General features: G+C 49.0%; 2 protein-coding genes across 3 annotated transcripts; both read left to right on the top strand.

The window, feature by feature from the left end:
- Positions 1-6,442: 6,442 nt before the first annotated feature.
- Positions 6,443-8,157, top strand: LOC140113956 (G-protein coupled receptor 151-like). The gene has a single exon (XM_072132673.1). The coding sequence runs from the start codon at positions 6,674-6,676 to the stop codon at positions 7,811-7,813; it is 1,140 nt and encodes a 379-aa protein (XP_071988774.1). The 5' UTR covers positions 6,443-6,673; the 3' UTR covers positions 7,814-8,157.
- Positions 8,158-118,619: 110,462 nt separating this feature from the next.
- LOC140084550 (transcription factor COE3-like) lies at positions 118,620-245,918 on the top strand. 2 transcript variants are annotated; one of them, XM_072126463.1, is made up of 16 exons: positions 118,620-118,763; positions 156,375-156,531; positions 161,473-161,536; positions 162,512-162,567; positions 164,515-164,588; positions 169,393-169,461; positions 197,425-197,506; positions 202,747-202,864; positions 206,158-206,288; positions 206,426-206,552; positions 234,716-234,804; positions 242,458-242,523; positions 242,935-243,112; positions 243,188-243,373; positions 243,732-243,935; positions 244,251-245,918. In XM_072126463.1, the coding sequence occupies exons 1-16, from the start codon at positions 118,633-118,635 to the stop codon at positions 244,280-244,282; spliced, it is 1,764 nt and encodes a 587-aa protein (XP_071982564.1). In that variant the 5' UTR covers positions 118,620-118,632; the 3' UTR covers positions 244,283-245,918. The 2 variants fall into 2 exon arrangements, with proteins under 2 accessions (XP_071982564.1, XP_071982563.1); XM_072126462.1 differs by having other exon boundaries at positions 206,155-206,288.
- Positions 245,919-288,358: the final 42,440 nt, after the last annotated feature.

The following is a 288,358-nucleotide window of genomic DNA, read 5'->3' as shown; positions in this document are numbered from 1 at the left end:
CAGAATCTCACAAGAAAAGGAAAATGAAACCTCCAATAGGAACACCGGGGCAGATTTAGTTACCCGTCCCGCCGCAATCCCCGATGTGCGTTGTCCGGCGAGGATTCGGGTCCGGCGCAATTCACTAAGGTCGTGCGTCCAATATCCAGCATGTGTTGCTTCTGCCGCGAGGTCGGCCGGAGTTCACCTTCCTCTTCCCGGTGCATGTAAGTGCTGATCTTGCGACACAATTTCATTTTTAAATTCTGCGGTTTGTCCGAATCCATCGGGTTGTCCAACGGCCAAGCCCCCCAATTTCTGTCGCACGCAAGCCGGCACTGATGCGCCACAATCCGAGCATGCACCAAAAACCCGGGGCAATTCGGTGCAAAATGGAAATATTCGGGAAAGCCGACGGAATCGCAGTCCTCGGACCCTTAGTAAATGAGCCCCATTGTCTTACTCTAAATTGTAATTTTAAAGAGGATCTCTCCCCTCCCTCACATGTGAAGATTATAATCCATTCTGTATGAGGGGGCTACGCAGATTCGTGGGCTCTCTGGATTCTCTTTCTAGCCCCCGCAGTTGTGGAGATATCAGTCCTAGTATCTGACCATTCTAATCTGTGTTTGGTTAGAGAGGAGGAGCTGAAGAAGAAGGCGTGTGTTATGCTAATCTTCCCTTGTCCAATCAGCAGCGGCCAATGTCAGAAAAGTTACTATGCACACTGTGGTGTAACTAGGAATGAGTGCCCCCCCCCCCCTCCCGTATATATATGTCAATCTGAGTATAAACCGAGGTATATAATTTTATCACAAATAACTGGAGAAAAATATTTACTTGAGTATAAGCCTGGGGTGGAAAATGCAGCCGCTACTCTTAAATAAAATATGGCCTCCCCTCACTAATGACATGTCCCAGCAGTGGCCTCCCCTCACCAATAACATATCCTAGCAGTGGCCTCCCCTCACTAATAACATGTCCCAGCAGTGGCCTCCCCTCACCAATAACATATCCTAGCAGTGGCCTCCCCTCACCAATAACATATCCTAGCAGTGGCCTCCCCTCACTAATAACATATCCTAGCAGTGGCCTCCCCTCACTAATAACATATCCTAGCAGTGGCCTCCCCTCACTAATAACATGTCCCAGCAGTGGCCTCCCCTCACCAATAACATATCCTAGCAGTGGCCTCCCCTCACCAATAACATATCCTAGCAGTGGCCTCCCCTCACTAATAACATATCCTAGCAGTGGCCTCCCCTCACTAATAACATGTCCCAGCAGTGGCCTCCCCTCACTAATAACATATCCTAGCAGTGGCATCCCCTCACTAATAACATGTCCCAGCAGCGGCCTCCCCTCACTAATAACATGTCCCAGCAGTGGCCTCCCCTCACCAATAACATGCCCAGCAGCGGCCTCCCCTCACTAATAACATGTCCCAGCAGTGGCCTCCCCTCACCAATAACATGCCCAGCAGCGGCCTCCCCTCACTAATAACATGTCCAGCAGTGGCCTCCCCTCACTAATAACATGTCCTAGCAGCAGCCTCCCCTCACTAATAACATGTCCCAGCAGTGGCCTCCCCTCACCAATAACATGCCCAGCAGCGGCCTCCCCTCACTAATAACATGTCCCAGCAGCGGCCTCCCCTCACCAATAACATGCCCAGCAGCGGCCTCCCCTCACTAATAACATGTCCAGCAGTGGCCTCCCCTCACTAATAACATGTCCCAGCAGCAGCCTCCCCTCACTAATAACATATCCTAGCAGTGGCATCCCCTCACTAATAACATGTCCCAGCAGCAGCCTCCCCTCACTAATAACATGTCCTAGCAGTGGCCTCCCCTCACTAATAACATATCCTAGCAGTGGCCTCCCCTCACTAATAACATGTCCTAGCAGTGGCCTCCCCTCACTAATAACATGTCCTAGCAGTGGCCTCCCCTCACCAATAACATGCCCAGCAGCGGCCTCCCCTCACTAATAACATGTCCAGCAGTGGCCTCCCCTCACTAATAACATGTCCCAGCAGCAGCCTCCCCTCACTAATAACATATCCTAGCAGTGGCATCCCCTCACTAATAACATGTCCCAGCAGCAGCCTCCCCTCACTAATAACATGTCCTAGCAGTGGCCTCCCCTCACCAATAACATGTCCCAGAAGTGGCCTCCCCTCACGAATAACATATCCTAGCAGTGGCCTCCCCTCACTAATAACATGTTCCAGCAGCGGCCTCCCCTCACGGATTAAATGCCCCCGCAGTGGCCCCCTCACTAATTAAATGCACTAGCGGTCTCCCTTCACTAATTAAATGCTAATTTGAGGTGATCATTCTTGTACACTCCATATATATAAGCACAGGTCACCCCTACTCCTACAGTCTGGATGGAAATTTACATTTTCTAATCATTTACACCATTTTCTCTGGATGATTCCCATGTGCACATCTAGCAAGTGGATCATCTCACAGTAGCCAATATAGTAACATTCCCCTCACAGTAGCCTGTTGTCACAGTAATGTTACACAGTAGCCAAAATAATGACATTCCCCTCACAGTAGCCTGTAGTTACAGTAATGTTACACAGTAGCCAATATAGTAACATTCCCCTCACAGTAGCCTGTAGTCCCGATGATGCCACACAGTAGGTAATATAGGGACATTTCCCTCAAAGTAGCCTATAGTCACAGTGATGCCACACAGTAGCCAATATAGCGACACTCCCCTCACAGTAGCCTGTAGTCACAGTGATGCCACACAGTAGCCAATATACCGAAATTCCCCTCACAGTAGCCTGTAGTTACAGTAATGTTACACAGTAGCCAATATAGTAACATTCCCCTCACAGTAGCCTGTAGTCCCGATGATGCCACACAGTAGGTAATATAGGGACATTTCCCTCAAAGTAGCCTATAGTCACAGTGATGCCACACAGTAGCCAATATACCGAAATTCCCCTCACAGTAGCCTGTAGTTACAATGATGCCATACAGTAGCCAATATAGCTACACTCCCCTCACAGTAGCCTGTAGTCCCGGTGATGCCATACAGTAGCCAATATAGCTACACTCCCCTCACAGTAGCCAGTGATATCACTGTGTTACCTGTGATGTTACATAGGACTGCAGGACACATCTACTACATGATCTGTACTCAGATATATCACTGTGTTATCTGTGCTGTTACATAGGACTGCAGGACACATCTACTACATGATCTGTACTCAGAGATATCACTGTGTTATCTGTGGTGTTACATAGGACTGCAGGACACATCTACTACATGATCTGTACTCAGAGATATCACTGTGTTATCTGTGCTGTTACATAGGACTGCACTGTGTTATCTGTGGTGTTACATAGGACTGCAGGACACATCTACTACATGATCTGTACTCAGAGATATCACTGTGTTATCTGTGGTGTTACATAGGACTGCAGGACACATCTACTACATGATCTGTACTCAGAGATATCACTGTGTTATCTGTGGTGTTACATAGGACTGCAGGACACATCTACTACATGATCTGTACTCAGAGATATCACTGTGTTATCTGTGGTGTTACATAGGACTGCAGGACACATCTACTACATGATCTGTACTCAGAGATATCACTGTGTTATCTGTGGTGTTACATGGGACTGCAGGACACATCTACTACATGATCTGTACTCAGAGATATCACTGTGTTATCTGTGCTGTTACATAGGACTGCAGGTCACATCTACTACATGATCTGTACTCAGAGATATCACTGTGTTATCTGTGGTGTTACATAGGACTGCAGGACACATCTACTACATGATCTGTACTCAGAGATATCACTGTGTTATCTGTGGTGTTACATAGGACTGCAGGACACATCTACTACATGATCTGTACTCAGAGATATCACTGTGTTATCTGTGGTGTTACATAGGACTGCAGGACACATCTACTACATGATCTGTACTCAGAGATATCACTGTGTTATCTGTGGTGTTACATAGGACTGCAGGACACATCTACTACATGATCTGTACTCAGAGATATCACTGTGTTATCTGTGGTGTTACATAGGACTGCAGGACACATCTACTACATGATCTGTACTCAGAGATATCACTGTGTTATCTGTGGTGTTACATAGGACTGCAGGACACATCTACTACATGATCTGTACTCAGAGATATCACTGTGTTATCTGTGGTGTTACATAGGACTGCAGGACACATCTACTACATGATCTGTACTCAGAGATATCACTGTGTTATCTGTGGTGTTACATAGGACTGCAGGACACATCTACTACATGATCTGTACTCCGAGAGATATCACTGTGTTATCTGTGGTGTTACATAGGACTGCAGGACACATCTACTACATGATCTGTACTCAGAGATATCACTGTGTTATCTGTGCTGTTACATAGGACTGCAGGACACATCTACTACATGATCTGTACTCAGAGATATCACTGTGTTATCTGTGGTGTTACATAGGACTGCAGGACACATCTACTACATGATCTGTACTCAGAGATATCACTGTGTTATCTGTGCTGTTACATAGGACTGCACTGTGTTATCTGTGGTGTTACATAGGACTGCAGGACACATCTACTACATGATCTGTACTCAGAGATATCACTGTGTTATCTGTGGTGTTACATAGGACTGCAGGACACATCTACTACATGATCTGTACTCAGAGATATCACTGTGTTATCTGTGGTGTTACATAGGACTGCAGGACACATCTACTACATGATCTGTACTCAGAGATATCACTGTGTTATCTGTGGTGTTACATAGGACTGCAGGACACATCTACTACATGATCTGTACTCAGAGATATCACTGTGTTATCTGTGGTGTTACATAGGACTGCAGGACACATCTACTACATGATCTGTACTCAGAGATATCACTGTGTTATCTGTGGTGTTACATAGGACTGCAGGACACATCTACTACATGATCTGTACTCAGAGATATCACTGTGTTATCTGTGGTGTTACATAGGACTGCAGGACACATCTACTACATGATCTGTACTCAGAGATATCACTGTGTTATCTGTGGTGTTACATAGGACTGCAGGACACATCTACTACATGATCTGTACTCAGAGATATCACTGTGTTATCTGTGGTGTTACATAGGACTGCAGGACACATCTACTACATGATCTGTACTCAGAGATATCACTGTGTTATCTGTGGTGTTACATAGGACTGCAGGACACATCTACTACATGATCTGTACTCAGAGATATCACTGTGTTATCTGTGCTGTTACATAGGACTGCAGTACACATCTACTACATGATCTGTACTCAGAGATATCACTGTGTTATCTGTGGTGTTACATAGGACTGCAGGACACATCTACTACATGATCTGTACTCAGAGATATCACTGTGTTATCTGTGGTGTTACATAGGACTGCAGGACACATCTACTACATGATCTGTACTCCGAGAGATATCACTGTGTTATCTGTGGTGTTACATAGGACTGCAGGACACATCTACTACATGATCTGTACTCAGAGATATCACTGTGTTATCTGTGCTGTTACATAGGACTGCAGGTCACATCTACTACATGATCTGTATTCAGAGATATCACTGTGTTATCTGTGGTGTTACATAGGACTGCAGGACACATCTACTACATGATCTGTACTCAGAGATATCACTGTGTTATCTGTGGTGTTACATAGGACTGCAGGTCACATCTACTACATGATCTGTACTCAGAGATATCACTGTGTTATCTGTGGTGTTACATAGGACTGCAGGACACATCTACTACATGATCTGTACTCAGAGATATCAATGTGTTATCTGTAGTGTTACATAGGACTGCAGGACACATCTACTACATGATCTGTACTCAGAGATATCACTGTGTTATCTGTGGTGTTACATAGGACTGCAGGACACATCTACTACATGATCTGTACTCAGAGATATCACTGTGTTATCTGTGCTGTTACATAGGACTGCAGGACACATCTACTACATGATCTGTACTCAGAGAGATATCACTGTGTTATCTGTGGTGTTACATAGGACTGCAGGACACATCTACTACATGATCTGTACTCAGAGATATCACTGTGTTATCTGTGGTGTTACATAGGACTGCAGGACACATCTACTACATGATCTGTACTCAGAGATATCACTGTGTTATCTGTGCTGTTACATGGGACTGCCGGTTCTGTCGGGCCCGGTCTCTCCTCCCGTCAGTGCCTGTAGCTCTCCGGCTCTGCTGCACCTGTGATCACTATCCCGGAGCCCCCGGGTGATTATATGGGGATTACAGCAGATCCGGGGATTATTGAGGAATTCTCATTAATACAATGGGCTGCGGTGGGTGGCATGAGGGTGGTGTGCCAGGCGGTCACCCCCTGCTATGAGGGGCATCACTCCGGGAGGGGGGCTCTGCTGTCACCGCCTCTCTTCTCCTGGATCTACATTTCAGCACCTTGTGGACAGCTCCAGAAGCCGCACTGGAAGCCTTAACCCCTGTGCACATGGAGTGAGCGCCCTCCGCCCCGCACATCGAGGCTGCTCTTCCCTCACTTTTCGCAGTTGCGTCCCTTGTCACTTGCCTCATGTTTAGGGCTCTGGGGCCCCTGGTGTGAGCCCTGGATATGCTCTGGTGTCAGCTGTGAGCGGCGTCGGACTTAGGACCATGAACATCTCCGGTTCCTTAGAGTTCTCCGGATCCCTGGAGTCTTCTGAAGTCGGGTCGGGAGTGAGGGTGGCTCTGCCGCTCTTCCTTACCTTCATCTGTGTCATCGGCTTCTCGGGGAACCTGCTGCTGGTCGCCATCCTCATCCACGACCTGAGGAAGGGCAAGTGCTCGGAGGTGAACTGCCTGGTGGTGAATGTGGGGGCCACCGACCTGCTGCTGCTGCTCTTCTGCATCCCCGTGCGCATTGCCACCTATGCCCAGCAGTCCTGGCTCTTCGGGGGCTTCGTCTGTAGAACCACCGAGTGGTTCCTGCACAGCTGCCTGGCAGGCAAGAGCTTCACCCTGGCGGCCATCGCCCAGGCCCGCTACAGACACGTGGTGACCCCCCCGAAGCTGCTGGGGTTCCGCAGGAGGCGGCTGGTGCTGGAGCTGCTCTGCGCCTGGGCGGTGTCCCTGCTGCTGCCTCTTCCGCACCTGCTCTTCACGCGGCTCCGCAGGGGCAGGCAGGGCTGGACTTGTGGCTTCCACATCCCGGACTATGCCTCCAACTTTATGAACGTCTTCAGTAAGGTGTACCCTCTTCTGGCCTATGTCCTACCCATGATCTTCTCCTTCTGCTGCTACCTGAGGGCTCTCCGCAGGAAGGAGATGCGGAACCGGGCGCCCATCCCCCGGGCCCTCAGCCGCCGGGTCACCTCCATGCTTATGAGTGTCAGCCTTGCATTTGATGCCATGTGGCTCCCAGAGTGGATCGTGTGGGTCTGGTCCCGGCACAGCAGTTATGGCCTCCTGCAGCCCCCCAATGCCCTCATGATCCTGGCCCAGGTGGTCTTGTTCCTGAACTGCACCATTAATCCTGCAGTCTTCGTGGCCGTGTCCGAGGAGTTCAGGGAAGGGCTGAAGAACGTGTGGACCACATGCAGACAGTGCGGTACCACGGGTCCCTCCAGAGGAGAGAATGGCCCCAGCACAGTCCAGACCCTGCACTCCATGTCTTCTCACCGAGCATCTCAAGACTCCAAGATGAAGGAGGACAAGATCCTCCCAGATGTGGAGCACTTCTGGCAGGACCGCAGGAACACCACCGCAGGGGAGGAGACCGACCCCATGCCCTGGGAGCACCAGGAGCAGCCCTGACCCCATCTGTGTGGTGGTGGGGGGTCTCCAGGAGACTGCAGGGGGTGAGGACCAGAAGTGTCTTCAAGCTCAGGCAGAAGGACCAGCACTTGTAGTCCTGCGGCTCATGGGGGCTCAGCCATCCCTGGGGCCACATGAGATGTGAGTGAGGGGCCCCTGGTGCTGTGTAATGTACATGTAATGTTGTGTCCCCAGTGTAGCTGCCCCCGGGGATGGGGCCCCAGCATCCCCCTCTTCTCTATGTTGTAGGCTATGTCATGGGGTGGGGGGGCAGAGAAATGGTTGATGGGACATGTGAGGGACAATGCCTGAATCTATAAATAAAGTGTCTATGGATTGGTGACTCCTCTTCCTTCTGGGATTTGTAGTGCTCCCTACACTTCAATGGGAGGAGCTGCAGAGATGTATATGGGAGGGGGGCACTTACTTTTACTGTCTTCTGGGGTAACAGGTGAATAGTCAGAAAAGACAGAGCTTTGTTATGTGTTAGAGCCATGGATCTAGATGGAGCGCCCCCCAGTGGACACAGGTATATGTTGCCCCAGCTGTCACCTCTGCACCCCCTCCCCCTCCTTCTCCTCTTCTTCACCTCTCTATTCTCTTCTCATCTATCCTCTCACATCTCCTGGGAAGTTGCTTTGTCCTTCTCTCCTGTCATAGTTTTCCCTCCTCCTTTGTTTCAAAACTTTTTTATTATATAATCTCTTTATTCCTGTGCTGTTCCTCCTCCTCCTGTTTCCTCTCCTTTATTCCTGTGCTGTTCCTCCTCCTCCTGTTTCCTCTCCTTTATTCCTGTGCTGTTCCTCCTCCTCCTGTTTCCTCTCCTTTATTCCTGTGCTGTTCCTCCTCCTCCTCCTGTTTCCTCTCCTTTATTCCTGTGCTGTTCCTCCTCCTCCTGTTTCCTGTCCTTTATTCCTGTGCTGTTCCTCCTCCTCCTGTTTCCTCTCCTTTATTCCTGTGCTGTTCCTCCTCCTCCTCCTGTTTCCTCTCCTTTATTACTGTGCTGTTCCTCTTCCTCCTGTTTCCTCTCCTTTATTCCTGTGCTGTTCCCCATCCTCCTGTTTCCTCTCCTTTATTCCTGTGCTGTTCCTCCTCCTCCTGTTTCCTCTCCTTTATTCCTGTGCTGTTCCTCCTCCTCCTCCTGTTTCCTCTCCTTTATACCTGTGCTGTTCCTCTTCCTCCTGTTTCCTCTCCTTTATTCCTGTGCTGTTCCCCATCCTCCTGTTTCCTCTCCTTTATTCCTGTGCTGTTCCCCATCCTCCTGTTTCCTCTCCTTTATTCCTGTGCTGTTCCTCCTCCTCCTCCTGTTTCCTTTCCTTTATTCCTGTGCTGTTCCTCTTCCTCCTGTTTCCTCTCCTTTATTCCTGTGCTGTTCCTCCTCCTCCTGTTTCCTCTCCTTTATTACTGTGCTGTTCCTCTTCCTCCTGTTTCCTCTCCTTTATTCCTGAGCTGTTCCTCCTCCTCCTCCTGTTTCCTCTCCTTTATTACTGTGCTGTTCCCCATCCTCCTGTTTCCTCTCCTTTATTCCTGTGCTGTTCCTCCTCCTCCTGTTTCCTCTCCTTTATTCCTGTGCTGTTCCTCCTCCTCCTGTTTCCTCTCCTTTATTCCTGTGCTGTTCCCCTTCCTCCTCCTGTTTCCTCTCCTTTATTCCTGCGCTGTTCCTCCTCCTCCTGTTTCCTCTCCTTTATTCCTGTGCTGTTCCCCTTCCTCCTCCTGTTTCCTCTCCTTTATTCCTGTGCTGTTCCTCCTCCTCCTCCTGTTTCCTCTCCTTTATTCCTGTGCTGTTCCTCCTCCTCCTCCTCCTCCTCCTCCTGTTTCCTCTCCTTTATTCCTGTGCTGTTCCTCCTCCTCCTGTTTCCTCTCCTTTATTCCTGTGCTGTTCCTCCTCCTCCTGTTTCCTCTCCTTTATTCCTGTGCTGTTCCTCCTCCTCCTGTTTCCTCTCCTTTATTCCTGTGCTGTTCCTCCTCCTCCTCCTGTTTCCTCTCTTTTATTCCTGTGCTGTTCCCCATCCTCCTGTTTCCTCTCCTTTATTCCTGTGCTGTTCCCCATCCTCCTGTTTCCTCTCCTTTATTCCTGTGCTGTTCCTCCTCCTCCTGTTTCCTCTCCTTTATTCCTGTGCTGTTCCTCCTCCTCCTGTTTCCTCTCCTTTATTCCTGTGCTGTTCCCCATCCTCCTGTTTCCTCTCCTTTATTCCTGTGCTGTTCCTCCTCCTCCTGTTTCCTCTCCTTTATTCCTGTGCTGTTCCTCCTCCTCCTGTTTCCTCTCCTTTATTCCTGTGCTGTTCCCCATCCTCCTGTTTCCTCTCCTTTATTCCTGTGCTGTTCCTCCTCCTCCTGTTTCCTCTCCTTTATTCTTGTGCTGTTCCTCCTCCTCCTGTTTCCTGTCCTTTATTCCTGTGCTGTTCCTCCTCCTCCTGTTTCCTTTCCTTTATTCCTGTGCTGTTCCTCCTCCTCCTGTTTCCTGTCCTTTATTCCTGTGCTGTTCCTCCTCCTCCTGTTTCCTCTCCTTTATTCCTGTGCTGTTCCCCATCCTTCTCCTGTTTCCTCTCCTTTATTCCTGAGCTGTTCCTCCTCTTCCTCCTGTTTCCTCTCCTTTATTCCTGTGCTGTTCCTCTTCCTCCTGTTTCCTCTCCTTTATTCCTGTGCTGTTCCTCCTCCTCCTGTTTCCTCTCCTTTATTCCTGTGCTGTTCCTCCTCCTCCTCTGTCCTCTCCTTTTTTCCTCTGCTGTTCCTCCTCCTCCTCCTGTTTCCTCTTCTTTATTCCTGAGCTGTTCCTCCTCCTCCTGTTTCCTCTCCTTTATTCCTGTTCTGTTCCTCCTCCTCCTGTTTCCTCTCCTTTATTCCTGTGCTGTTCCTCATCCTCCTGTTTCCTCTCCTTTATTCCTGTGCTGTTCCCCATCCTCCTGTTTCCTCTCCTTTATTCCTGTGCTGTTCCTCTTCCTCCTCCTGTTTCCTCTCCTGTATTCCTGTGCTGTTCCTCCTCCTCCTGTTTCCTCTCCTTTATTCCTGTGCTGTTCCTCCTCCTCCTCCTCCTCCTGTTTCCTCTCCTTTATTCCTGTGCTGTTCCTCCTCCTCCTGTTTCCTCTCCTTTATTCCTGTTCTGTTCCTCCTCCTCCTGTTTCCTCTCCTTTATTCCTGTGCTGTTCCTCATCCTCCTGTTTCCTCTCCTTTATTCCTGTGCTGTTCCCCATCCTCCTGTTTCCTCTCCTTTATTCCTGTGCTGTTCCTCTTCCTCCTCCTGTTTCCTCTCCTTTATTCCTGTGCTGTTCCTCCTCCTCCTGTTTCCTCTCCTTTATTCCTGTGCTGTTCCTCCTCCTCCTGTTTCCTCTCCTTTATTCCTGTGCTGTTCCTCCTCCTCCTGTTTCCTCTCCTTTATTCCTGTGCTGTTCCTCTTCCTCCTGTTTCCTCTCCTTTATTCCTGAGCTGTTCCTCCTCCTCCTGTTTCCTCTCCTTTATTCCTGTGCTGTTCCTCCTCCTCCTGTTTCCTCTCCTTTATTCCTGTGCTGTTCCTCCTCCTCCTCCTGTTTCCTCTCCTTTATTCCTGTGCTGTTCCTCTTCCTCCTATTTCCTCTCCTTTATTCCTGTGCTGTTCCTCCTCCTCCTGTTTCCTCTCCTTTATTCCTGAGCTGTTCCTCCTCCTCCTCCTGTTTCCTCTCCTTTATTCCTGTGCTGTTCCTCCTCCTTCTCCTGTTTCCTCTCCTTTATTCCTGAGCTGTTCCTCCTCCTCCTCCTGTTTCCTCTCCTTTATTCCTGTGCTGTTCCTCCTCCTTCTCCTGTTTCCTCTCCTTTATTCCTGGGCTGTTCCTCCTCTTCCTCCTGTTTCCTCTCCTTTATTCCTGTGCTGTTCCTCCTCCTCCTGTTTCCTCTCCTTTATTCCTGTGCTGTTCCTCCTCCTCCTCTGTCCTCTCCTTTATTCCTGTGCTGTTCCTCCTCCTCCTCCTGTTTCCTCTCCTTTATTCCTGTGCTGTTTCTCCTCCTCCTGTTTCCTCTCCTTTGTTCCTGTGCTGTTCCTCCTCCTCCTGTTTCCTCTCCTTTATTCCTGTGCTGTTCCTCCTCCTCCTGTTTCCTCTCCTTTATTCCTGTGCTGTTCCTCCTCCTCCTGTTTCCTCTCCTTTATTCCTGTGCTGTTCCTCCTCCTCCTGTTTCCTCTCCTTTATTCCTGTGCTGTTCCACCTCCTCCTCCTGTTTCCTCTCCTTTATTCCTGTGCTGTTCCTCCTCCTCCTGTTTCCTCTCCTTTTATTCCTGTGCTGTTCCTCCTCCTCCTCCTGTTTCCTCTCCTTTATTCCTGTGCTGTTCCTCCTCCTCCTGTTTCCTCTCCTTTATTCCTGTGCTGTTCCTCCTCCTCCTGTTTCCTCTCCTTTATTCCTGTGCTGTTCCTCCTCCTCCTGTTTCCTCTCCTTTATTCCTGTGCTGTTCCTCCTCCTCCTCCTGTTTCCTCTCCTTTATTCCTGTGCTGTTCCTCCTCCTCCTGTTTCCTCTCCTTTATTCCTGTGCTGTTCCTCATCCTCCTGTTTCCTCTCCTTTATTCCTGTGCTGTTCCTCCTCCTCCTGTTTCCTCTCCTTTATTCCTGTGCTGTTCCTCCTCCTCCTGTTTGCTCTCCTTTATTCCTGTGCTGTTCCTCCTCCTCCTCCTGTTTCCTCTCCTTTATTCCTGTGCTGTTGCTCCTCCTCCTGTTTCCTCTCCTTTATTCCTGTGCTGTTGCTCCTCCTCCTGTTTCCTCTCCTTTATTCCTGTGCTGTTCCTCCTCCTCCTGTTTCCTCTCCTTTATTCCTGAGCTGTTCCTCCTCCTCCTCCTGTTTCCTCTCCTTTATTCCTGTGCTGTTCCTCCTCCTTCTCCTGTTTCCTCTCCTTTATTCCTGAGCTGTTCCTCCTCCTCCTGTTTCCTCTCCTTTATTCCTGAGCTGTTCCTCCTCCTTCTCCTGTTTCCTCTCCTTTATTCCTGAGCTGTTCCTCCTCTTCCTCCTGTTTCCTCTCCTTTATTCCTGAGCTGTTCCTCCTCCTCCTCTGTCCTCTCCTTTATTCCTGTGCTGTTCCTCCTCCTCCTGTTTCCTCTCCTTTATTCCTGTGCTGTTCCTCCTCCTCCTCTGTCCTCTCCTTTATTCCTGTGCTGTTCCTCCTCCTCCTCCTGTTTCCTCTCCTTTATTCCTGTGCTGTTTCTCCTCCTCCTGTTTCCTCTCCTTTGTTCCTGTGCTGTTCCTCCTCCTCCTGTTTCCTCTCCTTTATTCCTGTGCTGTTCCTCCTCCTCCTGTTTCCTCTCCTTTATTCCTGTGCTGTTCCTCCTCCTCCTGTTTCCTCTCCTTTATTCCTGTGCTGTTCCTCCTCCTCCTGTTTCCTCTCCTTTATTCCTGTGCTGTTCCTCCTCCTCCTCCTGTTTCCTCTCCTTTATCCCTGTGCTGTTCCTCCTCCTCCTGTTTCCTCTCCTTTATTCCTGTGCTGTTCCTCCTCCTCCTCCTGTTTCCTCTCCTTTATTCCTGTGCTGTTCCTCCTCCTCCTCCTGTTTCCTCTCCTTTATTCCTGTGCTGTTCCTCCTCCTCCTCCTGTTTCCTCTCCTTTATTCCTGTGCTGTTCCTCCTCCTCCTCCTGTTTCCTCTCCTTTATTCCTGTGCTGTTCCTCCTCCTCCTGTTTCCTCTCCTTTATTCCTGTGCTGTTCCTCCTCCTCCTGTTTCCTCTCCTTTATTCCTGTGCTGTTCCTCCTCCTCCTCCTCCTGTTTCCTCTCCTTTATTCCTGTGCTGTTCCTCCTCCTCCTCCTGTTTCCTCTCCTTTATTCCTGTGCTGTTCCACCTCCTCCTCCTGTTTCCTCTCCTTTATTCCTGTGCTGTTCCACCTCCTCCTCCTGTTTCCTCTCCTTTATTCCTGTGCTGTTCCTCCTCCTCCTGTTTCCTCTCCTTTATTCCTGTGCTGTTCCACCTCCTCCTCCTCCTGTTTCCTCTCCTTTATTCCTGTGCTGTTCCTCCTCCTCCTGTTTCCTCTCCTTTATTCCTGTGCTGTTCCCCATCCTCCTGTTTCCTCTCCTTTATTCCTGTGCTGTTCCCCATCCTCCTGTTTCCTCTCCTTTATTCCTGTGCTGTTCCTCCTCCTCCTCCTGTTTCCTCTCCTTTATTCCTGTGCTGTTCCTCCTCCTCCTGTTTCCTCTCCTTTATTCCTGTGCTGTTCCTCCTCCTCCTGTTTCCTCTCCTTTATTCCTGTGCTGTTCCTCCTCCTCCTGTTTCCTCTCCTTTATTCCTGTGCTGTTCCTCCTCCTCCTGTTTCCTCTCCTTTATTCCTGTGCTGTTCCTCCTCCTCCTCCTCCTCCTGTTTCCTCTCCTTTATTCCTGTGCTGTTCCTCCTCCTCCTCCTGTTTCCTCTCCTTTTCCTGTGCTGTTCCTCCTCCTCCTCCTGTTTCCTCTCCTTTATTCCTGTGCTGTTCCTCCTCCTCCTCCTCCTCCTGTTTCCTCTCCTTTATTCCTGTGCTGTTCCTCCTCCTCCTCCTGTTTCCTCTCCTTTATTCCTGTGCTGTTCCTCCTCCTCCTCCTGTTTCCTCTCCTTTATTCCTGTGCTTTTCCTCCTCCTCCTGTTTCCTCTCCTTTATTACTGTGCTGTTCCTCTTCCTCCTGTTTCCTCTCCTTTATTCCTGTGCTGTTCCCCATCCTCCTGTTTCCTCTCCTTTATTCCTGTGCTGTTCCTCCTCCTCCTCCTGTTTCCTCTCCTTTATTCCTGTGCTGTTCCTCCTCCTCCTGTTTCCTCTCCTTTATTCCTGTGCTGTTCCACCTCCTCCTCCTGTTTCCTCTCCTTTATTCCTGTGCTGTTCCTCCTCCTCCTGTTTCCTCTCCTTTTATTCCTGTGCTGTTCCTCCTCCTCCTCCTGTTTCCTCTCCTTTTATTCCTGTGCTGTTCCTCCTCCTCCTCCTCCTCCTGTTTCCTCTCCTTTATTCCTGTGCTGTTCCTCCTCCTCCTGTTTCCTCTCCTTTATTCCTGTGCTGTTCCTCCTCCTCCTGTTTCCTCTCCTTTATTCCTGTGCTGTTTCTCCTCCTCCTGTTTCCTCTCCTTTATTCCTGTGCTGTTCCTCCTCCTCCTCCTGTTTCCTCTCCTTTATTCCTGTGCTGTTCCTCCTCCTCCTGTTTCCTCTCCTTTATTCCTGTGCTGTTCCTCCTCCTCCTGTTTCCTCTCCTTTATTCCTGTGCTGTTCCTCCTCCTCCTGTTTTCTCTCCTTTATTCCTGTGCTGTTCCTCCTCCTCCTCCTGTTTCCTCTCCTTTATTCCTGTGCTGTTCCTCCTCCTCCTCCTGTTTCCTCTCCTTTATTCCTGTGCTGTTCCTCCTCCTCCTGTTTCCTCTCCTTTATTCCTGTGCTGTTCCTCCTCCTCCTGTTTCCTCTCCTTTATTCCTGTGCTGTTCCTCCTCCTCCTGTTTGCTCTCCTTTATTCCTGTGCTGTTCCTCCTCCTCCTCCTGTTTCCTCTCCTTTATTCCTGTGCTGTTGCTCCTCCTCCTGTTTCCTCTCCTTTATTCCTGTGCTGTTGCTCCTCCTCCTGTTTCCTCTCCTTTATTCCTGTGCTGTTCCTCCTCCTCCTGTTTCCTCTCCTTTATTCCTGAGCTGTTCCTCCTCCTCCTCCTGTTTCCTCTCCTTTATTACTGTGCTGTTCCTCTTCCTCCTGTTTCCTCTCCTTTATTCCTGTGCTGTTCCCCATCCTCCTGTTTCCTCTCCTTTATTCCTGTGCTGTTCCCCATCCTCCTGTTTCCTCTCCTTTATTCCTGTGCTGTTCCTCCTCCTCCTCCTGTTTCCTCTCCTTTATTCCTGTGCTGTTCCACCTCCTCCTCCTGTTTCCTCTCCTTTATTCCTGTGCTGTTCCTCCTCCTCCTGTTTCCTCTCCTTTATTCTTGTGCTGTTCCTCCTCCTCCTGTTTCCTGTCCTTTATTCCTGTGCTGTTCCTCCTCCTCCTGTTTCCTCTCCTTTATTCCTGTGCTGTTCCTCCTCCTCCTGTTTCCTCTCCTTTATTCCTGTGCTGTTCCTCCTCCTCCTGTTTCCTCTCCTTTATTCCTGTGCTGTTCCTCCTCCTCCTGTTTCCTCTCCTTTATTCCTGTGCTGTTCCTCCTCCTCCTGTTTCCTCTCCTTTATTCCTGTGCTGTTCCTCCTCCTCCTGTTTCCTCTCCTTTATTCCTGTGCTGTTCCCCATCCTCCTGTTTCCTCTCCTTTATTCCTGTGCTGTTCCCCATCCTCCTCCTGTTTCCTCTCCTTTATTCCTGTGCTGTTCCTCATCCTCCTGTTTCCTCTCCTTTATTCCTGTGCTGTTCCTCCTCCTCCTGTTTCCTCTCCTTTATTCCTGTGCTGTTCCTCCTCCTCCTGTTTGCTCTCCTTTATTCCTGTGCTGTTCCTCCTCCTCCTCCTGTTTCCTCTCCTTTATTCCTGTGCTGTTGCTCCTCCTCCTGTTTCCTCTCCTTTATTCCTGTGCTGTTGCTCCTCCTCCTGTTTCCTCTCCTTTATTCCTGTACTGTTCCTCCTCCTCCTGTTTCCTCTCCTTTATTCCTGAGCTGTTCCTCCTCCTCCTCCTGTTTCCTCTCCTTTATTCCTGTGCTGTTCCTCCTCCTTCTCCTGTTTCCTCTCCTTTATTCCTGAGCTGTTCCTCCTCCTTCTCCTGTTTCCTCTCCTTTATTCCTGAGCTGTTCCTCCTCCTTCTCCTGTTTCCTCTCCTTTATTCCTGTGCTGTTCCTCCTCCTCCTGTTTCCTCTCCTTTATTCCTGTGCTGTTCCTCCTCCTCCTGTTTCCTCTCCTTTATTCCTGTGCTGTTCCTCCTCCTCCTGTTTCCTCTCCTTTATTCCTGTGCTGTTCCTCCTCCTCCTCCTGTTTCCTCTCCTTTATTCCTGTGCTGTTCCTCCTCCTCCTGTTTCCTCTCCTTTATTCCTGTGCTGTTCCTCCTCCTCCTCCTGTTTCCTCTCCTTTATTCCTGTGCTGTTCCTCCTCCTCCTGTTTCCTCTCCTTTTATTCCTGTGCTGTTCCTCCTCCTCCTCCTGTTTCCTCTCCTTTATTCCTGTGCTGTTCCTCCTCCTCCTGTTTCCTCTCCTTTATTCCTGTGCTGTTCCTCCTCCTCCTCCTGTTTCCTCTCCATTATTCCTGTGCTGTTCCTCCTCCTCCTGTTTCCTCTCCTTTATTCCTGTGCTGTTCCCCATCCTCCTGTTTCCTCTCCTTTATTCCTGAGCTGTTCCTCCTCCTCCTCCTCCTCCTGTTTCCTCTCCTTTATTCCTGTGCTGTTCCTCCTCCTCCTCCTGTTTCCTCTCCTTTTATTCCTGTGCTGTTCCTCCTCCTCCTCCTGTTTCCTCTCCTTTTATTCCTGTGCTGTTCCTCCTCCTCCTCCTCCTCCTCCTCCTGTTTCCTCTCCTTTATTCCTGTGCTGTTCCTCCTCCTCCTCCTGTTTCCTCTCCTTTATTCCTGTGCTGTTCCTCCTCCTCCTCCTGTTTCCTCTCCTTTATTCCTGTGCTGTTCCTCCTCCTCCTCCTGTTTCCTCTCCTTTATTCCTGTGCTGTTCCTCCTCCTCCTGTTTCCTCTCCTTTATTCCTGTGCTGTTCCTCCTCCTCCTCCTGTTTCCTCTCCTTTATTCCTGTGCTGTTCCTCCTCCTCCTGTTTCCTCTCCTTTATTCCTGTGCTGTTCCTCCTCCTCCTCCTGTTTCCTCTCCTTTATTCCTGTGCTGTTCCCCATCCTCCTGTTTCCTCTCCTTTATTCCTGTGCTGTTCCTCCTCCTCCTGTTTCCTGTCCTTTATTCCTGTGCTGTTCCTCCTCCTCCTCCTGTTTCCTCTCCTTTATTACTGTGCTGTTCCTCTTCCTCCTGTTTCCTCTCCTTTATTCCTGTGCTGTTCCCCATCCTCCTGTTTCCTCTCCTTTATTCCTGTGCTGTTCCCCATCCTCCTGTTTCCTCTCCTTTATTCCTGTGCTGTTCCTCCTCCTCCTCCTGTTTCCTCTCCTTTATTCCTGTGCTGTTCCACCTCCTCCTCCTGTTTCCTCTCCTTTATTCCTGTGCTGTTCCTCCTCCTCCTGTTTCCTCTCCTTTTATTCCTGTGCTGTTCCTCCTCCTCCTCCTGTTTCCTCTCCTTTATTCCTGTGCTGTTCCTCCTCCTCCTCCTCCTCCTCCTCCTCCTCCTGTTTCCTCTCCTTTATTCCTGTGCTGTTCCTCCTCCTCCTGTTTCCTCTCCTTTATTCCTGTGCTGTTCCTCCTCCTCCTGTTTCCTCTCCTTTATTCCTGTGCTGTTCCTCCTCCTCCTCCTGTTTCCTCTCTTTTATTCCTGTGCTGTTCCCCATCCTCCTGTTTCCTCTCCTTTATTACTGTGCTGTTCCCCATCCTCCTGTTTCCTCTCCTTTATTCCTGTGCTGTTCCTCCTCCTCCTGTTTCCTCTCCTTTATTCCTGTGCTGTTCCCCATCCTCCTGTTTCCTCTCCTTTATTCCTGTGCTGTTCCTCCTCCTCCTGTTTCCTGTCCTTTATTCTTGTGCTGTTCCTCCTCCTCCTGTTTCCTGTCCTTTATTCCTGTGCTGTTCCTCCTCCTCCTGTTTCCTGTCCTTTATTCCTGTGCTGTTCCTCCTCCTCCTGTTTCCTCTCCTTTATTCCTGTGCTGTTCCTCCTCCTCCTGTTTCCTCTCCTTTATTCCTGTGCTGTTCCTCCTCCTCCTGTTTCCTCTCCTTTATTCCTGTGCTGTTCCCCATCCTCCTGTTTCCTCTCCTTTATTCCTGTGCTGTTCCCCATCCTCCTCCTGTTTCCTCTCCTTTATTCCTGTGCTGTTCCTCATCCTCCTGTTTCCTCTCCTTTATTCCTGTGCTGTTCCCCATCCTCCTGTTTCCTCTCCTTTATTCCTGAGCTGTTCCTCCTCCTCCTGTTTCCTCTCCTTTATTCCTGTGCTGTTTCTCCTCCTCCTGTTTCCTCTCCTTTATTCCTGTGCTGTTCCTCCTCCTCCTCCTGTTTCCTCTCCTTTATTCCTGTGCTGTTCCTCCTCCTCCTGTTTCCTCTCCTTTATTCCTGTGCTGTTCCTCCTCCTCCTCCTGTTTCCTCTCCTTTATTCCTGTGCTGTTCCTCCTCCTTCTGTTTCCTCTCCTTTTATTCCTGTGCTGTTCCTCCTCCTCCTCCTGTTTCCTCTCTTTTATTCCTGTGCTGTTCCCCATCCTCCTGTTTCCTCTCCTTTATTCCTGTGCTGTTCCTCCTCCTCCTGTTTCCTCTCCTTTATTCCTGTGCTGTTCCTCCTCCTCCTGTTTCCTCTCCTTTATTCCTGTGCTGTTCCTCCTCCTCCTCCTCCTCCTGTTTCCTCTCCTTTATTCCTGTGCTGTTCCTCCTCCTCCTCCTGTTTCCTCTCCTTTTATTCCTGTGCTGTTCCTCCTCCTCCTCCTGTTTCCTCTCCTTTTATTCCTGTGCTGTTCCTCCTCCTCCTCCTCCTCCTCCTGTTTCCTCTCCTTTATTCCTGTGCTGTTCCTCCTCCTCCTCCTGTTTCCTCTCCTTTATTCCTGTGCTGTTCCTCCTCCTCCTCCTGTTTCCTCTCCTTTATTCCTGTGCTTTTCCTCCTCCTCCTGTTTCCTCTCCTTTATTCCTGTGCTGTTCCTCCTCCTCCTGTTTCCTCTCCTTTATTCCTGTGCTGTTCCTCCTCCTCCTCCTGTTTCCTCTCCTTTTATTCCTGTGCTGTTCCTCCTCCTCCTCCTGTTTCCTCTCCTTTTATTCCTGTGCTGTTCCCCATCCTCCTCCTGTTTCCTCTCCTTTATTCCTGTGCTGTTCCTCCTCCTCCTCATGTTTCCTCTCCTTTATTCCTGTGCTGTTCCCCATCCTCCTGTTTCCTCTCCTTTATTCCTGTGCTGTTCCCCATCCTCCTGTTTCCTCTCCTTTATTCCTGTGCTGTTCCTCCTCCTCCTGTTTCCTCTCCTTTATTCTTGTGCTGTTCCTCCTCCTCCTGTTTCCTCTCCTTTATTCCTGTGCTGTTCCTCCTCCTCCTCCTCCTCCTGTTTCCTCTCCTTTATTCCTGTGCTGTTCCTCCTCCTCCTCCTGTTTCCTCTCCTTTTATTCCTGTGCTGTTCCTCCTCCTCCTCCTGTTTCCTCTCCTTTATTCCTGTGCTGTTCCCCATCCTCCTGTTTCCTCTCCTTTTATTCCTGTGCTGTTCCTCCTCCTCCTCCTGTTTCCTCTCCTTTATTTCTGTGCTGTTCCTCCTCCTCCTCATGTTTCCTCTCCTTTATTCCTGTGCTGTTCCCCATCCTCCTGTTTCCTCTCCTTTATTACTGTGCTGTTCCTCTTCCTCCTGTTTCCTCTCCTTTATTCCTGTGCTGTTCCTCCTCCTCCTGTTTCCTCTCCTTTATTCCTGTGCTGTTCCTCCTCCTCCTGTTTCCTCTCCTTTATTCCTGTGCTGTTCCCCATCCTCCTGTTTCCTCTCCTTTTATTCCTGTGCTGTTCCTCCTCCTCCTCCTGTTTCCTCTCCTTTATTTCTGTGCTGTTCCTCCTCCTCCTCATGTTTCCTCTCCTTTATTCCTGTGCTGTTCCCCATCCTCCTGTTTCCTCTCCTTTATTACTGTGCTGTTCCTCTTCCTCCTGTTTCCTCTCCTTTATTCCTGTGCTGTTCCTCCTCCTCCTGTTTCCTCTCCTTTATTCCTGTGCTGTTCCTCCTCCTCCTGTTTCCTCTCCTTTATTCCTGTGCTGTTCCCCATCCTTATTTATCTTTTCCTCTCTTCTGCTTCTTTTTTCTACCCCTTTTTTATTACTCCTTTTGCTACTATCTTCTTGGTTCTTCTCTCCTCCTTTCCTTTTATTTTCTCCTCCTCCTTGATACTTACCTCTCCTCTGCTTGCTGTATGTCTCCAACCTTCTCTTCTCCTACTTTCTCTAGGTCTTCTCTTCCTCCTTTTCGTTTCCCATTTGCCTGATTTTTCTCCTCTTTGCTCCATATTTCCTTTTCTTCTCTTCTCCTCTTGTTTCCTCTCCTCTCTCTTTTCTGTTCATCCTTTTCTCATTTTCCTTTTCTTTATTCCCCTCACCCCTTCCCTCTTATTATCTCTGTCTCTTCTCCTCCCAAGTCCCTTCCTCTTCTGTATAGAGAAGAGGAGAAGAGAGGAAAGGACGAGGAGGAATCCGATCATCTACTCGATTCCTCTTGTATGTTTTTCCTCCTCTTCTTTTCCTCTTTTCTCCTCTTCTCTTTTTGAGTTTCCCCTTCCTTGTTTTCCCTCCTGTTCCCGCACCTGATGGTCAGACCTCCAGGCAGCCATATATACCGCACCATGAAGTGCAAGCTCTTCTGCTAATTACTGGGAGCACGGGACCCTGATACTGGGGTAACCCCCTATGTTTACGTGTTGTATCAGACTCCTTTACAGGGGTGTTGTCAGTGAGGTGGTCCTGTGGATGGGGGTCACTGTATATGGGGGGGTCACTGTATATGGGGGGGTCACTGTATATGGGGGGGTCACTGTATAGGGGGGGTCACTGAGCTGTGGCTTATACCATTGGACCTCAGAGCGGATCCTCCCTGCTGACAGGCTCCATTTACATTGATCTGAGTGTATGTAGTAAGGATCCTGTAATCTCCCGTCCCCCCTCCCCCCTGACATTGACCTCCACACATGTCCGCTGCTCTGTTCCTGGTGGATTGGAAATGTTCTGTGTCTAGAATGATGGCAGCCGCCGGGAGATTATCCTGAGCGCTCCGGATACATTGTAATTATGAGATTGCAGGATCAAGCCAGCGATTATGATATTAGCAGGACATGATACACTGGGGGGGCAGGGACGGGGGAGACCCACCGGGACCTGGCAGGGGAGACCCACCGGGACCTGGCAGGGGAGGCCCACCGGGACCTGGCAGGGGAGGCCCACCGGGACCTGGCAGGGGAGGCCCACCGGGACCTGGCAGGGGAGGCCCACCGGGACCTGGCAGGGGAGGCCCACCGGGACCTGGCAGGGGAGACCCACCGGGACCTGACAGGGGAGGCCCACCGGGATATTAAACCCTGGAAGGGCAGAAACGGGGAGACCCTTTGGGACATCAGACCCTGTATTTAGGGGTCCGGGGCTGCTCGTAGTTTGGGTTATGTATTTAGGGGTCCGGGGCTGCGCGTAGTTTGGGTTATGTATTTAGGGGTCCGGGGCTGCGCGTAGTTTGGGTTATGTATTTAGGGGTCCGGGGCTGCGCGTAGTTTGGGTCATGTATTTAGGGGTCCGGGGCTGCGCGTAGTTTGGGTCATGTATTTAGGGGTCCGGGGCTGCGCGTAGTTTGGGTCATGTATTTAGGGGTCCGGGGCTGCGCGTAGTTTGGGTCATGTATTTAGGGGTCCGGGGCTGCGCGTAGTTTGGGTCATGTATTTAGGGGTCCGGGGCTGCGCGTAGTTTGGGTCATGTATTTAGGGGTCCGGGGCTGCGCGTAGTTTGGGTCATGTATTTAGGGGTCCGGGGCTGCGCGTAGTTTGGGTCATGTATTTAGGGGTCCGGGGCTGCGCGTAGTTTGGGTCATGTATTTAGGGGTCCGGGGCTGCGCGTAGTTTGGGTCATGTATTTAGGGGTCCGGGGCTGCGCGTAGTTTGGGTCATGTATTTAGGGGTCCGGGGCTGCTCGTAGTTTGGGTCATGTATTTAGGGGTCCGGGGCTGCGCGTAGTTTGGGTCATGTATTTAGGGGTCCGGGGCTGCGCGTAGTTTGGGTTATGTATTTAGGGGTCCGGGGCTGCGCGTAGTTTGGGTTATGTATTTAGGGGTCCGGGGCTGCGCGTAGTTTGGGTTATGTATTTAGGGGTCCGGGGCTGCGCGTAGTTTGGGTCATGTATTTAGGGGTCCGGGGCTGCGCGTAGTTTGGGTCATGTATTTAGGGGTCCGGGGCTGCGCGTAGTTTGGGTCATGTATTTAGGGGTCCGGGGCTGCGCGTAGTTTGGGTCATGTATTTAGGGGTCCGGGGCTGCGCGTAGTTTGGGTCATGTATTTAGGGGTCCGGGGCTGCGCGTAGTTTGGGTCATGTATTTAGGGGTCCGGGGCTGCGCGTAGTTTGGGTCATGTATTTAGGGGTCCGGGGCTGCGCGTAGTTTGGGTCATGTATTTAGGGGTCCGGGGCTGCGCGTAGTTTGGGTCATGTATTTAGGGGTCCGGGGCTGCGCGTAGTTTGGGTCATGTATTTAGGGGTCCGGGGCTGCGCGTAGTTTGGGTCATGTATTTAGGGGTCCGGGGCTGCGCGTAGTTTGGGTCATGTATTTAGGGGTCCGGGGCTGCGCGTAGTTTGGGTCATGTATTTAGGGGTCCGGGGCTGCGCGTAGTTTGGGTCATGTATTTAGGGGTCCGGGGCTGCGCGTAGTTTGGGTCATGTATTTAGGGGTCCGGGGCTGCGCGTAGTTTGGGTCATGTATTTAGGGGTCCGGGGCTGCGCGTAGTTTGGGTCATGTATTTAGGGGTCCGGGGCTGCGCGTAGTTTGGGTCATGTATTTAGGGGTCCGGGGCTGCGCGTAGTTTGGGTCATGTATTTAGGGGTCCGGGGCTGCGCGTAGTTTGGGTCATGTATTTAGGGGTCCGGGGCTGCGCGTAGTTTGGGTCATGTATTTAGGGGTCCGGGGCTGCGCGTAGTTTGGGTCATGTATTTAGGGGTCCGGGGCTGCGCGTAGTTTGGGTCATGTATTTAGGGGTCCGGGGCTGCGCGTAGTTTGGGTCATGTATTTAGGGGTCCGGGGCTGCGCGTAGTTTGGGTCATGTATTTAGGGGTCCGGGGCTGCGCGTAGTTTGGGTCATGTATTTAGGGGTCCGGGGCTGCGCGTAGTTTGGGTCATGTATTTAGGGGTCCGGGGCTGCGCGTAGTTTGGGTCATGTATTTAGGGGTCCGGGGCTGCGCGTAGTTTGGGTCATGTATTTAGGGGTCCGGGGCTGCGCGTAGTTTGGGTCATGTATTTAGGGGTCCGGGGCTGCGCGTAGTTTGGGTCATGTATTTAGGGGTCCGGGGCTGCGCGTAGTTTGGGTCATGTATTTAGGGGTCCGGGGCTGCGCGTAGTTTGGGTCATGTATTTAGGGGTCCGGGGCTGCGCGTAGTTTGGGTCATGTATTTAGGGGTCCGGGGCTGCGCGTAGTTTGGGTCATGTATTTAGGGGTCCGGGGCTGCGCGTAGTTTGGGTCATGTATTTAGGGGTCCGGGGCTGCGCGTAGTTTGGGTCATGTATTTAGGGGTCCGGGGCTGCGCGTAGTTTGGGTCATGTATTTAGGGGTCCGGGGCTGCGCGTAGTTTGGGTCATGTATTTAGGGGTCCGGGGCTGCGCGTAGTTTGGGTCATGTATTTAGGGGTCCGGGGCTGCGCGTAGTTTGGGTCATGTATTTAGGGGTCCGGGGCTGCGCGTAGTTTGGGTCATGTATTTAGGGGTCCGGGGCTGCGCGTAGTTTGGGTCATGTATTTAGGGGTCCGGGGCTGCGCGTAGTTTGGGTTATGTATTTAGGGGTCCGGGGCTGCGCGTAGCTTGGGTTATGTATTTAGGGGTCCGGGGCTGCGCGTAGTTTGGGTTAAGTATTTAGGGGTCCGGGGCTGCAGTTATTCTCGTGTCTGTATTAAAGCCTCTTTCATGGTCTCTGTAGTCAGAAAAATGTGTCCCTAAAGGGGCGTCTGGTGCAGAGTCCGGCCCAGACTGCGGCTCTGCTGAATTCTGTTGCACTCTCTATGGTAAAGGTGCACCGAAAAAAGGTGGTGAAAACTTCCCGGGAAGCGCAGGGGACACCAGATTAATGGACACCCGGCGAATCTGGAGAGAGGAGACTGCACCGCTGGGGGCCAATATGTGGGTGCAGGGAGGAAGCAGATTATCGCTCTAGGAATAAGGAAATAAGAAGATACATAAAGAAAAGTAATAAATACATCAACCAGGAGGCTCAGGATGAGCAGAACAACACAGTCCATAGTCCTATAGTTTAATGCCCAGATCTATTAACCTTTTCATTGACATATGGCGGCTCAAGCCCTTTATGAGTCATGTTCTCTCCTATCCTCCCAGTAGTCTTAGCCCTTACGTGAGCACAACATGAGACATTATATACAGATATGAAGTATTTTCTCTTTATTCCAGATATCACACATGTTGTACAATGGCAGGAGAATGACGGGTATAGTAGGGAACATAGACCTCAAGGCTCAGAGGACCTAATGCAGCTCTGCGAGGTCCACATCTGAGGGGTTACTGAAGCCCCCCCCCCCCCATAGTGGACTCTGTGGTTAGGTTGCACCTTGGGTAGCGGTCTACTGAGGTCCTACAAGAAATGAGCTTGGATGCCAGTGTCATGTTGAAGGGTCTGGGGAACCGTCCTACATCCTACTTAACATTTTCAGCAGGACAATGGGGGGCCAGGGAAATCCTGGGTGTCTACTGGCCATGGAGATGATGTGATGGCTGGAGTTGTTGGTGTTCGGGTGATGTGGTACTCAGGGGCTCCTCGATATTAGTCCTGACTGGATCTCATTACCTGCCCCCGTGTGACTGGCGGCTCCATTAATGGCCGGTGATGGGCCGGCGCGGTGGCATTAGCCGGCAATTAGTCTTGTATGGGGGTGGAGGTGCTTGGTGACCTCTCTGTTGTCTCGCTCCATCCGCCGGGGGATTTCTTCTCAGCCTCGTCCTCTCTAATCTCCATCACTATACAAAACAATCAGCCGCCCCCTGGACGCGAAGCCCCTTACATTACACTGATGCAGCCATCAGACGTGTCAGGAGGGAAATTACATCTAATACTCAAAGAGGATTTACTGCAATACACACCGGCCATGATGATGGGGGTTGTAGTGATATACTCCATAACTGCAAGGTCTGGTAAACTACTATATACTCGAGTATAAGCCGACCCGAGTATAAGCGGAGGCACCGAACACAAATAACTGGGAAAAACTTTTGACTCAAGTATAAGCCAAGGGTGAGAAATGCATTGGTCACAGTCTCCCTAGTTTATAGCGAGCCCTCTGTAGTATATAGCCTGCCAGCCCCCTGTAGTATATAGCCTGCCAGCCCCCTGTAGTATACAGCCTGCCAGCCCCCTGTAGTATATAGCCTGCCAGACCCCTGTAGTATATAGCCTGCCAGCCCCCTGTAGTATATAGCCTGCCAGCCCCCTGTAGTATATAGCCTGCCAGCCCCCTCTTGTATATAGCCTGCCAGCCCCCTGTAGTATATGGCCTGCCAGCCCCTGTAGTATATGGCCTGCCAGCCGCCTGTAGTATATAGCCTGCCAGCCCCCTGGAGTATATAGCCAGCCCAGCCCCCTGTAGTATACAGCCTGCCAGCCCCCTGTAGTATATAGCCTGCCAGACCCCTGTAGTATATAGCCTGCCAGCCCCCTGTAGTATATAGCCTGCCAGCCCCCTGTAGTATATAGCCTGCCAGCCCCCTCTTGTATATAGCCTGCCAGCCCCCTGTAGTATATGGCCTGCCAGCCCCTGTAGTATATGGCCTGCCAGCCGCCTGTAGTATATAGCCTGCCAGCCCCCTGGAGTATATAGCCAGCCCAGCCCCCTGGAGTATATAGCCAGCCCAGCCCCCTGTAGTATATAGCCTGCCAGCCGCCTGTAGTATATAGCCTGCCAGCCCCCTGTAGTATATAGCCTGCCAGCCCCCTGTAGTATATGGCCTGCCAGCCCCGTGTAGTATAAAGCCTGCCAGCCTCTGTAGTATAAAGCCTGCCAGCCCCCTGTAGTATATAGCCTGCCAGCCCCTGTAGAATACAGCCTGCCCAGCCCCTGTACTATATCGCCTGCCAGCCCCCTGTAGTATATCGCCTGCCAGCCCCCTGTAGTATATAGCCTGCCAGCCCCCTGGAGTATATAGCCAGCCCAGCCCCCTGTAGTATATAGCCTGCCAGCTCCCTGTAGTATATAGCCTGCCAGCTCCCTGTAGTATATAGCCTGCCAGCTCCCTGTAGTATATAGCCTGCCAGCCCCCTGTAGTATATAGCCTGCCAGACCCCTGTAGTAAATAGCCTGCTAGCCCCTGTAGTATATAGCCAGTCATCCCCCAGTAGTATATAGCCTGCTAGCCCCTGTAGTATATAGCATGCCAGACCCCTGTAGTATATATTCTGCCAGCCCCGTTTAGTATATAGCCTGCCAGCCCCCTGTAGTATACAGCCAGGCAGCCCTCTGTAGTATATAGCCTGCCATCCCCCGGAAATATATGGCCTGCCAGAACCCTGTATATATCCAGTCATACCATGCCCCCCAGTATACACCCTGCCAGCCCCATGTAGTATATGGCCTGCCAGACCCTGTAGTATATAACCTGCCAGCCCCCTGTAGTATATAGCCAGCCAGCTCCCTGTAGTATATAGCCAGCTAGCCCCTGCAGTATATAGCCAGCCCCTGCCCCCACATTATATATATAACCTGCCAGCCCCTGCAGTATATAGCCTTCCAGATCCTGTAGTATATATCCCCCAGCCCCCTGTAGTATATAGCCAGCCAGCCTCCTGTAGTATATAGCCAAAAAAACCTGTAGTATGTAACCACCCAGCTACCTGTAGCATATAGCCTTCCTGCTCCTGCAGTATATAGCCAGCCCCTGCCCCCACATAGTATATATAGCCTGCCAGCCCTTGCAGTATATAGCCTTCCAGATCCTGTAGTATATATCAACCAGCCCCCTGTAGTATATAGCCAGCCAGCCCCCTGTAGTATATAGCCAAAAAACCCCTGTAGTATATAGCCTATCAGCCCCTGTAGAATATAACCACCCAGCTACCTGTAGTATATAGCCTTCCTGCTCCTGCCCTCCAGTATATAGCCTTCCAGTCCCTGCCCCCAGTATATAGCCTTCCAGCCCCTGTAATATATAGCCTGCCGGCCCCTGCAGTATATATCCAGCCACTGCCCCCCGAAGTATATAGCCTGCCAGCCCCTGCAGTTTATAGCCCACCTGCTCCTGTAGTATATAGCCCCCAGCCCCCTGTAGTATATACTCTTCCAGCTCCTGCCCCCCAGTATATAGGCAGCCCGCCCCCTGTAGTATACAGCTGGCCATCCCCCTGTAGTATATAGTAACATCCCCCTGTGGTATATAGCCTGCAAACCCCTGTAGTATACAGGCTGCCACCCCCCTGTAGTATATAGTCTGCAAGCTCCTGCCCCCCCCCAGTATATAGTCAGCCCTCCCCTTTTGGAACACAGATGGCCAGCCCCCTGTACTATATAGCCACCAGCCCCTGTAGAATATAGCCTGCCATCCTCCTGTAGTATATAGGCTGCCAGACCCTGCCCCCCTAGTATATAGCCTGCCAGCCCCTACCCTCCAGTATATAGCTTCATAGCCCCTGACCCCCAGAATATAGCCTGCCCCCTTATAAGGCCTTCCAGTCCCTGTCCCACTGTAGTAGATAGTCTGCCAGCTCCTGCCGCTCCAGTATATAGACAACTAGCCCCTACCCTCCAGTATATAGCTTCACAGCCCCTGCCCCCCAGAATATAGCCTGCCAGCCCCTGCCCCCTAGTATATATCCTGCCCGCTCCTGCCCCCCAGTATATAGCCTGCCAGACCCTACCCCCATATATGGCCTTCCAGTCCCTGTAGTATATAGCCTGCCAGCCTCTTCCACCACTATATAGCCTTCCAGTCCATGTGGTATATAGCCTGCCAACTCCTGCCCCCCAGTATAGAAGCAGCCAGCCCCCTGTAGTATATAGCCTGCCAGCCCCCATGTAATATATAGCCTGCCAGCCCCCTGTAGAATATAGCCATCCAGCCCCCTGTAGAATATGGCCTTCCAGTCCCTGTAGTATATAGCCTGCCAGCCTCTTCCACCACTATATAGCCTTCCAGTCCATGTGGTATATAGCCTGCCAACTCCTGCCCCCCAGTATAGAAGCAGCCAGCCCCCTGTAATATATAGCCTGCCAGCCCCCTGTAGTATATAGCCTGACAGCCCCCTGTAGTATATAGCCTGCCAGCTCTTGCCCCCTAGTATATAGCCTTCCAGCCTCTACCCGCCATATATGGCCTTCCAGTCCCTGTAGTATATAGTCTGCCAGCTCCTGCCCCCCAGTATATAGCCAGCCTCTACCCCCCATATGTGGCCTTCCAGTCCCTGTAGTATATAGCCTGCCAGCCCCTGCCCCCCTGTAGTACATAGTCTGCAAGCTCCTGCAGCCCCAGAATATAGACAGCTATACCCTGCCCCCAGTAGATAGCTTCACTGCTCCTGCCCCCAGTATATAGCCTGGCAAACCCTGCCCCCAGTGTATAGCTTCACAGCCCCTGCCTCTCATCATTATATTGCCAACCCCTACTCCCCAGTATATAGCCTGCTGGCCCCTGCCCCCAGTCTAAAGCCTGCCAACCCCTACTCCCCAGTATATAGCCTGCCAGCCCCTTCAGTCGACAGCCAGCCCCCGCTTTCCTGTAGTTTATAGTCTGGCAGACTCTGCCCCTAATGTAGTATATAGCCTGCCAACCCCTGCCCCCAATATGTAGCTTGCCAGCACCTTCCCTCCTGTAGTATATAGAATGCAGCCCCTGCTCCCCAATATATAGCCTGTCAGCCCCTGCCCCCCAGTTAATATACGGCCAGCCCCTGCCCCCCAGTATATAGCTCCTCTTCAGGTCTTCAATCAAGCAGCCAAGTCAGGCTTGATCTTGGCTTATACTCGAGTATTTATGGTATATATCACATGCACATCTTAGGGCGGGGGATATTAGGGCCACAATGAGGATGGAGGTATGTGGGGACCTGGCGCCCCCTGCTGCCGGCTGTGTGCTGGCGCCCCCCTTGCTGCCGGCTGTGAGCTGGCACCCCCTGTAGCCGGCTGTGTGGTGGAGCTGGTGCCCCCTGCTGCCGGCTGTGTGCTGGAGCTGGCGCCCCCTGCTGCCGGCTGTTTGCTGGAGCTGGTTCCCCCTGCTGCCGGCTGTGTGCTGGTGCCCCCTGCTGCCGGCTGTGTGCTGGCGCCCCTCCTGCTGCCGGCTGTGTGCTGGCGCCCCCTGCTGCCGGCTGTGTGCTGGCGCCCCCCTGCTGCCGGCTGTGTGCTGGTGCCCCCTGCTGCCGGCTGTGTGCTGGCGCCCCTCCTGCTGCCGGCTGTGTGCTGGTGCCCCCTGCTGCCGGCTGTGTGCTGGTGCCCCCTGCTGCCGGCTGTGTGCTGGTGCCCCCCCTGCTGCCAGCTGTGTGCTGGTGCCCCCCTGCTGCCAGCTGTGTGCTGGTGCCCCCCCTGCTGCCGGCTGTGTGCTGGTGCCCCCTGCTGCCGGCTGTGTGCTGGCGCCCCTCCCTGCTGCCGGCTGTGTGGTGGAGCTGGTGCTCCCTGCTGCCGGCTGTGTGCTGGTGCCCCCTGCTGCCCCTGTGTGCTGGTGCCCCCTGCTGCTGGCTGTGAGTTGGCGCCCCCCTGCTGCCGGCTGTGTGCTGGAGCTGGCGCCCCCTGCTGCCGACTGTGTGCTGGAGCTGGCGCCCCCTGCTGCCGGCTGTGTGCTGGAGCTGGCGCCCCCTACTGCCGGCTGTGTGCTGGAGCTGGCGCCCCCTGCTGCCGGCTGTGTGCTGGAGCTGGCGCCCCCTGCTGCCGGCTGTGTGCTGGAGCTGGTGCCCCCTGCTGCCGGCTGTGTGCTGGAGCTGGCGCCCCCTGCTGCCGGCTGTGTGCTGGAGCTGGCGCCCCCTGCTGCCGGCTGTGTGCTGGAGCTGGCGCCCCCTGCTGCCGGCTGTGTGCTGGAGCTGGCGCCCCCTGCTGCCGACTGTGTGCTGGAGCTGGCGCCTCCTGCTGCCGGCTGTGTGCTGGAGCTGGCGCCCCCTACTGCCGGCTGTGTGCTGGAGCTGGCGCCCCCTGCTGCCGGCTGTGTGCTGGAGCTGGCGCCCCCTGCTGCCGGCTGTGTGCTGGAGCTGGCGCCCCCTGCTGCCGGCTGTGTGCTGGAGCTGGCGCCCCCTGCTGCCGGCTGTGTGCTGGAGCTGGCGCCCCCTCGTGCCGGCTGTGTGCTGGAGCTGGCGCCCCCTGCTGCCGGCTGTGTGCTGGAGCTGGCGCCCCCTGCTGCCGGCTGTGTGCTGGAGCTGGCGCCCCCTGCTGCCGGCTGTGTGCTGGAGCTGGTGCCCTCTGCTGCCGGCTGTACCTTAGGGGTCTCCAAGCTCATGGCTTTCACAAACAGCTTAGTAGTCGCTGTGACCTGCACTGGGCCGCCCTGTGATACAATGTCCTGCACGGGGTTACAGTCATTTCCTCTTGGAGCATGGGTTGGGCTCCTCCTCTGTGGACACGGGAGGCACAGCAGATGCCCATTATTGTGCAGATTATGTGGGGATTAGGTGGTTCTATCACAGACACAATATGGCAGCTGGGGGTGAGGGGTCTGCGGGGTAATAAGGCGCAGACGCTGGATGTCAGGGGCTCTTATTAAGCAGATGTGATGACATCTTCTCACCAGTAATCAGAAGGGATTAGAAAGACGCTAAAACACGAGCTGCAATTCACATCCTGAGCCTGTTGTACCCAGAATCCTCAGCAGCGACATGTAGTGTAATGTATGTAATACAGAAGAGCCAAAATACTAAGGGAAATCATTCCCCAGGTAAATCACAAGGGCCCAATCCACCTGATTAGGGGCCACTTTCTCCGCTCTTACATATAGACAGGTATATGGTCGGTAGTAGATGTGATCCAGTGCAGCGGAGCCAAGGCAAGCAGGGACCTCCCTAAAGCCGTCCCACCAGAGCCCTCATGTCTGTAATGTACTCTCACCTGAGCTCTCGTGTCAGTAATGTCCTCTCACCTAAGCTCTCGTGTCAGTAATGTCCTCTCACCTGAGCCCTCGTGTCTGTAATGTACTCTCACCTGAGCCCTCGTGTCTGTAATGTACTCTCACCTGAGCCCTCGTGTCTGTAATGTACTCTCACCTGAGCTCTCGTGTCAGTAATGTCCTCTCACCAGAGCCCTCGTGTCTGTAATTTCCTCTCACCTGAGCCCTCGTGTCTGTAATGTCCTCTCACCTGAGCCCTCGTGTCTGTAATGTCCTCTCACCTGAGCCCTCGTGTCAGTAATGTCCTCTCACCTGAGCCCTTGTGTCAGTAATTTCCTCTCACCTGAGCCCTCGTGTCTGTATTGTCCTCTCACCTGAGCCCTCGTGTCTGTAATTTCCTCTCACCTGAGCCCTCGTGTCTGTATTGTCCTCTCACCTGAGCCCTCGTGTCTGTAATGTCCTGCCTCTGAGCCCTCATGCCTGTATTGTCCTCTCACCTGAGCCCTCATGTCTGTAATGTCCTCTCACCTGAGCCCTCATGTCTGTAATGTCCCCTCCCTGGCGACCTCATGTCTGTAATGTCCTCTCACCTGAGCCCTCATGTCTGTATTGTCCTCTCACCTGAGCCCTCATGTCTGTAATGTCCTCTCACCTGAGCCTTTATGTCTGTAATGTCCCCTCCCCGGCGACCTCATGTCTGTAATGTCCTGCCTCTGAGCCCTCGTGTCTGTAATGTAATGTCCTCTCACCTGAGCCCTCGTGTCTGTAATGTCCTCTCACCTGAGCCCTCATGTCTGTAATGTCCCCTCCCTGGCGACCTCATGTCTGTAATGTCCTCTCACCTGAGCCCTCATGTCTGTATTGTCCTCTCACCTGAGCCCTCATGTCTGTAATGTCCTCTCACCTGAGCCTTTATGTCTGTAATGTCCCCTCCCCGGCGACCTCATGTCTGTAATGTCCTGCCTCTGAGCCCTCGTGTCTGTAATGTAATGTCCTCTCACCTGAGCCCTCGTGTCTGTAATGTCCTCTCACCTGAGCCCTCGTGTCTGTAATGTCCTCTCACCTGAGTCCTCTTGTCTGTAATGTCCTCTCACCTGAGCCCTCGTGTCAGTAATGTCCTCTCACCTGAGCCCTCGTGTCAGTAATGTCCTCTCACCTGAGCCCTCGTGTCTGTAATGTCCTCTCACCTGAGCCCTCATGTCTGTAAAGTAATGTCTTCTCACCTGAGCCCTCGTGTCTGTAATGTCCTCTCACCTGGGCCCTCGTGTCTGTAATGTCCTGCCTCTGAGCCCTCGTGTCTGTAATGTCCTCTCACCTGAGCCCTCGTGTCTGTAATGTCCTCTCACCTGAGCCCTCGTGTCTGTAATGTCCTCTCACCTGAGCCCTCGTGTCTGTAATGTCCTCTCACCTGAGCCCTCGTGTCTGTAATGTCCTCTCACCTGAGCCCTCGTGTCTGTAATGTCCTCTCACCTGAGCCCTCGTGTTAGTAATGTCCTCTCACCTGAGCCCTCATGTCTGTAATGTAATGTCTTCTCACCTGAGCCCTCGTGTCTGTAATGTCCTCTCACCTGAGCCCTCGTGTCTGTAATGTCCTCTCACCTGAGCCCTCATGTCTGTAAAGTAATGTCTTCTCACCTGAGCCCTCATGTCTGTAATGTCCTCTCACCTGAGCCCTCGTGTCTGTAATGTCCTCTCACCTGAGCCCTCGTGTCTGTAATGTCCTCTCACCTGAGCCCTCGTGTCTGTAATGTCCTCTCACCTGAGCCCTCGTGTCTGTAATGTCCTCTCACCTGAGCCCTCGTGTCTGTAATGTCCTCTCACCTGAGCCCTCGTGTCTGTAATGTCCTCTCACCTGAGCCCTCGTGTCTGTAATGTCCTCTCACCTGAGCCCTCGTGTCTGTAATGTCCTCTCACCTGAGCCCTCGTGTCAGTAATGTCCTCTCACCTGAGCCCTCATGTCTGTAATGTAATGTCTTCTCACCTGAGCCCTCGTGTCTGTAATGTCCTCTCACCTGAGCCCTCGTGTCTGTAATGTCCTCTCACCTGAGCCCTCATGTCTGTAAGGTAATGTCTTCTCACCTGAGCCCTCGTGTCTGTAATGTCCTCTCACCTGGGCCCTCGTGTCTGTAATGTCCTGCCTCTGAGCCCTCGTGTCTGTAATGTCCTCTCACCTGAGCCCTCGTGTCTGTAATGTCCTCTCACCTGAGCCCTCGTGTCTGTAATGTCCTCTCACCTGAGCCCTCGTGTCTGTAATGTCCTCTCACCTGAGCCCTCGTGTCTGTATTGTCCTCTCACCTGAGCCCTTGTGTCAGTAATTTCCTCTCACCTGAGCCCTCGTGTCTGTATTGTCCTCTCACCTGAGCCCTCGTGTCTGTAATGTCCTGCCTCTGAGCCCTCATGCCTGTATTGTCCTCTCACCTGAGCCCTCATGTCTGTAATGTCCTCTCACCTGAGCCCTCATGTCTGTAATGTCCTCTCACCTGAGCCCTCATGTCTGTAATGTCCTCTCACCTGAGCCCTCATGTCTGTATTGTCCTCTCACCTGAGCCCTCATGTCTGTATTGTCCTCTCACCTGAGCCCTCATGTCTGTAATGTCCTCTCACCTGAGCCCTCATGTCTGTAATGTCCCCTCCCCGGCGACCTCATGTCTGTAATGTCCTGCCTCTGAGCCCTCGTGTCTGTAATGTAATGTTCTCTCACATGAGCCCTCGTGTCTGTAATGTCCTCTCACCTGAGCCCTCGTGTCTGTAATGTCCTCTCACCTGAGTCCTCTTGTCTGTAATGTCCTCTCACCTGAGCCCTCGTGTCAGTAATGTCCTCTCACCTGAGCCCTCGTGTCAGTAATGTCCTCTCACCTGAGCCCTCGTGTCAGTAATGTCCTCTCACCTGAGCCCTCGTGTCAGTAATGTCCTCTCACCTGAGCCCTCGTGTCTGTAATGTAATGTCCTCTCACCTGAGCCCTCGTGTCTGTAATGTCCTCTCACCTGAGCCCTCGTGTCTGTAATGTAATGTCCTCTCACCTGAGCCCTCGTGTCTGTAATGTAATTTCCTCTCACCTGAGCCCTCGTGTCTGTAATTTCCTCTCACCTGAGCCCTCGTGTCTGTAATGTCCTCTCACCTGAGCCCTCGTGTCTGTAATGTCCTCTCACCTGAGCCCTCGTGTCTGTAATGTCCTCTCACCTGAGCCCTCGTGTCTGTAATGTCCTCTCACCTGAGCCCTCGTGTCTGTAATGTCCTCTCACCTGAGCGCTCGTGTCTGTAATGTAATGTCCTCTCACCTGAGTCCTCATGTCTGTAATGTAATGTCCTCTCACCTGAGCCCTCGTGTCTGTAATGTCCTCTCACCTTGGCCCTCGTGTCTGTAATGTCCTTTCACCTTGGCCCTCGTGTCTGTAATGTCCTCTCACCTTGGCCCTCGTGTCTGTAATGTCCTCTCACCTTGGCCCTCGTGTCTGTAATGTCCTCTCACCTGGGCCCTCGTGTCTGTAATGTCCTCTCACCTGGGCCCTCGTGTCTGTAATGTCCTCTCACCTGGGCCCTCGTGTCTGTAATGTCCTCTCACCTGGGCCCTCGTGTCTGTAATGTCCTCTCACCTGGGCCCTCGTGTCTGTAATGTCCTCTCACCTGGGCCCTCGTGTCTGTAATGTCCTCTCACCTGGGCCCTCGTGTCTGTAATGTCCTCTCACCTGGGCCCTAGTGTCTGTAATGTCCTCTCACCTGGGCCCTCCTGTCAGTAATGTCCTCTCACCTGAGCCCTCGTGTCTGTATTGTCCTCTCACCTGAGCCCTCGTGTCTGTAATGTCCTGCCTCTGAGCCCTCATGTCTGTATTGTCCTCTCACCTGAGCCCTCATGTCTGTAATGTCCCCTCCCTGACGACCTCATGTCTGTAATGTCCTCTCACCTGAGCCCTCGTGTCTGTATTGTCCTCTCACCTGAGCCCTCATGTCTGTAATGTAATGTCCTCTCACCTGAGCCCTCATGTCTGTATTGTCCTCTCACCTGAGCCCTCATGTCTGTAATGTCCTCTCACCTGAGTCCTCATGTCTGTAATGTCCTCTCACCTGAGCCCTCATGTCTGTAATGTCCTCTCACCTGAGCCCTCATGTTTGTAATGTCCTCTCACCTGAGCCCTCGTGTCTGTAATGTCCTGCCTCTGAGCCCTCATGTCAGTATTGTCCTCTCACCTGAGCCCTGGCAGCAAGGCGAGGTACAGAGTCAGAAGGTAAGTTTGTGGTCGGGGACAGGCTGCAGAGGTCAGGACAGTTGGCAAGGGAAATGGCCATCTAGGAGCACGGGCGTGGTCGCGCCCTAGGAGACAGGGACGTGCAAGCTGGGAAACTGGGACGGAAGCAGGAGCATGGAGAGATGAGTGATGCCAGGGGGAGCGGGCGCCACGCAGACAGAGGGCGTGACAAGGGGGTGTGGTCTCTGGAAAAGGGGGCAAAATCAGGTGTTACACCTCACAGTCCGTGTGTCAAAAAATTAGGAAGGTGCTACACAGTTTAGACCACAAAAAGCTGATCTAAAGTAGAACTTAAAGTCGAAAACTGCAACATGTCTATCAGTATAACAAATGTATATCTCCTGTACCATACACCTGTAGGTTTACCTACGACTGCAGGTGACACTTACTTGGTCTGGCACGTGCAGCTCTGTTCGTAAATAAAATTCATCATGAGAGTGACATTTATTTGACGGCCATGCATATCCGACAGACACAACACAGCGGCAGCAGGCGTGGGCGACGAAACCTTCTTGGGATTCGTCTCCGAAAATGTCACTTCAAGAGGAATCTATCTCCAGCCCTGACCCAGTGTCTGCGATACCTGCCGCAATCTATCCAATCCCCGTCACAGGAGATGATGGGATTCTGGGGGTCTCACTGATCACATAAATGAGCCCCATTATAAAACCACAGCAGTGATGGAGGACAGATAACACCTCAGGTTATGTTACACGGGTAACGTCTGTCACACACGGAGGATTCCCGGATAAAAACAGGGAGAAAAAAAGAGAAACTGGAAAATGTTTCCATGGAGACAGGAGGATGCTGCAGGTCCCTATTGTACACCGGACCGAGGCATCCAAAGCTTCCTACCTGGGATCATGAAGGACAGAGATCTCCAGTGGTCATGAGGACCACAGGGTCCATGGATGAGATGTGGGACATCACATCCACACATATTTTCCTCCGATTGCCCAGTCCACACTGGTGTAACAGTCGTGGTTGCATGGGATGCGACTGCGACCGGGCCCGGAGACAGAGATGGGCCCGCACCAGCTCACCGTGCATCACTAGGAAAAAGAGGCCAAGTCCACTCTCCTTATCTGTGACCCGTCACTGTAGTACCAGGACAGGCCACATCGAGTGCTATATGTACCAGCTGAGAGTAAAAGCCGCGCGGCAGGAATACTCCACCTGCAGAGGGGCTGCTTTAAGACGCAAGCCACGGGATGTAGTCATTACGTGGCTCTCGTGATGATGTCACTTCGGCCGGCCCGTACAGTAGTATAGGAAGCAGAAGCCACCGGCTGGTAAGTGCATTTTATAAATTTTATTTTGGGCCCAATTAATAAAGAAAAAAAAGTATGTAAAATAATTTAACTATCGAAACAGAATGACATTGTATTAAATACTGATGAGAGAGCGGTACATTTTTATAACATATTTGGGAGAATTCATTTAATTTGGGGACGATAAACCTATTTTACTAATAACCAATGAACAAGGGGGCCCAATAATATATAACTTTTACTCACTCATTATAAATCAGGGGATGTCAGTCAGTAGATGCAGATTCTGGGCTCTCCATCAGGGGGAGGTTATCACATTGGGGAACATTTACTTACCCAGTCCAGTCGCGATCCCGCGACGCGTTCTCCGACAAGGATTCGGGTTCTGCCGGGATTCACTATATCCACCAGGTGTCGCTGCTGCGCTGAGGTCTGCCGGAGTTCACCTACTTCTTCCCGGTGCATGTAAGTGCTTGATCTTGCGACACAATTCTTTTTTTAAATTTCGTGGTTTGTCCGAATCCGTCGGGTCGTCCAACAGCCACGACCCCCGATTTGTGTCACGGCGCTGATGCGCCACAATCCGATCGCATGCACCAAGACCCGGGGCAATTCAGCGCAAAACAGCACAAAACTGATATATTCCGGAAAACCCGACAGAATCGCCGCCACAGGACCCTTAGTAAATGAGCCCCAATGTATATAACATCTCCTGACTATAAATGAGTGATTAAAAGTTAGATTTAATTAAGCCCCCTTTTCCTTTCATTCACTGAACACAATGGTGCAGATATGTTATTGTGCTGCGCCAGTTTTTTGTCTATATTTTCACAAAAAAAAGGCTCTTTGGATCTTGCACATGTATTTGTTTGCGCCACTTTTGTGTGACGGTTGCACTTTGTCCGACAATGAAGAGAAAACTCTGCGCCTGAAGGGCCTGGTGTGGCTTACTTCGAATTTGTGACACTGAGATGTGACATTTATTACTGAGATGCGACATTTATTACTGAGATGCGTCACATTTATTACTGAGATGTGACACATTTATTACTGAGATGTGACATTTATTACTGAGATGTGACATTTATTACTGAGATGTGACATTTATTACTGAGATGTGACATTTATTACTGAGTTGTGACATTTATTACTGAGATGTGACACATTTATTACTGAGTTGTGACATTTATTACTGAGATGTGACATTTATTACTGAGATGTGACATTTATTACTGAGTTGTGACTTTTATTACTGAGATGCGTCACATTTATTGCTGAGTTGTGACATTTATTGCTGAGTTGTGACATTTATTACTGAGATGTGACACATTTATTACTGAGATGCGACATTTATTACTGAGATGTGACACATTTATTACTGAGATGTGACATTTATTACTGAGATGTGACATTTATTGCTGAGTTGTGACATTTATTGCTGAGTTGTGACATTTATTGCTGAGATGCAACATTTATTACTGAGATGCGACATTTATTACTGAGATGTGACATTTATTACTGAGATGCGTCACATTTATTACAGAGTTGTGACATTTATTACTGAGATGTGACATTTATTACTGAGTTGTGACATTTATTACTGAGATGTGACATTTATTACTGAGATGCGACATTTATTACTGAGATGTGACATTTATTACTGAGATGCGTCACATTTATTACAGAGTTGTGACATTTATTACTGAGATGTGACATTTATTACTGAGTTGTGACATTTATTACTGAGTTGTGACATTTATTACTGAGATGCGTCACATTTATTACTGAGTTGTGACATTTATTACTGAGATGTGACATTTATTACTGAGATGTGACATTTATTACTGAGATGTGACATTTATTGCTGAGTTGTGACATTTATTGCTGAGTTGTGACATTTATTACTGAGTTGTGACATTTATTACTGAGATGCGACACATTTATTACTGAAGCAAAGTACCAAGAAAAAACATGTACAACTGTGTCACATCCTGTAAACGGAGCGGATGTACTAAGAGCATGCGTGTCCATTGTTTATCTGGCGCAAACTGCACATTAGTGAGAAAAATTGCAGATGGCACCAGTTTTCATATATTTAGTATAATATTATAATGGGGGCTCCAGATAATTTAAGAACAGTTCTAATGTCTAATAAATTCATCTGAGAGTAGTATAGAAAATTAGTGATATTATTTTATTATCAGATGTCCTGTGATTTATAATATAATTACGAGGGGCGCTGCAGAACATTTGGTCCATAATGTATTTGTGGGGGGCACAGCGTGGTCAGCTGAGGTGTGAGGGGAAATCATTATTTAGGGGCATAGAATGGTCAGCTGAGGTGTAAGGGGGAAGCATTATTTTGGGGCACAGTGGGGTCAGCTGAGGTGTAAGGGGGAAGCATTATTTAGGGGCACAGTGTGGTCAGCTGAGGTGGAAGGGGGAAGCATTATTTAGGGGCACAGTGAGGTCAGCTGAGGTGTCAGGGGGAAGCATTATTTTGGGACACAGCGTAGTCAGCTGAGGTGTAAGAGGGAAGCATTATGTAGGGGCACAGTGTGGTCAATTGTAGTGTGAAGGGGGCGAATTATTTAGGCCCACAGTGTCGTCATCTGAGGTGTAAGGGGGAAGCATTATTTAGGGGCACAGTGTGGTAAGCTGAGGTGTGAGGGGAAATCATTATTTAGGGGCACAGCGTGGTCAGCTGAGGTGTAAGGGGGAAGCATTATTTTGGGGCACAGTGGGGTCAGCTGAAGTGTAAGGGGGAAGCATTATTCAGGGGCACAGTGCAGTAAGCTGAGGTGTGAGGGGAAATCATTATTTAGGGGCATAGCATGGTCAGCTGAGGTGTAAGGGGGAAGCATTATTTTGGGGCACAGTGGGGTCAGCTGAGGTGTAAGGGGGAAGCATTATTTAGGGGCACAGTGTGGTCAGCTGAGGTGGAAGGGGGAAGCATTATTTAGGGGCACAGTGAGGTCAGCTGAGGTGTCAGGGGGAAGCATTATTTTGGGACACAGCGTAGTCAGCTGAGGTGTAAGAGGGAAGCATTATGTAGGGGCACAGTGTGGTCAATTGTAGTGTGAAGGGGGCGAATTATTTAGGCCCACAGTGTCGTCATCTGTGGTGTTAGGGGGAAGCATTATTTAAGGGAACAGTATGGTCAGCTGAGGTGTGAGGGGGAAGCATTATTTAGGGGCACAGTGTGGTTAGCTGAGGTGTGAGGGGAAAGCATTATTTAGAGACACAGTGGGGTCAGCTGAGGTGTAATGGGGAAGCATTATTTAGGGGCACAGTATGGTCAATTGTGCTGTAATGTGGAAGCATTATTTAGGGGCACAGTGTGGTCAGTTGTGGTGTAAGGGGGGGAAGCATTATTTAGGGGCACAGTGTGGTCAGTTGTGGTGTAAGGGGGAAGCATTAGTTAGGGAACAGTGTAGTTATACAGGTGACATTAGACAGTAAGTGACTGTCATGTCTACAATCGCATAGTGTGGAGATTTGCAGCGCGGAGCTGAAGACATTGGGGTGAATACTGCAGCGATAAGTCACAGCCGGGGGAAGTCACCATGTTCTGTATGTAACGGAAGGAGCTCATCACCTGTAAGTTACTAGATGCCACTTACCTGTGTCTTCTCTGTACTGCAGTCACTGAGTAGCCTCCTGATGTGCTGCACACCGGTACATTGTCATGTGCCCTGAGCTATAGGGAGGCAGATACTTCCAGACACTGTATACACTGTATCCTCTTCCACTATGATGCTTGTGGTGTCCATGCACATTCCCTTTTGTCTTTCTTTCATTAGAATGTAAAAAATAACAAAGACTTCTGCATTATTTGTCTATTATAGCAGAATCCTGATGTAAGGTCATGCGAGTCTATTGTATATGGTGGGGACCCAATTACAGATTTCCCCCCGAGCCCAGATACACCACCGCCAGTCCATAAATAATCTCACGTCCAGATGTCTAATTCGAGAGTACAAGCCCCATCATCATAGTCTCAGACCCCTGTAATAGCATTTATTAGCACGCGGGATGTAATTACAGGGGGCGCTGGGGGGGAAGGGGTCACCGTGCCAGAACCTTTCATTCTTGGTCCATTATTAGAGAAAAGAAGGCAGCAATTCTATTCTCGGTGGTGCAGGACATGATAAAAGAGTAAGAGGCTTAATGTATGGAAATATCAACATATATACAGATGGTAACATTATACATCACCCGCTCTAATAGCTGCACTGCCACAAAAGGCCAAGAAAGATTGTTTTTCTATGTAAACTAGTACAGATATATTTTGGATATAAATATGTATACATTTTAAAAGTATCACTGTTTCTCAATCCCAAAACATCAGTGCAGCCCACCTCTCATAGACATCAGTGCAGACCACCTCTCATAGACATCAGTGCAGCCCACCTCTCATAGACATCAGTGCAGCCCACCTCTCATAGACATCAGTGCAGCCCACCTCTCATAGACATCAGTGCAGACCACCTCTCATAGACATCAGTGCAGCCCACCTCTCATAGACATCAGTGCAGACCACCTCTCATAGACATCAGTGCAGACTACCTCTCATAGACATCAGTGCAGCCCACCTCTCATAGACATCAGTGCAGACTACCTCTCATAGACATCAGTGCAGCCCACCTCTCATAGACATCAGTGCAGCCCACCTCTCATAGACATCAGTGCAGCCCACCTCTCATAGACATCAGTGCAGCCCACCTCTCATACACATCAGTGCAGCCCACCTCTCATAGACATCAGTGCAGCCCACCTCTCATAGACATCAGTGCAGCCCACCTCTCATAGACATCAGTGCAGACCACCTCTCATAGACATCAGTGCAGCCCACCTCTCATAGACATCAGTGCAGACCACCTCTCATAGACATCAGTGCAGACCACCTCTCATAGACATCAGTGCAGACTACCTCTCATACACATCAGTGCAGCCCACCTCTCATAGACATCAGTGCAGCCCACCTCTCATAGACATCAGTGCAGCCCACCTCTCATAGACATCAGTGCAGCCCACCTCTCATAGACATCAGTGCAGCCCACCTCTCATAGACATCAGTGCAGCCCACCTCTCATAGACATCAGTGCAGCCCACCTCTCATAGACATCAGTGCAGCCCACCTCTCATACACATCAGTGCAGCCCACCTCTCATAGACATCAGTGCAGACCACCTCTCATAGACATCAGTGCAGCCCACCTCTCATAGACATCAGTGCAGACCACCTCTCATAGACATCAGTGCAGACTACCTCTCATAGACATCAGTGCAGCCCACCTCTCATAGACATCAGTGCAGACTACCTCTCATAGACATCAGTGCAGCCCACCTCTCATAGACATCAGTGCAGCCCACCTCTCATAGACATCAGTGCAGCCCACCTCTCATAGACATCAGTGCAGCCCACCTCTCATACACATCAGTGCAGCCCACCTCTCATAGACATCAGTGCAGCCCACCTCTCATAGACATCAGTGCAGCCCACCTCTCATAGACATCAGTGCAGACCACCTCTCATAGACATCAGTGCAGCCCACCTCTCATAGACATCAGTGCAGACCACCTCTCATAGACATCAGTGCAGACCACCTCTCATAGACATCAGTGCAGACCACCTCTCATAGACATCAGTGCAGCCCACCTCTCATAGACATCAGTGCAGCCCACCTCTCATACACATCAGTGCAGCCCACCTCTCATAGACATCAGTGCAGCCCACCTCTCATAGACATCAGTGCAGCCCACCTCTCATAGACATCAGTGCAGCCCACCTCTCATAGACATCAGTGCAGCCCACCTCTCATAGACATCAGTGCAGCCCACCTCTCATAGACATCAGTGCAGCCCACCTCTCATAGACATCAGTGCAGCCCACCTCTCATACACATCAGTGCAGCCCACCTCTCATACACATCAGTGCAGCCCACCTCTCATAGACATCAGTGCAGCCCACCTCTCATAGACGTCAGTGCAGCCTCTCATAGACATCAGTGCAGCCCACCTCTCATAGACATCAGTGCAGCCCACCTCTCATACACATCAGTGCAGACCACCTCTCATAGACATCAGTGCAGCCCACCTCTCATAGACATCAGTGCAGCCCACCTCTCATAGACATCAGTGCAGCCCACCTCTCATAGACGTCAGTGCAGCCTCTCATAGATATCAGTGCAGACTACCTCTCATAGACATCAGTGCAGACCACCTCTCATAGACATCAGTGCAGCCCACCTCTCATAGACATCAGTGCAGACCACCTCTCATAGACATCAGTGCAGCCCACCTCTCATAGACATCAGTGCAGCCCACCTCTCATACACATCAGTGCAGCCCACCTCTCATAGACATCAGTGCAGACTACCTCTCATAGACATCAGTGCAGCCCACCTCTCATAGACATCAGTGCAGCCCACCTCTCATAGACATCAGTGCAGCCCACCTCTCATAGACATCAGTGCAGCCCACCTCTCATAGATATCAGTGCAGCCCACCTCTCATAGACATCAGTGCAGCCCACCTCTCATAGACATCAGTGCAGCCCACCTCTCATAGACATCAGTGCAGCCCACCTCTCATACACATCAGTGCAGCCCACCTCTCATAGACATCAGTGCAGACCACCTCTCATAGACATCAGTGCAGCCCACCTCTCATACACATCAGTGCAGCCCACCTCTCATAGACATCAGTGCAGCCTACCTCTCATAGACATCAGTGCAGACCACCTCTCATAGACATCAGTGCAGACCACCTCTCATAGACATCAGTGCAGACCACCTCTCATAGACATCAGTGCAGACCACCTCTCATAGACATCAGTGCAGCCCACCTCTCATAGACATCAGTGCAGCCCACCTCTCATAGACATCAGTGCAGCCCACCTCTCATAGACATCAGTGCAGCCCACCTCTCATAGATATCAGTGCAGCCTACCTCTCATACACATCAGTGCAGACTACCTCTCATAGACATCAGTGCAGACTACCTCTCATAGACATCAGTGCAGACCACCTCTCATAGACATCAGTGCAGCCCACCTCTCATAGACATCAGTGCAGCCCACCTCTCATACACATCAGTGCAGACCACCTCTCATAGGCATCAGTGCAGCCCACCTCTCATAGACGTCAGTGCAGCCCACCTCTCATAGACATCAGTGCAACCCACCTCTCATAGACATCAGTGCAGCCTACCTCTCATAGACATCAGTGCAGCCCACCTCTCATAGACGTCAGTGCAGCCTCTCATAGACATCAGTGCAGCCCACCTCTCATAGACATCAGTGCAGCCCACCTCTCATAGACATCAGTGCAGACCACCTCTCATAGACATCAGTGCAGACCACCTCTCATAGACATCAGTGCAGCCCACCTCTCATAGACATCAGTGCAGACCACCTCTCATAGACATCAGTGCAGACTACCTCTCATAGACATCAGTGCAGACTACCTCTCATAGACATCAGTGCAGCCCACCTCTCATAGACATCAGTGCAGCCCACCTCTCTCATAGACATCAGTGCAGACCACCTCTCATAGACGTCAGTGCAGCCCACCTCTCATAGACGTCAGTGCAGCCCACCTCTCATAGACGTCAGTGCAGACCACCTCTCATAGACGTCAGTGCAGCCCACCTCTCATAGACGTCAGTGCAGACCACCTCTCATAGACGTCAGTGCAGACCACCTCTCATAGACATCAGTGCAGACTACCTCTCATAGACATCAGTGCAGCCCACCTCTCATAGACATCAGTGCAGCCCACCTCTCATAGACATCAGTGCAGACCACCTCTCATAGACATCAGTGCAGCCCACCTCTCATAGACATCAGTGCAGACTACCTCTCATAGACATCAGTGCAGCCTACCTCTCATAGACATCAGTGCAGACCACCTCTCATAGACATCAGTGCAGACCACCTCTCATAGACATCAGTGCAGACCACCTCTCATAGACATCAGTGCAGCCCACCTCTCATAGACATCAGTGCAGACTACCTCTCGTACATATCAGTGCAGCCCACCTCTCATAGACATCAGTACAGCCCACCTCTCATAGACATCAGTGCAGCCCACCTCTCATAGACATCAGTGCAGACCACCTCTCATTGATATCAGTGCAGCCTCTCATAGACATCAGTGCAGCCCACCTCTCATAGACATCAGTGCAGACCACCTCTCATACACATCAGTGCAGACCACCTCTCATAGACATCAGTGCAGCCCACCTCTCATAGACATCAGTGCAGCCCACCTCTCATAGACATCAGTGCAGACCACCTCTCATAGACATCAGTGCAGCCCACCTCTCATAGACATCAGTGCAGACCACCTCTCATACACATCAGTGCAGACTACCTCTCATAGACATCAGTGCAGACCACCTCTCATAGACATCAGTGCAGCCCACCTCTCATAGACATCAGTGCAGCCCACCTCTCATAGACATCAGTGCAGCCCACCTCTCATAGACATCAGTGCAGACCACCTCTCATAGACATCAGTGCAGACCACCTCTCATACACATCAGTGCAGACCACCTCTCATAGACATCAGTGCAGCCCACCTCTCATAGACATCAGTGCAGCCCACCTCTCATACACATCAGTGCAGACCACCTCTCATAGACATCAGTGCAGCCCACCTCTCATAGACATCAGTGCAGACCACCTCTCATAGACATCAGTGCAGCCCACCTCTCATAGATATCAGTGCAGACTACCTCTCATAGACATCAGTGCAGACCACCTCTCATAGACATCAGTGCAGACCACCTCTCATAGATATCAGTGCAGCCCACCTCTCATACACATCAGTGCAGCCCACCTCTCATAGACATCAGTGCAGCCCACCTCTCATAGACATCAGTGCAGCCCACCTCTCATAGACATCAGTGCAGCCCACCTCTCATAGACATCAGTGCAGACCACCTCTCATAGACATCAGTGCAGCCCACCTCTCATAGACATCAGTGCAGCCCACCTCTCATAGACATCAGTGCAGCCCACCTCTCATAGACATCAGTGCAGCCCACCTCTCATAGACATCAGTGCAGCCCACCTCTCATAGACATCAGTGCAGACTACCTCTCATAGACATCAGTGCAGACCACCTCTCATACACATCAGTGAAGACCACCTCTCATAGACATCAGTACAGCCCACCTCTCATAGACATCAGTGCAGACCACCTCTCATAGACATCAGTGCAGACCACCTCTCATAGACATCAGTGCAGACCACCTCTCATAGACATCAGTGCAGCCCACCTCTCATAGACATCAGTGCAGCCCACCTCTCATAGACATCAGTGCAGCCCACCTCTCATAGACATCAGTGCAGCCCACCTCTCATAGACATCAGTGCAGACTACCTCTCATAGACATCAGTGCAGCCCACCTCTCATAGACATCAGTGCAGACTACCTCTTATACACATCAGTGCAGCCCACCTCTCATAGACATCAGTGCAGACCACCTCTCATACACATCAGTGCAGACCACCTCTCATAGACATCAGTACAGCCCACCTCTCATAGACATCAGTGCAGCCCACCTCTCATAGACATCAGTGCAGCCCACCTCTCATAGACATCAGTGCAGCCTCTCATAGACATCAGTGCAGCCCACCTCTCATAGACATCAGTGCAGCCCACCTCTCATAGACATCAGTGCAGACCACCTCTCATAGACATCAGTGCAGACTACCTCTCATAGACATCAGTGCAGCCCACCTCTCATAGACATCAGTGCAGCCCACCTCTCATAGACATCAGTGCAGCCCACCTCTCATAGACATCAGTGCAGACTACCTCTCATAGACATCAGTGCAGCCCACCTCTCATAGACATCAGTGCAGCCCACCTCTCATAGACATCAGTGCAGCCCACCTCTCATAGACATCAGTGCAGCCCACCTCTCATACACATCAGTGCAGCCTACCTCTCATATACATCAGTACAGCCCACCTCTCATATACATCAGTGCAGCCTACCTCTCATATACATCAGTACAGCCCACCTCTCATACACATCAGTGCAGCCTACCTCTCATATACATCAGTGCAGCCCACCTCTCATAGACATCAGTGCAGCCTACCTCTCATATACATCAGTACAGCCCACCTCTCATATACATCAGTGCAGACCACCTCTCATACACGTCAGTGCAGACCACCTCTCATAGACATCAGTGCAGCCCACCTCTCATAGACATCAGTGCAGCCCACCTCTCATAGACATCAGTGCAGACCACCTCTCATAGACATCAGTGCAGCCCACCTCTCATAGACATCAGTGCAGACCACCTCTCATAAACATCAGTGCAGACCACCTCTCATAGACATCAGTGCAGCCCACCTCTCATACACATCAGTGCAGACCACCTCTCATAGACATCAGTGCAGCCCACCTCTCATAGACATCAGTGCAGCCCACCTCTCATACACATCAGTGCAGACCACCTCTCATAGACATCAGTGCAGACCACCTCTCATAGACATCAGTGCAGACCACCTCTCATACGCATCAGTGCAGCCCACCTCTCATAGGCATCAGTGCAGCCCACCTCTCATAGACGTCAGTGCAGCCCACCTCTCATAGACATCAGTGCAACCCACCTCTCATAGACATCAGTGCAGCCTACCTCTCATAGACATCAGTGCAGCCCACCTCTCATAGACGTCAGTGCAGCCTCTCATAGACATCAGTGCAGCCCACCTCTCATAGACATCAGTGCAGACCACCTCTCATAGACATCAGTGCAGACCACCTCTCATAGACATCAGTGCAGCCCACCTCTCATAGACATCAGTGCAGACCACCTCTCATAGACATCAGTGCAGACTACCTCTCATAGACATCAGTGCAGACTACCTCTCATAGACATCAGTGCAGCCCACCTCTCATAGACATCAGTGCAGCCCACCTCTCTCATAGACATCAGTGCAGACCACCTCTCATAGACGTCAGTGCAGCCCACCTCTCATAGACGTCAGTGCAGCCCACCTCTCATAGACGTCAGTGCAGACCACCTCTCATAGACGTCAGTGCAGCCCACCTCTCATAGACGTCAGTGCAGACCACCTCTCATAGACGTCAGTGCAGACCACCTCTCATAGACATCAGTGCAGACTACCTCTCATAGACATCAGTGCAGCCCACCTCTCATAGACATCAGTGCAGCCCACCTCTCATAGACATCAGTGCAGACCACCTCTCATAGACATCAGTGCAGCCCACCTCTCATAGACATCAGTGCAGACTACCTCTCATAGACATCAGTGCAGCCTACCTCTCATAGACATCAGTGCAGACCACCTCTCATAGACATCAGTGCAGACCACCTCTCATAGACATCAGTGCAGACCACCTCTCATAGACATCAGTGCAGCCCACCTCTCATAGACATCAGTGCAGACTACCTCTCGTACATATCAGTGCAGCCCACCTCTCATAGACATCAGTACAGCCCACCTCTCATAGACATCAGTGCAGCCCACCTCTCATAGACATCAGTGCAGACCACCTCTCATTGATATCAGTGCAGCCTCTCATAGACATCAGTGCAGCCCACCTCTCATAGACATCAGTGCAGACCACCTCTCATACACATCAGTGCAGACCACCTCTCATAGACATCAGTGCAGCCCACCTCTCATAGACATCAGTGCAGCCCACCTCTCATAGACATCAGTGCAGACCACCTCTCATAGACATCAGTGCAGCCCACCTCTCATAGACATCAGTGCAGACCACCTCTCATACACATCAGTGCAGACTACCTCTCATAGACATCAGTGCAGACCACCTCTCATAGACATCAGTGCAGCCCACCTCTCATAGACATCAGTGCAGCCCACCTCTCATAGACATCAGTGCAGCCCACCTCTCATAGACATCAGTGCAGACCACCTCTCATAGACATCAGTGCAGACCACCTCTCATACACATCAGTGCAGACCACCTCTCATAGACATCAGTGCAGCCCACCTCTCATAGACATCAGTGCAGCCCACCTCTCATACACATCAGTGCAGACCACCTCTCATAGACATCAGTGCAGCCCACCTCTCATAGACATCAGTGCAGACCACCTCTCATAGACATCAGTGCAGCCCACCTCTCATAGATATCAGTGCAGACTACCTCTCATAGACATCAGTGCAGACCACCTCTCATAGACATCAGTGCAGACCACCTCTCATACACATCAGTGCAGACCACCTCTCATAGACATCAGTACAGCCCACCTCTCATAGACATCAGTGCAGACCACCTCTCATAGACATCAGTGCAGACCACCTCTCATAGACATCAGTGCAGCCTACCTCTCATAGACATCAGTGCAGACCACCTCTCATAGACATCAGTGCAGACCACCTCTCATAGACATCAGTGCAGCCCACCTCTCATAGACATCAGTGCAGCCCACCTCTCATAGACATCAGTGCAGCCTACCTCTCATACACATCAGTGCAGCCCACCTCTCATACACATCAGTGCAGCCCACCTCTCATAGACATCAGTGCAGCCCACCTCTCATAGACATCAGTGCAGCCCACCTCTCATAGACATCAGTGCAGCCCACCTCTCATAGACATCAGTGCAGACCACCTCTCATAGACATCAGTGCAGCCCACCTCTCATAGACATCAGTGCAGCCCACCTCTCATAGACATCAGTGCAGCCCACCTCTCATAGACATCAGTGCAGCCCACCTCTCATAGACATCAGTGCAGCCCACCTCTCATAGACATCAGTGCAGACTACCTCTCATAGACATCAGTGCAGACCACCTCTCATACACATCAGTGAAGACCACCTCTCATAGACATCAGTACAGCCCACCTCTCATAGACATCAGTGCAGACCACCTCTCATAGACATCAGTGCAGACCACCTCTCATAGACATCAGTGCAGACCACCTCTCATAGACATCAGTGCAGCCCACCTCTCATAGACATCAGTGCAGCCCACCTCTCATAGACATCAGTGCAGCCCACCTCTCATAGACATCAGTGCAGCCCACCTCTCATAGACATCAGTGCAGACTACCTCTCATAGACATCAGTGCAGCCCACCTCTCATAGACATCAGTGCAGACTACCTCTCATAGACATCAGTGCAGCCCACCTCTCATAGACATCAGTGCAGCCCACCTCTCATAGACATCAGTGCAGCCCACCTCTCATAGACATCAGTGCAGACTACCTCTCATAGACATCAGTGTAGCCTACCTCTTATAGATATCAGTGCTCCCCACCTTGACTTCAGTGTTTATCTCTCCACCTCCTTGACTTTATACAACCAATTTACAGCTCACTTTAAAGTTTAAAGTTTATTTTCTCGATGATGTCACCCCAATGGGCCATGGAAGAAACAAAAACTAGAAGCTATTACACTGCTTCACAATATGCTGGTAGTTGTTTATTAGGCCAATTGCTGATGACAGGTGCCCTTTGTCTCCCTTGGGGCACAGATGAGACGGGACACTGATTTTCGAAATCACAACCCCCATTGATGCAATAGGGTTCAAAAGGGATGTAATGGGGACTTCTATTTACTGATTTGGTACAATAAGGTGCCAACATGTCTGATGGGAAATCTGGAGGGATGAGAGATACATGACATCTGTACTGCTTTTTATTTGAAGTGGATGGATGGGAGATGCTTTCATTAAGCAGGCGCTGTGGGGAGGAAGGAGTTAATCAGCCGCTATGAGGGTGCGGGGATGGATTTAGGGCTGTGCATACTTCTAATAGAGGCAGACAACACAAACATAAGCAGCCTGACCTCCCTTATTCTGTTTAATCAAGAAGCAAAGGCTTTGATTAAAATGAGATTGCAGCCGTGGAGCCTGGCAACAGATAAGACTGAGCATCTGCGAGACTCACAGCTCATTCCGCAATATCCAATCCTGTCCATATTAATGCAGCATCATGACTCTCTGCAATTTACTCCTCCATATGTGTGTGCTCCTCCATGGGTCCAGAGTTCTGTCACATGTCCTACTTTATATACATGGTCAAGCGCTGGAGGATTCCAAGGCTGATTACAACCTCCCTACAAATTATCCCTGCCCGGACTTGGGGGCTCGTCCGGGACCAGAACAACATTGGTAGAGTCTTATAGACGGATGATGGATCCAGGGAGATTTAAGGAGAGAAGATTTATTCTCTTCTATTAAGCATTCTGACTTTTGTCATATGAGGTTATTGGTCACCATGCATTAACCCTTCACTGGTTAATACACTTGTAAGTAACACGACAGTACAATCCAGGATAGAGCCCATAGCTCACATCACAAAACATATTCATGTGAAATAGTTATCTCACCACTTAGATATCCTAGGCCATATCCCTCCACTGAGGTGTCCCAGACTGTATCCCACCACTGAGGTGTCCTAGACTGTATCCCACCACTGAGGTGTCCCAGACTGTATCCAGCACTGAGGTGTCCTAGACTGTATCCCACCACTGAGGTGTCCTAGACTGTATCCCACCACTGAGGTGTTCCAGACTGTATCCAGCACTGAGGTGTCCTAGACTGTATCCCACCACTGAGGTGTCCCAGACTGTATCCCACCGCTGAGGTGTCCTAGACTGTATCCCACCGCTGAGGTGTCCTAGACTGTATCCCACCGCTGAGGTGTCCCAGACTGTATCCCACCACTGAGGTGTCCCAGACTGTATCCCACCACTGAGGTGTCCCAGGCTGTATCCCACCACCACTGAGGTGTCCCAGACTGTATCCCACCACCACTAAGGTGTCCCAGGCTGTATCCCACCACTGAGGTGTCCCAGACTGTATCCCACCACCACTGAGGTGTCCCAGACTGTATCCCACCACCACTAAGGTGTCCCAGGCTGTATCCCACCACCACTGAGGTGTCCCAGACTGTATCCCACCACCACTAAGGTGTCCCAGGCTGTATCCCACCACTGAGGTGTCCCAGACTGTATCCCACCACTGAGGTGTCCTAGGCTGTATCCCACCACCACTGTGTCCCAGGCTGTATCCCACCACCACTGTGTCCCAGGCTGTATCCCACCACCACTGAGATATCCCAGACTGCATCCCACCACTGATGTTTTCTAGGCTGTATCTAACCACTGAGGTGCTCTACACTGTATCCAACCACTGATGCGTGAGGATGGTCTGGTCCCCAGCAGTGTGAGGATGGTCTGGACCCCAGCAGTGTGAGGATGGTCTGGACCCCAGCAGTGTGAGGATGGTCTGGTCCCCAGCAGTGTGAGGACGGTCTGGTCCCCAGCAGTTTGAGGACGGTCTGGTCCCCAGCAGTGTGAGGATGGTCTAGACCCCAGCAGTGTGAGGATGGACTGGTCCCTAGCAGTGTGAGGACGGTCTGGTCCCCGGCAGTGTGAGGACGGTCTGGTCCCCGGCAGTGTGAGGACGGTCTGGTCCCCGGCAGTGTGAGGACGGTCTGGTCCCCGGCAGTGTGAGGACGGTCTGGTCCCCGGCAGTGTGAGGACGGTCTGGTCCCCGGCAGTGTGAAGACGTGTTGGTCCCCTGCAGTGTGAGGACGGTCTGGTCCCCAGCAGTGTGAGGATGATTTGGTCCCCAGCAGTTTGATCAGGTTATCACCTCTGTCAGAGTACTTGGCGGGTAGATTATATCTATAAATATCTCATGTACAGACACGCTGTGCTCCGGCATCGGCTCCGCGATTATTCAGCCTTTGAATATCATTTTCCTTTATGTGAATCCATTCTAGACATGAGGAGAATTCACAGTTTTTCCGCATATAAATAACTGGCATGAAATGTTCCTCGTAAATTATAAGTGACTCATAAAGTCTATTATTAATAGACTAAGAAAGCGGAGTGCCAGGAGGAGCCCCCCAGCAGTGCTCGGCCTCTATACATATCTGATGATACCGCCATATAGTGCTCTGCTCTCTCACAGGCCCAGCAGGAATTATACTGATATAAAGAGATGACACATAGTAACATATAAAGCAGGAATATCATACAGTCAGAGACAAGAGGGTCATGTAGTATCTCTCTGGGGTCTGGAGGCTTCAATACATCTGAAAGAAAACCCTCTGAATGTACAAATTCTAATCTAAAACTGAATAAAGATGACACAAAATGTCCAAACAACACCACACAGTACCCAAATATTACTGCCACAGTACATACAATATCGCCACACAGTACTTACAAAATACACAGTACATACACAATATCGCCACATGGTAGATACATAATACTGCCATACAATACATATGTAACAGCGCCACATTGTACATACACAATACAGCCATACAGTACCCAAATATTACCGCCACAGTACATACAATACCGTCCATAGTACTTACACAAAACCACCACACAGTACGTACACAATACCACCATACAATACATAAAAAATATCACCACACTGTACCTAAATAATACTGCCATACAATACATATATAATATCGACACATAGTACATGCACAATACCACCACACATACTCACACAGGCTTCATTCACACCCACCAGGAACAGCAGGGTGAAGCAAGAAGAGAGCGAAGCTGCCTAAAGATAAGGTTCCGCTTTGTAGTGTAATAACTAATCGTGATAGGATTTGTCTGGATCAATTATCAGTTGGGCTGAATCAATCTCCGGGGAGCAGGATTGGCTCTTCTGCACTGGCAGCACCATTCAGCAATATCTAGTAGAAGAAGAACAACAACTAGAGCCTATATTTGTAGACTTTAGCTTAAGATTCTGGAAGGTTTCAGGAAGCTAGCCAATCAGCAGTCTGCTTTGCCCTAGGAAAATATTCAAATGTTAATTTTAATATAAACAATTACCAAATAAAAAAAATTACCATAGTGCAATACAATACAGCCTATTAGGAGGATTATTATTGTATCTAAACCTTGGAAAGATGAATTAAGGTCTCTAAATAGCTGAAACTCTGCATAAGAGCGCCCATTATGGTGATCAATCCTACTGGGTCCTCTTAAGCTTGAGCTCTAGGATTTAATTTAGTAATGACTATTCTGTCCCCTCCCTCTGGACTCCTCTGTCCTCTACCTCCAGACTCTACTGTTCTCTACTTCCAGAATCCTTCGTACCCTCACACTCAACTCCTCTAGTCCTTCCCTCCAGACTCTTCAGTCCCCTCCCTCCAGACCCCTCTGGTAGCTCGTCACCTTCGGATAACGGAGCGGTTGGATAAGTTGCAGCCTCCTAACCCTGACCATGAGTTGGGAGATGTGTTTATCATTTAGAGGTTGCAGTAAGGAGTAAGAGTCAGCTGTGACCATCCCTGGTAAATCAGTGTAATAAATATACTCAGCCTGAAATCCTCGCACTGCAAAGCCGAGAAGAGAGCAAGAAATTTGCAGATTAGAGGGGGATAATCACATGTTATCTCTCCAAGGATGCCTGTGCTGCCAGGACCCACCCGATACGGAGGAAGAAATGAAGGGAGGAAGAACATGGTGCACAGGCCATCAGGAGCTGCAAAACTTATAATAGTGTGGACAACCCCATAACTCAGCAACCAGATAAGAACAAACACCAGATAACAAGCTTTTCTGTGTGTATGGTGGATCGGCTGCCCATCCCGTGTGTATGGTGGATCGGCTGCCCATCCTGTGTGTATGGTGGATCGGCTGCCCATCCTGTGTGTATGGTGGATCGGCTGCCCATCCTGTGTGTATGGTGGATCGGCTGCCCATCCCGTGTGTATGCTGGATCGGCTGCCCATCCCGTGTGTATGGTGGATCGGCTGCCCATCCCGTGTGTATGGTGGATCGGCTGCCCATCCCGTGTGTATGGTGGATCGGCTGCCCATCCCGTGTGTATGCTGGATCGGCTGCCCATCTTGTGTGTATGCTGGATCGGCTGCCCATCTTGTGTGTATGCTGGATCGGCTGCCCATCTTGTGTGTATGCTGGATCTGCTGCCCATCCTGGGTGTATGCTGGATCGGCTGCCCATCCCGTGTGTATGGTGGATCGGCTGCCCATCCCGTGTGTATGCTGGATCGGCTGCCCATCCCGTGTGTATGCTGGATCGGCTGCCCATCCCGTGTGTATGCTGGATCGGCTGCCCATCTTGTGTGTATGCTGGATCGGCTGCCCATCTTGTGTGTATGCTGGATCGGCTGCCCATCCTGGGTGTATGCTGGATCGGCTGCCCATCCTGTGTGTATGCTGGATCGGCTGCCCATCTTGTGTGTATGCTGGATCGGCTGCCCATCCTGGGTGTATGCTGGATCGGCTGCCCATCCTGTGTGTATGGTGGATCGGCTGCCCATCCTGTGTGTATGGTGGATCGGCTGCCCATCCCGTGTGTATGCTGGATCGGCTGCCCATCCCGTGTGTATGGTGGATCGGCTGCCCATCCCGTGTGTATGGTGGATCGGCTGCCCATCCCGTGTGTATGGTGGATCGGCTGCCCATCCCGTGTGTATGGTGGATCGGCTGCCCATCCCGTGTGTATGCTGGATCGGCTGCCCATCTTGTGTGTATGCTGGATCGGCTGCCCATCTTGTGTGTATGCTGGATCGGCTGCCCATCTTGTGTGTATGCTGGATCGGCTGCCCATCCTGGGTGTATGCTGGATCGGCTGCCCATCCCGTGTGTATGGTGGATCGGCTGCCCATCCCGTGTGTATGGTGGATCGGCTGCCCATCCCGTGTGTATGGTGGATCGGCTGCCCATCCCGTGTGTATGGTGGATCGGCTGCCCATCCCGTGTGTATGCTGGATCGGCTGCCCATCCCGTGTGTATGCTGGATCGGCTGCCCATCTTGTGTGTATGCTGGATCGGCTGCCCATCCTGTGTGTATGGTGGATCGGCTGCCCATCCTGTGCGTATGGTGGATCGGCTGCCCATCCTGTGCGTATGGTGGATCGGCTGCCCATCCTGTGCGTATGGTGGATCGGCTGCCCATCCTGTGCGTATGGTGGATCGGCTGCCCATCCTGTGCGTATGGTGGATCGGCTGCCCATCCTGTGCGTATGGTGGATCGGCTGCCCATCCTGTGCGTATGGTGGATCGGCTGCCCATCCTGTGCGTATGGTGGATCGGCTGTCCATCCTGTGCGTATGGTGGATCGGCTGTCCATCCTGTGCGTATGGTGGATCGGCTGCCCATCCTGTGCGTATGGTGGATCGGCTGCCCATCCTGTGCGTATGGTGGATCGGCTGCCCATCCTGTGCGTATGGTGGATCGGCTGTCCATCCTGTGCGTATGGTGGATCGGCTGCCCATCCTGTGCGTATGGTGGATCGGCTGCCCATCCTGTGCGTATGGTGGATCGGCTGCCCATCCTGTGCGTATGGTGGATCGGCTGCCCATCCTGTGCGTATGGTGGATCGGCTGCCCATCCTGTGCGTATGGTGGATCGGCTGCCCATCCTGTGCGTATGGTGAATCGGCTGACCATCCTGTGCGTATGGTGGATCGGCTGCCCATTCTGTGCGTAAGATGGATCGGCTGTGAATCCTGTGTGTATGCTGGAATGGCTGTCCATCCTGTGTGTATGCTGGAATGGCTGTCCATCCTGTGTGTATAGTGGATCGGCTGTCCATCCTGTGTGTGTAGTGGAGCGGATGTCCATCCTGTGTGTATGCTAGATTGGCTGTTCTTCAGTAATGGAAACTGTTCCATGTACTGTGGCTACCCATCTACTGGGGGTTATGTGCTGTGACTATCCATCTACTAGGACACATGTACTGGGGCTACCCATCTACTGGGGGACATGTGCTGGGGCTACCCATCTACTAGGGGACATATGCTGGGGCCACCCATCTACTGGGGGACATGTGCTGGGGCTATCCATCTACTGGGGGACATGTGCTGGGGATACCTATTTACTGTCTAGTAGGCTATATAAAGTATACAATGTATATGCATTGTTAATTATGCACTTTCTTATATGAATTAATGAATTAGGGGGTCCTGTATGTAATCAGTTCAAGGGGTGCAGTATGTAGGGGTATCAAAATTCCTGGTGGTGGATCTGGTTGCCATAGCAAGCCCATTATTGTGATCAATCCTTCTGGGTCCTCTCCAGCTAGAACTCTAGACTCTTGAATTTAGTAATGACTATTCTGTCCTCTCCCTCAAAACTCCTCTGTCACCTACCTCAGGACTCTCCTGTTCTCTCCTTCCAGACTTCTCTGTCCCCTCCCTCAGGTTCTAACATCTCCTCCCTCCAGACTCTCCTGTTCCCTCCCTCCAGACTCTCCTGTCCCCTCCCTCCAGACTCTCCTGTTCCCTCCCTCCAGACGCCTCTGGCAGTTTGTCTTGCACGGGTAGCAGAACAGTCAAAGATGATGTAGCTTCCTATTGATGATCATTTAGAGGTGGCAGTAAGTGCCCCGCTCAGAGCCTGGTGAGACCACCCCTTTAATTTGGCATCTGGTGAATCCGTGTAATAAATATTCTCAGCCTGAAATCCTCGCACTGCAAAGCCGAGAAGAGAGTAAGAAATCTGCAGATTACAGGGGGATAATCACGTTATCTCTCCAAGGGTGCCCGTGCTGCCAGGACCCGCACCTCCTACAGCTGGAGCCTATAAGAACACGCCCGTAACGAATGAATTAGAGGGTCCTATATGTAATCAGATCAGGGGGTGCAGCGCGCATAATAAATTGGGGTTGTGATACTCCATATATTTCATTCATGGGACCTCTATAGAGGAGAATGAATTTATGAGGCACAAGGAAATCTTGTCAATCAGGGGTCCCAAAATTCCTGGTGGTGGCCCTGGTTGCCATAGCAAGCTCTTGCCCTGCAGATGGATCCCACCAGAGTGGGCGGCAGGACCTTTCCCTTGAGGACAGGACTTGTCAGAGAAATCCATGTAATGAGATCCTGGAGGAGCGAGGAGACTCCAGGTCCGGTGACATCTGCTGGAGACGAGAGGCTGAGGATGTCACAGACACGTTGGAGGCTTTTTACAGACCGGAGGCGTCTGGAGATCACAGGAAATATTTCACCGCTGGAAAATGGAAACAAAGTGATTCGCCTGCGGAAGCTCAGTCAGCGGCTAAGTGGCTGAAGGAATATATAGAGATGTACAAAGACGGTCAGGATTAGTTCTTAGTTACATTTTGAAAAAAATTGCATAAGCCACTAACTACTACACGGTGGCCTCGTTGTAGTGGGTCCCTATACTATTGGTGTCCAGTGCCGCAGCACCGGCAGGGACCAAGACCCAATGTGATCAAAATGTAACTAAGAACCTTGAGTTTGTTTTGTAAAAGTAGCCGAGCTGCAATAGATCCTTGTGTGACGCGTGATGTGCCGTCCAGGTCTGTTTTTTCTCTCAATGTTCGTTTGGCTCTATTCTTTCCCCTCAATTATTTAGTTTTTTGCCTGGTACCAGCTCTCCGCCCCATTCAGCCCGGGTGTTTTCAGACACCATTCAGACACCTACTTCCTCTAAGCCGGTGTCTGACCTCATGGAACGGTGAGGAATCAAGACCTGTTCACTGTTGGTGGAGATTCGGGGCCCGGAGCCATGGGGGCTATGCCTGCCAGTATGGATGCAGGGGGCACCTGGGTCTTGGTCCCTTTTGGTGCTGTGCTGCAGCGGCACCTGACACCATTTGTGTAGGGACCCACTACAACAAGGTCACCGGCAAGTGGTTATTGGGTTTATACAATTTGATCAAAATGTAACTAAGAAGTTTGTTTTCTAAATGTAGCTGAGCGGCAATAAATCATTGTAGGATGTGCGGTCCAGTTATTTATTCTCTCCCAATGTCTCCTGGTATAACACTGCCCCCCGTCTCCTGGTATAACACTGCCTCCCCCTGTGCGCTAGCGTGGCAGGTGGGCGATGACATCACAGGCAGGTGCGGGCGATGACATCACAGGCAGGTGCGGGCGATGACATCACAGGCAGGTGCGGGCGATGACATCACAGGCAGGTGCGGGCGATGACATCACAGGCAGGTGCGGGCGATGACATCACAGGCAGGTGCGGGCGATGACATCACAGGCAGGTGCGGGCGATGACATCACAGGCAGGTGGGGGCGATGACATCACAGGCAGATTAGCCCTTGCAGGCCCGGGAGCCCCTGCAGCCTGTATATCTCATGTGACTAGTGTCCTAGAGCCGTAGCACCACTCGGGGAGATCTGCTGCTGTAAGACTGTAACCATCAAGCCTGGCGCCTCCTTGTGAGTGTCTGACCCGACCTGTACCTGATGAGGAAAGGCCCAGGAGAGGAGAGGCAGCAGCACGCACATGACAAGAGCTGGTTTCACGATTTTTTAAAAAAATTTAAAAATTGCAGCCAAAATTCTGAACCTTCTAATAACCTAGAAAAGAGAGAGGAGGCATAAAAACCCTGCGCTGATACACAGCAGAACACGCGGGAATGTTACAAAGTTACGTGGCTGCTAGGACTATCTGCCTGAGAAGCAGAACATTTACAATCTGAAAATAAATAATTTTTAGAAATTTTAGCCAAATTTTAATTTTTTCATAACAAACCACAAAAGATTTCATCAAAATTTTTTCTATTACTTTGAAGTACAATGTGTGACGGGAAAACAACCGCCAAATCCCCTGGATGTGTTACAACGTCACAAAGTTATAACCTCCTGTAATGATACAGGGCAGATTTTTAAACATCAGGCCTGGTCCTAAAGCTCTAAAATGGCGTATACACATACAGCATATACACATGACATACACCATATATACAGACATGCAGCATATAGACATGACATACACCATATATACAGACATGCAGCAAATACACATGACATACACCATATATACAGACATGCAGCAAATACACATGACATACACCATATATACAGACATGCAGCATATACACATGACATACACCATATATACAGACATGCAGCAAATACACATGACATACACCATATATACAGACATGCAGCATATACACATGACATACACCATATATACAGACATGCAGCAAATACACATGACATACACCATATATACAGACATGCAGCATATACACATGACATACACCATATATACAGACAGGCAGCATATACACATGACATACACCATATATACAGACATGCAGCATATACACATGACATACACCATATATACAGACATGCAGCATATACACATGACATACACCATATATATAGACATACAGTATATACACATGACATACACCATATATACAGACATACAGCATATACACATGACATACACCATATATACAGACATGCAGCATATACACATCACATACACCATACACACAGACATACAGCAAATACACATCACATACACCATATATACAGACATACAGTATATACACATCACATACACCATATACACAGACATACAGCATATACACATCACATACACCATATATACAGACATACAGTATATACACATCACATACACCATATACACAGACATACAGCATATACACATCACATACACCATATATACAGACATACAGTATATACACATCACATACACCATATATACAGACATACAGTATATACACATCACATACACCATATATAGACATACAGTATATACACATCACATACACCATATATACAGACATGCAGCATATACACATGACATACACCATATATACAGACATACAGCATATACACATGACATACACCATATATACAGACATGCAGCATATACACATGACATACACCATATATACAGACATGCAACATATACACATGACATACACCATATATACAGACATACAGCATATACACATGACATACACCATATATACAGACATGCAGCATATACACATGACATACGCCATATATAAAGACATGCAGCATATACACATGACATACACCATATATATAGACATACAGTATATACACATCACATACACCATATATACAGACATACAGCAAATACACATCACATACACCATATATACAGACATACAGTATATACACATCACATACACCATATATATAGACATACAGTATATACACATCACATACACCATATATACGGACATACAGTATATAGACATCACATACACCATATATACAGACATACAGCAAATACACATCATATACACCATATATACAGACATACAGCATATACACATCACATACACCATACTTACAGACATACAGCATATACACATCACATACACCATATATACAGACATACAGCAAATACACATCACATACACCATATATACAGACATACAGCAAATACACATCACATACACCATATAAACAGACATACAGCAAATACACATCACATACACCATATATACAGACATACAGCAAATACACATCACATACACCATATATACAGACATACAGCAAATACACATCACATGCACCATATATACAGACATACAGCATATACACATCACATGCACCATATACACAGACATACAGTATATACACATGACATACACCATATACACAGACATACAGCATATACACATCACATACACCATATACACAGACATACAGTATATACACATTACATACACCATATATACAGACATACAGCAAATACACATCATATACACCATATATACAGTATATACACATCACGTAAACCATATATACAGACATATAGTATATACACATCACATACACCGTATATACAGACATACAGTATATAGACATCACATACACCATATATGCAGACATACAGCAAATACACATCACATACACCATACATACAGACATACAGCATATACACATCACATACACCATATATACAGACATACAGCAAATACACATCATATACACCATATATACAGACATACAGCAAATACACATCACATACACCATATATACAGACATACAGCAAATACACATCACATACACCATATATACAGACATACAGCAAATACACATCACATACACCATATATACAGACATACAGCATATACACATCACATACACCATATACACAGACATATAGTATATACACATTACATACACTATATACACAGACATACAGCATATACACATCACATACACCATATATACAGACATACAGCATATACACATCACATACACCATATATACAGACATACAGCAAATACACATCACATACACCATATATACAGACATACAGCAAATACACATCACATACACCATATATACAGACATACAGCAAATACACATCACATACACCATATAAACAGACATACAGCATATACACATCACATACACCATATATACAGACATACAGCATATACACATCACATACACCATATATACAGACATACAGCATATACACATCACATACACCATATATACAGACATACAGCATATACACATCACATACACCATATATACAGACATGCAGCATATACACATCACATACACCATATATACAGACATATAGCATATACACATCACATACACCATATATACAGACATACAGCAAATACACATCATATACACCATATATACAGACATATAGCATATACACATCACATACACCATATATACAGACATACAGCAAATACACATCACATACACCATATATACAGACATACAGCAAATACACATCACATACACCATATAAACAGACATACAGCAAATACACATCACATACACCATATATACAGATATACAGTATATACACGTCACATACACCATATATACAGACATACAGTAAATAAGCACACACATTTACAGTATATACACAGCTTACACCATACAGCAAATAAACATCACATACATACACCATATATACAGACATACAGTAAATAAACACACACTTTAACAGTATATACTGTACACAGCTTACACGATATACACATACAGCAAATACACATCACATATACAAACATACATCTTATACATATGCACAACAACAAATAAAGACACACAGCATAAACACACACATGCAGCATATACACATAACAGATATACAAACACATTCACATTCTTACTGTGGCAGGTTGGGTGGCAGGCCCCCTGACACTGCTGGCCCCATAGCAGCTGCCACCCTGTAGTTACGACCCTGGACAGCCTGCTGGACACCTCCTGCCATATATACGTCCCACTGGATAAGGCCCAACTTGCTGATTGGTGGAGGTCTCAGTTATGAGAATGGGGGGTCCGACAGGGTCCAAGGTACCTCCATGGACCCCTCGTCGCTCCCCGAGCTGACAGCCACGCATGTCTGTTCTGCTCCAGTCACCTCTAAGTAGCTAAAGGAGACCCCCAACAATCAGCACGTTAGGCCCTATCCTGTGGGAAAACCCCCTTAATGTGCCAGACTGATGTGCTGTGTGATCATTGTAACGCTCTGCTTAGAGCCTCAGTGCTGCCATCTCCTGGTCTTCTAGTTATGACATTTTCTGCCATGTTCTCTTTGTCTCCTGTGTATATTACATGTCACGCTGTGTATATGTTACCAGTATAATAAAGTTCATGGCTTGATGGTTTGTGATGTTACATCCTGAGGGACGCCTGAGCTTTCTCTGCTGATATCTTTGCCCAGGATTCAGTCACATGTGATTCCTCGAAGTCTCTGGCGGTCACTTTGGCTGCACAGATGCCGTCACATATCACGTCGCCGCTCCCCCGGCTGAGAACTGGGTCGCTATTTTTGAACAATGTGAATACATTTTGAATAATTATGGAGATTATTGTAAGAGAATGTATCCTGGCTTTCATTTCTGCTCTGTGTCACAGTCACGTGGATAAAGCCTGTGTCCCACATTCTGTCTGTAGACCTGTGGGTTGTGATCTCTTCTCGATGGGGATTTATAATTGTGTGAGGTCACCAGAGCACAAGACGGTAGAGCTGTCCTCAGTGTTGCCAACAGAATGAGGATATAGCAGAGATGTGATTGTGTGGAGAAGAAGCAGAGCTGTAGTCAATTGGAGATAAACCAGGTCTGAAGACATGCAGTGTTGTTGAAATGTGAAGGAGGGCTGTGGTCATGCAGTGATAAAGCAGAGCTGTGGTCATGCAGTGATAATGCAGAGCTGTGGTCATGCAGTGATAAAGCAGAGCTGTGGATGTGAAGTGATAAAGCAGAGCTGTGGATGTGAAGTGATAAAGCAGAGCTGTGGAGGTGAAGTGATAAACAGAGCTGTGAAGGTGAAGTGATAAAGCAGAGCTGTGGAGGTGAAGTGATAAACAGAGCTGTGAAGGTGAAGTGATAAAGCAGAGCTGTAAAGGTGAGGTGATAAAGCAGAGCTGTGGAGGTGAAGTGATAAAGCACAGCTTTGGTCCTGTAGTGATAAAGCAGAGTTTGTAGTTGTGCAATGATAATGCAGGGCTGCTCACATAACGTGATGAAGCAAAGAGTTGTGGTCCAGCGATGAAGAAGGGAGATGATTAGAGATGAGCGAACATACTCGTCCGAGCTTGATGCTCGTTCGAGCATCAGCGTACTCGAAACTGCTCGTTGCTCGGACGAATACTTCGCCCGCTCGAGAAAATGGCATCTCCCGCTGTTTTGCTTTTTGGCGGCCAGAAACAGAGCCAATCACAAGCCAGGAGACTCTGCACTCCACCCAGCATGACGTGGTACCCTTACACATCGATAGCAGTGGTTGGCTGGCCAGATCAGGTGACCCTGGAATAGACTAGCCCCTGCCCGCACTGCTCGGATCATTCTGTGTCTGGATGCCGTTAGGGAGAGAGCTGCTGCTGGTCAGGGAAAGCGTTAGGGTGTTCTATTAGAATAGTGTTAGGCAGGAGTGATTCTACAAGAACCCAACAGCCCTTCTTAGGCCTACAATAACGTTTTATTTTCCTTTTTTTTGGTTTGCTTGTGGCTGGGCTTGCTGGCACTAGTAGTGCAGCTAGTACCATATTGTGAGGAATTTGCAGGGAGACTTGCGACCGTTGTGTTTAGCTCTTAGTGACACACATATCCACCTCAAACACCGAAGTGGGACAATTTATGAGGGGTTTGAGTAGAATTAGGCAGAGTCTGCTGATTTATTTATTTTTTACGTTTATTTATCTTATAACTCAAAGTCATCTGGCACAGCACAAAATCCAGTTGTGTGCTGTCAGTGTAGGTTAGAAACTAGCCATAGCAATAGGATAGCATCGTTTTATTAAAAAAAAAAAACAAATAAAAAAAAATTTTGAAGTTTACACTTTAATTTTGAAAATGTTTAACCCGAGGGCTAGGGGTAGAGGACGAGGTTGTGGACGTCCAACTACTGCAGGGGTCAGAGGCCGTGGTCCTGGACGGGGTGAGACACCACCTGCTGATGAGGGAGCAGGGGAACGCCGCAGAGCTACACTCCCTAGGTTCATGTCTGAAGTTACTGGGACTCGTGGTAGAGCACTGTTGAGGCCAGAACAGTGCGAAGAGGTGATGTCGTGGATTGCGGACAATGCTTCTAGCCATTTGTCCACCAGTCAGTCTTCCACGCAGTCCACCCATGTCACCGAAATCAGCACTCCTCCAGCTCCTCCACCTCAGCCTCCTTCCCCCCAGTCTGCCCCCTCCCAGGAAAATTTGGCATTTGAACCGGCAAGGAACTGTTTTCTGGACCCTTCCCACAGTCACAAACCTGTGAACAATTTTCCGATGCCCAGGTTTTCCACCGGTCGCAGTCTGTGGGTGATGATGACATTATTGACGTAGTGGAAGAAGTGTGTAAAGAGGTGTCGGACGATGAGGAGACACGGTTGTCAGACAGTGGTGAAGTTGTTGTCAGGGCAGGAAGTCCGAGGGGGGAGCACACTGAGGGATCGGAGGAAGATGAGGTGACAGACCCAAGCTGGGTTGAAAGGCCGGGTGAACACAGTGCTTCTGAGAAAGAGGCGAGTCCTATAGCAGAACAGGTTGGAAGAGGCAGTGGTGGGGCCAGACGGAGAGGCAGGGCCAGAGCTGGTGCATCAGGGCCAAATGTTGCCCGTAGTCAAGCTCCCGTGGCGAGGGCACCCGCGGCGAGGGCTAGATTTTCAGAAGTCTGGAGGTTCTTTAAAGAAACACCGGATGACTGACGGACTGTGGTGTGCAACCTTTGCCAAACCAGGATCAGCAGGGGTTCCACCACTACTAGCTTAACTACCACCAGTATGCGCAGGCATATGAATGCTAAACACCCCACTCAATGGCACCAAGCCCGTTCAACTCCGGCCGGGCACACCACTGCTCTTTCCCCTGTGTCATCTGCTAGTCAGCCCCCTGCCCAGGACCCCGGCCCAAACACCTCCCGTGCGAAAACCCCATCTTCGCCTCCACGATCCTCCACAGCATCCACCAGCGTTCAGCTCTCCATACCCCAGATGCTGGAGCGCAAAAGGAAGTATAGCGCAACCCACCCACACGCCCAAGCCCTCAACGTCCACATCTCCAAGTTGCTTAGCCTGGAGATGCTGCCCTATAGGCTGGTAGAGACAGAGGCCTTTCGAGACCTCATGGCGGTGGCTGCCCCTCGGTATTCGGTCCCCAGCCCTGCACAAGCACGTGTCAGAGAACATCATCCGTGCCCTGACCAACGCCGTTTCTGACAAGGTCCACCTGACCACGGACACGTGGACGAGTGCTGCCGGGCAGGGCCACTATATATCGCTGATGGCACATTGGGTTAACTTGATGGAGGCTGGGACTGAGTCTGACCCTGGGGCTGCTCATATACTGCCGACGCCGAGGATTGCGGTGCCTACCTCGGTCCAGGTCTCAAAGGCCTACAATGCCTCCTCCTCCTCCCACCCCTCCTTCACCTCCTCCTCCGAATTACCATCCGTGGGCACGGCACCATCAGTCGGTAGCTCTAGGCACAGCAGCAGTGCCATCACTAAGCGACAGCAGGCGGTGCTCAAACTGCTGAGCCTAGGCGATAAAAGGCACACCGCCCAAGAGCTATTACAGGGCATCATGGCGCAGACTGATCTGTGGCTGGCACCGCTGAACCTGAAGCCAGGCATGGTTGTGTGTGACAACGGCCGTAACCTGGTGGCGGCTCTGCAACTCGGCAGACTGACACATGTGCTATGCCTGGCCCATGTGTTAAATCTCATAGTTCAGCGTTTCCTCAAGACATACCCCAATCTGTCTGATTTGCTCACGAAGGTGCGCCGCATCTGTGCGCATTTCAGGAAGTCCAGCACAGATGCTGCCACTCTCAGGGCAGCACAGCGCCGCCTCCAACTGCCCGCTCACCGACTGTTGTGCGACGTGCCCACGAGGTGGAATTCAACATTAACCATGTTATCCAGAGTTTACCAGCAGCGCAGAGCGATTGTAGACTGCCAGATGTCAACTTCCACCAGAACTGGTAGTCAGGTCAGTCAGCTTCCTCAAGTCTACAATGAGGAGTGGACGTGGATGTCTGATATCTGTCAGGTGCTGAGTAAATTTGAGGAGTCAACACGGATGGTCAGTGGCGATGCCGCCATCATCAGCCTCACCATCCCGCTGCTTGGCCTGTTGAAAAACTCTCTGATCAGCATGAAGTCGGAAGCTTTGCGCTCGTCACAAGAGACGGGGGAAGAAGATTCCCTTGTTGATAGCCAAAGCACCCTCAGGTCTGTTTCTCAGCGCATATCGGAGGAGGATGAGGAGGAAGAGGAGGAGAATGTTGGCGAGACAGAAGAGGGGACCATTGTTCAGTCCTTCACTGTTCAGCGTGTATGGGCAGAAGAAGAGGAGTTGGAGGAGTTGGAGGAGGAGGAAATGGAGAGTCAGGCCAGTGAGGAAAGTGAATTCTTGCGCGTTGGGACTCTGGCACATATGGCAGATTTCATGCTAGGCTGCCTATCCCGTGACCCTCGCGTTCAAAGAATTTATTCCAGCACCGATTACTGGGTATTCACTCTCCTGGACCCACGGTACAAGCAAAATCTTTCCACTCTCATCCCTGGAGAGGAAAGGAGTGTGAGAATGCATGAATACCAGCAGGCCCTGGTGCACAAGCTGAAACAGTATTTCCCTTCTGACAGCGCTAGCGGCAGAGGGCGTACTTCTGTGGGACAAGTAGCGAGGGAGAGTAGGCGAGCAGTCCGCTTGTCCAGCACTGACAGGGGTACGCTTTACAAGGCCTTTGCCAGTTTTATGTCACCCCAGCAAGACACTGTCACCTGTCCCCAGTCTCGGCAGAGTAGGGCTGATCTTTACAGAAAGATGGTGAGGGAGTACGTAGCTGACCATACCATCGTCCTAAATGATCACACAGCTCCCTACAACTACTGGGTTTCAAAGCTGGACATGTGGCACGAACTGGTGCTGTACGCCTTGGAGGTTCTTGCCTGCCCTGCCACTAGCGTGTTGTTCGAGCGGGTTTTCAGTGCAGCTGGTGGCATCATCACCGATAAGCGTACACGCCTGTCGACTGACAGTGCTGACAGGCTGACGCTTATCAAGATGAATAAATCCTGGATTTCTCCGGATTTTCATTCTCCACCAGGTGAAAGAAGCTCAACCTGAATAATGTATGCACTCCTCCTCCTCATTGTCCTCCTTCTCCTCCTCTTTGTACACTAAAGCATAGGAAACTGGCTATTTTTTGCCAGGGCCAACTGGCTCTAGCTATAGTACTCTATGTATTTAATTTTTCTGGAGGGCCACCTACCCGGTCCTCTGGTTTGAAAACTTTTTTGGACTGCCACATACAGGCACTCAATTTATTTAATTTTTCTGGAGGACCACCTACCTGCTCCTCTGGTTTGAAAACTTTTTTGGACTGCCACATACAGGCACTATCCAAATTAAATTGTCTCCATAGCAGCCTCCACAGGTGGTCTTTATAGCTGCCTCCACACATTGTCTCCATTGCTACCTCCACACGTCATCGCCATAGCTGCCTCCAAAAGTCGTCCATATAGCTGCCTCCATACATGGTCTCCTTATCAAACGAACTGTGTCAGGCAGAATTTTGGGTTGTTTTCATTGCTTCCACATCAAACTTGTTAACTTTGTTGCCACCCTGCTGTGTAATCCACAAAATATACTGGCAAACTTTTATCATTTACCGATATTATTTCAGCGCTTCTTGCGCATCTGTTTACATTCCCCTCACCCGCCATATCCCAAACTTATAAGAACGCTACTACACTTGATCTTATACAAAAGGTTCTTAGAAGTGCTGTTTGGGGAGTAGCCTAGAGACAGGGGCTTGGATTGGCGAAAGCTCGCCTGGCAGCGGAGCGCCAGCTCCATGCCAAGATCCAACTAACATAGTTTTAACTGCAGCACCTTTAATCTACTACTAGTTCACTGCCTCCATACATCGTCCCCTTATCAAACGAGCTGTGTCAGGCAGAATTTTCAGGTGTTTCACCAGATACATAGTGGAACTCGGCGCGTCTGTCGCCGCCATGCTGGAGACCTGAAGTTGCAATCATAGCAGCGCAATATGGATGCCCCATACTGTCGCTCTTAATCATGGAACCATTTCCGTAAAAACAAAAATAGAACCACTATGCTATTCCATTATTCAAACGACCCCGCCTGCTTTGAAAATTATAATTTTTTCAAAGTAAACGCTTCTGGCCCCCAGGCCCATTTTGGGTGGGGAGGAGCCGAGAGACAGGGGCTTGGACAGGCGAAAGCTCGCCTGGCAGCGGACCACCAGCTCCATCCCAAGATTAGGCAGCCTCAGAGGCATCCATGCATGCTGCCCCTGCTGTTTCCTGTCCATTTTGCCTCCACGATCCTCCACAGCGTCCACCAATGTCTCATTTCAACTGTCTATACCCCAGACGCTGGAGCACGAGAGGATATGCAGCACATCATCCCCTTATCAAACGAGCTGTGTCAGGCAGAATTTTCAGGTGTTTCACCAGATACATAGTGGAACTCGGCCCATCTGTCGTCGTCATGCTGGAGACCTGAAGTTATAATCATAGCAGCGCAATATGAATGCCCCATACTGTCGCTCTTAATCATGGAAGTCGTCTCCATGGCTGCCTCCACATGTCGTCCCCTTATCAAAAGAGCTGTGTCAGGCTCATTTTTCGGGTGTTTCACCAGATACGTTATGGAACTTGGTCACTATGTCGCCACCATGCTGTGTTATCGACTAAATATACCGTCAACCTTTTGTTCACACAGGAAATCATTTCAGCGCTTCTTGCTCACCTCCTTTTGTTCCTCTCTGCCACCCATTGGTTTGAAGCCTGAGTCCATTTGGGGTATGTCGCCATGCCACTCTCTAGCCTGCCACTGCTGCCGCTGCCTCTGCCTCTGCATGCCGTCCCCTATAGTGTCAGGGTCAATTATTGGATGTTTTACATGCTATCTAGCCTCATTCGGTCACTCTGTCATGGCCACGCTGTTGCCCATAATTTTGGCATAATGGTGCGATTAAGCAGCCTCAGAGGCATCCATGCATGCTGCCCCTGCTGTTTCCTGTCCATTTCCGTGGTGTTTCCATCATTTTCTGAGGTTCCCAGGTGTTTGGCCAAACTTCCCTGTGCAGACCCTTGGTCCCCTTGAAAAATGCTCGAGTCTCCCATTGACTTCAATGGGGCTCGTTATTCGAGACGAGCACTCGAGCATCGGAAAAAGTTCGTCTCAAATAACGAGTACCCGAGCATTTTAGTGCTCGCTCATCTCTAGAGATGATACTAGTCATGGCCTCCATTATGTGGGGTTGTCATGCAGAGGAGGAGATGTTGCCAGTCATAGCCCCATTATGTAAGGTTCCTAGGTTGGAGAAGACACTAGTCATGGCCTCTATGTAGAAAGGCTTCTGAGGAGGAGGTGATACTGGCCATAACCTCCATTATATAAGGCTCCTGAAGAAGAAGAGGTGATATTAGTCATGGGGAAAGATTTATAAAAAGTCTCTTAGAGCAGAACTGTTCCAGTTGCCCATGGCAATCAAACCGAGTCCAGCTTTCATTTACCAACAGCAGTTTATAAAAATTAAAGCTGAGATCTGATTGGTTTCCATGGGAGACTAAAACACTTGTAACCCAGAAACTTGAAGATAAATCTATACCATGGCCTCCATTATGTGAGGCTCCTGAGGTGGAGGTGATACTGGTTGTGGCCTTCGTTATGTGAGGCACCTGAGGTGGAGGTGATACTGGTTATGGCCTCCATTATGTGAGGCTCCTGAGGTGGAGGTGATACTGGTTGTGGCCTCCATTATGTGAGGCTCCAGAGGTGGAGGTGATACTGGTTATGGCCTCCATTATGTGAGGCTCCTGAGGTGGAGGTGATACTGGTTGTGGCCTCCATTATGTGAGGCTCCAGAGGTGGAGGTGATACTGGTTATGGCCTCCATTATGTGAGGCTCCTGAGGTGGAGGTGATACTGGTCATGACCTGAATTATTTGAGGCTCCTGAGGTGGAGGTGATACTGGTTGTGGCCTCTATTATGTGAGGCTCCTAAGGTGGAGGTGATACTGGTCATGGCCTCCATTATGTGAGGCTTCAGAGGTGGAGGTGATACTGGTTATGGCCTCCATTATGTGAGGCTTCAGAGGTGGAGGTGATACTGGTTATGGCCTCCATTATGTGAGGCTCCTGAGGTGGAGGTGATACTGGTTCTGGCCTCTATTATGTGAGGCTCCTGAGGTGGAGGTGATACTGGCTGTGGCCTCCATTATGTAAGGCTCCTGAGGTGGAGGTGATACTGGTCATGGACTCCGTTATGTGAGGCTCCTGAGGTGGAGGTGATACTGGTCATGACCTCCATTATGTGAGGCTCCTGAGGTGGAGGTGATACTGGTTGTGGCCTCCATTATGTGAGGCTCCTGAGGTGGAGGTGATACTGGTCATGACCTCCATTATGTTAGGCTCCTGAGGTGGAGGTGATACTGGTTGTGGCCTTCATTATGTGAGGCTCCTGAGGTGGAGGTGATACTGGTCATGGACTCCGTTATGTGAGGCTCCTGAGGTGGAGGTGATACTGGTCATGGACTCCGTTATGTGAGGTTCCTGAGGTGGAGGTGATACTGGTCATGGCCTCTATTATGTGAGGCTCCTGAGGTGGAGGTGATACTGGTCATGACCTCCTTTATGTGAGGCTCCTGAGGTGGAGGTGATACTGGTTCTGGCCTCTATTATGTGAGGCTCCTGAGGTGGAGGTGATACTGGCTGTGGCCTCCATTATGTAAGGCTCCTGAGGTGGAAGTGATACTGGTCATGGACTCCGTTATGTGAGGCTCCTGAGGTGGAGGTGATACTGGTCATGACCTCCATTATGTGAGGCTCCTGAAATGGGGGTGATACTAGTCATGACCTCCATTATGTGAGGCTCCTGAGGTGGAGGTGATACTGGTTGTGGCCTCCATTATGTGAGGCTCCTGAGGTGGAGGTGATACTGGTCATGACCTCCATTATGTTAGGCTCCTGAGGTGGAGGTGATACTGGTTGTGGCCTTCATTATGTGAGGCTCCTGAGGTGGAGGTGATACTGGTCATGGACTCCGTTATGTGAGGCTCCTGAGGTGGAGGTGATACTGGTCATGGACTCCGTTATGTGAGGCTCCTGAGGTGGAGGTGATACTAGTTGTGGCCTCCGTTATGTGAGGCTCCTGAGGTGGAGGTGATACTGGTTGTGGCCTTTATTATGTGAGGCTCCTGAGTGGGAGGTGATACTGGTTGTGGCCTCCATTATGTGAGGCTCCTGAGGTGGAGGTGATACTGGTTGTGGCCTCCGTTATGTGAGGCTCCTGAGGTGGAGGTGATACTGGTCATGACCTCCATTATGTTAGGCTCCTGAGGTGGAGGTGATACTGGTTGTGGCCTCCATTATGTGAGGCTCCTGAGGTGGAGGTGATACTGGTCATGACCTCCATTATGTTAGGCTCCTGAGGTGGAGGTGATACTGGTTGTGGCCTTCATTATGTGAGGCTCCTGAGGTGGAGGTGATACTGGTCATGGACTCCGTTATGTGAGGCTCCTGAGGTGGAGGTGATACTGGTCATGGACTCCGTTATGTGAGGCTCCTGAGGTGGAGGTGATACTAGTTGTGGCCTCCGTTATGTGAGGCTCCTGAGGTGGAGGTGATACTGGTTGTGGCCTTTATTATGTGAGGCTCCTGAGTGGGAGGTGATACTGGTTGTGGCCTCTATTATGTGAAGCTCCAGCGGTGGAGGTGATAATGATCATGACCTCCATTATGTGAGGCTCCTGAGGTGGAGGTGATACTGGTTGTGGCCTCCGTTATGTGAGGCTCCTGAGGTGGAGGTGATACTGGCTGTGGCCTCCATTATGTGAGGCTCCTGAGGTGGAGGTGATACTGGTCATGACCTCCATTATGTTAGGCTCCTGAGGTGGAGGTGATACTGGTTGTGGCCTTCATTATGTGAGGCTCCTGAGGTGGAGGTGATACTGGTCATGGACTCCGTTATGTGAGGCTCCCGAGGTGGAGGTGATACTGGTCATGGCCTCCATTATGTGAGGCTCCTGAGGTGGAGGTGATACTGGTCAAGGCCTCCGTTATGTGAGGCTCCTGAGGTGGAGGTGATACTAGTTGTGGCCTCCGTTATGTGAGGCTCCTGAGGTGGAGGTGATACTGGTTGTGGCCTTTATTATGTGAGGCTCCTGAGTGGGAGGTGATACTGGTTGTGGCCTCCATTATGTGAGGCTCCTGAGGTGGAGGTGATACTGGTTGTGGCCTCCGTTATGTGAGGCTCCTGAGGTGGAGGTGATACTGGTTGTGGCCTTCATTATGTGAGGCTCCTGAGGTGGAGGTGATACTGGTTGTGGCCTTCATTATGTGAGGCTCCTGAGGTGGAGGTGATACTGGTCATGACCTCCATTATGTGAGGCTCCTGAGGTGGAGGTGATACTGGTTGTGGCCTCCGTTATGTGAGGCTCCTGAGGTGGAGGTGATACTGGCTGTGTCCTCCATTATGTGAGGCTCCTGAGGTGGAGGTGATACTGGTAATGGACTCCGTTATGTGAGGCTCCTGAGGTGGAGGTGATACTGGTTATGGCCTCCATTATGTGAGGCCCCTGAGGTGGAGGTGATACTGGTCATGACCTCCATTATGTGAGGCTCCGGAGGTGGAGGTGATACTGGTTGTGGCCTTCATTATGTGAGGCTCCTGAGGTGGAGGTGATACTGGTTGTGGCCTCCATTATGTGAGGTTCCTGAGGTGGAGGTGATACTGGTTATGGCCTCCATTATGTGAGGCTCCTGAGGTGAAGGTGATACTGGCTGTGGCCTCCATTGTGTGAGGCTCCTGAAATGGGGGTGATACTGGTCATGACAGCCATTATGTGAGGCTCCTGAGGTGGAGGTGATACTGGGTGTGGCATTTATTATGTGAGGCTCCTGAGTGGGAGGTGATACTGGTTGTGGCCTCCATTATGTGAGGCTCCTGAGGTGGAGGTGATACTGGCTGTGGCCTCCATTATGTGAGGCTCCTGAGGTGGAGGTGATACTGGTTGTGGCCTCCTTTATGTGAGGCTCCTGAGGTGAAGGTGATACTGGTTGTGGCCTCCATTATGTGAGGCTCCTGAGGTGGAGGTGATACTGGTCATGGACTCCGTTATGTGAGGCTCCTGAGGTGGAGGTGATACTGGTTGTGGCCTCCATTATGTGAGGCTCCTGAGGTGGAGGTGATACTGGTTGTGGCCTCCATTATGTGAGGCTCCTGAGGTGGAGGTGATACTGGTTATGGCCTCTATTATGTGAGGCTCCTGAGGTGGAGGTGATACTGGTTGTGGCCTCCATTATGTGAGGCTCCTGAGGTGGAGGTGATACTGGTCATGGCCTTTATTATGTGAGGCTCCTGAGGTGGAGGTGATACTGGTCATGACCTCCTTTATGTGAGGCTCCTGAGGTGGAGGTGATACTGGTTGCGGCCTCCATTATGTGAGGCTCCTGAGGTGGAGGTGATACTGGTTGTGGCCTCTATTATGTGAGGCTCCTGAGGTGGAGGTGATACTGGTTGTGGCCTCCATTATGTGAGGCTCCTGAGGTGGAGGTGATACTGGTTGTGGCCTCCATTATGTGAGGTTCCTGAGGTGGAGGTGATACTGGTTATGGCCTCCATTATGTGAGGCTCCTGAGGTGAAGGTGATACTGGCTGTGGCCTCCATTGTGTGAGGCTCCTGAAATGGGGGTGATACTGGTCATGACAGCCATTATGTGAGGCTCCTGAGGTGGAGGTGATACTGGGTGTGGCATTTATTATGTGAGGCTCCTGAGTGGGAGGTGATACTGGTTGTGGCCTCCATTATGTGAGGCTCCTGAGGTGGAGGTGATACTGGCTGTGGCCTCCATTATGTGAGGCTCCTGAGGTGGAGGTGATACTGGTTGTGGCCTCCTTTATGTGAGGCTCCTGAGGTGGAGGTGATACTGGTTGTGGCCTCCATTATGTGAGGCTCCTGAGGTGGAGGTGATACTGGTCATGGACTCCGTTATGTGAGGCTCCTGAGGTGGAGGTGATACTGGTTGTGGCCTCCATTATGTGAGGCTCCTGAGGTGGAGGTGATACTGGTTGTGGCCTCCATTATGTGAGGCTCCTGAGGTGGAGGTGATACTGGTTATGGCCTCCATTATGTGAGGCTCCTGAGGTGGAGGTGACACTGGTTGTGGCCTCCATTATGTGAGGCTCCTGAGGTGGAGGTGATACTGGTCATGGCCTTTATTATGTGAGGCTCCTGAGGTGGAGGTGATACTGGTCATGACCTCCTTTATGTGAGGCTCCTGAGGTGGAGGTGATACTGGTTGCGGCCTCCATTATGTGAGGCTCCTGAGGTGGAGGTGATACTGGTTGTGGCCTCTATTATGTGAGGCTCCTGAGCTGGAGGTGATACTGGTTGTGGCCTCCATTATGTGAGGCTCCTGAGGTGGAGGTGATACTGGTTGTGGCCTCCATTATGTGAGGCTCCTGAGGTGGAGGTGATACTAGTTGTGGCCTTCATTATGTGAGGCTCCTGAGATGGAGGTGATACTGGTTGTGGCCTCCATTATGTGAGGCTCCTGAGGTGGAGGTGATACTGGCTGTGGCCTCCATTATGTGAGGCTCCTGAGGTGGAGGTGATACTGGTCATGGCCTCTATTATGTGAGGCTCCTGAGGTGGAGGTGATACTGGTTATGGCCTCCATTATGTGAGGCTCCTGAGGTGGAGGTGATACTGGTCATGGACTCCGTTATGTGAGGCTCCTGAGTGGGAGGTGATACTGGTCATGGCCTCCATTATGTGAGGCTCCTGAGGTGGAGGTGGTACTGGCTGTGGCCTCCATTATGTGAGGCTCCTGAGGTGGAGGTGATACTGGTTGTGGCCTGCTTTATGTGAGGCTCCTGAGGTGGAGGTGATACTGGTTGTGGCCTCCATTATGTGAGGCTCCTGAGGTGGAGGTGATACTGGTCATGGACTCCGTTATGTGAGGCTCCTGAGGTGGAGGTGATACTGGTCATGGACTCCGTTATGTGAGGCTCCTGAGGTGGAGGTGATACTGGTTGTGGCCTCTATTATGTGAGGCTCCTGAGGTGGAGGTGATACTGGTTGTGGCCTCCATTATGTGAGGCTCCTGAGGTGGAGGTGATACTGGTCATGGCCTCTATTATGTGAGGCTCCTGAGGTGGAGGTGATACTGGTCATGACCTCATTTATGTGAGGCTCCTGAGGTGGAGGTGATACTGGTTGCGGCCTCCATTATGTGAGGCTCCTGAGGTGGAGGTGATACTGGTTGTGGCCTCTATTATGTGAGGCTCCTGAGGTGGAGGTGATACTGGTTGTGGCCTCCATTATGTGAGGCTCCTGAGGTGGAGGTGATACTGGTTGTGGCCTCCATTATGTGAGGCTCCTGAGGTGGAGGTGATACTGGCTGTGGCCTCCATTATGTGAGGCTCCTGAGGTGGAGGTGATACTGGTCATGGCCTCCATTATGTGAGGCTCCTGAGGTGGAGGTGGAGGCGCCATAACACCATGATCAGAAGTGATAGGGCAGAGTATTACTGTGTGGTGACCACTAGAGGCGCCATAACACCAAGATCAGGAGTGATAGGTTAGAGTATTATTGTCTGGTGACCACTAGAGGCACCATAACACCATGATCAGGAGTGATAGGGCAGAGTATTACTGTCCTGTAACCACTAGAGGCGCCATAACACCAAGATCAGGAGTGATAGGGCAGAGTATTACTGTTTGGTGACCACTAGAGGCGCCATAACACCAAGATCAGGAGTGATAGGGCAGAGTATTACTGTTTAGTGACCACTAGAGGCGCCATAACACCAAGATCAGGAGTGATAGGGCAGAGTATTACTGTTTGGTGACCACTAGAGGCGCCATAACACCATGATCAGGAGTGATAGGGCAGAGTATTACTGTCTGGTGACCACTAGAGGCGCCATAACACCATGATCAGGAGTGATAGGGCAGAGTATTATTGTCCTGTGACCACTAGAGGTGCCATAACACCATGATCAGGAGTGATAGGGCAGAAAATTACTGTCCTGTGACCACTAGAGGCGCCATAACACTATGATCAGGAGTGATAGGGCAGAGTATTACTGTCCTGTAACCACTAGAGGCGCCATAACACCATGATCAGGAGTGATAGAGCAGAGTATTACTGTCCTGTAACCACTAGAGGCGCCATAACACCATGATCAGGAGTGATAGGGCAGAGTATTACTGTGTGGTGACCACTAGAGGCGCCATAACACCAAGATCAGGAGTGATAGGTTAGAGTATTATTGTCTGGTGACCACTAGAGGCACCATAACACCATGATCAGGAGTGATAGGGCAGAGTATTACTGTCCTGTAACCACTAGAGGCGCCATAACACCAAGATCAGGAGTGATAGGGCAGAGTATTACTGTTTGGTGACCACTAGAGGCGCCATAACACCAAGATCAGGAGTGATAGGGCAGAGTATTACTGTTTGGTGACCACTAGAGGCGCCATAACACCATGATCAGGAGTGATAGGGCAGAGTATTACTGTCTGGTGACCACTAGAGGCGCCATAACACCATGATCAGGAGTGATAGGGCAGAGTATTATTGTCCTGTGACCACTAGAGGTGCCATAACACCATGATCAGGAGTGATAGGGCAGAGTATTACTGTCCTGTGACCACTAGAGGCGCCATAACACTATGATCAGGAGTGATAGGGCAGAGTATTACTGTCCTGTAACCACTAGAGGCGCCATAACACCATGATCAGGAGTGATAGAGCAGAGTATTACTGTCCTGTAACCACTAGAGGCGCCATAACACCATGATCAGGAGTGATAGGGCAGAGTATTACTGTGCTGCTACCACTAGAGGCGCCATAACACCATGATCAGGAGTGATAGGACAGAGTATTACTCTCCTGTAACCACTAGAGGCGCCATAACACCATGATCAGGAGTGATAGGGCAGAGTATTACTGTCCTGTAACCACTAGAGGTGCCATAACACCATGATCAGGAGTGATAGAGCAGAGTATTACTGTCCTGTAACCACTAGAGGCGCCATAACACCATGATCAGGAGTGATAGGACAGAGTATTACTCTCCTGTAACCACTAGAGGCGCCATAACACCATGATCAGGAGTGATAGGACAGAGTATTACTCTCCTGTAACCACTAGAGGCGCCATAACACCATGATCAGGAGTGATAGGGCAGAATATTACTGCCTGGTGACCACTAGAGGCGCCATAACACCATGATCAGGAGTGATAGAGCAGAGTATTACTGTCCTGTAACCACTAGAGGCGCCATAACACCATGATCAGGAGTGATAGGGCAGAGTATTACTGTCCTGTAACCACTAGAGGCGCCATAACACCAAGATCAGGAGTGATAGGGCAGAGTATTACTGTCCTGTAACCACTAAAGACATCATAACACCAAGATCAGGAGTGATAGGGCAGAGTATTACTGTCTGGTGGCCACTAGAGGCGCCATAACACCATGATCAGGAGTGATAGGGCAGAGTATTACTGTGCTGCTACCACTAGAGGCACCATAACACCATGATCAGGAGTGATAGAGCAGAGTATTACTGTCCTGTAACCACTAGAGGCGCCATAACACCATGATCAGGAGTAATAGGGCAGAGTATTACTGTCCTGTAACCACTAGAGGCGCCATAACACCATGATCAGGAGTGATAGGGCAGAGTATTACTGTCCTGTAACCACTAGAGGCGCCATAACACCATGATCAGGAGTGATAGGGCAGAGTATTACTGTCCTGTAACCACTAGAGGCGCCATAACACCATGATCAGGAGTGATAGGGCAGAGTATTACTGTCCTGTAACCACTAGAGGCACCATAACACCATGATCAGGAGTGATAGAGCAGAGTATTACTGTCCTGTAACCACTAGAGGCGCCATAACACCATGATCAGGAGTGATAGACCAGAGTATTACTGTCCTGTAACCACTAGAGGCGCCATAACACTATGATCAGGAGGGATAAGGCAGAGTATTACTGTCTGGTGACCACTAGAGGCGCCATAACACCATGATCAGGAGTGATAGGACAGAGTATTACTGTCTGGTGACCACTAGAGGCGCCATAACACCATGATCAGGAGTGATAGGGCAGAGTATTACTGTCCTGTAATTACTAGAGTCACCGTAACACCATGATCAGGAGTGATAGACCAGAGTATTACTGTCCTGTAACCACTAGAGGCGCCATAACACCATGATCAGGAGTGATAGGACAGAGTATTACTGTCATGTAACCACTAGAGGCGCCATAACACCAAGATCAGGAGTGATAGGGCAGAGTATTACTGTCCTGGAACCACTAGAGGCACCATAACACCAAGATCAGGAGTGATAGGGCAGAGTATTACTGTCCTGGAACCACTAGAGGCACCATAACACCATGATCAGGAGTGATAGGGCAGAGTATTACTGTCCTGGAACCACTAGAGGTGCCATAACACCATGATCAGGAGTGATAGGGCAGAGTATTACTGTCCTGTAACCACTAGTGGCGCCATAACACCATGATCAGCAGTGATAGGGCAGAGTATAACTGTCCTGTAACCACTAGAGGCGCCATAACACCATGATCAGGAGTGATAGGGCAGAGTATTACTGTCCGGTAACCACTAGAGGTGCCATAACACCATGATCAGGAGTGATAGGGCAGAGTATTACTGTCCTTTAACCACTAGAGGCACCATAACACCATCATCAGGAGTGATAGGGCAGAGTATTACTGTCCTTTAACCACTAGAGGCGCCATAACACCATGATCAGGAGTGATAGGGCAGAGTATTACTGTCCTGTAACCACTAGAGGCAGCATAACACCATGATCAGGAGTGATAGGGCAGAGTATTACTGTTCTGTAACCACTAGAGGAGCCATAACACCATGATCAGGAGTGATAGGGCAGAGTATTACTGTCCGGTAACCACTAGAGGTGCCATAACACCATGATCAGGAGTGATAGGGCAGAGTATTACTGTCCTGTAACCACTAGAAGCGCCATAACACCATGATCAGGAGTGATAGGGCAGAGTATTACTGTCCTGTAACCACTAGAAGCGCCATAACACCATGATCAGGAGTGATAGGGCAGAGTATTATTGTCCTGTAACCACTAGAGGCGCCATAACACCATGATCAGGAGTGATAGGGCAGAGTATTATTGTCCTGTAACCACTAGAGGCGCCATAACACCATGATCAGGAGTGATAGGGCAGAGTATTACTGTCCTGTAACCACTAGAAGCGCCATAACACCATGATCAGGAGTGATAGGGCAGAGTATTACTGTCCTGTAACCACTAGAGGCACCATAACACCATGATCAGGAGTGATAGGGCAGAGTATTACTGTCTGGTGACCACTAGAGGCGCCATAACACCATGATCAGGAGTGATAGAGCAGAGGATTACTGTCCTGTAACCACTAGAGGCGCCATAACACCATGATCAGGAGTGATAGGGCAGAGTATTACTGTCCTGTAACCACTAGAGGTGCCATAACACCATGATCAGGAGTGATAGGGCAGAGTATTACTGTCCTGTAACCACTAGAGGCGCCATAACACCAAGATCAGGAGTGATAGGGCAGAGTATTACTGTCCTGTAACCACTAAAGACATCATAACACCAAAATCAGGAGTGATAGGGCAGAGTATTATTGTCCTGTAACCACTAGAGGCGCCATAACACCATGATCAGGAGTGATAGGGCAGAGTATTACTGTCTGGTGGCCACTAGAGGCACCATAACACCATGATCAGGAGTGATAGGGCAGAGTATTACTGTCCTGTAACCACTAGAGGCACCATAACACCATGATCAGGAGTGATAGGGCAGAGTATTACTGTGCTGCTACCACTAGAGGCGCCATAACACCATGATCAGGAGTGATAGGGAAGAGTATTACTCTCCTGTAACCACTAGAGGCGCCATAACACCATGATCAGGAGTGATAGGGCAGAGTATTACTGTCCTGTAACCACTAGAGGCGCCATAACACCATGATCAGGAGTGTTAGGGCAGAGTATTACTGTCTGGTGACCACTAGAGGCGCCATAACACCATGATCAGGAGTGATAGGGAAGAGTATTACAGTCCTGTAACCACTAGAGGCGCCATAACACCATGATCAGGAGTGTTAGGGCAGAGTATTACTGTCTGGTGACCACTAGAGGCGCCATAACACCATGATCAGGAGTGATAGGGAAGAGTATTACAGTCCTGTAACCACTAGAGGCGCCATAACACCATGATCAGCAGTGATAGGGCAGAGTATTACTGTCTGGTGACCACTAGAGGCGCCATAACACCATGATCAGGAGTGATAGGGCAGAGTATTACTGTCCTGTAACCACTAGAGGTGCCATAACACCATGATCAGGAGTGATAGGGCAGAGTATTACTGTCCTGTAACCACTAGAGGCGCCATAACACCATGATCAGGAGTGATAGGGCAGAGTATTACAGTCCTGTAACCACTAGAGGCGCCATAACACCATGATCAGGAGTGATAGGGCAGAGTATTACTGTCTGGTGACCACTAGAGGCGCCATAACACCATGATCAGGAGTGATAGGGCAGAGTATTACTGTCTGGTGACCACTAGAGGCGCCATAACACCGATCAGGAGTGATAGGGCAGAGTATTACTGTCCTGTAACCACTAGAGGCGCCATAACACCATGATCAGGAGTGATAGGGCAGAGTATTACTATCTGGTGACCACTAGAGGCGCCATAACACCATGATCAGGAGTGATAGTGCAGAGTATTACTGTCCTGTAACCACTAGAGGCGCCATAACACCATGATCAGGAGTGATAGGGCAGAGTATTACTGTCCTGTCACCACTAGAGGCGCCATAACACCATGATCAGGAATGAAAGGGCAGAGTATTACTGTCTAATAACCACTAGAGGCGCCATAACACCATGATCAGGAGTGATAGAGCAGAGTATTACTGTCTGGTGACCACTAGAGGTGCCATAACACCATGACCAGGAGTGATAGGGCAGAGTATTACTGTCCTGTAACCACTAGAGGCGCCATAACACCATGATCAGGAGTGATAGAGCAGAGTATTACTGTCTGGTGACCACTAGAGGTGCCATAACACCATGATCAGGAGTGATAAGGCAGAGTATTACTGTCCTGTAACCACTAGAGGAGCCATAACACCATGATCAGGAGTGATAGAGCAGAGTATTACTGTCTGGTGACCACTAGAGGTGCCATAACACCATGATCAGGAGTGATAGGGCAGAGTATTACTGTCCTGTAACCACTAGAGGAGCCATAACACCATGATCAGGAGTGATAGGGCAGAGTATTACTGTCCTGTTACCACTAGAGGCGCCATAACACCATGATCAGGAGTGATAGGGCAGAGTATTACTTTCCTGTAACCACTAGAGGCGCCATAACACCATGATCAGGAGTGATAGGGAAGAGTATTACTGACCTGTAACCACTAGAGGCGCCATAACACCATGATCAGGAGTGATAGGGCAGAGTATTACTGTCCTGTAACCACTAGAGGCGCAATAACACCATGATCAGGAGTGATAGGGCAGAGTATTACTGTGTGGTGACATCTAGAGGCGCCATAACACCATGATCAGGAGTGATAGGGCAGAGTATTACTCTCCTGTAACCACTAGAGGCGCCATAACACCATGATCAGGAGTGATAGGGCAGAGTATTACTGTCCTGTAACCACTAGAGGAGCCATAACACCATGATCAGGAGTGATAGGGCAGAGTATTACTGTTCTGTAACCACTAGAGGCGCCATAACACCATGATCAGGAGTGATAGTGCAGAGTATTACTGTCCTGTAACCACTAGAGGCGCCATAACACCATGATCAGGAGTAATAGGTCAGAGTATTACTGTCCTGTAACCACTAGAGGCGCCATAACACCAAGATCAGGAGTGATAGGGCAGAGTATTACTGTCTGGTGACCACTAGAGGCGCCATAACACCATGATCAGGAGTGATAGGGCAGAATATTACTGTCTGGTGACCATTAGAGGCGCCATAACACCATAATCAGGAGTGATAGGGCAGAGTATTACTGTCCTGTAACCACTAGAGGCACCATAACACCATGATCAGGAGTGATAGGGCAGAGTATTACTGTCCTGTAACCACTAGAGGCGCCATAACACCATGATCAGGAGTGATAGGGCAGAGTATTACTGTCTGGTGACCAATAGAAGCACCATAACACCATGATCAGGAGTGATAGGGCAGAGTATTACTGTCCTGTAACCACTAGAGGCGCCATAACACCATGATCAGGAGTGATAGGGCAGAGTATTACTCTCCTGTAACCACTAGAGGAGCCATAACACCATGATCAGGAGTGATAGGGCAGAGTATTACTGTTCTGTAACCACTAGAGGCGCCATAACACCATGATCAGGAGTAATAGGTCAGAGTATTACTGTCCTGTAACCACTAGAGGCGCCATAACACCATGATCAGGAGTGATAGGGCAGAGTATTACTGTCCTGTAACCACTAGAGGCGCCATAACACCATGATCAGAAGTGATAGGACAGAGTATTACTGTCATGTAACCACTAGAGGCGCCATAACACCAAGATCAGGAGTGATAGGGCAGAGTATTACTGTCTGGTGACCACTAGAGGCGCCATAACACCATGATCAGGAGTGATAGGGCAGAGTATTACTGTCCTGTAACCACTAGAGGCGCCATAACACCATGATCAGGAGTGATAGGGCAGAGTATTACTGTTTGGTGACCACTAGAGGCGCCATAACACCATGATCAGGAGTGATAGGGCAGAGTATTACTGTCCAGTAACCACTAGAGGCGCCATACCACCATGATCAGGAGTGATAGGGCAGAGTATTACTGTCTGGTGACCACTAGAAGCACCATAACACCATGATCAGGAGTGATAGGGCAGAGTATTACTGTCCTGTAACCACTAGAGGCGCTATAACACCATGATCAGGAGTGATAGGGCAGAGTATTACTCTCCTGTAACCACTAGAGGCGCCATAACACCATGATCAGGAGTGATAGGGCAGAGTATTACTGTCTGGTGACCACTAGAGGTGCCATAACACCATGATCAGGAGTGATAGGGCAGAGTATTACTGTCCTCTAACCACTAGAGGCGCCATAACACCATGATCAGGAGTGATAGGGCAGAGTATTACTGTCCTGTAACCACTAGAGGCGCCATAACACCATGATCAGGAGTGATAGGGCAGAGTATTACTGTTCTGTAACCACTAGAGGAGCCATAACACCATGATCAGGAGTGATAGGGCAGAGTATTACTGTCCTGTAACCACTCGAGGCGCCATAACACCATGATCAGGAGTGATAGGGCAGAGTATTACTGTTCTGTAACCACTAGAGGCGCCATAACACCATGATCAGGAGTGAAAGGGCAGAGTATTACTGTCTGGTGACCACTAGAGGCGCCATAACACCATGATCAGGAGTGATAGGGCAGAGTATTACTGTCTGGTGACCACTAGGGGCGCCATAACACCATGATCAGGAGTGATAGGGCAGAGTATTACCGTTCTGTAACCACTAGAGGCGCCATAACACCATGATCAGGAGTGATAGGGCAGAGTATTACTGTCCTGTAACCACTAGCCGAGCCATAACACCATGATCAGGAGTAATAGGGCAGAGTATTACTGTCCTGTAACCACTTGAGGCGCCATAATACCATGATCAGGAGTGATAGGGCAGAGTATTACTGTCCTGTAACCACTAGAGGCGCCATAACACCATAATCAGGAGTGATAGGGCAGAGTTTTACTGCCTGGTGACCACTAGAGGCGCCATAACACCATGATCAGGAGTGATAGGGCAGAGTATTACTCTCCTGTAACCACTAGAGGCGCCATAACACCATGATCAGGAGTGATAGGGCAGAGTATTACTGTCTGGTAACCACTAGAGGCGCCATAACACCAAGATCAGGAGTGATAGGGCAGAGTATTACTGTCCTGTAACCACTAGAGGCGCCATAACACCATGATCAGGAGTGATAGGGCAGAGTATTACTGTCCTGTAACCACTAGAGGCGCCATAACACCATGATCAGGAGTGATAGGGCAGAGTATTACTGTCTTGTTACCACTAGAGGCGCCATAACACCATGATCAGGAGTGATAGGGCAGAGTATTACTGTCTGGTGGCCACAAGAGGCGCCATAACACCCTGATCAGGAGTGATAGGGCAGAGTATTACTGTCCTTAAACCACTAGAGGCGCCATAACACCATGATTAGAAGTGATAGGACAGAGTATTACTGTCCTTTAACCACTAGAGGCGCCATAACACCATGATTAGAAGTGATAGGACAGAGTATTACTGTCCTGTAACCACTAGAGGCGCCATAACACCATGATCAGGAGTAATAGGGCAGAGTATTACTGTACTGTAACCACTAGAGGCACCATAACACCATGATCAGCAGTGATAAGGCAGAGTATTACTGTCTGGTGACCACTAGAGGCGCCATAACACCATGATCAGGAGTGATAGGGCAGAGTATTACTGTCTGGTGACCACTAGAGGCGCCATAACACCATGATCAGGAGTGATAGGGCAGAGTATTATTGTCCTGTAACCACTAGAGGTGCCATAACACCATGATCAGGAGTGATAGGGCAGAGTATTACTGTCTGGTGACCACTAGAGGCGCCATAACACCATGATCAGGAGTGATAGGGTAGAGTATTACTCTCCTGTAACCACTAGAGGCGCCATAACACCATGATCAGGAGTGATAGGGCAGAGTATTACTGTCCTGTAATTACTAGAGTCACCATAACACCATGATCAGGAGTGATAGGGCAGAGTATTACTGTCTGGTGACCACTAGAGGCGCCATAACACCATGATCAGGAGTGATAGGGTAGAGTATTACTGTCCTGTAACCACTAGAGGCGCCATAACACCATGATGAGGAGTGATAGGGCAGAGTATTACTGTCCTGTAACCACTAGAGGCGCCATAACACCATGATCAGGAGTGATAGGGCAGAGTATTACTGTCCTGTAACCACTAGTGGCGCCATAACACCATGATCAGCAGTGATAGGGCAGAGTATTACTGTCCTGTAACCACTAGAGGCGCCATAACACCATGATCAGAAGTGATAGGGCAGAGTATTACTGTCCTGTAACCACTAGAGGCGCCATAACACCAAGATCAGGAGTGATAGGGCAGAGTATTACTGTCTGGTGACCACTAGAGGCGCCATAACACCATGATCAGGAGTGATAGGGCAGAATATTACTGTCTGGTGACCATTAGAGGCGCCATAACACCATGATCAGGAGTGATAGGGCAGAGTATTACTGTCCTGTAACCACTAGAGGTGCCATAACACCATGATCAGGAGTGATAGGGCAGAGTATTACTGTCTGGTGACCACTAGAAGCACCATAACACCATGATCAGGAGTGATAGGGCAGAGTATTACTGTCCTGTAACCACTAGAGGCGCCATAACACCATGATCAGGAGTGATAGGGCAGAGTATTACTGTCCGGTAACCACTAGAGGTGCCATAACACCATGATCAGGAGTGATAGGGCAGAGTATTACTCTCCTGTAACCACTAGAGGCGCCATAACACCATGATCAGGAGTGATAGGGCAGAGTATTACTCTCCTGTAACCACTAGAGGAGCCATAACACCATGATCAGGAGTGATAGGGCAGAGTATTACTGTTCTGTAACCACTAGAGGCGCCATAACACCATGATCAGGAGTGATAGTGCAGAGTATTACTGTCCTGTAACCACTAGAGGCGCCATAACACCATGATCAGGAGTAATAGGTCAGAGTATTACTGTCCTGTAACCACTAGAGGCGCCATAACACCATGATCAGGAGTGATAGGGCAGAGTATTACTGTCCTGTAACCACTAGAGGCGCCATAACACCATGATCAGAAGTGATAGGACAGAGTATTACTGTCATGTAACCACTAGAGGCGCCATAACACCAAGATCAGGAGTGATAGGGCAGAGTATTACTGTCTGGTGACCACTAGAGGCGCCATAACACCATGATCAGGAGTGATAGGGCAGAGTATTACTGTCCTGTAACCACTAGAGGCGCCATAACACCATGATCAGGAGTGATAGGGCAGAGTATTACTGTCCTGTAACCACTAGAGGCGCCATAACACCATGATCAGGAGTGATAGGGCAGAGTATTGCTGTCTGATGACCACTAGAGGCGCCATAACACCATGATCAGGAGTGATAGGGCAGAGTATTACTGCCTGGTGACCACTAGAGGCGCCATAACACCATGATCAGAAGTGATAGGGCAGAGTATTACCGTTCTGTAACCACTAGAGGCACCATAACACCATGATCAGGAGTGATAGGGCAGAGTATTACTGTCCTGTAACCACTAGAGGCGCCATAACACCATGATCAGGAGTGATAGGGCAGAATATTACTGTCTGGTGACCATTAGAGGCGCCATAACACCATGATCAGGAGTGATAGAGCAGAGTATTACTGTCCTGTAACCACTAGAGGCACCATAACACCATGATCAGGAGTGATAGGGCAGAGTATTACTGTCCTGTAACCACTAGAGGTGCCATAACACCATGATCAGGAGTGATAGGGCAGAGTATTACTGTCCTGTAACCACTAGAGGCGCCATAACACCATGATCAGGAGTGATAGGGCAGAGTATTACTCTCCTGTAACCACTAGAGGCGCCATAACACCATGATCAGGAGTGATAGGGCAGAGTATTACTGTCTGGTGACCACTAGAGGTGCCATAACACCATGATCAGGAGTGATAGGGCAGAGTATTACTGTTCTGTAACCACTAGAGGAGCCATAACACCATGATCAGGAGTGATAGGGCAGAGTATTACTGTCCTGTAACCACTAGAGGCGCCATAATACCATGATCAGGAGTGATAGGGCAGAGTATTACTGTCCTGTAACCACTAGAGGCGCCATAACACCATGATCAGGAGTGATAGGGCAGAGTATTACTGTCCTGTAACCACTAGAGGCGCCATAACACCATGATCAGGAGTGATAGGGCAGAGTATTACTGTCCTGTAACCACTAGAGGCGCCATAACACCATGATCAGGAGTGAAAGGGCAGAGTATTACTGTCTGGTGACCACTAGAGGCGCCATAACACCATGATCAGGAGTGATAGGGCAGAGTATTACTGTCTGGTGACCACTAGGGGCGCCATAACACCATGATCAGGAGTGATAGGGCAGAGTATTACTGTTCTGTAACCACTAGAGGCGCCATAACACCATGATCAGAAGTGAAAGGGCAGAGTATTACTGTCTGGTGACCACTAGAGGCGCCATAACACCATGATCAGGAGTGATAGGGCAGAGTATTACTGTCTGGTGACCACTAGGGGCGCCATAACACCATGATCAGGAGTGATAGGGCAGAGTATTACTGTTCTGTAACCACTAGAGGCGCCATAACACCATGATCAGGAGTGATAGGGCAGAGTATTACTGTCCTGTAACCACTAGAGGCGCCATAATACCATGATCAGGAGTGATAGGGCAGAGTATTACTGTCTGGTGACCACTAGAGGCGCCATAACACCATAATCAGGAGTGATAGGGCAGAGTTTTACTGCCTGGTGACCACTAGAGGCGCCATAACACCATGATCAGGAGTGATAGGGCAGAGTATTACTGTCCTGTAACCACTAGAGATACTATAACACCATGATCAGGAGTGATAGGGCAGAGTATTACTCTCCTGTAACCACTAGAGGCGCCATAACACCAAGATCAGGAGTGATAGGGCAGAGTATTACTGTCCTGTAACCACTAGAGGCGCCATAACACCATAATCAGGAGTGATAGGGCAGAGTTTTACTGCCTGGTGACCACTAGAGGCGCCATAACACCATGATCAGGAGTGATAGGGGAGAGTATTACTGTCCTGTAACCACTAGAGGCGCCATAACACCATGATCAGGAGTGATAGAGCAGAGTATTACTGTCCTGTAACCACTAGAGGCGCCATAACACCATGATCAGGAGTGATAGGGCAGAGTATTACTGTCCTGTAACCACTAGAGGTACTATAACACCATGATCAGGAGTGATAGGGCAGAGTATTACTGTCTTGTAACCACTAGAGGCACCATAACACCATGATCAGGAGTGATAGGGCAGAGTATTACTGTCCTGTAACCACTAGAGGCGCCATAACACCATGATCAGGAGTGATAGGGCAGAGTATTACTGTCCTGTAACCACTAGAGGCGCCATAACACCATGATCAGGAGTGATAGGGCAGAGTATTACTGTCTTGTTACCACTAGAGGCGCCATAACACCATGATCAGGAGTGATAGGGCAGAGTATTACTGTCCTGTAACCACTAGAGGCGCCATAACACCATGATCAGGAGTGATAGGGCAGAGTATTACAGTCCTGTAACCACTAGAGGCGCCATAACACCATGATCAGGAGTAATAGGGCAGAGTATTACTGTCCTGTAACCACTAGAGGCGCCATAACACCATGATCAGGAGTGATAGGGCAGAGTATTACTGTCTGGTGGCCACAAGAGGCGCCATAACACCCTGATCAGGAGTGATAGGGCAGAGTATTACTGTCCTTTAACCACTAGAGGCGCCATAACACCATGATTAGAAGTGATAGGACAGAGTATTACTGTCCTGTAACCACTAGAGGCGCCATAACACCATGATCAGGAGTAATAGGGCAGAGTATTACTGTACTGTAACCACTAGAGGCACCATAACACCATGATCAGCAGTGATAAGGCAGAGTATTACTGTCTGGTGACCACTAGAGGCGCCATAACACCATGATCAGGAGTGATAGGGCAGAGTATTACTGTCTGGTGACCACTAGAGGCGCCATAACACCATGATCAGGAGTGATAGGGCAGAGTATTATTGTCCTGTAACCACTAGAGGTGCCATAACACCATGATCAGGAGTGATAGGGCAGAGTATTACTGTCTGGTGACCACTAGAGGCGCCATAACACCATGATCAGGAGTGATAGGGCAGAGTATTACTGTCCTGTAATTACTAGAGTCACCATAACACCATGATCAGGAGTGATAGGGCAGAGTATTACTGTCTGGTGACCACTAGAGGCACCATAACACCATGATCAGGAGTGATAGGGCAGAGTATTACTGTCTGGTGACCACTAGAGGCGCCATAACACCATGATCAGGAGTGATAGGGTAGAGTATTACTGTCCTGTAACCACTAGAGGCGCCATAACACCATGATGAGGAGTGATAGGGCAGAGTATTACTGTCCTGTAACCACTAGAGGCGCCATAACACCATGATCAGGAGTGATAGGGCAGAGTATTACTGTCCTGTAACCACTAGAGGCGCCATAACACCATGATCAGAAGTGATAGGACAGAGTATTACTGTCATGTAACCACTAGAGGCGCCATAACACCAAGATCAGGAGTGATAGGGCAGAGTATTACTGTCTGGTGACCACTAGAGGCGCCATAACACCATGATCAGGAGTGATAGGGCAGAGTATTACTGTCCTGTAACCACTAGAGGCGCCATAACACCATGATCAGGAGTGATAGGGCAGAATATTACTGTCTGGTGACCATTAGAGGCGCCATAACACCATAATCAGGAGTGATAGGGCAGAGTATTACTGTCCTGTAACCACTAGAGGTGCCATAACACCATGATCAGGAGTGATAGGGCAGAGTATTACTGTCCTGTAACCACTAGAGGTGCCATAACACCATGATCAGGAGTGATAGGGCAGAGTATTACTGTCTGGTGACCACTAGAAGCACCATAACACCATGATCAGGAGTGATAGGGCAGAGTATTACTGTCCTGTAACCACTAGAGGCGCCATAACACCATGATCAGGAGTGATAGGGCAGAGTATTACTCTCCTGTAACCACTAGAGGAGCCATAACACCATGATCAGGAGTGATAGGGCAGAGTATTACTGTTCTGTAACCACTAGAGGCGCCATAACACCATGATCAGGAGTGATAGGACAGAGTATTACTGTCATGTAACCACTAGAGGCGCCATAACACCAAGATCAGGAGTGATAGGGCAGAGTATTACTGTCTGGTGACCACTAGAGGCGCCATAACACCATGATCAGGAGTGATAGTGCAGAGTATTACTGTCCTGTAACCACTAGAGGCGCCATAACACCATGATCAGGAGTAATAGGTCAGAGTATTACTGTCCTGTAACCACTAGAGGCGCCATAACACCATGATCAGGAGTGATAGGGCAGAGTATTACTGTCCTGTAACCACTAGAGGCGCCATAACACCATGATCAGAAGTGATAGGACAGAGTATTACTGTCATGTAACCACTAGAGGCGCCATAACACCAAGATCAGGAGTGATAGGGCAGAGTATTACTGTCTGGTGACCACTAGAGGCGCCATAACACCATGATCAGGAGTGATAGGGCAGAGTATTACTGTCCTGTAACCACTAGAGGCGCCATAATACCATGATCAGGAGTGATAGGGCAGAGTATTACTCTCCTGTAACCACTAGAGGCGCCATAACACCATGATCAGGAGTGATAGGGCAGAGTATTACTGTCTGGTGACCACTAGAGGTGCCATAACACCATGATCAGGAGTGATAGGGCAGAGTATTACTGTCCTGTAACCACTAGAGGCGCCATAACACCATGATCAGGAGTGATAGGGCAGAGTATTACTGTTCTGTAACCACTAGAGGAGCCATAACACCATGATCAGGAGTGATAGGGCAGAGTATTACTGTCCTGTAACCACTAGAGGCGCCATAACACCATGATCAGGAGTGAAAGGGCAGAGTATTACTGTCTGGTGACCACTAGAGGCGCCATAACACCATGATCAGGAGTGATAGGGCAGAGTATTACTGTCTGGTGACCACTAGGGGCGCCATAACACCATGATCAGGAGTGATAGGGCAGAGTATTACTGTTCTGTAATCACTAGAGGCGCCATAACACCATGATCAGGAGTGAAAGGGCAGAGTATTACTGTCTGGTGACCACTAGAGGCGCCATAACACCATGATCAGGAGTGATAGGGCAGAGTATTACTGTCTGGTGACCACTAGGGGCGCCATAACACCATGATCAGGAGTGATAGGGCAGAGTATTACTGTTCTGTAACCACTAGAGGCGCCATAACACCATGATCAGGAGTGATAGGGCAGAGTATTACTGTTCTGTAACCACTAGAGGCGCCATAACACCATGATCAGGAGTGATAGGGCAGAGTATTACTGTCTGGTGACCACTAGGGGCGCCATAACACCATGATCAGGAGTGATAGGGCAGAGTATTACTGTTCTGTAACCACTAGAGGCGCCATAACACCATGATCAGGAGTGATAGGGCAGAGTATTACTGTTCTGTAACCACTAGAGGCGCCATAACACCATGATCAGGAGTAATAGGGCAGAGTATTACTGTCCTGTAACCACTAGAGGCGCCATAATACCATGATCAGGAGTGATAGGGCAGAGTATTACTGTCTGGTGACCACTAGAGGCGCCATAACACCATAATCAGGAGTGATAGGGCAGAGTTTTACTGCCTGGTGACCACTAGAGGCGCCATAACACCATGATCAGGAGTGATAGGGCAGAGTATTACTCTCCTGTAACCACTAGAGGCGCCATAACACCATGATCAGGAGGGATAGGGCAGAGTATTACTGTCCTGTAACCACTAGAGGCGCCATAACACCATGATCAGGAGTGATAGGGCAGAGTATTACTGCCTAGTGACCACTAGAGGCGCCATAACACCATGATCAGGAGTGATAGGGCAGAGTATTACAGTCCTGTAACCACTAGAGGCGCCATAACACCATGATCAGGAGTGATAGGGCAGAGTATTACAGTCCTGTAACCACTAGAGGTGCCATAACACCATGATCAGGAGTGATAGGGCAGAGTATTACTGTCCTGTAACCACTAGAGGCGCCATAACACCATGATCAGGAGTGATAGGGCAGAGTATTACTGTCCTGTAACCACTAGAGGCGCCATAACACCATGATCAGGAGTGATAGGGCAGAGTATTACAGTCCTGTAACCACTAGAGGCGCCATAACACCATGATCAGGAGTGATAGGGCAGAGTATTACTGTCCTGTAACCACTAGAGGCGCCATAACACCATGATCAGGAGTGATAGGGCAGAGTATTACTGTCTGGTGGCCACAAGAGGCGCCATAACACCCTGATCAGGAGTGATAGGGCAGAGTATTACTGTCCTTTAACCACTAGAGGCGCCATAACACCATGATTAGAAGTGATAGGACAGAGTATTACTGTCCTGTAACCACTAGAGGCGCCATAACACCATGATTAGAAGTGATAGGGCAGAGTATTACTGTCCTGTAACCACTAGAGGCGCCATAACACCATGATCAGGAGTAATAGGGCAGAGTATTACTGTACTGTAACCACTAGAGGCACCATAACACCATGATCAGCAGTGATAAGGCAGAGTATTACTGTCTGGTGACCACTAGAGGCGCCATAACACCATGATCAGGAGTGATAGGGCAGAGTATTACTGTCTGGTGACCACTAGAGGCGCCATAACACCATGATCAGGAGTGATAGGGCAGAGTATTACCTTTCTGTAACCACTAGAGGCGCCATAACACCATGATCAGGAGTGATAGGGCAGAGTATTACTGTCCTGTAATTACTAGAGTCACCATAACACCATGATCAGGAGTGATAGGGCAGAGTATTACTGTCTGGTGACCACTAGAGGCGCCATAACACCATGATCAGGAGTGATAGGGCAGAGTATTACTGTCCTGTAACCACTAGAGGCGCCATAACACCATGATCAGGAGTGATAGGGCAGAGTATTACTGTCTGGTGACCACTAGAGGCGCCATAACACCATGATCAGGAGTGATAGGGCAGAGTATTACTGTCCTGTAACCACTAGAGGCGCCATAACACCATGATCAGGAGTGATAGGGCAGAGTATTACTGTCTGGTGACCACTAGAGGCGCCATAACACCATGATCAGGAGTGATAGGGCAGAGTATTACTCTCCTGTAACCACTAGAGGCGCCATAACACCATGATCAGGAGTGATAGGGCAGAGTATTACTGTCCTGTAATTACTAGAGTCACCATAACACCATGATCAGGAGTGATAGGGCAGAGTATTACTGTCTGGTGACCACTAGAGGCGCCATAACACCATGATCAGGAGTGATAGGGTAGAGTATTACTGTCCTGTAACCACTAGAGGCGCCATAACACCATGATCAGGAGTGATAGGGCAGAGTATTACTGTCCTGTAACCACTAGAGGCGCCATAACACCATGATCAGGAGTGATAGGGCAGAGTATTACTGTCCTGTAACCACTAGAGGCGCCATAACACCATGATCAGGAGTGATAGGGCAGAGTATTACTGTCCTGTAACCACTAGAGGCGCCATAACACCATGATCAGGAGTGATAGGGCAGAGTATTACTGTCCTGGAACCACTAGAGGCGCCATAACACCATGATCAGGAGTGATAGGGCAGAGTATTACTGTCTGATGACCACTAGAGGCGCCATAACACCATGATCAGGAGTGATAGGGCAGAGTATTACTGTCCTGTAACCACTAGAGGAGCCATAACACCATGATCAGGAGTGATAGGGCAGAGTATTACTGTCTGGTGACCACTAGAGGCGCCATAACACCATGATCAGGAGTGATAGGGCAGAGTATTACTGTCCTGTAACCACTAGAGGCACCATAACACCATGATCAGGAATGATAGGGCAGAGTATTACTGTCCTGTAACCACTAGAGGCACCATAACACCATGATCAGGAGTGATAGGGCAGAGTATTACTGTCCTGTAACCACTAGAGGCACCATAACACCATGATCAGGAGTGATAGGGCAGAGTATTACTGTCTGGTGACCACTAGAGGCGCCATAACACCATGATCAGGAGTGGTAGGGCAGAGTATTATTGTCCTGTAACCACTAGAGGTGCCATAACACCATGATCAGGAGTGATAGGGCAGAGTATTACTGTCTGGTGACCACTAGAGGCGCCATAACACCATTGCCAGGAGTGATAGGGCAGAGTATTACTCTCCTGTAACAACTAGAGGCGCCATAACACCATGATCAGGAGTGATAGGGCAGAGTATTACTGTCCTGTAATTACTAGAGTCACCATAACACCATGATCAGGAGTGATAGGGCAGAGTATTACTGTCTGGTGACCACTAGAGGCGCCATAACACCATGATCAGGAGTGATAGGGAAGAGTATTACTGTCCTGTAACCACTAGAGGCGCCATAACACCATGATCAGGAGTGATAGGGCAGAGTATTACTGTCCTGTAACCACTAGAGGCGCCATAACACCATGATCAGGAGTGATAGGGCAGAGTATTACTGTCCTGTAACCACTAGAGGCGCCATAACACCATGATCAGGAGTGATAGGGCAGAGTATTACTGTCCTGTAACCACTAGAGGCGCCATAACACCATGATCAGGAGTGATAGGGCAGAGTATTACTGTCTGATGACCACTAGAGGCGCCATAACACCATGATCAGGAGTGATAGGGCAGAGTATTACTGCCTGGTGACCGCTAGAGGCGCCATAACACCATGATCAGGAGTGATAGGGCAGAGTATTACTGTCCTGTAACCACTAGAGGAGCCATAACACCATGATCAGGAGTGATAGGGCAGAGTATTACTGCCTGGTGACCACTAGAGGCGCCATAACACCATGATCAGGAGTGATAGGGCAGAGTGTTACCGTTCTGTAACCACTAGAGGCACCATAACACCATGATCAGAAGTGATAGGGTAGAGTATTACTGTCCTGTAACCATTAGAGGCGCCATAACACCATGATCAGAAGTGATAGGGCAGAGTATTACTGTCCTGTAACCACTAGAGGCGCCATAACACCATGATCAGGAGTGATAGGGCAGAGTATTACTGTCTGGTGACCACTAGAGGCGCCATAACACCATGATCAGGAGTGGTAGGGCAGAGTATTACTGTCCTGTAACCACTAGAGGCCCCATAACACCATGATCAGGAGTGATAGGGCAGAGTATTACTGTCCTGGAACCACTAGAGGCCCCATAACACCATGATCAGGAGTAATAGGACAGAGTATTACTGTCTGGTGACCACTAGAGGCGCCATAACACCATGATCAGGAGTGATAGGGCAGAGTATTACTGTCCTGTGACCACTAGAGGCGCCATAACACCATGATCAGGAGTGATAGGGCAGAGTATTACTGTCCTGTAACCACTAGAGGCGCCATAACACCATGATCAGAAGTGATAGGACAGAGTATTACTGTCATGTAACCACTAGAGGCGCCATAACACCAAGATCAGGAGTGATAGGGCAGAGTATTACTGTCTGGTGACCACTAGAGGCGCCATAACACCATGATCAGGAGTGATAGGGCAGAGTATTACTGTCCTGTAACCACTAGAGGCGCCATAATACCATGATCAGGAGTGATAGGGCAGAGTATTACTGTCTGGTGACCACTAGAGGTGCCATAACACCATGATCAGGAGTGATAGGGCAGAGTATTACTGTTCTGTAACCACTAGAGGAGCCATAACACCATGATCAGGAGTGATAGGGCAGAGTATTACTGTCCTGTAACCACTAGAGGCGCCATAACACCATGATCAGGAGTGAAAGGGCAGAGTATTACTGTCTGGTGACCACTAGAGGCGCCATAACACCATGATCAGGAGTGATAGGGCAGAGTATTACTGTCTGGTGACCACTAGGGGCGCCATAACACCATGATCAGGAGTGATAGGGCAGAGTATTACTGTCTGGTGACCACTAGGGGCGCCATAACACCATGATCAGGAGTGATAGGGCAGAGTATTACCGTTCTGTAACCACTAGAGGCGCCATAACACCATGATCAGGAGTGATAGGGCAGAGTATTACTGTCCTGTAACCACTAGAGGCGCCATAACACCATGATCAGGAGTGATAGGGCAGAGTATTACTGTCCTGTAACCACTAGCCGAGCAATAACACCATGATCAGGAGTGAAAGGGCAGAGTATTACCGTTCTGTAATCACTAGAGGCGCCATAACACCATGATCAGGAGTGAAAGGGCAGAGTATTACTGTCTGGTGACCACTAGAGGCGCCATAACACCATGATCAGGAGTGATAGGGCAGAGTATTACTGTCTGGTGACCACTAGGGGCGCCATAACACCATGATCAGGAGTGATAGGGCAGAGTATTACTGTTCTGTAACCACTAGAGGCGCCATAACACCATGATCAGGAGTGATAGGGCAGAGTATTACTGTTCTGTAACCACTAGAGGCGCCATAACACCATGATCAGGAGTGATAGGGCAGAGTATTACTGTCTGGTGACCACTAGGGGCGCCATAACACCATGATCAGGAGTGATAGGGCAGAGTATTACTGTTCTGTAACCACTAGAGGCGCCATAACACCATGATCAGGAGTGATAGGGCAGAGTATTACTGTTCTGTAACCACTAGAGGCGCCATAACACCATGATCAGGAGTAATAGGGCAGAGTATTACTGTCCTGTAACCACTAGAGGCGCCATAATACCATGATCAGGAGTGATAGGGCAGAGTATTACTGTCTGGTGACCACTAGAGGCGCCATAACACCATAATCAGGAGTGATAGGGCAGAGTTTTACTGCCTGGTGACCACTAGAGGCGCCATAACACCATGATCAGGAGTGATAGGGCAGAGTATTACTCTCCTGTAACCACTAGAGGCGCCATAACACCATGATCAGGAGGGATAGGGCAGAGTATTACTGTCCTGTAACCACTAGAGGCGCCATAACACCATGATCAGGAGTGATAGGGCAGAGTATTACTGCCTAGTGACCACTAGAGGCGCCATAACACCATGATCAGGAGTGATAGGGCAGAGTATTACAGTCCTGTAACCACTAGAGGCGCCATAACACCATGATCAGGAGTGATAGGGCAGAGTATTACTGCCTGGTGACCACTAGAGGCTCCATAACACCATGATCAGGAGTGATAGGGCAGAGTATTACTGTCCTGTAACCACTAGAGGCGCCATAACACCATGATCAGGAGTGATAGGGCAGAGTATTACTGTCCTGTAACCACTAGAGGCGCCATAACACCATGATCAGGAGTGATAGGGCAGAGTATTACAGTCCTGTAACCACTAGAGGCGCCATAACACCATGATCAGGAGTGATAGGGCAGAGTATTACTGTCCTGTAACCACTAGAGGCGCCATAACACCATGATCAGGAGTGATAGGGCAGAGTATTACTGTCTGGTGGCCACAAGAGGCGCCATAACACCCTGATCAGGAGTGATAGGGCAGAGTATTACTGTCCTTTAACCACTAGAGGCGCCATAACACCATGATTAGAAGTGATAGGACAGAGTATTACTGTCCTTTAACCACTAGAGGCGCCATAACACCATGATTAGAAGTGATAGGGCAGAGTATTACTGTCCTGTAACCACTAGAGGCGCCATAACACCATGATTAGAAGTGATAGGGCAGAGTATTACTGTCCTGTAACCACTAGAGGCGCCATAACACCATGATCAGGAGTAATAGGGCAGAGTATTACTGTACTGTAACCACTAGAGGCACCATAACACCATGATCAGCAGTGATAAGGCAGAGTATTACTGTCTGGTGACCACTAGAGGCGCCATAACACCATGATCAGGAGTGATAGGGCAGAGTATTACTGTCTGGTGACCACTAGAGGCGCCATAACACCATGATCAGGAGTGATAGGGCAGAGTATTATTGTCCTGTAACCACTAGAGGTGCCATAACACCATGATCAGGAGTGATAGGGCAGAGTATTACCTTTCTGTAACCACTAGAGGCGCCATAACACCATGATCAGGAGTGATAGGGCAGAGTATTACTGTCCTGTAATTACTAGAGTCACCATAACACCATGATCAGCAGTGATAGGGCAGAGTATTACTGTCTGGTGACCACTAGAGGCGCCATAACACCATGATCAGGAGTGATAGGGCAGAGTATTACTGTCCTGTAACCACTAGAGGCGCCATAACACCATGATCAGGAGTGATAGGGCAGAGTATTACTGTCTGGTGACCACTAGAGGCGCCATAACACCATGATCAGGAGTGATAGGGCAGAGTATTACTCTCCTGTAACCACTAGAGGCGCCATAACACCATGATCAGGAGTGATAGGGCAGAGTATTACTGTCCTGTAATTACTAGAGTCACCATAACACCATGATCAGGAGTGATAGGGCAGAGTATTACTGTCTGGTGACCACTAGAGGCGCCATAACACCATGATCAGGAGTGATAGGGTAGAGTATTACTGTCCTGTAACCACTAGAGGCGCCATAACACCATGATCAGGAGTGATAGGGCAGAGTATTACTGTCCTGTAACCACTAGAGGCGCCAAAACACCATGATCAGGAGTGATAGGGCAGAGTATTACTGTCCTGTAACCACTAGAGGCGCCATAACACCATGATCAGGAGTGATAGGGCAGAGTATTACTGTCCTGTAACCACTAGAGGCGCCATAACACCATGATCAGGAGTGATAGGGCAGAGTATTACTGTCCTGGAACCACTAGAGGCGCCATAACACCATGATCAGGAGTGATAGGGCAGAGTATTACTGTCTGATGACCACTAGAGGCGCCATAACACCATGATCAGGAGTGATAGGGCAGAGTATTACTGTCCTGTAACCACTAGAGGAGCCATAACACCATGATCAGGAGTGATAGGGCAGAGTATTACTGTCTGGTGACCACTAGAGGCGCCATAACACCATGATCAGGAGTGATAGGGCAGAGTATTACTGTCCTGTAACCACTAGAGGCACCATAACACCATGATCAGGAATGATAGGGCAGAGTATTACTGTCCTGTAACCACTAGAGGCACCATAACACCATGATCAGGAGTAATAGGGCAGAGTATTACTGTCCTGTAACCACTAGAGGCGCCATAACACCATGATCAGGAGTGATAGGGCAGAGTATTACTGTCTGGTGACCACTAGAGGCGCCATAACACCATGATCAGGAGTGATAGGGCAGAGTATTATTGTCCTGTAACCACTAGAGGTGCCATAACACCATTATCAGGAGTGATAGGGCAGAGTATTACTGTCTGGTGACCACTAGAGGCGCCATAACACCATGATCAGGAGTGATAGGGCAGAGTATTACTCTCCTGTAACAACTAGAGGCGCCATAACACCATGATCAGGAGTGATAGGGCAGAGTATTACTGTCCTGTAATTACTAGAGTCACCATAACACCATGATCAGGAGTGATAGGGCAGAGTATTACTGTCTGGTGACCACTAGAGTCGCCATAACACCATGATCAGGAGTGATAGGGTAGAGTATTACTGTCCTGTAACCACTAGAGGCGCCATAACACCATGATCAGGAGTGATAGGGCAGAGTATTACTGTCCTGTAACCACTAGAGGCGCCATAACACCATGATCAGGAGTGATAGGGCAGAGTATTACTGTCCTGTAACCACTAGAGGCGCCATAACACCATGATCAGGAGTGATAGGGCAGAGTATTACTGTCCTGTAACCACTAGAGGCGCCATAACACCATGATCAGGAGTGATAGGGCAGAGTATTACTGTCTGATGACCACTAGAGGCGCCATAACACCATGATCAGGAGTGATAGGGCAGAGTATTACTGCCTGGTGACCGCTAGAGGCGCCATAACACCATGATCAGGAGTGATAGGGCAGAGTATTACTGTCCTGTAACCACTAGAGGAGCCATAACACCATGATCAGGAGTGATAGGGCAGAGTATTACTGCCTGGTGACCACTAGAGGCGCCATAACACCATGATCAGGAGTGATAGGGCAGAGTGTTACCGTTCTGTAACCACTAGAGGCACCATAACACCATGATCAGAAGTGATAGGGTAGAGTATTACTGTCCTGTAACCATTAGAGGCGCCATAACACCATGATCAGGAGTGATAGTGCAGAGTATTACTGTCTGGTGACCACTAGAGGCACCATAACACCATGATCAGGAGTGATAGGGCAGAGTATTACTGTCCTGTAACCACTAGAGGCGCCATAACACCATGATCAGGAGTGATAGGGTAGAGTATTACTGTCCTGTAACAACTAGAGGCGCCATAACACCATGATCAGGAGTGATAGGGCAGAGTATTACTGTCCTGTAACCACTAGAGGCACCATAACACCATGATCAGGAGTAATAGGACAGAGTATTACTGTCTGGTGACCACTAGAGGCGCCATAACACCATGATCAGGAGTGATAGGGCAGAGTATTACTGTCCTGTGACCACTAGAGGCGCCATAACACCATGATCAGGAGTGATAGGGCAGAGTATTACTGTCCTGTAACAACTAGAGGCGCCATAACACCATGATCAGGAGTGATAGGGCAGAGTATTACTGTCCTGTAACCACTAGAGGTGCCATAACACCATGATCAGGAGTGATAGGGCAGAGTATTACTGTCCTGTAACCACTAGAGGCGCCATAACACCATGATCAGGAGTGATAGGGCAGAGTATTACTGTCCTGTAACCACTAGAGGTGCCATAACACCATGATCAGGAGTGATAGGGCAGAGTATTACTGTCCTGTAACCACTAGAGGCGCCATAACACCATGATCAGGAGTGATAGAGCAGAGTATTACTGTCCTGTAACCACTAGAGGCGCCATAACACCATGATCAGGAGTGATAGGGCAGAGTATTACTGTCCTGTAACCACTAGAGGCGCCATAACACCATGATCAGGAGTGATAGGGCAGAGTATTACTGTCTGATGACCACTAGAGGCGCCATAACACCATGATCAGGAGTGATAGGGCAGAGTATTACTGTCTGGTGACCACTAGAGGCGCCATAACACCATGATCAGGAGTGATAGTGCAGAGTATTACTGTCTGGTGACCACTAGAGGTGCCATAACACCATGATCAGGAGTGATAGGGCAGAGTATTACTGTCCTGTAACCACTAGAGGCGCCATAACACCATGATCAGGAGTGATAGGGCAGAGTATTACTGTCCTGTAACCACTAGAGGCACCATAACACCATGATCAGGAGTGATAGGGCAGAGTATTACTGTCTGGTGACCACTAGAAGCGCCATAACACCATGATCAGGAGTGATAGGGCAGAGTATTACTGTTCTGTAACCACTAGAGGCGCCATAACACCATGATCAGGAGTGATAGGGCAGAGTATTACTGTCCTGTAACCAATAGAGGCGCCATAACACCATGATCAGGAGTGATAGTGCAGAGTATTACTGTCCTGTAACCACTAGAGGCGCCATAACACCATGATCAGGAGTGATAGGGCAGAGTATTACTGTCCTGTAACCACTAGAGGCGCCATAACACCATGATCAGGAGTGATAGGGCAGAGTATTACTCTCCTGTAACCACTAGAGGTGCCATAACACCATGATCAGGAGTGATAGGGCAGAGTATTACTGTCCTGTAACCACTAGAGGCGCCATAACACCATGATCAGGAGTGATAGGGCAGAGTATTACTGTCCTGTAACCACTAGAGGCGCCATAACACCATGATCAGAAGTGATAGGACAGAGTATTACTGTCTGGTGACCACTAGAGGCGCCATAACACCATGATCAGGAGTGATAGGGCAGAGTATTACTGTCCTGTAACCACTAGAGGTACTATAACACCATGATCAGGAGTGATAGGGCAGAGTATTACTGTCTGGTGAGCACTAGAGGCACCATAACACCATGATCAGGAGTGATAGGGCAGAGTATTACTGTCCTGTAACCACTAGCGGAGCCATAACACCATGATCAGGAGTAATAGGGCAGAGTATTACTGTCCTGTAACCACTAGAGGCGCCATAATACCATGATCAGGAGTGATAGGGCAGAGTATTACTGTCTGGTGACCACTAGAGGCGCCATAACACCATAATCAGGAGTGATAGGGCAGAGTATTACTGCCTGGTGACCACTAGAGGCGCCATAACACCATGATCAGGAGTGATAGGGCAGAGTATTACTGTCCTGTAACCACTAGAGGTACTATAACACCATGATCAGGAGTGATAGGGCAGAGTATTACTCTCCTGTAACCACTAGAGGCGCCATAACACCAAGATCAGGAGTGATAGGGCAGAGTATTACTGTCCTGTAACCACTAGAGGCGCCATAACACCATGATCAGGAGTGATAGGGCAGAGTATTACCGTTCTGTAACCACTAGAGGCGCCATAACACCATGATTAGAAGTGATAGGACAGAGTATTACTGTCCTTTAACCACTAGAGGCACCATAACACCATGATCAGGAGTGATAGGGCAGAATATTACTGTCCTGTAACCACTAGAGGCGCCATAACACCATGATCAGCAGTGATAGGACAGAGTATTACTGTCCTGTAACCACTAGAGGCGCAATAACACCATGATCAGGAGTGATAGGGCAGAGTATTACTGTCCTGTAACCACTAGAGGCGCCATAACACCATGATCAGGAGTAATAGGGCAGAGTATTACTGTCCTGTAACCACTAGAGGCGCCATAACACCATGATCAGGAGTGGTAGGGCAGAGTATTACTGTCTGGTGACCAGTAGAGGCGCCATAACACCATGATCAGGAGTGATAGGGCAGAGTATTACTGTCTGGTGACCACTAGAGGCGCCATAACACCATGATCAGGAGTGATAAGGCAGAGTATTACTGTCTGGTGACCAGTAGAGGCGCCATAACACCATGATCAGGAGTGATAGGGCAGAGTATTACTGTCTGGTGACCACTAGAGGCGCCATAACACCATGATCAGGAGTGATAGGGCAGAGTATTATTGTCCTGTAACCACTAGAGGTGCCATAACACCATGATCAGGAGTGATAGGGCAGAGTATTACTGTCTGGTGACCACTAGAGGCGCCATAACACCATGATCAGGAGTGATAGGGCAGAGTATTACTGTCCTGTAACCACTAGAGGCGCCATAACACCATGATGAGGAGTGATAGGGCAGAGTATTACTGTCCTGTAACCACTAGAGGCGCCATAACACCATGATCAGGAGTGATAGGGTAGAGTATTACTGTCCTGTAACCACTAGAGGCGCCATAACACCATGATCAGGAGTGATAGGGTAGAGTATTACTGTCCTGTAACCACTAGAGGCGCCATAACACCATGATGAGGAGTGATAGGGCAGAGTATTACTGTCCTGTAACCACTAGAGGCGCCATAACACCATGATCAGGAGTGATAGGGCAGAGTATTACTGTCCTGTAACCACTAGAGGCGCCATAACACCATGATCAGGAGTGATAGGGCAGAGTATTACTGTCCTGTAACCACGAGAGGCGCCATAACACCATGATCAGGAGTGATAGGGCAGAGTATTGCTGTCTGATGACCACTAGAGGCGCCATAACACCATGATCAGGAGTGATAGGGCAGAGTATTACTGCCTGGTGACCACTAGAGGCGCCATAACACCATGATCAGAAGTGATAGGGCAGAGTATTACCGTTCTGTAACCACTAGAGGCACCATAACACCATGATCAGAAGTGATAGGGTAGAGTATTACTGTCCTGTAACCACTAGAGGCACCATAACACCATGATCAGGAGTGATAGGGCAGAGTATTACTGTCCTGTAACCATTAGAGGCGCCATAACACCATGATCAGGAGTGATAGGGCAGAGTATTACTGTCCTGTAACCACTAGAGGCGCCATAACACCATGATCAGGAGTGATAGGGCAGAGTATTGCTGTCCTGTAACCACTAGAGGCGCCATAACACCATGATCAGGAGTGATAGGGCAGAGTATTACTGTCTGATGACCACTAGAGGCGCCATAACACCATGATCAGGAGTGATAGGGCAGAGTATTACTGCCTGGTGACCACTAGAGGCGCCATAACACCATGATCAGGAGTGATAGGGCAGAGTATTACCGTTCTGTAACCACTAGAGGCACCATAACACCATGATCAGAAGTGATAGGGTAGAGTATTACTGTCCTGTAACCACTAGAGGCACCATAACACCATGATCAGGAGTGATAGGGCAGAGTATTACTGTCTGGTGACCACTAGAGGCGCCATAACACCATGATCAGGAGTGATAGGGCAGAGTATTACTGTCCTGTAACCACTAGAGGCGCCATAACACCATGATCAGGAGTGATAGGGCAGAGTATTACTGTCCTGTAACCATTAGAGGCGCCATAACACCATGATCAGGAGTGATACAGGGGAGTATTACTGTCTGGTAACCACTAGAGGCGCCATAACACCATGTTCAGGAGTGATAGGGCAGAGTATTACTCTCCTGTAACCACTAGAGGCGCCATAACACCATGATCAGGAGTGATAGGGCAGAGTATTACTGTCCTGTGACCACTAGAGGCACCATAACACCATGATCAGGAGTGATAGGGCAGAGTATTACTGTCCTGTAACCACTAGAGGCGCCATAACACCATGATCAGGAGTGGTAGGGCAGAGTATTACTGTCTGTTGACCACTAGAGGCGCCATAACACCATTATCAGGAGTGATAGGACAGAGTATTACTGTCCTGTAACCTCTAGAGGCGCCATAACACCATGATCAGGAGTGATAGGGCAGAGTATTACTGTCTGGTGACCACTAGAGGCGCCATAACACCATGATCAGGAGTGATAGGGCAGAGTATTACTGTCCTGTGACCACTAGAGGCGCCATAACACCATGATCAGGAGTGATAGGGCAGAGTATTACTGTCCTGTAACCACTAGAGGCGCCATAACACCATGATCAGGAGTGATAGGGCAGAGTATTACTGTCCTGTAACCACTAGAGGCGCCATAACACCATGATCAGGAGTGGTAGGGCAGAGTATTACTGTCTGTTGACCACTAGAGGCGCCATAACACCATTATCAGGAGTGATAGGACAGAGTATTACTGTCCTGTAACCTCTAGAGGCGCCATAACACCATGATCAGGAGTGATAGGGCAGAGTATTACTGTCTGGTGACCACTAGAGGCGCCATAACACCATGATCAGGAGTGATAGGGCAGAGTATTACTGTCTGTTGACCACTAGAGGCGCCATAACACCATGATCAGGAGTGGTAGGGCAGAGTATTACTGTCTGTTGACCACTAGAGGCGCCATAACACCATGATCAGGAGTGATAGGACAGAGTATTACTGTCCTGTAACCACTAGAGGCGCCATAACACCATGATGAGGAGTGATAGGGCAGAGTATTACTGTCCTGTAACCTCTAGAGGCGCCATAACACCATGATCAGGAGTGATAGGGCAGAGTATTACTGTCTGGTGACCACTAGAGGCGCCATTACACCATGATCAGGAGTGATAGTGCACCACGGAGTCACACGGGTGCGCTCAAGACCCCAGACGAACACCACGGTCAAGAATGTTGTCTTCAAGCTGCTTAGTTCTTTCCTCTGGCCGGAAACTCTTCCAGTCGATAAGAAAGAACCGTTTCCCTCTGACCGACTTCATATCCTGGATCTCCTTTACTTCAGAGACATTGGTGGAATCAGCCTCAAGAGAAAGAGATGTTACTTCCCAGTAGAAGCGATTCAGGATGACCGGCTTTAGAAGGAAAACATGGAAGGATGCGCATGGCTTGGAAGCCAATGTGTTAATGCGCTTCAGCACCTTGAATGGACCCCTGAAACAAGGACCAAGTTTGTAGCAGGGAATGTTCAGTTGGACATATTGGAGGAAAGCCACACCGGGGGAGACCTGCGTTTCTTATCGGCCTGGGATTTGGTGCAGGCCGACGTCGGAAGTAGAGACTGACGAGTTTGCTCCCAGATGGACTTGAGGTCTTGTAACCACTTGAGGTCTCACCGCAGAAACATCTGATGGCAGAAAGAGAGGAAGAAGTGTGTGTGGATGTTGTCTAAAAACAATAAAGAAGGGAGCGGCCCTGCCAGGTCGGTCCACAGGTGCGACTTGACCAAGGTCGAGGTACAGGAACACTAAGCAGACTAGAGGTCGGGGACAGGCAGGTCGTCAGGGCAGGTGGCAAAGGTACAAAAGTCAGCGTCAGGTCCGGGGTCACACCAGGACACGTCTAATCACCTCAAAGGGACCAAGGAAGTGTGGACCAAGGTTGTATCTAGGTATCTTCAGCTGGACGTATCTGGAAGATAACCACACCTTGTCACCCGGAGAAAAGATAGGAGGAGTCCTGCGTTTCCTATCAACTTGGGTCTTGGTGTACTGGAGGTAACAGCCAAAAGTATGATTCACCCTTTCTACTTGACCATTCGACTGTGGGCGGTAAGCAGAAGAAAAGTACAGATTTATTTGGAGCTGGTTACACAAGGAACACCAGAACTTGGCACAAACTGGACCCCTTGGTTGCACACAATGGGGCTTATTTACTATTTACTAAGGGTCCAGCAGCCGCATTTCCATTGGATTTTCAGGTGTTTTTGAGGATTCCGCCGCTGGGACAGGCATTTAGAAGGGGATTGTGTTGCATGCGATCGGATTTTGGCACATCGGTACCGGCTTTCATGTGACCGAAATCGGGGGACTGGCCTTTGGACAATCCGACTGATTCTAACAAACTGCGGGATTTAACATTTAAATTGTGTCGCAAGATCAAGCACAGGGAAGAAGAAGGTGAACTCCGGCAGACCTGATCGGGGAAGCAACACCAGCAGGAAATCGGGCACACATTCTTCTTGTATCGTGGCAGATGTGCATTCCGGTCGGACAATGCACTTTTGGGGATCGTGCCGGACAGGTAAGTAAATCTGCCCCAATGTGTTGAGGAAGTACATGCAGCTGGAAGATGTGCTGAAAGAACAAACTGGCAAGACAAAAGACCTGGAAGGGAAACAAAATGGGACATTTTGGAAAACCAGTCATTCACCACCCAGATGACGCTATTTCCAGAGGAATGTGGAAGATTTGTGACAAAATCCATAGCCACATAAGGCCACGGGCGACTGGGTATCGGCAACGGAAGCAACAGGCCAGCCGGTTTGAGATGAGAAGGTTTATTACAGGCACAAGAAAAGCAGGACCCCACGAAATCCCAAATATCTTTGATCAGGTCTGGCCACCAGTAGAAGTGGGAGATGAGGGCCATGGAGCGTTGCACTCCAGGGTGCCCAGCCAGACACAAAGAAAGTCCCCAAGACAGAATCCTCTTCCGGAATGCAGGTCAAACATACGTCTTGCCGGGAGGAAGCTGCTGAAGATCCACCGGAGCGGCAACAACCAGTTGTTCAGGAGAGATAATATGTAGAGGGACTGGCTCTTCTCCAATGACATCGGAGGTATGGGAAAGGTCATCAGCTTTGATATTCTTCTCTGCCAGACGGAAATGGATCTTGGTTCTTTCGTTGAGGTTCTTATGGTCTGTATATACACACAAACCGGATGAAGAGCTCCTTCCAGTAGATATCTCCATTCCGCCAGAGTAAGCTTGATGGTCAAAAGGTCTCTATCTCCTATGGGGTAATTCCTCTCTGCGGGGGGAGAAAGCCCTAGAGCAAAGCCCACAAGTGAGAGTACAGCCTTTAGGCCCTTTCTGGGTGATCACCGCCCCAGCACCTACGGAGGATGCGTCAACCTCAAGATGGAAGGGCTTCTCAGTGTCAGGCCTAGAGAGAACTAGGGAACTAGAGAAGGCTTCTTCAACCACCTAGGACCAGAGGCAGGGATTGGTGCCCTTCTTGGTGAGCACCACTATGGGAGACACCAGAGTGAAGACATGCGGGATAAACTGCCGATAATAGTTCGCAAAGCCAAGGAACCTCTGTATTGCATGTAGACCTTCTGGGTTTGGCCACTGTAGAACTGCAGACAGTTTAGCAAAATCCATCTGGAGACCTCTGTCAGAAATTATATAGCCAAGGAAAGGAAAGCTCCGTTGGTGAAACTGACATTTCTCAAGCTTGGCGTAGAGATGATTAGATCGAAGGTGACCAAGAACTTGCCGTACGTAGGACTGGTGGGTCTCAAGGTCAGGGGAAAACACCAGAATATCGTCTAGGTAGACTACGACACACAAATACAGCAGATCTCTGAAGATCTCATTGACGAATTCCTGGAATACAGCTGGAGAATTACATAGTCCAAATGGCATTGCAAGGTACTCGAAATGTCCATCACGAATGTTAAACGCTGTCTTCCATTCGTCACCCTTGCGGATGCAGATGAGGTTATAGGCCCCACAAAGGTCCAACTAGGAGAACACCTTGGAAACACGCAGGTGGTCAAAGAGCTCCATGATCAATGGCAAGGGGTAGCAGTTCTTAACCGTGACCTTGTTAAGCCCCCGATAGTCAATGCAAGGATGGCGAGAGCAATCCTTCTTGGTTATTCTCTTTAATATACTATAAAATAGCAGCAGTCTCTGGAACTTAAAGAGGATACACATGACCTCTGTGAGGAGAGGCACCTGGCTGGAGATCCACCAATCATAGGGACGGTGCGGTGGCAAAGTCTCTGCTTGGTTTTTGGAAAAGACATTGGCAAAGTCCTGGTAACATGCAGGTAGCAAGGGCTTAGGAGTCACGGAGGTAACCAGGGCAGGTAGATGTGCCACCAGCGAGACTGACACTCTGTGGATGCTCATGAAGAAACTCCTCGGCGTGCTTCATAAACTGCACATCAATCCGAGTGGCTAGTGTGATGAGACCACTCAAAGTAGATGGCAGGTCACGACCGGCTAATGCTTCCTTAACTTGAGGCGAAAATCCTTTTTTAAAGGTCACTGACAGAGCTGACAGGTTCAGCAATGCAGTCTCAGCTGAGGAACTTCGTGCAGGTTCTTCAAACACAGACCAGAATTTCGCCAGGAAAGCTGTGTGTGCGTAGCCGTGACCGGATCGCCTCTGTCCCAATGAGGAGTAGCCCAGGCCAGGGAGAGTAGGCTGTCGATGAATGCCACCGTGGATCACTCAACGACAAACAGATGGCATGAGTTCTATGTGCAAGGATCACTGAGTAATAAAGCCCAATAGCTTGGGGTCCCCATCATACTTGTCAGGCAAAGACAGTCTTAGCCTTGGTTGAGCGGCAGGTAGACAAGTCGCAGAAGAAGTCCCAGGAGTCTGACGCTGATGCTGAGTGGCAAATAACTGTTGCAGCACGGCGGTGACTTGTCCAAGCTGCTAAGCAATCTGCTGGGACTGCTGGACCACAACACTGGTAAGATCACCAGTTTCGGAAGCAGCACCTTGGCAGGGTTCAAGGCCGGATCTTACTGTCAGGCTTCAGGGTTAGTGAAGTCCCGGGACCAACGCGGACGATGACACAAGCCGTGTTGCCACCTGGTCGTTTCACAAGTGCAACTTGTCTGCGGTGGCAGCCAAGGTCGAGGTACAGGACCGCTAAACAGACTCAAGGTCGGGGACAGGCAGGTCGCCAGGGCAGGCGGCAAATGTACAAAGTCAGGGTCAGGTCTGGGGTCACAATGGGAAGAAGAAATGCAGGGGAATCTTTCTCATTGGCAAACGCTCAAAGATCCAAACAATACTGGAGACCCGAAAGCAGGCTAATAATACTGAAGACCCCAAAATGGGCAAGCAATATTGGAATCCCAAAGCAGACTAACAATATTGGAGACCCCAAACAGACTAACAATACTGGAGACCCCAAAGCAGACAATTACTGATACTGAAGACCCACATAGCAGACAATAATACTGGAGACACCCCGAGCATAAAACTGATAATACTGGAGACACCAGAGCAGACACAAATAAATAAATCCTCTCCTTTGCTAGGTTTTCTCCTCCCGCACCACTGCTCCTGTCCTGGTTGTATGCGGCAGCATCATGACCCGGAGTAGGAAAGGACCCAGGAGCAGTACAACTGACTGAGTACTTCCCGCTCCTGTGTCCTCTCCTGCGGGCGCTCTGCTCTGTCCTAACCTCGATTCATACAACCAGTGTCAGAGCACAGAGAAAACCAATAAATGCCTCCATCAATTATGTTACATCAGTTATGGAAGTGAACATTGGACTCTGAAGGTCAACAAGGTGGGGACAAGCGGCTTGTGGAGCCCCGATCTTTTAGTTGAGACGAATAAGTGCTAAACTTCATGTTCATGTTTAGGTGTAAAGCTCTTCTGCTAGAGATCAGAGGAATAAGGCACTGAAATGACCACATTTACCTCAGCACTGCTAGAGTGACCAGAGAACAAAGGCGCTGGAGTCAAAGTTGTGGAATCAGTGATCATTTTGGTGGAGCTGGAGTCCAAGTTTGGGAAACTGAGGAGTCGGAGTTGGAGTCAGAGGTTCGACTCCACAGCCTGCAAGGTTTTCCTACTAGCTACACAATGAGAGCATCACATGATCTCTCCCTCCCTCCAGAGTGATCAGCATCACATGATCTCCCCCTCCAGAGTAAGCAGCATCACATGATCTCCCCCTCCCTCCAGAGTGATTAGCATCACATGATCTCTCCCTCCAGAGTAAGCAGCATCACATGATCTCTCCCTCCAGAGTAAACAGCATCACATGATCTCCCCCTCCCTCCAGAGTGATCAGCATCACATGATCTCCCCCTCCCTCCAGAGTGAGCAGCATCACATGATCTCCCCCTCCCTCGAGAGCGAGCAGCATCACATGATCTCTCCCTCCAGAGTAAACAGCATCACATGATCTCCCCCTCCCTCCAGAGTCATCAGCATCACATGATCTCCCTCCAGAGTGAGCAGCATCACATGATCTCCCCCTCCCTCCAGAGTCATCAGCATCACATGATCTCCCCCTCCCTCCAGAGCGAGCAGCATCACATGATCTCCCTCTCAATCCAGAGTGATCAGCATCACATGATCTCCCCCTCCCTCCAGAGTGAGCAGCATCACATGATCTCCCCCTCCCTTCAGAGTAAGCAGCATCACATGATCTCCCCCTCCCTCCAGATTGATCAGCATCACATGATCTCTCCCTCCCTCCAGAGTGATCAGCAACACATGATCTCCCCCTCCCTCCAGAGTAAGCAGCATCACATGATCTCCCCCTCCCTCCAGATTGATCAGCATCACATGATCTCTCCCTCCCTCCAGAGTGATCAGCAACACATGATCTCCCCCTCCAGAATAAGCAGCATCACATGATCTCCCCCTCCCTTCAGAGTGAGCAGCATCACATAATCTCCCCTCCCTCCAGAATAAGCAGCATCACATGATCTCCCCCTCCAGAGTAAGCAGCATCACATAATCTCCCCTCCCTCCAGAATAAGCAGCATCACATGATCTCCCCCTCCAGAGTAAGCAGCATCACATGATCTCCCCCTCCCTTCAGAGAGAGCAGCATCACATGATCTCCCCCTCCCTCCAGAGCGAGCAGCATCACATGATCTCCCCCTTCCTCCAGAGTGATCAGCATCACATGATCTCCCCCTCCCTCCAGAGTGATCAGCATCACATGATCTCCCCCTCCCCCCAGAGTGATCAGCATCACATGATCTCCCCCTCCCTCCAGAGTGAACAACATCACATGATCTCCCCCTCCCTCCAGAATGAGCAGCATCACATGACATCCCCCTCCCTCCACAGTAAGCAAGAACTAGAATCACATGACATCCCCCTCCCTCTAGAGTGAGCAGGTAGTAGTGATGAGCAGGTAGTAGTGATCACATGACCTCCCCTCCCTACAGAAGGAGCAGCATCACATGACCTCCCCTCCCTCCAGAGTGAGCAGCATCACATGACCTCCCCTCCCTACAGAGGGAGCAGCATCACATGACCTCCCCTACCTACAGAAGGAGCAGCATCACATGACCTCTCCCTCCAGGGTGTAACTGCAACATCCACCACCAGGGTCCAGCCTTTTTGGGCTTGGGGCAGCTGGATTCCCTTTGGTACAGGAGTGGCTGGTGGAGTGCGGCCCAGTGCTGGGTACCAGAGTAACAGGCCTCGCCCATCCACGCCTGGCAGGTAACTGCTGGGGGGGGTCACAATGAAGGAGGGAGAGGCTGCAGGTGTAGGATAGTTCTCCGATGGGCAACCCCGATGTCGGTGTAGGCATACCTCCCAACATTTGGGAAAAGGAAAGAGGGACAAAATGGCGGCACGCGTAGCGTGCCGCGGCGATCCCCCTAAGCCACACCCCCAATCACTCCCTGGCCACGCCCCAAATTTTAACCATATTAAAAATAATAAAAATCATAATTTAAAAAAAAAAAAAAAATTATCCTCATTGGGATTTGAACCCAGAACCTGCAGTGTCCATGTACAATAATAACACAGCGCCTCAACCCACTGAGCTATAACCTCAGTGATTAACAAGTGGAGAATTTTGGTAACTAAGAACTATGACTATATACTGCCTTGGTATATAGGGAGGGATCTTCTCAGATTATTGTAATTATTGAGACTATTATTATTATTATTATTATTATTATTATTGAGATGATTATTATTATTTTTACCATTATTAATAATCATCTCCATAATAATAAAATTTATAATAATAATAATAATAGTCTGAATAATTACAATAATAATCTCTGAGAAGATCCCTCTCTATATATCAGTGCATTAGTCTGTGTCACAGTGTAAATGGCAGATAACATGTCTTAGTTACCAGAAATCCTCAGCTTTGTATCACTGGGCTTATAGCTCAGTTAGTTAACCTCCTGTCTATGGTGCAGAGGGTCCCAGGTTCGAATCTCAGACTGGGCAAAACTTTATGTAATTTAATTATATAAAGAGCTTGTGTCTGGGGAAGCCCTGGAGACCATATATGGACAGATAGAGATCTGACCTGATGACGTGGTCCCTGCTCTCTCCGCTAAGCCCGACACTTCTCTGAAAAGGATTCCCTGCCCGATGTCTGCTCTGGGGAACCCTAGGAGATGCAGTGACCATATATGGAGAGAAGCTGATCTGAAGCTGATGACGTGGTCCCTGCTCTCCGGCTGAGCCGACACTTCTCTGAAAAGGATTCCCTGCCCGATGTCTGCTCTGGGGAACCCTAGGAGATGCAGTGACCATATATGGACAGATAGAGATCTGAGCTGATGACGTGGTCCCTGCTCTCCGGCTGAGCCGACACTTCTCTGAAAAGGATTCCCTGCCCGATGTCTGCTCTGGGGAACCCTAGGAGATGCAGTGACCATATATGGACAGATAGAGATCTGAGCTGATGACGTGGTCCCTGCTCTCCGGCTGAGCCTGACACTTCTCTGAAAAGGATTCCCTCCCGATGTCTGCTCTGGGGAACCCTAGGAGATGCAGCGACCATATATGGACAGATCTGAAGCTGATGACGTGGTCCCTGCTCTGCGCTAAGCCCGACACTTCTCTGAAAAGGATTCCCTCCCGATGTCTGTAGAAGCCATTCTGTACTGTGAGTTCAGACTTTCAAAGTATTTACTATGCGGACACAGCGCCGGGACAAAGCGGGACCTGGGGGGAAAATTCGTGACAATATCATAGCTGCCCGGGACGCGGGGCAGGGGTACGAAAAGCGGGAAAGTCCCGGCAAAATCGGGACGGTTGGGAGCTATGGGTGTAGGGATCCCTGGGAGATGGTAAATGGGGCGCCCTTCATATTAGCAGCTTTACGCGGGGATCACTCAGAGACAAGGGAGGTCAAACATAAAACTCATAGTCCGTTTATTCCGGAACAGGGCAACAACAGCAGGAACACTTCATCCGTTCTGAGGTGGCTGGTTGGTGTTCAGTAGAAGTTGCTCGGGTGATAGCTCAGAGTCCTACAGGCCTTAGTTGTAAGCTGGGTGTCTAGGCAGAAAGAGTGTGAGCTTTTCAGCCAAAAGGGGTTTTATAAACTCCCCTTGTGACGTGACAGCTTATCATCCAACCAGAACCTTTGTACAATATAAGAACAACAAGGCATTTGATTGGTCACAGAAATTAACATAACTCTCTAGCAGATATTAAGCAGCTGCAGTACCAAATGGAACCAGTAGATGGCGGTGCTAAGGGGAAAATACTCTTTCTTAAAGGTGTTGTCCTATAGAACCTACACGGATTGCAGGATTAGTTGGCCATACTTCTCCTACATCTAGAAGGCATTAAAGGTGACCCCGGCTCCATTATTGACTTCGATCCCGTGCTGCCTGTCCTGACCTTCTGCCACGTCCCTGACCATGACCTTGCCTTATGATTCTGTACTTCACCTTGGACGCCACCGCGGACAAAGTTGTGCCTGTGGAACTCAACTCAACTTGCACAACTCACCACCACCCTGCAGGAATTGTTGGCTACTCAGCACCAGCGTCCAGTACCTCCAGCACCGCCCGTTACTATGGCTGCATTGTCTCCTGCTGAGCCCAGGCTGCGGCTTTCCATTTCCTCCAAATATGACGGTGATGGCAAGCTATGCGGGGGCTTCATTACTCAGTGCTCCCTACATATTGAACAGGGAGCAGCATCACATTACCTCCCCTTCCACCAGAGAGAGCAGGGAGCAGCATCACATGACCTCCCCTTCCTCCAGAGAGAGCAGGGAGCAGCATCACATGACTTCCCCTTTCTCCAGAGCAAGTAGGGAACAGCAACACATGACCTCCCCTTCCTCCAGAGAGAGCAGGGAGCAGCATCACATGACCTCCCCTTTCTTCAGAGCAAGTAGGGAGCAGTATCACATGACCTCCCCTTTCTCTAGAGCAAGTAGGGAACAGCATCACATGACCTCCCCCTTCCTCCAGAGTAAGTAGGGAGCAGCATCACATGACCTCCCCTTCCTCCAGAGAGAGCAGGGAGCAGCATCACATTATCTCCCCTTCCTCCAGAGAGAGCAGGGAGCAGCATCACATGACCTCCCCCTTCCTCCAGAGAGAGCAGGTAGCAGCATCACATGACCTCCCCCTTCCTCCAGAGAGTGCAGGGAGCAGCATCACATGACCTCCCCCTTCCTCCAGAGAGTGCAGGGAGCAGCATCACATGACCTCCCCCTTCCTCCAGAGAGAGCAGGGAGCAGCATCACATGACCTCCTCTTCCTCCAGAGAGAGCAGGGGGCAGCATCACATGACCTCCCCTTCCTCCAGAGAGAGCAGGGAGCAGCATCACATGACCTCCCCCTTCCTCCAGAGAGAGCAGGGAGCAGCATCACATGACCTCCCCTTCCTCCAGAGAGAGCAGGGAGCAGCATCACATGACCTCCCCCTTCCTCCAGAGAGTGCAGGGAGCAGCATCACATGACCTCCCCCTTCCTCCAGAGAGTGCAGGGAGCAGCATCACATGACCTCCCCCTTCCTCCAGAGAGAGCAGGGAGCAGCATCACATGACCTCCCCCTTCCTCCAGAGAGAGCAGGGAGCAGCATCACATGACCTCCTCTTCCTCCAGAGAGAGCAGGGAGCAGCATCACATGACCTCCCCTTCCTCCAGGGAGAGCAGGGAGCAGCATCACATGACCTGCCCCTTCCTCCAGAGAGAGCAGGGAGCAGCATCACATGACCTCCCCTTCCTCCAGAGAGAGCAGGGAGCAGCATCACATGACCTCCCCCTTCCTCCAGAGAGAGCAGGGAGCAGCATCACATGACCTCCCCTTCCTCCAGAGAGAGCAGGGAGCAGCATCATATGACCTCCCCTTCCTCCAGAGAGAGCAGGGAGCAGCATCACATGACCTCCCCTTCCTCCAGAGAGAGCAGGGAGCAGCATCACATGACCTCCCCCTTCCTCCAGAGAGTGCAGGGAGCAGCATCACATGACCTCCCCTTCCTCCAGAGAGAGCAGGGAGCAGCATCACATGACCTCCCCCTTCCTCCAGAGAGAGCAGGGAGCAGCATCACATGACCTCCCCTTCCTCCAGAGAGAGCAGGGAGCAGCATCACATGACCTCCCCTTTCTCCAGATCAGGTAGGGAACAGCATCACATGACCTCCCCCTTCCTCCAGAGTAAGTAGGGAGCAGCATCACATGACCTCCCCTTCCTCCAGAGAGAGCAGGGAGCAGCATCACATGACCTGCCCTTCCTCCAGAGAGAGCAGGGAGCAGCATCACATGACCTCCCCCTTCCTCCAGAGAGAGCAGGGAGCAGCATCACATGACCTCCCCTTTCTCCAGATCAAGTAGGGAACAGCATCACATGACCTCCCCTTCCTCCAGAGCAAGTAGGGAACAGCATCACATGACCTCCCCTTCCTCCAGAACAAGTAGGGAACAGCATCACATGACCTCCCCTTTCTCCAGATCAAGTAGGGAACAGCATCACATGACCTCCCCTTCCTCCAGAGCAAGTTTGATCACTAGGAGTCTGAGGTCTCATACTGTTGTACTGCTCATGTATTGTGAGTATTCCCTATTGTAGCCTGCCTACTGCTGGGTGTAATAGGGATCTGTACATGACTGATACGGCAGCGGGCGCCAAAATGGTGGAACGTATGTGTGTGCCATGTACTAACCCCAGAACTTAAATGGTTAACACCCTCGATTGTTGGGGGGGGCAGCAGGTGTATAATACAGCAGACACCCACCCTGCGTACAGATGGCTCGGCTCAGTGCGAATGATTGGAGAACTTCAATAGATAGAAATGAGTTTCTCTATCAGTTCTTTGCAGTTCGGCAGAAGGTGACAACAGGGGGCAGGTAAAGGGTATTAAAGAGGTGATGGGGTGATAATGGGGTGCAGGTAGGTGGTGATGGGGTGCAGGTAGGTGGTGTTGAGGCACAGGTAGGTGTTGATGGGGTTCAGGTATGTTCTGTGCTGCAGGTAGTTGGAGTTGAGGTGCAGGTAGGTGATGATGGAGTGCAGGTAAGTGGTGATGGAGTGCAGGTAGGTGGTGATGGGATGCAGGTATGTTCTGTTTTGCAGGTTGGTAGAGATGTGGTGCTGAGGTCCAGGTAGGTGTTCCTAGGGTGCAGGTAGGTGGTGTTGAGGCACAGGTAGGTGATGATGGAGTGCAGGTATGTTCTGTGTTGCAGGTTGGTAGAGATGTGGTGCTGAGGTCCAGGTAGGTGTCCCGGGGTGCAGGTAGGTGGAGATGTGGTGCTGAGGTCCAGGTGGGTGGTGCTGAGGTCCAGGTAGGTGGAGATGTGGTGCTGAGGTCCAGGTAGGTGTCCCGGGGTGCAGGTAGGTGGAGATGTGGTGCTGAGGTCCAGGTAGGTGTCCCGGGGTGCAGGTAGGTGGAGATGTGGTGCTGAGGTCCAGGTAGGTGTCCCGGGGTGCAGGTAGGTGGGCGGGCAGGGCTGCAGGCGCAGGGAGGAGGCAGGGGGTGTGGGTGCAGCCTCCTCTCCCCAGTGCTGGGTGCAGCCTCCTCTCCTCACTTGTGCGGAGCCGCTGATCCGGAGCTCATGTTCTCGCTGCAGGAGCCGCTGTCCCGGGCGCTCAGCATGAAGGAGGAGCCGCTGCCGGCAGGTCTGAACACGGTGCGAGCCTGGATGCAGAGCCCGGGGATCCTGGACTCCAACACCGCGGCTCAGAGGTAACTGCTCACCCGGGTACTCTACTCCCTGCCAAAGCTGCACTTACACCCGGGGCTGCCGGGTACTCTACTCACTGCCAAAGCTGCCAGGACACCCGGGACTGCCAGGTACTCCACTCACTATCAAAGCTGCGGGACACACGGGGCTGCCGGGTACTCTACTCACTGCCAAAGCTGTGCGGACACCCGGGGCTGCCGGGTACTCTACTCACTGCCAAAGCTGCGGGACACACGGGGCTGCCGGGTACTCTACTCACTACCAAAGCTGCATGGACACCTAGGACTGCCAGGTACTCCACTCACTGCCCAAGCTGCACTCTTCCGACATGCAGAACTGCACAGACTTGTCCTCCTGTCATTCCTAAAGTTATCATCACTTCTTATACTGTTCTCCACCTGAGACTGTTCTCCACTCCGCTCACACCCAGAGCTGCACATTGTTTCACTCATCCAGAAATGCAGTCAGCTACTTACATTATAACACATAGGACTGGTTCCTACTCAGCTTACAACCAGAGCTGCAGGATGCTCTACTCACACACAGAGCAGACACTTTATTAACCCCTGCACCCAAAGACATGGGACTCTGCTCCACTCACAACCAAAGCTGCACTTACACTGGCTAATTATCTGTCCAGCATAACACCAGAAAGTCTCCTGCACAGAGAGTCATCAGTCCCCACCGTCTGATTGTACAGGACCTTATTCACACTCATCAGGACCGACCACAATCCTCAACTCCACCGCACTCCATTCACAGTCAGAGCAGAAGTTCTCACTGCCCTGTGGACCACACTCAGAATACTTCCTGCTTCACTCATAGCCACCCGGGCCAACGGACACTGCTCATTGGACGTGTCCTACTGACCCAGGACCTTCAGGAGACGTGTCCTACTGACCCAGGACCATCAGGAGACGTATCCTACTGGCCCAGGACCATCAGGGGACATATCCTACTGACCCAGGACCTTCAGGAGACGTGTCCTACTGACCCAGGACCATCAGGAGACGTATACTACTGACCCAGGACCATCAGAGGACGTATCCTACTGACCCAGGACCATCAGAGGACATATCCTACTGACCCAGGACCATCAGGAGACGTATCCTACTGACCCAGGACCATCAGGGGACGTATCCTACTGGCCCAGGACCATAAGAGGACGTGTCCTACTGACCCAGGACCATCAGGAGACGTATACTACTGACCCAGGACCATCAGAGGACGTGTCCTACTGACCCAGGACCATCAGGAGACGTATCCTACTGACCCAGGACCATCAGGAGACGTATCCTACTGACCCAGGACCATCAGAGGACGTATCCTACTGACCCAGGACCATCAGAGGACATATCCTACTGACCCAGGACCTTCAGGAGACGTGTCCTACTGACCCAGGACCATCAGGAGACGTATACTACTGACCCAGGACCATCAGAGGACGTGTCCTACTGACCCAGGACCATCAGGAGACGTATCCTACTGACCCAGGACCATCAGGAGACGTATCCTACTGACCCAGGACCATCAGAGGACGTATCCTACTGACCCAGGACCATCAGAGGACATATCCTACTGACCCAGGACCATCAGGAGACGTATCCTACTGACCCAGGACCATCAGAGGACGTATCCTACTGACCCAGGACCATCAGGAGACGTATCCTACTGACCCAGGACCATCAGAGGACGTGTCCTACTGACCCAGGACCATCAGAGGACGTGTCCTACTGACCCAGGACCATCAGGGGACGTATCCTACTGACCCAGGACCATCAGGGGACGTATCCTACTGGCCCAGGACCATCAGGGGGCGTATCCTGCTGACCCAGGACCATCAGGAGACGTATCCTGCTGACCCAGGACCATCAGGAGACGTGTCCTACTAACCCAGGACCATCAGAGGACATATCCTACTGACCCAGGACCATCAGAGGACGTGTCCTACTGGCCCAGGACCATCAGGGGACGTATCCTACTGGCCCAGGACCATCAGGGGACGTATCCTACTGACCCAGGACCATCAGAGGACGTGTCCTACTGACCCAGGACCATCAGAGGACATATCCTACTGACCCAGGACGATCAGAGGACGTATCCTACTGACCCAGGACCATCGGAGGACGTATCCTACTGACCCAGAACCATCAGGGGACGTATCCTACTGACCCAGGACCATCAGGGGACATATCCTACTGACCCAGAACCATCGGAGGATATATCCTACTGACCCAAGATCATCAGGACACGTATCCTATTGACCAAGGACCATCGGAGGACGTGTCCTACTGACCCAGGACAATCAGAGGACATATCCTACTGACCTAGGACCCTCATGGGACGAGTCCTACTGACCCAGGACCATCAGAGGACATATCCTACTTACCCAGGACGATCAGAGGACGTATCCTACTGACCCAGGACCATCGGAGGACATATCCTACTGACCCAGGACCATCAGAGGACGTATCCTACTGACCCAGGACCATCAGAAGACATATCCTACTGACCCAGGACCATCGGAGGATATATCCTACTGACCCAGGACCATCAGGGGACATATCCTATTGACCAAGGACCATCGGAGGACGTGTCCTACTGACCCAGGACAATCAGAGGACATATCCTACTGACCTAGGACCATCATGGGACGTGTCCTACTGACCCAGGACGATCAGAGGACATATCCTACTGACCCAGGACGATCAGAGGACGTATCCTACTGACCCAGGACCATCGGAGGACGTATCCTACTGACCCCGAACCATCGGGGGACGTGTCCTACTGACCCAGGACCATAAGAGGACGTGTCCTACTGGCCCAGGACCATCAGGGGACGTATCCTACTGGCCCAGAACCATCAGGGGACGTATCCTACTGACCCAGGACCATAAGAGGACGTGTCCTACTGGCCCAGGACCATCAGGGGACGTATCCTACTGGCCCAGGACCATCAGGGGACGTATCCTACTGACCCAGGACCATCAGGGGACGTATCCTACTGACCCAGGACCATCAGGGGACATATCCTACTGACCCAGGACCATCAGAGGACGTGTCCTACTGACCCAGGACCTTCAGAGGACATGTCCTACTGACCCAGGACCATCAGGGGACATATCCTACTGACCCAGGACCATTAGGGGACATATCCTACTGACCCAGGACCATCAGGGGATGTATTCTACTGACCCAGGACCATCAGAGGACGTATCTTACTAACCCAGGAACATCAGAGGACGTGTCCTACTTACACTGACCCAGGACCATCACAGGGCATGTCCTACTGATACTATGACCCAGGACCATCATAGCACATGTACTACTGACCCAGGACCATCAGAGGACGTGTCCTACTGATACTATGACCCAGGACCATCATAGCACATGTACTACTGACCCAGGACCATCAGAGGACGTGTCCTACTGATACTATGACCCAGGACCATCATAGCACATGTACTACTGACCCAGGACCATCATAGCACATGTACTATTGACCCAAAGCCGTGGTCCATCACAGAAGCTCCTGTTATCTATGACCTTGGAGTAACTGCTGACATAGAGAGAATCACATTCCCAGTGACCTAGGACTATTCTAAATAATAATTGCTCTCTGACCCAGGACTGTCACAGGAACCACCTCACTGGTGCTGAACCATCTTTACTATAAAATGAAATAATCTAGGATTATGACTTGGAATGTCCTGCTGATCCGGGACTGTTGTAGGTGGATTACCACACATTGCGCCCTTTTCAGTACTGCACCACTTTTCTGGCCATGGATTGTACCCACAAAGTACCATCTACCTCCAAACACTGGACCATTGCCCTGTGACATGTGAACCCTATAGAAATGAAAACATCTCCTACTGGTGGCCATCACCAATGCATCACCTCCTAATGGTGACTATTGGGAGTCCACGACTATCACAGAACAAGTGCTATGGACACTATAACCCAAGGCTACCACAAAATGTGTCCTTCTGACACCCAGGACCATCACAGGAGTCCTACTCACACTGTGACCAAGGACCACAACAGGACATGTCATGACCATCACGGGCTACATCATTCTGACAATATGACACTAACCAAGGACCACAACAGGACATGTCCCATAAACAGGACAATATGACCCAATACTATCATGTTCTGAGTGTCAGAAGTTCATGTCTTGTGATCGTACTGGATCATGTTATTAGTAGGACATGTCCTGTGTTGGTCGAGGGTTAGAAGAACATGTTCTGTGATGCTGCTTTGTCAGGGTCAGTAGGACACATCCTGTGATGGTCCTGGATCAGAAGGACATGTCCTGTGATTGTCCTGGGTTATAGTGTTAGTTGAAGATGTTATGATGTCATCCTGGGTTATGGTACCTGTAGGACATGTCCTATGATGTCCTGAGCCAATAAGAGATGTTCTGTGGTGGTCTTGGGTTATAGCATCAGTTGGAGATGTTTTGTGGTCATCCTGGGTTATGGTGCCAGTAGGACATGTCCTGTGATGTCCTGGTCCAGTAGGACATGTTTTGTGATGTCCTGGTCCAGTAGGACATGTCCTGTGATGTCCTGAGCCAATAGGACATGTCCTGTGATGTCCTGAGCCAATAGGAGATGTTCTGTGATGTCCTGAGCCAGTAGGACTTGTCCTGTGATGTCCTGGGCCAGTAGGAGATGTTCTGTGGTGGTCTTGGGTTATAGCGTCAGTTGGAGATGTTTTGTGGTCATCCTGGGTTATGGTGCCCGTAGGACATGTCCTGTGATGTCCTGGGCCAGTAGGACATGTCCTGTGATGTCCTGGGCCAGTAGGACTTGTCCTGTGATGTCCTGGGCCAGTAGGACATGTCCTGTGATGTCCTGGGCCAGTAGGACTTGTCCTGTGATGTCCTGGGCCAGTAGGACTTGTCCTGTGATGTCCTGGGCCAGTAGGACATGTCCTGTGATGTCCTGGGCCAGTAGGACTTGTCCTGTGATGTCCTGGGCCAGTAGGACATGTCCTGTGATGTCCTGAGCCAGTAGGACTTGTCCTGTGATGTCCTGGGCCAGTAGGACTTGTCCTGTGATGTCCTGGGCCAGTAGGACTTGTCCTGTGATGTCCTGGGCCAGTAGGACTTGTCCTGTGATGTCCTGGGCCAGTAGGACTTGTCCTGTGATGTCCTGGCCAGTAGTACTTGTCCTGTGATGTCCTGGGCCAGTAGGACTTGTCCTGTGATGTCCTGGGCCAGTAGGACTTGTCCTGTGATGTCCTGGGCCAGTAGTACTTGTCCTGTGATGTCCTGGGCCAGTAGGACATGTCCTGTGATGTCCTGGGCCAGTAGGACATGTCCTGTGATGTCCTGGGCCAGTAGGACATGTCCTGTGATGTCCTGGGCCAGTAGGACATGTCCTGTGATGTCCTGGGCCAGTAGGACATGTCCTGTGATGTCCTGGGCCAGTAGTACTTGTCCTGTGATGTCCTGGGCCAGTAGGACTTGTCCTGTGATGTCCTGGGCCAGTAGGACGTGTCCTGTGATGTCCTGGGCCAGTAGGACATGTCCTGTGATGTCCTGGGCCAGTAGGACTTGTCCTGTGATGTCCTGGGCCAGTAGTACTTGTCCTGTGATGTCCTGGGCCAGTAGGACATGTCCTGTGATGTCCTGGGCCAGTAGGACATGTCCTGTGATGTCCTGGGCCAGTAGGACTTGTCCTGTGATGTCCTGGGCCAGTAGTACTTGTCCTGTGATGTCCTGGGCCAGTAGGACATGTCCTGTGATGTCCTGGGCCAGTAGGACATGTCCTGTGATGTCCTGGGCCAGTAGGACATGTCCTGTGATGGTCTTGGGTTATAGTGTCAGTAGGAGAGGTCATCTTGGGTCATGGTGTCAGCAGGACATTGTCCTGTGATGGTCCTGGACCAACACAGGACATGACCTACTGACCCGGGACCATCACGGGACATGACTTCTCATATTGATCTGTGATCCATGCAGGGTTTGATTCCTACTATATCTTCTGTGTATATTGTATGACCTGGGTCTGGGGGTCGCGGAGGTCCATCATGACCCTCACAGCATCTCATATCGGGCTTCGGGGGCTGCGAGGCAGAGGCCTGGAGTATTATTATCCCCGGACATATCCCATGATTCTCGTGTTACTTTCTCCCTGCAGTCTCCCACATGTTCCATTGTTTTATCATATTGTATATAGATGTATGTGGAGCCGCTGTATAGTCTGTATAGAGGGGGGGGAGGGGGGGAGGCTCGGTGGTCTCTGCGCCGGATTATATCCACAATCACATCAGTTATTTATCCCAATAACCTTTCTGGATTAACACGGAACAAAACATAAAATCTGTGGTTGGAAAGTGTCAGGAATATTGAATAAATTACTGGAAATTATCTAAATAATTAACAATATCAATAATAATAACAATAATCAAAAGAATAACAATATCAATAATAATAACAACAATAATAATAATAACAATATCAATAATATTAATAACAAAAATAATAATAACAATAACAATAATAATAATAATAATAATAACAATAATAATAATAATAATAATAATAAAACAATAATAATAATAATAATAATAATAATAATAAACAAATAACAACAACAATAATAATAATAATAATGATAATAATAAAGCAATAATAATAAAACAATAATAATTTTTAGGGTTTAAATAATATAAAAGGTAAAGTTTTCTTACTGAATCCTAGTAAATACTATTAGAAAGTAAAGAGACTGTTATTACCAATAATCTAAAATAATAATCACAAAAAGTAAAATGGAGATAAAAGATAAGAAAAGTCAAAATAATTATAGGAAAAAAAGTATCATAATTTGAATTAAAAAAAGCTATGAAAAAATGTTACTATTGTGTTTTCTACTTTATTAAACATTTTTTGTACATATTATTATTTTCTATGGAGTTCATTCCTATAGCTCGTCCTTGCTCCTTGCTGACTGTCTCCCGGTGCGGTGGATCCCCCCGGTGATGGATCGTATTGGCATCTCTCTGCCGGTGCGGATGACATCTTCACCATCTGGCTCTTTTCATGGTATCATTAATGGGGGTGTAATAGTCTGCAGGACATGTGCTGATTCTCCGCTGCTGACACATTGTACAATAAACAGACTTTAATAATTAGCCCAAAGCCAATAAACACGACTTAATGAGGGGGGGGGGGGGTCCGACTCCCCCCATTGTTAGGACGGAGGATCAGGAAGACGCTGCTGCCCCCCGCCCGAGGAGAATTGGGAGAATAACACTCTAATACAATATCTAACATTGCAAATATGCCACACATTTTTTCTGTAAAAATCCACCCAAAAAATAAATGTTCAGATTTGGTTTCCGTTGTTTTATTAGAGAAAATAAAAGAATCTAAACCAAACCTTTATTTCAGGAAGAAAAACATTAACACTTGTGTAGAAAAACAAATAAACTACATGAATGTAAAAACATAAAATGATAGTAAAAAATGTAATAAATGTAAAAGTTTCTTAAAATCAATAAAAATAAATTTGATTAAACAAAAAAATTTAACAAATATTGGAGTAAAAAAGAACATTCTAACAAAAGTCAAATAAAAGGACAACGATGTAAAATAACCTGAGGCATAAAACACTCGACCTTTCATCAGCTGAAAACCGGAAACATCATTTACCATCGATCCCTAAAATCTGTTATTTTATATTAAAATTTAAAGACTTAAAAGATTAATTAAAAAGATAATTGTGCAAATAAATCATAAACATCTAAAGTGATAAATATATAAATGCTGAACACTTGGATCTTCTAATAAGAATCACTTTACAGATGAGACAATGTGACTTGTGTATTTCTTCCTCTTGATGTCCATGTTGGGGTCTCTCGGTCTCCTGATGGTCCATCAGTCCTTCTCCCTTTCTCTGATTGATGGTTGATGTAAGATGTTGGGGTCTCTCGGTCTCCTGATGGTCCATCAGTCCTTCTCCCTTTCTCTGATTGATGGTTGATGTGAGATGTTGGGGTCTTTTGGTCTCCTGATGGTCCATCAGTCCTTCTCCCTTTCTCTGATTGATGGTTGATGTGAGAAGTTGGTGTCTCTCGGTCTCCTGATGGTCCATCAGTCCTTCTCCCTTTCTCTGATTGATGGTTGATGTGAGATGTTGGGGTCTTTCGGTCTCCTGATGGTCCATCAGTCCTTCTCCCTTTCTCTGATTGATGGTTGATGTGAGAAGTTGGTGTCTCTCGGTCTCCTGATGGTCCATCAGTCCTTCTCCCTTTCTCTGATTGATGGTTGATGTGAGGTGTTGGTGTCTCTCGGTCTCCTGATGGTCCATCAGTCCTTCTCCCTTTCTCTGATTGATGGTTGATGTGAGATGTTGGGGTCTCTCGGTCTCGTGATGGTCCATCAGTCCTTCTCCCTTTCTCTGATTGATGGTTGATGTGAGATGTTGGTGTCTCTCGGTCTCGTGATGGTCCATCAGTCCTTCTCCCTTTCTCTGATTGATGGTTGATGTGAGATGTTGGGGTCTCTCGGTCTCCTGATGGTCCATCAGTCCTTCTCCCTTTCTCTGATTGATGGTTGATGTGAAATGTTGGTGTCTCTCGGTCTCGTGATGGTCCATCAGTCCTTCTCCCTTTCTCTGATTGATGGTTGATGTGAGATGTTGGGGTCTCTCGGTCTCCTGATGGTCCATCAGTCTTTCTCCCTTTCTCTGATTGATGGTTGATGTGAGATGTTGGTGTCTCTTGGTCTCCTGATGGTCCATCAGTCCTTCTCCCTTTCCCTGATTGATGGTTGATGTGAGGTGTTGGTGTCACTCGGTCTCCTGATGGTCCATCAGTCCTTCTCCCTTTCTCAGATTGATGGTTGATGTGAGGTGTTGGTGTCTCTCGGTCTCCTGATGGTCCATCAGTCCTTCTCCCTTTCTCTGATTGATGGTTGATGTGAGATGTTGGTGTCTCTCGGTCTCCTGATGGTCCATCAGTCCTTCTCCCTTTCTCTGATTGATGGTTGATGTGAGATGTTGGGGTCTCTCGGTCTCCGGATGGTCCATCAGTCCTTCTCCCTTTCCCTGATTGATGGTTGATGTGAGATGTTGGTGTCTCTAGGTCTCCTGATGGTGCATCAGTCCTTCTCCCTTTCTCTGATTGATGGTTGATGTGAGGTGTTGGGGTCTCTCGGTCTCGTGATGGTCCATCAGTCCTTCTCCCTTTCTCTGATTGATGGTTGATGTGAGATTTTGGTGTCTCTTGGTCTCCTGATGGTCCATCAGTCCTTCTCCCTTTCTCTGATTGATGGTTGATGTGAGATGTTGGTGTCTCTCGGTCTCCTGATGGTCCATCAGTCCTTCTCCCTTTCTCAGATTGATGGTTGATGTGAGGTGTTGGGGTCTCTCGGTCTCGTGATGGTCCATCAGTCCTTCTCCCTTTCTCTGATTGATGGTTGATGTGAGATGTTGGTGTCTCTCGGTCTCGTGATGGTCCATCAGTCCTTCTCCCTTTCTCTGATTGATGGTTGATGTGAGATGTTGGTGTCTCTCGGTCTCCTGATGGTCCATCAGTCCTTCTCCCTTTCTCTGATTGATGGTTGATGTGAGTTGTTGGTGTCTCTCGGTCTCCTGATGGTCCATCAGTCCTTCTCCCTTTCCCTGATTGATGGTTGATGTAAGGTGTTGGGGTCTCTCGGTCTCCTGATGGTCCATCAGTCCTTCTCCCTTTCTCTGATTGATGGTTGATGTGAGATGTTGGGGTCTCTCGGTCTCCTGATGGTCCATCAGTCCTTCTCCCTTTCTCTGATTGATGGTTGATGTGAGGTGTTGGGGTCTTTCGGTCTCCTGATGGTCTATCAGTCCTTCTCCCTTTCTCTGATTGATGGTTGATGTGAGATGTTGGTGTCTCTTGGTCTCCTGATGGTCCATCAGTCCTTCTCCCTTTCTCTGATTGATGGTTGATGTGAGATGTTGGTGTCCCTCGGTCTCCTGATGGTCCATCAGTCTTTCTCCCTTTCTCTGATTGATGGTTGATGTGAGGTGTTTGGGTCTCTTGGTCTCCTGATGGTCCATCAGTCCTTCTCCCTTTCTTTTATTGATGGTTGATGTGAGATGTTGGTGTATCTCGGTCTCCTGATGGTCCATCAGTCCTTCTCCCTTTCTCTGATTGATGATTGATGTGAGATGTTGGTGTCTCTCGGTCTCCTGATGGTCCATCAGTCCTTCTCCCTTTCTCTGATTGATGGTTGATGTGAGATGTTGGTGTCTCTCGGTCTCCCGATGGTCCATCAGTCCTTCTCCCTTTCTCTGATTGATGTGAGATGTTGGTGTCTCTCGGTCTCCTGATGGTCCATCAGTCCTTCTCCCTTTCTCTGATTGATGATTGATGTGAGATGTTGGTGTCTCTCGGTCTCCTGATGGTCCATCAGTCCTTCTCCCTTTCTCTGATTGATGATTGATGTGAGATGTTGGGGTCTCTCGGTCTCCTGATGGTCCAGCAGTCCTTCTCCCTTTCTCTGATTGATGGTTGATGTGAGATGTTGGGGTCTCTCGGTCTCCTGATGGTCCATCAGTCCTTCTCCCTTTCTCTGATTGATGATTGATGTGAGGTGTTGGGGTCTCTTGGTCTCCTGATGGTCCATCAGTCCTTCTCCGTTCTCTGATTGATGTGAGATGTTGATGTCTCTCGGTCTCCTGATGGTCCATCAGTCCTTCTCCCTTTCTCTGATTGATGGTTGATGTGAGATGTTGATGTCTCTTGGTCTCCTGATGGTCCATCAGTCCTTCTCCCTTTCTCTGATTGATGTGAGATGTTGGTGTCTCTCGGTCTCCTGATGGTCCATCAGTCCTTCTCCCTTTTTCTTATTGATGGTTCTTACTGAAATGTGTATCCTACCCCCCAGTTGCTCGGATAGAAGCCGGGGTCATGTTGTTGTGTGCGGGGCAGATTGTGTGGATGACACCAAGGAGATGTATCTTGGGGCTTAGACCATTGTACTGACCCTGATGGCCACCGGGGGGGATTAGGGTGATCCTTGCTAATCTGGGCCCCTTCATGGAGACCGATGTGTATTCCCAAATCCAATATTTCATCCCCAGCTCAGGAGATGGGAGTCCTCATCCACCACATAATAAATGGAGATGGGGCCAACCATGATTGGGTCCTCTCCTTCCAAGGGCCACATGGCAGCCACATGATATAGAATAGAGGACCAGGCCTGGTTTTCATGTTAGGTGTTTGATAAATATTATAATTCAGTTGAAATCAAGATGGCGGCCTCCATCATGGTGGTGCGGGTGGTGGGGATTGTAGTGATGTCATTGGTGGTCATGGGCCAGATTGGTGTCACGTCCATCTGTGCAGTACATATCGGGACGGGTTTCTGCACATCCTGGGAACCTTTCCATCGGTAGAAGTTTTGTATAAAACACCAGTTTAGCGCCCTCTAGTGTACGGTCACTTCTCCGCTGACACAGTGTAACGACACGGGACACTAGAACACGAGAGTCTTATGTGACCTAGATGAAGCAGTTAATAAAGTTATAGGAAGTTACAGCGAAATTTGTAAAATTCATCATACTTATGTATTCTTATACTTTTTATGTGGTTTTTGTTTTATTTTTTATTCTTTTTGCTCTCTATTAATAGTATACACAATATGTGATTGCTTGTGTTTTTTGTTTTATTGTAAAGTTTTTATTTTTACATCATTATCTATCAAGGATTTTTTTTGATCTCTACACGTCTGGATTTCTGCTTCTTATATTATTTTTCTTTTGTCTATTTTTCAATTTCTTCGAAATATTTACTTTTTTTATTTAATAATTGCAGTATATTCATATTGAATGTCTTTTATTATTTGGTATTTTTATGTATAGTCATAGATTTATTATTAATAGTTATTGTTTAGCTCAGAATCAGTTTGGTTTGTTACTTTGTACATATTCGGCTGGTTCCCTCCTGTAGTTGTAGCAGTTTGTGCAGGTGTAGTCCCCCGGCCTCCTGCAGGGGGCGCCCCAGACTCTTTCATTGCAGCCCCCGTTCCTGGCCTCCCCCCAGATGCAGCAGAGCCGCCTGCAGAAGGCGTCAGCCCCTAAATCTTTACATCAGCCGCCATCACATATATCACGTCTCATATGTTCTCTTTATTATTCTATTTCCTAAAGTTTTGTCTTAAACCAGAAAGTTCTGCTGAAAGGTAAAAATCCTGGAGCCGAGTCCAGATGTACAAACCCCACACAGAAAACATAGAAAAATTCTGAAATAGCCTAAAAAATGTGAATAGAAAAGTACAGTTTAGAAAGAATTGCACTTTTAGTATTTTGCTCTAAAATTTAAAAAGTTCTAACTATGAAAATTGAAGGTTATTTACCCAGATATTAAGATTTTAAAAAAAATGTATTCCTTCAAAAATTTTAAACAGTGATCAAAAAGTTTCAAAAATCGCAAAATGTCGTAAAAAGAAGCAAAATCTCCCACAAAGGCGCAAACCTAACAATAAGTAATGTCATGTATGTACACAGTGACTGCACCAGCAGCAGAATAGTGAGTGCAGCTCTGGGGTATAATACAGGATGTAACTCAGGATCAGTACAGGATAAGTAATGTCATGTATATACAGTGACTGCACCAGCAGCAGAATAGTGAGTGCAGCTCTGGAGTATAATACAGGATGTAACTCAGGATCAGTACAGGATAAGTAATGTCATGTATATACAGTGACTGCACCAGCAGCAGAATAGTGAGTGCAGCTCTGGAGTATAATACAGGATGTAACTCAGGATCAGTACAGGATAAGTAATGTCATGTATGTACACAGTGACTGCACCTGCAGCAGATTAGTGAGTGCAGCTCTGGGGTATAATACAGGATGTAACTCAGGATCAGTACAGGATAAGTAATGTCATGTATGTACACAGTGACTGCACCAGCAGCAGAATAGTGAGTGCAGCTCTGGAGTATAATACAGGATGTAACTCAGGATCAGTACAGGATAAGTAATGTCATGTATGTATACAGTGACTGCACCAGCAGCAGAATAGTGAGTGCAGCTCTGGAGTATAATACAGGATGTAACTCAGGATCAGTACAGGATAAGTAATGTCATGTATGTACACAGTGACTGCACCAGCAGCAGAATAGTGAGTGCAGCTCTGGGGTCTAATACAGGATGTAACTCAGGATCAGTACAGGATAAGTAATGTCATGTAAGTACACAGTGACTGCACCAGCAGAATAGTGAGTGCAGCTCTGGAGTATAATACAGGATGTAACTCAGGATCAGTACAGGATAAGTAATGTCATGTATGTACACAGTGACTGCACCAGCAGCAGAATAGTGAGTGCAGCTCTGGGGTATAATACAGGATGTAACTCAGGATCAGTACAGGATAAGTAATGTCATGTATGTACACAGTGACTGCACCAGCAGCAGAATAGTGAGTGCAGCTATGGAGTATAATATAGGATGTAACTCAGGATCAGTACAGGATAAGTAATGTCATGTATGTATACAGTGACTGCACCAGCAGCAGAATAGTGAGTGCAGCTCTGTGGTATAATACAGGATAAGTAATGTCATGTATGTACAGTGCTCTTCTTCTCCCATATGTGAGGTAGGTCTCCGGTGCACCCCAGGTGTTGCTGTAGGTGACGCTTTGGCCGGTGTTTTTCTCTATGTTGCGGCTGTGCCCCGGGAGCTCTGGGATCGTTACATTAATTACAGGGGAGCAGCAATTAGCAGAAGACGATAGGTGTGATTCCCGGGGGAGGGTTACACTGAGGACAGCTGAGCCATTAACCCCTAGCGTCACTTTCTGAAATACTCTGTGCTGCTTGGTACCCTGAGTCTTCCTATATCTACCTCCAGTCTGTGACCTGCCATGAGCAGAGATACGAGGTTGCTGAAATCCTCTGCGCCGTTGAGCGCTGTGGACGTCGTGTAATGTTATCTGCCTCCAGATGGTGCGATGGATCTGATCTCCCGGCACAGCAGCAGATGTTGTCGCTAATTGTGACAAATTGCATCAGAGGGAAATTTCCTGAAGCCTCCATCTCTGCGCTGTCCTCTGGATGAAATCTCCTCCTGGAGGGCGATGACTCAGTGGATGGGGAGGATGGGAGTCATCCCAAAAAAGAAACGCCCCACCCACTTTATTCTTAATGTGTATATTATCATGGAGGGTGTCAAAGCTCCGCCCCATGTGCACATTAAAAAACTAGGCCATGCAAATTTGGATGGTCAGCCGCAGCAAAGTGATTGGTTGGTTATCAGCAGTTGTGACCACCTATATAAAAGCAGCAGAACATGTGACACGGGGAAGTGTCTCCAGGAGGAGGCCATGCTGCTGAATATTAGATATTCCTGGAGACACATGACAGAGCACTGGCTTCCTGTGTCTTCTAGGTTGTCTTCTGTCTTGGTGAAGGACACAGCTCTGGTCGTCTTGTGTTTTGGAGAGGGCTCCAGGTCTGGTTGTCTTCTGTTTTGGTGAGGACCCCAACTCTAGTCATTTCTCTCTCGAGGAGGGGCCACCCCTGGACATCTTCTGTTTTAGTGAGGGTCTTGGCTCTGGCTGTCTTTTGTCTCGGGGAGTGCTTTGGCTCTGGTTGTCTGATTGTGTCTTGGGGAGGGGCCCTTTTCTGCTTGTCTGTATGTTGGGGAGCACCTCTACTCTGGTCTTGATAAGGGCCCCAGCTCTTGATGCCGTGTGTCATGGCCTCTACATGGCCTATTGTTCTACATGATGGGACGACCAGTTGACAGATATTTATAAGTTGTGGTTCTCTTGATGCAAACCTCCCTTGTCATATGACACAACAGCTTAGGCCCAACCCTCAGAACAATGTTCAGTTCTTAAACCGTCTGTGGTCGTCTCTGGCCTCCAGTCGTCTGTGGTCGTCTCTGTTGTCGTCTCTGGCCTCCAGTCTAGTGGTAACTTTGATGGTAACTGGAGTCTGGCCACCATTCTGGTCTATGGTCTGGTGGTAACTTCAGATTTGTGTAATTTGGTGACTGGTGGTTTCCTTTGAGGTTTCTTCAAGCAGTCTTTGGTCTTGTCATACTTGTTCCATAAGTCCATCATGGACTGATGGATGGGAGGTCCTTGTGATGGAAGTCTGAACAGCATATGACTGCTGGCAGTTGTCCCTGTTCACTATTCGCTTTCTAATGTTTATGGGGCTTCCCCAACTTTACACTGATGGTAGATATTGTGGAAGAAGACACAGTGGGTCAAAACAAAAAACACTGTGACAAAGATGTTGAGAATATATATACATTAAGATGGAGTGTTAGCATATTAAGAGAATGATCAATGACCCAAACTGCAAAGTTCTGGTCCATACTGAATTTGGCGGGTTGTGCTTCCAAGTGATGCTGTCCGTAATCCGGGTCCATGTTTGGGGAAAAAGTGCCAAGACTTCTGGAGCAGCCAACTAGGCAGCCATTAAGAAACCACAGGCATGTCCTCTGTAGGCACGAATGTCCTCTGTAGCCATGACCTTGCTGGACTTGTGACTCTGAAGTATAAGATCAGGGTCACACAACCAGACACCATCACACATGAGACAGATCCAGGGAGAGGTTGCTACTTATCATAGCGTTAGGCCAGGACTTCTGAAAACCAGCAATTGCCCTTTTCATGGGAACTTATATATAAAGAGGAGTCTGCTGTTATTAGAGACAGGTGGAAATCTGAATTAATTGCCCTTATTAGGGCACTCTATAGACTCATAAAGTGTTGTGAAATACTTATTATGGAGGATTACACAGCGATTCTTAAAAAGACCTGACAGAAATTTCAGCATTTCCTGCATCATCCAGCGAGATTTTAAAGGTCCTGTCTCAGCTCCAGAAAAATCATAAAGGTCCTGCAGAATAGTGTGCACTACCTCCTAGATTGTAAAGGTGCTGTCACAGTATTTGTTACTGCAAGTCTTTCAAAACGAGAAAATCGGATGCAGGGTTTATCCCATAGTACAGTAGGAATTGCGATGGACTTTTGTGAGGAAGGGAGCAGTACCACCGTCACCATAGACTCATACTATAGAGTGCCCTAATAAGGGCAATTAATTCAGATTCCCACCTGTCCCTAATAACAGCAGAATCTTCTTCTTATATAAGTTCCCATTAAAAAGGGAGAATGTGACGCCGCCACCAGGGGCACAGCAGCGATGAATGGAGGCACGTTCAGATTTTTTAATAAACTTGGACAACCCCTTTAAGTTCTTTTCCTAGCCAACTGCCCTGTTATTACTGCCAATTTTTAGACCTCTAGTCCTTACTAGCCCCATTTTATGCCCATCTACTTTCTGGAGGATTCCCCATGGTAGACTCCCCCTCCCTGATGCAGCAGTTGCATCCCATTTTTCCCTCGCTCTCAGTTGCTGCTGCTGCCGAAATAAACTTTGATCCTTGGATATGCTAATACTTTTAAGAGGCTACTAGGGGTGTGAAGTAGCCTTAGCTTCAGGGGTGAAGGCTGCTTCACTCCCCCATGCCCCCCCCCCGCCTACATCTTCATCACGCCCTCAGCATCAACCGAGCTCTGCCTAAGCGCAGTAACGCCTGTTTCGCTGCCAGAGACTCACCTGCTTCCAGTGCGTTACCGACAGAGTAATCGGAGCTGTTGCAGGGAAGAAGACGCGATGAGCGGGTATGCAAAGGCGACGGGGGGAATGGAGAAGCTGCAGGCAGCACCGGGTCGAAGGCTTCTTGACACCCACAGTCGCCCCAACATACCAGCTCGTCACATCCTCGTCTTCAGCAGCAGGTGAGCTCTGCACAAGTGCAAGAGCTCCGGTTCCTCTGTTGGCAGGAACGTCTCTGGCAATCAAACAGGTGCTACTGCGCTTGCGCAGGGACTAGGAAGCGAGATGCTGCAGGTGGGTATATAGGGTACATTTTATTTAAAATCTGAAAAAGGTCAAACTTTCATAGAAAACCAAACCTAATAGTAAAATTCAGACCAACCCCTCAAACTCAAGGTGTTATTCAGACATCGGCTGTAGTGTGAGGTCTCCTGATATACTGGACATCGGCTGTAGTGTGAGGTCTCCTGATATACTGGACATCGGCTGTAGTGTGAGGTCTCCTGATATACTGGACATCGGCTGTAGTGTGAGGTCTCCTGTTATACTGGACATCGGCTGTAGTGTGAGGTCTCCTGATATACTGGACATCGGCTGTAGTGTGAGGTCTCCTGATATACTAGACATCGGCTGTAGTGTGAGGTCTCCTGATATACTGGACATCGGCTGTAGTGTGAGGTCTCCTGATATACTGGACATCGGCTGTAGTGTGAGGTCTCCTGATATACTGGACATCGGCTGTAGTGTGAGGTCTCCTGTTATACTGGACATCGGCTGTAGTGTGAGGTCTCCTGATATACTGGACATCGGCTGTAGTGTGAGGTCTCCTGATATACTGGACATCGGCTGTAGTGTGAGGTCTCCTGATATACTGGACATCGGCTGTAGTGTGAGGTCTCCTGTTATACTGCACATCGGCTGTAGTGTGAGGTCTCCTGATATACTGGACATCGGCTGTAGTGTGAGGTCTCCTGATATACTGGACATCGGCTGTAGTGTGAGGTCTCACGATATACTGGACATCGGCTGTAGTGTGAGGTCTCCTGATATACTGGACATCGGCTGTAGTGTGAGGTCTCCTGATATACCGGACATCGGCTGTAGTGTGAGGTCTCCTGATATACTAGACATCGGCTGTAGTGTGAGGTCTCCTGATATACTGGACATCGGCTGTAGTGTGAGGTCTCACGATATACTGGACATCGGCTGTAGTGTGAGGTATCCTGATAGACTGGACATCGGCTGTAGTGTGAGGTCTCCTGATATACTGGACATCGGCTGTAGTGTGAGGTCTCCTGATATACTGGACATTGGCTATATTGTGAGGTCTCCTGTTATACTGGACATCGGCTGTAGTGTGAGGTCTCCTGTTATACTGGACATCGGCTGTAGTGTGAGGTCTCCTGATATACTGGACATCGGCTGTAGTGTGAGGTCTCCTGATATACTGGACATCGGCTGTAGTGTGAGGTCTCCTGATATACTGGACATCGGCTGTAGTGTGAGGTCTCCTGTTATACTGCACATCGGCTGTAGTGTGAGGTCTCCTGATATACTGGACATCGGCTGTAGTGTGAGGTCTCCTGATATACTGGACATCGGCTGTAGTGTGAGGTCTCCTGATATACTGGACATCGGCTGTAGTGTGAGGTCTCCTGATATACTGGACATCGGCTGTAGTGTGAGGTCTCCTGATATACTGGACATCGGCTGTAGTGTGAGGTCTCCTGATATACTGGACATTGGCTGTAGTGTGAGGTCTCCTGATATACTGGACATTGGCTGTAGTGTGAGGTCTCCTGATATACTGGACATTGGCTGTATTGTGAGGTCTCCTGATATACTGGACATCGGCTGTAGTGTGAGTTCCCCTGATATACTGGACATTGGCTGTAGTGTGAGGTCTTTTGATATACCGGACATCGGCTGTAGTGTGAGGTCTCCTGATATACCGGACATCGGCTGTAGTGTGAGGTCTCCTGATATACTGGACATCGGCTGTAGTGTGAGGTCTCCTGATATACTGGACATCGGCTGTAGTGTGAGGTCTCCTGATATACTGGACATCGGCTGTAGTGTGAGGTCTCCTGATATACTGGACATCGGCTGTAGTGTGAGGTCTCCTGATATACTGGACATCGGCTGTAGTGTGAGGTCTCCTGATATACTGGACATTGGCTGTAGTGTGAGGTCTCCTGATATACTGGACATTGGCTGTATTGTGAGGTCTCCTGATATACTGGACATCGGCTGTAGTGTGAGTTCCCCTGATATACTGGACATTGGCTGTAGTGTGAGGTATCTTGATATACTAGACATCGGCTGTAGTGTGAGGTCTCCTGATATACCGGACATCGGCTGTAGTGTGAGGTCTCCTGATATACTGGACATCGGCTGTAGTGTGAGGTCTCCTGATATACTGGACATCGGCTGTAGTGTGAGGTCTCCTGATATACTGGACATCGGCTGTAGTGTGAGGTCTCCTGATATACTGGACATTGGCTGTAGTGTGAGGTCTCCTGATATACTGGACATTGGCTGTATTGTGAGGTCTCCTGATATACTGGACATCGGCTGTAGTGTGAGTTCCCCTGATATACTGGACATTGGCTGTAGTGTGAGGTATCTTGATATACTAGACATCGGCTGTAGTGTGAGGTCTCCTGATATACTGGACATCGGCTGTAGTGTGAGGTCTCCTGATATACTGGACATTGGCTGTAGTGTGACGTCTCCTGATATACTGGACATTGGCTGTAGTGTGAGGTCTCCTGATATACTGGACATCGGCTGTAGTGTGAGGTCTCCTGATATACTGGACATCGGCTGTAGTGTGAGGTCTCCTGATATACTGGACATCGACTGTAGTGTGAGGTCTCCTGATATACTGGACATCGGCTGTAGTGTGAGGTCTCCTGATATACTGGACATCGGCTGTAGTGTGAGGTCTCCTGATATACTGGACATCGGCTGTAGTGTGAGGTCTACTGTTATACTGGACATCGGCTGTAGTGTGAGGTCTCCTGATATACTGGACATCGGCTGTAGTGTGATGTCACCTGTTATACTGGACATCGGCTGTAGTGTGAGGTCTCCTGTTATACTGGACATTGGCTGTAGTGTGAGGTCTCCTGATATACTGGACATCGGCTGTAGTGTGATGTCACCTGTTATACTGGACATCGGCTGTAGTGTGAGGTCTACTGTTATACTGGACATCGGCTGTAGTGTGAGGTCTCCTGATATACTGGACATCGGCTGTAGTGTGATGTCACCTGTTATACTGGACATCGGCTGTAGTGTGAGGTCTACTGTTATACTGGACATCGGCTGTAGTGTGAGGTCTCCTGATGTACTGGACATCGGCTGTAGTGTGAGGTCTCCTGTTATACTGGACATTGGCTGTAGTGTGAGGTCTCCTGATATACTGGACATCGGCTGTAGTGTGAGGTCTCCTGATATACTGGACATCGGCTGTAGTGTGAGGTCTCCTGATATACTGGACATCGGCTGTAGTGTGAGGTCTCCTGATATACTAGACATCGGCTGTAGTGTGAGGTCTCCTGATATACTGGACATCGGCTGTAGTGTGAGGTCTCCTGATATACTGGACATCGGCTGTAGTGTGAGGTCTCCTGATATACTGGACATCAGCTGTAGTGTGAGTTCCCCTGATATACTGGACATTGGCTGTAGTGTGAGGTATCTTGATATACTAGACATCGGCTGTAGTGTGAGGTCTCCTGATATACTGGACATTGGCTGTAGTGTGAGGTCTCCTGATATACTGGACATCGGCTGTAGTGTGAGGTCTCCTGATATACTGGACATCGGCTGTAGTGTGAGGTCTCCTGATATACTGGACATCGGCTGTAGTGTGAGGTCTACTGTTATACTGGACATCGGCTGTAGTGTGAGGTCTACTGTTATACTGGACATCGGCTGTAGTGTGAGGTCTCCTGATATACTGGACATCGGCTGTAGTGTGATGTCACCTGTTATACTGGACATCGGCTGTAGTGTGAGGTCTCCTGATATACTGGACATCGGCTGTAGTGTGAGGTCTCCTGATATACTGGACATCGGCTGTAGTGTGAGGTCTCCTGATATACTAGACATCGGCTGTAGTGTGAGGTCTCCTGATATACTGGACATCGGCTGTAGTGTGAGGTCTCCTGATATACTGGACATCGGCTGTAGTGTGAGGTCTCCTGATATACTGGACATCGGCTGTAGTGTGAGTTCACCTGATATACTGGACATTGGCTGTAGTGTGAGGTATCTTGATATACTAGACATCGGCTGTAGTGTGAGGTCTCCTGATATACTGGACATTGGCTGTAGTGTGAGGTCTCCTGATATACTGGACATCGGCTGTAGTGTGAGGTCTCCTGATATACTGGACATCGACTGTAGTGTGAGGTCTCCTGATATACTGGACATCGGCTGTAGTGTGAGGTCTCCTGATATACTGGACATCGGCTGTAGTGTGAGGTCTCCTGATATACTGGACATCGGCTGTAGTGTGAGGTCTACTGTTATACTGGACATCGGCTGTAGTGTGAGGTCTCCTGATATACTGGACATCGGCTGTAGTGTGATGTCACCTGTTATACTGGACATCGGCTGTAGTGTGAGGTCTCCTGTTATACTGGACATTGGCTGTAGTGTGAGGTCTCCTGATATACTGGACATCGGCTGTAGTGTGATGTCACCTGTTATACTGGACATCGGCTGTAGTGTGAGGTCTACTGTTATACTGGACATCGGCTGTAGTGTGAGGTCTCCTGATATACTGGACATCGGCTGTAGTGTGATGTCACCTGTTATACTGGACATCGGCTGTAGTGTGAGGTCTACTGTTATACTGGACATCGGCTGTAGTGTGAGGTCTCCTGATGTACTGGACATCGGCTGTAGTGTGAGGTCTCCTGTTATACTGGACATTGGCTGTAGTGTGAGGTCTCCTGATATACTGGACATCGGCTGTAGTGTGAGGTCTCCTGATATACTGGACATCGGCTGTAGTGTGAGGTCTCCTGATATACTGGACATCGGCTGTAGTGTGAGGTCTCCTGATATACTGGACATCGGCTGTAGTGTGAGGTCTCCTGATATACTGGACATCGGCTGTAGTGTGAGGTCTCCTGATATACTAGACATCGGCTGTAGTGTGAGGTCTCCTGATATACAGGACATCTGCTGTAGTGTGAGGTCTCCTGATATACTAGACATCGGCTGTAGTGTGAGGTCTCCTGATATACAGGACATCTGCTGTAGTGTGAGGTCTCCTGATATACAGGACATCTGCTGTAGTGTGAGGTCTCCTGATATACTGGACATCGGCTGTAGTGTGAGGTCTCCTGATATACTGGACATCGGCTGTAGTGTGAGGTCTCCTGATATACTAGACATCGGCTGTAGTGTGAGGTCTCCTGATATACTGGACATCGGCTGTAGTGTGAGGTCTCCTGATATACTGGACATCGGCTGTAGTGTGAGGTCTCCTGATATACTGGACATCAGCTGTAGTGTGAGTTCCCCTGATATACTGGACATTGGCTGTAGTGTGAGGTATCTTGATATACTAGACATCGGCTGTAGTGTGAGGTCTCCTGATATACTGGACATTGGCTGTAGTGTGAGGTCTCCTGATATACTGGACATCGGCTGTAGTGTGAGGTCTCCTGATATACTGGACATCGGCTGTAGTGTGAGGTCTCCTGATATACTGGACATCGGCTGTAGTGTGAGGTCTACTGTTATACTGGACATCGGCTGTAGTGTGAGGTCTACTGTTATACTGGACATCGGCTGTAGTGTGAGGTCTCCTGATATACTGGACATCGGCTGTAGTGTGATGTCACCTGTTATACTGGACATCGGCTGTAGTGTGAGGTCTCCTGATATACTGGACATCGGCTGTAGTGTGAGGTCTCCTGATATACTGGACATCGGCTGTAGTGTGAGGTCTCCTGATATACTAGACATCGGCTGTAGTGTGAGGTCTCCTGATATACTGGACATCGGCTGTAGTGTGAGGTCTCCTGATATACTGGACATCGGCTGTAGTGTGAGGTCTCCTGATATACTGGACATCGGCTGTAGTGTGAGTTCACCTGATATACTGGACATTGGCTGTAGTGTGAGGTATCTTGATATACTAGACATCGGCTGTAGTGTGAGGTCTCCTGATATACTGGACATTGGCTGTAGTGTGAGGTCTCCTGATATACTGGACATCGGCTGTAGTGTGAGGTCTCCTGATATACTGGACATCGGCTGTAGTGTGAGGTCTCCTGATATACTGGACATCGGCTGTAGTGTGAGGTCTACTGTTATACTGGACATCGGCTGTAGTGTGAGGTCTACTGTTATACTGGACATCGGCTGTAGTGTGAGGTCTCCTGATATACTGGACATCGGCTGTAGTGTGATGTCACCTGTTATACTGGACATCGGCTGTAGTATGAGGTCTCCTGTTATACTGGACATTGGCTGTAGTGTGAGGTCTCCTGTTATACTGGACATCGGCTGTAGTGTGAGGTCTCCTGATATACTGGACATCGGCTGTAGTGTGAGGTCTCCTGATGTACTGGACATCGGCTGTAGAGTGAGGTCTCCTGATATACTGGACATCGGCTGTAGTGTGAGGTCTCCTGATACACTGGACATCGGCTGTAGTGTGAGGTCTCCTGATATACTGGACATCGGCTGTAGTGTGAGGTCTCCTGATACACTGGACATCGGCTGTAGTGTGAGGTCTCCTGTTATACTGGACATCGGCTGTAGTGTGAGGTCTCCTGATACACTGGACATCGGCTGTAGTGTGAGGTCTCCTGTTATACTGGACATCGGCTGTAGTGTGAGGTCTCCTGTTATACTGGACATCGGCTGTAGTGTGAGGTCTCCTGATATACTGGACATCGGCTGTAGTGTGAGGTCTCCTGATATACTGGACATCGGCTGTAGTGTGAGGTCTACTGTTATACTGGACATCGGCTGTAGTGTGAGGTCTACTGTTATACTGGACATCGGCTGTAGTGTGAGGTCTCCTGATATACTGGACATCGGCTGTAGTGTGATGTCACCTGTTATACTGGACATCGGCTGTAGTGTGAGGTCTCCTGATATACTGGACATCGGCTGTAGTGTGAGGTCTCCTGATATACTGGACATCGGCTGTAGTGTGAGGTCTCCTGATATACTAGACATCGGCTGTAGTGTGAGGTCTCCTGATATACTGGACATCGGCTGTAGTGTGAGGTCTCCTGATATACTGGACATCGGCTGTAGTGTGAGGTCTCCTGATATACTGGACATCGGCTGTAGTGTGAGTTCACCTGATATACTGGACATTGGCTGTAGTGTGAGGTCTCCTGATATACTAGACATCGGCTGTAGTGTGAGGTCTCCTGATATACTGGACATCGGCTGTAGTGTGAGGTCTCCTGATATACTGGACATCGGCTGTAGTGTGAGGTCTCCTGATATACTGGACATCGGCTGTAGTGTGAGTTCACCTGATATACTGGACATTGGCTGTAGTGTGAGGTATCTTGATATACTAGACATCGGCTGTAGTGTGAGGTCTCCTGATATACTGGACATCGGCTGTAGTGTGAGGTCTCCTGATATACTGGACATCGGCTGTAGTGTGAGGTCTCCTGATATACTGGACATCGGCTGTAGTGTGAGGTCTCCTGATATACTGGACATCGGCTGTAGTGTGAGGTCTACTGTTATACTGGACATCGGCTGTAGTGTGAGGTCTACTGTTATACTGGACATCGGCTGTAGTGTGAGGTCTCCTGATATACTGGACATCGGCTGTAGTGTGATGTCACCTGTTATACTGGACATCGGCTGTAGTATGAGGTCTCCTGTTATACTGGACATTGGCTGTAGTGTGAGGTCTCCTGTTATACTGGACATCGGCTGTAGTGTGAGGTCTCCTGATATACTGGACATCGGCTGTAGTGTGAGGTCTCCTGATATACTGGACATCGGCTGTAGTGTGAGGTCTCCTGATATACTGGACATCGGCTGTAGTGTGAGGTCTCCTGATACACTGGACATCGGCTGTAGTGTGAGGTCTCCTGATATACTGGACATCGGCTGTAGTGTGAGGTCTCCTGATACACTGGACATCGGCTGTAGTGTGAGGTCTCCTGTTATACTGGACATCGGCTGTAGTGTGAGGTCTCCTGATACACTGGACATCGGCTGTAGTGTGAGGTCTCCTGTTATACTGGACATCGGCTGTAGTGTGAGGTCTCCTGTTATACTGGACATCGGCTGTAGTGTGAGGTCTCCTGATATACTGGACATCGGCTGTAGTGTGAGGTCTCCTGATATACTGGACATCGGCTGTAGTGTGAGGTCTCCTGTTATACTGGACATCGGCTGTAGTGTGAGGTCTCCTGTTATACTGGACATCGGCTGTAGTGTGAGGTCTCCTGTTATACTGGACATCGGCTGTAGTGTGAGGTCTCCTGATACACTGGACATCGGCTGTAGTGTGAGGTCTCCTGTTATACTGGACATCGGCTGTAGTGTGAGGTCTCCTGTTATACTGGACATCGGCTGTAGTGTGAGGTCTCCTGATATACTGTACATCGGCTGTAGTGTGAGGTCTCCTGATATACTGGACATCGGCTGTAGTGTGAGGTCTCCTGATATACTGGACATTGGCTTTAGTGTGAGGTCTCCTGATATACTGGACATCGGCTGTAGTGTGAGGTCTCCTGATATACTGTACATCGGCTGTAGTGTGAGGTCTCCTGATATACTGGACATCGGCTGTAGTGTGAGCTCTCCTGATATACTAGACATCGGCTGTAGTGTGAGGTCTCCTGATATACAGGACATCTGCTGTAGTGTGAGGTCTCCTGATATACTGGACATCGGCTGTAGTGTGAGGTCTCCTGATATACTGGACATCGGCTGTAGTGTGAGGTCTCCTGATATACTGGACATCGGCTGTAGTGTGAGGTCTCCTGTTATACTGGACATCGGCTGTAGTGTGAGTTCCCCTGATATACTGGACATTGGCTGTAGTGTGAGGTCTCCTGATATACTGGACATCGGCTGTAGTGTGAGGTCTCCTGATATACTGGACATCGGCTGTAGTGTGAGGTCTCCTGATATACTGGACATCGGCTGTAGTGTGAGGTCTCTTGATATACTGGACATCGGCTGTAGTGTGATGTCACCTGTTATACTGGACATCGGCTGTAGTGTGAGGTCTCCTGATATACTGGACATCGGCTGTAGTGTGAGGTCTCCTGTTAAACTGGACATCGGCTGTAGTGTGAGGTCTCCTGATATACTGGACATCGGCTGTAGTGTGAGGTCTCCTGATATACTGGACATCGGCTGTAGTGTGAGGTCTCCTGTTATACTGGACATTGGCTGTAGTGTGAGGTCTCCTGATATACTCGACATCGGCTGTAGTGTGAGGTCTCCTGTTATACTGGACATCGGCTGTAGTGTGAGGTCTCCTGATATACTGGACATCGGCTGTAGTGTGAGGTCTCCTGTTACACTGGACATCGGCTGTAGTGTGAGGTCTCCTGATATACTGGACATCGGCTGTAGTGTGAGGTCTCCTGATATACTGTACATTGGCTGTAGTGTGAGGTCTCCTGATATACTGGACATCGGCTGTAGTGTGAGGTCTCCTGATATACTGGACATCGGCTGTAGTGTGAGGTCTCCTGATATACTGGACATCGGCTGTAGTGTGAGGTCTCCTGATATACTGGACATCGGCTGTAGTGTGAGGTCTCCTGATATACTGTACATCGGCTGTAGTGTGAGGTCTCCTGATATACTGGACATCGGCTGTAGTGTGAGGTTTCCTGATATACTGGACAACGGCTGTAGTGTGAGGTCTCCTGATATACTGTACATCGGCTGTAGTGTGAGGTCTCCTGATATACTGGACATCGGCTGTAGTGTGAGGTCTCCTGATATACTGTACATTGGCTGTAGTGTGAGGTCTCCTGATATACTGGACATCGGCTGTAGTGTGAGGTCTCCTGATATACTGGACATCGGCTGTAGTGTGAGGTCTCCTGATATACTGGACATCGGCTGTAGTGTGAGGTCTCCTGATATACTGTACATCGGCTGTAGTGTGAGGTCTCCTGATATACTGGACATCGGCTGTAGTGTGAGGTCTCCTGATATACTGGACATCGGCTGTAGTGTGAGGTCTCCTGATATACTGTACATCGGCTGTAGTGTGAGGTCTCCTGTTATACTGGACATCGGCTGTAGTGTGAGGTCTCCTGATATACTGGACATTGGCTGTAGTGTGAGGTCTCCTGATATACTGGACATCGGCTGTAGTGTGATGTCTCCTGTAATACTGGACATCGGCTGTAGTGTGAGGTCTCCTGTTATACTGGACATTGGCTGTAGTGTGAGGTCTCCTGATATACTGGACATCGGCTGTAGTGTGAGGTCTCCTGATATACTGGACATCGGCTGTAGTGTGAGGTCTCCTGATATACTGGACATCGGCTGTAGTGTGATGTCTCCTGATATACTGGACATCGGCTGTAGTGTGAGGTATCCTGATAGACTGGACATCGGCTGTAGTGTGAGGTCTCCTGATATACTGGACATTGGCTGTAGTGTGAGGTCTCCTGATATACTGGACATCGGCTGTAGTGTGAGGTCTCCTGATATACTGGACATCGGCTGTAGTGTGAGGTCTCCTGATATACTGGACATTGGCTGTAGTGTGATGTCTCCTGATATATTGGACATCGGCTGTAGTGTGAGGTCTCCTGATATACTGGACATCGGCTGTAGTGTGAGGTCTCCTGATATATTGGACATCGGCTGTAGTGTGAGGTCTCCTGATATACTGGATATCGGCTGTAGTGTGAGGTCTCCTGATATACTAGACATCGGCTGTAGTGTGAGGTCTCCTGATATACTGGACATCGGCTGTAGTGTGAGGTCTCCTGATATCCTGGACATCGGCTGTAGTGTGAGGTCTCCTGATATACTGGACATCGGCTGTAGTGTGATGTCACCTGTTATACTGGACATCGGCTGTAGTGTGAGGTCTCCTGTTATACTGGACATTGGCTGTAGTGTGAGGTCTCCTGATATACTGGACATCGGCTGTAGTGTGAGGTTTCCTGTTCTACTGGACATCGGCTGTAGTGTGAGGTCTCCTGATATACTGGACATCGGCTGTAGTGTGAAGTCTCCTGATGTACTGGACATCGGCTGTAGTGTGAGGTCTCCTGTTATACTGGACATCGGCTGTAGTGTGAGGTCTCCTGATATACTGGACATCGGCTGTAGTGTGAGGTCTCCTGATATACTGGACATCGGCTGTAGTGTGAGGTCTCCTGTTATACTGGACATCGGCTGTAGTGTGAGGTCTCCTGATATACTGGACATCGGCTGTAGTGTGAGGTCTCCTGATACACTGGACATCGGCTGTAGTGTGAGGTCTCCTGTTATACTGGACATCGGCTGTAGTGTGAGGTCTCCTGATATGCTGTACATCGGCTGTAGTGTGAGGTCTCCTGATATGCTGTACATCGGCTGTAGTGTGAGGTCTCCTGATATACTGGACATCGGCTGTAGTGTGAGGTCTCCTGATATACTGGACATCGGCTGTAGTGTGAGGTCTCCTGATACACTGGACATCGGCTGTAGTGTGAGGTCTCCTGATACACTGGACATCGGCTGTAGTGTGAGGTCTCCTGTTATACTGGACATCGGCTGTAGTGTGAGGTCTCCTGATATACTGTACATCGGCTGTAGTGTGAGGTCTCCTGTTATACTGGACATCGGCTGTAGTGTGAGGTATCCTGATATACAGGACATTGGCTGTAGTGTGAGGTATCCTGATATACTGTACATCGGCTGTAGTGTGAGGTCTCCTGATATACTGGACATCGGCTGTAGTGTGAGGTCTCCTGATGTACTGGATATCGGCTGTAGTGTGAGGTCTCCTGATATACTGGACATCGGCTGTAGTGTGAGGTCTCCTGATACACTGGACATCGGCTGTAGTGTGAGGTCTCCTGTTATACTGGACATCGGCTGTAGTGTGAGGTCTCCTGATATACTGGACATCGGCTGTAGTGTGAGGTCTCCTGATACACTGGACATCGGCTGTAGTGTGAGGTCTCCTGATATACTGGACATCGGCTGTAGTGTGAGGTCTCCTGATATACTGGACATTGGCTGTAGTGTGAGGTATCCTGATATACTGTACATCGGCTGTAGTGTGAGGTCTCCTGATATACTGGACATCGGCTGTAGTGTGAGGTATCCTGATATACTGGACATTGGCTGTAGTGTGAGGTATCCTGATATACTGTACATCGGCTGTAGTGTGAGGTCTCCTGATATACTGGACATCGGCTGTAGTGTGAGGTCTCCTGATATACTGGACATCGGCTGTAGTGTGAGGTCTCCTGTTATACTGGACATCGGCTGTAGTGTGAGGTCTCCTGATATACTGGACATCGGCTGTAGTGTGAGGTCTCCTGTTATACTGGACATCGGCTGTAGTGTGAGGTCTCCTGATATACTGGACATCGGCTGTAGTGTGAGGTCTCCTGATATACTGGACATCGGCTGTAGTGTGAGGTCTCCTGTTATACTGGACATCGGCTGTAGTGTGAGGTCTCCTGATGTACTGGATATCGGCTGTAGTGTGAGGTCTCCTGATACACTGGACATCGGCTGTAGTGTGAGGTCTCCTGATACACTGGACATCGGCTGTAGTGTGAGGTCTCCTGATACACTGGACATCGGCTGTAGTGTGAGGTCTCCTGATATACTGGACATCGGCTGTAGTGTGAGGTCTCCTGATATACTGGACATCGGCTGTAGTGTGAGGTATCCTGATATACTGGACATCGGCTGTAGTGTGAGGTCTCCTGATATACTGGACATCGGCTGTAGTGTGAGGTCTCCTGATATACTGGACATCGGCTGTAGTGTGAGGTCTCCTGATATCCTGGACATCGGCTGTAGTGTGAGGTCTCCTGTTATTCTGGACATCGGCTGTAGTGTGAGGTCTCCTGATGTACTGGATATCGGCTGTAGTGTGAGGTCTCCTGATATACTGGACATCGGCTGTAGTGTGAGGTCTCCTGATACACTGGACATCGGCTGTAGTGTGAGGTCTCCTGTTATACTGGACATCGGCTGTAGTGTGAGGTCTCCTGATATACTGGACATCGGCTGTAGTGTGAGGTCTCCTGATGTACTGGATATCGGCTGTAGTGTGAGGTCTCCTGATATCCTGGACATCGGCTGTAGTGTGAGGTCTCCTGATATACTGTACATTGGCTGTAGTGTGAGGTCTCCTGATATACTGGACATCGGCTGTAGTGTGAGGTCTCCTGATATACTGGACATCGGCTGTAGTGTGAGGTCTCCTGATATACTGTACATCGGCTGTAGTGTGAGGTCTCCTGATATACTGGACATCGGCTGTAGTGTGAGGTCTCCTCATATACTGGACATCGGCTGTAGTGTGAGGTCTCCTGATATACTGGACATCGGCTGTAGTGTGAGGTCTCCTGATATACTGGACATCGGCTGTAGTGTGAGGTCTCCTGATATACTGGACATCGGCTGTATTGTGAGGTCTCCTGTTATACTGGACATCGGCTGTAGTGTGAGGTCTCACACTAGTATATCAGGACTAGTATATCGGCTGTAGTGTGAGGTCTCCTGATGTACTGGATATCGGCTGTAGTGTGAGGTCTCCTGATATCCTGGACATCGGCTGTAGTGTGAGGTCTCCTGATATACTGGACATTGGCTGTAGTGTGAGGTCTCCTGATATACTTGACATCGGCTGTAGTGTGAGGTCTCCTGATATACTGTACATCGGCTGTAGTGTGAGGTCTCCTGATATACAGACATCGGCTGTAGTGTGAGGTCTCCTGATATACTGGACATCGGCTGTAGTGTGAGGTCTCCTGATGTACCGGATATCGGCTGTAGTGTGAGGTCTCCTGATATCCTGGACATCGGCTGTAGTGTGAGGTCTCCTGTTATACTGGACATACTGGTCATACTGGACATCGGCTGTAGTGTGAGGTCTCCTGATATACTAGACATCGGCTGTAGTGTGAGGTCTCCTGATATACTGGACATCGGCTGTAGTGTGACGTCTCCTGATACACTGGACATCGGCTGTAGTGTGAGGTCTCCTGATATACTGGACATCGGCTGTAGTGTGAGGTCTCCTGTTATTCTGGACATCGGCTGTAGTGTGAGGTCTCCTGATACACTGGACATCGGCTGTAGTGTGAGGTCTCCTGATATACTGGACATCGGCTGTAGTGTGAGGTCTCCTGATATACTGGACATCTGCTGTAGTGTGAGGTCTCCTGATATACTGGACATTGGCTGTAGTGTGAGGTCTCCTGATATACTGGACATCGGCTGTAGTGTGAGGTCTCCTGATATACTAGACATCGGCTGTAGTGTGAGGTCCCCTTATATACTGGACATCGGCTGTAGTTTGAGGTCTCCTGATACACTGGACATCGGCTGTAGTGTGAGGTCTCCTGATATACTGGACATCGGCTGTAGTGTGAGGTCTCCTGATATACTGGACATCTGCTGTAGTGTGAGGTCTCCTGATATACTGGACATTGGCTGTAGTGTGAGGTCTCCTGATATACTGGACATCGGCTGTAGTGTGAGGTCTCCTGATATACTAGACATCGGCTGTAGTGTGAGGTCTCCTGATATACTGGACATCGGCTGTAGTGTGACGTCTCCTGATACACTGGACATCGGCTGTAGTGTGAGGTCTCCTGATATACTGGACATCGGCTGTAGTGTCAGGTCTCCTGTTATACTGGACATCTGCTGTAGTGTGAGGTCTCCTGATATACTGGACATTGGCTGTAGTGTGAGGTCTCCTGATATACTGGACATCGGCTGTAGTGTGAGGTCTCCTGATATACTGGACATCTGCTGTAGTGTGAGGTCTCCTGATATACTGGACATCGGCTGTAGTGTGAGGTTTCCTGTTATACTGGATATCGGCTGTAGTGTGAGGTCCCCTTATATACTGTACATTGGCTGTAGTGTGAGGTCTCCTGATATAATGGACATCGGCTGTAGTGTGAGGTTTCCTGTTATACTGGACATCGGCTGTAGTGTGAGGTCTCCTGATATACTGGACATCGGCTGTAGTGTGAGGTCTCCTGATATACTGGACATCGGCTGTAGTGTGAGGTCTCCTGTTATACTGGACATCGGCTGTAGTGTGAGGTCTCCTGATATACTGGACATCGGCTGTAGTGTGAGGTCTCCTGTTATACTGGACATCGGCTGTAGAGTGAGGTCTCCTGATATACTGGACATCGGCTGTAGTGTGAGGTCTCCTGATATACTGGACATCGGCTGTAGTGTGAGGTCTCCTGTTATACTGGACATCGGCTGTAGTGTGAGGTCTCCTGATATACTGGACATCGGCTGTAGTGTGAGGTCTTCTGATATACTGGACATTGGCTGTAGTGTGAGGTCTCCTGATATACTGGACATTGGCTGTAGTGTGAGGTCTCCTGATATACTGGACATCGGCTGTAGTGTGAGGTCTCCTGATATACTGGACATCGGCTGTAGTGTGAGGTCTCCTGATATACTGGACATCGGCTGTAGTGTGAGGTCTCCTGATATACTGGACATCGGCTGTAGTGTGAGGTCTCCTGATATACTGGACATCGGCTGTAGTGTGAGGTCTCCTGATACACTGGACATCGGCTGTAGTGTGAGGTCTCCTGATATACTGGACTTCGGCTGTAGTGTGAGGTCTCCTGATATACTGGACATCGGCTGTAGTGTGAGGTCTCCTGATATACTGGACATCGGCTGTAGTGTGAGGTCTCCTGTTATACTGGACATCGGTTGTAGTGTGAGGTCTCCTGATATACTGGACATCGGTTGTAGTGTGAGGTCTCCTGATATACTGGACATCGGCTGTAGTGTGAGGTCTCCTGATACACTGGACATCGGCTGTAGTGTGAGGTCTCCTGATATACTGGACATTGGCTGTAGTGTGAGGTCTCCTGATATACTGGACATCGGCTGTAGTGTGAGGTCTCCTGATATACTGGACATCGGCTGTAGTGTGAGGTCTCCTGTTATACTGGACATTGGCTGTAGTGTGAGGTCTCCTGATATACTGGACATCGGCTGTAGTGTGAGGTCTCCTGATATACTGGACTTCGGCTGTAGTGTGAGGTCTCCTGATATACTGGACATCGGCTGTAGTGTGAGGTCTCCTGATATACTGGACATCGGCTGTAGTGTGAGGTCTCCTGTTATACTGGACATTGGCTGTAGTGTGAGGTCTCCTGATATACTGGACATCGGCTGTAGTGTGAGGTCTCCTGATATACTGGACTTCGGCTGTAGTGTGAGGTCTCCTGATATACTGGACATCGGCTGTAGTGTGAGGTCTCCTGATATACTGGACTTCGGCTGTAGTGTGAGGTCTCCTGATATACTGGACATCGGCTGTAGTGTGAGGTCTCCTGTTATACTGGACATCGGCTGTAGTGTGAGGTCTCCTGATATACTGTACATCGGCTGTAGTGTGAGGTCTCCTGATATACTGGACATCGGCTGTAGTGTGAGGTCTCCTGATATACTGGACATCGGCTGTAGTGTGATGTCTCCTGTTATACTGGACATCGGCTGTAGTGTGAGGTCTCCTGATATACTGGACATCGGCTGTAGTGTGAGGTCTCCTGATATACTGGACATCGGCTGTAGTGTGAGGTCCCCTGTTATACTGGACATCGGCTGTAGTGTGATGTCTCCTGTTATACTGGACATCGGCTGTAGTGTGAGGTCTCCTGATACACAGGACATCGGCTGTAGTGTGATGTCTCCTGTTATACTGCACATCGGCTGTAGTGTGAGGTCCCCTGATATACTGGACATCGGCTGTAGTGTGAGGTCTCCTGTTATACTGGACATCGGCTGTAGTGTGATGTCTCCTGTTATACTGGACATCGGCTGTAGTGTGATGTCTCCTGTTATACTGCACATCGGCTGTAGTGTGAGGTCCCCTGATATACTGGACATCGGCTGTAGTGTGAGGTCTCCTGATATACTGGACATCGGCTGTAGTGTGAGGTCTCCTGATATACTGGACATGGGCTGTAGTGTGAGGTCTCCTGATATACTGGACATCGGCTGTAGTGTGAGGTCTCCTGTTATACTGGACATCGGCTGTAGTGTGAGGTCTCCTGATATACTGGACATCGGCTGTAGTGTGAGGTCTCCTGATATACTGGACATCGGCTGTAGTGTGAGGTCTCCTGATATACTGTACATCGGCTGTAGTGTGAGGTCTCCTGTTATACTGGACATCGGCTGTAGTGTGAGGTCTCCTGATATACTGGACATCGGCTGTAGTGTGAGGTCTCCTGATATACTGGACATCGGCTGTAGTGTGAGGTCTCCTGTTATACTGCACATCGGCTGTAGTGTGAGGTCTCCTGATATACTGGACATCGGCTGTAGTGTGAGGTCTCCTGATATACTGGACATCGGCTGTAGTGTGAGGTCTCCTGATATACTGGACAGACCAGCAGGCAGTTACTACCAGTCTGAGTTTAACCTTCATGCAGACCATCTCCCACCGGCTCCCCAGCTTGCTGAAACCTACTGTTCTTCATTTTTGTCCGTTGCATGCTGTTCAATAAAGAATTGTAAGTTGATTTGCACAGCGTTGCCTCTGTCTGATCCCTGGATACGGCTGTTACCACCACAGGCTTCTCCATTACCTAGGTACTCTGGGGTTGCCCAGGAAGAACCAGTACCACAGCCTCTCCCTCATCTAATTTCTTTCACACACCACCTGCTGGAGAGCTGCCAGGCTGTAGGACAGTCCTCCGGTTCCCATAGCAAGCAGTATTCTGGGCCCCGGCTGTCTCCAGGCCCCAAGAAAAGGCCCCGGTGGGAGATGTTGCACTGTATTACCATGTATCACTATCCTGTACCACCGTGTATCTCAGCATATCACTATCATGTATCACCATGTATCTCAGTGTTTCACTATCCTGTACCACCATGTATCTCAGCATATCACTATCCTGTAAAACCATGTATCTCAGCGTATCACCGTCCTGTATCACCATGTATCTCAGTGTATCACCGTCCTGTATCACCATGTATCTCAGCGTATCACTATCCTGTACCACCATGTATCTTAGCGTATCACTATCCTGTACCACCATGTATCTCAGCGTATCACCGTCCTGTATCACCATGTATCTCAGCGTATCACTATCCTGTACCACCATGTATCTCAGTGTATCACCGTCCTGTATCACCAAGTATCTCAGCGTATCACTATCCTGTACCACCATGTATCTTAGCGTATCACTATCCTGTACCACCATGTATCTCAGCGTATCACCGTCCTGTATCACCATGTATCTCAGCGTATCACTATCCTGTACCACCATGTATCTCAGCATATCACTATCCTGTAAAACCATGTATCTCAGCGTATCACCGTCCTGTATCACCATGTATCTCAGCGTATCACTATCCTGTACCACCATGTATCTCAGCGTATCACTATCCTGTACCACCATGTATCTCAGCATATCACTATCCTGTAAAACCATGTATCTCAGCGTATCACTATCCTGTATCACCATGTATCTCAGCGTATCACCGTCCTGTATCACCATGTATCTCAGTGTATCACTATCCTGTACCACCATGTATCTCAGCATATCACTATCCTGTACCACCATGTATCTCAGCGTATCACCGTCCTGTATCACCATGTATCTCAGCGTATCACTATCCTGTACCACCATGTATCTCAGCGTATCACTATCCTGTACCACCATGTATCTCAGCATATCACTATCCTGTAAAACCATGTATCTCAGCGTATCACTATCCTGTATCACCATGTATCTCAGCGTATCACCATCCTGTATCACCATGTATCTCAGCGTATCACTATCCTGTACCGCCATGTATCTCAGCGTATCCCCGTCCTGTATCACCATGTATCTCAGTGTATCACTATCCTGTACCACCATGTATCTCAGCATATCACTATCCTGTACCACCATGTATCTCAGCGTATCACTATCCTGTATCACCATGTATCTCAGCGTATCACCATCCTGTATCACCATGTATCTCAGCGTATCACTATCCTGTACCGCCATGTATCTCAGCGTATCACTATCCTGTACCACCATGTATCTCAGCGTATCACTATCCTGTATCACCATGTATCTCAGCGTATCACTATCCTGTACCGCCATGTATCTCAGCGTATCACCGTCCTGTATCACCATGTATCTCAGTGTATCACTATCCTGTACCACCATGTATCTCAGCATATCACTATCCTGTACCACCATGTATCTCAGCGTATCACTATCCTGTACCACCATGTATCTCAGCGTATCACTATCCTGTATCACCATGTATCTCAGCGTATCACCATCCTGTATCACCATGTATCTCAGCGTATCACTATCCTGTACCACCATGTATCTCAGCGTATCACCGTCCTGTATCACCATGTATCTCAGTGTATCACTATCCTGTACCACCATGTATCTCAGCGTATCACCATCCTGTATCACCATGTATCTCAGCGTATCACTATCCTGTACCACCATGTATCTCAGCGTATCACCGTCCTGTATCACCATGTATCTCAGCGTATCACTATCCTGTACCACCATGTATCTCAGCATATCACTATCCTGTACCACCATGTATCTTAGCGTATCACTATCCTGTACCACCATGTATCTCAGCGTATCACTATCCTGTACCGCCATGTATCTCAGTGTATCACCGTCCTGTATCACCATGTATCTCAGCGTATCACTATCCTGTACCACCATGTATCTCAGTGTATCACCGTCCTGTATCACCAAGTATCTCAGCGTATCACTATCCTGTACCACCATGTATCTCAGTGTATCACCGTCCTGTATCACCAAGTATCTCAGCGTATCACTATCCTGTACCACCATGTATCTTAGCGTATCACTATCCTGTACCACCATGTATCTCAGCGTATCACCGTCCTGTATCACCATGTATCTCAGCGTATCACTATCCTGTACCACCATGTATCTCAGCATATCACTATCCTGTAAAACCATGTATCTCAGCGTATCACCGTCCTGTATCACCATGTATCTCAGCGTATCACTATCCTGTATCACCATGTATCTCAGCGTATCACTATCCTGTACCACCATGTATCTCAGCGTATCACTATCCTGTACCACCATGTATCTCAGCATATCACTATCCTGTAAAACCATGTATCTCAGCGTATCACTATCCTGTATCACCATGTATCTCAGCGTATCACCATCCTGTATCACCATGTATCTCAGCGTATCACTATCCTGTACCGCCATGTATCTCAGCGTATCACCGTCCTGTATCACCATGTATCTCAGCGTATCACTATCCTGTACCACCATGTATCTCAGCATATCACTATCCTGTACCACCATGTATCTCAGCGTATCACTATCCTGTATCACCATGTATCTCAGCGTATCACCATCCTGTATCACCATGTATCTCAGCGTATCACTATCCTGTACCGCCATGTATCTCAGCGTATCACCGTCCTGTATCACCATGTATCTCAGTGTATCACTATCCTGTACCACCATGTATCTCAGCATATCACTATCCTGTACCACCATGTATCTCAGCGTATTCTTATCCTGTACCACCATGTATCTCAGCGTATCACCGTCCTGTATCACCATGTATCTCAGCGTATTCTGTATCACCATGTATCTCAGCGTATCACCGTCCTGTATCACCATGTATCTCAGCGTATTCTGTACCACCATGTATCTCAGCGTATTCTGTATCACCATGTATCTCAGCGTATTCTGTATCACCATGTACAGGTATCACATGGGCTCCTGTGCTGTGTACCATGTTGCCCCCTGTAGCTGGGGTTGGCCATGACCTGTGCCCCCTCTTGTCTCCCCTCACAGTGGGATCGGTCTGGCCAGGGCTCACTTCGAGAAGCAGCCGCCCTCCAACCTCCGAAAATCCAACTTCTTCCATTTTGTCCTGGCGCTGTACGACCGGCAGGGGCAGCCGGTGGAGATCGAGAGGACGTCCTTCATCGACTTTGTAGAAAAAGACAAGGCAAGATATGATGTTTATGGGGGGGCCTCCCTGTTTACCTCGGGGGATGTGTGTGTGCAGGGGGTCATCCCTCTGTACCCTGGAGGATATATGGGGGGTCCTCCCTGTGTACCTCGGGGGATGTGTGTGTGGGGGTCCTCCCTCCGTACGCCTGATGGTGTGTGTGCAGGGTAGGTCCTCCCTCTGTACCCCAGGTGATGTATGGGGGGTCCTCCTTCTGTACCCCAGGTGATGTGTGTGGGGGGGCCTCTCTCTGTACCCCAGGTGATGTATGGGGGGTCCTCCTTCTGTATGCCAGGTGATGTGTGTGGGAGTCCTCCTTCTGTACCCCAGGTGATGTGTGTGGGGGGTCCTCCCTCTGTACCCCGGGTGATGTATGTGGTGGTCCTCCTTCTGTACCCCGGGTGATGTATGTGTGGGGGTCCTCCCTCTGTACCCCAGGTGATGTATGTGGTGGTCCTCCTTCTGTACCCCGGGTGATGTATGTGTGGGGGGTCCTCCCTCTGTACCCCAGGTGATGTATGGGGGGTCCTCCTTCTGTACGCCAGGTGATGTGTGTGGGGGGTCCTCCTTCTGTACCCCAGGTGATGTGTTTGGGGGTACTCCTTCTGTACCCCAGGTGATGTGTGTGGGGGGGGCCTCTCTCTGTACCCCAGGTGATGTGTGTGGGGGGGGCCTCTCTCTGTACCCCAGGTGATGTATGTGGTGGTCCTCCTTCTGTACCCTGGGTGATGTATGTGTGGGGGGGGTCCTCCCTCTGTACTCCAGGTGATGTATGTGTGGGGGGTCTTCCCTCTGTACCCCAGGTGATGTGTTTGGGGGTCCTCCTTCTGTACCCCAGGTGATGTATTTGTGGGGGATCCTCCCTCTGTACCCCGGGGGATGTGTGTGTGGGGGGGTCCTCCCTCTGTACCCCGGGGGATGTATGTGTGGGGTGTCCTCCTTCTGTACCCCGGGTGATGTTTGTGAGGGGGATCCTCCCTCTGTACCCCAGGTGATGTATGTGTGGGGGATCCTCCCTCTGTACCCCGGGTGATGTGTGTGGGGGTCCTCCCTCTGTACCCCGGGTGATGTATGTGTGTGGGATCCTCCCTCTGTACCCCGGGTGATATATGTGTGGGGGATCCTCCTTCTGTACCCCGGGGGATGTATGTGTGGGGGATCCTCCCTCTGTACCCCGGGTGATGTATGTGTGGGGGGGTCCTCCCTCTGTACCCCAGGTGATGTATGTGTGGGGGATCCTCCCTCTGTACCCCGGGGGATGTATGTGTGGGGGATCCTCCCTCTGTACCCCGGGGGATGTGTGTGTGGGGGGTCCTCCCTCTGTACCCCGGGGGATGTGTGTGTGGGGGTTCCTCCCTCGGTACCCCGGGGGATGTGTGTGGGGGGTCCTCCCTCTGTACCCCAGGTGATGTATGTGTGGGGGATCCTCCCTCTGTACCCCGGGGGATGTATGTGTGGGGGATCCTCCCTCTGTACCCCAGGTGATGTATGTGTGGGGGATCCTCCCTCTGTACCCCGGGGGATGTATGTGTGGGGGATCCTCCCTCTGTACCCCGGGGGATGTGTGTGTGGGGGGTCCTCCCTCTGTACCCCGGGGGATGTGTGTGGGGGGTCCTCCCTCTGTACCCCGGGGGATGTATGTGTGGGGGATCCTCCCTCTGTACTCCAGGTGATGTATGTGTGGGGGATCCTCCCTCTGTACTCCAGGTGATGTATGTGTGGGGGATCCTCCCTCTGTACCCCAGGTGATGTATGTGTGGGGGATCCTCCCTCTGTACCCCGGGGGATGTGTGTGTGGGGGGTCCTCCCTCTGTACCCCAGGTGATGTATGTGTGGTGGGTCCTCCCTCTGTACCCCGGAGGATGTGTGTGGGGGTCCTCCTTCTGTACCCCAGGTGATGTATGTGTGGGGGGTCCTCCCTCTGTACCCCAGGTGATGTGTGGGGGTCCTCCCTCTGTACCCCGGGTGATGTGTGTGGGGGTCCTCCTTCTGTACCCCGGGTGATGTATGTGTGGGGTATCCTCCCTCTGTACCCCGGGTGATGTATGTGTGGGGGGTCCTCCCTCTGTACCCCAGGGGATGTGTGGTGGGTCCTCCCTCTGTATCCCAGGTGATGTATGTGTGGGGGGTCCTCCCTCTGTACCCCGGGTGATGTGTGTAGGGGTCCTCCTTCTGTACCCCGGGTGATGTATGTTTGGGGGGTCCTCCCTCTGTACCCCAGGTGATGTATGTGGTGGTCCTCCTTCTGTACCCCAGGGGATGTGTGTGTGGGGGGGACCTCCCTCTGTACCCCGGGGGATGTGTGCAGGGGGTCCTCCCTCTGTAGCCCAGGTGATGTGTGTGGGGGTCCTCCTTCTGTACCCCGGGTGATGTATGTGTGGGGGATCCTCCCTCTGTACCCCGGGTGATGTGTGTGGGGGTCCTCCTTCTGTACCCCGGGTGATGTATGCGTGGGGGGTCCTCCCTCTGTACCCCAGGTGATGTGTGTGGGGGTCCTCCTTCTGTACCCCGGGGGATGTGTGTGTGGGGGGTCCTCCCTTTGTACCCCTGGTGATGTGTTTGGGGGTCCTCCTTCTGTACCCCAGGTGATGTGTTTGGGGGTCCTCCTTCTGTACCCCAGGTGATGTGTGTGGGGGTCTTCCTTCTGTACCCCAGGTGATGTGTTTGGGGGTCCTCCTTCTGTACCCCAGGTGATGTATGTGTGGGGGGTCCTCCTTCTGTACCCCGGGGGATGTGTGTGTGGGGGGTCCTCCTTCTGTACCCCGGGTGATGTATGTGTGGGGGGTCCTCCCTCTGTACCCTGGGTGATGTGTGTGGGGGTCCTCCTTCTGTACCCCGGGTGATGTATGTGTGGGGGGTCCTCCCTCTGTACCCTGGGTGATGTGTGTGGGGGTCCTCCTTCTGTACCCCGGGTGATGTATGTGGTGGTCCTCCTTCTGTACCCCAGGGGATGTGTCTGTGGGGGTCCTCCTTCTGCACCCCGGGTGATGTATGTGTGGGGGTCCTCCTTCTGTACCCCGGGTGATGTATGTGTGGGGGGTCCTCCCTCTGTACCCCGGGTGATGTATGTGTGGGGGGTCCTCCCTCTGTACCCCGGGTGATGTATGTGTGGGGGGTCCTCCTTCTGTACCCCAGGTGATGTGTGTGGGGGGTCCTCCTTCTGTACCCCGGGTGATGTATGTGTGGGGGGTCCTCCTTCTGTACCCCGGGTGATGTATGTGTGGGGGTCCTCCTTCTGTACCCCGGGGGATGTATGTGTGGGGGATCCTCCCTCTGTACCCCGGGGGATGTGTGTGTGGGGGGTCCTCCCTCTGTACCCCGGGTGATGTATGTGTGGGGGATCCTCCCTCTGTACCCCGGGGGATGTATGTGTGGGGGTCCTCCTTCTGTACCGCGGGTGATGTATGTGTGGGGGATCCTCCCTCTGTACCCCAGGTGATGTATGTGTGGGGGATCCTCCCTCTGTACCCCGGGTGATGTATGTGTGGGGGATCCTCCCTCTGTACCCCGGGTGATGTATGTGTGGGGGTCCTCCTTCTGTACCGCGGGTGATGTATGTGTGGGGGATTCTCCCTCTGTACCCTGGGTGATGTATGTGTGGGGGATCCTCCCTCTGTACCCCGGGGGATGTATGTGTGGGGGATCCTCCCTCTGTACCCCAGGTGATGTATGTGTGGGGGATCCTCCCTCTGTACCCCGGGTGATGTATGTGTGGGGGATCCTCCCTCTGTACCCCGGGTGATGTATGTGTGGGGGTCCTCCTTCTGTACCGCGGGTGATGTATGTGTGGGGGATCCTCCCTCTGCACCCCGGGTGATGTATGTGTGGGGGATCCTCCCTCTGTACCCCGGGTGATGTATGTGTGGGGGATCCTCCCTCTGTACCCCGGGGGATGTGTGTGGGGGGTCCTCCTTCTGTACCCCGGGTGATGTGTGTGTGGGGGATCCTCCCTCTGTACCCCGGGTGATGTATGTGTGGGGGTCCTCCTTCTGTACCGCGGGTGATGTATGTGTGGGGGATCCTCCCTCTGCACCCCGGGGGATGTATGTGTGGGGGATCCTCCCTCTGTACCCCAGGTGATGTGTGTGTGGGTCCTCCTTCTGTACCGCGGGTGATGTATGTGTGGGGGATCCTCCCTCTGTACCCTGGGTTATGTATGTGTGGGGGTCCTCCTTCTGTACCCCGGGGGATGTGTGTTGGGGGGGACCTCCCTCTGTACCCCGGGGGATGTGTGCAGGGGGGTCCTCCCTCTGTACCCCGGGTGATGTGTGTGGGGGTCCTCCTTCTGTACCCCGGGGGATGTGTGTTGGGGGGGTCCTCCTTCTGTACCCCGGGGGATGTGTGCAGGGGGGCTCCTCCCTCTGTACCCTGGGTGATGTGTGTGGGGGTCCTTCTTCTGTACCCCGGGTGATGTATGTTTGGGGGTCCTCCCTCTGTACCCCAGGTGATGTATGTGGTGGTCCTCCTTCTGTACCCCGGGTGATGTATGTGTGTGGGATCCTCCCTCTGTACTCCAGGTGATGTATGTGTGGGGGATCCTCCCTCTGTACCCCGGGGGATGTGTGTGTGGGGGGTCCGCCCTTTGTACCCCGGGGGATGTGTGTTTGGGGGGTCCTCCCTCTGTACCCCAGGTGATGTATGTGTGGTGGGTCGTCCCTCTGTACCCCGGGGGATGTGTGTGCAGGGGGGATCCTCCCTCCATACGCCTGATGATGTATGTGTGTGGGGTCCTCCCTCTGTACCCCAGGTGATATTTGGGGGGTCCTCCCTCTGTACCCCAGGTGATGTTTGGGGGGTCCTCCCTCTGTACCCCAGGTGATGTGTGTGCAGGATATGTAAGGGGGACCTCCCTTTGTATACGATGTGATCTTGTGGAGTATCAGGGATCACCTACTTAGTTTTATCTTGGTGCGATGACTGAATATTTCTGCTTCACAGGAACAAAGTGGCGAGAAAACTAACAATGGCATCCACTATAGGCTGCAGCTCCTCTACAGCAATGGTAAGGATCTCTGCCCCCTATCCCCAGGCTTGGCTAATCAATACCAGATAACACCACACTGTGCCCCCTCCTAGACATGACTAATCAATACAAGATAACACCACACTGTGCCCCCTCCCAGACATGACTATTCAATACCAGATAACACCACACTGTGCCCCCTCCTAGACATGACTAATCAATACATGATAACACCACACTGTGCTCCCTTTCAGACATGACTAATCAATACAAGATAAAACCACACTGTGCCCCTCCCAGATATAACTAATCAATACAAGATAACACCACACTGTGTCCCTCCCAGGCATGACTAATCAATACAAGATAACACCACACTGCGCTCTACCCTGAGGCCTGGCTAGTCAATACCAATTAACACCACAATGTGCCCCCTCCCAGACGTGCCTAATTAATACCAGATAACTCCACAATGCTCTCTACCCACAAGCCTGGCTAATCAATGGCAGATAGCACCACAATGCCCCCTCCAGATATAACTAATCAATACAAGATAACACCACACTTTGCCCCCTCCCAGACATGACTAATCAGTTCAAGATAGCACCACACTGTGCCCCCTCCCAGACATAACTAATCAATACACCACACTGCGCCCTATTATCAGGCATGGCTAATTAATACAAGATAACAATACACTGGTCCCTCTCCCAAGCATGGCTAATTAATACCAGATAACACCACAATGCTCCCTACCCACAGGCCTGGCTAATCAATAGCAGATAACACCACACTGTGCCCCTCGCAGACAATGCCCCCCCCCAGCACAGCTAGTCAATACCAGATAACAACATACTGCTCCCTCCCCCAAGATATGGCCAATCAATACCACATAAAACGATAATCCCCTCCCTCCTAAGCATGGCTAATCAATACCAGATAATACCACACTGCTCCCTCCCCTAGGTATGGCTAATCGTTAACATACACATCCATGTTTCTTGTATCTTCCAGGGCTTAGGACAGAGCAGGATCTCTATGTACGGCTCATCGACTCCATGTCCAAGCTGGTAGGTTCCAACAATGTGAGACTAGCTCCACAGGAAAGGATGGTAGTCACAGCTCCGCCCCCTCTATAGAAATGTTTCTTCCTGTCATCGGCCAGTTGGCTGCACTCTGCTGGTGATGTGACTCCCATCACAGTGAAGGAGATCTGCTGGGTGACGTAACAATCATTCACTTCGATGGGATGTCATCATAGTAATAGATAAGGTCATCAGAAGGTCACGTGATGTCATTGAAGCCACCACCTCTACCATTTAGTACCTATGGTTGTGTGATGTCATCAGTGCGTGGTTTCAGCTCATCAGAGGGTTATCTGATGAAGGATATTTAAGGTAGTCAGAAGGTTATGTGCCGTCATCAGAGGGTAAGATTGGGTCATTGTGTGGTTATATGATGTCACCGGAGATAAGATGAGGTAAACACAAAATTGTGTGATATCCTCAGATTGTTAGAATAGGTGAATAGTAATCAATGATGTCGTCTGGTTGGTAGATGTGATTGTTGTAGGTGTGGATGATGTCATCAGGTTGGTAGATGTGATTGTTGTAGGTGTGGATGATGTCATCAGGATGGTAGATGTGATTGTTGTAGTGGTGGATGATGTCATCAGGATGGTAGATGTGATTGTTATAGTGGTGGATGAGGTCATCAGGATGGTAGATGTGATTGTTATAGTGGGGGATGAGGTCGTCAGGATGGTAGATGTGATTGTTGTAGTGGTGGATGATGTCATCAGGATGGTAGATGTGATTGTTGTAGTGGTGGATGATGTCATCAGGATGGTAGATGTGATTGTTGTACTGGTGGATGAGGTCATCAGGATGGTAGATGTGATTGTTGTAGCGGTGGATGATGTCATCAGGATGGTAGATGTGATTGTTGTAGTGGTGGATGATGTCATCAGGATGGTAGATGTGATTGTTGTAATGATGGATGAGGTCATCAGGATGGTAGATGTGATTGTTGTAGCGGTGGATGATGTCATCAGGATGGTAGATGTGATTGTTGTAGTGGTGGATGATGTCATCAGGATGGTAGATGTGATTGTTGTAGTGGTGGATGATGTCATCAGGATGGCAGATGTGATTGTTGTAGTGGTGGATGAGGTCATCAGGATGGCAGATGTGATTGTTGTAGTGGTGGATGATGTCATCAGGATGGTAGATGTGATTGTTGTAGTGGGGGATGATGTCATCAGGATGGTAGATGTGATTGTTGTAGTGGTGGATGATGTCATCAGGATGGTAGATGTGATTGTTGTAGAGGTGGATGATGTCATCAGGATGGTAGATGTGATTGTTGTAGTGGTGGATGATGTCATCAGGATGGCAGATGTGATTGTTGTAGTGGTGGATGATGTCATCAGGATGGCAGATGTGATTGTTGTAGTGGTGGATGATGTCATCAGGATGGCAGATGTGATTGTTGTAGTGGTGGATGAGGTCATCAGGATGGTACATGTGATTGTTGTAGTGGTGGATGAGGTCATCAGGATGGTACATGTGATTGTTGTAGTGGTGGAGGAGGTCATCAGGATGGTAGATGTGATTGTTGTAGTGGTGGATGATGTCATCAGGATGGTAGATGTGATTGTTGTAGTGGTGGATGATGTCATCAGGATGGTAGATGTGATTGTTGTAGTGGGGGATGAGGTCGTCAGGATGGTAGATGTGATTGTTGTAGTGGTGGATGAGGTCATCAGGATGGCAGATGTGATTGTTATAGTGGGGGATGATGTCATCAGGATGTAGATGTGATTGTTATAGTGGGGGATGATGTCATCAGTAGGTTTTTTACCGCCCATGTTGTTTATAATTTCCCATTTTAGTTTTGGCTTTTGTAGTGGTTGGCCTCAGCTCCTGATCCTTTCTCCTTCTGGAGGGCGACCCATGAGGTCCAGGTACGTTCTCTTGGGTTGTATATTGTATAACTGTGATGTCTTTTGGTTTTAGCCAATCATCTATGAGGGACAGGACAAGAACCCGGAGATGTGTCGTGTTCTGCTGACCCATGAGATCATGTGCAGGTAGGTCTTCTGCTGCTGTAATGTTTGGGGACTGATATCGTAAATCTGAGGGGCCCCGTAACCTCCTGCACATTTTCTCTCTGGCCTCTGCTGAGAAGGGTCTCGTAGGTCAGGGTGGGGGCAAGAACATGTGGTCTTCTCATCACGTAGGTTCATCTCTGTTACTCGGCTCGGAGCCTCTCAGTGCAGCTTTAGAAGTGACTGGAGTTGAGGACCTGATGTATCTCTATGTACATAGTTTGTGTGAAATGTTTGAGACACGGATGTCCTCTCCTCCATATCCTGGGAGATGAAGCTTGTGTTTCATCTTTCTTATCTCTCTCCTGGTCTTTGTGGGGTTAACCATACGCCCCCTGAAGGGCTGTGGTCGGCTGCTCCTCGGTATCATTGGGTGGAGTCACCTCCGTCTCCAGCGCTGAACAATGCACCAGGAATTCATGATCTCAGGGGTCCGAGGATTTAGGGGAAAGTCCAAACCTCTCAATCTTATCTGAGATGTTGAGGGCGGAGGGGAAAGAAATGGGGGTGGGTGATGGGGATTGGAGAGAGGCTAGTGTGTTATAATGGGGATTGTTACAGAGGTGATGGACACACATCCACATGGATGTGTGTAGTGACATCTGAGCTGGTGGAGATGGGGTCCTCACATCCTGCAGAGCGTCCTACCGATAGATACAGGAGGCACGGGGTAGAATGTTAGTCTTCATTCCCTTGAAGAGGAGCAGTGAGTAGCACTTGCTATTAAGGTGCTCAACCCCACTTCACCTAGGGTCCCAGAAGAACAGTACGGCTTCAGTATGACCTGTAGTCGTAGTCAGGAGGAGAGGGTGGTCACACCCTTGATGTCAAGAGAGCTGCCTTACAAGGAGCTAAAAGAGGCGCGGTTATCCTTATCCCATCCTGGAAACTTTGCATAATGTTGCCTGTAGGCAGCTGTCATCATCACATTGGGGGATCTATCCATGATATGTATGGGGCATATAAAAAGTAAGAGAACCCCTTGGAATGACCTAAATTTCTGCATTACCGTAGTGTAGTATCAAACACAATTGTAGACAAACACAGTGGGGCTTATTTACAAATCTTCGCGGATCACACTTTCGTTGGACTTTCCAACGGTTTCGGGATTGGCGTGGCTTTGACAGGTGTTTAAGAGGGGTTTGTGCTGGCATTGTGTCGCACGCAATCGGATTGTGTCGCATCATGCGACAGAAATTAGGGGACGGGCCGACTGATTCGGACTAAGCACAGGATTTAACTTTCAAATTGTGGCGCACGACCAAGAACTTACATGCACAAGGAAGAAGAAGGTGAACTCCGGGGACCTGAGCGGGGAAGTGACACATGCAGGATATCGGGTGCAGGATCTTAGTGACTCCCCGCACAGCGCATTATACACGGACAATGCACTTACATGCACCAGGAAGAAGAAGGTGAACTCCGGGGACCTGAGTGGGGAAGCGACACATGCAGGATATCGGGCGCAGGATCTTAGTGACTCCCCGCACAGCGCATTATACACGGACAATGCACTTACATGCACCAGGAAGAAGAAGGTGAACTCCAGGGACCTGAGCGGGGAAGCGACACATGCAGGATATCGGGCGCAGGATCTTAGTGATTCCCTGCACAGCTCATTATACACGGACAATGCACTTACATGCACCAGGAAGAAGAAGGTGAACTCCGGGGACCTGAGCGGAGAAGTGACACATGCAGGATATCGGGCGCAGGATCTTAGTGACTCCCCGCACAGCGCATTATACACAGACAATGCACTTACATGCACCAGGAAGAAGAAGGTGAACTCCAGGGACCTGAACGGGGAAGCGACACATGCAGGATATCAGCCGCAGGATCTTAGTGACTCCCCGCACAGCGCATTATACACAGACAATGCACTTACATGCACCCAGAAGAAGAAGGTGAACTCCGGGGACCTGAGAGGGGAAGCGACACATGCAGGATATCGGGCGCAGGATCTTAGTGACTCCCCGCACAGCGCATTATACACGGACAATGCACTTACATGCACCAGGAAGAAGAAGGTGAACTCCAGGGACCTGAACGGGGAAGCGACACATGCAGGATATCAGGCGCAGGATCTTAGTGACTCCCCGCACAGCGCATTATACACAGACAATGCACTTACATGCACCCAGAAGAAGAAGGAGAACTCCGGGGACCTGAGCGGGGGAGCGACACATGCAGGATATCGGGCGCAGGATCTTAGTGACTCCCCGCACAGCGCATTATACACGGACAATGCACTTACATGCACCAGGAAGAAGAAGGTGAACTCCAGGGACCTGAGCGGGGAAGCGACACATGCAGGATATCGGGCGCAGGATCTTAGTGACTCTCCGCACAGTGCATTATACATGGACAATGCAATTACATGCACCAGGAAGAAGGTGAACTCCGGGGACCTGAGCGGGGAAGTGACACATGCAGGATATCGGGCGCAGGATCTTAGTGACTCCCCGCACAGCGCATTATACACGGAAAATGCACTTACATGCACCAGGAAGAAGAAGGTGAACTTCGGGGACCTGAGCGGGGAAGCAACACATGCAGGATATCGGGCGCAGGATCTTAGTGACTCCCCGCACAGCGCATTATACACGGACAATGCACTTAGATGCAAAAGGAAGAAGGTGAACTCCGGGGACCTGAGCGGGGAAGCGACACATGCAGGATATCGGGCGCAGGATCTTAGTGACTCCCCGCACAGCGCATTATACATGGACAATGCAATTACATGCACCAGGAAGAAGGTGAACTCCGGGGACCTGAGCGGGGAAGTGACACATGCAGGATATCGGGCGCAGGATCTTAGTGACTCCCCGCACAGCGCATTATACACGGAAAATGCACTTACATGCACCAGGAAGAAGAAGGTGAACTTCGGGGACCTGAGCGGGGAAGCAACACATGCAGGATATCGGGCGCAGGATCTTAGTGACTCCCCGCACAGCGCATTATACACGGACAATGCACTTAGATGCAAAAGGAAGAAGGTGAACTCCGGGGACCTGAGCGGGGAAGTGACACATGCAGGATATCGGGCGCAGGATCTTAGTGACTCCCCGCACAGCGCATTATACACGGACAATGCACTTACATGCACCAGGAAGAAGAAGGTGAACTCCGGGGACCTGATCGGGGAAGTGACACAAGCAGGATATGGGGCGCAGGATCTTAGTGACTCCCTGTACAACGCATTATACACGGACAATGCACTTACATGCACCAGGAAGAAGGTGAACTCCGGGGACCTGAATGGAGAAGCGACACATGCAGGATATCGGGCGCAGGATCTTAGTGACTCCCCGCACAGCGCATTATACACGGACAATGCACTTACAAGCACCAGGAAGAAGAAGGTGAACTCCGGGGACCTGAGCGGGGAAGCGACACATGCAGGATATCAGGCGCAGGATCTTAGTGACTCCCCGCACAGCGCATTATACACGGACAATGCACTTACATGCACCAGGAAGAAGAAGGTGAACTCTGGGGACCTGAGCGGGGAAGCGACACATGCAGGATATCGGGCGCACGATCTTAGTGACTCCCCACACAGCGCATTATACACGGACAATGCACTTACATGCACCAGGAAGAAGAAGGTGAACTCCGGGGACCTGAGCGGGGAAGCGACACATGCAGGATATCGGGCGCACGATCTTAGTGACTCCCCACACAGCGCATTATACACGGACAATGCACTTACATGCACCAGGAAGAAGAAGGTGAACTCCTGGGACCTGAGCGGGGAAGCGACACATGCAGGATATCGGGCGCACGATCTTAGTGACTCCCCGCACAGCGCATTATACACGGACAATGCACTTACATGCACCAGGAAGAAGAAGGTGAACTCCTGGGACCTGAGCGGGGAAGCGACACATGCAGGATATCGGGCGCACAATCTTAGTGAATTATAGGGCATTATACATGGACAATGCACTCACATGTCCGACGATAATGTACTCGGAGTTCACCTTCCTCTTCCTGGTACATGTAAGTGCATTGTCTTGCGACACAATTTGAAAGTTAAATTCCCGCACTCAGTCTCAATCAGTCGGATCGTCCGACGGCTCGCACCCTAATTTCTGTCACATGATGCGACACAATCCGATAGCGTGCTTCTGTCACATGGAAGCAGGGCAGCTGCGCCAAGATCCGATCGCATGCGACACAATCCCAGCACAAATCCCTGTTAAATCAGAAAATGAAAGTGTCAGATGAAAGTGTGAACCGCGACCCTTAGTAAATAAGCCCCTATGTTCCTTGCCTATGGACCCCCACCTGTTTGTGGCACAGTACACAGCTGGGAGAGCACTCCCTATGAGGACGCACAATGATCTTCAATGATTGTGTTCTCCCCCCCCCCCTGGTTTTTGGAGAGACATCTCAGGTGGCTTCAGGAGACTCCTTCCTGGTAACGGTCTCCACCATCTCCCCTTGTTTGTCCCTCAGGCGTAGTGTCGGGGGAGACGGGAGGAGTCATTTATACTTAGGATTTAGGGTAATGAGTCTTGGATGAGCAGCGAGACTTTGTAGAGAACCAAAATCTACAGAGCCGCCCCCGGGGACCCCTCATTTACTAAACCGTTTCCATCAAAGTGGTGAAAAACTATATTAAAATGTTGCGTAAAAGCGCGAGGTGAAGCTCCTGTCTAACTAAGCAGGGGTCATACAGAGACCTGTGAGGGCTGGGTGACCGGCCTCTCTTCTATATACCAGGGGTGAAAAGTCTCTTATTTTAATAACTGTTTTTTTTTTTTCACCATTGTAGTCGATGCTGTGACAAAAAGAGCTGTGGAAATCGCAACGAGACGCCCTCTGACCCCGTGATCATAGACAGGTAAGAGGCTGCACATATATGAGAGCCTAGGAACCTCTACCAGGATTCTAGAATGATTCCAAGCAGTGTCTGCTCCCCAAAGTAGTAACACTGATCAGAACAATGGATGATACCAAACCAAGAGGCAAGCGATGGGAAACGCAACAAGCCAACCCATAACCATAACAACCAGCGCCTTACGTTACAAAAAATCTTCTGTTAGTCCAGGGTGTAATTTACTGGGTGTGGGATGGTTCAAGTGATGGAGCAACTGCAGACTGAAGTTCTTACCCCAAACCTGACAATTTTGAGGATAGAGGCTGGAGGTTCCCCCATTCTTCTTTGTACATCTAGAGGCTGGAGGTTCCCCCATTCTTCCCTGTACATCTAGAGGCTGGAGGTACCTCCATTCTTCTCTGTACATCTAGAGGCTGGAGGTACCTCCATTCCTCTCTGTATATCTAGAGGCTGGAGGTTCCTCCATTCTTCTTTGTACATCTAGAGGCTGGAGATTCCCCCCATTCTTCTTTGTACATCTAGAGGCTGGAGGTTCCCCCATTCTTCTTTGTACATCTAGAGGCTGGAGGTTCCCCCATTCTTCTTTATACATCTAGAGGCTGGAGGTTCCCCCATTCTTCTCTGTACATCTAGAGGCGGGAGGTTCCCCCATTCTTCTTTGTACATCTAGAGGCTGGAGGTTCCTCCATTCTTCTTTGTACATCTAGAGGCTGGAGGTTCCTCCATTCTTCTTTATACATCTAGAGGCTGGAGGTTCCCCCATTCTTCTCTGTACATCTAGAGGCGGGAGGTTCCCCCATTCTTCTTTGTACATCTAGAGGCTGGAGGTTCCCCCATTCTTCTTTGTACATCTAGAGGCTGGAGGTTCCCCCATTCTTCTTTGTACATCTAGAGGCTGGAGGTTCCCCCATTCTTCTTTGTATATCTAGAGGCTGTAGGTTCTCCCATTCTTCTTTGTACATCTAGAGGCTGGAGGTTCCTCCATTCTTCTCTGTACATCTAGAGGCTGGAGGTTCCTCCATTCTTCTTTATACATCTAGAGGCTGGAAGCTCCTCCATTCTTCTTTATACATCTAGAGGCTGCAGGTTCCTCCATTCTTCTTTGTACATCTAGAGGCTGGAGGTTCCCCCCATTCTTCTTTGTACATCTAGAGGCTGGAGGTTCCCCCATTCTTCTTTGTACATCTAGAGGCTGGAGGTTCCCCCATTCTTCTTTGTACATCTAGAGGCTGGAGGTTCCCCCATTCTTCTTTGTACATTTATAGGCTGGAGGATCCCCCATTCTTCCTTGTACATCTAGAGGTTGGAGGTCCCCCCATTCTTCTCTGTACATCTAGAGGCTGGAGGTTCCCCCGTTTTTTTTTTGCACATCTAGAGTCTGAAGGTTCCTCCATTCTTCTTTGAACATCTAGAGGCTGGAGGTTCCCCCCATTCTTCTTTGTACATTTAGAGGCTGGAGGTTCCTCCATTCTTCTCTGTACATCTAGAGGCTGGAGGTTCCCCCATTCTTCTCTGTACATCTAGAGGCTGGAGGTTCCCCCATTCTTATTTGTACATCTAGAGGTTGGAGGTTCCTCCATTCTTCTCTGTACATCTAGAGGCTGGAGGTTCCCCCATTCTTCTTTGTACATTTATAGGCTGGAGGTTCCCCCATTCTTCCTTGTACATCTAGAGGTTGGAGGTCCCCCCATTCTTCTCTGTACATCTAGAGGCTGGAGGTTCCCCCGTTTTTTTTTTGCACATCTAGAGTCTGAAGGTTCCTCCATTCTTCTCTGTACATCTAGAGGCTGGAGGTTCCTCCATTCTTCTTTGTACATCTAGAGGCTGGAGGTTCCCCCCATTCTTCTTTGTACATCTAGAGGCTGGAGGTTCCCCCATTCTTCTTTAAACATCTAGAGGTTGGAGGTTCCTCCATTCTTCTCTGTACATCTAGAGGCTGGAGGTTCCCCCATTCTTCTTTGTACATCTAAAGGCTGGAGGTTCCTCCATTCTTCTTTGTACATTTAAAGGCTGGAGGTTCCTCCATTCTTCTCTGTACATCTAGAGGCTGGAGGTTCCCCCATTCTTCTTTGTATATCTAGAGGCTGGAGGTTCCCCTGTTTTTTTTTTTGCACATCTAGAGTCTGAAGGTTCCTCCATTCTTCTCTGTACATCTAGAGGCTGGAGGTTCCCCCATTCTTCTCTGTACATCTAGAGGCTGGAGGTTCCAACATTCTTCTTTGCACATCTAGAGTCTGAAGGTTCCTCCATTCTTCTCTGTACATCTAGAGGCTGGAGGTTCCCCCATTCTTCTCTGTACATCTAGAGGCTGGAGGTTCCAACATTCTTCTTTGTACATCTAGAGGTTGGAGGTTCCTCCATTCTTCTCTGTACATCTAGAGGCTGGAGGTTCCCCCATTCTTCTCTGTACATCTAGAGGCTGGAGGTTCCAACATTCTTCTTTGCACATCTAGAGTCTGAAGGTTCCTCCATTCTTCTCTGTACATCTAGAGGCTGGAGGTTCCCCCATTCTTCTTTGTACATCTAGAGGCTGGAGGTTCCCCCATTCTTCTCTGCACATCTAGAGGCTGGAGGTTCCTCCATTCTTCTCTGTACATCTAGAGGCTGGAGGTTCCCCCATTCTTCTTTGTACATCTAGAGGCTGGAGGTACCTCCATTCTTCTCTGTACATCTAGAGGCTGGAGGTTCCCCCATTCTTCTCTGTACATCTAGAGGCTGGAGATTCCCCCATTCTTCTCTGTACATCTAGAGGCTGGAGGTTCCCCCATTCTTCTCTGTACATCTAGAGGCTGGAGGTTCCTTCATTCTTCTTTGTACATCTAGAGGCTTGAGGTTCCTCCATTCTTCTTTGTACATCTAGAGGCTGGAGGTCTAGAGGCTTGAGGTTCCTACATTCTTCTTTGTACATCTAGAGGCTGGAGGTTCCTACATTCTTCTTTGTACATCTAGAGGCTGGAGGTTCCTACATTCTTCTTTGTACATCTAGAGGCTGGAGGTTCCTACATTCTTCTTTGTACATCTAGAGGCTTGAGGTTCCTCCATTCTTCTCTGTACATCTAGAGGCTGGAGGTCCCCCCATTCTTCTTTGTACATCTAGAGTCTGAAGGTTCCCCCCATTCTTCTCTGTACATCTAGAGGCTGGAGGTTCCTCCATTCTTATTTGTACATCTAGAGGCTGGAAGTTCCTCCATTCTTCTTCCTACATCTAGAAGCTGGAGATTCCACCATTCTTCTTTGTACATCTAGAGGCTGGAGGTTCCCCCTATTCTTCTTTGTACATCAAGAGGCTTGAGGTTCCCCCTATTCTTCTTTGTATATCTAGAGGCTGGAAGTTCCTCCATTCTTCTTTGTACATCTAGAGGCTGGAGGTTCCCCCATTCTTTTTTGTACATCTAGAGGCTGGAGGTTCCCCCATTCTTCTATGTACATCTAGAGGCTGGAGGTTCCCCCATTCTTCTTTGTACATCTAGAGGCTGGAGGTTCCCCCATTCTTCTTTGTACATTAAGTGACTGGAGGCTCCTCCATTCTTCTTTGTACATCTAGAGGCTGGAGGTTCCTCCATTCTTCTCTGTACATCTAGAGGCTGGAGGTTCCCCCATTCGTCTTTGTACCTCTGGAGGCTGGAGGTTCCTCCATTCTTCTTTGTACATCTAGAGGCTGGAGGTTCCCCCATTCTTTTTTGTACATATAGAGGCTGGAAGTTCCCCCATTCTTCTTTGTACTTCTAGAGGCTGGAGGTTTCTCCATTCTTCTTTGTACATCTAGAGGCTGGAGGTTCCTCCATTCATCTTTGCACATCTAGAGGCTGGAGGTTCCCCCATTCTTCTCTGTACATCTAGAGGCTGGAGGTTCCTCCATTCTTCTTTGTACATCTAGAGGCTGGAGGTTCCTCCATTCCTCTTTGTACATCTAGAGGCTGGAGGTTCCTCCATTCCTCTTTGTACATCTAGAGGCTGGAGGTTCCTCCATTCTTCTTTGTACATCTAGAGGCCGGAGGTTCCCCCATTCTTCTCTGTACATCTAGAGGCTGGAGGTTCCTCCATTCCTCTTTGTACATCTAGAGGCTGGAGGTCCCCCCCCCCCCCATTCTTCTCTGTACATCTAGAGGCTGGAGGTTCCCCCGTTCTTCTTTGTACATCTATAGGCTGGAGGTTCCCCCATTCTTCTCTGTACATCTAGAGGCTGGAGGTTCCCCCGTTCTTCTCTGTACATCTAGAGGCTGGAGGTTCCCCCATTCTTCTTTGTACATCTAGAGGCTGGAGGTTCCTCTATTCTTCTCTGTACATCTAGAGGCTGGAGATTCCACAATTCTTCTCTGTACATCTAGAGGCTGGAGGTTCCTCCATTCTTCTTTGTACATCTAGAGGCTGGAGGTTCCTCCATTCTTCTCTGTACATCTAGAGGCTGCAGGTTCCTCCATTCTTCTTTGTACATCTAGAGGCTGGAGATTCCACAATTCTTCTCTGTACATCTAGAGGCTGGAGGTTCCTCCATTCTTCTTTGTACATCTAGAGGCTGGAGGTTCCTCCATTCTTCTCTGTACATCTAGAGGCTGGAGGTTCCTCCATTCCTCTTTGTACATCTAGAGGCTGGAGGTTCCTCCATTCTTCTTTGTACATCTAGAGGCCGGAGGTTCCCCCATTCTTCTTTGTACATCTAGAGGCTGGAGGTTCCTCCATTCTTCTCTGTACATCTAGAGGCTGGAGGTTCCCCCGTTCTTCTTTGTACATCTAGAGGCTGGAGGTTCCTCCATTCTTCTCTGTACATTTAGAGTCTGAAGTTTCCTCCATTCTTCTTCCTACATCTAGAGGCTGGAGATTCCACCATTCTTCTTTGTACATCTAGAGGCTTGAGGTTCCTCCATTCTTCTTTGTACATCTAGAGGCTGGAGGTTCCTCCATTCTTCTTTGTACACCTAGAGGCTGGAGGTTCCTCCCATTCTTCTTTGTACATCTAGAGGCTGGAGGTTCCCCCATTCTTCTTTGTACATCTAGAGGCTGGAGGTTCCCCCATTCTTCTTTGTACATCTAGAGGCTGGAGGTTCCCCCATTCTTCTTTGTACATCTAGAGGCTGGAGGTTCCCCCATTCTTCTCTGTACATCTAGAGGCTGGAGGTTCCCCCATTCTTCTTTGTACATTTATAGGCGGGAGGATCCCCCATTCTTCCTTGTACATCTAGAGGTTGGAGGTCCCCCCATTCTTCTCTGTACATCTAGAGGCTGGAGGTTCCCCCGTTTTTTTTTTGCACATCTAGAGTCTGAAGGTTCCTCCATTCTTCTCTGTACATCTAGAGGCTGGAGGTTCCTCCATTCTTCTTTGAACATCTAGAGGTTGGAGGTCCCCCCATTCTTCTCTGTACATCTAGAGGCTGGAGGTTCCCCCGTTTTTTTTTTGCACATCTAGAGTCTGAAGGTTCCTCCATTCTTCTCTGTACATCTAGAGGCTGGAGGTTCCTCCATTCTTCTTTGTACATCTAGAGGCTGGAGGTTCCCCCCATTCTTCTTTGTACATTTAGAGGCTGGAGGTTCCTCCATTCTTCTCTGTACATCTAGAGGCTGGAGGTTCCTCCATTCTTCTTTGTACATCTAGAGGCTGGAGGTTCCCCCCATTCTTCTTTGTACATTTAGAGGCTGGAGGTTCCTCCATTCTTCTCTGTACATCTAGAGGCTGGAGGTTCCCCCATTCTTCTCTGTACATCTAGAGGCTGGAGGTTCCCCCATTCTTCTTTAAACATCTAGAGGTTGGAGGTTCCTCCATTCTTCTCTGTACATCTACAGGCTGGAGGTTCCCCCATTCTTCTTTGTACATCTAAAGGCTGGAGGTTCCTCCATTCTTCTTTGTACATTTAGAGGCTGGAGATTCCTCCATTCTTCTCTGTACATCTAGAGGCTGGAGGTTCCCCTCATTCTTCTTTGTATATCTAGAGGCTGGAGGTTCCCCTGTTTTTTTTTTTTTGCACATCTAGAGTCTGAAGGTTCCTCCATTCTTCTCTGTACATCTAGAGGCTGGAGGTTCCCCCATTCTTCTCTGTACATCTAGAGGCTGGAGGTTCCAACATTCTTCTTTGTACATCTAGAGGTTGGAGGTTCCTCCATTCTTCTCTGTACATCTAGAGGCTGGAGGTTCCCCCATTCTTCTTTGTACATCTAAAGGCTGGAGGTTCCCCCCATTCTTCATTGTACATTTAGAGGCTGGAGGTCCCCCCATTCTTCTTTGTACATCTAGAGGCTGGAGGATCCCCCATACTTCTTTGTACAGCTAGAGGTTGGAGGTTCCTCCATTCTTCTTTGTACATCTAGAGGCTGGAGGATCCCCCATTCTTCTTTGTACATCTAGAGGCTGGAGGTTCATCCATTCTTCTCTGTACATCTAGAGGCTGGAGGTTCCTCCATTCCTCTTTGTACATCTAGAGGCTGGAGGTCCCCCCCCATTCTTCTCTGTACATCTAGAGGCTGGAGGTTCCCCCATTCTTCTTTGTACATCTAGAGGCTGGAGGTTCCCCCATTCTTCTCTGCACATCTAGAGGCTGGAGGTTCCTCCATTCTTCTCTGTACATCTAGAGGCTGGAGGTTCCCCCATTCTTCTTTGTACATCTAGAGGCTGGAGGTTCCTCCATTCTTCTCTGTACATCTAGAGGCTGGAGGTTCCTCCATTCTTCTCTGTACATCTAGAGGCTGGAGATTCCCCCATTCTTCTCTGTACATCTAGAGGCTGGAGGTTCCCCCATTCTTCTCTGTACATCTAGAGGCTGGAGGTTCCTTCATTCTTCTTTGTACATCTAGAGGCTTGAGGTTCCTCCATTCTTCTTTGTACATCTAGAGGCTGGAGGTTCCTACATTCTTCTTTGTACATCTAGAGGCTTGAGGTTCCTCCATTCTTCTTTGTACATCTAGAGGCTGGAGGTTCCTACATTCTTCTTTGTACATCTAGAGGCTGGAGGTTCCTACATTCTTCTTTGTACATCTAGAGGCTGGAGGTTCCTACATTCTTCTTTGTACATCTAGAGGCTTGAGGTTCCTCTATTCTTCTCTGTACATCTAGAGGCTGGAGGTCCCCCCATTCTTCTTTGTACATCTAGAGTCTGAAGGTTCCCCCCATTCTTCTCTGTACATCTAGAGGCTGGAGGTTCCTCCATTCTTCTTTGTACATCTAGAGGCTGGAAGTTCCTCCATTCTTCTTCCTACATCTAGAAGCTGGAGATTCCCCCATTCTTCTTTGTACATCTAGAGGCTGGAGGTTCCCCCTATTCTTCTTTGTACATCAAGAGGCTTGAGGTTCCCCCTATTCTTCTTTGTATATCTAGAGGCTGGAAGTTCCTCCATTCTTCTTTGTACATCTAGAGGCTGGAGGTTCCCCCATTCTTTTTTGTACATCTAGAGGCTGGAGGTTCCCCCATTCTTCTATGTACATCTAGAGGCTGGAGGTTCCCCCATTCTTCTTTGTACATCTAGAGGCTGGAGGTTCCCCCATTCTTCTTTGTACATTTAGTGACTGGAGGCTCCTCCATTCTTCTTTGTACATCTAGAGGCTGGAGGTTCCTCCATTCTTCTCTGTACATCTAGAGGCTGGAGGTTCCCCCATTCGTCTTTGTACATCTAGAGGCTGGAGGTTCCTCCATTCTTCTTTGTACATCTAGAGGCTGGAGGTTCCCCCATTCTTTTTTGTACATATAGAGGCTGGAAGTTCCCCCATTCTTCTTTGTACTTTTAGAGGCTGGAGGTTCCTCCATTCTTCTTTGTACATCTAGAGGCTGGAGATTCCACAATTCTTCTCTGTACATCTAGAGGCTGGAGGTTCCTCCATTCTTCTTTGTACATCTAGAGGCTGGAGGTTCCTCCATTCATCTTTGCACATCTAGAGGCTGGAGGTTCCCCCATTCTTCTCTGTACATCTAGAGGCTGGAGGTTCCTCCATTCTTCTTTGTACATCTAGAGGCTGGAGGATCCCCCATTCTTCTTGTACATCTAGAGGCTGGAGGTTCCCCAATTCTTCTCTGTACATCTATAGGCTGGAGGTTCCCCTATTCTTCTTTGTACATCTAGAGGCTGGAGGTTCCCCCATTCTTCTTTGTACATCTAGAGGCTGGAGGTTCCATCATTCTTCTCTGTACATCTAGAGGCTGGAGGTTCCCCCATTCCTCTTTGTACATCTAGAGGCTGGAGGTTCCTCCATTCTTCTTTGTACATCTAGAGGCCGGAGGTTCCCCCATTCTTCTCTGTACATCTAGAGGCTGGAGGTTCCTCCATTCCTCTTTGAACATCTAGAGGCTGGAGGTCCCCCCCCCATTCTTCTCTGTACATCTAGAGGCTGGAGGTTACCCCGTTCTTCTTTGTACATCTATAGGCTGGAGGTTCCCCCATTCTTCTCTGTACATCTAGAGGCTGGAGGTTCCCCCGTTCTTCTCTGTACATGTAGAGGCTGGAGGTTCCCCCATTCTTCTTTGTACATCTAGAGGCTGGAGATTCCACAATTCTTCTCTGTACATCTAGAGGCTGGAGGTTCCTCCATTCTTCTTTGTACATCTAGAGGCTGCAGGTTCCTCCATTCTTCTTTGTACATCTAGAGGCTGGAGATTCCACAATTCTTCTCTGTACATCTAGAGACTGGAGGTTCCTCCATTCTTCTCTGTACATCTAGAGGCTGGAGGTTCCTCCATTCTTCTTTGTACATCTAGAGGCTGGAGGTTCCTCCATTCTTCTCTGTACATCTAGAGGCTGGAGGTTCCCCCATTCTTCTCTGTACATCTAGAGGCTGGAGGTTCCCCCATTCTTCTCTGTACATCTAGAGGCTGGAGGTTCCCCATTCTTCTCTGTACATCTAGAGGCTGGAGGTTCCTCCATTCTTCTCTGTACATCTAGAGGCTGGAGGTTCCCCATTCTTCTCTGTACATCTAGAGGCTGGAGGTTCCTCCATTCTTCTCTGTACATCTAGAGGCTGGAGGTTCCCCATTCTTCTCTGTACATCTAGAGGCTGGAGGTTCCTCCATTCTTCTCTGTACATCTAGAGGCTGGAGGTTCCCCCATTCTTCTTTGTACATCTAGAGGCTGGAGGTTCTCCCATTCTTCTCTGTACATCTAGAGGCTGGAGGTTCCTCCATTCTTCTCTGTACATCTAGAGGCTGGAGGTTCCTCCATTCGTCTTTGTACATCTAGAGGCTGGAGGTTCTCCCATTCTTCTTTGTACATCTAGAGGCTGGAGGTTCTCCCATTCTTCTTTGTACATATAGAGGCTGGAGGTTCCTCCATTCTTCTCTGTACATCTAGAGGCTGGAGGTTCCCCCATTCGTCTTTGTACATCTAGAGGCTGGAGGTTCTCCCATTCTTCTTTGTACATCTAGAGGCTGGAGGTTCCCCCATTCTTCTTTGTACATCTAGAGGCTGGAGGTTCCCCCATTCTTCTTTGTACATCTAGAGGCTGGAGGTTCCCCCATTCTTCTTTGTACATCTAGAGGCTGGAGGTTCCCCCATTCTTCTTTGTACATCTAGAGGCTGGAGGTTCCTCCATCCTTCTTTGTACATCTAGAGGCTGGAGGTTCCTCCATTCTTCTTTGTACATCTAGAGGCTGTAGGTTCCCCCATTCTTCTTTGTACATCTAGAGGCTGGAGGTTCCTCCATTCTTCTCTGTACATCTAGAGGCTGGAGGTTCCCCCATTCTTCCCTGTACATCTAGAGGCTGGAGGTTCCCCCATTCTTCTCTGTACATCTAGAGGCTGGAGGTTCCTCCATTCCTCTCTGTACATCTAGAGGCTGGAGGTTCCCCCATTCTTCCCTGTACATCTAGAGGCTGGAGGTTCCCCCATTCTTCTCTGTACATCTAGAGGCTGGAGGTTCCTCCATTCCTCTCTGTACATCTAGAGGCTGGAGGTTCCCCCATTCTTCTCTGTATATCTAGAGGCTGGAGGTTCCTCCATTCTTCTTTGCACAACCCTATAAACTATGATACTCTGATATATATGTGTGTGTGTGTATATATTTGTGTATTTCATGTAGTCGGGCCCCTCGCTCCATCCCTCCGTATACCTGCAGAGTCTCGTAGATCTTGTGAGATGACTCCTTCCATTTTGGGGTTGGACTTCTCGCTCCATCCCTCCTTATATATTCAGCCTCTCTGCAGTCATTGTAGATCCTCTCTCCCCCCACTCATTGACCAGAATGCTTTCATTCACTGGAAGAAAGCAGAAATGGCTTCTGAGAGCACAGAACACAGCAGTGTGACAACACATGCACTTGAACAAGCTACAATCCTGGACTATAAATCCATGTGCAACATCACCTACTGGGGCATAGTCTTTACTCATGGCCTGGAGGCAGCTTGGTGCTTGGTATGGGAACCGGAGGACTGTCCCAAAGACTGGCAGGTCTCCAGCATGTGGTGTGTGCAAGATTTATGGAGGGAGAGGCTGTGGTACTGAATCTCCCTGGAGCAACCCCTGAGTGTCTGTAGTATGAGTCCCTGGGTAATGGATGGGGAGCCCGTGGTGGTAACAGCCGTATCCAGGGATCAGATCGAGGCAACGTTGTGCAAATCAAGTTCTTCATTAAACAGCAGACAATGGCCAAAACGATTAACAGCAGATTCTCAGTCTGGAAGAGTCATGGAGAGCCGATCCACAGGAAGGTTACACACAGCCTTGTAGTAGATTCGGGCTAGGCTGGTAGAGATGGGACCGAGTCCGGGCAGTGGAGCTCAGTTGTGGGCCTAAGTCTCTGGACTTGATCTGGGTGCTAGGCGTTTGCCTGATGGCGACACCTGTAGTTCCTGCAATTAGGACAGTCTCTGTGGCAGACAGACCCTGAGGTCTGGTTTTGTCTGCAGACTCTATGCTCTGACTCAGGATAGAGAGCTAAGACCATGTACTCCCTGGTCAGGTGGTAGCACCCATCCAATCATCTTACAGCTTGTATTACCAGAACATCATTGGATAGTCACAGATCACAATGTTAACTTTTACCTTACCAAGCAGTAGCTACAGCTCCTGACCTGGAGAGGGCACTATTCACAACTACCAGCCTGCCCATGCATTGGCAGGGGTGTTGCACATATTTCAGCCCTGCTGCTTCTAACATCATACACAAAAGGATGATTACACATCTCTCCAGGGACAATACATAACCGTGGGGACACAGCAGTTTGAGGACACAGGGTTATGATTACCCAGCTTTCCAGGAGAATTGCCCATCACTGGCTGCTGTCTGTATGGTGGCAACAGCTGACAGGTTCCTTTTATACCATATGTAGGAGAAATAAGTTTCCTACAAGGTATCTGTACAATCTGTAAAATATAGAAAAATGTATTAAAAACACGAAATGTAAACATAACATATGTTCTGAGCTCTCGGCAACAACCCATAATGGTGGCATATTTTTCAATGGTAATAACCTTGAACATAAAATTGTCTCTCATAAAACATAATTAGGTGCACAGCGCAGGGAACCACAGCCCCGGCTCCACTAGCCGCCAACCTCCTAGCTAAATGGCAAGAGAGGATGTGGCCCTAGACCGACCATTAGAGACAATTAACCAAATCTTCCTACCGGGACATACCCAGGGAAAACCACCATACCTTGTTCTTTAACCCCTTCCCGCCGCTGCCCTTTTTCGTTTTTGCATTTTGATTTTTCACTCCTCACCTTCAAAAATCTATACGTTTTTATTTTTCCATGTACTGAGCTGTGTGGCGTCTTATTTTCTGTGTAACAAGTTACACTTCAAAATGGTGGTATTTAATATTCCCTGCCGTGTACTGGGAAGCGGGAAAAACATTCCAAATGCAGTGAAATTGGTTAAAAAACGCATTTGCGCCGTTTTCTTGTGGGCTTGGATTTTACAGCTTTCACTGTATGCCCCAAATGACATGTCTACTTTATTCTTGGGGTCTGTGCAATCACCAGGATACCAAATTTGTATAGGCTTTATAATATTTTCTTATATTTCCAAAAATTAAAACCTCCTGTACAAAAAATGTTTTGGGGATTTTGCCGTCTTTTGGCGCTAATAACTTTTTCGTACTTTGGTGTACGGAGCTTTGGGAGGCGTCGTTTTTGCGGCTTTTGATGACCTTTACAATGTTATCATTTTTAGCACTGTACAACCTTTTGATAGCACATTGTAATGAATGGGTTAACCCGAAGAAGCCTTGGGTCTTCGGAAGACCCCAGGCTTCCATGGCGATGGATTGCCGCTCCCCGATGATATCACAGGGAGCAACGATCCTCAGATAGATGGCGGCACTGATCGCGGGTGTTACCGGCAAGCCTGTGCTGCAATATGCAGCAAAGACTTATCGGCTATAGAGAGGGCTCGGCCCGTGAACCCTCTCCATGCACCCGGCATGTGACGTACTATTAAAATCCACCTCACAGGATTTTAGTGCATATTTTTTCAAACCTCCAATTTTAATGTTCCACCTAGCTGTTGCCAAGAACCCGCCAAGCATGCCGACTTGACCCCTTAAGTTGACATGCTGCATCACACTCGCACACAAAAAAGCAACCCAACAGGTGCATTGACGAATATACGAAAGGCCGATTCGATATCTGCCTTCGCCATGAGCGCCCCTTGCCCTGCATCCCACACCAATGCAACCGCCGCATCAAAGGATGTATAGGACACTGTCGAAAGGGAAGCATCAATGTCATTGTTAACCAAAGCCCCTACAGGGTAAGATAAGTGATGGATAAGCCGAAACTTCCCCTTCTCTTTCTTCGGCACCACTCCCAGGGTCAATACCCGCAGGCCCTTTACCAGTGGTCGCGCAAAGGGGCCTAACCTACTTCCCAAACTCACCTTTCCTAACTTGTCCCGCACTACCTCTGGATACTCCGCCAGACTTCAGATTTTTAACAACACCCAACACCGAAAATTCTTTTAACAGGAACCTAAAACCATCCCTAAACCCTTCAACTAGTAACTGCACCTTTTCCCTACTTGGGTTCCTCTGTAACAACACTACCATTTTTTCTAGCTTCACAGGAGTCGCCCCCTTTCGAAGACCCCTCACCAGACCTGTCACCCTTAAAAACGGCACTAGGAGATGTTACTGAAGTAATCAGCTCCTAGTGCTAAGACAGGTGCAGCAGTGTTACCCTACTAGTGTTATTGGAGGTTTCCGAAACACTGCCATGCTGTACAATAGGAACGCATATTCATGACGGGGCGGTCCGAGGCGCTGACTCTTCCCCGGACCACCCCGCTCACTCCATAGGCCAGTGATGACTGCCGCGCATCATGCGCAGTCACCACCCCTAATCCCGCCCCCTCATGAATACGCCAGACCACTTTGAGAGTGGTCTGGCATTTCTAGTGTACAGTGCAGCAGTGTTTGTTAGCGTTATCGGAGGGTTTCCGATAACCTTAGAAGTGTAACACTACTGTGTCTGTTTTAGCACTAGGAGCTGTGTAGCCCCGTAAAACTCTGAGGATTACGCCGTTCGGCCCGCCACGGTCCTGCAATGGAAAGAAAACGGACGAAACTCCACGTTTTATATCAACATTGCCCCCAGGTGGTGCCACGGTAGGCACCAACTCCCCATTGCCGCTGCAAGGGGCCGCCGAAATCGGCAGCAGCCCTAAACCCACCCACTATCTGCACCGCCAAATCTACACTCCTGGAAGACGGGCCACCTCCCTGACCATCTCCCGCTGAGCCACCCGAGCCCACTGTGGGTGGAATGGATACATATACAGCCAGCTCGCCCGCCTCGTCCCGCTCCTGGGAGGCCCCTCCGGGACCAGAGCAGCAGCCTCCCCCACTCTCCGCCACTGGTCTCCCGCTACACACCACGGACCACACACCACGGACTTCGGTTCCTGCCACTCTGGCCACATCTCCTCTTCCGGCTGCTGTCAGAGGACCATCTTCACAACACCACATGCCGCCATCTTGCCCTCGCTGCTTCAACCCAAAGACCCACCACCGCTTCCTTGTTGTCCGGCTACTGACTCCCTCCTGCGACCTCTTCCTCACCGCCTCCTGGACTGGATTGCCTGGAGTTGCAGCTGGACCGGTAAGGCTCCTGCGCGCTGAACCCTGCTGGGGAAGGGCTAAGCCTCACTGGTGGCCTCCTGGCCCTCGCTGGCCTCTCTCCCAGTCCTCCAGGCTCTGCACCCGGTCCCCACGCCGCCAGCTGCTCCTCCACCTAGTCTGGGCCTCTCGCCGCCGCTTCCTCCCTCATCCTGGCGAATAATTCCTCCAAAACCGCCATCCCGCCGCTCTGTTTGCCTCCTTGGAGCCCCTCTTCTTCCAGTGGTAGTATTATAGGTGAGCTGCTGCTGCTGATGTCATAGCTTTGGATCACCAGCATTGTCCTATGTGGTGGCGGTTGTGGTCTCCGCACACTCGGTTGGTCTCTGCACACTCGGTTGGTCTCTGCACACTCGGTTGGTCTCTGCACACTCGGTTGGTCTCTGCACACTCGGTAGGTCTCTGCACACTCGGTAGGTCTCTGCACACTCGGTTGGTCTCTGCACACTCGGGTGGTCTTTGCACACTCGGGTGGTCTTTGCACACTCAGGTGGTCTCACCACACTCAGGTGGTCTAGGGGCCTCCACTCTCTGCCTCCTCGGAGCCCCTATTCTCCCAGTGGTGGTATTATAGGTGAGCTGCTGGTGTCATAGCTATGGATCCCTAGCATTTTCTTCTGCGGCAGTGGTCTCCACATCAGGTGGTCCAGGGGCCTCCACTACCCTCATCCTCGGAGCTTCTCTTCATCCAGTGGTGGTATTATACGTGAGCTTCTGGTCCTGGTGTCACAGCTATGGATCCCCAGCATTGTCCCATGCAGCGGCGCTGGTCTCCACAAACTCAGGTGGTCTTGGGGCTCCTCTGTCTGCCTCCTCGGAGCCCCGCTTCCCCAGTGGTTGCATTATATGTGAGGTGCTGGTGTCATAGCTATGGATCCCCAGTATTATGGTCTCCACACACTTGGGTGGTCCGGGGGGCTCCTCTGTCTGCCTCCTCGGAGCCCCTCTTCTCCCAGTGGTGGTTTTATATGTGAGGTGCTGGTGTCATAGCTATGGAACCCCAGCATTGTGGTCTCCGCACACTGGGGTGGTCCGGTGGGCTCCTCTGTCTGCCTCCTCGGAGCCCCTCTTCTCCCAGTGGTGGTATGATATGTGAGGTGCTGGTGCCATAGCTATGGATCCCCAGCATTGTGGTCTCCGCACACTGGGGTGGTCCGGGGGGCTCTTCTGTCTGCCTCCTTGGAGACCCTCTTCTCCCAGTATTGGTATTATATGTGAGGTGCTGGTGCCATAGCTATGGATCCCCAGCATTGTGGAATCCGCACACTGGGGTGGTCCAGGGGGCTCCTCTGTCTGCCTCCTCGGAGCCCCTCTTCTCCCAGTGGTTGCATTATATGTGAGGTGCTGGTTTCATAGCTATGGATCCCCAGCATTATGGTCTCCGCACACTGGGGTGGTCCGGGGGGCTCCTCTGTCTGCCTCCTTGGAGCCCCTCTTCTCCCAGTGGTGGTTTTATATGTGAGGTGCTGGTTTCATAGCTATGGATCCCCAGCATTGTGGTCTCCGCACACTGGGGTGGTCCGGGGGGCTCCTCTGTCTGCCTCCTCGGAGCCCCTCTTCTCCCAGTGGTGGTATGATATGTGAGGTGCTGGTGCCATAGCTATGGATCCCCAGCATTATGGTCTCCGCACACTGGGGTGGTCCGGGGGGCTCCTCTGTCTGCCTCCTCGGAGCCCCTCTTCTCCCAGTGGTGGTTTTATATGTGAGGTGCTGGTGCCATAGCTATGGATCCCCAGCATTGTGGTCTCCGCACACTGGGGTGGTCCGGGGGGCTCCTCTGTCTGCCTCCTTGGAGACCCTCTTCTCCCAGTGGTAGTTTTATATGTGAGGTGCTGGTTTCATAGCTATGGATCCCCAGCATTGTGGTCTCCGCACACTGGGGTGGTCCGGGGGGCTCCTCTGTCTGCCTCCTCGGAGCCCCTCTTCTCCCAGTGGTGGTATTATATGTGAGGTGCTGGTGCCATAGCTATGGATCCCCAGCATTGTGGTCTCCGCACACTGGGGTGGTCCGGGGGGCTCCTCTGTCTGCCTCCTTGGAGCCCCTCTTCTCCCAGTATTGGTATTATATGTGAGGTGCTGGTGCCATAGCTATGGATCCCCAGCATTGTGGTCTCTGCACACTGGGGTGTTCCGGGGGGCTCCTCTGTCTGCCTCCTCGGAGCCCCTCTTCTCCCAGTGGTGGTTTTATATGTGAGGTGCTGGTGCCATAGCTATGGATCCCCAGCATTGTGGTCTCCGCACACTGGGGTGGTCCGGGGGGCTCCTCTGTCTGCCTCCTCGGAGCCCCTCTTCTCCCAGTGGTGGTTTTATATGTGAGGTGCTGGTGCCATAGCTATGGATCCCCAGCATTGTGGTCTCTGCACACTGGGGTGGTCCGGGGGGCTCCTCTGTCTGCCTCCTCGGAGCCCCTCTTCTCCCAGTATTGGTATTATATGTGAGGTGCTGGTGCCATAGCTATGGATCCCCAGCATTGTGGTCTCCACACACTTGGGTGGTCCGGGGGGCTCCTCTGTCTGCCTCCTTGGAGCCCCTCTTCTCCCAGTGGTGGTATTATATGTGAGGTGCTGGTGCCATAGCTATGGATCCCCAGCATTGTGGTCTCCGCACACTGGGGTGGTCCGGGGGGCTCCTCTGTCTGCCTCCTTGGAGCCCCTCTTCTCCCAGTGGTGGTATTATATGTGAGGTGCTGGTGCCATAGCTATGGATCCCCAGCATTATGGTCTCCGCACACTGGGGTGGTCCGGGGGGCTCCTCTGTCTGCCTCCTTGGAGCCCCTCTTCTCCCAGTGGTGGTATGATATGTGAGGTGCTGGTTTCATAGCTATGGATCCCCAGCATTTTGGTCTCCGCACACTGGGGTGGTCCGGGGGGCTCCTCTGTCTGCCTCCTCGGAGCCCCTCTTCTCCCAGTGGTGGTATTATATGTGAGGTGCTGGTGCCATAGCTATGGATCCCCAGCATTGTGGTCTCCACACACTTGGGTGGTCCGGGGGGCTCCTCTGTCTGCCTCCTCGGAGCCCCTCTTCTCCCAGTGGTGGTATTATATGTGAGGTGCTGGTGTCATAGCTATGGATCCCCAGCATTATGGTCTCCGCACACTGGGGTGGTCCGGGGGGCTCCTCTGTCTGCCTCCTCGGAGCCCCTCTTCTCCCAGTGGTGGTATTATATGTGAGGTGCTGGTGCCATAGCTATGGATCCCCAGCATTGTGGTCTCCACACACTTGGGTGGTCCGGGGGGCTCCTCTGTCTGCCTCCTCGGAGCCCCTCTTCTCCCAGTGGTGGTATTATATGTGAGGTGCTGGTGTCATAGCTATGGATCCCCAGCATTATGGTCTCCGCACACTGGGGTGGTCCGGGGGTCTCCTCTGTCTGCCTCCTTGGAGCCCCTCTTCTCCCAGTGGTGGTATTATATGTGAGGTGCTGGTGCCATAGCTATGGATCCCCAGCATTGTGGTCTCCGCACACTGGGGTGGTCCGGGGGGCTCCTCTGTCTGCCTCCTTGGAGCCCCTCTTCTCCCAGTATTGGTATTATATGTGAGGTGCTGGTGCCATAGCTATGGATCCCCAGCATTGTGGTCTCTGCACACTGGGGTGGTCCGGGGGGCTCCGCTGTCTGCCTCCTCGGAGCCCCTCTTCTCCCAGTGGTGGTACTCTATGTGAGGTGCTGGTGTCATAGCTATGGATCCCCAGCATTGTGGTCTCCACACACTTGGGTGGTCCGGGGGGCTCCTCTGTCTGCCTCCTCGGAGCCCCTCTTCTCCCAGTGGTGGTATTATATGTGAGGTGCTGGTGTCATAGCTATGGATCCCCAGCATTGTGGTCTCCGCACACTGGGGTGGTCCGGGGGTCTCCTCTGTCTGCCTCCTCGGAGCCCCTCTTCTTCCAGTGGTGGTATTATATGTGAGGTGCTGGTGTCATAGCTATGGATCCCCAGCATTGTGGTCTCCGCACACTGGGGTGGTCCGGGGGGCTCCTCTGTCTGCCTCCTCGGAGCCCCTCTTCTCCCAGTGGTGGTATTATATGTGAGGTGCTGGTGCCATAGCTATGGATCCCCAGCATTGTGGTCTCCGCACACTGGGGTGGTCCGGGGGGCTCCTCTGTCTGCCTCCTTGGAGCCCCTCTTCTCCCAGTGGTGGTATTATATGTGAGGTGCTGGTGCCATAGCTATGGATCCCCAGCATTGTAGTCTCCGCACACTGGGGTGGTCCAGGGGGCTCCTCTGTCTGCCTCCTCGGAGCCCCTCTTCTCCCAGTGGTGGTATTATATGTGAGGTGCTGGTGCCATAGCTATGGATCCCCAGCATTGTGGTCTCTGCACACTGGGGTGGTCCGGGGGGCTCCTCTGTCTGCCTCCTTGGAGCCCCTCTTCTCCCAGTGGTGGTATGATATGTGAGGTGCTGGTTTCATAGCTATGGATCCCCAGCATTGTGGTCTCCGCACACTGGGGTGGTCCGGGGGGCTCCTCTGTCTGCCTCCTCGGAGCCCCTCTTCTCCCAGTGGTGGTATTATATGTGAGGTGCTGGTGTCATAGCTATGGATCCCCAGCATTGTAGTCTCCGCACACTGGGGTGGTCCGGGGGGCTCCTCTGTCTGCCTCCTCGGAGCCCCTCTTCTCCCAGTGGTGGTATTATATGTGAGGTGCTGGTGTCATAGCTATGGATCCCCAGCATTGTGGTCTCCGCACACTGGGGTGGTCCGGGGGGCTCCTCTGTCTGCCTCCTCGGAGCCCCTCTTCTCCCAGCGGTGGTATTATATGTGAGGTGCTGGTGTCATAGCTATGGATCCCCAGCATTGTGGTCTCCGCACACTGGGGTGGTCCGGGGGGCTCCTCTGTCTGCCTCCTCGGAGCCCCTCTTCTCCCAGTGGTGGTACTCTATGTGAGGTGCTGGTGTCATAGCTATGGATCCCCAGCATTGTGGTCTCCGCACACTGGGGTGGTCCGGGGGTCTCCTCTGTCTGCCTCCTCGGAGCCCCTCTTCTCCCAGTGGTGGTATTATATGTGAGGTGCTGGTGCCATAGCTATGGATCCCCAGCATTGTGGTCTCCGCACACTGGGGTGGTCCGGGGGTCTCCTCTGTCTGCCTCCTCGGAGCCCCTCTTCTCCCAGTGGTGGTATTATATGTGAGGTGCTGGTGCCATAGCTATGGATCCCCAGCATTGTGGTCTCCGCACACTGGGGTGGTCCGGGGGGCTCCTCTGTCTGCCTCCTCGGAGCCCCTCTTCTCCCAGTGGTGGTATGATATGTGAGGTGCTGGTTTCATAGCTATGGATCCCCAGCATTGTGGTCTCCGCACACTGGGGTGGTCCGGGGGGCTCCTCTGTCTGCCTCCTCGGAGCCCCTCTTCTCCCAGTGGTGGTACTCTATGTGAGGTGCTGGTGTCATAGCTATGGATCCCCAGCATTGTGGTCTCCGCACACTGGGGTGGTCCGGGGGGCTCCTCTGTCTGCCTCCTCGGAGCCCCTCTTCTCCCAGTGGTGGTATTATATGTGAGGTGCTGGTGCCATAGCTATGGATCCCCAGCATTGTGGTCTCCGCACACTGGGGTGGTCCGGGGGGCTCCTCTGTCTGCCTCCTCGGAGCCCCTCTTCTCCCAGTGGTGGTATTATATGTGAGGTGCTGGTGCCATAGCTATGGATCCCCAGCATTGTGGTCTCCGCACACTGGGGAGGTCCGGGGGGCTCCTCTGTCTGCCTCCTCGGAGCCCCTCTTCTCCCAGTGGTGGTATTATATGTGAGGTGCTGGTGCCATAGCTATGGATCCCCAGCATTATGGTCTCCGCACATTGGGGAGGTCCGGGGGGCTCCTCTGTCTGCCTCCTCGGAGCCCCTCTTCTCCCAGTGGTGGTATTATATGTGAGGTGCTGGTGCCATAGCTATGGATCCCCAGCATTGTGGTCTCCGCACACTGGGGTGGTCCGGGGGGCTCCTCTGTCTGCCTCCTCGGAGCCCCTCTTCTCCCAGCCCAGCCCCAGTGGTTTAGAGAGTGCGATAAGTGCCCTATCAACATGTTAATCAAATTACTTATGAGCCAAAATTGACGCTTTTCATTAATTATACAAGATTATTCTAATTGCAAATTCAAATTTATTCACTCTGAACAGAAGGTGTTCTGCAGTGTCTGGGGGAATTTGCATATTAAATGGGGAGAGTGGTGGATTATGTATGCTAATTTATGCGTATTGTCTTTATTTTTAACTGGCAGACCATATGCACGGCTGCTGCTTAAGTAGGTGAAGAAGTGGCAGGAGATTCATCGCTGGAGTCTGGGCTGCGGAGCTCCGACATCCGCCGGCATCCGGGGCCCCACCAGCCGCAGCATACATGACCCCGGGCCCCTGCAGGACCATAGGGCCCCCCACCAGCCGCAGCATACATGAGCCCGGGCCCCTGCAGGACCATAGGGCCCCCCACCAGCCCGCAGAATACATGACCCCGGGCCCCTGCAGGACCATAGGGCCCCACCACCACCAGCCCGCAGCATACATGACCTGGCCCCTGCAGGACCATAGGGCCCCCCCACCAGCCCGCAGAATACATGACCTGGGCCCCTGCAGGACCATAGGGCCCCTCACCAGCCGCAGCATACATGACCCCGGGCCCCTGCAGGACCATAGGGCCCCCCCACACACAGCCCGCAGCATACATGACCCCGGGCCCCTGCAGGACCATAGGGCCCCACCACCACCAGCCCTCAGCATACATGACCCCGGGCCCCTGCAGGACCATAGGGCCCCACCACCAGCCCGCAGCATATATGACCCCGGGCCCCTGCAGGACCATAGGGCCCCACCACCACCAGCCCGCAGCATACATGACCCCGGGCCCCTGCAGGACCATAGGGCCCCACCACCACCAGCCCGCAGCATACCTGACCCCGGGCCCCTGCAGGACCATAGGGCCCCACCACCACCAGCCCGCAGCATACATGACCCCGGGCCCCTGCAGGACCATAGGGCCCCACCACCACCAGCCCGCAGCATACATGACCCCAGGCCCCTGCAGGACCATAGGGCCCCCCCCCCCACCCTTCATAGTATACACCGCAGTCTCACTCCGTGTGTGATGAAGGTCCCACAATGCCCGAAAACTTGTATATTTGTTTGGATTGTTAGAACAGACCGGCGCTATATCCGGGAGGGACCACTTACCTTTTGTTTTGTATTCCCACGGTTTGGTCTCCTACGTGAGCACCACATGTGCTTCCAAATCATAGTGTGTGTATTCTACCTTCATCAACCTCTAGAGGCCTGTAATACATGGATACATACACTACTCACACTACATACACTACTCACACTACATACACTACTCACACTACATACACCACATACACTGTACATACACTACATACACCACACACACTACATACACTACATACACTACTCACACTGTACATACACTACATACACTACTCACACTACATACATTGCATACACTGTACATACACTACATACACTGTACATACACTACTCACACTACATACATTACATACACTACATACACTGCTCACAGTACATACACTGCTCACACTGTACATACACTACTCACACTGTACATACACTACACACACTACATACACTACTCACACTACATACACTGCTCACAGTACATACACTGCTCACACTGTACATACACTACTCACACTGTACATACACTACACACACTACATACACTACTCACACTACATACACTGCTCACACTGTACATACACTACACACACTACATACACTACTCACACTACATACACTGCTCACACTGTACATACACTACACACACTACATACACTACTCACACTACATACACTGTACATATACTACATACACTACTCACACTACATACACTGTACATATACTACATACACTACTCACACTACATACACTACATACACTACTCACACTACATACACTGCTCAAACTGTACATACACTACACACACTACATACACTACTCACACTACATACACTGCTCACAGTACATACACTACTCACAGTACATACACTGCTCACACTGTACATACACTACACACACTACATACACTACTCACACTACATACACTGCTCACACTGTACATACACTACACACACTACATACACTACTCACACTACATACACTGTACATATACTACATACACTACTCACACTACATACACTGTACATATACTACATACACTACTCACACTACATACACTACATACACTACTCACACTACATACACTGCTCAAACTGTACATACACTACACACACTACATACACTACTCACACTACATACACTGCTCACACTACATACACTACTCACACTACATACACTACTCACACTGTACATACACTACACACACTACATACACTACTCACACTACATACACTGCTCACACTGTACATACACTACACACACTACATACACTACTCACACTACATACACTGCTCACACTGTACATACACTACACACACTACATACACTACTCACACTACATACATTGTACATATACTACATACACTACTCACACTACATACACTGTACATATACTACATACACTACTCACACTACATACACTGTACATATACTACATACACTACTCACACTACATACACTACATACACTACTCACACTACATACACTGCTCAAACTGTACATACACTACACACACTACATACACTACTCACACTACATACACTGCTCACAGTACATACACTACTCACAGTACATACACTGCTCACACTGTACATACACTACACACACTACATACACTACTCACACTACATACACTGCTCACACTGTACATACACTACACACACTACATACACTACTTACACTACATAAACTGCTCACACTGTACATACACTACACACACTACATGCACTACTCACACTACATACACTGCTCACACTGTACATACACTACACACACTACATACACTACTTACACTACTTACACTACATACACTACATACACTGTACATACACTACATACACTACATACACTACATACACTACTCACACTACATACACTACTCATACTGTACATACACTACTCACACTGTACACACACTACATACACTACTCACACTGTACATACACTACATACACTACTCACACTACATACACCACACACATTACATACACCACACACACACACTGTACATACACTACATACACCACACACACTACATACACCACACACACTGTACATACACTACATACACTACTCACACTACATACACTACTCACACAACATACACTACTCACACAACATACACTATTCACACTTCATACACTACATGCACCACATACACTGTACATATACTACACACACTGTACATACTCTACTCACACAACATACACTACTCACAATGCATACACTACTCACACTACATACACTACATGCACCACATACACTGTACATATACTACACACACTGTACATACTCTACTCATACTGTACATACTCTACTCACACAACATGCACCACACACACTACATACACTACATACACCACACATACATGCACTACTCGCACTATGCAATACACTACAAGCATTACTCAAACTGCACATGCTCTACTCACACTGTACATGCACTTCACCCACTATGTACACTACATGCATTACTCGCACTGTACATGCACCACTTACACTGCAATGTACTAATCACACTGTACATGAATCACACACACTACATGCACTACTCACACTACATGCACTACTCACACTGTACATACACTACACAAACTTTACATACACTACTCATACTATGTACACTACTCACACCGTACATACACTACTCACAGTGTACATACACTAATCACACTACATACACTACTCACAGTGTACATACACTACTCACAGTGTACATACACTACTCACACTACTTACACTACTCACACTACATACACTACTCACACCGTACATACCCTACTCACAGTGTACATATGCTACTCACACTACATACACTACTCACACTACATACACTACTCACACTCTACATACACTACTCACAGTGTACATACACTACTCACACTACTTACACTACTCACACTACATACACTACTCACACCGTACATACCCTACTCACAGTGTACATACGCTACTCACACTACATACACTACTCACACTTAATGTTGGTAATCCAGATGCGCTGTTTGTCAAAACCTCAGTCTTATGCTATCGCCCACCAACCCCATTTACCCCCCTCTCTGGGCGACTCTCCCCCTTTAAGACAATACATGGACACAGCTTTTGACATTGGAATGTTGCTACCACAGCAGCCGATATAATAACAGGTTTATAAATATGCACCATCCCCCACCGGGACCCAGAATACCGGAGTGGCTGGTGATTGCGGCCTAGGGCACGCTGTGTCCCGGTGCTTGGTATGGGGACCGGAGGGCTGTCCTACAGCCTGGCAGCTCTCCAGCAGGTGGTGTGTGCAAGAAATATGGAGGGAGAGGCTGAGGTACTGGTTCTACCTGGGGCAACCCCTGAGTGTCTGTAAGATGAGTCCCTGGGTGATGGATGGGGAGCCCGTGGTGGTAACAGCTGTATCCAGGGATCAGACGGAGGCAATGTTGTGCAAATCAACTCATCGTTCTTTATTGAACAACGGGTAGCAGGCAGCGGCCAGAACGGTCTCACAGCAGATTCTGGTACTGGAGTGGTCATGGAGAAGGTCCTCAGGAATAGTGCACCAGCCTGGTAGTAGATGCTGGGTTAATGGAGATGGAGCTGTGTCCACACTGTGGAAGCTGCAGCTCTGGGTTGGAGTCTCCTGACTCTGGTCCTGGGATTAGGTTCTGTGTCAGTACTGAAGGTGCGCTGTGCTGAGAGTCCTGATGGTAAAGCATGTGCTCTCCTAGAGCTGGTGGTAAAAAAGACGAGCCGGCTCCTGAGAGGAAGCATGAGGTCCAAGCGGCCTGTGCTCCCCCTGCACAGGGGTCTTATCCTCCTGGTCAGGTGGTAGCTCCTCTCCAATCACACTCCAGCTTACAATACAGCCAACTCATTGGTCTATAACTTACACCCACTTAACTATTGCCTGTCCAGGCAGAGGCTACAGCGGCTATTACCTGAGATCCCCCCGCATTATCCCCTGGGGTGAGCTGATCAGGGTCATCAGATGGATCCTGACAGGTAAAGGTTCATATTCGCAACCTCCCCCCTTTCCTATGCATTGGCCGGGGTGTTGCAAATAACAAACGTATATATATATAACATTTTACATGATAACAAGTATAACAATAAATAACAAAGGGTTTTCCTCCCACAAGTTTCTTATGCATGTACTCAGGATAATAAAATATCACGTTCTCTAATTCACTGTTATTAACAAAAATCCAGCGTTTCACAGATATAGTCCCAGCCTGTCACTGTCAGTCCTGCTGGACACTATTTCAGTTGCGCTTAGATTCGACCCTGTAACTTCCATCTTGGATTTCTGTGTGAGATCATGTAGATGAGATTTCTTTCTGTAGCCCCGCCCCCTGCACGGAGCTCAGACACACTGGGGGTCATTTACTAAGGGCCCGATTCGCGTTTTCCCGACGTGTTACCCGAATATTTCCGATTTGCGCCGATTGTACCTGAATTGCCCCGGGATTGTGGCGCACGCGATCGGATTGTGGCGCATCGGCGCCGGCATGCACGCGACCGAAGTCGGGGGGCGTGGCCGAACGAAAACCCGACGTATTCGGAAAAACCGCCGCATTTAAAAACCGAAAAAGTGTCGCTTGGGGAGCGCTTACCTTCACCTGGTCCGAGGTGGTGCATTCCGGCGTGATGAGATGACTTTCAGCGCAGCAGCGCCACCTGGTGGACGGCGGAAGAACTACATTCATAAATCCCGGCCGGACCCGAATCCAGAGCAGAGAACGCGCCGCTGGATCGCGACTGGACCGGGTAAGTAAATGTGCCCTACTGACTGATCACTTCCTGCCAGCACATGGAGAGCAGAGAGAGAGAGCAAACATCAAGCTACAAGGAGATAAGTGACCCGGGGGAAGGGGGAGGCAGGCACATGTCTGTGAGATGTAGCAGAGCTCACCATGTGCTGGGATTATAGCAGTGTATGAACGCTATGTGATGGGATTATAGCAGTGTATGAGCGCTATGTGCCGGGATTATAGCAGTGTATGAACACTATGTGATGGGATTATAGCAGTGTATGAGCACTATGTGATGGGATTATAGCACTGTATGAGCACTATGTGCTGGATTATGGCAGTGTATGAGCACCATGTGCTGGGATTATAGCAGTGTATGAGCACTATGTGCTGGATTATAGCAGTGTATGAGCACTATGTGCTGGATTATAGCAGTGTATGAGCACTATGTGATGGGATTATAGCAGTGTATGAGCACCATGTGCCAGGATTATAGCAGTGTATGACCACTATGTGCTGGAATATAGCAGTGTATGAGCACCATATGCCGGGATTATAGCAGTGTATGAGCACTATGCCGGGATTATAGCGGTGTATGAGCACTAGGTGATGGGATTATAGCAGTGTATGAGCACCATGTGCCAGGATTATAGCAGTGTATGAGCACTATTTGATGGGACTATAGCACTGTATGAGCACTATGTGCTGGATTATGGCAGTGTATGAGCACCATGTGCTGGGATTATAGCAGTGTATGAGCACTATGTGCTGGATTATAGCAGTGTATGAGCACTATGTGCTGGATTATAGCAGTGTATGAGCACTATGTGATGGGATTATAGCAGTGTATGAGCACCATGTGCCAGGATTATAGCAGTGTATGAGCACTATGTGCCGGGATTATAGCAGTGTATGACCACTATGTGCTGGAATATAGCAGTGTATGAGCACCATATGCCGGGATTATAGCAGTGTATGAGCACTTTGCCGGGATTATAGCGGTGTATGAGCACTAGGTGATGGGATTATAGCAGTGTATGAGCACCATGTGCCAGGATTATAGCAGTGTATGACCACTATGTGCTGGAATATAGCAGTGTATGAGCACCATATGCCGGGATTATAGCAGTGTATGAGCACTATGTGATGGGATTATAGCAGTGTATGAGCGCTATGTGATGGGATTATAGCAGTGTATGACCACTATGTGCTGGAATATAGCAGTGTATGAGCACCATGTGCTGGGATTATAGCAGTGTATGGGGCACAGCTATGTGGAGTTGTAATATGCAGGGTATTTGGCAGCTGTGGGTTTGTTACAGTTGCATCCTCTGTGAGCAGCCTGGATCCCAGACTGATACATTGTAGCAAACTTGTAGGATGAATGGCGTCTTGTCAGCTGCTGTGGATTCTTCAGACCTGATTTACTGTAACAAAGCCTCAGCTGTGAGACGCCGGGGTGTAGTGTGCAGGGAGGGTTAGTATAGTAGCGCATGCCCGGTGCAGGGACATATGGCGCACAGGTGGGATATAGGTTGCATTGTTTGTGTATAAACATTGGCGCGCCTCGTCTAGGAGGTATAAACACGTGTGTGGTGCCATATGCCGCTGCCTGGTGCGCCCCCTCCTGGGGACTCCCGGCACATGTATAATTCACAGCTATAAATATTTCATGGCTCCGGAGTCTTTGGGGACGGATCTGTCTGGCTCCGGCTCAGACATTTTCTCTTCCCGTCTCTGCCGTCCTGTGATCCTCCATGTATGACAGCGACACCGTACTGATCCGAGGAGAACAAACAAATATAGATGTGACCCTGTCCTAATGAACATCCCGGGGCTCTAGTGTCTCGTATACATTTGGTGGTCGGCCAGTCACACGTCCCATCTCCTGGCCACGGCTGGTGTCCACTGCTGCCTCCTTGGGTGATCCTCAGTCCATTGCTGCACTAGGATTAGTCTTTTGTAGTTGTCCAGCGTGTTTTATGACGACGCGGCCAGTACTGACTCGTTGTGACGCACTGGTGGGGTGTGAAGCCCTTTTTCTTGGTAAACTCCTTATTCCTTTTTTTTGTAGGTTCTTCTTGAAGTTTTTCTTAAAATGCAACCAGAACTGTTTAAAGAATGCAGGGAATCCACGGGACATGAGGCGATTTCAGGTGAGGTAACCATCAACCTTATTCTACTACCCACTGAGCACCCTGAGAGTGTAGTCACAGGAGCAGGACTCTGGTTCTCTGAGGCAGCAGAGGAGGTGCAGGAGCAGGACTCTGGATCATGATCAGAGGCAGCAGAGGAGGTGCAGGAGCAGGACACGGGATCATGATCAGAGGCAGCAGAGGAGGTGCAGGAGCAGGACTCTGGATCATGATCAGAGGCAGCAGAGGAGGTGCAGGAGCAGGACTCTGGATCATGATCAGAGACGGCAGAGGAGGTGCAGGAGCAGGACACGGGATCATGATCAGAGGCAGCAGAGGAGGTGCAGGAGCAGGACTCTGGATCATGATCAGAGGCAGCAGAGGAGGTGCAGGAGCAGGACTCTGGATCATGATCAGAGGCAGCAGAGGAGGTGCAGGAGCAGGACTCTGGATCATGATCAGAGGCAGCAGAGAAGGTGCAGGAGCAGGACTCTGGATCATGATCAGAGGCAGCAGAGAAGGTGCAGGAGCAGGACTCTGGATCATGATCAGAGGCAGCAGAGAAGGTGCAGAAGCAGGACTCGGGATCATTATCAGAGGCAGCAGAGAAGGTGCAGGAGCAGGACTCTGGATCATGATCAGAGGCAGCAGAGCAGGTGCAGGAGCAGGACTCGGGATCATGATCAGAGGCAGCAGAGAAGGTGCAGGAGCAGGGCTCTGGATCATGATCAGAGGCAGCAGAGGAGGTGCAGGAGCAGGGCTCTGGATCATGATCAGAGGCAGCATAGAAGGTGCAGGAGCAGGACTCGGGATCATTATCAGAGGCAGCAGAGAAGGTGCAGGAGCAGGACTCGGGATCATGATCAGAGGCAGCAGAGAAGGTGCAGGAGCAGGACTCTGGATCATGATCAGAGGCAGCAGAGAAGGTGCAGGAGCAGGACTCTGGATCATGATCAGAGGCAGCAGAGAAGGTGCAGAAGCAGGACTCGGGATCATTATCAGAGGCAGCAGAGAAGGTGCAGGAGCAGGACTCTGGATCATGATCAGAGGCAGCAGAGCAGGTGCAGGAGCAGGACTCGGGATCATGATCAGAGGCAGCAGAGAAGGTGCAGGAGCAGGGCTCTGGATCATGATCAGAGGCAGCAGAGGAGGTGCAGGAGCAGGGCTCTGGATCATGATCAGAAGCAGCAGAGAAGGTGCAGGAGCAGGACTCTGGATCATGATCAGAGGCAGCAGAGAAGGTGCAGGAGCAGGACTCGGGATCATTATCAGAGGCAACAGAGGAGGTGCAGGAGCAGGGCTCTGGATCATAATCAGAGGCAGAAGAGGAGGTGCAGGAGCAGGTCTCTGGATCATGATCAGAGGCAGCAGAGGAGGTCCCGGAGCAGGGCTCTGGATCGTGATCAGAGACATCAGAGAAGGTGCAGGAGCAGGACTCTGGATCATGATCAGAGGCAGCAGAGAAGGTGCAGGAGCAGGACTCTGGATCATGATCAGAGGCAGCAGAGGAGGCGCAGGAGCAGGAATCTGGATCATGATCAGAGACGGCAGAGAAGGTGCAGGAGCAGGACTCGGGATCATTATCACAGGCAGCAGAGAAGGTGCAGGACTCTGGATCATGATCAGAGGCAGCAGAGAAGGTGCAGGAGCAGGACTCTGGATCATGATCAGAAGCAGCAGAGAAGGTGCTGGAGCAGGACTCTGGATCATGATCAGAGGCAGCAGAGAAGGTGCAGGAGCAGGACTCTGGATCATGATCAGAAGCAGCAGAGCAGGTGCAGGAGCAGGGCTCTGGATCATGATCAGAGGCAGCAGAGAAGGTGCAGGAGCAGGACTCTGGATCATGATCAGAGGCAGCAGAGGAGGTGCAGGAGCAGGGCTCTGGATCATGATCAGAGGCAGCAGAGGAGGTGCAGGAGCAGGGCTCTGGATCATGATCAGAAGCAGCAGAGCAGGTGCAGGAGCAAGACTCTGCATCATGATCAGAGGCAGCAGAGGAGGTGCAGGAGCAGGGCTCTGGATCATGATCAGAGGCAGCAGAGGAGGTGCAGGAGCAGGGCTCTGGATCATGATCAGAGGCAGAAGAGGAGGTGCAGGAGCAGGTCTCTGGATCATGATCAGAGGCAGCAGAGGAGGTGCCGGAGCAGGGCTCTGGATCGTGATCAGAGACAGCAGAGAAGGTGCAGGAGCAGGACTCAGGATCATGATCAGAGGCAGCAGAGAAGGTGCAGGAGCAGGACTCTGGATCATTATCAGAGGCAGCAGAGCAGGTGCAGGAGCAGGACTCGGGATCATGATCAGAGGCAGCAGAGAAAGTGCAGGAGCAGGACTCTGGATCATGATCAGAAGCAGCAGAGAAGGTGCAGGAGCAGGACTCTGGATCATGATCAGAGGCAGCAGAGGAGGTGCAGGAGCAGGACTCTGGATCATGATCAGAGGCAGCAGGGGAGGTGCAGGAGCAGGGCTCTGGATCATGATCAGAGACGGCAGAGGAGGTGCAGGAGCAGGACTCTGGATCATTATCAGAGGCAGCAGAGAAGGTGCAGGAGCAGGACTCTGGATCATGATCAGAGACGGCAGAGGAGGTGCAGGAGCAGGACTCTGGATCATGATCAGAGGCAGCAGAGGAGGTGCAGGAGCAGGACTCTGTATCATGATCAGAGACAGCAGAGGAGGTGCAGGAGCAGGACTCTGGATCAGGATCAGAAGCAGCAGAGAAGGTGCAGGAGCAGGACTCGGGATCATGATCAGAGACAGCAGAGGAGGTGCATGAGCAGGACTCTGGATCATGATCAGAGACGGCAGAGGAGGTGCAGGAGCAGGACTCTGGATCATGATCAGAGGCAGCAGAGGAGGTGCAGGAGCAGGACTCTGGATCATGATCAGAGGCAGCAGAGGAGGTGCAGGAGCAGGACTCTGGATCATGATCAGAAGCAGCAGAGGAGGTGCAGGAGCAGGACTCTGGATCATGATCAGAAGCAGCAGAGAAGGTGCAGGAGCAGGACTCAGGATCATGATCAGAGACGGCAGAGGAGGTGCAGGAGCAGGACTGTGTAGGAGTGGTAGGGCTGTGGATAAGGACCAGATATAGCATATTAAGTACAGTAGCGGAACTGTGTAGGTGTAGAAGGTGCAGAACCAGGACTGTGGATCAGGATCAGATATAGTAGTGGAGGAGCAGGACTGTGGATCAGACATTGGATGTAGCAGAGGAGGTAGGGGAGCAGGACTGTGGATCAGGCATCGGATGGAGCAGAGGAGGTGGGGGAGCAGGACTGTGGATCAGGCATCGGATGGAGCAGAGGAGATGGGGAGCAGGACTATGGATCAGGCATCGGATGGAGCAGTGGAGGTGGGGGAGCAGGACTGTGGATCAGGCATCGGATGGAGCAGAGGAGATGGGGAGCAGGACTATGGATCAGGCATCGGATGGAGCAGAGGAGGTGGGGGAGCAGGACTGTGGATCAGGCATCGGATGGAGCAGAGGAGATGGGGAGCAGGACTATGGATCAGGCATCGGATGGAGCAGAGGAGGTAGGGGAGCAGGACTATGGATCAAGAATCGGATGGAGCAGAGGAAGTGGAGGAGCAGGACTGTGGATCAGGCATCGGATGGAGTAGAGGAGGTGGAGGAGCAGGACTGTGAATCAGGCATCGGATGGAGCAGAGGAAGTGGAGGAGCAGGACTGTGGATCAGGATCAGAGGCAGCAGAGAAGGTGTAGGAGCAGGACTGTGGTTTAGGATCGAATGCTGCAGAGGAGGTGTAGGAGCAGGACTGTGGATCAGGATTACATGCTGCAGAGGGGGTGTAGGAGCAGGACTGTGGATCAGGATTACATGCTGCAGAGGGGGTGTAGGAGCAGGACTGTGGATCAGGATTAGTAGAATAAGTTAATTGGGAGCTCCCTGTGATCTTGTGTACATGCAGACTACTACTAGAGGGAAACAAGTTCTTTCTTTGTACAGTATATGAATATCACTCCCCACTATGTACGCTGCATGACGGGCTATCACCACTATGTGCCTGATTATCTCTGCTCCATGTGTGCAGTGCTGGAAGGGTTAAGTCCCAGGGACACGGCTCGCTGGATGTAACAAGGAACTTCAGCTATTTTCTCACAGCGGGGGTCCTCTGCTCATTAGGGGGCTCCTTAAAGAGCTGATAATTATAACATCCTAACGTGATTAGCTCCCACTTCATTTACATTCCTCCATGGTGGAGACACCCGCCAGATATGTACCTAGATATACACCCGCCAGATATGTACCTAGATATACACCCGGTGCTGTACCCAGATATACACCCGGTGCTGTACCCAGATATACACCCGGTGCTGTACCTAGATATACACCCGGTGCTGTACCCAGATATACACCCGGTGCTGTACCCAGATATACACCCGGTGCTGTACCTAGATATACACCCGGTGCTGTACCCAGATATACACCCGGTGCTGTACCCAGATATACACCCGGTGCTGTACCCAGATATACACCCGGTGCTGTGCCCAGATATACACCCGGTGCTGTGTCAAAATATACACCCGTTGTTGTACCCAGATAGACGCCCGGTGGTGTACCCAGATATACACCCGGTGCTGTACCCAGATATACACCCGGTGCTGTACCCAGATATACACGTGGTGCTGTACCCAGATATACACGTGGTGCTGTACCCAGATATACCCCCAGTGCTGTACCCAAATATACACCCGGTGCTGTACCAAGATATATACCCGGTGCTGTGCCCAGATATACACCCGGTGCTGTACCCAGATATACACCTGTTGTTGTACCCAGATAGACGCCCGTTGCTGTACCCAGATATATACCCGGTGCTGTACCCAGATATACACCCGGTGCTGTTCCCAGATATACACCCGGTGCTGTACCCAGATATACACCCGGTGCTGTACCCAGATATGCACCCGGTGCTGTACCAAGATATACACCCGGTGCTGTACCAAGATATACACCCGGTGCTGTACCAAGATATACACCCGGTGCTGTGCCCAGATATACACCCGGTGCTGTGCCCAGTTATATACCCGGTGCTGTACCCAGATATACACCCGTTGTTGTACCCAGATATACACCCGGTGCTATACCCAGATATACACCCGTTGTTGTACCCAGATAGACGCCCGTTGCTATACCCAGATATACACCCGGTGCTGTACCCAGATATAAGCCCGGTGCTGTACCCCGATATATACCCAGCAGTTTTCCCCCTACAATCCATTATTGTGTTATATTACAGGTGGTGGTTTCCACAACGGTGAATGTGGATGGACATGTCCTCGCAGTGTCAGATAATATGTTTGTACATAATAACTCCAAACATGGACGCCGCGCCCGCAGGCTGGACCCCTCCGAAGGTGTGTCTGTATATTTCAGTCTATTCTGCAGTAATATTGGGCTGTGTAATAGCAGGAGTACATATAATATGGTGGTGGTCTGGAGGTACATCAAGTATTCGGAGAACGGGGTGTGATGGAAGTATGCTGGGAGCAGGGTGTGATGGGAGTATCCAGGGAGCGGGGTGTGATGGGAGTATGCCGGGAGCGGGGTGTGATTGGAGTATGCCGGGAGCGGGGTGTGATGGGAGTATGCCGGGAGCGGGGTGTGATTGGAGTATGCCGGGAGCGGGGTGTGATGGGAGGATGCCGGGAGAAGGGTGTGATGGGAGTATCCTGGGAGCAGGGTGTGATGGGAGTATGTCGGGAGCAGGGTGTGATGGGAGTATGCCGAGAGCAGGGAGTGATGGGAGTATGCCGAGAGCAGGGAGTGATGGGAGTATGTCGGGAGCAGGGTGTGATGGGAGGATGCCGGGAGCGGGGTGTGATTGGAGTATGCCGGGAGCGGGGTGTGATTGGAGTATGCCGGGAGCGGGGTGTGATTGGAGTATGCCGGGAGCATGGTGTGATGGGAGTATTCCGGGAGCGGGGTGTGATGGGAGTATGCCGGGAGCGGGGTGTGATGGGAGTATGCCGGGAGCAGGGTGTGATGGGAGTATCCAGGGAGCGGGGTGTGATGGGAGTATGCCTGGAGCGGGGTGTGATGGGAGTATGCCAGGAGCAGGGTTTGATGGTAGTATGCCAGGAGCAGGGTGTGATGGGAGTATCCCGGGAGCAGGGTGTGATGGGAGTATCCCGGGAGCAGGGTGTGATGGGAGTATCCCAGGAGCGGGGTGTGATGGGAGTATGCAGGGAGCGGGGTGTGATGGGAGTATGCCAAGAGCAGGGTGTGATTGGAGTATCCCGGGAGCGTGGTGTGATGGGAGTATCCCAGGAGCAGGGTATGATGGGAGTATCCCGGGAGCAGGGTGTGATGGGAGTATCCCAGGAGCAGGGTGTGATGGCAGTATGCCGGGAGCAGGGTGTGATGGGAGTATCCCAGTAGCAGGGTGTGATGGGAGTATTCAGGGAGCGGGGTGTGATGGGAGGATGCCGGGAGCAGGGTGTGATGGGAGTATCCCGGGAGCAGGGTGTGATGGGAGTATGCCGGGAGCGGGGTGTGATGGGAGTATGCCGGGAGCGGGGTGTGATGGGAGTATCCCAGGAGCAGGGTGTGATGGGAGTATGCCGGGAGCAGGGTGTGATGGGAGTATCCCAGGAGCAGGGTGTGATGGGAGTATCCCAGGAGCAGGGTGTGATGGGAGTATCCCAGGAGCAGGGTGTGATGGGAGTATCCCAGGAGCAGGGTGTGATGGGAGTATCCCAGGAGCAGGATGTGATGGGAGGATGGCGGGAGCGGGGTGTGATGGGAGTATCCTGGGAGCAGGGTGTGATGGGAGTATGCTGGGAGTGGGTGTGATGGGAGGATGCCGGGAGCAGGGTGTGATGGGAGTATCCTGGGAGCAGGGTGTGATGGGAGCATCCCAGGAGCAGGGTGTGATGGGAGTATCCCGGGAGCGGGGTGTGATGGGAGGATGCCGGGAGCAGGGTGTGATGGGAGGATGCCGGGAGCAGGGTGTGATGGGAGTATCCTGGGAGCAGGGTGTGATGGGAGTATCCCGGGAGCGGAGTGTGATGGGAGTATCCCGGGAGCGGAGTGTGATGGGAGGATGCCGGGAGCAGGGTGTGATGGGAGTATCCTGGGAGCAGGGTGTGATGGGAGAATCCCGGGAGCGGGGTGTGATGGGAGTATCCTGGGAGCAGGGTGTGATGGGAGTATGCTGGGAGCAGGGTGTGATGGGAGTATGTCGGGAGCGGGGTGTGATGGGAGGATGCCGGGAGCAGGGTGTAATGGGAGTATTCTGGGAGCAGGGTGTGATGGGAGTATGCTGGGAGCGGGGTGTGATGGGAGTATCCTGGGAGCAGGGAGTGATGGGAGTATGCTGGGAGCAGGGTGTGATGGGAGTATGCTGGGAGCAGGGTGTGATGGGAGTATGCCGAGAGCAGGGAGTGATGGGAGTATCCTGGGAGCGGGGTGTGATGGGAGGATGCCGGGAGCAGGGTGTGATGGGAGTATGCCGGGAGCGGGGTGTGATGGGAGTATGCCGGGAGCGGGGTGTGATGGGAGTATCCTGGGAGCGGGGTGTGATGGGAGTATGCTGGGAGCAGGGTGTGATGGGAGTATGCCGAGAGCAGGGAGTGATGGGAGTATCCTGAGAGCAGGGAGTGATGGGAGTATGCCGAGAGCAGGGAGTGATGGGAGTATGCCGAGAGCAGGGAGTGATGGGAGTATCCTGGGAGCGGGGTGTGATGGGAGGATGCCGGGAGCAGGGTGTGATGGGAGTATGCCGGGAGCGGGGTGTGATGGGAGTATGCCGGGAGCGGGGTGTGATGGGAGTATCCTGGGAGCGGGGTGTGATGGGAGTATGCTGGGAGCAGGGTGTGATGGGAGTATGCCGGGAGCAGGGTGTGATGGGAGTATGCCGAGAGCAGGGAGTGATGGGAGTATGCCGAGAGCAGGGAGTGATGGGAGTATGCCGGGAGCAGGGTGTGATGGGAGTATGCCGGGAGCAGGGTGTGATGGGAGTATGCCGAGAGCAGGGAGTGATGGGAGTATGCCGAGAGCAGGGAGTGATGGGAGTATCCTGAGAGCAGGGAGTGATGGGAGTATGCCGAGAGCAGGGAGTGATGGGAGTATGCCGAGAGCAGGGAGTGATGGGAGTATGCCGGGAGCAGGGTGTGATGGGAGTATGCCGAGAGCAGGGAGTGATGGGAGTATGCCGAGAGCAGGGAGTGATGGGAGTATGCCGGGAGCAGGGTGTGATGGGAGTATGCCGAGAGCAGGGTGTGATGGGAGTATGCCGGGAGCAGGGTGTAATGGGAGTATCCTGGGAGCAGGGTGTGATGGGAGTATGCTGGGAGCGGGGTGTGATGGGAGTATCCCGGGAGCGGGGTGTGATGGGAGGATGCTGGGAGCAGGGTGTGATGGGAGTATGCCGGGAGCAGGGTGTCATGGGAGTATCCTGGGAGCTCGGAGACGTATTCTGGAAATCTCATTCGTATGATTTAATTTGTTTGCTTAAGTTTTTGATTGTTTTGCCTTCTAATAAAACTGTTTAATAATGAAGATGTGACATTCCAGATAACAGGAATAACATTTCTACAATATTAATCTTGACTCAGTGTATTTATAGCACAGAGCACAGCAGTGTGAGGACATTCATTGTGTAACATTATCTCTTCTGCCCCCCCCCCCACCTTTCTCCATAAAGCAGCCACTCCCTGCATCAAGGCCATTAGTCCAAGTGAAGGCTGGACCACTGGCGGGGCCACCGTCATCCTCATAGGGGACCACTTCTTTGATGGTCTGCAGGTGGTGTTTGGCACCATGTTGGTCTGGAGTGAGGTAAGTCACCACCCGGCTCCATGTTATTTTTGTATCTTGTACCATAATCAGAGGGATCATCTTCTTGAGAACTTTCTACGGAAGGTTATGTTCATATGATCTTATCCATAAAGATAGATCTTTTGATTTCTCCACAGTTGATTACCCCCCATGCCATCCGAGTGCAGACGCCCCCTAGACACATCCCTGGGGTGGTGGAGGTCACCCTGTCCTACAAATCCAAGCACTTCTGTAAAGGGGCTCCTGGTCGATTTGTCTACACAGGTGAGAACATCTCTGCAGAACCTGAAAGAGTCACACAGGCATGTATGCTATCCAGAGAGCAAATGTATGTTAATGAAAATTCTGCCCCCTATGTACAGGAGTATAACTACTATAATACTGCCCCCTATGTACAGGAATATAACTACTATAATACTGCCCCCTATGTACAGGAATATAACTACTATAATACTGCCCCCTATGTACAGGAATATAACTACTATAATACTGCCCCTATGTACAGGAATATAACTACTATAATACTGCCCCCTATGTACAAGAATATAACTACTATAATACTGCCCCCTATGTACAAGAATATAACTACTATAATACTGCCCCCTATGTACAAGAATATAACTACTATAATACTGCCCCCTATGTACAGGAATATAACTACTATAATACTGCCCCCCATGTACAAGAATATAACTACTATAATACTGCCCTCTATGTACAAGAATATAACTACTATACTACTGCCCCCTATGTACAGGAATATAACTACTATACTACTGCCCCCTATGTACAGGGATATAACTACTATAATCCTGCCTCTTATGTACAGGAATATAACTACTATAATCCTGCCTCCTATGTACAGGAATATAACTACTATAATACCGCCCCCTATGTACAGGAATATAACTACTATAATACTGCCTCCTATGTACAGGAATATAACTACTATAATACTGCCCCTATGTACATGAATATAACTACTATAATACTGCCTCCTATGTACAAGAATATAACTACTATAATACTGCCCCCTATGTACAGGAGTATAACTACTATAATACTGCCCCCTATGTACAGGGATATAACTACTATAATACTGCCCCCTATGTACAAGAATATAACTACTATAATACTGCCCCCTATGTACAGGAATATAACTACTATAATACTGCCCCCCATGTACAAGGATATAACTGCTATAATACTGCTCCCTATGTACAGGAATATAACTACTATAATACTGCCTCCTATGTACAGGAATATATCTACTATAATACTGCCCCTATGTATATGAATATAACTACTATAATACTGCCCCCTATGTACAGGAATATAACTACTATAATACTGCCCCCTATGTACAGGAATATAACTACTATAATACTGCCTCCTATGTACAAGAATATAACTACTATAATACTGCCCCCTATGTACAGGAATATAACTACTATAATACTACCCCCTATGTACAGGAGTATAACTACTATAATACTGCCCCCTATGTACAAGAATATAACTACTATAATACTGCCCCCTATGTACAGGAATATACCTACTATAATACTGCCCCCTATGTACAGGAATATAACTACTATAATACTACCCCCTATGTACAGGAATATAACTACTATAATACTACCCCCTATGTACAAGAATATAACTACTATAATACTGCCTCCTATGTACAAGAATATAACTACTATAATACTGCCCCCTATGTACAGGAGTATAACTACTATAATACTGCCCCCTATGTACAGGGATATAACTACTATAATACTGCCCCCTATGTACAAGAATATAACTACTATAATACTGCCCCCTATGTACAGGAATATAACTACTATAATACTGCCCCCTATGTACAGGAGTATAACTACTATAATACTGCCCCCTATGTACAGGAATATATCTACTATAATACTGCCCCTATGTATATGAATATAACTACTATAATACTGCCCCTATGTATATGAATATAACTACTATAATACTGCCTCCTATGTACAAGAATATGACTACTATAATACTGCCCCCTATGTACAAGAATATAACTACTATAATACTGCCCCCTATGTACAAGAATATAACTACTATAATACTGCCCCCTATGTACAGGGATATAACTACTATAATACTGCCCCCTATGTACAAGAATATAACTACTATAATACTGCCTCCTATGTACAAGAATATAACTACTATAATACTGTCCCCTATGTTCAGGGATATAACTATTATAATACTGCCCCCTATGTACAGGAATATAACTACTATAATACTGCCCCCTATGTACAAGAATATAACTACTATAATACTGCCCCCTATGTACAGGAATATAACTACTATAATACTGCCCCCTATGTACAGGAGTATAACTACTATAATACTGCCCCCTATGTACAAGAATATAACTACTATAATACTGCCCCCTATGTACAGGAATATACCTACTATAATACTGCCCCCTATGTACAGGAATATAACTACTATAATACTACCCCCTATGTACAGGGATATAACTACTATAATCCTGCCTCCTATGTACAGGAATATAACTACTATAATCCTGCCTCCTATGTACAGGAATATAACTACTATAATACCGCCCCCTATGTACAGGAATATAACTACTATAATACCGCCCCCTATGTACAGGAATATAACTACTATAATACTGCCTCCTATGTACAAGAATATAACTACTATAATACTGCCTCCTTTGTACAGAAATATAACTACTATAATACCGCCCCCTATGTACAAGAATATAACTACTATAATACTGCTCTCTATGTACAGGAATATAACTACTATAATACTGCTCCCTATGTACAGGAATATAACTACTATAATACTGCCCCCCTATGTACAGGAATATAACTACTATAATACTACCCCCTATGTACAGGAATATAACTACTATAATACTGCCCCCTATGTACAGGAATATAACTACTATAATACTGCCCCTATGTATATGAATATAACTACTATAATACTGCCTCCTATGTACAAGAATATAACTACTATAATACTGCCCCCTATGTACAGGAATATAACTACTATAATACTGCCCCCTATGTACAGGAGTATAACTACTATAATACTGCCCCCTATGTACAAGAATATAACTACTATAATACTGCCCCCTATGTACAGGAATATAACTACTATAATACTGCCCCTATGTACATGATTATAACTACTATAATACTGCCTCCTATGTACAAGAATATAACTACTATAATACTGCCCCCTATGTACAGGAGTATAACTACTATAATACTGCCCCCTATGTACAGGAATATAACTACTATAATACTGCCCCCCATGTACAAGGATATAACTGCTATAATACTGCCCCCTATGTACAGGAATATAACTACTATAATACTGCCCCCTATGTACAGGAATATATCTACTATAATACTGCCCCTATGTATATGAATATAACTACTATAATACTGCCCCCTATGTACAGGAATATAACTACTATAATACTGCCCCCTATGTACAGGAATATAACTACTATAATACTGCCTCCTATGTACAAGAATATAACTACTATAATACTGCCCCCTATGTACAGGAATATAACTACTATAATACTACCCCCTATGTACAGGAGTATAACTACTATAATACTGCCCCCTATGTACAAGAATATAACTACTATAATACTGCCCCCTATGTACAGGAATATACCTACTATAATACTGCCCCCTATGTACAGGAATATAACTACTATAATACTACCCCCTATGTACAGGAATATAACTACTATAATACTACCCCCTATGTACAAGAATATAACTACTATAATACTGCCTCCTATGTACAAGAATATAACTACTATAATACTGCCCCCTATGTACAGGAGTATAACTACTATAATACTGCCCCCTATGTACAGGGATATAACTACTATAATACTGCCCCCTATGTACAAGAATATAACTACTATAATACTGCCCCCTATGTACAGGAATATAACTACTATAATACTGCCCCCCATGTACAAGGATATAACTGCTATAATACTGCTCCCCATGTACAGGAATATAACTACTATAATACTGCCTCCTATGTACAGGAATATATCTACTATAATACTGCCCCTATGTATATGAATATAACTACTATAATACTGCCCCCTATGTACAGGAATATAACTACTATAATACTGCCCCCTATGTACAGGAATATAACTACTATAATACTGCCTCCTATGTACAAGAATATAACTACTATAATACTGCCCCCTATGTACAGGAATATAACTACTATAATACTACCCCCTATGTACAGGAGTATAACTACTATAATACTGCCCCCTATGTACAAGAATATAACTACTATAATACTGCCCCCTATGTACAGGAATATACCTACTATAATACTGCCCCCTATGTACAGGAATATAACTACTATAATACTACCCCCTATGTATAGGAATATAACTACTATAATACTACCCCCTATGTACAAGAATATAACTACTATAATACTGCCTCCTATGTACAAGAATATAACTACTATAATACTGCCCCCTATGTACAAGAATATAACTACTATAATACTGCCCCCTATGTACAGGAATATAACTACTATAATACTGCCCCCCATGTACAAGGATATAACTGCTATAATACTGCTCCCTATGTACAGGAATATAACTACTATAATACTGCCTCCTATGTACAGGAATATATCTACTATAATACTGCCCCTATGTATATGAATATAACTACTATAATACTGCCCCCTATGTACAGGAATATAACTACTATAATACTGCCCCCTATGTACAGGAATATAACTACTATAATACTGCCTCCTATGTACAAGAATATAACTACTATAATACTGCCCCCTATGTACAGGAATATAACTACTATAATACTACCCCCTATGTACAGGAGTATAACTACTATAATACTGCCCCCTATGTACAAGAATATAACTACTATAATACTGCCCCCTATGTACAGGAATATACCTACTATAATACTGCCCCCTATGTACAGGAATATAACTACTATAATACTACCCCCTATGTACAGGAATATAACTACTTTAATACTACCCCCTATGTACAAGAATATAACTACTATAATACTGCCTCCTATGTACAAGAATATAACTACTATAATACTGTCCCCTATGTACAGGGATATAACTATTATAATACTGCCCCCTATGTACAGGAATATAACTACTATAATACTGCCCTCTATGTACTAGAATATAACTACTATAATACTGCCCCCTATGTACATGGATATAACTACTATAATACTGCTCCCTATGTACAGGAATATAACTACTATAATACTGCCCCCTATGTACAGGAATATAACTACTATAATACCGCCCCCTATGTACAAGAATATAACTACTATAATACTGCCCCCTATGTACAGGAATATAACTACTATAATACTGCCCCCTATGTACAGGAATATAACTACTATAATACTGCCCCTATGTACAGGAATATAACTACTATAATACCGCCCCCTATGTACAAGAATATAACTACTATAATACTGCCCCCTATGTACAGGGATATAACTACTATAATACTGCCCCCTATGTACAAGAATATAACTACTATAATACTGCCCCCTATGTACAGGAATATAACTACTATAATACTGCCCCCCATGTACAAGGATATAACTGCTATAATACTGCTCCCTATGTACAGGAATATAACTACTATAATACTGCCTCCTATGTACAGGAATATATCTACTATAATACTGCCCCTATGTATATGAATATAACTACTATAATACTGCCCCCTATGTACAGGAATATAACTACTATAATACTGCCCCCTATGTACAAGAATATAACTACTATAATACTGCCTCCTATGTACAAGAATATAACTACTATAATACTGCCCCCTATGTACAGGAATATAACTACTATAATACTACCCCCTATGTACAGGAGTATAACTACTATAATACTGCCCCCTATGTACAAGAATATAACTACTATAATACTGCCCCCTATGTACAGGAATATAACTACTATAATACTGCCCCCTATGTAGAAGAATATAACTACTATAATACTGCTCCCTATGTACAGGAATATAACTACTATAATACTGCCCCCTATGTACAGGAATATAACTACTATAATACTGCCCCCTATGTACAGGAATTTAACTACTATAATACTGCCCCCTATGTACAGGAATATAACTACTATAATACTGCCCCCTATGTACAGGAATATAACTACTATAATACTGCCCCCTATGTACAGGAATATAACTACTATAATACTGCCCCCTATGTACAAGAATATAACTACTATAATACTACCCCCTATGTACAGGAATATAACTACTATAATACTGCCCCCTATGTACAGGAATATAACTACTATAATACTGCCCCCTATGTACAAGAATATAACTACTATAATACTACCCCCTATGTACAGGAATATAACTACTATAATACTACCCCCTATGTACAAGAATATAACTACTATAATACTGCCCCCTATGTACAGGAATATAACTACTATAATACTGCCCCCTATGTACAGGAATATAACTACTATAATACTGCCCCCTATGTACAGGAATATAACTACTATAATACTACCCCCTATGTACAGGAATATAACTACTATAATACTGCCCCCTATGTACAGGAATATAACTACTATAATACTGCCCCCTATGTACAGGAATATAACTACTATAATACTGCCCCATATGTACAAGAATATAACTACTATAATACTGCCCCCTATGTACAGGAATATAACTACTATAATACTACCCCCTATGTACAGGAATATAACTACTATAATACTGCCCCCTATGTACAGGAATATAACTACTATAATACTGCCCCCTATGTACAGGAATATAACTACTATAATACTGCCCCCTATGTACAGGAATATAACTACTATAATACTGCCCCTATGTACAGGAATATAACTACTATAATACTGCCCCCTATGTACAGGAATATAACTACTATAATACTGCCCCCCTATGTACAAGAATATAACTACTATAATACTGCTCCCTATGTACAGGGATATAACTACTATAATCCTTCCTCCTAGAGGTGAGGTTGTGTGCTAGTTGAGCTCCTGATCTCTCTGGATTTCTGGAGATAGCCCAGGGCGGGGCCACCCTGGGCGGGGAAGCTCCCCATGCAAGGCCCAGGCTCCAAGGCCTAATCTGTTAAACAATACCCAGACAACTATAGCAAGGGATGAAAATGCCATTGTTGCCAAGAATGAAACCAGTGTCTGCAGTAATGTCCAGAAAGTTTGTATGGATAAAGAAGCAGTGAAAAGCAGGAACCTGGAGAAACCTGCCTGTGCGAGTGTTGTATCATCTGAGAGCAAAAGTAAAGTGATGGAAAGTTCTAAGGCAAGTTACATCCAGAGTGGGAAGCAAACTCCATTGCAAGCCTCAGGTGGACAATCCACCTCCACCCCGGGCAGGCAGAGGAGGACATCACTAGAGAGGCAGACCATCCAGGAGAACCTGCAGCAGAGTGTGGTGTTTCCTTCTGAGCGCACCAGGTCTGGGGGCCTGCAGGCTGTGAAGGAGAGCAAAAGCGGCCAAGAAGGAAAAACTAAAGGTGCTACCACAGTTGTGTCTGCAAGACCTCCGGACACTAAGTCTCAGGACTCTGCACCAAAATCTCAGGGTCCGGTCCCAGGAAAGATCATTCATGGTGTGTCTACAGGATCCAGGCCTGCAAGCAAGCAGCACTCCAGCAGCAAACTGCAGCCCCCATCACCGGAGCTCCAGCTGGCCGCTCAGATCCCAGCACTGGTGAGGAAAATGGAGACACTCAAAAAGCAAAAACTGCACCTGCAAAAACAGATAGACTGCACATACAGACTGAAGGCAGCAAACCCCGGGAAGCAGAACCTGCTGGATAACAAGCTGGACTCCCTGGCCAAACAGCTTTCTGACATTGTGAGGGAGATGGAGGCTGTTATTGACCAAATGGGACCAGTTGGAGAGACCTACAGGAACCAGCAGAGGTTTGACAAGATGTCTGCATCAACATCCAGGTCTGAGAGCCAGCAGTCCCATGTAAGGCCAGTACTGCAGCCAGCAACTCTTCTTTTTGAGGAGGGGGAAGTATACAAAAGAAGACAACATCAACACGGTGAGGTACTACAAGTCTCAGCAACCCTTGGTGAGGCACCACAAGTCCCAGCAGTAAGTGGACCTGATGACAGCAGTGAAGTTGTGCAAACACCACAAGTCTCAGGAGGCAGCAAACTGCAGGAGGACTCAGGACTCGCACCTGAAGGTAACACCTTAGCACCTCAGGGTGTCTGTTCTCAGGACTTTGCTGTGCAGGATGTTTCTGGGGAGGACATTCAGGACTGTGATCTGCAAGGGGTTAATGCTGATATTGATGATGCTGCTGCTGATGTGCCTAATATTGTGGTTGCTGTTTCTGATATGTCTGATGTTTCTGTGCATAATAATGTCCCAGCTGAGGAGTCATCTCCAGTGCAGTCTATGGCAGCTGGTGACACAGATAGCACTGATGTTGTTGTGGAGGGTGAGGGACAATCTACAGCTGAGGAGTTCCCCCCACTAGTCACACCACAGGCAGCAGTGCCCCATGGTCAGGGTGGTCAGCAGCCCCATGGTCAGGGTGGTCAGCAGCCCCATGGTCAGGGTGGTCAGCAGCCCCATGGTCAGGGTGGTCAGCAGCCCCATGGTCAGGGTGGTCAGCAGCCCCATGGTCAGGGTGGTCAGCAGCCCCATGGTCAGGGTGGTCAGCAGCCCCATGGTCAGGGTGGTCAGCAGCCCCATGGTCAGGGTGGTCAGCAGCCCCATGGTCAGGGTGGTCAGCAGCCCCATGGTCAGGGTGGTCAGCAGCCCCATGGTCAGGGTGGTCAGCAGCCCCATGGTCAGGGTGGTCAGCAGCCCCATGGTCAGGGTGGTCAGCAGCCCCATGGTCAGGGTGGTCAGCAGCCCCATGGTCAGGGTGGTCAGCAGCCCCATGGTCAGGGTGGTCAGCAGCCCCATGGTCAGGGTGGTCAGCAGCCCCATGGTCAGGGTGGTCAGCAGCCCCATGGTCAGGGTGGTCAGCAGCCCCATGGTCAGGGTGGTCAGCAGCCCCATGGTCCGGGTGGTCAGCAGGGCCCTAGTGCAGATGGTCCACAGCCCACACATCCCCCACAGCCGGACAGGGGTCAGTCATCAGGTAATGCATGGAGTCGGGGTTCCCCATTTTTCTCCTCAAATACCAGCTATACCGGCCAGGCCTTCAAGAGGAGAAATGTTGTCAGGTTTAGGCATAGAGGGGCTAAGGAGGATCTGCCTGACAGGAGGCATGTGGTCAGGGACATGTTGTGCACCCAGATGGGTTTCCAGCCAGCCGACATCCTGGCCGTAATAAATCTGCCTGAGGGCGCGTTCACACGTTGCGTTTTGATTGCGTTTTCATTCCGTTTGAAACGCATATACAACAGCTGGTGAGAGGTAATTTGCCTAATTACATTACCGTTTACGTTTGTAAACGCAATGTTAACGCATGCGTTAACAAAACGCATGTGTTAACGCTTTGTTAACGCATGTGTTAACATTGCGTTTACCATGCGTTTTGTAAACGGAAATGTTAACAGTGATGTAATTAGGCAAATCACCTCTCCTCAGCTGTTGTATATGCGTTTCAAACGCAATGAAAACGCAGGTCAAAACGCAACGTGTGAACGCGCCCTCACAGACAGGGGTATGACATTAGCTTCAAGCTGATGTCTAATCTGGACCGGTTCTGGGCTCAACAACCCCGTTACAGAGATGCTGAGGGGTGGAACAGGTTCAGCTTTATTCCCATCTCCAAGCCAGATACAGCCATTGTCACCATCATGTTCTGGAATGAGTCTGTCCCCCCTCAGGACATCATCATATGGCTCAAGAGACATTGCACCCTCATGTCAGACATGACCAAGACCAGGGATGAGGATGGAATCTGGACCGGGGGGTGGAGGGTCCTTGTTAAATTACATCAGAACCAGAACATCACCCATCACCTCCCCAACTCCTTCTTTATCGGTAGAGAGAAGGGTGTATGCTTCTATGTCGGTCAGCCCAGGTTATGCTTTAGGTGTGGGAGATCAGGTCACGTGGCGAGTAACTGCACCGCAGTGAAGTGCACCCTGTGCGGAGACCTCGGCCATGTGAGCGCCAACTGCCAGACCATAAGATGCAACCTTTGTGGTCAGACCGGTCACCCCCATAGGGACTGTCCTGATGCCTGGCATAATATCTGTAAGGACCTCCCCGATGAAGACCTGATGGAAGGGGCAGATGTACCAGAGGAGGAGCAGGAGGAGGAAGCCCTATTGTCAGGGTCAGTGTGTACTGTGCCAGAGACCCCGGATATTAGTGGTGCTGCCCCGGACCATCCAGGGACAGGTAACACAGAGGGGGACATGGAGGCAGTGGAGCAGCCTATAGAGCAGCCAGCGCCCGTCTCTTCCCCTGACACCCACCACTGGGGGAAATCACAGTGTTAAAAAGAGGAGGAAGGACAGGAGCACCCGAAAACCTGAGAGTGCGTGGACCACTGTCCAAAAACCCTCTAAAATGAAAGTGCAGAGTCAGGCTGATGTTACTGTAACCACTAATAGGTACAGCGTACTGTCTGAGTCAGATGGAGAGGAGGAGATAGAGAGAGAACTGAAACGTATGATGGAGGAGTATGATGACGACCCAGGGGGGGATCCTCCCACAAAAAGGAAACCCATTAATGCCGAGTCTCAGTCAGTTTGGGATATGGAAACTTGTAGTCAGGAAAACAACTCTGACTCTGATCTATGATGATGGGGATGATCTTTCTATTTCTTCTCATGATGGCAGGCTTCCATCTTACTGTGGTCACCAGCAATGTGAATAGTATTAGGGCTAGAAGGACCAGACATGTTGTATATGATCATCTAAGATATCTCAAGGCCGATGTATATTTCTTACAGGAGATTTGTTTAAACACCTTGGGTCTCCTACGAGAGGCGGAGAGAGATTGGCAGTCTGGTCCTTCCTTTTGGTCGCTGGCTGTGGAGCCTTATGCCGGGGTCTCTATCTTGTTTAACACCCATGATGTCACCGTCCACAGACTCACCGAGGTATCGATGGGACGGTGCCTGCTGCTAGAAATCACCATCAGAGGCAGAAGACTCCGGCTCATTAACATCTAAGGCCCACAGACAGTGACCGAAAGGACTCAGCTTTTTAATGATGTGAAGCCTTATCTGTTCACGTCTATTCCAGTCATCATGGCTGGGGACTTTAATGCCACCACTACCACCAGGGACAGGAACGGTAGGCCCCTTACCAGGGACTGTAAGGTCCTAAACAGTATAATTCAGCAGTCTGGCCTGTCCGATGTTTTTGTACAGGGTGGTAGGAGTCCTAAGTTCACCTACACATGTGCAGGACGCTGCAGTAGGATTGATCTCGCTCTGGTGAGTCCTACTGAAACCATCGGAGAAAGAACAGAAAGAACAGTCCCATACTCCGATCATTTGGCCTTATATTTTTGTTTGGGTGCCTCTAAGTATCCTGAGGCTGGTAGAGGGCTATGGAGACTAAATTCTAGTCTACTAGATGACAATTGTGTACAGGAATATGTTCACTCTTTTTTCCAGAACCAACTGGACAGAGTGGATTTTTACAACAACATGGCTGACTGGTGGGAGGACGTCAAGGAGGAGATCCGATCCCTCTTGCAGAGACTGTCAATTAAGAAGGGGAGAAGTAAGTACAGCCAGTATCTGAGACTGCGGAAAGAATTGGAGTCACTCTATTCGGCGGGTGGGGATGACCAACAAAGGATTGACCGGTTAAAATCTGAGATAAGACAGTATCAGTACAGTAGGTACACCTCCCTGGTAGTGGAAAGGGACTATGGAACCCGAGGGGCACCTGATCCATTTGAGAATTGCCGGGAGCGTGTGGAGAAAAAACTAATCGCAGGTCTCACTGACTCCCAGGGTGTTTTACAAGAGTCTCGGGAGGGAATCCTGGGAGTGGTGAGATCGTACTATACTGACTTGTTTCAGAAGAAAGCTTTGGATAAGGAAAAAGTGACCCAATTCTTGGAGGCAACTCCAGGCCCTGATACTAGGGAATTGGACTTTTCTCCTTTAACAGCAGAAATAACGGTAGAGGAGATAAAAGAGGCGATTAATAAGCTAAATCTCAAGAAGGCACCAGGTCCAGATGGGATAACAGCAGAATTCTATAAGAAGTTTAGAGACCTCTTGTCTCCAATCCTCGTGGATGTTTACAGAAATTGTCTAGAAAATCACCTGATGCCTCCATTCATGAGAGTGTCCTCCCTTATTCTGCTGTCTAAAGGGAAAGAGCCTACTGACATCAAGAACTGGAGGCCGATCGCCCTCTTGAATGTTGACAGGAAGATTTTGGCAAAAATCCTCTTTTCTAGATTAGTCTGTTTGTCCCCGGCACTGTTGGCAGGCTCTCAGTACGGCACGGTAAGAGGGCGGAACATCTCTGGAGCAGTCATCTCGATAAGGGAGATGTTTGAGAGATGTAAAGCTCTGAGGTGTGGGAGATATGTTGTAGGTCTGGACCAGGCTAAAGCCTTTGACAGGGTTGATCACAATTATCTATGGGCCACTTTATCAAAGTACGGTATTCCGGGACAATTTATTGATTGGCTGAGAACTTTGTACAGAGAGGCGAAGAGCTTTCCTCTGATTAATGGTTGGCAGGGGGACACTTTCAGGGTAGAGGCCGGGGTGCGACAAGGTTGTCCTCTGAGTCCACTGCTGTATGTGTTTGCTATCGATCCGTTCCTGAGATCACTGCAGCGGTGTGAATTTCAGGGGGTGCCGGTCCCCCATTGCTTGCCCCTGGATGTTGTTGCCTACGCGGATGATGTGACTGTGGTGATATCTGAGCCTCGTGAGGTGGAGATGTTATCCACAGCCATCAGAAGTTACTCAGGGGCCTCCGGGTCTCTGGTTAACCTTGAGAAGAGTCAGGCTTTCTGGACATTGGATACTGCTCCTGGCTTTGATCTGCCACAATTCGCCAAGGCCTCCACCCATATTAAGATCCTTGGGGTTAAATTCGGGAGGGAAGACAATGCCAAACTAAATTGGGAGGAGAAGTTGGAAACCGGAAATGTAAAGGTTCAGCGATGGAAGAACTGGAGGCTGACCTATAGAGAAAGGGTTACTCTGATGAAGACTTACCTGGTCCCTGTCTTCCTCTACGTCTCTGTTGTCTTTCCTTTGCCAGAATCTTTCTCCGCTAGGCTCTTTAGCCTGTTCTTCCAACTTTTATGGGGGAACAGGTTGAACCCAGTAAAAAGAGGGATCACCTACCTGCAGAGGAGAGAGGGTGGACTGGATATGTTAAATCCAAGGGTCTTTTTTGACTCCATGTTTCTGAAAGTTAATTTTGGTTGCCTGGACTCAAACAATGGTCTCCTGTGGGTAAGTAGTGTCAGGGACTGGATATTGCCTTCTGCAGAGTCTTGGATGCGAGGCGGCAGTCTCAAGAGGGGCCGATGGACTCCTGGCTTCCTCCCCCAGTATCTGGAGTATGGTCTGAGGTGTTTAAGGAAATGGGGGATAGACAAGTCTTTCATAGAAACTAAGACCAGTAAAGATCTGTACTCCAGAGTCTGTAGGACCTTCTACTCTCTACAGCTGGTGCTTCCAGACTGTCCAACCACCACCCTAAAAGACAGTCTGAGGTTTCTGACTGGTCGGAGGTTGCCCCCAAAGTTCGTTGACACTGCCTGGCTCTCATTACAGGGAAAGCTCTTTGTCAGGGGAAATCTAAAATTCCTGAGTGTGACAGATCGCATGTGTCCCCTCGGGTGTCAGCAGGAGGAGACAATGGTCCATTTTATATCTGAGTGCTGGGTGGACGGAACATCTGGCGTGACATATCCACCAAGATAAGAATCCCATCACTGCAGTCCCTCAGGTACCACGAGATCCTCTATGGTGTGACACCTTCTGTACATAACATCAACCAGGAGACCATGTACATAGTGATCCAGGTCATCAAGTATTATCACTGGCACATGAGAAGCAGAGTGTCCATACACAGCGAGCCATTCCACCATCATAAAGCCATAAGCCTCATCATGTCCGAGCTCAGGTGGATCCGGTCATTAGAGGTCAGGAAAGAGGGGGAGAATGTAAGACTCTGGAGGAACATCCATCTAGGCTAAAATCTGTCTGATTATATAATGTGGAAGCATTTGTTTGTTTTTTTTCTGTTTTTTCTTTGTTTCCCTTTCAGCCAATATGGACTCTTAAGTTACATTTAATATACATTTTATTTTATGAACATGTATGATTTATACTGAATGATCTATGATTTATTTTGATGGAAAAGTTTTTCTGTATTTATGTTTGTTTTTTACTAATAAAAATTGCCCCCTATGTACAAGAATATAACTACTATAATACTGCCCCCTATGTACAAGAATATAACTACTATAATACTGCCCCCTATGTACAAGAATATAACTGCTATAATACTGCCCCTATGTACAGGAATATAACTACTATAATACTGCCCCTATGTACAAGAATATAACTACTATAATACTGCCCCCTATGTACAAGAATATAACTACTATAATACTGTCCCCTATGTACAAGAATATAACTACTATAATACTGCCCCCTATGTACAGGAATATAACTACTATAATACTGCCCCCTATGTACAGGAATATAACTACTATAATACTGCCCCCTATGTACAAGAATATAACTACTATAACACTGCCCCCTATGTACACGAATATAACTACTATAATACTGCCCCCTATGTACAGGAATATAACTACTATAATACTGCCCCTATGTACAGGGATATAACTACTATAATACTGCCCCCTATGTACAGGAATATAACTACTATAATACTGCCCCCTATGTACAGGAATATAACTACTATAATACTGCCCCCTATGTACAGGAATATAACTACTATAATACTGTCCCCTATGTACAAGAATATAACTACTATAATACTGCCCCCTATGTACAAGAATATAACTACTATAATACTGCCCCCTATGTACAAGAATATAACTACTATAATACTGTCCCCTATGTACAAGAATATAACTACTATAATACTGCCCCCTATGTACAGGAATATAACTACTATAATACTGCCCCCTATGTACAGGAATATAACTACTATAATACTGCCCCCTATGTACAAGAATATAACTACTATAATACTGTCCCCTATGTACAAGAATATAACTACTATAATACTGCCCCCTATGTACAGGAATATAACTACTATAATACTGCCCCCTATGTACAGGAATATAACTACTATAATACTGCCCCCTATGTACAAGAATATAACTACTATAATACTGCCCCCTATGTACAAGAATATAACTGCTATAATACTGCCCCTATGTACAGGAATATTACTAATATAATACTGCCCCCTATGTACAGGAATATAACTACTATAATACTGCCCCCTATGTACAAGAATATAACTACTATAATACTGCCCCCTATGTACAGGAATATAACTACTATAATACTGCACCCTATGTACAGGGATATAACTACTATAATACTGCCCCCTGTGGTCAGGAATATAACTACTATAATACTCCCCCTATGTACAGGAATATAACTACTATAATACTGCCCCCTATGTACAGGAATATAACTAATATAATACTGCCCCCTATGTACAAGAATATAACTACTATAATACTGCCCCCTATGTAAAGGAATATAACTACTATAATACTGCCCCTATGTATAGGAATATAACTACTATAATACTGCCTCCTATGTACAGGAATATAACTACTATAATACTGCCCCCTATGTACAAGAATATAACTACTATAATACTGCCCCCTATGTACAGGAATATAACTACTATAATACTGCCCCCTATGTACAAGAATATAACTATTATAATACTGCCCCCTATGTACAAGAATATAACTGCTATAATACTGCCCCTATGTACAGGAATATAACTACTATAATACTGCCCCCTATGTACAGGAATATAACTACTATAATACTGCCCCCTATGTACAAGAATATAACTATTATAATACTGCCCCCTATGTACAAGAATATAACTACTATAATACTGCCCCCTATGTACAGGAATATAACTACTATAATACTGCCCCCTATGTACAGGAATATAACTACTATAATACTGCCCCCTATGTACAAGAATATAACTATTATAATACTGCCCCCTATGTACAGGAATATAACTACTATAATACTGCCCCCTATGTACAAGAATATAACTATTATAATACTGCCCCCTATGTACAAGAATATAACTAATATAATACTGCCCCCTATGTACAAGAATATAACTACTATAATACTGCCCCCTATGTAAAGGAATATAACTACTATAATACTGCCCCCTATGTACAGGAATATAACTACTATAATACTGCCCCCTATGTACAGGAATATAACTACTATAATACTGCACCCTATGTAAAGGAATATAACTACTATAATACTGCCCCTATGTATAGGAATATAACTACTATAATACTGCCTCCTATGTACAGGAATATAACTACTATAATACTGCCCCCTATGTACAGGAATATAACTACTATAATACTGCTCCCTATGTACAGGAATATAACTACTATAATACTGCCCCCTATGTACAAGAATATAACTACTATAATACTGCCCCCTATGTACAGGAATATAACTACTATAATACTGCCCCCTATGTACAAGAATATAACTATTATAATACTGCCCCCTATGTACAAGAATATAACTGCTATAATACTGCCCCTATGTACAGGAATATAACTAATATAATACTGCCCCCTATGTACAAGAATATAACTACTATAATACTGCCCCCTATGTACAGGAATATAACTACTATAATACTGCCCCCTATGTACAGGAATATAACTACTATAATACTGCCCCCTATGTACAGGAATATAACTACTATAATACTGCCCCCTATGTAAAGGAATATAACTACTATAATACTGCCCCCTATGTACAAGAATATAACTACTATAATACTGCCCCCTATGTACAGGAATATAACTACTATAATACTGCCCCCTATGTACAAGAATATAACTACTATAATACTGCCCCTATGTATAGGAATATAACTACTATAATACTGCCCCCTATGTACAAGAATATAACTACTATAATACTGCTCCCTATGTACAGGGATATAACTACTATAATACTGCCCCCTATGTACAGGAATATAACTACTATAATACTGCCCCCTATGTATAGGGATATAACTACTATAATACGGCCCCCTATGTACAAGAATATAACTACTATAATACTGCCCCCTATGTACAGGAATATAACTACTATAATACTGCCCCCTATGTACAAGAATATAACTACTACAATACTGCCCCCCTATGTACAGGAATATAACTACTATAATACTGCCCCCTATGTACAGGAATATAACTATTATAATACTGCCCCCTATGTACAGGAATATAACTACTATAATACTGCTCCCTATGTACAGGAATATAACTACTATAATACTGCCCCCTATGTACAGGGATATAACTACTATAATACTGCCCCCTATGTACAGGAATATAACTACTATAATACTGCCCCCTATGTACAGGAATATAACTACTATAATACTGCCCCACTATGTACAAGAATATAACTACTATAATACTGCCCCCTATGTACAAGAATATAACTACTATAATACTGCTCCCTATGTACAAGAATATAACTACCATAATACTGCCCCCTATGTACAGGAATATAACTACTATAATACTCCCCCCTATGTACAGGAATATAACTACTATAATACTGCCCCCTATGTACAAGAATATAACTACTATAATACTGCCCCCTATGTACAAGAATATAACTACTATAATACTGCCTCCTATGTACAGGAATATAACTACTATAATACTGCCCCCTATGTACAGGAATATAACTACTATAATACTGCCCCCTATGTACAAGAATATAACTACTATAATACTGCCCCTATGTACAAGAATATAACTACTATAATACTGCTCTACTGCCCTCTATGTACAAGAATATAACTACTATAATACTGCCCCCTATGTACAGGAATATAACTACTATAATACTGCCCCCTATGTACAGGAATATAACTACTATAATACTGCCCCCTATGTACAAGAATATAACTACTATAATACTGCCCCTATGTACAAGAATATAACTACTATAATACTGCCCCTATGTACAAGAATATAACTACTATAATACTGCCCCCTATGTACAGGAATATAACTACTATAATACTGCCCCCTATGTACAAGAATATAACTACCATAATACTGCCCCCTATGTACAAGAATATAACTACCATAATACTGCCCCCTATGTACAAGAATATAACTACTATAATACTGCCCCCTATGTACAGGAATATAACTACTATAATACTGCCCCCTATGTACAGGAATATACCTACTATAATACTGCCCCCTATGTACAGGAATATAACTACTATAATACTGCTCCCTATGTACAGGAATATAACTACTATAATACTGCTCCCTATGTACAAGAATATAACTACTATAATACTGCCCCCTATGTACAAGAATATAACTACTATAATACTGCCCCCTATGTACAGGAATATAACTACTATAATACTGCCCCCTATGTACAGGAATATAACTACTATAATACTGCCCCCTATGTACAGGAATATAACTACTATAATACTGCCCTCTATGTACAGGCTATAACTACTATAATACTGCTCCCTTCTATAATACTGCTCCCTACGTACAGGAATATACCTACTATAATACTGCCCCCTATGTACAGGAATATAACTACTATAATACTGCTCCCTATGTACAAGAATATAACTACTATAATACTGCCCCCTATGTACAAGAATATAACTACTATAATACTGCCCCCTATGTACAGGAATATAACTACTATAATACTGCCTTCTATGTACAGGAATATAACTACTATAATACTGCCCCCTGTGTACAAGAATATAACTACTATAATACTGCCCCCTATGTACAGGATATAACTACTATAATACTGCCACCTATGTACAAGAATATAACTACTATAATACTGCTCCCTACTATAATACTGCTCCCTATGTACAGGAATATAACTATTATAATACTGCCCCCTATGTACAGGAATATACCTACTATAATACTGCCCCCTATATACAGGAATATAACTACTATAATGCTGCTCCCTATGTACAGGAATATAACTACTATAATATTGCTCCCTATGTACAAGAATATAACTACTATAATACTGTCCCCTATGTACAGGAATATAACTACTATAATACTGCCTCCTATGTACAAGAATATAACTACTATAATACTGCATTCTATGTACAGGAATATAACTTCTATAATACTGCCCCCTATGTACAGGAATATAACTACTATAATACTGCCCCCTGTGTACAAGAATATAACTACTATTATACTGCCCCCTATGTACAAGAATATAACTACTATAATACTGCCCCCTATGTACAGGAATATAACTACTATAATACTGCCCCTATGTACAGGAATATAATTACTATAATACTGCCCCCTATGTACAGGAATATAACTACTATAATACTGCTCCCTATGTACAGGAATATAACTACTATAATACTGCCCCCTATGTACAGGGATATAACTACTATAATACTGCCTCCTATGTACAGGAATATAACTACTATAATACTGCCCCCTATGTACAGGAATATAACTACTATAATACTGCCCCCTATGTACAGGAATATAACTACTATAATACTGCCCCCTGTGTACAAGAATATAACTACTATTATACTGCCCCCTATGTACAGGAATATAACTACTATAATACTGCCTCCTATGTACAGGAATATAACTACTATAATACTGCCCCCTGTGTACAAGAATATAACTACTATTATACTGCCCCCTATGTACAAGAATATAACTACTATTATACTGCCCCCTATGTACAAGAATATAACTACTATTATACTGCCCCCTATGTACAAGAATATAACTACTATAATACTGCCCCCTATGTACAGGAATATAACTACTATAATACTGCCTCCTATGTACAAGAATATAACTACTATAATACTGCATTCTATGTACAGGAATATAACTACTATAATACTGCCCCCTATGTACAGGAATATAACTACTATAATACTGCCTCCTATGTACAGGAATATAACTACTATAATACTGCCCCCTGTGTACAAGAATATAACTACTATTATACTGCCCCCTATGTACAAGAATATAACTACTATAATACTGCCCCCTATGTACAGGAATATAACTACTATAATACTGCCCCTATGTACAGGAATATAATTACTATAATACTGCCCCCTATGTACAGGAATATAACTACTATAATACTGCTCCCTATGTACAGGAATATAACTACTATAATACTGCCCCCTATGTACAGGGATATAACTACTATAATACTGCCTCCTATGTACAGGAATATAACTACTATAATACTGCCCCCTATGTACAGGAATATAACTACTATAATACTGCCCCCTGTGTACAAGAATATAACTACTATTATACTGCCCCCTATGTACAAGAATATAACTACTATAATACTGCCTCCTATGTACAGGAATATAACTACTATAATACTGCCCCCTGTGTACAAGAATATAACTACTATTATACTGCCCCCTATGTACAAGAATATAACTACTATTATACTGCCCCCTTTGTACAAGAATATAACTACTATAATACTGCCCCCTATGTACAGGAATATAACTACTATAATACTGCCCCCTATGTACAGGGATATAACTACTATAATACTGCCCCCTATGTACAGGAATATACCTACTATAATACTGCCCCCTATGTACAGGAATATAACTACTATAATACTGCTCCCTATGTACAGGAATATAACTACTATAATACTGCTCCCTATGTACAAGAATATAACTACTATAATACTGCCCCCTATGTACAAGAATATAACTACTATAATACTGCCCCCTATGTACAGGAATATAACTACTATAATACTGCCTTCTATGTACAGGAATATAACTACTATAATACTGCCCCCTGTGTACAAGAATATAACTACTATAATACTGCCCCCTATGTACAGGATATAACTACTATAATACTGCCCCCTATGTACAGGAATATAACTACTATAATACTGCTCCCTACTATAATACTGCTCCCTATGTACAGGAATATAACTACTATAATACTGCCCCCTATGTACAGGAATATACCTACTATAATACTGCCCCCTATATACAGGAATATAACTACTATAATGCTGCTCCCTATGTACAGGAATATAACTACTATAATACTGCTCCCTATGTACAAGAATATAACTACTATAATACTGCTCCCTACTATAATACTGCTCCCTATGTACAGGAATATAACTACTATAATACTGCCCCCTATGTACAGGAATATACCTACTATAATACTGCCCCCTATATACAGGAATATAACTACTATAATGCTGCTCCCTATGTACAGGAATATAACTACTATAATACTGCTCCCTATGTACAAGAATATAACTACTATAATACTGCTCCCTATGTACAAGAATATAACTACTATAATACTGCCCCCTATGTACAGGAATATAACTACTATAATACTGCCCCCTATGTACAAGAATATAACTACTATAATACTGCCCCCTATGTACAGGAATATAACTACTATAATACTGCCCCCTATGGACAGGAATATAACTACTATAATACTGCCCCCTATGTACAGGAATATAACTACTATAATACTGCCTTCTATGTACAGGAATATAACTACTATAATACTGCCCCCTGTGTACAAGAATATAACTACTATTATACTGCCCCCTATGTACAAGAATATAACTACTATAATACTGCCCCCTATGTACAGGAATATAACTACTATAATACTGCCCCTATGTACAGGAATATAATTACTATAATACTGCCCCCTATGTACAGGAATATAACTACTATAATACTGCTCCCTATGTACAAGAATATAACTACTATAATACTGCCCCCTATGTACAAGAATATAACTACTATAATACTGCCCCCTATGTACAGGAATATAACTACTATAATACTGCCTCCTATGTACAGGAATATAACTACTATAATACTGCCCCCTATGTACAAGAATATAACTACTATAATACTGCCCCCTATGTACAGGAATATAACTACTATAATACTGCCCCCTATGTACAGGAATATAACTACTATAATACTGCCCCTATGTACAGGAATATAACTACTATAATACTGCCCCCTATGTACAGGAATATAACTACTATAATACTGCCCCCTATGTACAGGAATATAACTACTATAATACTGCCCCCTATGTACAGGAATATAACTACTATAATACTGCCTTCTATGTACAGGAATATAACTACTATAATACTGCCCCCTGTGTACAAGAATATAACTACTATTATACTGCCCCTTATGTACAAGAATATAACTACTATAATACTGCTCCCTATGTACAGGAATATAACTACTATAATACTGGGGCTGCGGTTGTCTCCAGGTTTGGAGAGAGGGGCATTGGGTAATAATGGGGTGCGGTATTATGAATTTTCTGGCTACTGGGATGTTGGTGGATCCATGTTTTGGAGGAGTGTAATGAAACGTGTGAAGAGCAGCTGCTAAGAGGAAATGACTTTCTCCTCCTGACACAGGACCTTCTCCGGGTCCCATTCCTGGACACCCCTCCCTCCCCCCCCCTTCGCCCGCTGCAGCTGCTTATAGAGAGTCAATCATTTTTGGCCGGTGTAAATGTACTTTTCCTTCCGGAGGGCTTGGCCGGAGAGGCCGGAGTTGCTCCATAATCTCGGGGAGATCTCGTTTCTATTATTACGACATGTGGTTCTCATTATCGGGAGAGATTTTTCTCGCTGGAAAATGTTTTACAGAGGAGACGATAGAAAATGAAAAATGAGCGACATCATTATTACACGAGCAGAGAGGAAATATTTCACATCAGGGCAGGAGAAAGTTCCCACCATCCATGAAGTCAGGCAGGAGATGCGGGGGAAGTGCTGGGGGACAGGCTGTGGGAGACCACCTAAGCACTTCTAATAGTCTGTGTAATGACGGCCAGCCCGAAAGTTACAGACATCCTTCTATATATTAATGATGTCCTTGGGAGGATGGTGATGTCACTGAGGGGGTGGTGATGTCACTGAGGGGGTGGTGATGTCACTGAGGGGGTGGTGATTTCACTGAGGGGGTGGTGATGTGATGTCACTGAGGGGGTGGTGATGTGATGTCACTGAGGGGGTGGTGATGTGATGTCACTGAGGGGGTGGTGATGTCACTGAGGGGGTGGTGATGTGATGTCACTGAGGGGGTGGTGATGTGATGTCACTGAGGGGGTGGTGATGTCACTGAGGGGGTGGTGTTGTCACTGAGGCGGTGGTGATGTCACTGAGGCGGTGGTGATGTCACTGAGGGGGTGGTGTTGTCACTGAGGGGATGGTGATGTCACTGAGGGTGTGTTGTTGTCACTGAGGGTGTGTTGTTGTCACTGAGGGGGTGGTGATGTCACTGAGGGGGTGGTGATGTCACTGAGGGGGTGGTGATGTCACTGAGGGGGTGGTGATGTCACTGAGGGGGTGGTGTTGTCACTGAGGGGGTGGTGTTGTCACTGAGGGGGTGGTGTTGTCACTGAGGCGGTGGTGATGTCACTGAGGGGGTGGTGATGTCACTGAGGGGGTGGTGATGTCACTGAGTGGGTCGTGATGTCACTGGGGGGTGTTGTTGTCACTGAGGGGGTGTTGTTGTCACTGAGGGGGTGGTGATGTCACTGAGGGTGTGTTGTTGTCACTGAGGGTGTGTTGTTGTCACTGAGGGTGTGTTGTTGTCACTGAGGGGTTGGTGATGTCACTGAGGGGGTGTTGTTGTCACTGAGGGGGTGGTGATGTCACTGAGGGGGTGGTGTTGTCACTGAGGGGGTGGTTTTGTCACTGAGGGGCTGGTGATGTCACTGAGGGGGTTGGTGTTGTCACTGAGGGGATGGTGATGTCACTGAGGGGATGGTGATGTCACTGAGGGTGTGTTGTTGTCACTGAGGGGGTGGTGATGTCACTGAGGGGGTGGTGATGTCACTGAGGGGGTGGTGTTGTCACTGAGGGGGTGGTGTCACTGAGGGGGTGGTGTCACTGAGGCGGTGGTGATGTCACTGAGGGGGTGGTGATGTCACTGAGAGGGTCGTGATGTCACTGAGTGGGTCGTGATGTCACTGAGTGGGTCGTGATGTCACTGAGGGGGTGTTGTTGTCACTGAGGGGGTGTTGTTGTCACTGAGGGGGTGGTGATGTCACTGAGGTGGTGGTGATGTCACTGAGGTGGTGGTGATGTCACTGAGGGGGTGGTGTTGTCACTGAGGGTGTGTTGTTGTCACTGAGGGTGTGTTGTTGTCACTGAGGGGTTGGTGATGTCACTGAGGGGGTGTTGTTGTCACTGAGGGGGTGGTGATGTCACTGAGGGGGTGGTTTTGTCACTGAGGGGCTGGTGATGTCACTGAGGGGGTTGGTGTTGTCACTGAGGGGATGGTGATGTCACTGAGGGGATGGTGATGTCACTGAGGGTGTGTTGTTGTCACTGAGGGTGTGTTGTTGTCACTGAGGGTGTGTTGTTGTCACTGAGGGGGTGGTGATGTCACTGAGGGGGTGGTGTTGTCACTGAGGGGGTGGTGTTGTCACTGAGGGGGTGGTGTTGTCACTGAGGGGGTGTTGTTGTCACTGAGGGGGTGTTGTTGTCACTGAGGGTGTGTTGTTGTCACTGAGGGGTTGGTGATGTCACTGAGGGGTTGGTGATGTCACTGAGGGGTTGGTGATGTCACTGAGGGGTTGGTGATGTCACTGAGGGGGTGGTGATGTGATGTCACTGAGGGGGTGGTGATGTCACTGAGGGGGTGGTGATGTCACTGAGGGGGTGGTGTTGTCACTGAGGGGGTGGTGTTGTCACTGAGGGGGTGGTGATGTCACTGAGGGGATGGTGATGTCACTGAGGGGGCGGTGATGTCACTGAGGGGGCGGTGATGTCACTGAGGGGGCGGTGTTGTCACTGAGGGGGCGGTGTTGTCACTGAGGGGGCGGTGATGTCACTGAGGGGGCGGTGATGTCACTGAGGGGGCGGTGATGTCACTGAGGGGGCGGTGATGTCACTGAGGGGGCGGTGATGTCACTGAGGGGGCGGTGATGTCACTGAGAGGGGGGGGGTGTTGTCACTGAGGGGGTGGTGATGTCACTGAGGGGGTGGTTTTGTCACTGAGAGGGGGGGGTGTTATTACCAAGGCGGTGGTGATGTCACTGAGGCGGTGGTGATGTCACTGAGGCGGTGGTGATGTCACTGAGGCGGTGTTGATGTCACTGAGGGGGTGGTTTTGTCACTGAGGGTATGGTGATGTCACTGAGGAGGTGGTGTTGTCACTGAGGAGGTGGTGTTGTCACTGAGGGGGTGGTGTTGTCACTGAGGGGGTGGTGTTGTCACTGAGGGGGTGGTGTTGTCACTGACGGGGTGATGATGTCACTGAGGGGGTGGTGATGTCACTGAGGGGGTGGTGTTGTCACTGAGGGGGTGGTGTTGTCACTGAGGCGGTGGTGATGTCACTGAGGCGGTGGTGATGTCACTGAGGGGGTGGTTTTGTCACTGAGGGGATGGTGATGTCACTGAGGAGGTGGTGTTGTCACTGAGGGGGTGGTGTTGTCACTGACGGGGTGATGATGTCACTGAGGGGGTGGTGATGTCACTGAGGGGGTGGTGATGTCACTGAGGGGGTGGTGATGTCACTGAGTGGGTGGTGTTGTCACTGAGGGTGTGTTGTTGTCACTGAGGGTGTGTTGTCACTGAGGGTGTGGTGATGTCACTGAGGGTGTGGTGATGTCACTGAGGGTGTGGTGATGTGATGTCACTGAGGGGGTGGTGATGTCACTGAGGGGGTGGTGTTGTCACTGAGGGGGTGGTGTTGTCACTGAGGGGGTGGTGTTGTCACTGAGGGGGTGGTGTTGTCACTGAGGGGGTGTTGTTGTCACTGAGGGGGTGGTGATGTCACAGAGGGGGTGGTTTTGTCACTGAGAGGGGGGGGGTGTTATTACCGAGGGGCGGTGATGTCACTGAGGGGGCGGTGATGTCACTGAGGGGGCGGTGATGTCACTGAGGGGGCGGTGATGTCACTGAGGGGGCGGTGATGTCACTGAGGGGGCGGTGATGTCACTGAAGGGGCGGTGATGTCACTGAGGGGGCGGTGATGTCACTGAAGGGGCGGTGATGTCACTGAGGGGGCGGTGATGTCACTGAGAGGGGGGGTTGGTGTTGTCACTGAGGGGGTGGTGTTGTCACTGAGGGGGTGGTGTTGTCACTGAGGGGGTGGTGTTGTCACTGAGGGGGTGGTGTTGTCACTGAGGGGGCGGTGTTGTCACTGAGGGGGCGGTGTTGTCACTGAGGGGGCGGTGATGTCACTGAGAGGGGGGGGGGTGTTATTACCGAGGGGGTGGTGTTGTCACTGAGGGGGCGGTGTTGTCACTGAGGGGGCGGTGTTGTCACTGAGGGGGGCGGTGTTGTCACTGAGGGGGGCGGTGTTGTCACTGAGGGGGGCGGTGTTGTCACTGAGGGGGGCGGTGATGTCACTGAGAGGGCGGTGATGTCACTGAGGGGGCGGTGATGTCACTGAGAGGGCGGTGATGTCACTGAGAGGGCGGTGATGTCACTGAGGGGGCGGTGATGTCACTGAGGGGGCGGTGATGTCACTGAGAGGGCGGTGATGTCACTGAGTCGAAAGTGTCACTGATGCTACAGGGATCTTATTCCCGGGACATGGGTCTCACTGATCGGACGGTGGTGTCTTCCTAGAACGATTATATTACTGATAAGATGAAGGTGTCGGTACACCTGCCTTCCTGGGTGGTGATTGCTATGGCGGCACAGCTGACTTTTATGGGGAAACTTTTGTTAACAATTCTGTGTCACAAAAATAATCCTGTCAACACAAAATAATTTTTTTATTCATATTATTTATAAGCACAAAATAAATTTGGTGTTCACTAAAAGTAGATGTGTCGTTTTGTATTTTGTCTTCAAGCTGAATATTCTGTGTCACAAAATGCTCTGCGAACAAACGGTGCCCCATAGACTCCTGGGACGGTGCACGTGGCTGCTGTGGTCTATAGTATTTCTCAGTGTTGATCAAATTGAGTTGACAGCTACCATCTACCAATGTAGTCTAAACCAAAGTCCCCTGAGCTATTTGCAGTCCACAGGTCCAGGCCAGCAGATGTAAGCCAACCCAATAATATAACTTCCTGAGAAAGTCAGAAGCAGATATCACATATAATAATAATTATAATGAAAAAAAAAATCTGGAACATTTTAAACACCTGTATATACCACGAAATCTGAATCCTGTAATGAGGGTCCAGCAAAGGATTGAGAGTGGTGGTCCAACTCAGACAGAGATCTAGCTTGGAGTTGAGAGTGGTGATCCAGCACAGCTCAGAATCACTATCTAAATCGAGTAATACATTATCGAACCTGAGTCAGTGGAATGGTATGACCCAGGATGGAAGGCGTGTAGATCTGAGGTCCCATGCACCGCTCACCTCTCCTCCGGGATCACTGGCTGCGCTCCTCAGAGATTACTGAGGAAAAGTAGCCTTATTTATTATCTGCTGGGAATAGTTGTCACAGATATCAAGAAGAGGATGAGATACTGAGATGTGATGCAGGAGGAAGGGGGGACATCACTTCCAACTCCAGAGCTCATTGATGGAGACACCATTCCCCATATGGAGGCTTAAAGCGGTGGTTGAACCAATGTGTGTGGAGCAATGAAATATCTCCTTACGTTAAGGGCTGAAGGCTCAGGATCCTCATGGTTGACGTCCACAGGACATGTTGGACCTCCTCAGGACATGTTGGACCTCCTCAGAACATGTTGGACCTCCTCAGGACATGGTGGACCTCCTCAGGACATGTTGGACCTCCTCAGGACATGTTGGACCTCCTCAGGACATGTTGGACCTCCTCAGGACATGTTGGACCTCCTCAGGACATGTTGGACCTCCACAGGACATGTCGGACCTCCTCAGGAGATGTCGGACCTCCTCTGCACTATTCTACCATTGTATAGGACCATGATTTGGGCAGTACCTAGCAATATTATTTTGGCAATGTATGGGAGCATTATAAGTCAGTATTATTTTGGCACGGTGAAGGGACGTTATTATATTCACACTATATGGTGGCAGTATTATTTTATTTGTATATGTTACCTTTTTGTTTCACAGCTCTGAATGAACCTACGATAGACTACGGCTTTCAGAGGTTACAGAAGGTGGTCCCCCGGCATCCAGGAGACTCGGAGAGGTTACCCAAGGTGAGAACCACCGAATACATGACCCTGTAATGTAATGTGCTCTACTGTTACACTATGCATGCTGTATACCCCTCCCTGGAGGACAAAATGGTGTATTACCGGGGGGGGGGGGGGGGCCTGGAGGGGTTCACAGAAAGGTGGTCATCAATAGAGGGAAAAAGTGCACCAGAAAAAATGCTGCACAAGCCCCAAGCGTTCCCGTCCTGCCTGCCCTTGTCTACCTCATAAAGAGACCGTTCAATGTTTACAAATTCCTGTGATCCACCCCGCCGACCTCTTCCACCCCGCCGACCTCTTCCACCCCGCCGACCTCTTCCACCCCGCCGACCTCTTCCACCCCGCCACCCTTGTCCACCCCGCCGCCCTCTTCCACCCCGCCGCCCTCTTCCACCCCGCCGACCTCTTCCATCCCAGCAACCTCGTCCACCCTGCCGCCCTTGTCCAGCCCGCCGCCCTCTTCCTCCCCGCCGCCCTCTTCCTCCCCGCCGCCCTCTTCCTCCCCGCCGCCCTCTTCCTCCCCGCCGCCCTCGTCAACCCCGCCGCCCTCGTCCACCCCGCCGCCCTCGTCCACCCCGCCACCCCCTCGTGTACCCCGCCGCTCTCGTCCACCCTGCTGCTCTCGTCCACCCTGCCGCCCTCGTCCACCCCGCCACCCTCATCCACCCTGCCACCCTGGTCCTACCCGCCCACCCTGGTTCACCCCGCCACCCACGTTCACCCTTCCCACCTTATCCACCCCGCCACCCTCGTCCAACCTGACATTGGAGACTCTATATGGTCGGTGGAGATGCTACAGTGGGGAAAATAGTATTTAGTCAGCCACCAATTGTACAAGTTCTCCCGCTGAAAAAGATGAGAAAGTGACAATTAAACCAATCAAGTATCAACAAATCAATTAAAAGAATACATCTGCAAATTATGGTAGAAAATAAGTATTTGGTCATTAAGAAAACAATATTTTGTTAAATCCTTTGTTGGCAATGACAGAGGTCAGAGGTTTTCTGTAAGTCTTCTTAAGGTAGGTACACAGTGCTGCAGGTATGTTGGGCCGTTCCTCCATGTTGATCTCCTCTAGAGCAGTGATGTTTTGGGCTGTCACTGTGCAACACGGACTTTCAACTCCTTCCAAAGGTTTTCTATGGGGTGAGATGTGGAGACTGGTGAGGCCTCCCGGGACCTTGAAATGCTTCTTCTGAAGCTGCTCCTTCGTTCTCCTGGCAATGCGCTGGTATCATTGTTCTACTGAAAGAGCCGGCCACGCTTCATCTTCACTGCCCTTGCTGATGGAAGGAGGTCTACGCTCAAAATGTCACAAAATATGACCCCATTCATTCTTTTATGGACATGGATCAGTCTTCCTGGTCCCTTTCCAGGGGAACAGCCCCTCGTCAGGATGTTACCCCCGCCCCCATGCTGCATAGTAGGTTTGGTGATCTCTGGATGAAACTGCAATGCAATGAATGGAGGACACAGGAGCCATTACTACAGGTAATGAGGGGAGGACAGAGGAGCCATTACTACAGGTAATGAGGGGAGGACACAGGAGCCATTACTACAGGTAATGAGGGGAGGACAGAGGAGCCATTACTACAGGTAATGAGGGGAGGACACAGGAGCCATTAATACAGGTAATGAGGGGAGGACACAGGAGCCATTACTACAGGTAATGAGGGGAGGACACAGGAGCCATTACTACAGGTAATGAGAGGAGGACACAGGAGCCATTACTACAGGTAATGAGAGGAGGACACAGGGGCCATAACTACAGGTAATGAGAGGAGGACACAGGAGCCATTACTACAGGTAATGAGAGGAGGACACAGGAGCCATTACTACAGGTAATGAGGGGAGGACACAGGAGCCATTATTACAGGTAATGTGGGGAGGACACAGGAGCCATTACTACAGGTAATGAGGGGAGGACAGAGGAGCCATTACTACAGGTAATGAGGAGGACACAGGAGCCATTACTACAGGTAATGAGAGGAGGACACAGGAGCCATTGCTAGAGGAAATGAGGGGAGGACACAGGAGCCATTACTACAGGTAATGAGGGGAGGACACAGGAGCCATTACTACAGGTAATGAGGGGAGGACACAAGAGCCATTGCTACAGGTAATGAGGGGAGGACACAGGAGCCATTACTACAGGTAATGAGGGGAGGACGGAGGAGCCATTACTACAGGTAATGAGGGTAGGACAGAGGAGCCATTACTACAGGTAATGAGGGGAGGACACAGGAGCCATTACTACAGGTAATGAGGGGAGGACACAAGAGCCATTACTACAGGTAATGAGGGGAGGACACAGGAGCCATTACTACAGGTAATGAGAGGAGGACACAGGAGCCATTACTACAGGTAATGAGAGGAGGACACAGGAGCCATTGCTACATGTAATGAGGGGAGGACACAAGAGCCATTGCTACAGGTAATGAGAGGAGGACAGAGGAGCCATTACTACAGGTAATGAGGGGAGGACACAGGAGCCATTACTACAGGTAATGAGGGGAGGACACAGGAGCCATTACTACAGGTAATGAGGGGAGGACACAGGAGCCATTACTACAGGTAATGAGGGGAGGACACAGGAGCCATTACTACAGGTAATGAGGGGAGGACACAGGAGCCATTACTACAGGTAATGAGGGGAGGACACAGGAGCCATTACTACAGGTAATGAGAGGAGGACACAGGAGCCATTACTACAGGTAATGAGGGGAGGACACAGGAGCCATTACTACAGGTAATGAGGGGAGGACACAGGAGCCATTACTACAGGTAATGAGGGGAGGACACAGGAGCCATTACTACAGGTAATGAGGGGAGGACACAGGAGCCATTACTACAGGTAATGAGGGGAGGTCACAGGAACCTTTACTACAGGTAATGAGAGGAGGACCCACGAGCCATTACTACAGGTAATGAGAGGAGGACCCACGAGCCATTACTACAGGTAATGAGGGGAGGACACAGGAGCCATTACTACAGGTAATGAGGGGAGGACACGGGAGCCATTGCTACAGGTAATGAGAGGAGGATACGGGAGCCATTACTACAGGTAATGAGAGGAGGACACAGGAGCCATTACTACAGGTAATGAGTGGAGGACACAGGAGCCATTACTACAGGTAATGAGGGGAGGACACAGGAGCCATTACTACAGGTAATAAGAGGAGGACTGAGGAGCCATTACTACAGGTAATGAGAGGAGGACACAGGAGCCATTACTTCAGGTATTGAGGGGAGGACACAGGAGCCATTACTACAGGTAATGAGAGGAGGACACAGGAGCTATTACTACAGGTAATGAGGGGAGGACACAGGAGCCATTACTACAGGTAATGAGGGGAGGACACAGGAGCCGTTACTACAGGCAATGAGAGGAGGACACAGGAGCCATTACTACAGGTAATGAGAGGAGGAGAGGAGCCATTACTACAGGTAATGAGGGGAGGACACAGGAGCCATTACTACAGGTAATGAGAGGAGGACAGAGGAGCCTTTACTACAGGTAATGAGAGGAGGACACAGGAGCCATTTCTACAGGTAATGAGAGGAGGAGAGGAGCCATTACTACAGGTAATGAGGGGAGGACACAGGAGCCATTTCTACAGGTAATGAGAGGAGGAGAGGAGCCATTACTACAGGTAATGAGGGGAGGACACAGGAGCCATTACTACAGGTAATGAGGGGAGGACACAGGAGCCATTACTACAGGTAATGAGGAGGACACAGGAGCCATTTCTACAGGTAATGAGAGGAGGACACAGGAGCCATTTCTACAGGTAATGAGGGGAGGACAGAGGAGCCATTACTACAGGTAATGAGGGGAGGACACAGGAGCCATTACTACAGGTAATGAGGGGAGGACACAGGAGCCGTTACTACAGGCAATGAGAGGAGGACACAGGAGCCATTACTACAGGTAATGAGAGGAGGAGAGGAGCCATTACTACAGGTAATGAGGGGAGGACACAGGAGCCATTACTACAGGTAATGAGAGGAGGACAGAGGAGCCTTTACTACAGGTAATGAGAGGAGGACACAGGAGCCATTTCTACAGGTAATGAGAGGAGGAGAGGAGCCATTACTACAGGTAATGAGGGGAGGACACAGGAGCCATTTCTACAGGTAATGAGAGAAGGAGAGGAGCCATTACTACAGGTAATGAGGGGAGGACACAGGAGCCATTACTACAGGTAATGAGGGGAGGACACAGGAGCCATTACTACAGGTAATGAGGAGGACACAGGAGCCATTTCTACAGGTAATAAGGGGAGGACACAGGAGCCATTACTACAGGTAATGAGAGGAGGACACAGGAGCCATTACTACAGGTAATGAGGGGAGGACACAGGAGCCATTACTACAGGTAATGAGGGGAGGACACAGGAGCCATTACTACAGGTAATGAGGGGAGGACACAGGAGCCATTACTACAGGTAATGAGGGGAGGACACAGGAGCCATTACTACATGTAATGAGAGGAGGACAGAGGAGCCATTACTACAGGTAGTAAGAGGAGGACACAGGAGCCATTACTACAGGTAATGAGGGGAAGACACAGGAGCCATTACTACAGGTAATGAGGGAGGACAGAGGAGCCATTACTACAGGTAATGAGGAGGACACAGGAGCCATTACTACAGGTAATGAGAGGAGGACAGATGGATGTTTTCTCATTTTTCTCTCATAGTTGAAATTTTATTTATGGTGTAATTACCGTCCTCTCATCTTTTACCTGCACAATTGGTGGCTCTCCCTTTTTTCCTTTTGGGGTGATTCAACGACGGGTGCAGTAGTGTTGATGGATTTGGGGCTGGTTGAGTCCGGGGTTATACTTTGGTCCCGGTTACACTGACCGGTATATACTGTCGGTAGATCATCCTGGAGTTCCCATATACTGTACAGGTGATGTCACAGCTCACCTGCTGCACAACGACTGCTGGGGTCACCTGTCCCCTCCTTCACTACTGGTATCAACATGTCCCCTCCCTCACTGCTGGGATCAACGCGTCCCCTCCCTCTTTGCTGGGGTCGCCGTGTCTCCTCCTTCACTGCTTGGATCACTGTGTCCCCTACCTCACTACTGGGATCACCGTGTCCCCTCCCTCTTTGCTGGGATCACCGTGTCCCTTCCCTCTCTGCTGGGGTCGCCGTGTCCCCTCCCTCACTGCTGGGGTCGCCGTGTCCCCTCCCTCACTGCTGGGATCACCGTGTCCCTTCCCTCACTGCTGGGATCACTGTGTCCCCTCCCTCACTGCTGGGATCATTGTGTCCCCTCCCTCACTGCTGGGATCACCGTGTCCCCTCCCTCTCTGCTGGAATCGTGTCCCCTCCCTCACTGCTGGGATCGCCGTGTCCCCTCCCTCACTGTTGGTATCGCCGTGTCCCCTCCCTCACTGCTGGGATCGCCGTGTCCCCTCCCCCATTGCTGGGATCGCCGTGTCCCCTCCCTCACTGCTGGGGTCATCAAATTGAATGTCCAGCCCTCTCCCTGATCTGGTCTGTCAGCTTTTTTCCATATTTTCAGTCATGACCTACACATCCACCAACAAGTGTTAATTCGCCGGTGTAGTGTAAAGTCTTGTTGTAGACATCTCCTGGGGAGTCTTGTAGCGTTAGTCATTCCTTGGAGTTGTCTCTTCTGTAGAGGTGGCAGGAGCTTCGGCACAATAGTTATTCTCAGTACATGCCATCCCAGGGCCACATCTCTCTCCATCGGGCGTCCCCTGAGGGTGTCTCCTGCCTCCCTGTATGATGCTCCAGTGATCTGCTGAGGAGCTGTCCAAGGAGGGAAGTCATTATCCTGCCGCTTCACTGCTCCTGCTCTCCACAGAGACCCCCTGACCTTTCATGGGATGTCTACTACCTTCTGACTTACAGTAAATAGGATGTGACCTTCTATGTGACGATGGTAAACTAGACATTCTCCTGGGACCACACTCACCTCCCCCTCGTCATCTCTGCACATACTAGTCATATCTAGTCATAGTCATCTCCACTTGGAGAAGAACACATCCCAGATTGACCCCGAAAAACCCATAATGTTTGACCCCGAAAAACCCATAATGTTTGACCAAAACATTTGTTGGTGCAGCTTTAGATGTGTTTGGACTAGTAAGATCAATAAATGAAGGTTGACCAAGATTATCCCAAATGGGAAGAGTAACTACCTCCCATCCATCATTATTATTTATGGGGATTTATAAGATGAAATGATCTAGTGCTGTCTTTGCCTCGCCTCTCCCGTACTTACTATCACTCTACGATGCTTTTTAAAGGAGCCACTTATGTGGGTCAATAATTTCACATCACACATAATCCACTTTTTGCATTACGACCATCAAAGAAGCGGTTACTAAGTAGATTGGGCCCTAAGTGGAGGTGCGGCGCTGTAACCTGCTCCGGTCCCCACGGACGCCAATGAATACAATTAGCAGCTGATTGAGGCTTCGAGCTCAGTCTTGGTGTGATCTTCGATTGATAGGGCTGCGGCAGAAGAAGTAATGGAAGATTAATGCATTGTTTTATAGAAGAAGAGAGAAGATGTGGAGCGAGGAGAGTGCGGGATGGAGGGGGTGGGAAGGAATAGGAAGTACTTAAAGAAGAATAATGAAATAAAGGCAGCAGGATGTAGACATATCTGTGGAAACCATCAGCAGTTTGTACTGAAGTGGAAATCGGAGTTTGTAAGAACTTTAAGGCCCTTGGACAATCAAGAAACAACATATTTGTGAGCTAAAAGCGGTTTGGGGGAGCTGAGATGGATTTACCCAAACATAGGCCATCAAGTTAATAAGTCAAGTTGACCCTTCCAGACAATCACACATGGATGCTTCTTCCAGGTCAGATATGTTGATCAAACTCTCATAAGGGTAACAAAGGCAAAACTTTCTACTTTTTCATCCGCCTCCCCTCTGAGGTCAAGTAGACTTATCTTACTGTCCTCCTCACAACCATCTACAAGGAGATCAGAAGCTACTGAGGTCCTTAAAGTCTTTAAAAGACAGATCAAACTCTAACCCCAATACAAAGTCCACCTGTAGATCAAGATATGCTCATTCTACAAGAAGAATGAGATCTAATAATAATAATAATTCCTTTATTTATATAGTGCACACAGATTCCGCAGCGCTGCACAGAGCTGCCAGATCAGTCCCTGTCCGCAATGGGGCTCACAATCTAATCAAACTACCACTACGTTTTGGAGTATGGGGGAAACGCACCCAAACACGGAGAGCACATACAAACTCTTTGCAGATGTTGGCCTGGATGGGACTTGAACCCAGGACCCAAGCTTTGCAAGGCACTGCACTCAAAGGTCCACCTGTAATCCAATATCTACCAGTGCCTTATCTTTACAAGAAGCCTCATGATCCTTATTCCAAGGTCCACTTGCAGATTTACTGATCTTCACCCTGAAGCCAACTTTCAGTTTGTGATCTACTGGTTCTCATAAGGTGTAGGTCAATATTTACTGGTTCCTACCTTGAGGTCTACCTATAAATTAAAATCTATTTGTCCCCACTTCCAGGTCATACCATTCAAAATATACTTGTGCCCATTCTAAAGAAAACCTGTAGGTTCAGATCTACCATTTGCACCCTGTTGTTTGTTGACATTAAGATCCTCTGCTCTTGTCTTTAGGAAGTCTTGTTGAAGAGAGCGGCTGACCTGGTGGAAGCGTTATATGGGATGCCACACAATAACCAGGTAACACTTGTTGGAGTGGAGTATGACCCTCACAGGGTCCGTTGTCTACTTTATAGATTATATCATTACAGATTGAATGGTAGAATGACTTTGGAAAAGTCTTGTTCTGCTTCTATAAAATCAAGACCCAATCCCCCATGAACGGGCACAATCACGGCGGTCAAACACTGAAGGGGATAAACTACTGCCAAATACCGCCCCATAGACCAGGCAGACATCAGGATGAGTCCCTCTGTCCTCATACATAATACATTTGTTGTAGACTCGGCAGGGTGCACGATCACCCAGATATATCCAGGACCCATTTGCCTTCCGTTAGTTCTGTCTTCTTGATCTTTGACCATAGTGGTCATGTTGTAATGTGTCGCCTCTAGTTAACCACTAACTCCAGGTCTTTACTCATCCATCTAGGACATCATCTTAAAACGAGCAGCAGATATAGCAGAAGCACTGTACAGCGTCCCCCGAAACTCCAACCAGCTATCCTCACTTGCCACCAACCACCCCCACACTGGCATGATGAGCGTCAACTCATTTGGAAGTCAACTGGCCATTAACATAGCAGAATCTTCACAGACATCCGATCAAGGTGGAGCAGTGTGATGGATCCGTCTCTTTTAGCCACCATCCATCCACGTTGGTATTCATATTTCTTCTCTTCTAGGTTACTCCAGAAACACAAGCAGTGTCTCTCCACGAGGTTATGTACCAAGCTCCACTCCTCAACAATCTAATTACAACACCATCACTTCCAGCATGAATGGCTATGCTGGTACTGGGATGACTAGCCTGGGAGTACCAGCCTCACCCAGCTTCCTCAATGGCTCAACGGCCAATTCTCCATATGCAAGTGAGTGTAAAATCTTCTTCCTACATCCTACAAGCACTGGACCTTTGTAGCTGTAGACACTCCATCGACTCCCTGATTGCTCCTTATCACAGGTTAAGTGGTTTTCAGCCAATGTAGGAATTACTTATGATTGGAGAGGGGTGGAGGTGGTGAGATGAGACTACAGACCTTGATAAGTGTCCTCAATGTCTTCTCGGGCTCATCATCTGGGGTCTTAGGTAATAGTTAATACTATGGATGGTCTACACCAATCATAACGATGCACACATTCACTATACATCACTAGACCACCTGTCATGGATTGTCCATGGAGTACCTGATGTGATGAGGTCATCAGTATCCACCTTTATTCCCTCAGTTATGCCTGCCAGTCCTCCACTAGGAGCCTCCTCTATATCCCTTCCATCAGGTGGAAACTCTGCCACCGCTGCTGGCGTCTTCTCCTTTTCTCCAGTCAATATGATTTCTGCCGTCAAGCAGAAAAGCGCCTTTGCTCCTGTCGTGCGGCCTCAGAACTCCCCTCCTCCAACCTGCACCAGCTCCAGTGCAAACAGTCTTCAAGGTAAGTGGCTGATGGGAACTGATGGGAACCATTATGAACGATATATGTATTGTAGCATGGTAGGGTTCTCCTTAATAATAGTGTAATGTGTACATGGATGATGTCATAAAAGAGGGGAATATCTAAGCAACTTGAGCTGCTCCATGAGTTGAAAGAAGGGAAAGTGGGGGGGCAGGGGGGGTGTCATAGCTTGTGAAGTTTAAGTCAATCTATTATTTGGGTTATTAATAAGCCCAGCTATAGAATTAACGTGATGACTGACCAATGGAGAGTTGACTTGATGATGTGCGACTTCTTTGTCTTTGTTGCCTCCAGCCATGACCGGCCTCATTGTGCCACCTATGTAAGATACTTAACTCAAGATCATTGACTCAAGTGCATCATATGATGGAGAATGTGGTCTTGGATCTTCTGACTTGTGCAATGGACTCATCAAAGAACATAGATCTAGATTGTGATCCAAGAGGTTTCCTACATGAAGAATCCATTAATAGTGATCCCTTTCTTCAGGAGAAGGATAAGCATTACACAGAAGAGGACTCAAGGTGCCTTCCCAGCTCTTCTTTTGATAGAGAACTCTTGTACATATAGGACCAAACATTCTCTTCCTGTGTACCCTGTGATGGACAATTTTCCTATCTAAACTCATCTCTTCTGGATTTTTTTTCCTAAATGCACTGCCAGGCCCATCCTTCTTGACAACACTAGATCCAACCAGAGATCTGGCCATCGGGTGTGGAAGACAAAGATGGAGCCAACTCATGCGTTCTACCTTGAAGACCTCATAACATAGGAGTGATATATGGTTCTCCTACCCATGCAGTTCATATGGGGTGGTCCCGATGGTGGAGGGGAACTGTTTTATATTGCACTTTCTATACATTGTGAACATTATGGACTTTCCTTTGTGTTGTTTTTAATTAAGTTATGTGAATACTTTTGCCATCTCCTGTCTGGGAGCAAAAGGTCCACCAGAAAAATCTCGACAAGATGATTTTTTGATCCTTTTTTGTAAAGAAAAAACAACTTCTCATGAGTGGACGAACAATTCATTCCATAAGTTCTTCATCTGTTTTCTGTCCATCGTCTCCATAGCGTGTAACTCATACTCTTCAATATCCCGAACATCAGTTGTGGTGGTCCTTGGGCAGCAGATACAAGACTTGGAGCCACAAGGTTGTGATTCTTAGAAGAATAAGCCATTATTTATATCCTACTACTTATTCCTTTCTCTCATGAGCACCAAGGCCTGGCCCATGAAGCCCAGTAACCTCCCCCCAATGTCCATGTGCGGGAGCCACCTCATTGACTTCCTATCATGCTGGAAACAACGCACAAATGATTTATTATTTTATTATCATTTTGTTACATTTTATTTATTTATGTTTTAGGAACCAATTTCCATAGGTCTCTGTGATGAGGTGATGTCAGGGGGGTCCATCTGAATGGGTGTCTATGTGGACTATAGCCCGCTCTCCGCTCCGGCTCATAGGGCATGGGCTTAGAAGGAGAGGTCCCACTATTTCGTTTCTATGCCCAAATAGCACTTATTGATAATTAGTGATAGACTAGAACCATCAGATACAAATTATTTTGGGGGCCCGAGTTTATCAGTCCTTATAAAACTAGCAGCGTAGATATTGGATTATACCCCATGGGTTCAGCACTGGAAGAGACTCTGGGCTACCGGGGCTACCTATATTGCTTCCTCCATGGCCTCCAATGCTGTGCGACCCAGGGCTGCCGATCGTCAGGAAGCGCCCACACATCTTACTGAACATTGGACTACAGTCAAGGTCTCCTGAGGCCAAGGGTTTGTCCAGAAATCCTAGATTCTAAGTTCTACCCATTGAAATAACTAAATGTTTCATATTTCCAATAAATTCTCGGGATGATTTTGCAGATTTTTTTTCCATTTACTATTTTAACACAATAAATGAGATCCAGACTTGGAATGCACATTGTAAAATGGAACAATATTGGTAACGTAATAAACATTTTCATCATAGTCTTAATACAAATTGAGTATATTTTGTTTACTGGTACATCTTGTGCTAGGAGATATAATACACAGTTCACAAAGTGTAGAGTAGTATTCACACCACAGATCTATCGTAGCCAGCAGTGGTCAGGGGTCAGCATGGGCGCTCTGACCTCTCTGTGACTACACCCCCCATACACAGCGAGCTGCCATGTCCTGTGTGTCCTGACACCTTTCTATCATAGCCAGCAGTGGTCAGGGGTCAGCATGGGCGCTCTGACCTCTCTGTGACTACACCCCCCATACACAGCGAGCTGCCATGTCCTGTGTGTCCTGACACCTTTCTATCATAGCCAGCAGTGGTCAGGGGTCAGCATGGGCGCTCTGACCCCTCTGTGACTACATCCCTCATACACAGCCAGCTGCCATGTCCTGTGTGTCCTGACACCTTTCTATCATAGCCAGCAGTGGTCAGGGGTCAGCATGGGCGCTCTGACCTCTCTGTGACTACACCCCCCATACACAGCGAGCTGCCATGTCCTGTGTGTCCTGACACCTTTCTATCATAGCCAGCAGTGGTCAGGGGTCAGCATGGGTGCTCTGACCCCTCTATGACTACATCCCTCATACACAGCCAGCTGCCATGTCCTGTGTGTCCTGACACCTTTCTATCATAGCCAGCAGTGGTCAGGGGTCAGCATGGGCGCTCTGACCCCTCTGTGACTACATCCCCCATACACAGCGAGCTGCCATGTTCTGTGTGTCCTGACACCTTTCTATCATAGCCAGCAGTGGTCAGGGGTCTGCATGGGCGCTCTGACCCCTCTGTGACTACATCCCCCAAACACAGCGAGCTGCCATGTCCTGTGTGTCCTGACACCTTTCTATCATAGCCAGCAGTTGTCAGGGGTCAGCATGGGCACTCTGATCTCTCTGTGACTACACCCCCCATACACAGCGAGCTGCCATGTCCTGTGTGTCCTGACACCTTTCTATCATAGCCAGCAGTGGTCAGGGGTCAGCATGGGCGCTCTGACCCCTCTGTGACTACACCCCCCATACACAGCGAACTGCCATGTCCTGTGTGTCCTGACACCTTTCTATCATAGCCAGCAGTGGTCAGGGGTCAGCATGGGCGCTCTGACCCCTCTGTGACTACACCCCCCATACACAGCGAGCTGCCATGTCCTGTGTGTCCTGACACCTTTCTATCATAGCCAGCAGTGGTCAGGGGTCAGCATGGGTGCTCTGACCCCTCTGTGACTACACCCCCCATACACAGCGAGCTGCCATGTCCTGTGTCCTGACACCTTTCTATCATAGCCAGCAGTGGTCAGGGGTCAGCATGGGCGCTCTGACCCCTCTGTGACTACACCCCCATACACAGCGAGCTGCCATGTCCTGTGTGTCCTGACACCTTTCTATCATAGCCAGCAGTGGTCAGGGGTCAGCATGGGCGCTCTGACCCCTCTGTGACTACACCCCCCATACACAGCGAGCTGCCATGTCCTGTGTGTCCTGACACCTTTCTATCATAGCCAGCAGTGGTCAGGGGTCAGCATGGGTGCTCTGACCCCTCTGTGACTACACCCCCCATACACAGCGAGCTGCCATGTCCTGTGTCCTGACACCTTTCTATCATAGCCAGCAGTGGTCAGGGGTCAGCATGGGTGCTCTGACCCCTCTATGACTACATCCCTCATACACAGCCAGCTGCCATGTCCTGTGTGTCCTGACACCTTTCTATCATAGCCAGCAGTGGTCAGGGGTCAGCATGGGCGCTCTGACCCCTCTGTGACTACATCCCCCATACACAGCGAGCTGCCATGTTCTGTGTGTCCTGACATCTTTCTATCATAGCCAGCAGTGGTCAGGGGTCTGCATGGGCGCTCTGACCCCTCTGTGACTACATCCCCCAAACACAGCGAGCTGCCATGTCCTGTGTGTCCTGACACCTTTCTATCATAGCCAGCAGTTGTCAGGGGTCAGCATGGGCACTCTGATCTCTCTGTGACTACACCCCCCATACACAGCGAGCTGCCATGTCCTGTGTGTCCTGACACCTTTCTATCATAGCCAGCAGTGGTCAGGGGTCAGCATGGGCGCTCTGACCCCTCTGTGACTACACCCCCCATACACAGCGAGCTGCCATGTCCTGTGTGTCCTGACACCTTTCTATCATAGCCAGCAGTGGTCAGGGGTCAGCATGGGCGCTCTGACCCCTCTGTGACTACACCCCCCATACACAGCGAGCTGCCATGTCCTGTGTGTCCTGACACCTTTCTATCATAGCCAGCAGTGGTCAGGGGTCAGCATGGGTGCTCTGACCCCTCTGTGACTACACCCCCCATACACAGCGAGCTGCCATGTCCTGTGTCCTGACACCTTTCTATCATAGCCAGCAGTGGTCAGGGGTCAGCATGGGCGCTCTGACCCCTCTGTGACTACACCCCCATACACAGCGAGCTGCCATGTCCTGTGTGTCCTGACACCTTTCTATCATAGCCAGCAGTGGTCAGGGGTCAGCATGGGCGCTCTGACCCCTCTGTGACTACACCCCCCATACACAGCGAGCTGCCATGTCCTGTGTGTCCTGACACCTTTCTATCATAGCCAGCAGTGGTCAGGGGTCAGCATGGGCGCTCTGACCCCTCTGTGACTACACCCCCCATACACAGCGAGCTGCCATGTCCTGTGTGTCCTGACACCTTTCTATCATAGCCAGCAGTGGTCAGGGGTCAGCATGGGTGCTCTGACCCCTCTGTGACTACACCCCCCATACACAGCGAGCTGCCATGTCCTGTGTCCTGACACCTTTCTATCATAGCCAGCAGTGGTCAGGGGTCAGCATGGGCGCTCTGACCCCTCTGTGACTACCCCCCCCCCATACACAGCGAGCTGCCATGTCCTGTGTGTCCTGACACCTTTCTATCATAGCCAGCAGTGGTCAGGGGTCAGCATGGGAGCTCTGACCCCTCTGTGACTACACCCCCCATACACAGCGAGCTGCCATGTCCTGTGTCCTGACACCTTTCTATCATAGCCAGCAGTGGTCAGGGGTCAGCATGGGTGCCCTGACCCCTCTGTGACTACACCCCCCATACACAGCGAGCTGCCATGTCCTGTGTGTCCTGACACCTTTCTATCATAGCCTGCAGTGGTCAGGGGTCAGCATGGGCGCTCTGACCCCTCTGTGACTACACCCCCCATACACAGCTAGCTGCCATGTCCTGTGTCCTGACACCTTTCTATCATAGCCAGCAGTGGTCAGGGGTCAGCATGGGTGCTCTGACCTCTCTGTGACTACACCCCCCATACACAGCGAGCTGCCATGTCCTGTGTGTCCTGACACCTTTCTATCATAGCCAGCAGTGGTCAGGGGTCAGCATGGGTGCTCTGACCCCTCTGTGACTACACCCCCCATACACAGCGAGCTGCCATGTCCTGTGTGTCCTGACACCTTTCTATCATAGCCAGCAGTGGTCAGGGGTCAGCATGGGTGCTCTGACCCCTCTGTGACTACACCCCCCATACACAGCGAGCGGCCATGTCCTGTGTCCTTACACCTTTCTATCATAGCCAGCAGTGGTCAGGGGTCAGCATGGGCGCTCTGACCCCTCTGTGACTACCCCCCCCCATACACAGCGAGCTGCCATGTCCTGTGTGTCCTGACACCTTTCTATCATAGCCAGCAGTGGTCAGGGGTCAGCATGGGTGCTCTGACCCCTCTGTGACTACACCCCCCATACACAGCGAGCTGCCATGTCCTGTGTGTCCTGACACCTTTCTATCATAGCCAGCAGTGGTCAGGGGTCAGCATGGGTGCTCTGACCCCTCTGTGACTACACCCCCATACACAGCGAGCTGCCATGTCCTGTGTGTCCTGACACCTTTCTATCATAGCCAGCAGTGGTCAGGGGTCAGCATGGGTGCTCTGACCCCTCTGTGACTACACCCCCCATACACAGCGAGCTGCCATGTCCTGTGTGTCCTGACACCTTTCTATCATAGCCAGCAGTGGTCAGGGGTCAGCATGGGCGCTCTGACCCCTCTGTGACTACACCCCCCATACACAGGGAGCTGCCATGTCCTGTGTGTCCTGACACCTTTCTATAATAGCCAGCAGTGGTCAGGGGTCAGCATGGGCGCTCTGACCCCTCTGTGACTACACCCCCCATGCACAGCGAGCTGCCATGTCCTGTGTCCTGACACCTTTCTATCATAGCCAGCAGTGGTCAGGGGTCAGCATGGGTGCTCTGACCCCTCTGTGTTTACACCCCCCCATACACAGCGAGCTGCCATGTCCTGTGTCCTGACACCTTTCTATCATAGCCAGCAGTGGTCAGGGGTCAGCATGGGCGCTCTGACCCCTCTGTGACTACACCCCCCATACACAGCGAGCTGCCATGTCCTGTGTCCTGACACCTTTCTATCATAGCCAGCAGTGGTCAGGGGTCAGCATGGGCGCTCTGACCCCTCTGTGACTACACCCCCCACACACAGCGACTACCCATCATGTATAGATGTGTTGTACATAGATTTTATGGAAATGTACTGGAGATCATGTCCTTGATGATCGGAGTAGAATCCTTTAATTTACTGCTTGGAAACAAACATCTTATACAGTGGCTTCTGAAAATGTGGGAGCAGGAGAAGGATGAATCTAATTCAAAAGAAACATTCTTTCCCACAATTCAAGAAACATCCAAAAATTAAAATTTCAGCAATAAAACTGTTAACAGAGCGAAATCCCATGGGAAGAAGAGCTTGTGCTGGAACACTGTGCAGCGTCTGGGTGACAGGACGGGGGCGCCCTGTGAGCACTGAACAACTTATGTCATGTAAATCAGACAGGAAGAGCTTCCAGCCCCGGGCTGCAGTAGGTGCTGATGCATTTGTAGCCCTGTCTGTGGGAATTAGGGCTTGTGCATATTATTAGTGATAAAGGAAGGAAACTCAGCCAATCAGAAGTACTGGCCACCTATTTACCATATCTGAGCTTGTTTGGAGGTCCTGCCATCACTCCACCATCTTTGAACTCCTATGGATTTAACATTTAAAATTGTGTCACAAGCCAAGCACTTACATGCACTGGGAAGAAGGTGAACTCCGGGGACCTGAGCGGGGCAGCGACACATGCAGGATACCGGGCGCAGGATCTTAGTGACTCCCCGCACAGCGCATTATACACGGACAATGCACTTACATGCACCAGGAAGAAGAAGGTGAACTCCGGGGACCTGAGCGGGGAAGCGACACATGCAGGATATCGGACACAGGATCTTAGTGACTCCCCGCACAGCGCATTATACACGGACAATGCACTTACATGCACCAGGAAGAAGAAGGTGAACTCCAGGGACCTGAGCGGGGAAGCGACACATGCAGGATATCGGGGCACGATCTTAGTGACTCCTCGCACAGCGCATTATACACGGACAATGCACTTACATGCTCCAGGAAGAAGAAGGTGAACTCCAGGGACCTGAGCGGGGAAGCGACACATGCAGGATATCGGGTGCACGATCTTAGTGACTCCCCGCACAGAGCATTATACACGGACAATGCACTTACATGCACCAGGAAGAAGAAGGTGAACTCCGGGGACCTGAGTGGGGAAGCGACACATGCAGGATATCAGGCTCAGGATCTTAGTGACTCCCCGCACAGCGCATTATACACGGACAATGCACTTACATGCACCAGGAAGAAGAAGGTGAACTCTGGGGACCTGAGCGGGGAAGCGACACATGCAGGATATCGGGCGCACGATCTTAGTGACTCCCTGCACAGCGCATTATACACGGACAATGCACTTACATGCACCAGGAAGAAGAAGGCGAACTCCAGGGACCTGAGCGGGGAAGCGACACATGCAGGATATCAGGTGCAGGATCTTAGTGACTCCCGCACAGCGCATTATACACGGACAATGCACTTACATGCACCAGGAAGAAGAAGGTGAACTCCAGGGACCTGAGTGGGGAAGCGACACATGCAGGATATCGGGCGCAGGATCTTAGTGACTCCCCGCACAGCGCATTATACACGGACAATGCACTTACATGCACCAGGAAGAAGAAGGTGAACTCCGGGGACCTGAGCGGGGAAGCGACACATGCAGGATATCGGGGGCAGGATCTTAGTGACTCCCCGCACAGCGCATTATACACGGACAATGCACTTACATGCACCAGGAAGAAGAAGGTGAACTCCAGGGACCTAAGCGGGGAAGTGACACATGCAGGATATCGGGGCACGATCTTAGTGACTCCCCGCACAGCGCATTATACACGGACAATGCACTTACATGCACCAGGAAGAAGAAGGTGAACTCCGGGGACCTGAGCAGGGAAGCAACACATGCAGGATATCGGGGGCACGATCTTAGTGACTCCCTGCACAGCACATTATACACGGACAATGCACTTACATGCACCAGGAAGAAGAAGGTGAACTCCGGGGACCTGAGCGGGGAGGCGACACATGCAGGATATTGGGTGCACGATCTTAGTGACTCCCTGCACAGCGCATTATACACGGACAATGCACTTACATGCACCAGGAAGAAGAAGGTGAAATCCGGGGACCTGAGCGGGGAGGCGACACATGCAGGATATTGGGTGCACGATCTTAGTGACTCCCCGCACAGAGCATTATACACGGACAATGCACTTACATGCACCAGGAAGAAGAAGGAGAACTCTGGGGACCTGAGCGGGGAAGCGACACATGCAGGATATCGGGTGCACGATCTTAGTGACTCCCCTCACAGCACATTATACACGGACAATGCACTTACATGCACCAGGAAGAAGAAGGTGAACCCCGGGGACCTGAGCGGGGAAGTGACACATGCAGGATATCAGGTGCACGCTCTTAGTGACTCCCTGCACAGCGCATTATACACGGACAATGCACTTACATGCACCAGGAAGAAGAAGGTGAACTCCAGGGACCTGAGCGGGGAAGTGACACATGCAGGATATCGGGCGCAGGATCTTAGTGACTCCCCGCACAGCACATTATACACGGACAATGCACTTACATGCACCAGGAAGAAGAAAGTGAACTCCGGGGACCTGAGCGGGGAAGCGACACATGCAGGATATCAGGTGCAGGATCTTAGTGACTCCCCGCACAGCGCATTATACACGGACAATGCACTTACATGCACCAGGAAGAAGAAGGTGAACTCCGGGGACCTGAGCGGGGAAGCGACACATGCAGGATATCGGGCGCAGGATCTTAGTGACTTCCCGCACAGCACATTATACACGGACAATGCACTTACATGCACCAGGAAGAAGAAGGTGAACTCCAGGGACCTGATCGGGGAAGTGACACATGGAGGATATCGGGTGCAGGATCTTAGTGACTCCCGCACAGCGCATTATACACGGACAATGCACTTACATGCACCAGGAAGAAGAAGGTGAACCCCAGGGACCTGAGCGGGGAAGCGACACATGCAGGATATCAGGTGCAGGATCTTAGTGACTCCCGCACAGCGCATTATACACGGACAATGCACTTACATGTACCAGGAAGAAGAAGGGGAACTCCGGGGACCTGAGCGGGGAAGCGACACATGCAGGATACTGGGCGCAGGATCTTAGTGACTCCCCGCACAGCGCATTATACACGGACAATGCACTTACATGCACCAGGAAGAAGAAGGTGAACTCCGGGGACCTGAGCGGGGAAGCGACACATGCAGGATATCGGGCGCACGATCTTAGTGACTCCCCGCAGCGCATTATACACGGACAATGCACTTACATGCACCAGGAAGAAGAAGGTGAACTCCGGGGACCTGAGCGGGGAAGCGACACATGCAGGATATCGGGCGCAGGATCTTAGTGACTCCCCGCACAGCGCATTATACACGGACAATGCACTTACATGCACCAGGAAGAAGAAGGTGAACTCCAGGGACCTGAGCGGGGAAGTGACACATGCAGGATATCGGGTGCAGGATCTTAGTGACTCCCCGCACAGCGCATTATACACGGACAATGCACTTACATGCACCAGGAAGAAGAAGGTGAACTCCAGGGACCTGAGCGGGGAAGCGACACATGCAGGATATCAGGTGCAGGATCTTAGTGACTCCCCGCACAGCGCATTATACACGGACAATGCACTTACATGCACCAGGAAGAAGAAGGTGAACTCCAGGGACCTGAGCGGGGAAGCGACACATGCAGGATATCGGGCGCAGGATCTTAGTGACTCCCCGCACAGCGCATTATACACGGACAATGCACTTACATGCACCAGGAAGAAGAAGGTGAACTCCGGGGACCTGAGCGGGGAAGCGACACATGCAGGACTTCATCCTCGTTGGACATTCTGGATCGGGGGTCGTGCAGGGACCCGGTAAGGGCCCCAATGGGTCACATTTACTTACAGGGTCACCGGAGCTCACAGAACTATAATGCTGTGTGCGACAATTCACTAAGATTGTGCGCCAGAAGTCATGAATATGGCGCTTTCCCACTCAGTTCCACCTTCACCTTCTATTTTGTGGTGCGTCTAAGTGCTAGGGAGTTAAATACGTCGCTCAGTCTGATGGCTCGCCTCCTAATTTGTGACACATGGAAGGAGTGCCGCTGCGCCACAAAAGAGTCACATGTGCCACAATCCCAGCGCAGACACTTCGTAAATACCTGTGCAAACCGTTTTAGCCTAGAAGAACATGCACAGCCCGGCAAAAGTGCACAGCGCGACCCATAGTAAATGAGCCCCAATATAAGAACAGATTTGAGACAGCAGCTTTGGGTGTAGCTGGAGTATAACACATGATGTAGCTCCGGATCTTTGAAGTGTACCATGGGAAATGTGACTTCTCATGGCAGTAAAGCCTAGTGGTGGTCAGATGTATCATCCTAGTAGCCGAATCTGCACCCCCCCCCCCCTATGAGAACGGAAGATGCATCTCACCCTCACGCTGTCATTCATCATAGTCAGCCCGGATAATTGCAAGCAGCTGCTCGTGAGGGTCAGCACCAGAACTACTTAAAGAACCAGACCCCTGAGTATCTACATAGTGGAATGTTATATGTACTTACCACATTCTTACTACACATAGGGCACAGCACCCAGCAGTGTCACCCCAGAGCACAATTCACACTTGTACACACAATCAGCTCTTCTGACGCTGAGAGGCTATAAGGGAGCATGACGGTGGACGCTCATAGATGAAGGGTCTATGGGGAAATTATAAGAGGCATTGCCACCACGGATGGATATGGAATTGCTGCCACCATGATCAGCCATTCATACACAAAACACGCACATGTCAATTACGATGGTTTTTCTTATTAAACAAGAAAAACTGAAATATCACATGGTCATAAGTATCCAGACCCTTTGCTGTGACACTCATGTAACTCACATGCAGTCCATTTCCTTCTGATCCTCCTTGAGATGGTTCTACTCCTTCATTGGAGTCCAGATGTGTTTAAATAAACTGATTGGACCTGTCTATATAAGATCTCACAGCTCACAGTGGAGGTCAGAGCACATGAGAATTATGAGGTCTAAGGAACTGCCCAATGAGCTCAGAGACAGAATTGTGGCAAGGCATATATTACACACAAAGTTCCAAAAGAATTTATGCAGCACTTAAGGTTCCTAAGAGCACAGTGGCCTCCATAATCCTTACAACTCTTCCAGCTAATCCAAGCAATAGTGGGGGAAGAGCCGTGGTGAGAGAGAACAAAGAATCCCAAGATCCCTGTGTCTGAGCTCCCGAGGTGCAGGAAGGAGATGGGAGTCACCTATCACTGCTGTAGGTAGTTGGGGGTCACCTATCACTGCAGCCTCCAGCAGTCGGGGCTTTATGGCAGAGTCTGGAAGCTTCTCCTAAGTGTAAGACATGTGAAAGCCGCATACAGTGAGCAGAACACATGAGGGATCCGGACTATGAGGAATAAGATTCTCTGCTCTGATGTGGTGAATATTGGACTTTTTAGTTCTAATTCTAAGTGTTGGAGGAAAACAGACGTCGCTCATCACCTGCCGAATACAATCCCAACAGTGACACATGGTGGGGAAAGCATCATGCTATGGGGGTGAGGGAGGGGAGACAGTGCCGAATGCTGGGGAGGGGGGGGGGCAGCATCATGCTATGGGGGCAGGGACAGGACCACTGGGTGTAATGGAAGGAAAGATGCCTGCATCGAGATATCCTGCATGAGAACCTCTTCCAGATGCTCTGGACCTCAGACTGGGCCGAAGTTTCACCTTACAACAAGACAAAGGCCCTAAGCACAAACTAAAATAACACAGCAGAGGCTCCAGAACATCTCTGTGACCATTCCTGACCGGCCCAGCCGGAGCCCAGACCTAAACCCAATGGAGAGACTGGAAAATGGCCTCCACCAACACCAGCACCATCCAACCTGAGGGAACCGGAGAGGATCTACAAGGAAGAGGCAGAGGATCCCCAAATCCAGGGGTGAGAAACTTGTAGCATCTTCCCAAGAAGACTCCTGCTCTACTCAACACTGAGCAAAGGGGCCAAATACTTATCACAGGGGATGAATACTTATGACAGGGGAGCGTGCTGACATATTCCCTCTTCATATAAATTGTTTTATTTCTTTATATTGCCCCTAAACATTTTATATACTGTGTCCCCTCATAAATAATACATATTGGACCCCCTCATTAATTATACACACTGCCCCTCCTATAAATCCTTATAATGGGCCCCCTCATTATACACACTTTCCCCCCATGAAATTTAAATAGGGCCCTTCATTGTAAACACTGCCCTGCGCCTAATTTTTAATATACTAAGACACTGCCTCCCATTATACACATTGCCCCCATGAACTTTAGATTGGCCCCCTCATTTTACACACTGCCCCCCTCTATATACAGACTGCCCCTCCATCCGACAATGTGTAGAATAAGGGCGTTCTGTTTACAATTCATGGGGTGCAGTGTGTATAATGAGGGTGGGAATGTGCGGCCGCGTGATGACTTTTTGAAGTGGACTGATGTTGTCAGCACCTGTCCAGCAACCACACAACCACAACCAGGCTTGGCGCTCGCTGTCAGACTAGGTAAGTGATGGCGAACTCACCCTGCGACGTCCCTGCGGGCTAAGGCCCTGCCTAAAACAGATAAAACGCCCTGATAAGGGCGAACCCACTATCAGGAACCTAACTGATGGTCCCTGAGTGACCCTACAAGATAAAGGGGAAAACTTACTTCGTCTGGCAGCTGCTGGATGGTGGAGCGGACAGGTAACCGGGATCCTGATATAGGTCAGTGTTCACAATGGTAACAGAAACCGACACAAGACAGATAGGAAGGTGGGGTCACACTAGGAGATAAACAATACTGAGGGACAAACAACAGATACAGACAGACAAGCGGAGTCACACAAACCGGATCAAAACCAAGATGGCGGCAAAGGTACAGATTCAGATACAAAACACAGAATAACAAACAAGATAGCAGGAGCACTAGATACACAGGTAAGACGTGAAATAACCCGCAAGGTCTGATGGGAATAGGCAGGTATATAAGCAGTTCCCAGACACGCCTCCACAGCACACTGGTGGAACTGTCAATCAGGCTAGTAACCCTTGCTGGGCAGGACTGAAATGCAAGGAGCAGGGTGTGGCTCAGTTAATCCAAACACAAACACTAAGCCACAGTTCACACACAAATAAACGCGATGTATTCTGCCAACAGCGGATAGAGCGACGTTTAGGCACGGACGTTACAGATGTGCATCGGAAAGGCACCCTTCATCGCCAGTGTGCCAGTACTGTCCGATCCTGCCTGCGATACTGGCTAGGCTGCAGGAGACTTGGACAAACTGAGTGTTTGGTTGTCCACTTCGCAAATGAGGTTTAATGTGGATAAATGTAAGGTTATGCACATGGGGGCTAATAATACACAGGCAACACATGTCCTTGGGGGAGTAAATCTGGGAGAGTCCCTTGTTGAGAAGGACCTGGGTGACTAGTAGATCATAAATTGAAAAGCTAGTAGGATCATGTCATGTATCATCAGTGGTCTGGACTCTCGTGATAGGGATGTAATATTACCACTATACAAGGCACTGGTTCGGCCTCACCTGGAATATGCTGTGCAGTTCTGGGCACCGGTCCATAAAAAGGATGCCCTGGAGCTGGAGAGGGGACAACGGAGAGCCACAAAAATGATAAGGGGTATGGGGGGTCTCAGTTATGAGGAAAAATTAAAACAACTAGATTTATTTAGTCTGGGAAAGAGACGACTACGAGGGGACATGATTAATTTATATAAATATATGAATGGTCCATACAAAAAATATGGTGGTAAATTGTTCCAGATTACTTTCTTTACTATGAGAACTGCGGAATAGCGGAGCTCAAGCGCTGGTCACAGCAGGGACAGCAGAGAGCTTCAAGAAGGGTCTAGATGCCTTTTTACACCTAGATAACATTGATGGTTATGTTATATAGAATTGTTTCCACTAAATCCCTTCATCATCCAATCCCTTCCCTTCCTTGGCTGAACTTGATGGACAAGTGTCTTTTTACAACCGTATAAACTATGATACCTTGGCAAGCCCTACATCCTGTCCTTGACCCTCTATTCTGACTTTGAGCTCTTTTGTAATGCACACGCCTACTGTAGGTCTGGCATTCCCCTTTTAAGGTTATACTACATGACTTTTTGGACATGAGTTAAATAAGGTTTCCAAGGGCACATGTCACCCCACACAACATCCTAGACCGCACATCAGGACCATCTGTAATAAGAACGAATGATCTGAAGAACATTACAACGTTCACCACGCACTCCATAACTGTCACAGAAATCTTCTGGGGTCTCTGAAACACCTCTGCATGTAGATTGTCTAACCGCACAAACAGGGTCCTTACATCTCCACACCACCGATTTTCATCTAGATGTAGACCAGCCAAAGGTTTCTGTGATTTGTGGCTTCATCTTGGAGACACAACCTTGGAGATGATGTTAAGTAACCGGTGATAAGATGTATGGGTGGTCCGGCTTCAGTTGAGTTTATGTGTCACTGCTCGTTGATTGACACCCTGTCACCCTGCTCCATGTAGTAACCACGTGTGGCACTGATATCTGTCACGTTCCTGACCATGAAGCACATTGGGGTGGAATTCTGCCTCTGGAAGGAGACTTGTCACCTACACCTCGAAACATTGCGTTCCTGTTAAGAAAATATCATTTTAACTTTTACCAAAAAAGACCCTCAAGTATGATGTAAGGTCTCCATTGGAATCAAGGAGAAGACACCTTGCAGTGAAGATGTTTTGTGGCTTTTGGAGCGAGGTCATGATTGCTCCTAGAGCTGGGTGATATCCGTCAGTGTAGATGTTGACTTTGAGTATTTCTTTACAATGGTGTAACCACTTCTAAATGTTGGCACCTGCAGATGACACTCAAAATCGTATCGCTAGTTTCTGGTATCTGCTAGAAGTAATACCACAATGAATATTGATGCCTACAGTTTGATGTTGGAGACCACCAGGAGATCTGACCTTCTGAGCTTGAAAACTAAAATAAAGTTGTATCGATCCTGTAAGACCTCAAGCCAATGACGCAGAGGTAAAGTGTAGGAGACCTCAAGTCAGGTTCAAAATTGTAAAACTAAAACTGTGCCTAGAAGATAAGGACTGTCCTCTCCAGCATGAACCTCATCCCGTCATCCAATTGTCATAGCCGTTCCTTTGTCTGCTGCTAGAAGGAGCTCATGGTCATCACATACCTGGCCATAGCACAAGGCAGCCAGATCCTCAGGTAAGGAGCAGATGACTGGTGATATCATTGATGATACAAAAGAGACCAGAACGTTGTGCTCAGTGGTTTTTTCTTTGTTCTTTGTTGTGCCCATTTCTTCTGGAAATTTGGTGACATTTGTGGGCCAAGACATTCCGAGCACAACATGATATGAGTTAATATTATATGGGAAACGAGGTATTTGAAAAATGTATGACTAATGTTATCACCACATGAGGCCAGATGTAAGTTCTCGGCTAGTAATTCTGCAGAGGATACAAGAGTCAGGGAAAAGGGACCATTCATGTTCTGACAGCTCCTTAATGAGTAGAGGATGAGAGAGAGAACCTTCACTTCCACCAATACTTACTCCCTACTCCGCGGATTAAGCTGCTATAACTTTACTCCAGCAGATACATCTCTGATGCTTCCCACTCCCACATGAAACATTGATATGATCCGGGATTCTGAGAGCTATTGGGATTTCAGCTTTGGCAGAAGCAGTGAGCGTGGACTCCTTCCAGAGGGATAATTGAAAACAGCTTCCTTGTCACTCCGCTGTGCCAGAGACTTTTGGCTTCTGGTGTGAGAGAATGAAATATTCTCCTGGGAAGGTCCTGGAAGATGTACGATTCACTCTCGGAAACTGGAAAGTCGGAAGATGCGTGCAGTAGGAAAGGTTTTGTAGAAGGGAAGAAGCTTCACAACCTTCCCAAAAATTTCATCTCCGGGTGTGTGCCAACGACGGTGCAGCCCACGCACCTGGTGACCACCGCTGCCAAATGCTCCACAGATGAGCAACAGACTGAGAGGAAATGGAAGATTATCTCCTGCTCAGATTCTCTTGTTCACATGTAAAGTAGGTGAGAAGAAGGATGTGGGATGTATGAGGGCGTAGAACTAAACTACAAGGTGCATCACAATGACTCCAGAAAGTGGAGCCCTCAGAGCAAAGCCAGGCACAGTGAACGGTCTCCTCCACCATCACTAGGGGCTGGAGGTCTGGGGGTCAAAAGCCTACCAGCCACCTTACCAAGACTGTTACCATGGACCTCAAAGGCTCCATATAGGCTCCTCTGTTATGTGCATGCCCTTGAAGGGAACCTGTCACCAGATTTTACCACATTAAAAGACTGATGAAATGTCTTTTCTAGAACCCATAGTGGTCCATCAATATCCATAAAAGTAATTGGAGCCTGTCAGATCTCATCACTTCCCACAATCGAAGTCATAAGAGTCCATCAGAATGCATCGCTACGTACCATAGAAGTCACTGGAGTCCATACGATCTCATCACTATCCACCTTAGAAGTCATTGGAGTCCATAAGATCTCATCTCTATCCACCCTAGAAGTCATAGGAGTCCTTCATCATCCATCACTATCCACCTTAGAAGTCATTGGAGTCCATACAATCTCATCACTATCCACCTTAGAAGTCATAGGTGTCCATCAGATCTCATTACTATCCACCTTAAAAGTCACTGGAGTCCATCAGATCGCATCACTATTGACAATATAAGTCATAGAAATCCATCAATATCCACCATAAAAGTCATTGGAGCCTGTCAGATCTTATCACTACCCACAACAGAAGTCATATGAGTCCATAAGATCTCATCACTATCCACCATAAAAGCCATAGGAGTCCTTCATCATCCACCACTATCCACCATAGTAGCCTTAGGAGTCCATCAGATGTTACATTCCGTTTTCCCTCTGGTGGCCATCATCTAGTGAGAGCAGGACTTCCCATTTTTTCACAGTAGACCTTTATCTGAGTCCTAGTTGTTCACAGTATTGTGTAGATCACTAGGTCTCCCAGCCACCCCTGCCCCTCCATAGATACAAGGAGTGGTCCTCAGCTGTACTCAGAGATATCACTGTGTTATCTGTAGTGTTACATAGGACTGCAGGACACATCTACTACATGATCTGTACTCAGAGATATCACTGTGTTATCTGTAGTGTTACATAGGACTGCAGGACACATCTACTACATGATCTGTACTCAGAGATATCACTGTGTTATCTGTGGTGCTACATGGGACTGCAGGACACATCTACTACATGATCTGTACTCAGAGAGATATCACTGTGTTATCTGTGGTGTTACATAGGACTGCAGGACACATCTACTACATGATCTGTACTCAGAGATATCACTGTGTTATCTGTGGTGTTACATAGGACTGCAGGTCACATCTACTACATGATCTGTACTCAGAGATATCACTGTGTTATCTGTGGTGTTACATAGGACTGCAGGACACATCTACTACATGATCTGTACTCAGAGATATCACTGTGTTATCTGTGGTGTTACATAGGACTGCAGGTCACATCTACTACATGATCTGTACTCAGAGATATCACTGTGTTATCTGTGGTGTTACATAGGACTGCAGGACACATCTACTACATGATCTGTACTCAGAGATATCACTGTGTTATCTGTGGTGTTACATGGGACTGCAGGACACATCTACTACATGATCTGTACTCAGAGATATCACTGTGTTATCTGTGGTGTTACATAGGACTGCAGGACACATCTACTACATGATCTGTACTCAGAGATATCACTGTGTTATCTGCGGTGTTACATAGGACTGCATGACACATCTGCAACACCCCCTACCGGCGGCTAGCCTTTTCTTGGGGTCTGGAGGCAGAAAGGTGTGGAGGAGAAAGTGTGGTGTCATGTCCTGTAGTCCACTCCATGCACCAAGGCCTGACAATTTGTTCGCAAACTCTTCTTCCTTGGCGACAAATAAAATTAATGTAACAGTATGGGGGTCATTTACTAAGAGCCTGATTCGTGTTTTCCCGACGTGTTATCCAAATATTTCGGATTTGTGCCAATTTTCCCTGAATTGCCCCGGAATTATGGCGCACGCGATCGGATTGTGTCGCATCTGCGCTGGCATGCACGCAACGGAAATCCGGTGGCGTGGCCGTAAAAAACTCAGCGGAATCGGAAAAACCGCTACATTTAAAAACAAAAAAGTGTCGCTTGACTCGCGCTTACCTGCACCCGGGATAGGGCGGTAAAGTTCAGTACAATCCGATGAACTTCAGCGCCGCAGCACCACCTGGTGGACGTCAGAGGAACTGCCTTAGTGAATCCCAGCAGAACCTGAATCCTCCGCAGAGAACGCACCGCTGGATCGCGAATGGACCGGGTAAGTAAATCTGCCCCTATATGTTGTGCATACAATGCAATTTACCTGCCGTCTGACGGTCTTACCCTGGGTGCATGATGTCTAGGTGCTTCTATGTGAACACCCCCGGTCCCCTAAGGACCCGCAGTTTACAGAGGCCACACTATACTGTACTCCAATTCTAGGTGTAAGCTTGTGGTCAGGATTTACACATAAAGACGGTCCAACACAGCCTTGACTACAATCCTGCTAAGCCTATGAAAATGTTATCTGTTCCAAGAACAATTAATAGGGGTCTGCAGCAGTGCCGCAGCCACCTCCAGCTCCAAATCTTCTGGGGCCGGGTCATCACCCCGCTGGTAGGCAGCTGCCCGTGATCTTTTAACGGAGGCCCCGGATGGGGCTCATCTGGCGGGCCATCTCCCTTCACAGAGGACCCACGGGATCCATCCACACTTGCTGCGGGGGTGGCGGCTGGGGTACTCCCTTGGACCAGGCCTGGCCCATAGATGGCAATAGGACCTGTGCTGACAATCACTTTCGATGGGGCACTCACATGAGTCACCGCCTGGGGACTCGCAGCCCCGGAAGGAGCAGAAGATTCCGGCCAGACATCGTCCTTGAAGAGTTCCGCATAGGATTCAAAGCCCTCTTCCTCCGGATCTGGGATGTGGATGACTCCAGCCGCTCAAGGTCCGCGGGGACCCTCCTGCAAGGAGAACCCAATCCACTCACCGGCCCTCAAGTTGTGGAGTCGCTCCGGCAGATCGGGCCTCTTGACGGACAGGCGGAAAATTAAGAACTCCCATTGGGTTTAGCCCTGGGTGGTGAAGCTGAAGCCCGCTTGTAGGTCGAAGCAGTGGACCTGCCCAGTGGTCCGGTTCTGCTTGACCCAGACGCCCTGCTTGGAGTAGCCTGCCATGAACCGCTGGGCCTCTTTCTCGAATGGACCTCTCTGCAAAGAATCTCCAAATCAGGCGTGGCAGGAAGTCCGCTTCGTGCCAGGGAGTGGAGTCAATGTCTTTCTGGTCAAGGAAAGACTCTATTTTCCTCTGCGCCACAGAAGGCGGGGTTTGCGCCATATGCGCATGGGTGGAGCTTGATGAGTCACCTGGATTTTCCGCCAGTAAAGGTTTGGCGGGCTAAAGCTCCTTGGTGCGCCACAATCTTCTGAGATTAAAACTTTATGTAGCTGAGAAAGTTTTTGTTCGACAGCACGTGGCAATGGAAAAACACTGTCTATGTTAAATAGCACAAAATCACTTGGGCCTAAACCCAGATGAACCCAGCAGGGCTAGGCAGCACAGTCTTGTAATAAAGGACTGTCTATAGTGCCAGTATAAGGCACAAAAGTCTATATCCTGTTGCCTGACACCACTTGCAACATCCCCCATCGGTGCCTAGCCTTTTCTTGGGGCCTGGAGGCAGCCAGGGCCCAGAATACCAGAGTGGCTGGCGGTTGTGGCCTAGGGCACACTGATGTCACGGTTCTTGGTATGGGGACCGGAGGGCTGTCCTACAGCCTGGCAGGTCTCCAGCAGGTGGTGTGTACAAGAAATATGGAGGGCGAGGCTGATGTACAGGTTCTCCCTGGGGCAACCCCTGAGTGTCCGTAGTATATGTCCCTGGATAATGGATGGGGGAGCCCGTGGTGGTGATACAGCCATATCCAGGGATCAGACGGAGGCAAGTTGTGCAAAATAACTCACGGTTCTTTATTAGAACAACTGCACGCAAGGGGCCAAAACAATCTTGTTACAGATGCCGGATTGTTGTAGATTCCGGATTACTGAAGTGGTCATGGAGAGTGATCCTCAGGAATAGATTCACTAGCCTGGTAGTAGGTACTGGTTGGGTTGTAGCTGTGTCCAGATATGGAAGCTGCAGCTTTGTCCTGGGTGTTCTGTGTGTAGTACTGGAGGTGTGCCTCACACTATCTCTGGTCACTCACAATCTGCAGGGTGTGCTCTCTAGGAGAGCTGGATTCCAAGGGCCTTGCCTCTTCCTGTCCAGGGTTTTGTTATCCCCTGGTCAGGTGGCGGCACACTCTCCAATCACACTCCAGTTCACATGGAAGAATATCATTGGATAACAATCATTACATATCTTAACACTTGCTGAACAGGCAGGGTTGATCACTGCTAATTACATCTAGATTGTATAATCCCTGAGGTGAGTTGTGCAGGCTCACCTACTGGGAGAGACAAAGGCTGAGGGGCTTATTCACAACACTCCTCTTCCTGCACATTGGCAGGGGTGTTACACATCTACTACATGATCTGTACTCAGAGATACCACTGTGTTATCTGTGGTGTTACATAGGACTGTATGTGACGGTCTCCGTGTTTGCTGTAGATGATGCAGTCGTCCTCCGGTCTCCTCTGTATACAGATTCTGTTATCTCTGCTCTCAGTGTTTGGTCTCTGTTCCCCCTGCACTGTTGTGTCAGGGGCTCCATTGCTGTAGATCCGGCACTTTGTAGTCAGACACTGAACATACACCCGTCATGGCGGCTGTTATCTGAGGGTCTGCCATAAACGGTACACTATCACCTCTAAACCTCCGATAATGCGGAAGTCGAGGGAAAGAAAGTCAGAGAGATTAAACCAGAAGCAGAGCGCGTAGGAGAGATTAAAGGGAGAGAGTCAGCAACATCTCATGGAGCGCCAAGACCCTGATGGCCAAATATCAGAGAATAAATATCCGTCATTGTGTGAGACATCCCATCCAGTGGCTCTGTCTGTGTTCTGTCAATTGCCTATGTATGTACAACCATAGACCTCAGGTTAATAGGGATAAAAGTTGGGTCTTGTGTGGGAATTAACTTTACTTAGAACCAGAGATGAAATTTTTATCTAATAGAAACATAAGGTATACCCAGAATCACACAATCCAAACCGAAACTCCTAAATTAAACACACTTCAATCTAATCCCCAGAGGAAATTTAAACCAAAAACATATTTCGGAAATATACACTGACCCCAAGCCAGGCATCGGAAATATACTCCAACACCAAGCCAAGCCTTGTAAATACACAGAGACTGCAAGCCATTCCTCGGAAATATATGTCAACCCCAAGCCAGGCCTTGGAAATATACGCTATCCCCAAGCAATGCCTCAAAAATATACACTGACCCCAAGCCAGGCATCGGAAATATACTCCAACACCAAGCCAAGCCTTGTAAATACACAGAGACCGCAAGCCATTCCTCGGAAATATATGTCAACCCCAAGCCCGGCCTTGGAAATATACGCTATCCCCAAGCAATGCCTCAAAAATATACACTGACCCCAAGCCAGGCATCGGAAATATACACAACCCCAAGCCAGGCCTCGGAAATATACATGACCCCAAGACATGCCTCAGAGATATACACAAGCCCAAACCGGGCCTTGGGAATATACACAACCACAAGCTAGGCCTCTGAAGTATACATGACCCCAAGCGAGGCCTCGGAAATATACACCGATTTCAAGCATACATTGGAAATATACACTGATCCCAAGCCAGGCCTCGGAAATATACACCGAGCCCAATCCAGGCCTCAGAAATTTACATCGGGCCCAAGCCCAGCCTCGGAAATATACACCGATCCCAAACCAGGCCTCGGAAATATACACCGATTTCAAGCATACATTGGAAATATACACTGATCCCAAGCCAGGCCTCGGAAATATACACCGATTTCAAGCATACATTGGAAATATACACTGATCCCAAGCCAGGCCTCGGAAATATACACCGAGCCCAATCCAGGCCTCAGAAATTTACATCGGGCCCAAGCCCAGCCTCGGAAATATACACCGATCCCAAACCAGGCCTCGGAAATATACACAGATTTCAAGCATACATTGGAAATATACTCCGAGCCCAAGCCAGGCCTCCGAAATATACACCGATCCCAAGCATACATAGGAAATATACACCGACCCCAAGCCAGGCCTTGGAAATATACAAATACCCCCGACCCTGACCTCGGAAACATATTTAGACCTCAAGCCCGACCTTAGAAATATAGACAGACTCTAGACAGACTTCGGAAGTATACACTGACCCCAAGACAGATCTTAGAAATATACACAAACACCAAGCCAGAACTTGTAAATATATAGAGACCCCAAGCCAAACCTAGGCAATATAATTAGACCTTAAACCAGACGTCAGAAATATACACTGGCCCCCAAGCTAGAATAGTATAGAATACAAGAGTTTTACATTGAGTAGCGGTCCCAGTACATGGAGCTACAGCCGCAGTACACAGCCATACATGGAGCAACAGCCGCAGTACACAGCCATACATGGAGCTACAGCAGCAGTACACAACTATACATGAAGCTACAGCCACAGTACACAGCCATACATGGAGCTACAGCCGCAGTACACAGCCATACATGGAACTACAGCCACAGTACACAGTCATACATGGAGCTACAGCAACAGTACACAGCCATACATGGAGCTACAGCCACAGTACACAGTCATACATGGAGCTACAGCCACAGTACACAGCCATACATGGAGCTACAGCTGCAGTAGACAGCCATACATGGAGCTAAAGCCACAGTACACAGTCATACATGGAGCTACAGACACAGTACACAGCCATACATGGAGCTACAGCCGCAGTACACAGCCATACATGGAACTACAGCCACAGTACACAGTCATACATGGAGCTACAGCCACAGTACACAGCCATACATGGAGCTACAGCAGCAGTACACAACTATACATGAAGCTACAGCCACAGTACACAGCCATACATGGAGCTACAGCCACAGTACACAGCCATACATGGAGCTACAGCCGCAGTACACAGCCATACATGGAGCTACAGCCGCAGTACACAGCCATACATGGTACTACAGCCACAGTACACAGCCATACATGGAGCTACAGCCACAGTACACAGCCATACATGGAGCTACAGCCGCAGTACACAGCCATACATGGAGCTACAGCCGCAGTACACAGCCATACATGGAGCTACAGCCGCAGTACACAGCCATACATGGAGCTACAGCCGCAGTACACAGCCATACATGGAGCTACAGATACAGTACACAGCTATACATGGCACTTAAGCCACAGTACACAGCTATACATGGCGCGTAAGCCCCAGTACACAGCTATACATGGAGCTACAGCCACAGTACACAGCCATACATGGAGATACAGCCACAGTACACAGCCAAACATGGAGCTACAGCCACAATACACAGCTATACATGGAGCTACAGCCACAGTACACAGCCATACATGGAGCTACAGCCGCAGTACACAGCCATACATGGAGCTACAGATACAGTACACAGCTATACATGGCACTTAAGCCACAGTACACAGCTATACATGGCGCGTAAGCCACAGTACACAGCTATACATGGAGATACAGCCACAGTACACAGCCATACATGGAGCTACATCCACAGTACACAGCCATACATGGAGCTACAGCCGCAGTACACAGCCATACATGGAGCTACAGCCGCATTACACAGCCATACATGGAGCTACAGCCGCAGTACACAGCCATACATGGAGCTACAGCCGCAGTACACAGCCATACATTGTGGTACAGCAGCAGTACAAAGTCATACATGTAGCTACAGCCACAGTACACAGCCATACATGGAGCCACAGCCACAGTACACAGCCATACATGGAGCTACAGCCACAGTACACAGCTATACATGGAGCCAGAGCCACAGTACACAGCCATACATGGAGATACAGCCATAGTACACAGACATACATGGAGCTTCAGCCACAGTACACAGCCATACATGGAGCTACAGCCACAGTACACAGCCATACATGGAGCTACAGCCACAGTACACAGCCATACATGGAGCTACAGCCACAGTACACAGCCATACATGGAGCTACAGCCACAGTACACAGCCAAACATGGAGCTACAGCCGCAGTACACAGCCATACATGGAGCTACAGCCGCAGTACACAGCCATACATTGTGGTACAGCAGTAGTACACAGCCATACATGGAGCTACAGAAGCAGTACACAGCCATACATGGAGCTACAGCCACAGTACACAGCCAAACATGGAGCTACAGCCGCAGTACACAGCCATACATGGAGCTACAGCCGCAGTACACAGCCATACATTGTGGTACAGCAGTAGTACACAGCCATACATGGAGCTACAGAAGCAGTACACAGCCATACATGGAGCTACAGCCACAGTACACAGCCAAACATGGAGCTACAGCCGCAGTACACAGCCATACATGGAGCTACAGCCGCAGTACACAGCCATACATTGTGGTACAGCAGTAGTACACAGCCATACATGGAGCTACAGAAGCAGTACACAGCCATACATGGAGCTACAGCCACAGTACACAGCTATACATGGAGCCACAGCCACAGTACACAGCCAGACATGGAGATACAGCCATAGTACACAGCCATACATGTAGCTACAGCAACAGTACACAGCCATACATGGAGATACAGCCATAGTACACAGCCATACATGTAGCTACAGCCACAGTACACAGCCAAACATGGAGCTACAGCCACAGTGCACAGCCATACATGGAGCTACAGCCGCAGTACACAGCCATACATGGAACTACAGCCGCAGTACACACCACAGTACACAGCCATACATGGAGCTACAGCCGCAGTACACAGCCATACATGGAGCTACAGCCGCAGTACACAGCCATACATTGTGGTACAGCAGCAGTACACAGCCATACATGGAGCTACAGCAGCAGTGCACAGCCATACATGGAGCTACAGCAGCAATATACAGCCATACATGCAGCTACAGCAGTAGTACACAGCCACACATGGAGCTACAGCCGCAGTACACAGCCATACATGGAGCTACAGCCGCAGTACACAGCCATACATGGAGCTACAGCAGCAGTACACAGACATACATGAAGCTATAGCAGCAGTGCACAGCCATACAAGGTTATTAAGATTTGTCTCTTCTTATGTCTTAATTACACAAATGCAATGGGAACCGATTTGGCCATTGGTCATGGTGTGTTGTCTCACCACACTTTGACCGTGCTTGGCAAAATATAGGACATGTGCAAGGACAAGGAGAGGGCACTAATCGCAACAACTACTCACCCTATGCATTGGCAGGGTTTTTTGAACATGCTCCATTACCTATGGGCTAATCCCTAAATCCACATGAAGATAACGAGACAAGTGGGTATAGAAATGGACTATGCAGTCCCGGAACTAGAGGAGTCACATGATGGTATCATAGGGATCATGGAAACACGGGACATCTAAGCCAAGCCTGAGCAACCAAAAGTCTGGAATGTCCATATATTGAACGGGTCCATGCTCATTTGGTAGTGGGATATAGTGATAATGCGGTGGGAATGTCTAATCTGCTGCACTTTGCACTTTTATGTGTTTTTAAATGTTGGGTCTTTTGTTTCTGTCTATTTTCCTTGGTATGTAATAAAGATGGATGCTCCTATTCTTGAAGCTCGCATACACATTTTTTTTTGTTTGGCTGTGATTGAAAAAAATATACTCCAAAATTATCCTTAGAAATAAGATGTGATTTCCCTCTCCTCTCTGCGAGGTGTATACCTGGTGTAGTAACTGTGTGAGGTATAATCTTTTGTCGTAGTATTAGATCCTCATGTCAGACTCCTAAGACATGTAGATCTGGCTGCCGCTGAATAATATCCTGATGAACTGATTATGGGGGGGGGGGACGTCGTAATCACAAGATAATTGCAATAATTGCCCAAGCAATTTCCTAAGTAATAATGTAAGTCTTCTCTGGGAAAGCTGATACGATGCGGAGACCCCCTGTGTCTGTGACCTCATCTCCTGAGCTATCGCTATCAGGGGATGAGGAGCTTCCTGCCCGTGGACAATATTATCGCCTGAGGCTGTCAGGTGACATCCAACAGCAGGGAGGCGCGATGAAGAACATGAAGACATCTCTAAGGATGTAGGGCTAAGTGTAAGAGAACATCTCACTGAGTGACCTGGATGCTAAGAAGATGAGGAACAAGCATGCAAGAAAATGGTTAGCCTTCACCATGTTAAAAGAGATCTTGGCCATCACGTATGACAGCGAAGGCTTGTGAAGAAGTAAATACCATGCATGGAGAGGATGGGAGCTTTGGGTTAAGGTTACATGGTGATCATAACTGGTAGGATGTCAAGCTATTGGAAGGAGAACATCTCACGGTGTGAACTTGATAATGGGAAGATAAAGAAGAATCTCCAAGGATATGGCTAGCGATCTCCAAAAATCATGAGGTCTTGGCCATGACAAATAAAAACGAAAACTTCAGTGATGAAAAAAATATCTTTCTTGGGGTATCGGAAGTTTATTTGGAGGTTCTTCCGTGGAGATCAAGACTTAGATACCAGTCTATGTATAGGAGAACATCCAGCTGTGTGACCTGGATGCTGGGACTATAAGGTAGATGAATGTAAAGATCTGACCAGACGTCACCAAGTATGAATAGGTCTTGAGTCGTATGAATGTGATGATTGTGATGGCGAACGTTTCATTGATGGAATGGGAGCATTGCATGGCGGTTACTTCATGAGGTCAAGCCTTGTACTGTGTGACCTGGATATTGAGAAGGAATCATTTGTGGATATGGCCAGACTTAAAGGACACCTGTCATTAGGTCTGTGTCACTAGTCCTGTCACCTCTACCTGTTGGAGCAGCTCACAAGGATCCATCCCAGCCTTTATCTAGTTATTTCATACATTAATCATTATAAAATCATCTATTCTTTATCATGTAAATGAGGCTGGTCACATGGTCAGAGGCAGTGATGTCACCCCTGTTTCCCCTCTCCTCCCCCTGCTCCTGTCGGTGTGTAATGTATAGTAAAGCATGGCTAGTGTGTGCTGCATCTGCTGACATGCTGCATCCTCCTAATATACAGGTGAGAGACACAGACATCAGCTACACAAGTACCTGACATGTTCTGCTGTAACATGGCTGCCTGGGCTGCTGTATCTCTCCTATACACACACATGTACACACAGGCTGCATCCTCCTAATATACAGGTGAGAGACACAGACATCAGCTACACATGAATCTGACATGTTCTGCTGTAACATGGCTGCATCCTGGAGCTGCTGTATCTCTCCTATACACACACACATGCACACACAGGCTGCAGGGGGCGCCAGCACCAGGAAGCACATCATTATACAGCCTCACATTATTATACAGCCTCACATCATTATACAGGCTGTCAGTCATGTGTATAGGAGTATCTCATATACACACAGGCTGCAGGAGGCGCCAGCACCAGGAAGCACATCATTATACAGCCTCACATCATTATACAGGCTGTCAGTCATATGTATAGGAGTATCTCATATACACACAGGCTGCAGGGGGCGCCAGCACCAGGAAGCACATCATTATACAGCCTCACATTATTATACAGCCTCACATCATTATACAGGCTGTCAGTCAACTGTGCCTCCCACTCATGAATAGAGTGGACAGCTTGAATATGCTAATGCTTCATTGGACATTTCACAGGTCATTTGCATACAGCTTTAGGACCTCATTGCTTAGGTTTACAGGCATGTAGAGGGACAATGAAGGGATAGAGGCAATGCTCTCTAATGGCAGTGTATGAAAATATATTTAGTTTAGGGGGGTTATTTTACATGACGGGTTCTCTTTAAAGGTCTTGGCCATGATGTATGTGATTCTGGTCTTCTAAAAAGATATTTGTGCTCTAGGAACAGTGAAGCCATTGGCGGATATTGTGGAAGCCGAAACCAAGGTAATAATGTATAGTATACCTTTACCATAGGCTGCTTGTTAGATCAAAGTTTTTGGTCACTGGAGGACAGTGATGAGTCCATCATGATGGTTTAATGTGGAGCACAAAGTAACCAGCAACTCTAACTAGTTAGTGGTCATTGTGAGTGATGGAAGAATGGTGAAAGTGGCCTTTTTCATATCTACCGTGAAGGATCTCCAACACCCCTGCAGTTGCTAAGGGTTAGGTAGGTGTTGCGAAAGTTTCCCTCTCCATGTCAGAAGCTGTTACATGGGAACTTGCTGGAAGCTACTGCCTGGTAAGGCAACAGTTAATTGTGACTGTGCAAGTGTTTCTGTAACCCAAGCTGGAAGGTTATTGGAGAGGTGCTACCACCTGACCAGGTGGAGTATATAAACCCATATTGGGTGAGAGCACATGGGCAGAGTGAGAGACTCCATCTTGGAGTGAAGAGCACACCTTCAAGGCTGCCTCAGCTATTCAATCCCAGGAACATCCAGTGCCTCAGGCCTACTGTCTAGCACCCAGGACAAGTCTGAAGACTTGAGCTCAGAACTGCAGCTTCCACTACATGGACACAGTTCTCCCTGAACCAGTCCACCCTGCATCTACTATCAGGCTGTGTGCACCTTTCCTGCGGACCACTCTCCATGACCACTCCAGCAACAAAATGTTATCTATTTATGGCTGTTGCCTGCTGTTTAATAAAGAACTGTAAAGTTGATTTGCATAATGTTGCCTCTGTCTGATCCCAGGGACTCAACCTACAGACACTCAGGGGTTTCCCCTAAGGAGAACCAGTACACCAGGCTCTCCCTCCTTATTTCTTGCACACACCACCTGCTGGAGACCTGCCAGGCTGTAGGACAGCCCTCCGGTCCCCGTACCAAGCACCGTGACCACAGCGTGCCCAAGGCCGCACTAGCCAGCCATTCCAGTATTTCGGCCCCGGCTGTCTCCGGGCCAACAAGAAAAGGTGAGGCCCGGTGGGGGATGTTGCAGATCCTTCAGACATACAGGGACCAAGGTAGAAGGAGAAACTGAAGCTGAAGAAAGGGCTGGTCCGGAGAACTTCATCTCCTGGATTATTTACAGCTGAAGCTGGTTGTGATAGAAAACGGCTCCATATACCAACTTTTAGGGTACATCCACACGTTCAGTTCTTCAGATCCAGTTTTACAAGCCAAAATGATAATGGGTGGAGGCAAATAATTGAGAGGCTACTCCACCTCCTACTTTTACCTCATTCCTGGTTTGGACATCAAAAACTAAACATACGTTTGCACCCTTAGGCACCAGTTATGTCCTTAGATTAAATCAACCTCATCAATTCCCAAGTTTCCTACAAGTCTTTGCATCATTATTCTCCTTTCTTGCCATTGTTGTGATTGCAGTTCTTGAAGTAGATCCAAGAGATCAAGTGAAAACATTGATTTTAGATGATGGAATTGATGTGCATGGGTTTTTATCCCTACCATCACTCAACAATTAGAAAGAACGGATACGCCTATGTTTTCTGGATAATAGAGTCTTATAGATAGGGGGATAGGGACGAGAAGTTTGAGTATTGGGGTCATCTACATTCTGGGGTTGTATGGATGGAGGTGTCATACAGACGGTCCTATTAATGGTGGGAATGCGTGGATCATACAGACAGTAGGGTAAAATGGATAGTGGGGTCATACTGATGGTGGGGTCATACTGATGGTGGGGTCATAGGGACATTGCGGTCTTTTGGACAATTGATCATGTTAATGGTGGGAATGTATAGACAGTGTGATTATACAGACAGTAGGATCGTCATACTGATGGTGGGGTCATACGGACAGTGCGGTCATGTGGATTATAGGGTCATATGGACAATGGATCATATTATAAGACAATGATGCAAATGCGCTCCTTTGGATCCTATTAGCCTATTATAACTAATTGATTTTCCATTTGTGCCCTCGCTGTGTGTTGCCGGGTAGAGACCTCCTGGGCATTGTTTTCCATTTTTGCTCCTCTTTAACATGAATTTATTCTGATATTTTGCTGTTTGTTCTTGTCTTCCTTGGAAGATTCTCTCTTGGTTTTGTGTGTGATGGGGTTGTTTGCGGGTTTCTTGGGGAAGGGGCAGTTTTCCGTCTTATCTGTGAGATCCACAATGGTCTTGGGTTTCGTTGTGTTGGTGGCCGCACCTTCCATGTTTCCTACTCTCCATTGTCAGCCTAATGATCACCAAATGTGGCGGCTGCGTGGGCTGCCGAAGAAGAACAAGCAAAAAAGGACACAGAGACCATTATTATCTGCAATATCCACTGGAAAGGGAGCAGGATTTCAGGGGAAGGGGTGACAGAGGGGGCTACGCGGGAAGCTCTCCAAGGCCTGTTTTCACAGCTGGCCTGGCTGCTCCCCTTCAGCTGTAATAAAACCTCCTCGGAGAGAACGTAAGAAATGTGAACTTCCTACATCATACTTGGCAGCGGCTCCTGGGCCTGCAAACATCTAACTATTCAGAGGGAAGGGGCAGCCGGTGACAGGCGGCCTCCAGCATATTGCTAGGTGCCGCTGAAGCTGTAATCCCCGGGGTCACAGGTCAGATGGAATTACAGCTTATCATCTTTATGGGGGGCTCACTGTAGGGGGATATTGTACATGTTACTGATCACTCTAAATCGGTGGTCCCCAACCACTGGGCCGTGGAGTACCGAGTCCTGGGCCACGACCAAAAGAACTCAAAATAAAAGACTGTATACTCACCTCCACTGCTCCTCTTCTCCCTGGGGAGACAGCCGCCATGCGGCAGCCAGTACTCACACAGGCCGCACAGCCAATTACATCATTGTGTGTGCACACTGGCGGTGCCTCTGGTCATCTGCCTGGAAGAACCGGGAGAAGCCGGGAGAAGCGGAGCGTCAGAGGAGAGTATACAGTTTTTTTTATTTTTAAGGGATGTTACATGGGGGGCTGCAATGGGGACATTACTATTGGGGGCTGGGCAGGGAACATTACTATTGGGGGCTATGCTTTTTAAGAAGATGCTCTGCTTTAGACATTTTGTTAATGAGTGGTGGCTGCATTTACCACTCTAATCATAATAATAATAATAATAATTCTGTTATTTATATTATATATTTATATTTATTAGCAAGAGATTTAACAGGGGTTTTTGGCGCACGCGATCATATTTTGCTGCATCGGCCACGGGACACAAATCGGGGGCGTGGCCATCGGAAGATGCGACCTATTCGGTCAACGAGCAGGAATTAACATCCTAAATTGTGTCGCAAAACACGCACTTACAAGCCCCGGGAAGAAGGTGAAATCCGGTGCACCTGAGCGGGGAAGCGGCACATGCAAGATATCGGGCGCACAATGTTGGTGAATCGCGCCGGACTTCATCTTCGTTGGACCGTGCGGATCAGGGATCGTGACAGGACCGGGTAAGTTAATGTGCCACATTATATGAGTTGGGGTTAGATATGGGGCACAACATTTTTTTTTCAAGGGACCATGGTTCCGGTGCCTGGAAAAAAATTTCTGGTGCAACCGGTACCCAAATACAAAAAGGTTGGGGATCACTGCTCGAAACGGGGTAGTAGGGCGACTGATTAAAACTAACCCCAGGCCCAGCAAGACTCACAGTCTGTAGTGTTAGACTGAATTCCCCTATACTACAAGGGCTCAACTAATACAGGCCATAACCGAAGCCTCCCCTATGTATTACACACACATCAAAAAGACCAATGAGTAGAGGGATATCTGCTGCAGCTGTGAAGTCACAGTTACGATAAATATAACCCCTGCGCCTGTGATGTCACATCTAGTCAGAGAGTCAGAAGAAAATAAAAAGTGGTAACACCTGTGATATCACATCTACAACATGTAACTGCTGCAGCTGTGATGTCACATCTACAACATGTAACTGCTGCAGCTGTGATGTCACATCTACAACATGTAACTGCTGCAGCTGTGATGTCACATCTACAACATGTAACTGCTGCAGCTGTGATGTCACATCTACAACATGTAACTGCTGCAGCTGTGATGTCACATCTACAACAAGTAACTGCTGCAGCTGTGATGTCACATATACAACATGTAACTGCTGCAGCTGTGATGTCAAATCTACAACATGTAACTGCTGCGGCTGTGATGTCACATATACAAAATGTAACTAATGCGGCTGTGATGTCACATCTACAACATGTAACTGCTGCAGCTGTGATGTCACATCTACAACATGTAACTGCTGCGGCTGTGATGTCACATCTACAAAAGGTAACTACTGCGGCTGTGATGTCACATCTACAACATGTAACTGCTGCAGCTGTGATGTCACATCTACAACATGTAACTGCCGCAGCTGTGATGTCACATATACAACATGTAACTGCTGCAGCTGTGATGTCAAATCTACAACATGTAACTGCTGCGGCTGTGATGTCACATATACAAAATGTAACTGCTGCAGCTGTGATGTCACATCTACAACATGTAACTGCAGCGGCTGTGATGTCACATCTACAACATGTAACTGCTGCAGCTGTGATGTCACATCTACAACATGTAACTGCTGGGGCTGTGATGTCACATCTACAACATGTAACTGCTGCAGTTGTGATGTCACATCTACAAAATGTAATTGCTGCAGTTGTGATGTCAAATCTACAACATGTAACTGCTGCAGCTGTGATGTCACATCTACAACATGTAACTGCTGTAGCTGTGATGTCACAGCTACAAAATGTAACTGCTGCAGTTGTGATGTCACATCTACAACATGTAACTGCTGCAGCTGTGATGTCAAATCTACAACATGTAACTGCTGCAGCTGTGATGTCATATCTACAACATGTAACTGCTGCAGCTGTGATGTCACATCTACAACATGTAACTGCTGCAGCTGTGATGTCAAATCTACAACATGTAACTGCTGCGGCTGTGATGTCACATATACAACATGTAACTGCTGTGGCTGTGATGTCAAATCTACAACATGTAACTGCAGTGGCTGTGATGTCACATCTACAACATGTAACTGCTGCAGCTGTGATGTCACATCTACAACATGTAACTGCTGCGGCTGTGATGTCAAATCTACAACATGTAACTGCTGCAGCTGTGATGTCACATATAAAATATGTAGCTGCTCTACCTGTGATGTCACATCTTTGACATGTAACTGCTGCAGGAGTGATATCAAATCTACCACAGGGGACCTCTGTGACAGTGATGTCACAGTAATTTGTGTTCCTGTATTGGCTGTACTTCTGGTGCCTTCCCCTGTGTTAGATAAGACAATGGGCCCCACTAGATATCTACGTTACACTACTAAACAACACTGGGTCAACAACATGAACAGCGCCGCCCATGTAGACAGGTGGTGGGAGTAATTGCAGCTCATCGCAGTCAGAGAGCTGCAGCAGTGGCAACAACCAGTGGAGAGGATCAGACAGAGAAGAGCCCCAGCGCATTAACCCCTTAAGGACACAGCCCTTTTGCGTTTTTCTGTTTCCACTTTTCACTTCACTTTTTTAAAGTTCCTTTTGGGTATTTCTATGTGGCTTGTTTTCTGCGTAACAAATTATACTAGTGATGGTTTGTCATTTTCCATGCCATGTACTGGGAAGCTGGAAAAAATTCCAAATGTGGTAATATTGACACAAAAATACACATTTGTGCCATTTTCTTGTGTTTCTGGCTTTCACAGTTTGCTTCAAAAAACACCCCCCTCCCTTTATTCGTTTGGTCCATAAGATCATGAAGATAACACATTTATATCGTTTGCTTTAAAAAGTTTAAACCTTTTGTAAAAAAAAAAATCTTCATTTTTCCATATTCCGGGGCCAATAACATTTTCATCTTTCGGGTTACGGAGCTGCGTAAGGAGACATTTTTTTCAGGAGGTGATGATATTTTCATTGCTGCCATAATGGGGACTGTACGACCCTTTGATCACTTTTTATTAAACTTTTCAGGTGTTACAAAATGGCAAAAAAGTTTAGATTCCGTAATCTGGGCGCTATTTTCAGTTATGGGGTTCACCTCGGGCAATTACCGTTTTTTTATATTGATTTGATTAATACTTCATTTGTATCTCAGTTCTATAGATTAGAGCTTTTTGAACTTTTAGGTTTTCACACGTGATTTTAATCTTTTTTTTTTAAAAAAATTCTGCTGTAATTTTAGACCCTTGGTGGTCTAAGTGATCCTAACATATACAGCAATACTACTCTGACTACACTGATGGAGGGGTTTAGCAATGGCTGATGTTGCATTATGTAGCAGTCACCCAGGTAGTTACCGTATATACTCGAGTATAAGCCGACCCGAGTATAAGCCGAAACCCCTAATTTCAACACAAAAAACTGGGAAAACCTATTGACTCGAGTATAAGCCGAGGGTGGGAAATGCATTGGTTACAGCCTCCCAGTATATAGTCTGCCAGCCCCTTTAGCATACAGCCTGCCCAACCCCTGTAGCATACAGCCTGCCCACCTGCCCAGCCCCTGTAGTAGGAAAAAAAATAACACTGTACTCATCTTTCCGACGTCCCCCATAGGTCCTCTTCTGTCTCAGACTGTCCCAGACAGAAGAGGACCTACAGGTGATGTCAGAAAGGTGAGTTTTGACTTTATTTTTTTAGCTTTTTTAAAGACTTTTTTTATGCCAAAAAAACCCAGGAAAACCAATGATAAATACCTTATATACTCGAGTATAAGCCGAGTTAGGGTTTTTGAGCACAAATTTTGTGTTGAAAAACTAGGCTTATACTCGAGTATATAAGGTATTTATCATTGGTTTTCCTGGGTTTTTTTGGCATAAAAAAGTCTTTAAAAAAGTAGCATTGAGGTTTTCTGGGACTTTTCACTCTTAGAAAGTCTCACACAGCTTTTTCCGCCACTTCATCTTAATTTGGCTTAATTCGACTGCAACGCCGGAGTCATGACTTCCATGGTTCCTCCCAATGTCCTGCATCGGTTTTTGACCAGCTTCTGTGCCAGTCACGCCCACCCCTCCCCACCGGGGAAATGGTTTGAGTGCATCTTTGATTGAAGGCTCACGGCCCTTCCAATGACCGCATAGCAATATTTTATAAGTCTCACAGAAACCCATTAAATGGTCAAAGCGACATTAATAAATCTTATTGGTAGCTGAGCTCCAAATAGAGACATAGAACAGACAAAGAGCCGCCTAATGATAAATCCCCCCCCCTTCAGTGTGTATGGGCTCAGCCCCTGGGGTTAAGGTACCATCGGCCCCTGTAGGCAAACTGGAAATTTGTGGGACAAATTTAAGGGATTGACACTCTGTTGGACTCTGTTGGACTCTGTTGGACTCTGTTGGACTCTGTTGGATTTACACAATTAATAGAAAAAAATTATAAAAATGTGTTGGCTGCAGTAATGATAAGATGAGTTGAGTTCCAGTCTGGGGAGGCCCATCCACCATTCCTTTAGCCGGGGATAAAGGTGTGGTAGAACCTTGAGTCTTTATACTAAATCTGAATTAGGTGGGGACCTTAGAGAACGCAAGGTCAGCTAATAATAATGATGGGGGCTTCCCAGACAACTGGATATGCAATAAATAGAACATGGGGAGGGTCAACAATGACCAACTGGTCAAACCCAGCTCACCGTGCAGGGTGTTCACCGCAAACAGTCATAGCCGGTCTCAGAACAGCATTGTTCAGGGGAGGGCACCTTCTGTAATTAACTATTCCAATATTTAAAATGCAATTTTTATTAATAGAATATTAAAAAGAATATTGAGATTAAGATTCTTGTATCTAAAAGTGATTTCATTAACGTTTGTGAATCCTGACACTACACGGATCCCTCCAGTCTGTGCCAGTTACTGCACTGGCTGCCCGTCTCCTTCCGAATACAGTTTAAAATAATCACCCTCATCCACAAAGCTCTGCACAATGCTGCAACCTTCCCACCTCTCACCTCAGTATATCACTCAACTCATTATCAATTCAACATTCCCACTCCATTTCCAAGACTTCTCCTGAGCTGCACTAATTCTCTGGAATGCCCAACCCCGGTCTATCAGACTGATACCCAACCTCCAAAGCTTCAGACATGCTCTTATCTCTTCAGGCAGATTTCTCACATTCCGTAACTGCATGAAACTTCACCTCTTTCTTTACTAACCCATCAGGGGTCACTTACTTACCCGGTCCTGTCGCGATCCAGCCGCACGTTCTCCGACGAGGATTCGGGTCTTCTGGCGATTCACTAAGGTCGTGCACCCGATGTCCACCAGGTGTTGCTGCTGTGCCGAGGTCCTCCGAGGTCCGCCGGAGTTTACCAACCTATTCCTGGTGCATGTGAGTGATTGATTTTGCGACACAATTAGTTTTTTAAATTTCACGTTTTTTCTGAATCCGTCAGGTTTTCCGATGGCCATGCCCCCAATCTCTGTCACGTGAAAGCTGGCGCGCGTGCCAAAATCCCGGTGGAATTTGGCGAAAAACGTAAAAAGTCGGCAAACCCGCCGAAAGTGCGTCCGCAGAGCCCTTAGTAAATGAGCCCCATCCTGTTTCCTCATGGCCACATCTGCCATGAGGTGCGGTGATGATGTCTGAGGTGGCAGAAAATCCGGACCCCTTTGGGGGGACAGCTGATTACCAGAAGTACAAACTTGCCAAATGCTGGCAAGTCTGCACTACCAGAAAAATCTAGTAAATTGGTGCCTTTTACCTGCTGATGTAACCGCCAGGCAGAGCAGTGCCTCCTATGTCCACCTATGCCATGCAGGACGCAGGATTATCACATGCACCGTCCTGTTTCCTATCACAGACATCCTTCTTTTGGAAGGAGAAGAGAAGGAGACGAAGATGAGATGGAAGCTGGGGGGGGGGGGGGGGCGCTGGGATTGAAGCCTAAGGTTTATTTTTTTTGGTTTCCTAAACTATCTACAGGGGGCTATATATAGTATGTACAGGGGGGTGTATATACTATCTGCAGGAAGAGCTGTATATACAAATAACCATATATATTCAGCTTCATCCCCATCTCTAAGCCGGATACTGTTACTGTCCCCATTATCTTCTGGAATGAAGCTGTGCCCCGCAGGATATTGTGCTCCGGCTCAGGAGACCCAGGGACCTCATGTCAGAACTTACCAAGACCAGGGATGACCATGGGATCTGGACAGGAGCTTCTTCTGATAGACTAGAGTTGAGTCTCCATAGTCCCCTGCCCATTAGGACCTAGGTAGAAGTATAAGGCTCAGAGGGATCAGATACATAGAGGAGGAGAGTATAAGGTTATGGAGGAACATAAGTCTGGACTGATGGATCAGATACGTAGAGGAGGAGAATAGGAGGTTATGGAGGAACATATGTCTGGACTGAAGGATCAGATACATAGAGGAGGAGAGTAGGAGGTTATGGAGGAACATAAGTCTGGACTGATGGATCAGATACATAGAGGAGGAGAGTAGGAGGTTATGGAGGAACATAAGTCTGGACTGATGGATCAGATACATAGAGGAGGAGAGTAGGAGGTTATGGAGGAACATAAGTCTGGACTGATGGATCAGATACATAGAGGAGGAGAGTAGGAAGTTATGGAGGAACATAAGTCTGGACTGATGGATCAGATACGTAGAGGAGGAAAGTATGAGGTTATGGAGGAACATAAGTCTGGACTGATGGATCAGATACATAGAGGAGGAGAGTAGGAGGTTAGGGAGGAGCATAAGTCTGGACTGATGGATCAGATACATAGAGGATGAGAGTATGAGGTTATGGAGGAACATAAGTATGGACTGATGGATCAGATACATAGAGGAGGAGAGTATGAGGTTATGGAGGAACATTAGTCTGGACTGATGGATCAGATACATAGAGGAGGAGAGTATGAGGTTATGGAGGAACATAAGTCTGGACTGATGGATCAGATACATAGAGGAGGAGAGTATGAGGTTATGGAGGAACATAAGTCTGGACTGATGGATCAGATACATAGAGGAGGAGAGTATGAGGTTATGGAGAAACATATGTCTGGGCTGATGGATCAGATACATAGAGGAGGAGAGTAGGAGGTTATGGAGGAACATAAGTCTGGACTGATGGATCAGATACATAGAGGAGGAGAGTAGGAGGTTATGGAGGAACATAAGTCTGGACTGATGGATCAGATACATAGAGGAGGAGAGTATGAGGTTATGGAGGAACATAAGTCTGGACTGATGGATCAGATACATAGAGGAGGAGAGTATGAGGTTATGGAGGAACATATGTCTGGACTGATGGATCAGATACGTAGAGGAGGAGAGTAGGAGGTTATGGAGGAACATAAGTCTGGACTGATGGATCAGATACATAGAGGAGGAGAGTATGAGGTTATGGAGGAACATTAGTCTGGACTGATGGATCAGATACATAGAGGAGGAGAGTATGAGGTTATGGAGGAACATTAGTCTGGACTGATGGATCAGATACATAGAGGAGGAGAGTAGGAGGTTATGGAGGAACATATGTCTGGACTGATGGATCAGATACATAGAGGAGGAGAGTAGGAGGTTATGGAGGAACATATGTCTGGACTGATGGATCAGATACGTAGAGGAGGAGAATAGGAGGTTATGGAGGAACATATGTCTGGACTGAAGGATCAGATACATAGAGGAGGAGAGTAGGAGGTTATGGAGGAACATATGTCTGGACTAGAGATGAGCGAGCACTAAAATGCTCGGGTACTCGTTATTCGAGACGAACTTTTCCCGATGCTCGAGTGCTCGTCTCGAATAACGAGCCCCATTGAAGTCAATGGGAGACTCGAGCATTTTTCAAGGGGACCAAGGCTCTGCACAGGGAAGCTTGGCCAAACACCTGGGAACCTCAGAAAAGGATGGAAACACCACGGAAATGGACAGGAAACAGCAGGGGCAGCATGCATGGATGCCTCTGAGGCTGCTTAATCGCACCATTATGCCAAAATTATGGGCAACAGCATGGCCATGACAGAGTGACAAAATGAGGCTAGATAGCATCTAAAACATGCAATAATTGACCCTGACACTATAGGGGACGGCATGCAGAGGCAGCGGCAGCAGCGGCAGGCTAGAGAGTTGCATGGCGACATACTCTAAATGGACTCAGGCTTCAAACCAATGGGTGGCAGAGAGGAACCAAAGGAGGTGAGCAAGAAGCGCTCAAATAATATCGGTACATGATAAAAGTTTGCCAGTATATTTTGTGGATTACACAGCAGGGTGGCGACAAAGTTAACAAGTTTGATGTGGAAGCCATGAAAACAACCCAAAATTCTGCCTGACACAGCACGTTTGATAAGGGGACCATGTATGGAGGCAGTGAACTAGTAGTAGATTAAAGGTGCTGCAGTTAAAACTATGTTAGTTGGATCTTGGCATGGAGCTGGCGCTCCGCTGCCAGGCGAGCTTTCGCCAATCCAAGCCCCTGTCTCTAGGCTACTCCCCAAACAGCACTTCTAAGAACCTTTTGTATAAGATCAAGTGTAGTAGCGTTCTTATAAGTTTGGGATATGGCGGGTGAGGGGAATGTAACCAGATGCGCAAGAAGCGCATGATGCGCATGGAGCTGGCGCTCCGCTGCCAGGTGAGCTTTCGCCAATCCAAGCCCCTGTCTCTAGGCTACTCCCCAAACAGCACTTCTAAGAACCTTTTGTATAAGATCAAGTGTAGTAGCGTTCTTATAAGTTTAGGATATGGCGGGTGAGGGGAATGTAAACAGATGCGCAAGAAGCGCTGAAATAATATCGGTAAATGATAAAAGTTTGCAAGTATATTTTGTGGATTACACAGCAGGGTGGCGACAAGTTTGATGTGGAATGCCCTGTAATAGCTCTTGGGCGGTGTGCCTTTTATCGCCTAGGCTCAGCAGTTTGAGCACCGCCTGCTGTCGCTTAGCGACGGCACTGCTGCTGTGCCTAGAGCTACCGACTGATGGTGCCATGGCCACGGATGGTAATTCGGAGGAGGTGGAGGAGGGGTGGGAGGAGGAGGAGGTATACTAGACCTTTGAGACCTGGACCGAGGTAGGCCCCGCAATTCTCTGCGTCGGCAGTATATGACCAGCCCCAGGGTCAGACTCGGTCCCAGCCTGCACCAAGTTAAGTGTAGTAGCGTTCTTATAAGTTTGGGATATGGCGGGTGAGGGGAATGTAAACTCCGCTGCCAGGTGAGCTTTCGCCAATCCAAGCCCCTGTCTCTAGGCTACTCCCCAAACAGCACTTCTAAGAACCTTTTGTATAAGATCAAGTGTAGTAGCGTTCTTATAAATTTAGGATATGCCGGGTGAGGGGAATGTAAACAGATGCGCAAGAAGCGCTGAAATAATATTGGTAAATGATAAAAGTTTGCCAGTATATTTTGTGGATAACACAGCAGGGTGGCGACAAAGTTAACAACTTTGATGTGGAATCCATGAAAACAACCAAAATTTCTGCCTGACACACCTCGTTTGGAGGTAGCAATGGAGACAACGTGTGGAGGCTGCTATGGAGACAATTTAATTTGGATAGTGCCTGTATGTAGCAGTCCAAAAAAGTTTTCAAACCAGAGGAGCGGGTAGGTGGCCCTCCAGAAAAATGAAATAGATTGAGTGCCTGTATGTGGCAGTCCAAAAAAGTTTTCAAACCAGAGGAGCGGGTAGGTGGCCCTCCAGAAAAATGAAATAGATTGAGTGCCTGTATGTGGCAGTCCAAAAAACTTTTCAAACCAGAGGAGCAGGTAGGTGGCCCTCCAGTAAAATGGAATAGATTGAGTGCCTGTATGTGGCAGTCCAAAAAAGTTTTCAAACCAGAGGAGCGGGTAGGTGGCCCTCCAGAAAAATGAAATAGATTGAGTGCCTGTATGTGGCAGTCCAAAAAAGTTTTCAAACCAGAGGAGCAGGTAGGTGGCCCTCCAGTAAAATGGAATAGATTGAGTGCCTGTATGTGGCAGTCCAAAAAAGTTTTCAAACCAGAGGAGCGGGTAGGTGGCCCTCCAGAAAAATTGAATAGATTGAGTGCCTGTATGTGGCAGTCCAAAAAACTTTTCAAACCAGAGGAGCAGGTAGGTGGCCCTGCAGTAAAATGGAATAGATTGAGTGCCTGTATGTGGCAGTCCAAAAAAGTTTTCAAACCAGAGGAGCAGGTAGGTGGCCCTCCAGTAAAATGGAATAGATTGAGTGCCTGTATGTGGCAGTCCAAAAAAGTTTTCAAACCAGAGGAGCAGGTAGGTGGCCCTCCAGAAAAATTGAATAGATTGAGTGCCTGTATGTGGCACTCCCAAAAATTGTTTAAAACAGAGGACCGGGTAGGTGGCCCTCCAGAAAAATTGAATAGATTGAGTGCCTGTATGTGGCACTCCCAAAAATTGTTTAAAACAGAGGACCGGGTAGGTGGCCCTCCAGAAAAATTAAATGCATAAAGTACTATAGCTAGAGCCAGTGGGCCCTGTCAAAAAATAGCCAGTTTCCTCTGCTTTACTGTACAAAGAGGAGGAGAAGGAGGAAAATGAGGAGGAGGAGGAGTGGATAAATTATTCAGGTTGAGCTTCCTTCACCTGGTGGAGATTGGAAATTATGAGAAATCCAGGCTTTATTCATCTTAATAAGCGTCAGCCTGTCAGCGCTGTCAGTCGACAGGCGTGTACGCTTATCGGTGATGATGCCACCAGCTGCACTGAAAACCCGCTCGGACAAGACGCTAGCGGCAGGGTAGGCAAGAACCTCCAAGGCATACAGCGCCAGTTCGTGCCACATGTCCAGCTTTGAAACCCAGTAGTTGTAGGGAGCTGTGTGATCATTTAGGACGATGGTATGGTCAGCTACGTACTCCCTCACCATCTTTCTGTAAAGATCAGCCCTACTCTGCCGAGACTGGGGACAGGTGACAGTGTCTTGCTGGGGTGACATAAAGCTGGCAAAAGCCTTGTAAAGCGTACCCTTGCCAGTGCTGGACAAGCTGCCTGCTCGCCTACTCTCCCTCGCTACTTGTCCCGCAGAACTACGCACTCTGCCGCTAGCGCTGTCAGAAGGGAAATACTGTTTCAGCTTGTGAACCAGGGCCTGCTGGTATTCATGCATTCTCACACTCCTTTCCTCTCCAGGGATGAGAGTGGAAAGATTTTGCTTGTACCGTGGGTCCAGGAGAGTGAACACCCAGTAATCGGTGCTGGAATAAATTCTTTGAACGCGAGGGTCACGGGATAGGCAGCCTAGCATGAAATCTGCCATATGCGCCAGAGTACCAACGCGTAAGAATTCACTCCCCTCACTGGCCTGACTGTCCATTTCCTCCTCCTCCAACTCCTCCAACTCCTCTTCTTCTGCCCATACACGCTGAACAGTGAAGGACTCAACAATGGTCCCCTCTTGTGTCTCGCCAACATTCTCCTCCTCTTCCTCCTCATCCTCCTCCACCTCCACCTCCTCCGATATGCGCTGAGAAACAGACCTAAGGGTGCTTTGGCTATCAACAAGGGAATCTTCTTCCCCCGTCTCTTGTGACGAGCGCAAAGCTTCCGACTTCATGCTGATCAGAGAGTTTTTCAACAGGCCAAGCAGCGGGATGGTGAGGCTGATGATGGCGGCATCGCCACTGACCATCTGTGTTGACTCCTCAAAGTTACTCAGCACCTGACAGATATCAGACATCCACGTCCACTCCTCATTGTAGACTTGAGGAAGCTGACTGACCTGACTACCAGTTCTGGTGGAAGTTGACATCTGGCAGTCTACAATGGCTCGGCGCTGCTGGTAAACTCTGGATAACATGGTCAGTGTTGAATTCCACCTCGTGGGCACGTCGCACAACAGTCGGTGAGCGGGCAGTTGGAGGCGGCGCTGCGCTGCCCTGAGAGTGGCAGCATCTGTGCTGGACTTCCTGAAATGCGCACAGATGCGGCGCACCTTCGTGAGCAAATCAGACAGATTGGGGTATGTCTTGAGGAAACGCTGAACTATCAGATTTAACACATGGGCCAGGCATGGCACATGTGTCAGTCTGCCGAGTTGCAGAGCCGCCACCAGGTTACGGCCGTTGTCACACACAACCATGCCTGGCTTCAGGTTCAGCGGTGCCAGCCACAGATCAGTCTGCGCCGTGATGCCCTGTAATAGCTCTTGGGCGGTGTGCCTTTTATCGCCTAGGCTCAGCAGTTTGAGCACCGCCTGCTGTCGCTTAGCGACGGCACTGCTGCTGTGCCTAGAGCTACCGACTGATGGCGCCATGCCCACGGATGGTAATTCGGAGGAGGAGGTGGAGGAGGGGTGGGAGGAGGAGGAGGCATAGTAGGCCTGAAACACCTGGACCGAGGTAGGCCCCGCAATCCTCGGCATCGGCAGTATATGACCAGCCGCAGGGTCAGACTCGGTCCCAGCCTCCACCAAGTTAACCCAATGTGCCGTCAGCGATATATAGTGGCCCTGCCCGGCAGCACTCGTCCACGTGTCTGTGGTCAGGTGGACCTTGTCAGAAACGGCGTTGGTCAGGGCACGGATAATGTTGTCTGACACGTGCTGGTGCAGGCCTGGGACGGCACATCGGGAAAAGTAGTGGCGGCTGGGGACCGAATACCGAGGGGCGGCCGCTGCCATGAGGTTGCGAAAGGCCTCGGTCTCTACTAGCCTATAGGGCAGCATCTCCAGGCTAAGCAATCTGGAGATGTGGACATTAAGGGCTTGGGCGTGCGGGTGGGTTGCACTATATTTGCGTTTCCGCTCCAGCGTCTGGGGTATGGAGAGCTGAATGCTGGTGGATGCTG

Source organism: Engystomops pustulosus, chromosome 1, assembly GCF_040894005.1.
Source record: "Engystomops pustulosus chromosome 1, aEngPut4.maternal, whole genome shotgun sequence".
In the NCBI taxonomy this organism is placed as follows: Eukaryota; Metazoa; Chordata; class Amphibia; order Anura; family Leptodactylidae; genus Engystomops; species Engystomops pustulosus.
The sequence above is the reverse complement of the archived record's forward strand: the minus strand, read 5'-3'. Positions and strand labels throughout refer to the sequence as shown.

Coding starts and splice junctions, on each gene's coding strand:
- LOC140113956 (XM_072132673.1), top strand. CDS start 6,674: ATGAACATCTCCGGTTCCTTAGAGTTCTCCGGATCCCTGGAGTCTTCT.
- LOC140084550 (XM_072126462.1), top strand. CDS start 118,633: ATGTTCTCGCTGCAGGAGCCGCTGTCCCGGGCGCTCAGCATGAAGGAG. Junction 161,537..162,511: donor GCAGCTCCTCTACAGCAATG/GTAAGGATCTCT, acceptor TGTATCTTCCAG/GGCTTAGGACAGAGCAGGAT. Junction 164,589..169,392: donor ACCCATGAGATCATGTGCAG/GTAGGTCTTCTG, acceptor TCACCATTGTAG/TCGATGCTGTGACAAAAAGA.